Source organism: Callithrix jacchus, chromosome 15 (assembly GCF_049354715.1).
Source record: "Callithrix jacchus isolate 240 chromosome 15, calJac240_pri, whole genome shotgun sequence".
Taxonomy (NCBI): Eukaryota; Metazoa; Chordata; class Mammalia; order Primates; family Cebidae; genus Callithrix; species Callithrix jacchus.
Window position 1 is genome coordinate 57,403,000 of NC_133516.1, and position 288,358 is coordinate 57,691,357.

A 288,358-nucleotide genomic window follows, 5' to 3' on the forward strand; every position below is an offset into this window, starting at 1 on the left:
AGAGTTGCCTAAATCATGCCACAAGCAACCTGTCAGGTAGGTCCCATGCAGGCAGTGCTAGGGATTGTGGAAATCCAATCCCTAGATTGGCTGCATTGTTGAAAATGCTCATAAGTAAATCAGTGATTGGGGAATTTAAGACCTTATGGGGGAAAATAGAGAAGCCTTGAATTGGTGTGGGTATGGGGAGGTCAATCTGGTTAGGAGCTGGGCTTGGATTTTGTTGTTGCTTTCATTACCTTCACTGTACTACAGGCTTCAAATCTTTCTAGGAGAGGGTTGCAAGACCTTTTTCTGAGGGTGGGGCTGGGGTGCCAGAGGGTATTTCCCAGCATCTGTGCTTCCCCTGCCAGTGTACCCCACAAAGGGCATCTCTCTCCAAGCTCTTGCCCCCTCCCCTGGTGGCAGCCTGCCGTCTCTTGTTTCTCAGCACTGGGCTAGTTGGCAGGGCAGGAGATTCCCTATTTTTCTGGGCCTGCCTTAGGCTGAGGCTAGACCTGTGCACCTGGGCTTTGGACAAGGGACTTTCTCAGTGCTCCTGCCCTAAGTCCATGTGGTAGCCAAACTCTGCCTTCTACCTGTGGTGAGTCCTGGGCCAGTGTTTCCTGTCTGTGCTCTGATGGTAGGAGACCTCTCTCTGTCCTTCAGCTGTGCCTCCATCTTTCATTTGAGGCCTGTGGAAAAGTGTGTGCTTAGGAGTGTGAACTCTCCTTGGGTCTGAAGTCTCAGGCAGTTCCAGACTGATACCTTGTGCACCTTTGGCCTTTACCAGTACATTTAGATTATAGCTGGTACCTTCTTAACAGCTGGTGTGATGGTGGTCTGTTCTCTCTGGGCCCTGCTACAGCTGAGACTGTTCTTGTGTCCCCTTTCTCCTTGGAGGGGTGGTTCCTCTTTTGAAATCAGATTACTTAGTTAACTTTTGACTTCAGCTGTCTGCTGGACTCAAGAAAAGATATGATTTTGTGGCTTATCTATCTGGCTTTTCCCTGTTATGATCGGAACAGTGTTTTCTGTAGCTTTCTATATGCTAAGCATCAGAGTAACTCTCCCAAGCACAGGCTTAAAAAAGATTTTTCTCCTCCTCTGCACTCCCAAGATCTTTATTAGTACCAATTAGGCACTTATACTTTTTAATCTATATTTGTCTATCTTATTTTCCCTATTAAATGTAAGCTATATGAGGTCTCATGTTAATAGCCTTTCTATCCTCAAAGTGCCTAGAACAGTCTTACATGTAGTACAAGTACTCAGTCAGTTGTGTTGGTGGGTAAAAGGGCTTTCCCAAACATGTCTCCAGACAAGTTTTTACTTGAGCCAAATACATTCTTGGAAGCAAATTCTACTTTTCCTATGTCATTAGAGAAATGCTTCCCAAAGAAAAATTCACAGCAAGCAGATGTGAAAACTCTTGATGAGTAACGACTAAGGTAGTTAGGTGTGTGTGTGACACACATAAAATATCATAGCAGTTTTCCAACTCTAGAACTTTGTATATGTCATTAGCTGTTGTGAGCGTCCAACCCATGAGAATTTTCCTCATGCCTGAGGATTCACTTAACTCCACACTTTCAGATCTAACGATAATCTTTATTTTCCTTTTGGCTGGGTCAATCTGACTTTGGCTGCATGATCACACATCACTACTGGGTGCTACCATTTTTAGGTTAGAATATGTGACTTTCCTAATGTAAAAAAAAAAAAAAATACAGTCCTCTAGCTGATCATTAAGTTAAACTATATACAACTTTTCATAGACTGAGAAATGTCTATTAATATGCAGCATCTATGCCATTACTAAATTACTACAACAACAAACATGAAATAATTTATTGCCCAAGTTGGTCTCCCCGCAACCCAACCTCTCTTCCCAGTTTTGTGTGAGAGTTTAATCGGGAGCTTTTTCCATGGAGATTTTCAGCTTCCTTACTTCTAGGCACATCTCTCCTCCTAATACTGACCCGCTTTGGATGATATCTGATTATTAGTTTTCCCACTGTGCTATTTAGAGTCACGTATTTCCAAGTAAATTAACTGAGGGTCATGGAGTAGGTAAGGGCAGGAATGTTTTATTACCCACACTAAATTACAATGTTGGAATACAAAGCTGAAAACTCTTGTGTATTTGTGTCTATATTGACATCTGAATGCTCAACCAATTATTGCTTTATTTGGGGTGGGGTGGGGGAGGTTAGAGATGGAGTCTCACTGTTGCCCAGGCTGGTCTTGAACTCCTGGGCTCAAGCAATCCTCCCATCTCAGCCTTCTAAAGTGCTGGAACTATAGGCATGAGCCACCACACCCCCATTACTGCCTTCTTTAAAAATCTTTTTCGGGGGCATAGATGTTAATTAACCCATCTGGTTGTTGTGTTTTGGTAGAGAAGCTGTCAGAGGGAATGATACCAAAAAGGAAACAAGAATGTTAAAAAGAGCATTTGTACCATCTAAAGTACCTACGGATGGAATAATCTACAGACAAGGCCAATGTAACCGGAACAGGATATTGTGACAAAACCATCCAGTTTCCATCAATTTGTCAAGGTAGGTGCTGAGCAAACTGAAGCAGTTTGTGATCAAATCAGCCACCCCCAAGGCTACTACCCCACCCTTGTCACCACCTCCAACAGCTGTCTCACCAGAGTTTGCCTGTGTCCCAGCTCAGTTTCCTGCTCAGATATTAGGTCAAGTTTCATCTATTCATTCTGATCAATCTGATGTTTTAATGGTGGATGTAGCAACCAGTATGCCTATTGTTATCAAGGAGGTGCTGACCTCAGAGGCTGCTGGAGATCTCATAGTGGCTGTGCGTCTTGCGTGTTCTGGAAAGGTGCTAGAAGTGCAGGTTGTGAGCCAAAAGTCTGTCCATGTAGATTTGGGTTATACCTAAAGAAAATGAGGCTGAGCCATCAACAGCTTCCTCAGTCTCTTCGCAGGATGAACAAGGCCATCTGTATCATCTGTCTATAACCTCCTGCTTATGATCAAGCTCCTGCAGTCCCTTTGCAGGCTGATAACTGGGGTTATGTCAACTGTTTGTATATCATCTGTCTATAACAATGTGCCTGAAGGAGTTATTTATATTGAGCAACTGCCAGAACAAATAGTTAACCTTTTTACTGATCAAGTTGCTTGCCTTAAAATGAGCAGTCACCACCAGTTAGTCCCAATCTGTAGAGTCTGTAAAACTTATACATTTGGAGGAGAATACAAAATACTCCTAGTATAGATGAAGGCAGAAGGAACAGCTCTGCTCTCTGACACATCTGTGAAAGGTGAGCCTGAGGCACCTACACAACCCCTGCATGCAGAGGGCACTATCAACATAGGCTCTGAAAAACCTCTGCACCTTGAAGTGGAGATCACTTCAGTAGTCTCTGACAATCCTGGGCAGGTGGAGTCTGGGGAAAACTGCACGCAAGGACATGGAAGGCAAACCTGTGCTTTCTGGGGAAGCTGCAGAAGCAGTGTACTTGGGTACATCTGTGAAGTCATCTCGTGGCCCCTTCTCCCTGCACCAGAAATCGAACCAGAAGGGGAAGCAACAGCTAAATAAGGTTTGATGAAGCCAGGTAAGAAAATCAGATACTCCCATTACAAATTGCATTTCATGTGACATCTGTATTTCGGGTAGCTATCTATGTAGGCTCCCTGCAGACTGGTCAGTCTTTATTTTCAATATATTTTTTAAATGCCAATGCTATTTAAAGGCTTTGTTAATTTGAGATTCTACTACAATGAGAGGAATGATTTTAAAGTGACGTCCCCAAAGCCTGGCCTCAAAGTTTGGTTATCTAGCACTTTAGTATTATTCTTTTGGATGTATTATATAATCAACAACATTATAGCCTGTTGTCAGGTATAAAATATATTCATGTAATCTGAATATGCTGATTGTAAAACTGTAATTAAGGGGTGTTGGTTTGAAATTTTCCTCTTGTGAATCTAAAATAACTACAGCAGTGCTTTTACATAGGCTATGACATTTAAAAAAGTGAAAATATGGTAGTGTGTTTGAGTGCTTTTGCACTGAGTCAGGAGAGCTCTATAACCTGTTGTCAGGTATAAAATATATTCATGTAATCTGAATATGCTGATTGCAAAACTGTAATTAAGGGGTGTTGGTTTGGGGTACTGGGCCATGTGTTTTTTTTTCTGGCTGGGAACTTCCTGCAGCTGAGGGAGCAAGTTCATAGCTAGATGGAGAGGGGAAAGGTCAGGGGAGCAGGGAGTTATCAGCAGAATGGATAGCCCGGCACTAGTTGCAGTTCACAAGTGCCAAAAATCAAGCTGCTTTCTTGGCTGCTGAACTATCACCATGTTTTCCTGTGACTGACATAGACATGATGTGACCTTCATCTCGATCTTCTTATGGCATTTGGACCGCTCACCCCCTGCCTCATGGATAATTGTAGGGGCCCTTCTCTTTTTTAGGGATAAAACGGACAGGCATGAGCCCATCACCCCATTCCTTTTGCAAAAATTCTCTCAACCAAGCCAGAATGATTCAAAAAGTGCTAGCAAAGCAGGTGTTCAGAAAAGATCACATTTTTGTCTGGCAGTGTGACGGGGTTCTGCACAGCAGGAAAGGCAGAGGACAGCTCTGGGAGTGGAGCGTGTGAGACTGGTGCTACTTACCATATGCTTGCCAGGTAACTGGTTATGTCCTTGACCCTGGCGGCTATGGTACCACTAGTACTTCTTTCTTTGAAAGGACACTTGAAACAGTTTAGAATAGTATCAAGTGGCAAAATTAGTATATTTGAAATTTTAAAAGAAATCACACTTTTGGGGAACTTCCTAAAGCCTTTATTTAGCATCAGGTAGATTATTTCATTATACCAGTTGTTAACTTCAAGACAGCAATTAAAATCATGTACTGGCAGCTACCTAAGGCCCCTGGGAACAATATGTCTGGGGTTTGGGTGGATAAATACTATAAGATTAATGTACCCCAAATTAAAGGGGCATAGCTACTGTACAGGTCTCCACACATATTTTACGTACACCAGTGCCTTGCAAACTTGAAATGCATAAGACTTCCTTTTATATAATATTTTATATAATTTGGTACTTACATAAATGAGTGCAACTTAATTTCCCTCGTGGTATTTGCCACTGGAAGTGGAAGCATTGAACAAGGTTCATCATTATGCAATCATCGTTTCTAGGGCATTTTTGTGACTTGCCAGATTTTATACATATTTTCATGATACTGCAGAAAAGTAAATTCATAACACTAAAGTACTTTTCTAGTTTAATTCTCTAAATCAGAAAAACCTATTCTGAATATTCAGGCTTTTTTCTTGTTGGAATGGGTAAAATTGGGACGATTAGTATGAATGAAAGCCATCTTATCAATGGAGTCTTCACAAAAGACCTCTACATTTGAGCATATAAACATTGTTCTAAATATGTCAAAGGTTACATTTAAAACATTCAGGCCTGACACCATAAAAACATTCCCCAGCAGTTTTACCTCTATATAAAATAGTATATAGGTGAAGGGGAGGAAGGCAGCAAATCACACTGCGACGTGTGTACCTATGCAGCAGTCTTGCATGTTTTTCACATGTACCCCAAAACCTAAAATGCAATTAAAAAAATCGAGTTAATTTGTGTAAAATAACACTTACGTTGCTAAACTAGAATAAAAGCAAACATTTTATTGGGTTTTGTAAAACAGTACAAATGAACAGATGCTCCAAAAGAGCATAAGTTTTAGAAAAGCAGCCTATTGCCCAGCAAGGGTGATACCATTTTGAAGTGGGAAAAAAAAAATAGTATTCCGACTAAGTACATTTTGTAGCAAAATTTTTCCTAAGATTTTCATTACCAATATCACCTTACACCCTACTTTTGTTGGGCAAAATGCGGTAATCCCATGAGTGTTTTTTCTTTTTTTAAATATAACTAGAGGCTGGGTACAGTGGTTTCTGCCTGTAATGCCAGCACTGAATGGCAGAGGGTGAGGCAGGCGGATCATGAGGTCAGGATATCAAGACCACCCTGGCCAACATAGTGAAACCCTGTCTCTACTAAAACTACAAAAAGTAGCTGGGCACGAGAGCACATGCCTGTACTCCCAGCTACTTGGGAGGCTGAGGCAGGAGAATTGCTTTAACCCAGCAGGCGGAAGTTGTAGTGCACCACTGCACTCCAGCCTTGGCGACAGAGCAGAACTCCATGTTGAAACCAAGGGAAAAAATTTAAAGTAATAGATTTAAGACTTACTTAGAGATTAGTCAAACACCCTGACCTGTATGCACTTTACTAAATGGCAGACAATGTCCCAGTAGCTGCCAGAGTAAATCCAGTCGTGTGCTCCATTGCAGGGATTAGGACCTTGATGGACCCACCTGTTAAAAGAAAAAGGACAAGACAAAATTACAGGCTGTTTCTTCACCAGCTTGCAGTATTTTTCTGTTGCAGCAATTCATTCTGTGAGCGAGGGATTTCCAAAGAGCTGCTGAAGTGATGCTGAAGTGAGACTTAGGGAACAGGTCTATAGAATAATATTCCAAAAAAGGTAAAAGGATATGGATTTCCCACCAGCATCTAGCAAGCTCCTAGACAGAAGCAGGGTCTTATAATAGGGTGGTTTGAAACAATGTCTTTGTCTAACCTGTTTATCCTCTAGTTTATTTTTTTGAATAGTAAGGAATAAATTAGAATAAGGAGATTAACATTTACAGCATACCCACAGCAGTATGTAAGGGACCTGGTTCAGAGTAAATGCCCCTCAAACTCTTAAAGCTGCATTTCACACATGAGAAGCTGAATGTCTAAGCAGTTAAATAACTTGCCCAACCTCATAACTGACAGCAAATTTTAGGTTTAATGTTCAAGACCCTGATTTTTCTAATATACCATGCTACACATAATCCAAAAGACATGAATAGACATTTCTCAAAAGATGACACAGAAATAAGAAAATTCTCAACATCAGTAATTATGAGGGAAATGTGAACAAAAACCAGAAGATACCATCCTGTACCAGTTAGAATGGCTGTTATTAAAAAGAAAAAATAATATGCTGGTGAGGATGCAGAAAAAAGCAAGCTCATATACTGGTGGTGAGAATAAATTAGAACAGCCATTATGGAAAACAGTATGGAGATTTCTTAAAAAACTTAACTACCATACAATCCAGCACTCCCACTACTGAGTATCCAAAGGAAAGGAAGTCAGTGTATCAAAGGGATACCTGCATTACCATGTTTATGACAGCATGATTCACAATAACAAAGACATGGAATCAACCTGTGTCCACCAATGGATGAAAGTCAGTGGAAATGTTTTTTTCCAGGCCTGGAATAACTCTGCATGTTTTGTGTTCCATAGGCTCTTGTTCTGGGGTCACAGTGTCTGGCATCCCTTCCTCATCAGCACACAACAGCCTGCCTGAGGGCTCAGCCATGTACCTTGTCTTTCAGTCCTCTTCTGACTTGGACCTGTTTTTGCAGGCTGCTATTTGTTTTTCCTCCACTATGTTGATCTAAAATAAGAACAGCAATACAAACCATTAACACTATGCAGAGGATGCCAGGCACAGTATTAAGCAAAATAACTTCACAAGAGAACCATCTACATATATCAGCATCATCTCCCTTTTATCAGAACACAAATACCAGAGTCAAATATCAAGCAAAAATTGAAACAGATACCTGGTCTAGTAAGAGGCAGAGCTGGTATTGCAGATGCAGCATTTTTTTTTTTTTTCTTTTGACCTCTGAACTTTTTATTGACCTGCTTCTGCTGGCCTAATGTCTCAGCACTTTGGTGTCGTTGGTCTCAGACACCACTTTGCCATCCACTATCTGGCAGGTGGTCGTCTTTTGGATAGTTTGCGTGGAGTTGCTGCTGTTCAAGGCATCACTGAGACTGAAGTCCTCCCCATCTTCCAGCAGGCAGCGGTAGGTGGCGATCTCAGCCTCCAGCTTGACCTTGGTATTCAACAGAGCCTCGTACTCCTGGGCCTGGCGCTGTCCCTCTACCTGGGTCTGTGCCAGCTCTGACTCCAGGTGTAGCAGGATCCTGTTGAGCTGCTCCATCTGCAGGGCATAGCGGGCCTCCACCTCCCTCAGGATCTCCAAGCTGATCTTTGTATTTCTCATGGAGTCCAGGTCAATCTCCAAGGACTGGACTGTACATCTCAGCTCTGTGAGTGTCATCCCAGCAGTTTCAACCTCAGTGGACTGTGTGGTGACTATTGTGGTACTCTCCTCAATCAGCTGAGTCCAGTACTTGTCCAGCTCCTCTCGGTTCTTCCGAGCCAGCTCGTCATACTGAGCCTGGATTTCTGCCGTGATCGTAGCAAGGTCCTGAGATTTGGGGGTATCTACCTCCACGGTCAATCCAGAGCTGGCAATCTGGGCTTGTAGGCCATTTACTTCCTCTTCATGGTTCTTCATGAAGAGCAGCTCCTCCTTGAGAGCCTCATCTCTGTCTCCAGCTGCAGTCGAGTGACATTGGTGTCATCGATGACCTTGCGGAGACTATGGATGTCGCTCTCCACAGACTGGCGCATGGCCAGCTCTGTCTCATACTTGACTCTAAAGTCATCAGCAGCAAGACGAGCACTGTCAATCTGCAGAATGATGCGGGCATTGTCCACAGTATTTGAGAAGATCTGAGCCCTCAGGTCCTCGATGGTCTTGAAGTAATGGCCCCAGTCTCTGACCTGGGGTCCCTTCTTCTCCAGGTGCTCCCGGATTTTGCTCTCCAGCTTCCGGTTCTCGGTCTCCAGGCTCCTGACTCTGTCCAGGTAGGAGGCCAGGTGGTCGTTCAGGATTTACATGGTCTCCTTCTCGTTCTGGATGCCTCGCATTCCTGCCAGACCCCTGGCCATTCCCGCGGCCAGGCCCCGACCCCCATGCCGCTCGGAGCCCACGGACCGGTAGTTGGTGGAAAAGGAGGAGCGAGTGGTGAAGCTCATGCTGCCTGGGGAGGAGAGCGAGAGGACAGGACTCAGGCTTCGCAGATGACCAGATGCAGCATCTCTTTGACAGCCTATGTGCTCTCAACAACCTTGCCTTTACCAAAAACAACCTACTTATTAAGGCCAAAACAACTGTGTTAAAATCCTTCAATGAAAAACTGGGTGTAAAACTAAATAAATGTGAAATTGTTTTAAATTCTTAGACCTCCTAGAGCTCTTTCAGATTCCATTCTTAAGAAATGTAAACAGCTTTTTAAAACACTGTTGCTCTGTCTCACTTTTTGTCCACCGTGGCACTATGACTTGTTGGCTGTGATGACATCATAGGAGGGTGTGGGAGAGGATGTTGAGCTGCATCCCTGGCTTGCAGACGCCAGTAGTCTCTCCCAAGAAGTGACAACCAAAGTGTTCAGACTTTGCTACACGTCTCTTTGTAGGGGAAAATGCCACCCTTCTGAGAACCACTGAGTTGGAATAAATTTAACACTAAGATAAAAAAGGGCTGGGTGTAGTGGCTTATGCCTATAATCCCAGCATTTTCAGAGGCTTAGATGGGTGCATCACCTGAAGTCAGTAGGTCCAAGACCAGCCTGGCCAACATAGTGAAAACATTTCTACTAAAAATACAAAAATTACTCGGGAGGTGGTGGCTTGTACCTGTAGTCCCAGTTAGGAGGCTGAGGTACAAGAATAGCTTGAAACCAGGAGGCAAAGGTTGCAGTGAGCTGTGATTGCACCACTGCAACCTTTGCCAGCCTGGGAGACAGAGTGAGACTCTGTATCAAAAAAGAATGTTGTAACTGACCTTATTTACCCTGATGTGATTATTACATATTGTATACCTGTATCAAAAATATCCCATATACTCCTTAAGTATATGCACCTACTTATACCCACACACAAAAACATTTAAGTTCTAATTAATCAAGGGGAGGCCACACTCTGAGAATGACAAGGTGCTATGTAAATTCTGAAGTAGACAGTGACATAATTAAAATATGCCTCTGGCCATCTCCAGTATATTAAATTCTCAGGGGAATATTACTCCAATAATATAAGCTAATGTGTGCTCAGATTTCCAAATTTTAAATTTACTAAATTTAAGTTGAATGTTAATTAATTCAAACTTAATCTCTAAGACTAAAAATGCTGGTACCCCATTGATTCTAACAATCACCAGTAATACAACAAAGCATCCCCCCCAAGAAATGAGTCTTCACTGGTAGCTTTGGTGGCTGCTAGTTACATATCTCTCCATTTTCCATGGCTCCAATGTCAGGCCATAACCTGCAGTCTGTCTTGGGAATCACTCTCCCTGTCTTTGTCTACTTCATTCAAAACCATTGCAAAACTAGTAAAATTATACATCTGAAAAGAAGCAAAAGGCATAATGCAAAATGGAAAGCCCTGTAAGTAGAAAAGGTTTGATTTGACGATGACCCCCTCCCTTTTGTGGTAACAATGGTCAGTCTTTCTCAGATCATACATATCTAAATATTTTCACCAAAATCTGCACCCTCTGGGTATCTGTCTCAAAACAAATCTCAAAGCAAGCTTTGCAGATTAAGTATCCTCTATCATGATCCACTTTAATTAGAACTCTAAGCAAAAAACAACATTCTTTTATCTTCATTAAAATCTTTCTTTGCTGGTTCTGGAGGGCTGGTACTGACTAGGTTGCAGCAGCTTATATTTAACAAGGACCAATTTTATGGCTAGCTATTTAAGAAGCCCCAGTGAAGTCCTACACAACACATCCTCCCAGCCAGATGCCAGAGGGATGGACAGCATGATGCACTCACAATGCCCTGAGCTCAGGCAAGAAGGAAGCACCTGGGAGCCAGTGGGGACTCAGAATGCCAACCTGCCTGTCTCCATGCTGCCTGGGCTGGTCCTGAACAGGCCAGGAAAGACCATCACAATGCCTAATACAGATAGTGAACCCACAGGCAGGAAGCCCCATCTCACCTGGGCAGAATTTTGAGGCCATGGGGCTATCTGCCACAGTGAAGAGGGAGAAGAAAGTAACATAATAAAAAAAAATTAATGCTGGAAAGAGCAGCAGAAATTTTTCTTTTATAAGCAACCTTCCCTGAGTCCTTCCCCCTCCCATAGAATTGCATCCTGCTTTTAAGTTTACGAATTCTTTTATTCTAGTTCTCTAGAGCTGATAACTAAGTTTCTGTAATACAGCAAAGGTCATAAGAAATGCCCAAGCAGGCTGTACTCCCACCTTCTCAGCACTGTAACAGAAGGCAGTAGATAAGGCCCGTGCTAGATTCCTTGATCTCTACAGATAGCAAACATCTAGGTTGCATAGCAACAGTCATATGTAAGCCCAAGTTAGGTGCCTGATGTTGCTTGATAAATTGCCTTTGTTTTACATTTGCAAACTCATTTGAGTGCCACTGTGTACTTCATGTATAAAAAGTCAAGTCCTGTCTTTGTTAAGGTCTCAGCCATTTTGGATCCAAATTCAAGCTGTACCAGTGTACACCTAAAATAAACTCCTCCTGCAACCTCAATGTTTCTCCAGTCTCTAAAATTCTGCAACATTTCTGGGGCTCATCCAGGATTGCAGACAACAGGCTTGCTGTCTCCTTTGCCTTTGGGGGACCAGGGCCCCAGGCACCACCAGGAGGCTTCTCCCAAGAAGAAGATTGGCTCTCCTGAGCCCTGGTGCCCTCCCCAGACAGCACAGTGGAACTGGGAAAAGGCTACAGGACAACTCCAGGATCAGAGTGCTTAAAGAACCATAGTAAGACATTTGAGGCTTGAAGAAGGGGAAGGAAAAAGGGAAAGGAAGTCTATAGCTCCAATCGCCTTCTGGGGATGTGACTATCCCGACCTAGCAGGGCTAGGGGAAGCAGGAGTGGCTAGCTGATTCAAGTGTAACTCACCTAACTAGAACCTGATCAGTTCCAAGGAAGTGATTATTAATACAAACCAGTAGGGCTAGGGAAAGCAAGAGCGACTCACCAATTCAAAGGAAAATCACATACCCATCAACACTGGAAGCAAGAGTGGCTTGCTAGGCCAACTTAATAAGGAAGGCAAGTAGCAGGAGTGGAAAACTGGGAAGGGGAGGTGTGTGAAAGTACATGAAAGAGATGGTTCCAGGAGGAGCCAAAATGGGGAGTGACGTGTGGGAGCTGCAAGTCCCTTAGTGTGGCCTGTACACTCCAAGTGAGTGGGGCCAGCTGCAGTCGGGGCAATGCTGAGTATGGCTAACAGGAGCTGCCCTACAACTGCAGCAGTTGTAGGGGAATAAGGTACTCTCCTAGCTAGAGCTGCATCTGAAATGCCCCCTGTCCAAAGTGAAAGTGATTGTGCCTTGTAAGGGAGGAGATGGGAGGAAAGGTGTCAAAACCTATACCATTGGAATGCATGTTAAGGAACTTTAAGAAGGGTTTTGGAGACTATGGTGTCAAACTGACTTCTCAAAAGTTAAGAACTCTATGAACTAGACTGGCCTTCTTTCAGTGTTACGTGGCCCGCTAAAGGAACAATAGCTTGTGAGGTGGCTGGCTGTGTGTATAGAGTAGTAACTGGGGTCAGAGGACAACCTGGACCTCCTGATCAATACCCATACATTAACTCCTGGCTAAATGTGGTCCAATTAAATCCCAAGTGGCTGCAGCCCTGCCAGGCAGTATACTATAAAACTTTAGTCGCTGGAGCAGAGCCAAAGGTAGTAAAGGAAACCACAGTGCCCCTCAAACAAAAAGTAGGGCAGGGAGAGCTGATAAAACAAAAACCAATCCTACAAACCCCTCCAGAGGAGAGAGAACACCTACCCACCTATGTGTCAATACACCCATCCTTGGCCAACCTAAGGCAAGGTGATAGGGGAAGCAGCTGGAAAATCAGATTCAGACAGAAGTGACATTCCAATGTCATCCCTTAGCAAGGAATGAAAAGGCATGTCCATGGAAGTCAGGGAAAAGGAAAGGGATAGCCAGCTCCACTTTGGCTGCACCCAAGCCTTACAAGTCTCTCTCCAGGAGACTAGGTCCCAAATTTACCATGACGTTGAGGGCCAAGTCAGATGGGAAGAAGGCTCTTTACCCACCAGCCCTTCTCCACCACTGACCTCCTAAATTGGAAACAGCATACTCCCTCCTACATGGAGAAACCCCCAACTCATCACACATTTAATACAATCCATTTTCTTAACCCACAACCCCACATGGGCAGACTACCAGGAGCTCCTGTTAACACTGCTTAATACAGAGGAATGGCATGGAGTAATCCAGGCAACTCTCTGATATCTGGAGAGAAATGCCCCAGCAGGCACAGTTGATGTCTGCCAATATGGGGAGGAACACTATCCATTCTAACAGATCCCTAATGGGACCCCAGTGAGGCAGAGGGGTAACAATGCCTGTAGGCATTTCGGGAGGCACTTCTAAATGGAATCAAGGCAGAAGGGAAGAAGGCCATGAATATGGGAGAAATTTCAGAGGTCCGTCAGAAGGCAGATAAGAGCCCAGTTGAGTTTTTTTTATGAGAGGCTCTGTGAGGCATATGAACTCTACATCCCATTGGACCCAGAAGCAGCAGGAAATCATTGTATGGTGAACACAGCCTTTGTTAGGTACAGAGTGGTATCAGCAGGAAACTCCAAAAGCTAGAAGGGTTTAAAGGCATGACTGCCACTCAGCTCATACAGGTGGCCCACAAAGTGTTCATTAACCGTGAGGAGGAGGCCAAATGGGAGGCCAAAAGAGAAGCAGATTGGAAGCTTGAAAGGAAAGCAGATATGCTGGCCACAGCTCTCACAGAAGAGGGAGCAAATGCAGCAAGAAGACGTGGGCGAAGTCATGAGTGAGGGAGGGGTTAAACCCGAAAGAACTTTGAAAACTGACCTAGACTAGAGACAAACCAGTGTGCAATATGCAAAAAAAAAAAAAAAAGGACACTGGAAAAATAAGTTCCCAGAAAGGGATGCAGTTAACAATAATGAAAGTCAAAGGAGGGCTCAAAAGCTGACCTAACTGGCCTGGCAGGGGCCAAATGCTATGAGAACTAAGACAAACTGGGCTCCATTTCTCTGGCCCCCAGGAACCTATAGTCAAGATAGAAGTAAGGAGCCGACAAATAAATTTTATGGTAGACACAGGTGCTGAACACTCAGTAGTAACTCAAGCATTTGGACCATTAACCAACACGTTTGCTACTCTAATTAGAGCCACAGAAGTGGCAAAGAAAAGGGCCTTTTGCTGGTCAAAGAGGTGTGTTATAGGAGGACGGGAAGTCTGGCATGAGTTCTTATGCCATTGTCCAGTTCCCCTGCTAGGGAGAGAGCTACTCCAAAAGCAGCAGGCTCAAATTTCCTTCAGACCAGAAGGGAATGTAACTTTAGATCTCACCTGGCCAGCAGCAATGATACTAGCTCTAACTGTGTCACAGGCTGAGGAGTGGAGGCTGCATACTGGGGGAACACAAGGGCTGGACCATCCCTTAATCCCAGAAGAAACTATACTAGTCAGGCTAACAGATAAATTTCCAGAAGTCTGGACTGAAAGTAACCCACCTGAGCTGGCTGTGAACCATTCCCCAGTGATAGTAAAACTAAAATAAGGTGCCACCTCTGTCTGGCTTCATCAGTATCCTTTGCCTCAAGAAGCTGTTGCAGGGGTATGGGAGCATATAAAGCGACTCCAAAAGCATGGTATACTAGTAGCATGTCAATCACCCTGGAATACTCTGCTTCTACCAGTGTGGAAGCCAACACCAACTGGAGGAGTATATAACTATAGAGCAGTGCAAGAATTGCGAGCCATAAATGGGGCTACAGTCACTATTCACCCAGTAGTGCCAAACCCTGATACACTAATAACTGTTATTATGGCAGGCGCAGCCTGGTTTACAGTCCTAGATCTAAAGGATGCCTTTCTCTGCTTCCGCCTGGCACCAATAAGTCAACCATTATTTGCCTTCTAGTGTGGCAATTTTCAGCTCACTTGGACCAGACTTCTGCAAGGGTTTAAGAACTCTCCTACAATCTTTAGGGAAGCATTAGCAACAGACCTTAAAGCTTATTATACTCCTCCCGACTAGGAGTGTGACCTATTGCAGTATGAAGATGATCTTTTGCTAGCAGCCCCTACCCTAGACGATTGCCACTTAGGGACAAAAAGATTACTCTACCTGTTATGGAAGGTGGGATATAAAGTGTCAAGAAAAACGGCCCAAGTTTGTTTGAGGAGAGTTTGCTACCTGGGGTTTCACCTAAGCCAAGGGAAGCAAAAATTAGGGTTACCCTGGATCAAGGCTGTCTGTAGCCTTCCAATCCCAACCTGCAGGCAACACATAAGAGAATTTTTAGGGTCAGTAGGGTTCTTCTGTATCTGGATTCCAAACTTCTCACTCATAGCAAAGCCCTTGTTTTGCTATAGAGTGGGGGAAGCCACTAGAGTGGGGGAAGGAACTCTTCATTCAGGGAACTGAACAGGAGAAGACATTTAACCAAATTAATCAGGCCTTAACTGAGGCCCTTGCTTTGGGACTACCAGAAATGGCCAAGCCTTTCTTCCTATACATATACCACTGGAAGGGAATGGCCATTGGAGTCTTAACCCAAGTCCTAGGATCTTGGCACCACCCGATAGCCTATTTGTCCAAGCAACTATATGTAGTGGCACAAGGATGGCCCCTGTCTTAAGGTGTTAGCCGCCATGCTGGTTACAGCCATGCTGGTAAACAAAGCAGCAACACCAGAAGCTAAAGGAAATAGAAAAGCAGACAGGGAGGCTAAGCGGGCAGCCCTAGGTGGTGTCCCACCCTCCCACATAGAGGCTAAGAAGGCTGCCTGAGCCATGACCCTCCTCGTGGAGGCACTGTGTTCAGAGACTCCAAATTACTCTCCAAATGAAAAGGCCTGGTTTGCTCAGGAAACTGGGAGCTTTACTAAAGGAGGGTGGCAGAAGTCTGCAGATGGGAAGTTAGGCATTCCCAAAGTAATATCCCCTAAATTTGTAAAACACTTCAACCAAGGAATTGATATGGGAAAGATAGCATTAGAAGCACTGTTAGGACGCCACTTCTATCTGCCACGGCTCGCTGTCATCTCCCGAGCCGTTTGTGAACAATGCTTAACCTGTGCCCAGAACAACCCGCGGCAGGGGCTAACTTGGCCCCCAGGAATTCGAGAAGTAGAGGCAGTAGCTTGTGAAAATTTGCTTGGAGATTTTTTAGAGCTGCCCCTGGCAAGAGGCTATCACTATATGTTAATGTTTGTCTGTATCTACTCAGGTTGGGTAGAGGCTTTCCCCGCAAGGACAGAAAAGGCAAGAGATGTAACTAAAATAGTACTAAAAGCCATTATCCTCAGATTTGGGCTACCTTCAACTATATGATCAAATAATGGCCCAGGATTTGTAGCCAAAATTGCCCAAAACCTAATATGGCTGTTAAAAATAAGCTGGAAACTGCACACTGCCTATCACCCAGAGCTCAGGAAAAGCTGAGTGAGCGTATGAATCGAATGTTCACACAACTATTAAAGAAACTGCCAGGAAACCCATCTGCGGTGGGATCAGGTCTGACCCGTGTTCCTCCTCTGAGTCAGGTGTACCCCCACCAAACAAACTGGATATTCACCTAATGAAATTCTCTTCGGCCGGCCACCCCCAAGCATAACCCAAATTAAAGGGGACATCAGAGAGCTTATGAGAATTAACCCTGAGAAAGCAGGTACAGGCCATAGGAATAACTATGTAGAAAATACAGGGTTGGGTTTGAGAAAAATTACCTATCAGTCTAACAGATCCTGTGCATCCCGTGAAACCTGCGGATTCAGTCTGGCTGAAGAAATGGAACCCAACCACAGTGGGGCCAACATGGGATGGACCCCCTGTTGTAATGTTGTCCACCCCAACTGCTGTCAAAACTTGCAGGCTTCGGACCATGGATACACCACAGCCGGTTAAAGCCAGCAACAGCCCAGGAAAAGTGGACCAGTAAGCAGGATACAGAGCACCCAACCACACTGATCCTGCACTGAGACCAAGCTGCCGGCAGGAGCAACAGCCCTGCTCTCATCACACAACCAGAGGCCGACTGGTCCACACAGGGCCGAAGCTTGACAACTCATCAAAAGTAAATATGGATAAAAATCTGAAGCCTAATTGTATCTTAGTATTGTTAACTATTCTGTTACTATGCTATCATCTTTGCCAACCCCTGTGTCCAAGGAAAGATTCATTCTGTCCTTGTGAAGTGGTATAGCAATGTTAATTTTTACTTTATTATTGTTAACTTCAAGATCTGTACGAAAGGGAGGGCAACTGGTAGATGAATGTACTTTCTGCCGGCATACTACTTAAACCGGGAATACGGGAGTTAAAATCTTGCTGTATCAAACATATTATAAGTGTACAGGGACTCAGGGGCATGTACTCACAGTCTGCTTATTCAGTTTGTAACACAGGCAGTGATCAACCGTACATGCGTTATGATCCCAAGTTAGAGCATGGAACTTGGTTTGAGGACCTAGATAAGTCAATAGAAGGGTACCTACCAAATCAGACCAAAGTCTCCCTTACCCACGAGAAGAACATAAATCTGTACTTTAATTTCTGTCAGACAACATTCACATGGACAGCTTGGCCCAATAAGGTATAACACAGGATGTGGCATTCATTGTAACAGACCCAATCCTGATTGTCCACATCCGACTTGCTTAGAAACCTACTGCTGATACTGCCACACACAGACACATATCCCAACTGCCAAAAAACTACCACCAAAGGGAATCATATTTATGAAAATACTAACAAAACCAAATTGTAAGGCAAACAGCTGCCATCCTGTAACACTTACAGTCCTCCAGCCAGACATGTCCATGTGGAACACAGGCTACTGTATCACAACGCATTTAAGTAATAAAAAAACAGTCACCTTATGTATTACTAAAGGCTCGGAACCTTCCAGCTCAACACCATTTCTGAGTTTTCACTTTACGGAAACTGTAAAAAAACTAACCAAGAGGTTCTTGAACCCCCTCCACAGTAGCCAGTAATCTGTTTGCTCAACTGGCTAAAAGTATAGCTAATAATCTAGGTGTTTCCTCTTCTGGTGGAATACAGTGGCCATGGGAAGCAAGACAAGTAATGCCTCAAGAAAATGTTACTTAACCCTACCTCTCCCAGACCAGCACCCAAGTGCTCAAGCATCTGGCTCTTAAAAACTTCCATAGTCAGGAGGTACTATATTGCCTGCTGGGGGGACATTTTTATTAACCCAGGAGGAGAACTGGCTTAAGGCAGAAATATTATAACCAAACAGCGGGAAAAACTTTGTGTCAGGGCAAGAATAAGCAAGGTAAAACTACCTCCAGATTGCCACGCTACAACCCATTTTCTTGCTTCCCAGGTTTAAACCACTCCTGGTATCAACCTGAAGCACCCAATAGATGGCAGGCACCCCCTGGCCTTTATCGGATTTGCAGGCAGTTAGCATATCAGCAGTTACCAGCTAACTGGACAGGAGCCTGCATACTAGGGACAATCAGACCATCCTTCTTATTCCGTTTACAGCTAGGAGAAACTCTAGCATACCCTGTTAATGATGAAGTGAAAAACAGCAGTAAAAGAAGTGTAAACATCAGAGAAAGTATAAAAATAGGAGACTGGAAAGACACTGATTGGTCACCTGAAAGAAGTATTCAGTATTATGGGCCAGTGACTTCAGCACAAAATGCGTCATGGGGATATGGTACTCCTATTGATATGCTTAATTGCTTTATAAGATTACCAATGAAACTGCACAAGCTTTAGAGCTGTTAGCTGTACTATCCACAAAAATGAGAAATGCTATTTACCAAAACAGACTAGCTTTATATTATCTCCTGTCCCAGGAAGGAAGTGTATGTGGTAAGTTTAACCTAACTAAATGTTGCTTAGAAATTGATAATAATGGAAAAGCTGTCATGAAAATAACTGCAAAAACGTGAAAGTTGGCCCATATCCCAGTTCAAACTTGGAAGACTGGATGGTCACCACACTCCCTCTTTGGAGGTTGGCTCTCATCTTTTGGAGGATTTAGAACACTAATAGGAGGGTTCATGATTATTCTAGGTAGTTGTTTAATCCTCCCATGTCTCTTGCCTCTCTTGTTCCCAAGCATACGGTCAACCATAAAAGCAGTAGTAGCTAGGCATACCAACAGCCAAATAATGGCCTTAACCAATTATCAACCTGTTGCCCAGGAACTATCACCACCCGGCCATGAGTTGCCTGGAGGCAATGAGCTCATCAAACTTATTTAAATTTTTACCTTAAGTAAACCAAAAAAGGAACAGTTAAGGGACTTTTGGCTTTCCACAAGGGAAAAAAAAAAAGATATAAACAAAAATACAGACATCATCTAAGTTTCTGTAAGTACATTGTATGAGGTTCACACAATTACAAAATCAACTGATGATTTCTCAGAACATATCCCTGCCCTTAGTAAAATACATATATACACTTACAAATTGTAAACCATCATTTATTATGCATCACTAGAATATGAACTACATGAGGGCAGGGACACTGTGACTCTAATTCTTATATCCTTACTTTTAACACAGTGTGGGAAGCCAACGGATACCTGCTGAATGCCCAAGTGGGTGCTAAGAGTCTCATGAGCTTCACGTGCTATGCCATTTAGTGTTATCTCCATTTAAGTTATTATCATAATCAGTATTTCCTATAGTGTTTTATGTTTTTAAGGCTTGTTTCCTTTTTAAAGACAAAATAATTCATTTGAGTATTTATTATTTTTGAGATAGGGGCTTCCTCTGTTGCCCAGATTGGAGTGCAGTGGCACAATCACAGCTCACTGTAATCTCAAACTCCTGGGTTCAAGACATCTTCCTGCCTCAGTCTCCCAACTAGCTGGGACTATAGGTGCGTGCCACCAAACCTGGCTAATTTTTTTGAATGTTTTTATGGAGATGAGGGTCTTGCTATGATGCCCAAGCTGGTCTTGAACTCTTTGTCTCAAGCAATTCTCTCACCTCCACCTTCCAAAGCATCATTTGAGTATTTACTGAGGAACTTCTGGAGGCCCAGCACTGGGGTGCTGGAGAAGCACAGTCACTGCCTGACTTTCATGGAGCTCACACACTAGAGGAACAATTTGAGAACAACAAAAGGTTATATTCTTGGGGAAGTCAACTAAATTTGTCAGTAGCACAAAAACAGGATCCCAAATGCATCTGATGAAAAGAGAATTTACAAAGATAATAGGCTACATGGGAAGCCAATGTTTCCTTGAGCTCCGCTTCCCGCGGCGCCAGCTACGCAAGTGCTCTGCGTATGTGGTCTTTATGCAACAACCCCTCGAGGAGACGTCATAACTGCTGTTTTAGACATACGGAATTAAGGCTTTGGAAGGGTAATCGTACCAGCATCACACAGTGAACAAATCTACAACTACAGGTTGAGACGCATTCGGTGAATATACAGTTTACAAAACAGCACAGAGGTGACAACACTGATGACACAAACTCCCTGCAGCATCTGTGTTCAGGAATGTCAGAAATCTGTGGCAGGCAGATGCACACAGAATGCGAGAAACTAGAAAAGCAGTGGATGTGTGAGAATACCTGCTCTCTCCAAGCGGGGGAAAACACTCTTTCACAGACTGACTGGGAATTTAGGGGATTTAAGAAATGTTCTCTGGAATTTCGCCAACATTCTTGGCCATCCCTACTCTGTGAAGAGTTGGAAGGCAAGTGAGTTGGGCAGATCGTCTTTGTCAAGGTGCCTCCTATTAGCAGGAGCTGCAGCCAAGGAGTTTGTGCCAAGGATCCCAGAATCCTGGACCTGCTCTACTCAGCCCCATCAGTTTCCTGCTGGCTGTGGAACACAGTCAGTGCACAGTTCCCATGGGCAGGAACTTGGGATGTAAGGAGGGAAGCAGAACTGTGCACACACAGCTGAAGAGAAACAAAGAAAGAAAGAAAAAGCCCCAGCCACAGGAAAGCAGAATGCTCCGGCCATTTAATAAACCGCTTTTCACACTGGGAGCAAGGCTAACTCCATCTAAAAAGTCAGTCATAAATACACCTTCTGCTTTGATGGATCATAGGGCTTCCTGCACTTTCACATGCATAAGCAACGCTGAAGAACCCCAGAGAGTGGTCTTCAGTAGGCCTGAGGTAAACCTGCATTTCTAATGAGCTCGCAAAAGATGCTCAAAATGCCAGTCTGAGAAAGTACTTCTGGCAGAAATGGCTTTATCAGTCTTTATTATGAGCAGGTACTCTTCTGAGCCCATTATGTTAACTCATTTAACAGGTAGGTGCTATTCTAATGCCTGTGTTACCAATGAAGGCACTGAGACAGAGAGATGAGAAATCTGGGCTTGTACTGCTTATCAGTGGTGGGGATAAGATTCTAACCCAGGGATTGCAGTTGGAATTACTATCTTGGTTACTGGAAAGGAATCCATCCTCAAATATTTCCTGTCCAAAGAGGTGCAGTCCTCTTTAGCTCTGAGCATTTATGCCTGGAAAGAAGGGGCAGGAGTTTGCTAACCACTGGAGCCTGCCTGGCACCATGCAGTAAGAAGCCATGTGCCTCCCTTGTTGGAATTTAACTGTCCCACAAAGAAGAAAGTTTAGTAAGAAAAGGACAACAGCCCAGGGCTGACTCCTTTAACTTCGACAGCCTGAACTACAATAATTTCCTGATAAGGAACAAGGCAGCAAACCTGATGATAAGCATGAAAATTCCAGAGACAATTTTGGAAGAAATTTTAAATCTTCAAACAATTTGAACTTTCAATGCACATAAACAAGAGGAAAAGAAAATTTGTTTCATTAAGATGAACTCCAACAATCCAAAGCTATATGAATTAATGCAAAGCCCCACATATAACTGCTCCAGTTACAAAACTGGTATGTGTCCATATCTTATTCAAGGCTGTCGAGTATTTGTTAAAGCAAATATCTGATCATTAAAAAGATAAAAAGAGAAAAGTGACAGGCATTAGCAACAAGGAAGAAGAAAGTCAAACTGTGACCCTAGAACAGGTCAACTCAAAAAGGATTAGTACGCAATAAAGAGTTCAGTATTCCTTGGATACTACCTTACAGGATGTTCACCTGTTTGCTGTTCTTCTATTCTCTATTTTTCTTGTCATTTTTTTGGTAAGCATCAAATGTGGCAGGGTCAACACTGTGTAAACATTCAGTCCACTTCCCATAGAGGGCACAGAGCTTCTTTTCGCTGTTAACAAAAACTGATGTTTAGTTAACAAACCACAGTGTTTGTTGTTTTAAAGCCAACAGCACCTAGTATTTCCATGTGGTCTCCCATCTAAGTCCTAACCAGGCCTAACCCTGCTTAGCTTCCAAGAGCTGAGGAGATCAGGCATGTTCAGGGTGGCATGGCCATAGACTGTTCTGTTGTAGTGAATATTACCATAAAGGTGTGTACAAATCAGATTTTCTATTTTTTTTTGAGACAGGGTCTCACTCTGTCACTCAAGCTGGAGTGCAGTGGTGTAATCATGGCTCACTGCAGCCTCAACCTCGAGGGCTCAAGGGTTCCTCCCACCTCAGACTCCAGAGTAACTGGGTCAACAGGCATTGGCCACCACACCTGCCTAATTAATTTGTTTGTTTTTTTTTTGTAGAGACAGTGTCTCACTATGTTACCCAGGCTGTTCTTGAATTGGCTGCAAACAATACTCCCCATTCAGCCTCCCAAAGTGCTTGGAATACAGGCGTGAGCCACTGTGCCCAACCAAATCAGGTTCTTTAATGAAATAGACTTCCTTGTAGAAGAAAGATTTTTCAACTTATTAGAAAGCTTGTTTCCTAGGTTATAGCAATGTATTTTTTTTTTTTCTGAGATGGAGTCTCGCTGTCACCTGGGCTGGAGTGCGGTGGCGCCATCTCTGCCCACTGCAACCTCTGCCTCCCAGGTTCAAGAGATTCCCCTGCCTCAGCCTCCTGAGTAGCTGGGATTACAGGCACCAGGCACCTGCCACCATGCCCGGCTTTTTTTTTTTTATTTTATTTTTATTTTTTATTTTTTAGAGAGAAAAAGAGAAAAAGAAGGGGAAAAAAAGAAAAAGAGAAAAAAAGGAATATTACTTCATTCCTAAAATGGGTTTCAATAATGGCCAATCAATATTTTGAGTGTTTAAAGTGGTTAATGCATATTTTATGTGTTTAAAATGGAGACCTCTATTGTGTTTATTTGTTCTGGCTCTGAGTTCAAGTCCTGGATATCGTTATCAATTTGTTGTCTCGTTGAATCTAAATCTCATTATGTGTCTTATGTATCTGGGTGTTAAGATCTCTTATTGTTACATTAATCCTTTTACCCTTGCATCCTTGTAGCTTTGAAATCTATTTTATTAAGTGTGAGAATTGCAACTCCTGCTTTTTATTTATTTATTTTTGCTCTCCATTTGGTTGGTACGTTTTTGTTTTTGTTTTTTTTCCAACCCTTTATTTTGAGTCTATGTATATCTTTGGATATACCGTTAGATTTTGTCTGTATCTTTTGATTGGGAGATTTGGTCGATTTAAATTTAGGGTTGCTGCCATTTGTTATTAACTGGCTATTTTGTTCTTTTGTTGATAAAAATTCTTCTTTATGTTAATGCTCTTTACTTTTTGGTGTATTTTTAGAAAGGGTCATACTGGTTGTTCCTTTCTGTGTATAATGCTTCTTTTAGAAGTTCTTGTAAAGCAGGCCTGGTGGTAACAAAATCTCTGAATACTTGCTTGTTCCTAAAAGATTTTATTTTTCCTTCAAATGTAAAGCTTAAATTGGCAGGATATGAAATTCTGGGCTGAAAGTTCTGTTGATTAAGTATATTGAATATTGGCCCCCACTCTCTTCTAGCTTGTAGGGTTTCCGTTGAGAGATCTGCTGTAAGCCTAATAGGCTTACCTTTATGGGTGACTTGATCTTTCTCTCTGGCTGCCCTTAATATTTTCTCCTTCGTTTCGATCTTGGTGAATCTAATGATTATGTGCCTTGGGGTTGGTCTTCTTGAGGAATATCTTTGTGGTGTTCTCTGTATTGCCTGGGGTTGAATAGTGTCCTGCTTTGCTAAATTAGGAAAATTTTCCTGGATAATGTCCTGGAGAGTATTTTCCAGCTTGACTTCATTCTCTCCGTCACATTCAGGTACACCAATCAAGCGTATATTAGGTCTTTTCACATAGTCCCATATTGCTTGGAGACTTTGCTCATTCCTTTTTATCCTTTTTTCTCTATTCTTGTCTTGTCGTTTTGTTTCATTAAGTTGGTCTTCGACCTCTGATACCCTTTCTTCTGCTTGATCCATTCGGCTGTTTAAGCTTGTACATATTTCACTAAGTTCTCGTGTTGTATTTTTCAACTCCATAAGTTCATTTGTATTCCTCTCTATATTGTCTATTCTTTTCAACATTTCATCTAACCTTTTTTCCAAGTTCTTAGTTTCTTTACATTGGGTTAGAACAAGTTCCTTTAACTCCCAGAAGTTTCTTATCATCCACCTTTTAAAGCCTACTTCAGATAATGGAACACAGTCCTTTTCCATCAGGGCTTGTTCCATTACTGATGAGTCCTCTTCCATCAGGGCTTGTTCGGTTGCTGATGAGTCCTTTTCCATCAGGGCTTGTTCCGTTGCTGATGGGTTCTGATTCTGAGTATACTCGGCCTTCTTAGGCTGTTTTTTTCCCTTCATTGTAGATGAACCGCCTTTCTAATTAGTTTTCTGAGTCGACGTCCGACTTATTGATTCCCAGTGCTGGGATCCGAGCAACCCACTGTGGCAGCCTAAATAGCAGCGGTAAGACTGATGGTGCTCTTCTGCCCTGGAATCTCTGGTCTGGCTTCCCTCTTGAGTCCGCAACAAGCGGCTCTGACTTCCTGGAGCTCCAAACTCCGGTCAGTAGGGGAAGCAGTCCCGTTGGCTCTGCGTGAAGAGCTGCTGCGCCGAGACGCCGGCAAAACCGCTGCGGCAGCCACAAGAGTCGCGCTGGCAACCCGTGGGGCTCCTCCACTGGGAATCGGCTGATCGGTGAGTGATGAAAATTCGTTTAATGATGTGGCGTCGTCTCGTTCTCTGAGCTTTCACTGGGAGCTACAATCCTGAGCTGTTAGTGGTCGGCCATCTTGGGCAGTGTATTTTTATTGTCCGGCTAATTTTTTTTTTTTTGTATTTTTAGTAGAGATGGAGTTTCACTATGTTGACCCGGCTAGTCTTGAACTCCTGACCTCGAGATCTGCCTGCCTCAGCCTCCCAAAGTGCTGGGATTACAGGTGTGAGCTACCGCACCTGGCCAGCAATGTATTTTAATTAGTGAACATTTTATTTAGCAAACAAAGTCTATGCTATTCAACATTTAAAATTGAAATTTTACCTATCATCTTGAATGTAGCCTTCAACTTTGTGTAATTCCTTACCAAAAAGGCCACATGGCTTAAAATTCAAAACACGTGTCCCCAGCCTATAAAAAAATCACATCCAGATTATCATTTATTACCAAAACAGCAGTAGAAAAAAATAACCATAACTTTTGTAGCAGCAGGTACTGTTTACGGATTTACTCTGTGACACAGGCTCCACACTTAAATGATAATGATTTATCCTTGATTGGTAATGTTCCCAACATAAAGAAAATATATGTGAGGTACACAAAGAATATGTGACATGCCTGAGGTCACAAAGTAGACTGGGAGCCTGGCTCTTTCTTGTAATTCCTATGCCCCATCTCCCTGGCCCTCACTAAACAAACGAAGCAAAATGAGCTGAGATTGGAATTAAGGTTCACAGAAGCTGGGGAAGTTCACTCAATCTTCCTTAATCAGAGACTTTAATGAAACCTCTTAATTAAATAAATGGACTTCTAGCCATTCAAGAGTTAGTTACATTGCCTGATTCTTTAATTTTCATCAACCTTTTCTCCAGGTTTTCTTTAAACACAAACAAACAAAACAAAAAAACTGAAGTCCACTAAAACTGCTTGATGAAAAGTGAAGGAATCAATAAAGTACCCCAAAGTGTCTTACTTGTGGTTTATGACTTCCACATTGCCATACTGTTCAATCCAGAGTTTACCCACGATGATATTAGGCACATGGAAGGTGAAATTTGTCCATATTTATGCTTCATTCTATCTAAAAAACCAAGCCGAACCCAGAAAAGTGAGAGGTGTCACTTTGTTTAAAAAGTACAGTTCCTCCAAATGCCATTACTCAGGATAACAAGCCAGACTGCTTGAGATAACTAAATTCTAAGATTTTAAAGATTCTATTGATGTTAACTCACAGTAAAATTGGGATCATTTGCCCATTCTTGTTTCTTAAAAGGAAGTAACAGCTTAAGAAAAAATTCTATACTTCCACCAAACTCCAAATAGACTATGTACATAATCACTTTAAGCATTCGAGTGTCATGAAACACAAAAGTGTCAAGAAAAAAAAAAGGCTATAGCTGAGACAGAAAATAAAAAGTCTACTTAGCACTTTCTAGAGAAAGTACACTCCAGCTCACCAAAGGAAAAATCTCATCTATGTGAATAAACTCCAATTTTATAATCCTATATACTCAGAGGAATAGAAATCATTCTGCCATAAAGACATATGCAGGTGAATGTTCACTGAAGCACTATTCACAATAATAAGGACATGAAATCAACCTAAATGCTCACGAAAGATGAGATACAGCAAATATGGCACACATACACCGTGGAATACTATGCAGCCATAAACAGAACAACATCATGTCTTCTGGGAACATGGAGGAGCTGGAGCCCATTATCCTTAGGAAACGAATGCAGGAACAGAAAACCAAATAGCACATGTTCTCATTTATAACTGGGAGCTGAATGATGGAAACTCATGGACACAAAGAAAGGATGAACAGACACTGGGGCCTACTTCAGGGTGAAGGTTGAGAGGAGGGAGAGGATCAGAAAAAATAACTATTGGGTACTAGGCTTAGTACCTGGGTGATGAAATAATCTGTATAACAAACCCCTGTGACAACACTTTACCAACAGAACAAACCCACCTGTACCCCCGAACTTAAAATAACAGTTAAGAAAAAGTTTTATCATTTTTATTTTTGAGACAAAATCTTCCTTCGTCACCCAGGCTGGTGTGCAGTGGTGCAATCTCGGCTCACTGCAACCACCGCCTCACAGGTTCAAGTAATTCTCCAGCCTTAGCCTCCCAAGTAGCTGGGACTGCAGGCACATGCCTCTATGCCTGGCTAATTTTTATATTTTTAGTAGAGAAAAGGTTTTGCCATGTTGGCCAGGCTGGTCTCGAACTCCTGACCTCAGGTGATCCACCTGTCTCAGCATCCCAAAGTGTTGGAATTCCAGTCAAACCTTTCTCCACTCCTGATCCCTGGATCTCCAACTCATTCCTTATCCTCAGTAACTGATCTGTTCTCCATTGCAATAGTTTTTCCTTTTCCAGATATCATATAAATGTAGATTACCTTTTGAGATTAGCGTTGTCAATTTGTATAATGCACCTGAAGTTATCTGTGTTGTTCTACATATCAATAATTCATTATTCCTTTATGGTGAGTAGGATTCCGCTGTATGGATGTGCCATAGTTTGTCTGACCATTCACCCACTGAAGGGCATGTAGATGGTCTTCAGTTTTTGGTGATGATAAATAATGCTACTATAAACAGTTACATACAAGTTTTGGGATGGATGTAAGTTTTCATTTCTCTAAGGTAAATACCTAGGAGTAGGACTGCTGAGTCATGTGGTAAACATATGGTTAACTATATAAGAAACTACCAAACTGTTCTCCAAAGTGGCTCTACCATTTTATCTTCCAACACCAACAATACACAGGTTGAGCATTCCAAATCCAAAAACTGGAAATCTGAAATGCTCCAAAATCTGGAACTTTCTAAGCATTAACATGACACTCAAAGGAAATGCTCACTGAAGCATTTCAGATTTTGGAATTGTGGATTTGAGATGCTAAACTGATAGGTATATTGCAAATATTCCAAAATCTGAAAATATCCAAAATCCAAACATTTCTGGTATATTTTAGAAAAGGGATACTCTACCTGCAGGAGATTTCTAGTTGTTTCACATCCTTGTCAGCACTTGGTATTATCAATTTTTATAATTATTTTAATTTTGGACATTTTAGTAGGTATATGGATATCTCGCTGTGGTTTTATCTTTATAGTTCTCTAATAACTAATGCTGTCGAGCAGGTTTTTAAATTTTTATTTTTTTATTTTAGAGATAAGGTCTTGCTTTACCATCTAGTATGGAGTACAGTGGTGGATCATAGCTTCCTGCAGCCTCGGACTCCTTGGCTCAAGTGACCCTCCCCTGCCTTAGCCTCCCAAGTAGCTATGACTACAGGCATGTGCTCCTCATGCCTGGCTAGATTTATTTTATTTTTTTTTAGAGGCAGATTCTCACTATGTTGCCCAGGCTGGTCTTGAACTCCTGGCCTCAAGCAATCCTCCTACCTCAGCCTCCTTAGTAATTACAATTATAGATGTGAGCTACTGCAGTCAGCTGACAGCATCTTTTCATGTGCTTATTTGCCATACACACACACATAAATATATACATACACACACATATATATATATATTTTTTTTTTCTTTTGTTGAGTATCTGTTCAAATTCTTTGCCCAATTTCTTATTGGGTTGGTTTTTTTTTTTTGGTCCAGAGACAGGGTCTCACTCTGTCACCCAGGCTGGCATGCAGTGGTGCAATCATGGCTCACTGCAGCCTTGAACTCCTGAGCTTGAGAGATCCTCCTACATCAGCCTCCCAAATAACTGGGAATATAGGCACATGTCACCACACCTGGCTATTTTAAAAATGTTTTAATAGGCACAAGGACTCGCTATGTTGCCCAGGCTGTTCTCAAACTCCTAGGCTCAAATGATCCTCCCACCTCAGCTTCCCAGAGTGCTGGGATTACAGGCATGAGCCACCGCACCTGCTTTATCATTTCTTATTGCTGAGTTTTAAGAATTCTTTATATAATCTGGCGACAATTCCTTTGTTGGCTATATGATTTGCAAATAATTTTTACTATTATATAGCTTATCTTTTCAGTCTCTGAACAATATCTTTCAAAGAGTATAAGTTTTTAATTTTAATAAAATCTAATGTATCAATTTTTGTCTTTTATGGGTTGTAATTTTGGTATTGTTTCCATGAGAGTTCTTTGCCTAATCCAATGTTATAAAATTTTCTCCTATGTTTTCCTTAGGAAAAATAAATTTATTTTTATAATGTACATTTAATTTTAAATGTATTTATTTTCCTTAGGAAAAATAAATAAAATGTAAAGCCTTAGTTTTACATTTTATTTTGGTCTATGCTCTATTTTGAGCTGATTTTTGTAGAGGGTGTGAGGTCTAGTTTGAGGTTCATTTTTTAACATATAGATGTCCAACTGTCTCCATGACCCAGACAGTTGTCTATGGAAAGGACTATTCTTCTTGGCTGTATTGCCTTTGCACCTTTGTCAAAAATCAACTGAACACATTTCTCCTGGTCAGTTTCTGGATTCTCTTCCCTGTTGCATTAATCCATGCAGTCTATACCTTGGCCACCACCACACTGTCTTGATTACATCAGCTTTAGAGTTAAGTCTTGAAATTGGATAGTGGGAGTCTATCAACTCTGTTCTTCCTTTTCAAAATTATTTTGGCTGTTCTGTCATTTGCCTATCCATACAAACTTAGAATCAACTTCTCTATATCTATTAAAAATTACCTTGGGATTTTGATTTGGATTGTGTTCATACAGATTGCTTATAGATCAGTGAGGGGAGAACCGACATCTTAACTATAATTGAGACTTCCAAATATATCGAGACATACTGTATCTCTACATTACTCAGGTAATCCTTGATTACTATCAACAGTATCTTGTTTTCAACATACATATCCTGTACATATTTTAACATTTGCATTCTGCCATTGTGTATATCCCAGTTATATTTCTATTACTATATTTTCAGTACTAAAATTTCCAAAATACTTTTTATTTTTATTTTTTGGCTAGAATGTCTCTCTGCTCATTTGAGAATATCCACCTTTCTCTTGTGGAGCTTATGTCTTGGATACAAGTGACAATACCTGGGTTAGCTTTGGGTTGGAGTCTGTCGACTGCCTTTTCTATTTTAGTTTGTTGAGGTTTTCTTGTTTCTTAGTATGCTCAATCATTTTGGATTATGTTCTGGACACCTGAATATTATGAGACTCTGTCCTCTTAACCTCTTCTGGAGAATGCTGATTGTTAAAAATTTCATTTTATTAGGCAGTTAACAGAGTTTCAGGCCAGAAGTCCTGACTCTCCTACTGTGGGTTTTGATTCCAGTGTCAGTTTAACTTTCAAAGCCTCTGTAAGTGCTGCTCAGATCTGCCCCTCAAAAGCCATCTAGGGACCTGGATCTCAGGCCACACAGTATTTCAGATCCTGAGGCCCCCGTGTACCCTTTCGGGTCATTTCAATGCATGCGTGTAGGGATGAGCTTAGGAACTCGTATACAGCTTCAGGGGATCCCTTTCTTGAGCTCCCCTCCTCTTTGTGGTTTCTCCAACACTCTTAGACACAAGGGGTCCCTTCCTCTGCCCTCTGGCTGACAAGCTGGGGTTTGAGCCACTGGGTCTTCCTCTGGGGCAAAGAGGTAAAAGAAAATAAAGAAAAGCAAGTAATAGGGATTCTCTCACACTCTTTGGATCCCAGGCCTTCCTTTACTCAGTTCCTCTGGCCAAAGAGAAGGACTCTTTCTGAGTTTAGTATGTGTGTGATTGCCATAGCCACCATTGATGCAGAAGTGTAGCTACAGACCCTACGGCTTGCTTTGGGGCAAGGCTGTGAGATAAAAATGAAAAGGATTTCCTCTATTCTCTACTTTCTGCAAGGAAGTATCCAAGTTTCCATATCCTGCTAGAGCCATATTAAAATTTTTAAGAGATGACCTTGGATTTAGAGGTCATCTAAAGGACCTTCCAAAATGACCTTCTTTCTAGGTCCTTTTAGTAGAAAGAGAGAGTCACTTTTAGAACTCTTTCTGTCTGCCCCTAATTCCCAGTTTTGCAATTTGCTGCTCTGATTCTCAGCCAGGAGATTTGGTAGAAATATATAAAACCAGTAAACTCTCTGCCATATTGGCCTTCAGGTTTTGATTTCCCTTCCCAGTCTGCCTGCTATTATTTACTTTTCAGGTCCTCAGGTCGTTGCTTTATGTCTTCTGTCCAGAGTTTCTAGCTGTAATCAGTGTTAAAGAGATAGGGTATCATATGCTTATTCTAGCCTAACTTGAATTAATTGTGGATTTAAAGCTAATCTTACAAAAAAAGAGAACTCCCAATTTATCTAACACCTAACGTGCCACATAATTGTCATTTCATTATTTCTCAAAGTGAATTCCTTTTAAAAGATCTTTAAACAAAACACTGGCACAAGGATATTAAAAAAGCATGTTTCATAAGAACTGTAATAAAGCAATTAACTCCAACAATCTTAAAATAGATCCAAACACCACAGTCAAACATCAAGGTAAACTATTGAAACATACCCAGATTAATTAGCAATGGCTATGGCCATGTTTCTCAAATTCTTTTACATAGAGGTAGATAGTTTGCATTGCATGAAAGCGGTTTCATTTTCTCCAGATTTTGAACAATAAGTTCAGCTGAGTGTGCATGTCTACACTTACAGGTAGGTATATATGAAAAGGATTTAATGGTTTGATCAGAACTCACTCAAGCAGCTCCAAGGTGATGGTTCCTTTGAGTTCTGCTTCTATACTCTTCCCCCAGAATTTTAGTTTGAGATAAACTGAGCCATGAAAGATGAAGTCCTTGTTTAATCCTTTAGCATGAAATGTACTGATTGGTGGGTGATGATGGCCAGCCTGTTCAGAGATGAGTATAAATCCAAGGTCATCTCTTAAGATTTTTTTTTAAAGCAACATTACAATTAACTCTAGCATTAAACATGTATCTAATTGCGCTTTCCAAGTAAACAATTCTTTTTTTTTTTTGAGATGGAGTGCAGTGGCACAATCTTGGCTGTGACCTCCGCCTTCCGGGTTCAAGTGATTCTCCTCCCTCAGCCTCCCGAGTAGCTGGGATTACAGGCATGTGCCATGACACCCGGCTAATTTTTGTGTTTTTAGTAGAGACAGGGTTTCACCATGTTGGTCAAACTGGTCTCAACCTCGTGACCCAACTGCCTCAGCCTCTCAAAGTGATAGGACTAAAGGTGTAAGCCAACACATCTGGCCAACCATTTTTATTCTCATCACAGCAAAATAACTTAACCTATGAGAAATTATACAAACACACCCAAACCACCAAATCCAATGTTGTAATGCTAGCTACTTGAACAAATTAAAATAAAGGATCAATGCAACAATAAGAGCATGATCCTAACACCCAGATACGAGACTTAGATTCGATGAGACAGAAAATTAATAAGGAGATCAAGGACTCGAACTCAGATCCAGAACAAGTAAACTTAATAAATATTATAGAGCTCTCCACTTCAAATACACAAAATATACATTCTTGTCAATACCACATCACACCTACCCATAAGTTTAAATGAAACATTGATTGGCCATTATTAATACCCAATTTTTTTCAAAATAAAGCAATATTTCCATTTACTCTCCCTCTTTTTCTTCCTCTTTCTTCCTCTCCTTTACTTATTTTTTTTTCTTTCCTTCTCTCAAAAAAAAAAAAAAAAAAAAGAAATCAACTTGTAAACCTCTAGATCCAGGTCGGGAATGTCTCTCTCATTGCTTGATTTCCTTCCTTCCCTTCCCTCCCTCCCTCCCTCCCCACTTCCTCCCTTCCTTCCTTCCTTCATCCCTTCCTTCCTCCCTACTGTCCTTCTTCCCTCCCTTCCTGCCTTCCTCCCCCCCCCAAAAAAAAACACCGACATGAACTTGAATGTTTACATGAAAAAAATATTAGTTATGTAAATTTAAAACATATCATTCCTTTTACATTAAAATAGAGAAATCTAGTTTGTCCACTTTCAAACATCTAGGGAATAAATGAGATCTAAACTTGTGCGGAAAAGAAGAACACATAGAAAAACAAAAGCCAAATAAAGTCCCTTAATCATGTATAAACAAGACACTGGCTAGCTCAAGCAAAGAGAACTGCACTTATAAATGCAGTCATTGGCTTTATGCAAACAATATATACTTATGCTATTTTATTTTACTTATATTTTTTATAAAGAGATTTTTATAAGAGGGTCTCACTGTTGCCCAGGCTGGAGCGCAGTGGCTAATCACAGGTGCAGTCCCACTACTGACCAGCACTGGAATTTTGACCTGCTCCATTTCTGACCTCCCTCTCCTGAGAGGTCACCATATTGCCAAACTTAGTGCAAAGACTCCTGACCAGCATAGTGCACTATAGCCCAGAGCTCCTGGGCTCAAGGGATCCTGCAGCCTCAGCCTCTCAAGTAGTTGGGACTACAGGCATGTGCCACCATACCTGGCTAATATCATAAATATTTTTAAAAACTCAATCCTGTCTTATGATCTACCTAAAGAGAAAAGGAGAGTGATTAATCCCATGGGATCAAGAATACCAAAATCCTTGCAATTATTTCTTATAATGGTACCTTTTATGTATGTTTCAATATTTTTGACAGTCTAGAAAATAATAGCTATCCTAGAAACAAACATCAAAATTGTTCACTTGCTCTTGTCATATATAATTGTTATTGGTGATGACCAATATGTAGTATTTCTCTTCTTCATCTGCAAGGCCATATAAAGCATGCAACTAAATACCTCACCGCGCCAATTCATAAGTCTCTCCCAGTAGTGGGTTGAAAGGCTTTCTAGTCCATTCCCACTGAGAAGCAACAGCAGACAACAGCAAACACAGCTACACACTGTGAGACACAGCATGAGAACAAGTCAAAAATAACTGAGCTCGTTCCACATTCTTTCAGGAACTGAAATTTTGCCAAAGACAGTAATTTACAGAATTATTTTGAGAAGTTCAGTTATTTTGGAATTTTAATATGGTTCTAGCAGGATATGGAAACTTGGATATTCAGAATGAAAATTACTTTGAGTCACTTCCTATAGTGTTATTCCCAGTCATGGTTTTCATCACCCTCTAACAGTGCTACAGATTCTCTCAAGGACTTTAAAAAAAAAACCCTCAAGTCCAAAGTTACTTTTAATTCATTTAAATTTTTTTTAAAAGTATGATATTCCAGGATTGGGGAAAGAGATATAAAACTCCACACCTAATTGGTGTTAAGTCCAATGAGGCTGGAAAATGCTGATTTATATAAATGAAATAACAGAACGACTCAGTTTGGAATGCTATTGCTTTGTTGAAGAACGTGTCTATTGTACTCTGCCTCTATCTAGTCCATCCATGTACAACACATAAACATCTTCCATCAAAAAAATTAAAAAGTGCAATTCCTTGCTTTTAACATGTAGCAATGTATATATATATTGATATACATGAGCAAGCACAAACATATTTTTCTATTTTTTTTCTTTTGTGTGTGTATGTGTTAACTTCTTGGAAATACCCTGAGAAAGTCGGAAAGAAGAAAGGTTGAATTCTCCTAACACAACACTACTTTCTAACCTAAAGATTTAGAAAAGCCCTCTAATATCCAGGTTTGCTTATGGGCCACCTCCTACTTCTCCTGTAATACTCATTGGTCTTTACACGATGGTGTCATCCCGACCAGAGGACAATCCAGACATGTAGACTGAGCTCTGGTAACATTTCCCAACCTCACACTGAATTTAACAGTAATTGTGTGAATGTGTGCATGTTTGGGGCTGGGTTGGTAGCAAGGTCTTTAACACTTAGACCTTTTCCTCACCTGCCTCATACCTGCATCCTTTCTGCAGAATCAGAGAGTGAACTGGCCTTGTGGATGAGGTAAGTATGCTCCATGTATTCAGTTAGGTGCTGTAGGAAGCTCAGAGGCTCATTAAATATGATCACTGGCATTGTGATCTTGGACCGTTCCTATTTAACCAGAAAATTGAAACTGTTATGTCCAATATATATAACAAACAAACCTATTTTTATCTTTACATAACATCCTGCTGGAAAGGACAGAACAGAAACTAGCAACCCATGAAATTTCATCAGTGTTGGTTCAGTTTCGCAAAATTGTTCCAGAGCACCTAATACCATGGAGTCTATACTTCTAGTTCTTGAAGGAGGAAATAAAAAGACTGCTCAAACATTCTCCTTGGCTTCAGGGAGCTCACTATCTGTGGGTGAGCATCAGTGGCTAGAGTGTAGTGGCACCATCTTGGCTCACTGTAAACTCTGCCTCCTGGGTTCACTCAATTTTCCTGTCTCAGCCTCAGGATTAGCTGGAATTACAGATGTGCACCACCAGACCTGGATGATTTTGGTTTTTTGTTTTTTTCAGTAGAGACAGGGTTTCACCATGTTGGCCAGACTGGTTCCGAACTCCTGACCTCAAGGGATCCAGTCCTCCCACCTTGTACAAGTGTGAGTCATAGAACCCGTCCTCCTTCTATTTTTTCAATAAAAATGATCTTTATTGTTTTTTTCTATTAAAAAAACTAATTGGGAAATATATAACTTAGTATAAAATATAATAATATTGAAATAAAGACATGAAAATGTCTCTTTACTTCCATTCTGCACTCCTCTCCCCAGAGACAAAACAACAGCAACACTCTGGAATACATCCCTATGTATTTACACACAAACGCATATATACTCCTGATTTACATTCACACACAGATTTTTTTTTTTTTTTTTTGAGATAGAGTTTCGCTCTTATTGCCCAGGCTAGAGTGCAATGGCGTGATCTCAGCTCACTGCAAACTCCACCTCCCAGGTTCAAGTGATTCTCATGCCTCAGTCTCCTGAGTAGCTGGAACTACAGTGTGTGGCACCATGCTCAGCTAATTTTTTCTATTTTTAGTAGAGATGAGGTTTCACCATGTTGGCCGGGCTGGTCTGGAACTCCTGACCTCAGGTGATCTGCCTTCCAAAGTGCTGGAATTACAGCCGACCACACCCTGTCAAGACTTGTTTAACGCATGGCATCAGCTCTATGTATTGACTCATTACACTTTCACTGTGTTTGGGGGATCTTTTGGCGGAGTATTATACACATATAAGGTCCATACGTTGAGTCTTTCAAGTTCTTTGTAATCACAGGATAGTGTGATGGTAAGACCGCTGAACCAGATTGAGTTCCACTGCTGGGTTCACCATTTACTAGCTGTGTAGCTTTGACCAAGTTAAACTCTGTGCCAGCTTCCTCATTAATAAGTACTAAGGGCGGGGCGCGGTGGCTCATGCCTGTAATCCCAGCACAGGCATGCTGGGAGGCCGAGGCGGGTGGATCAGGAGGTCAACAGATCGAGACCATCCTGGTCAACATGGTGAAACCCCGTCTCCACTAAAAATACGAAAAATTAGCTGGGCATGGTGGCGCGTGCCTGTAATCCCAGCTACTCGGGAGGCTGAGGCAGGAGAATTGCCTGGACTCAGGAGGCAGAGGTTGTGGTGAGCCGAGATTGTGCCATTGCACTCCAGCCTGGGTAACAAGAGCGAAACTCCGTCTAAAAAAAAAAAATAAGTACTAAGTACAAATATAATTGTAAATCTTATAAAGCATAGTCTGGGCACATTAGTAATGCTATATATGTGTCTGGTAAATTTAAAACAAAGTCTATATATGGACACACCATAAACTATTTAATCATGAGAAAACAGGCAAATATGTCTTTTTCTCTAAATATCTAGTCAAAAGCATGCTAATTTTTTTTCTTCTCTTTTTTTTACAGATACTACCAAGCTGAATGGTTTCCAAAACAGCTTTATCAATTTATACTTCCACCAATGCTACATAATAGTGAACATCTCTGATGTTAAAAGAGGTGAGTTACTTCCAGTCTGTTCCTTCTGTCATGTTCATGCTTTCATTAAACTCATATTTACTGAGCACCTACTCAAGGATTGTAGCACTCACTGATTTTCCACTCCTTCCAACTGCTAGAGTAGCAAAATGTACTGCTCACAACTGAGCACTGGATCATAGATTAGATTCTATTATCTACTGTTATGGTATGGGTGGTAACCAGCTTATCTAGCTACATATATAGTGATACAATTCTCTGAGAAAGAGATACTATCTTATACTCCATCTGCATCCCCCCAGCATCTCATGGAGAGAGGGGAACATTGCAGTGTGCCCCACCCCAGATTTACCCTGCATTCTCACTGCCTCTTGAGTTTTCCCTTTTCAGGCATTTGTCACACACTTTCCACCTCCTTCCTCTTTGAAGACAGAGGTCTTGCTTAATAATGCATGATGGTTGACACAGCTAAATGCTGAGTAAAAAGACAGTCAGTGCTAAAAAAGAAATGGGCTATCAAGTCATGAAAAGACATGGAGGAAACTTAGATGCCCATTACTAAGGGGGAAAAAGTGAATAGGATTCCAATTGTATGACATTCTGGATAAGACAAAACCATGGAGACAGTAAAAAGGTCAGCGGTGGCCCAGGGGAGGGGAGGGATGAATAGGCAGAGCAAAGGCGATTTTTAAGGCGGTGAAAACACTCTGTATGGTACTATATAATGCTGGATACATGCCATTACATGAACATGGAACACAAAGTGTGAGCGCTGGTGTAAACTATAAACTTGGGGTTTACCAGTTCTAACAAATGGGCCCCCCTGATGAGAGATGTTGACAATCAGGAGGCTATGCATACGTGAGGCCAGGGAAATTTTTTAAACTCCATCTCAAAAAATTGTACCTTCCTCTCAACTTTGCTGTGAACTGAAAACTGCTCTATAAAAGTCCTTTAAAAAATAAAATTCATGAAACCCCGTCTCTACTAAAATTACAAAAAATTAGCTGGGCACGGTGGTGCGTGCCTGTAATCCCAGCTGCTCGGGAGGCTGAGGAAGGAGAATTGCCTGAACCCAGGAGGTGGAGATTGCGGTGAGCCGAGATCGCGCCATTGCACTCCAGCCTGGGTAACAAGAGCGAAACTCCGTCTCAAAAAAAAATAAAATAAAAAATAAAATAAAATTCAGCTACTCAGGAGGCTGAGGCAGGAGAATTGCCTGAACCCAGGAGGCACAGGTTGCAGTGAGCCGAGATCCAGCCTGGGTAACAAGCGAAACTCTGTCTCAAAATAAAATAAAATAAAATAAAATAAAATAAAATAAAATAAAATAAAATAAAATAAAATAAAATTAGGCCAAGCATGGTGGCTCACACTTGTAGTCTCACCACTTTGGGGGACCAAGGCAGGAGGATCACTTGAGCCCAGGAGTTTGAGACCAGCCTAGGCAGCAAAGTAAGATCCTGTCTCTACAAAAAAAAAAAAAAAAAATCAGAAAACTAGCCAAGCATGGGGACATACCTCTGTAATCCCAGCTACTCAGAAGGCCAAGGCAAACGCTTGCTTGAGCTCAGGAGATCACAGTGAGTCATGTTTGTGCCACTGCATTCCAGCCTGGGTGACAGAGCATGACCTTGTCTTAAAAAATAAAATAAAATTAAAAAAAAAAACTAATTTTAATCAATCATACTTTAGGAAAGATCAAATTATCTTTCTAGTCCTACTACAGAAAATATCATAATCACAGCCATGTAATAAAAGAGAATGAAAGCCAAAACAGAGTAAGAAAAAAAGTAAGAAAGCAAGCCAAAACAGAGTAAGAAAAAAGTAAGAAAGAAAGCCAAAACAGAGTAAGAAAAAAATGTTAAGGCAACTAATTAATAAAAGTTTTTAATGATTTTTGGTTTATATTGTTTGTGTTACTAGAAACATTACTGTGGTATTAGTGATATTTACCCTTCAAAATTTGTGATTTTTCTTCATTCTAAATAAATATTCATGTTAAAATCTAGAAGAAACAGGTTATAAAGCAACATGTTAAAAATATTCTAGTCTTATTAAATATGTTTTTATAGACATAGAAACAAATGCTAAAATATAGTACAATCAAAAAGTTAACAGTGGGTATCTCTAGGAGTTGAGGATATAAGGAATCCTAATAACCCTCCTTATTCTTTTTTGTATTTTCCAGAGTTCCTAAAATGAACATGCACTGCTCTTCTAATCAAGGGTAAAACGAGATGTTACTTTAAGACCTAACAATTAGGCCAGGCATGGTGGCTCATGCCTGTAATCCTAGCGCTTTGAAAGGGCAAGGCAGGTGGATCCGGAATTCCAGATCAACCTCGCCGACATGGTGAAACCCATCTCTACTAAAAATACAAACATTAGCAGGGCATGGTGGCAGGTGCCTGTAATACCAGCTACTTGAGAGGCTAAGACAGGAGAATTGCTTGAACTTGGGAGGCAGAGGTTGCAGTGAGCCGAGATCGTGCCACTGCACTCCAGCCTGGGCAACAGAGTGAGACTCCATCTCAAACAAAACAACAGGCTTTTACCTCTTGGGCAAGGTTGCTGAAGATAAATAAATAAGAAAGGGCTCTGAACAGAGTAGAATGGGAGAGGGGAAGTGGGGAAATTGGTGTTTTGTGGGGACAGTTTCAGTTTTGCAAGCTGAAGAGAGTTCTGTGGATGGATGGAGGTGATGATGGCACAGCAATGTGAGTGTACTGATGCCACTGAACTGTATACTTAAGAATGGTGAAGGTGGTGCATTTTATGTTATGTATATTTTGTCATAATTGAAAAACCAAGGGAAAAAAATGAGCTCTGAGATCAAACTTCCTGCACTGAAATCCTAGTTGTACCACCTACTGCTTGTGTGGCAGTCAGCAAGTCACTAACCTCTCCCATAGTGGGGACAATTTCATTACATACATCACCAGACTTGTAAAGATGAGACGAATTCATTCATATGAAACACTTAACAGGCATATGTTAAGTGAGCAATAACTGCTAGCTATTACCACTATTATTAATAATTCATACAAGATCTTCAAGTCCTCCAAGGTTGCAGGCAAGCAAGTATGCCTCCAAGATACTTTGCCCTGACCCAGAGGCAGCCGAGCTGCAGAGAAGCTATGCACATAGCAGCATGGCATAGGGATCTGAGCTTAAAAGGTGAGGTAGTGAGAGACAGGGTGCTGCCCCTCCTGAATCCTGAACCAAGAGGTATCCAAACACTAGCATGGTAGGCGTTCACTGTAGTGGCAACCAGTGATAGTCAGTAGGTGACACAGACTGTGCCATTTCTGGCTCATCTCTCTTCCTGTTTTCTACATTGCCCTTTGCTGTGCACAACAGCAGGGTGGGATTAATCATAAAGGCATTTAAAAAGTTTATTCATGAAAGAGATGAAGAGCTTTACCTGTAAGTCTGATTTTGAATCTTTTTTTTTCCTGAAAAATATTCTAAGGAATCACATATTTACTGAAGAAGGAACAGATGGACCGGAAATGAGATTTTAGTATTTATGAGCTAGGAATGCTTCCCTCAAAGAGATTTTGCTTTCTTTTCTCAGGAATACTGGCCTAGGGATGTAATCTTTCAACTCTAAAGCAATGCTGCATGCACTGCCATTTCTCCACAGACAGCTCCGTGGGAAAAATACAGCACAGCAGCATAGGGCAAGCAGGTGTCCACAGCCACGGGCTGCTAAACACCAGCCACTCAGCCTTTCCAGGGGTTCAAAGCCAATGACAAAGAGGGTGGTGTGAACTCTGGAGACCAAGGCACAAAGGATGTAGGTTTATCATCAATTTAATAAGTAAATTTATTTTTTAATCATTTGAAAAGCTTCTAAAATTCAAAAAGCTCTTTGAATAAAATGTTGTAATCTATAATAATTTAAATGGCTTTCCATTTCTTTTAATAACTCAGAATGAAAGCATTCAAGAAAATGGAAAGGCACATGACTGGGTCAATTAACAGAGGGACTTAGAGGCAAAACCCAGACTGCCATAAAAACAACCTGGACCTTGGAAGAGTGTAACATGCTATTTTAAAACACAGCAACTTAATTGCAATTGTATTGCCTCCATCATCTGTAATTATTTTAAAATAATCTTACAATTATTTCAATTGCTAAAACCTACAGGGCCCTAGAGAGGTAGTAAAAAAGCGCATTGACACAAAGTATATTTTGTTTCCTTCCCTCTTAGACCTTTTGGAAATTCACTGACACACCATTTTCACTTCCAATCAAATGAAGTCTGGTGTTGCATTCTCTAGATATTGTCCACAACAAATGTGTTTATATTCCAATAATAAGGAAAGCAACAATTCACATTATTAAGATCAGGCTTCAGGAAGAAACACTGCCTAGAATACTTCTATCATTGAGAGCTTCAGGCAGCTGGAAAAGTTAAACATTTCTGCCAAGCAATTTCAACCTATGACCCAGCTGAAAGCACAGTTTAAATTTATTCATCAAATTAATAGCAACGAATGATGAAACTGCAGAAACTCCTAATAGCAACTGCTTATCAGCTGACAAACTGAGAAGGCGAGAAGGCTGCTTCTTCACTCGAGCACTAGAGAAACCTGAGAGCAAGGCCAAGTTTGAGCTCAACTGAAATTGAAAGTCTTGTATAAATGTAAAGTCTACCACTGTAACAGGATAGAAGTGCAGCTACTTAAGATCTGGGGTTATAGAGAGAAAATCCCCTCAGGTGCCAGGCTGAGTGTGTCTGCTCTGTTGCCCAGATAGCAGCTTGTGGGCAGGGTGCTCCCTCGCATGTGTGACCAAGCCCTGGTAGTTCCCAGGCCTCTTTTTTCACTGACAGCTGGTGGTCGGTGGCAGTTGGCTGTCCCTTGGATACAGCCATGCCTCCTGCAAAATGAAGTTGGCACTGGATGTTTCCTTTAGGACACCTCTACCTCCCACAGCTATCAAGGATGAAAAATGTATTGTTCTGACATTTCAGGGCCTTGGAGGGCCACATGTCTTTCTTTCCTCATCTCATGCTACTCAGTTCTGTCCCCTCCACAAGATGCCTAGCAGCTCATCTATTAGTTTATCACTGCATGAAAGGTTCTTGCCATCTGAATACCACTGATTACATGCAGAACAGTTACTCTAAGGTGTCATGGGATAGCTGCCTGGGGCCACTCTGGATGGACATTTGAAAAACAGCCTGCTGCCCTTGTGCCTTCTGTCCTCAGTCCTAAAAGACTGAGAGGTACAACAGGAGCCAGAGTGGAGGACACATAGGCAAAAAAAAAAAAAAAAAAAAAAAAGGCACCATGGAGCAGGAAAAGGGGGTGTGTTCATCATGCCTTAACTGAACCACAGTGTAGGTACCTTGGTGCAACCAGTGGGAAAACAGGGAGAAAAAAGCTCTAAGGAAAATGCCAATGATCAGAAAGATATCCCTTTCCTATTCTTCCTACTTAGAAGATGAGTATCTTCAGAGTTGGGAGGTGGTGTGAGCTCTCTTGCTGGGGGACTTAGCCAAAGGCTGGACAACACCTAGACAGGAATGTGGAGAGACAATGGAAGCACGAGCTGTAAGCTTATACTGGCTCACTTGGCATTCACGGCTTTAAGGGAATCTACTTCTACATGCATTTTTTCCTAAACACTGGCAAGCCTAAGATGGCACCTGGACTGGAGGGACCAGGCTGATCCTCTTTGCTCATGCTCATTTCCCCATTCACAGTCTCCTTCTGCTACTAAAGAAAAAAAAAAAAAGGAGTTAATCTCCTACCATCCGAATCATAGCATAGTATTCATACCTAGAAATATGAAAACCTCCGTGGCACCACACAGGGAAGTTTAGAAACATTACTGTTATTAGCAAAGCGTCTTTTACTCAGGAACCATTAACCTACGTTAGGGCTCCTTGACTGCCTGTTTCGGTTAAAGGAAAGACACAATATTAGAAACAGGATCTTCAAGCCATTTCTTTCCAGGTTGAAACATTCTGATTTTAGACCACTTTAAGTGTAGGGATAGAGATACCAAATTTTGTTGAACTATTTTGCTACTTCTATCCTCTCTCTAGTCGGTATTTATAACATGCCAGATTTGGCAAAGCTCCAAATCTTATCTAGCTCCGCATCTATCCTAGAGTTGGAATGCAAGAACAACACAGTTGTCTCTGGTGGCATATACAGTATCACATGAATCTAGAAATAACATCACATCCCTTCTGACAGTTAATCTGACATGCGGATATAACTGGGAATGAGGTTTGGCCCCACGGTTATGTGGCAAACATTCTGTACTGGAATGAATGAGCTAAATCTTCGGTTTGTGGCAAACATCTTAGGTTTCATGGTGAGATAAAGCATTTTGTCAAAAACATTTTGGCAAAGATTTACTTCAGTGAAAAATATTTCAATTTTCTAAACCCTTTCTCAGTATTGCAAGGTACAACTGAGTGATAAAAACAGTTCAATGAATTGAGATTGGAGCACTGGAGAAAAGCTTCTCTAGTGTATTTTCCAGAGGCCAAGAAGCCAATGTCTAACGAAAGGTAACAAAACCTTGTGCAAGTTAGTTTTTCAAAGTTGGCTTTTTAATAACACTGAAGGAAGTCCTAATTGTTGGCTTATAAATCACACATAAAAAATTTTTTTGTAATATAATCTGACTTTGGCATATAGTTGAGAAGGGGGCCAAAGAACTACTCTTTGACCCTCGTGTCCTGTGTACACTGTTTCTATCCTCCTCTCCTCCTCCATCCCTTCACTCCAGTGGTTTTCTCGGCAGGGCTCAGCCTGAAGATTTAGCTCATTCATTCTAGTAGTATTTAAATATCCAGTAATTACATTACTGGATTTTTTTAAAAAACCCAAAAAACTCCTACTCCCATCTGTCTATTAATATGAGCAAAGCTCTAAATCCTTGCATCTATTCAAAAACAAGAACATAATTGTTACTGAAAATCCTGTTTCATTCTAGCAGCAAGTGATATCCATCTCATGTATCCAAACCCAATTGAAAACAATTCTTTTCACTAATACCATTTTACCTTTTGTTAATATTTTCATAAATTTTATAATGTTTACAATTGTAATCATTCAAAGACTAATATTTATAACAATAATGCAAAGAAACCTTTAGTACTAAAGTCTTACTGGATATAGCTTTTTAAATTTTAATTTTTAAACATATTTCTGCAATAATGAAGTATGATAATATATAAGACCCTCAGAGATTAAAAAAATTGAGTTAATATTCTATAGGAAGGATAACATGGAAATACAAGTTAAAGGAGACATGGAAGTATCAGCTTTTCAATTACTAAAGATCAGCCTGCTCATGTATTTATTTAACAGAATGACAGTGGCAGTCAAAACTTGATGGTATGTGGATTCCACTAGCTACCTTTAAAGAATGATATGATACTTTGCTTTCACTTTAAATAGCTGGTATTCATGATATACAGATCTTGTCACCTCTTGCAATAATCCAGGACTATTCTGTTCCTCCAAGACATTTGAACACACACAAGGTTGGCATGTGTATGGCCTTAAGCTCAAGTACCTCCTCATTTTGTGCCAAGTTCCTGGCTGGTTGCCTAAATCACTGAGTGTGAACACCCACAAATTAACCTCTGGCTGAGCCCTGCTGAGAAAGCCACTGGAGCAAAGGGATGGAGGATAAGAGGAAGACAGAAAAAGGGTATACACAGGACACGAGGCGAGGCTTTGGGATTAAGGAGTCCTGTGACAAAGGCGCAACGAGCAGAAAGAAATAAGCAAAGGCTTCAAATGACTAAGCAGTGTCAGGATTAGTTCTCAGGAGCTGGAGATTTGTTTGTTTGGTAAAAGCTTTAGCCATAAAAATATTTAGGGTTGAATTCCAGTTATGTAAAGTACTCATTTCACATGGTATAATCCAACATTTTGATCCTGCTCAAAACAGACTGGGAGAAGAAAAGAAGAATGTCATCAGTTTTGGAAACCAAAGTGGCTAACTGCTATTTGGAAAAAGGTAAAGTACAACATGCAGATGTGTGGGACTGCAGGAGATGGGGCAGATTAAGCCTGGCTGGAGATGGGGCTGTGGGCACAGGGGGCCAAGATGACAAATGCCTGAAGAAGAAACTCTCATGTTCCTTCCTAAGAGAAAGTGAGACCTAGACCATATATGGCAGATAAGCATATGTACTGTGAATTTATAAAAGCCACATATTTTGAATAATAATAGCATTACACCATAAAATGATATCATCATAGCATATAAATCTGCTGCATTCATTGTTTTAGAAAAAGATGGGCTGGGGACCCTAGTTGAGTGTGGAATTGTGTCACCCGCAGGATGCTCACACCCTGCACTCTGCCCTGGCACGCTCCTCCCAACAACAGAGAGCAGGAAGAGCTATAGCTCAGTATCAAATTTCCTCTTCAACTTTTAAGACTTCTTATTAACAAATTAAGAAACTGGGTAAATGGAGGTAACGAAAAGAGAGATGATAGCTGAAGGTATGGACATGGCTTCTGGAACTGAGTTTCACCCCTACAAAAAGGACACGAAGTGAAGTATTTGGATTAATGTGATAGAATCAGAAACATGCAGGCCAGGCATGGTGGCTCACACCTGTTATCCCAGAACTTTAGGAAGCCAGGGTGGGTGGAGCACCTGAGGTCACGAGTTCAAGACAAGCCTGGAAAACATGGTGAAATCCTGTCTCTACTAAAAATGCAAATATCAGCTGGGTGTGGTGGCGCACACCTGTAGTCCCAGCTACTTGGGGGCTGAGGCAGGAGAATTACTTGAACCCGGAAGGCAGAGGTTGCAGAGCACTGAGATCACACCAATGCACACTGCCCTTCCCACCCCAGCCTGGACTAGAGAGCAAGACTCTGTCTCAAAAAAAAAAAAAAAAAAAATCAGAAATGGGGGATTTTTAAGTTAGTGTATTAAGACCTATGGATACCACTATTTTCTAACTTTGGACTTGTTTTCTTTTGGGAGATGGAAACAGGCAGATATTGGAAACTGGTGATACCAAAATTTACCTTAAAAGTATATTCCAGGCCAGGCGCAGTAGCTCATGCCTGTGATCCCAGCACTTTAAGAAGCTGATACAGGTGGATCACCTGAGGTCGGGAATTCAAGACCAGCCTGGCCAACATGGTGAAACCCCATGTCTCCTAAAAATACAAAAATTAGCTGCTTGTGGTGGTGGGTGCCTATAATCCCAGCTACTCAGGAGGCTGAGGTAAGAGAATTGCTTGAATCCACGAAGTGGTGGCAGAGGCTGCAGTGAGCCAGGATCACACCACTGCATCCCAGCCTGGGCGACAGAGGAGACTCCAACTCAAAAAATACATATATATATATATATATATGAATATAGTGGTAATAGTTGTATTTTGCTCTCAAGACTCCTTTTTTTTAATCTCTACTTAGTGCTTATACCTTGATTGTGTCTGCTGCCTAAGAGAGAAGGTCCTACAACAGAAGTGCCCAAAGAATAGCATTTCCAAAAGCTAGGTGATTTCCTTTCTATCCACATTAATAAAAATCTTCTTCCAGAACATTCGTCTCCTATGAACTGCAGCAGAAAGAAGTTACCAGAAACACAACTTCCCCTGATGCTCTCTCGCTATGCACTGAATCAGTAAGTTCTACTAATATGATTCAGAGTATTCTATGGAACCCTTTCAACCCAAACAGCTCTGTGTTTGCTGTATTTTATTATGATTCAGCATAAGCATTTACTTTTACAAGTAGTTCTGTGCCTAAACATAAAAGTAAAATGGCATTCTAGAGAGAGTATCTTTCAGAGCATGGCAGGTACAATCCAACATAACAGTCTCGATTAAGACATGAACTAGACAGACTGCTGGTAACCTACATGAACAAATTCGTAACACGAACCCTACGGCTGACACCCAGTTAAACAGGAGACAGCAGGAAAAAGAAATCAGGCAAAAGAAATACAGAAAACTGTATATTCCATGATGGCCAAAAAAACTAAACCACATCTGAAATGTTTATACAAACGAACCTTACAAAGATGCAGTGCGAATTCTGTAGTAACTTAGAGCAGTGTTTTTCAAACAGTGGGTTTGGTTCATTAACAAGTTGTAAAATAAATTTAATGAGCTGGAATCAGCATTACTTTAATATAACGGAAAATACAATTTGTAGTAATGATGTGTATTCTTTTGTAAAACGGATTTTAATTTTAAGGAGACACACACACACACACACACACACACACACACACACACATATATGCATACTGGATTACAAAGGTAAGCATATTTAACCAAGGGTTTGAAAAATATTGACTCTGCAGAATGCAAATAAATATTAATTTTTGTCTTGAAATTTTCATTTCCAAAGAGACAAACTTGTGTAACTGTCATCTTACTGTCTACATCCATTTGCTTTGTCCTGTTGAATCCTAACTGAAATAAAATTAGAGCTCAAGTCTCATTCTCAGCTATGATTAATGATAATAATAACTATTATTTATTGAGTACAATGTTAAACCAGGGATTGTTCTAGGCATTTTATATAAATTATTTCTCTCTCAATACACCTGTAAGATACAAATTATGGTCTTAGTTTTACACTGGATGGAATGCTACTCAGGAACTGCAACTTGCTCAGGGTCTCACAGCCAGCAAGTGGGAGAGCGGGAATTAGATCCTACATTATCAGGCTACAAAATTTAGATCAATTACTCTCTATGCAGGAGTCAAAACATACCTGTTTAAAATTAATGTTTATGGAATTTGTTCCTTGGAACTTACATTTAGGAAGTTGCAGATTTCATTATCCACTCAGAGAAAAGAGACATTGGAAAAATGCCAGAGGCCAGGCGCAGTGGCTCACACCTGTAATCCCAACACTTTGGGAAGCTGAGGTAGAAGGACTGCTGGAGCCCAGGAGTTTGAGACCAGACTGGAAAACATAGCAAAACTCCTTCTCTACTAAAAATACAAAAAATTAGCCTGATGTGGCGATACACGCCTATGGTCCCAGCTACTCAGGAAGCTGAGGTGGGCAAATCAACTGAGCCTGGGAGGTTGAGGTTGCAGTGAACCATGATAGCACCACTTCACTCCAGTCTGGATAATATAATGAGTCCCTCAAAAAAAGAAAAATGCCAAAGTGGGCACCTCTGCAGTGGACAGGATTTCAAGCCACAGAATGAAGTGTGTATGAGGTGAAACAGGGAAAATTCTGGGAGTGCTCCCACGTTACACACTCAATTGCAAAGTGTTAAAAGGTAACGTCCAAGTGGATTCTTTTGTGCAACATGACTTACATGTTTAAATGTTCATCATTCTCGGTGGTCCAAGGTCACAGTAGGAAAAGTTAAGAGCACTTTACCCAGAATCCTAGTCCAAGTGATACCAGGCAGGGTTGACTAGTACCTTCAACGGAATCCAAGAATTTCTATAAAAGGAAATGCTGCCATCTCCTCTACTTCCCTCCCCACAAATCAGATCCATCTCCACAGATAACTAAGCAGATACATATTCCAAGTATTTAATATACCAAACATAAAAATTCCAAATGCAAAAACGTGCTCTTTGCACAGGAGTGTAAGTGAAGTTCTGTTTTCCACTGTGGAGGTGTCTGTTCTTTCTGAGAGTTTCTAGGTAAGTCTACAGGGCAATACAAATGTGCTGAGACAACAGAAAAAGAGCATTTTCTGTTTCTGGGTGTGTTTGTTTGTTTGATTTTGTTTTATTTTTTACATCAAAAACCTTATTAAAGCCATTAGAGTGACTCAAATTCTTGCCAGAAAAAAATTCACCTATGACTCTTCACAATTTATGATTCGCATACATTTCCTTAAACATTGTCGTACACCACTTTAATGGAAACTTTTAGATTCCTTTCTAAAGAATATGTGATTAAACGTATCTGCTTCATATCATATGACAAAACCGTTAACTTACCATTCCAATGCATTTTCTGAGGATGCTCCAGATACTGACGTCATTATTTCTGGAAAACACAGGAGAAGGCAAACTTGTTCTGAAAAGAGAAAAAAAAAAAACCATAAAGGTCATTCTAATGCCATTGTCATTAGGAGAGAAAAACTACTGTTATTCACATGAGAGCTGCAGGCACAGAGAGACACTTTAAATATGCATGTCATTACAGACAGGGCTAACCAGGGCTGGTCTAGGGTTGCACCTGTTTATGACTACTTACTTTGGCCCCTGAAACATTCAACAGCAAATTAACTGGCCCTCTGTCTTCACAGTTCTCTTATCTGAACTCAGTCCTCCCAGTACTTGGGGCCCAGCTGTTTGGACCACCTCAGAGGCCCACTATCCTTTCATATTATGGTATGTCTGACCCTGTTGCTGGATTCATGGCATACTTCCCATGTTCTGATACTTAATATATTTTCATTCTCTAGTTGCTAAATGATATAAACAAACTGCCACCACCTAGATACAGGTTTTTAAGAAATGAAACAGAAAATAGAAAAGGCAAAGTATTTAAAACTTAGGCCCTGCAACATACATCAGTACTTCCCCAAGGAGACTGACACTCAACAAAATTTAGCAACTGGAAAACAAATTACCCTCTACAGAAAGAGCATCTTCAAAGCCTCCGTAGGTGTTTGAAAGTAGCCAGAGGGACGGCGGCTGCCTGGGGCAGAAGGTCTGTGGCTTGGATAAGCAGCACATCAGAGCCAGGCCATTGGGAAAAGAGCCCCCCCATTTCCACAGATCAGAATGGCAGCACCATCAGGAATGGGGGTATGCAGTAAGTGCCCAGACCAGCTTTCTAGAACTCTGTTATTAAAGTTTTCCAGTTGCCATTCAGGCATGGTCGGTCGTGTGTAATCCCAACACTTCGGGAGGTCGAGGTGGGCAGATCACTTGAACTCAGGAGTTTAAGACCAGCCTGGGCAACATGGTGAAATCCATCTCTACTAAAAATACAAAAATCTGCCATGCGTGGTGGTGCATGCCTGTAATCCCACCTGCTCAGGAGGCTGAGGCAAGAAAATCACTTGAACCTGGGAGGCAGAAGTTGCAGTGAGCAGAGATCGTGCCACTGCATTCCAGCCTGGGTGACAGAGCAAGATTCTGTCTCAAAAAACAAAAATTAATACAACAATAAAAAGTCATCCAGTTGACTTCTGAAATATATCCATGTAGCTAAAATATTAAATATTTTAAATATTATCTTCTAAATAACTTCTAAATTAAACTAATTAATTTGGATTACAGAAATCAATACAATTTACATTTTTAAGTCAATAATCAATGGTGAAATTCTTCTAGTTTCTTTTTCTTTTGTAGGAATGCACACTATTCATTTGGCAGATCTGCTTTCTAACCACTCTACTGGATAAGTGGCCACAGATAGTATTTAAATCACATTCCCCACTATCCAAGACTATCAATTTCTGTGACATGAACAATGGATACCAGGCATAAGAATCCCTGCCACTCTCAATCCTTCTCATGTATAATAGAGTTTTAGAGATGTATATAGACTAAATTTTCCATCTACTTTTTTTTGAGATGGAGTTTCACTCTTGTTGCCCAGGCTGGAATGCAGTGGTATGATCTCAGCTGACTGCAACCTCTGCCTCCTGGGTTCAAGCGATTCTCTTGCCTCAGCCTCCTGAGTAGCTGGGATTACAGGTGCCGGCCACCACGCCTGGCTAATTTTTTGTATGTTCAGTAGAGACAGGGTTTTACCATGTTGGCCAGGTTGGTCTTGAACTCTTGAACTCAGTTGATCCACCCAGCTCAGCCTCCCAAATTGCTGGGATTAAAGGCATGAGTCATCATGCCCGGCCAAATTTTCCATCTACTGTCTTGGAAAAGTCTATCCAAAGTGTAGCATACCTAGCGATTGTATGAAAGAAGCTTGTGAAGAGGGAATGAGGGCTGTCATTCACCCCCGAAAAACACTGCCAATAAATGTATAGATGTGTGCTACCATTCTGATTAAAGGCAAGAATAGCAGAAAGGCAAGAACACCACAAATATCTTGGAGGCAGACGATGAGAGACATTCAAGCTTTGTAATTATTCTCGGTTTAGAAATTGTCAGAGGATTGCCAGCAAGGAGTCCCACCTGGGAATATCCTATACTCATTTTTATGCATAAAACTTTCTGTGATTTTATGAGAATGTAATCATCACTCATTCATAAGGAGGTCAAATTCTCTGCAACATTCATTACCTATTCTGAATATAACCAGAAAGCGGTGGCGAAGAGGTTTTGAAAGGTCAACAGCTGTCACAGAGCTCAGGTCATTTTCTTGTGTAGGACATGCAGAGTCAAGTGCCTAGCCTCACCGAAACCACACTTTGTGCAATAAACTGATGGGAAGCAGCACGAGAAACAATGGCCCACAAGATGCCTACACCACACACAAGCCATGGCTTAGTAAATGACCCCTCAGTTGTTGACCACAGTCTAAGTCCACAGCATGATGAGCCTGCCAAGATGCCAAGAAAACACGTGCAACCTCAGACTGTCAGAATGAGGCAGTAGCCACAGCCTCCCCGAGGGTAACTCGAACTGGGATTCAGGCTCAGGTGTGTATTTTTTTGTTTGTTTGTTTTAAGACAGAGTCACACTCTGTTGCCCAGACCTGAGTGCAGTGGGGTAATCTCTGCGCAACCTCCACCTCCTGGGTTCAAGCAATTCTTCTGCCTCAGCCTCTCCAGTAGCTGGGACTACAGACACCTGCCACTGCACCTGGCTAATTTTTATATCTTTAGTAGAGACGGGGTTTCACCAAGTTGGCCAGGCTGGTCTCGAACTCCTTACCTCAGGTGATCCACCCACCTCAGCCTCCCACAGTGCTGGGTTTACAGGTGTGAGCCAGCACACCCAGCCCCAGGCACCACTTTTAAAAGAAACTGGAACATATCTGCACAGGAGGACTGATACGAGGCGAGGCAAAGGTGTGTGGAAAACATTTCTTACAAGCAGTGCTGAGGGATGTGAGAAGCTAAACAAAAGCTGGGGGTCTGCGAAATAGTGGGCATGAGGGAGGTCTTGGAATATCGGAGAGCAGGCCCTGGGATGACAGGAGTAATAACATCCATGCCCCCCGCTCCTCCAGCTGCTACGCACCTCAGCCTGCTTCATTTTCCTCCTCCACAGCACTGATCGACGTGACATAAAGAACACTCTCTTCCTGATCTGTTGATGATGTCCCACCCCCATACAATATGTAAACTCCGTGAAAACTCATATTCTGTCTACTGCCGTAGCCCTGTTGCCTATGACAATGGCTAGCACCGAGTGGGAGTTTAAGTATTTGTGGAAGGAGCTTTGGAATGTATAAGACCTATTAGACATTACCTATTTTGTAAAGAATTTGCTTTGTTCTGTGCTACTCAAGAGAGAAGGACTATTACTGTAGGTAAATGCTTATATTAGGGTGTCTAATATAAAGACCTGTCTCACAATTAATTCTAAAAATTGGAGATGAACGAGGTTTCTTTTTTTTAAATTATTTTTTTTATTGCATTTTAGGTTTTGGGGTATATGTGCAGAACATGCAAGACAGTTGCATAGGTACACACATGGTAGTGTGTTTTGCTGCCTTCCTCCCCTTCACCCACATTTGGCATTTCTCCCCAGGCTATCCCTCCCCTCTTCCCCCCAATAGACCCCAGTGTTTAGTACTCCCTTCCCTGTGTCCATGTGTTCTCATTTTTCATCACCCGCCTATGAGTGAGAATATGCAGTATTTCATTTTCTCTTCTTGTGTCAGTTTGCGGAGAATGATGTTCTCCAGATTCATCCATGTCCCTACAAACGACATGAACTCATCCTTTTTGATTGCTGCATAATATTCCAGGGTGTACATGTACCACATTTTCCCAATCCAGTCTATCATCGATGGGCATTTGGGTTGGTCCCAGGTCTTTGCTATTGTAAACAGTGCTGCAATGAACATTGATGTACATGTGTCCTTATAGCAGAACGATTTATAGTCCTTTGGATATATACCCAGTAATGGGATTGCTGGGTCAAATGGAATTTCTATTTCTAAGGCCTTGAGGAATCGCCACACTGTCTTCCACAATGGTTGAACTAATTTACACTCCCACCAACAGTGTAAAAGTGTTCCTTTTTCTCCACATCCTCTCCAGCATCTGTTGTCTCCAGATTTTTTAATGATCACCATTCTAACTGGCATGAGATGGTATCTCAATGTGGTTTTGATTTGCATCTAATGACCAGTGATGATGAGCATTTTTTCATATGTTTGTTGGCCTCATGTATGTCTGCTTTTGTCAAGTGTCTGTTCATATCCTTTGCCCATTTTTTCATGGGCTTGTTTGCTTTTTTCCTGTAAATCTATTTGAGTTCTTTGTAAATTCTGGATATCAGCCCTTTGTCAGATGGGTAAACTGCAAAAATTTTTTCCCATTCTGTTGGTTGCCGATTCACTCTAGTGACTGTTTCTTTTGCTGTGCAGAAGCTGTGGAGTTTGATTAGGTCCCATTTGTCTATTTTGGCTTTTGTTGCCAATGCTTTTGGTGCTTTGGTCATGAAGTCCTTGCCTACTCCTATGTCCTGAATGGTTTTGCCTAGATTTTCTTCTAGGGTTTTTATGGTGCCAGGTCTTATGTTTAAGTCTTTAATCCATCTGGAGTTAACTTTAGTGTAAGGTGTCAGGAAGGGGTCCAGTTTCTGCTTTTTGCACATGGCTAGCCAGTTTTCCCAAAACCATTTGTTAAACAGGGAATCCTTTCCCCATTGCTTGTTTTTGTCAGGTTTATCAAAGACTGTATAGTTGTATGTATGTTGTGTTGCCTCCGGTGCCTCTGTTTTGTTCCATTGGTCTATATCTCTGTTTTGGTACCAGTAGCATGCTGTTTTGATTACTGTAGTCTTGTACTATAGTTTGAAGTCAGGTAGCGTGATACCTCCAGCTTTGTTCTTTTTGCTTAGCTTGGCTACGCGGGCTCTCTTTTGGTTCCATATGAAGTTCATGGTGGTTTTCTCCAGTTCTGTGAAGAAAGTCAATGGTAACTTGATGGGGATAGCGTTGATTCTGTAGATTACTTTGGGCAGTAGAGCCATTTTCACAATATTAACTCCTCCTAACCATGAACATGGAATGTTTCTCCATCTGTTTCTGTCCTCTCTTATTTCGTTGAGCAGTGGTTTATAGTTTTCCTTGAAGAGGTCCTTTACGTTCCTTGTTAGTTGTATTCCTAGGTATTTTATTCTCTTTTTAGCAATTGTGAATGGCAGTTCGTTCTTGATTTGGCTCTCTTTAAGTCTGTTATTGGTGTATAGGAATGCTTGTGATTTTTACACATTGATTTTATATCCTGAGACTTTGCTGAAGCTGCTTATCAGTTTCAGGAGTTTTTGGGCTGAGGCGATGGGGTCTTCTAGGTATACTATCATGTTGTCTGCAAATAGAGACAATTTGGCTTCCACCTTTCCTAATTGAATACTCTTTATTTCTTTTTCTTGCCTGATTGCTGTGGCTAGAACTTCCAGTACTATATTGAATAGGAGTGGTGAGAGAAGGCATCCTTGTCTAGTGCCGGATTTCAAAGGGAATGCTTCCAGTTTTTGCCCATTCAGTATGATATTGGCTGTTGGTTTGTCATAAATAGCTTTTATTACTTTGAGATACGTTCCCTCGATACCGAGTTTATTGAGGGTTTTTAGCATAAAGGGCTGTTGAATTTTGTCGAATGCCTTCTCTGTGTCAGTTGAGATAATGATGTGGTTTTTGTTTTTGGTTCTGTTTATGAGGAGAATCATGTTTATAGTCTTGCATATGTTGAACCAGCCTTGCATCCCCAGGATGAATCCTACTTGATCATGATGGATAAGTTTTTTGATGCGCTGTGGCAATTGGCTTGCCAGTATTTTATTGAAGATTTTTGCATCTATGTTCATCATGGATACTGGCCTGAAGTTTTCTTTTCTTGTGGGGTCTCTGCCGGGTTTCGGTAACAGGATGATGTTGGTCTCATAAAATGATTTGGAAAGGATTGCCTCTTTTTGGATTATTTGGAATAGTTTCAGAAGGAATGGTACCAGCTCCTTTTTGTGTGTCTGGTAGAATTTGGCTGTGAACCCATCTGGACCTGGGCATTTTTTTGTGTGGTAGACTCTTAATTGCTGTCTCAACTTCAGACCTTATTATTGGTCTATTCATAGTTTCAGCTTCCTCCTGGTTTAGGCTTGGGAGGACACAGGTGTCCAGGAATTTATCCATTTCTTTCAGGTTTACTAGTTTATGTGCATAGAGTTGTTTGTAATATTCTCTGATGATGGTTTGAATTTCTGTGGAATCTGTGGTGATTTCCCCTTTATCGTTTTTTATTGCATCTATTTGGTTATGCTCTCTTTTCTTTTTTATCAGTCTGGCTAGTGGTCTATTTTGTTGATCTTTTAAAAAAACTAGCTCTTGGATTTATTAATTTTTTGAAGGGGTTTTCATGTCTCTATCTCCTTCAGTTCAGCTCTGATCTTAGTTATTTCTTGTCTTCTGCTAGGTTTTGAGTTTTTTTTGATCTTGCTCCTCTAGCTCTTTCAATTTTGACAATAGAGTGTCAATTTTGGATCTCTCCACTCTTCTCATATGGGCACTTATTGCTATATATTTTCCTCTGGAGACTGCTTTAAATGTGTCCCAGATATTCTGGCATGTTGTGTCTTCGTTCTCATTGGTTTCGAAGAACTTCTTTATTTCTGCCTTCATTTCATTGTTTATCCAGTCAACATTCAAGAGCCAGTTGTTCAGTTTCCATGAAGCTGTGCAGTTCTGGGTTAGTTTCTGAATTCTGAGTTCTAACTTGATTACTCTATGGTCTGAGAGACTGTTATGAATTCAGTTGTTTTACATTTGCTGAGGAGTGCTTTACTTCCAATTATGTGGTCAATTTTAGAGTAGGTGTGATGTGGTGCTGAGAAGAATGTATTCTGTAGATTTGGGGTGGAGAGTTCTGTAAATATCTATCAGGTTTGCTTGTTCCAAGTCTGAGTTCAAGCCCTGGATATCCTTGTTAATTTTCTGTCTGGTTGATCTGTCTAATATTGACAGTGGAGTGTTAAAGTCTCCCACTATTATTGTGTGGGAGTCTAAGTCTCTTTGTAAGTCATTAAGAACTTGCCTTATATATCTGGGTGCTCCTGTATTGGGTCTATATATATTTAGGGTCATTAGCTCTTCTTGTTGTATCATTCCTTTTACCATTATGTAATGACCTTCTTTGTCTCTTTTGATCTTTGTTGCTTTAATGTCTATTTTATCAGAGATGAGAATTGCAACTACAGCTTTTTTTTGCTCTCCATTTTCTTGGTAAATCTTCCTCCATCCCTTTATTTTGAGCCTTTGTGTATCCTTGCATGTGAGATGGGTTTCCTGGATACAGCACACTGATGGGTTTTGGTTTTTTATCCAATTTGCCAGTCTGTGTCTTTTGATTGGTGCATTTAGTCCATTTACATTTAGGGTTAATATTGTTATGTGTGAATTTGATACTGCCATTTGGATGCTAGCTAGCTGTTTTGCCCGTTAGTTAATGTAGATTCTTCATTTTGTTGATGCTCTTTAGCATTTAGTGTGTTTTTGGAATGGCTGGTACTGGTTGTTCCTTTCTATGTGTAGTGCCTCTTTGAGGAGCTCTTGTAAAGCAGGCTTCATGGTGACAAAATATCTGAGTACTTGCTTGTTCGCAAAGGATTTTATTTTTCCTTCACTTATGAAGCTCAGTTTGGCTGGATATGAAATTCTAGGTTGAAAGTTCTTTTCTTTAAGGATGTTGAATATTGGCCCCCACTCTCTTCTGGCTTGTAGGGTTTCTGCCAAGAGATATGCTATGAGTCTGATGGGCTTCCCTTTGTGGGTGACCTGACCTTTCTCTCCGGCTGCCCTTAGTATTTTCTCCTTCATTTCAACCTTGGTGAATCTGACGATTATGTGCCTTGGGGTTGCTCTTCTTGCGGAATATCTTTGTGGTGTTCTCTGTATTTCCTGGACTTGAATATTGGCCTGCCTTGCTAGATTGGGGAAATTTTCTTGGATAATATCCTGAAAGTATTTTCCAGCTTGGATTCATTCTCTTCATCACATTCTGGTACACCTATCAAAGGTAGGTTAGGTCTCTTCACATAGTCCCACATTTCTTGGAGACTTTGCTCATTCCTTTTTGCGTTTTTTTCTCTAATCTTGGTTTCTCATTTTATTTCATTGAGTTGATCTTCGACTTCTGATATTCTTTCTTCTGCTTGGTCAATTTGGCTGTTGAAACTTGTGCATGCTTCGTGAAGTTCTCATGTTGTTTTTCAGCTCCTTCAATTCATTCATATTCCTCTCTATGTTATCCATTCTTGTTATCATTTCCTCAAATATTTTTTCAAGGTTCTTAGCTTCTTTGCATTGATTTAAAACATGTTCTTTTATCTCACAGAAGTTTCTCATTACCCATCTTCTGAAGTCTAATTCCGTCATTTTGTCACAGTCATTCTCTGTCCAGCTTTGTTCCCTTGCTGGTGAGGAGTTTTGGTCCTTTGTAAGAGGCAAGGTGTTCTGGTTTCAGGTGTTTTCCTCCTTTTTGCACTGGTTTCTTCCCATCTTTGTGGATTTATCCACCTGTTGTCTGAGTAGTTGCTGACTTTTTGATTGGGTCTGAGTGGATGCCCAGATTGTTGATGATGAAGTATTTCTATTACTTGGTTTTCCTTCTACCAGTCTAGCCCCTCTGCTGTACGACTGCTGAGGTCCACTCCAGGCCCTGCTTGTCTGGGGTACACCTGTAGCAGCTGCGGAACAGTGAGGGATGCTACCAGTTTCTTCTTCTGCTATCTTTGTCCCAGAATGATGCCCGCCAAATATCAGTCTGATCAGTCCTTTTTGAGGTGACTCTTTGGATATACAGGGGTTGGGGAGCTGCTTGAGGAGACAGTCTGTACTTTATAGGAGCTCAAGTGCTGAGCTGTGAGCTCCGTTGTTCATTCAGGGCTGTTAGGCTGCTATGTTTAAGTCTGCTGCAGCAGAACTCATAAAACCCCTTTTTTTCCTCAGATGCTCTGTCTCGGGTAGTTAGGGCTTTCTTTATGAGTGTCCGTTGCACTGTCCTGCCCAGCTAGGAGGCAGTCTAGTCACTATTTGCCTGCTGAGGCTCCACCCTGCTGGCGTGGGGTCTGCCCTGTTGCTGCGGGCTCTGCCCTGCGGTCTCCGCCCTATGGCGGAGTCTCTCTGTTATGGTGGGTTGCCTTGGCAATGGCAGGCTGCATCAGCAATGGCAGTGTACCTCAGTAGGGGTGTACGCCCCTCCCCCACCAATCTGCACCGTCCTGGGTTCAGCTGTGCCCGCAGTGAAACTCTCCACCCGGAGCGTTTCGAATCGCCATTTTGTCTATCCCTGTGGAGGTGAAACCCACCGAGCCTGCTCGCCTGGCTCCCTGCCTCAGAGCACCTTTTTTTTTTTTTTTTTTTTTAAGTTTAACGGTTGACTCTCTCCCAGGTGTTACAGTCACCTGCTGTTAGGGCAACGGGATCTGTGCGATTTCCCATGCAGTGACCCACTGCGCTGGCTCAAACACCGCTTCCCAGGAATCTCCTGGTCTGGCTCACTGTCCAAGTCCTGTTTAATCAGATGGATATGCTAATCTGCCCTCCCAAATCTCAGATTGCCAGTTTAACAGGGCACCCAGACCAGTGTGTTTTGTGCGGAGTGTTGCGGAGCGCTGCGGTGCCGGCCAAAGCAGCCGTGCTGGCTAAAACAGCTGTGCTGGCATCCCGTGTCTCTCCTACACCTGGGAATTTCCCTGTTCTGTGAGCAACAAAGATCTGTCTGGAAATGTGGCTTTGACTCACCCTCTGCGCTTTCTCTGAGAGTTGCAATCCTGCGTTGTTCTGACTGCGCCATCTTGAATCCTCCCTCAAACTGCCATGAACAAAGTTTCTTAAGGAAGGATTTCAGACAGAGCCTGCAAGATTCCACCAGTCAGGGCATAGAAAGGCACCCAGTTCAACCGAAGATGCTGATAAATGTCCTGCCGGGTACAAGACTGACTCCAGTCAAAGAATTGCCCACCCCCAATGGCAGCAGTGCCAGGGCTGAAAAATCCAGCCAGAGAAATACAATGAGAGCTTCATGTATAATCTCAAATTTTATAGTCACTACATTTTAAAAAGTCAAACTAATTTTAGTAATTTGTTTAACCCAATATATCCAAAATATTAGCATTTCAACATGTATAAAATACAAAAATATTTTATACTTTCCATACTGTCTTCAAAATCTAGTGTGTATCCTATACTTTTGTAGCGTATCTCAATTAAGCTACTAAATTAACAGTTAACATAAAATCTAGTCTTAAAGTTATATTTAATGGAAGTACATTTCCTGCTTCATTTTATAATTTACCTTATGTTAATTAAAATTAAGTAAAAAATCACTTTTTCAGTCATAGCAGCCAGATTTCAAGTTTCTAAAAGCCACACGTGGCTAATGGCTACTGTACTGGATGGAATGGATCTTCTGTAGTTAATTCTGAAAACAAAATTGTTGTATTGTTTCAAGAAAAGGGCAGGGAGCAAAAATCTGTCCTATTTTACGAGTCTAAAGTCAAGAACAGACAAAAACAGTCCACAGTCTAATCATCAAGAAAATGCTAAATCTTCTGCAGCGTTATTTGAAGAAGCAGAGAGAGTAGGGCAATTAAAAAAATTGGTAGAGATTCAGTTAAAAAAATAATAATTAGTGTTGAAAAGGCTGTGTTTCCATATTTAAAAATTTTACTCTCTCTGCCAAGGAAAACAGAAGAGAGAAAGAATTCCTTAATGATGCTGCATGGCAGTGTTATTCCAGGCAGATGTAAGAACAGATGAGAGCAGCAATCAGAATTTTCAGGCTGAAAGCACAGCTCAGTGATTCTCTTTCTGTTTATCTGAGGGTCATTATCCCGCATTTTATGCTTTCTTTTTCTTTTCATACAGAGAGAACACACCCGGTACCAGGGACTGGCAGTGATATGTCCTGGTTCTATTTTCAACCATACAGATGACATTACAGCTATATAGACAACAGCACAGTAACTAGTTTTTAAATGAAGAGTCTCAAAGTGGCTTCACTTGCTGACACACCATTATTTCCCTGCTACAAACCAATTAAAGCATTGTAGACAGAATCCAAAGAACTGAATTAATTTAAGATGTGTTGACTAACAAATGTTGTGCTTGAATCCCCCTTGTTCTGAAAAGTTGTGCAAGGTCAGGAGATATGATCCCCAAAATATTTAAATGTTATTTGGATGGCAAAAATTATGTGTTATTTTGGCCAGGAACAGTGGCTCATGCTTGTAATCCTAGTACTTTGGGAGACTGAGGAGGATGGATCACTTGAGGTTAGGAGGTCAAGACTAGGCTGACCAACGTGGGGAAACCCTGTCTCTACTAAAAATGCAAAAATTAGCCAGGTGTGGTGGCACGTCTGTAGTCCCAATTACTCAGGAGGCTGAGGCAGGAGAATCACACGAATCCAAGAGGCAGAGGTTGCAGTGAGCTGAGACTGCACCACTGCACTCCAACCTGGGCAACAGAGCAAGATTTCATTTAAAATGAAAAAGAAAAGAAAAGAAAAGAGAGAGAGAGAAGGAAGGAAGGAAGGAAGGAGGGAAGGAGGGAGGGAGGGAGGGAAGGAGGGAAGGAGGGAGGGAGGGAGGGAGTTATATGTTATTTGGAAGTTGAGCCTGGCAAATTCACCTAACTGCACAGATCTTCCTTATCTACCTGCTGGACACCGAGCCCACCTCGTGCCTGCTCCATGGATTTCTAGGTTAAACACTCAGCACTGTTTGCTCACAGAGGCTCTCTGAAAAGACAAAAAAGATGATAAAAACCAAGGTAGGCAAAACTAAGCTTCACCTGGAATTGGCTGCCAGGTGTTTCATGCTTTCCAGGTTTGCCGCCTGATTTTTATGAGAAACACATGAGCTCTTCCGGGTCTTGTGTATGCACATGCATATTTTTACTGAGATATACTTGGCAGGAGGTGGGGGAGGTGTCATCTCTTCCATGGAGAATATAAAAGAACCATGGAATGGAAACCAGAGCTGCAGCGCACACTCTTGCTACCGTTAAGCTGCATAACGTGAGACAAATCTTCCAAGTCAAAGCTACACAGCTGTATAGTTCACCTTCTCCTGGAAGCTAGATCTGCACTAAGAAAAATGCCTAGGGCAATTAAGGCCCCTTGGAAATGAAGGTTCAACTTCTTACCTACATGTCAGTTTTAAAGAATTTTTTAAATTGTTATTTTTATAAAGTACGAACATACTAAGATAAAAGCACTCATTGTCAGTGGTGGTATCATCTGTCCACTAAATTATCTTCTCACTATGTAGGAGCTCTTTGTGTATTATAGATAAAAACAATTCATTGTTAACAGGTATTCCAGAAAAAATGGTAAATTTCTTAATTCACAATGTTTGGTATTTTCCCAACCGACAAGATAAAAACAATTCATTATTAACAAATATTCCAGAAAAAAAAGGGTAAATTTCTTAATTCACAACATTTGGTAATCTGGACCTTAAATGTTTAGGAATTCAAGTTCTATGTCAAAGCCAAAACAACACATATAATTAAAACAATCTTCTCTGGCATATACCAAATGGTAGTAAATACAACTATATTGAGGGGCAGGGATGGAGTATGTGGCTATTTTTCAAATTTAAGAAATACTATTTCTTTACAGACAGAGTGTCACTCTTTTTGCCCACACTGGAGAGCAATGGCACAATCCCAGCTCACTGCAACCTCCGCCACCTGGGCTCAAGTGATTCTCCTGCCTCAGCTTTCTGAGTAGCTGCAATTATAGGCATTGCCACCATGCCAGGCTAATTTTGTATTTTTTGTAGAGATAGGGTTTCACCATGTTAGCCAGGCTGGTCTTGAACTCCTGACCTCAGGTGATGCACCCTCCTTGGCCTCCCAAAGTGCTGGGATTACAGGCATGAGCCTCTGTGCCTGGCCAAAAAATATTACATCATATAACAAAGGAAACAATCTAGAGATAAAGCACAAGCTAAACCTCTCCTCCTGTACCTCCAATACCAATAGTAACAGCACAAATGCTCCATTCCACATCCCTCTCTTCATACAAACAAGGGTACATAGGTATATGCATTTTTAAATTGAAATATGACCCTATAGGTCACACTGCTCTTTCACAAAATATCAAGAACACTCCCCTTCAAGTTGACAGACAGATACACCTCTCTAATACTTTTAGGCACATCTACACGTATGTAGGTAGCATATCATGCATGCTGGTTTTATTTTTAACGTAGTCTTTCCCCCTTTGTTCTTCTTACTTGCCACCCCACTCCCCCATCTCCACCACCACTCTATCAACCTATATAATCCATTTAGAAGTTGGCATCTATTTTTCTGTGCTTTTCTACATGTTGCCAAAGAGCCACACATAGAGCATGCATCTATGCACACATAAAGGGGCGAGCTGCCCTTAATATTCCAAAGTAGGGTACTAATTATACACACTTCTCTATGGTCTATTTTTTGATGCTGTACGCAAATTTGTTGATGTCAAAGGGTATACTAATTATTTCAAGGAATGTATAATATTCCATAAGAATACTATATATCAAAATACATTTTGTCATTCTCCATGAAAGGCATTCACCATTTCATTCTTTTGCCAAAAGAAATAATGCAAAAATACATTTCAATATATGATGTATTCTTATTTAAATCTGATGCCTTCACTTTAATGGGGCAGAGCACTGGAGTCAAGAAGTGTATCTATTTCACATATCCATTGATGCAGCCAGACTACTTTTGGAGAAGGTTTTAACAATTTCCTATCTCACTAGCATGAGCACTCTCTTCTTCCCATCAGCACAAGTTGGTGTTAACAGGTGTTCTTGCCTTTTAGGTTTTGGGTCTGACTGAGGTAGTGATGCTACAATGTTATTTTACTTTGTTTTTCCTTGTCTACTAGTGAGTTAGAACATTTTTCATTTGCTTAATTCACAGATGGTCAACTGCCTTTTTATATCACCTATACCACTGGATTTTTTTTGTCATTTAGTAATTTTTTTGTATATGATATTAATCTTTTGTCACCTAGATTGCAAACAGTACCATTTGCAGGTTAAAAATATACTTTTACAAACAAGTATGTGTCTTTTTTAAAACATAGGTTGTGTGTTTTCTATCTTGGTGAAGGCTTCTCTTACCCTAAGGCTGTTTTTTTTTTTTTTTTTAATGCGTTGTTCCAATTTTCTAAATAACACATATTTCTCTCAAGTCCATACCTCTACATAAAGATAGCTAGGTCTCTTTAAGGGGTGTGTCCTTGTTTGCCATTTTGGGTTACTTGTGACTGTAAGATTCTCGTACCCTCTGTCTTTCACAAACAGGGCCTGTGAAGTGGCCCGATTCCCTTTCTTCTAAAACAGAGGAGGAGCTCTCTCTCCAACACTTCTCTTACCCACATTCCAGGAATCTTAATAGTCTATATTTTTATTTGGCTTCATTACAGCTTCTATCTCAATTCAAAAGACCCTTGAACATTAATTTGTACATTTCCGGGAAGACAGAAGAAAAAGTCCTGACGTTTTTTAAAAAGCAACACTTTTACAAAGGCTATGACATCACAATATCCCCAGGCTAGCTTTAAAGAGTTCCACTAAAATCAAGTTGTTGAATGCTAATGGCTAACATTTAGTGAGAGTTTACTCCATTTTAGACTGTGTTAATCACTTAATGTGCGTCACCTCCTTTAATCCTCAGAGTAATCTTATTAAATAACTTGCCCATGGTCACAAACTGAATTGGTAGAACAGGATTCTTTAACTCCACAGCTGTTTCTCCTGGCTTTCAGAACTCTGACTGCCACTTACTGTGTGAATTTGAACATGTAACTAACCTATTCCAAACCTCAGTTTTTCTTACAAAATGACAATACCAGTGTTTCATATGGCCATGGTGGAGTTCCCACGAAACAATGCATATAGAGTGTGTTTTTAAAACTTTAGGTCTCATTCCTAAATGAGATTAGATATGAAGATTTAATGATAACATAACCAGCATTTTAAAAAATGAAATCAAATCATTTGTCAAGGGTAGGTAGTGTTAATGAAAATTCTGTCCCAACAATACACACATACCCCTTATGTGTACATTATGTGGTCAAATATAATTTTATTTTAAATATGGATACTATCAGTGATATAAAACATTCAGCTCAGTGCCTGGCAGGTAGAAACCCTTCAACATGAAGTGGAGATTAATATTATTGTTATTATAAATAATTTCAGGGAAAACTGTTTCATCTTCCTGTCTGCGTTGTGAAAGATTTAAAAATACTTTTTGGACAAAAACGTACTAATTACAGTTTCAAAAGATGACCTAAAAATGGTTATTTATTGAACAATTTTCATAACTATATTAAGGTTTTCACAGAGAAACAGGAATGTAGTTGTTTCTCTTGCCCTGTAGAAAAGCAGAAAATGAAATAGTTTTCACCACTTGTGCTATTTTCCCCTAGGAAGCCTTTTTGTTGTTGTTTTTTGAGACGGAGTCTCACTCTGTCTCCCAGGCTGGAGTGCAGTGGCCCAATCTTGGCTCACTGCAACTTCTGCCTCCCAGGTTCAAGCAATTCTCCAGCCTCAGCCTCTAGAGGAGCTGGGACTGCAGGCATGCACTACCACACCCAGGGAAATTTTTCTATTTTTCATAGAGATGGGGTTTCACCATATTGGCCAGGCTGGTCTCAAACTCCTGACCTCAGGTGATCCTCCCACCTTGGCCTCCCAAAATGCTGGGATTACAGGCATGAGCCCCCGTGACTGAACGGAAGGCTTTATACCCTGATGGTGAATGCCAGCCAATGGCTCTCACCTGGGACCAGACCCGGGTACAAATGGAAGAGATTTTTCAAATTAATGAATTATTCCTTCCAAGAACTTCTGGTTAGGAGACTGCAGAATATTGAACAAGCAATCTTTAAGTAAAGACTGGGGTTAAGACATATGAAGCAACTCAAGAGGGATTCTGACTTAGAAATGCCCCTTTCTTTTGTGCCATATAATAACTCATTGATATTCTTTGTTTTAACGTCCTATGACCGGGAGTGAAAGTGCTGGGATAATTCTGTCCAAGTAACATTTTTCATTTAATTGAAATGACAAAAGAACATACTAATACATCCCAAACTTCATTTTACTGCACCTTAAGCGTGCCATTGACATGATTAGATGGTAATAAAACTCATTCCTGTCTAGATCTCAGGGTGCGTCCTCTCCCAGCCCATCTCTGGAGGAAGACTTCTCTTCTGCACTCAGCCTTGGGGAATGATCTCAAACTTACCCATGTCGTCGGCAATGGGATTTTAAAAACAAATCCAAGGTTCTAATTTAGAACAATGAAATTGGCTAGTTCATGCTCAGTTTCAATTTCACAATTCTTTATTTTCCCTACTTTCATTCATTCCCTCTGCTACTTTTTAAATATCTGCCACTCAGACAGTGTAATCCTGCTGTCCTCCAAGACTCTCAAATAAGGGACTGTGTCTTATTCTCCTCTGTGTCCTTCAAGGTATAAAATATTTTGCATATGACAGGTGCTCAGACTTTTAAAATAAATGATTGTACATAATGTCTCAAGTTATGATGGAGCTAAAGAACAGAAAAATGGTGAAAACTGATATGAATACCTAAGCAATGATGTATGAAGAACATAACTATCACTTTCTGTCTCGCTCTGTGGCCCAGGCTGGAGTGCAGTGGCGCGATCTAGACTCACTGCAACCTCCACCTCCCAGGTTCAAGCGATTCTCCTGCCTCAGCCTGCCAAGTAGCTGGGACTACAGGCACCCACCATCACGCCTGGCTAATTTTTGCATTTTTAGTAGAGACAGGGTTTCACCATGTTGACTAGGCTGGTCTTGAACTCCTGACTTCAGGTAATTCACCTGCCTTGGCCTCCAAAAGTGCTGGGATTACAGGCATAAACCACCACGCTCAGCCTCTTATGCCACTTCTTAAAAGAATATTTTCAAAACCAACTTCTTTAACACACATTCTCGCTTGCACTTAGCAAGTATTTGTTATTAAGTATTATGTAGGAATCATAATTTGAGGTAGGTAGCAGAATATTGATCTGGATATTTAGAAAAGTGAAAAACAACTTCTTACCTCTGATTCAACATTAAAGAATGAACAAAAAATCTAAGAAAACTATTTCACAGAGAAACAGATTTCAACACATCTGTAACTACAACATTGACAATCTGTATGTATACATGTATATTCTTATGTGTTTTGCACGTGTGTGTATAACTATTTTCAGCTGTTAGATACTTACAACCTCTTCTCAACTATCAGACTTCTCCTTTCTTCCAAATCCTTCCTTCTGTCACCCAGGCTGGAATGCAGTGGCACAATCTTGGCTCACTGCAACCTCTGCCTCATGGATTTAAGCGATTCTTGAGCCTCAGACTCCAGAGTACCTGGCACTACAAGCGTGTGTCACAATGCTGGCTGATTTTTGTTTTGCCATGATACCGAGGCTAGTCTCAAACTCCTGTCCTCAAGCAATCCATCTCTCTCAACCTCCCAAAGTGCTGGAATTACAGGTGTGAGCCACTGTGCCCTGCCTATGAGTCCCAATTTAATTATGATTTAATGACACAGCTTGTGTCTTTAATTTCTATTGCCCTGCTAATGTCTACTAAACACTCAAAGCAAAACAGTCTTCCAAATTAGGAAGTCATTAGGGATAAACTATAAAATAAACTTAAATTCACAAAAGTAATTAGATTTTAAAATTATGTTAGAGTAAATTACTGTAGTAATAAAAAGTCTTACTTCATTTTCAGAAATGATGCATAATCTTGCTCGAAAAAAATCCTTACATAGTTCACCTGGGATACAGCTCACAAATCTATTCTTTAAACAATGGTTGAAAATGAAACGATGGGCAGAAAAGCCTTGCAATCTCACCACTGAATAAATATATTCTGACTTACACTTCATTTGAAAAGTACCAAAGTCCATTGTTAGAAATTTACCATTCCTCTCTACCCCTTCTTTGTCCTGGTTGGAGCATAAAGAACCACAGAGAATCCAACACATTCTCTCCATTTGAAAGGCTAAGAGTTCCCACAAACACTGCTATTCACCTACCACCACTTTCTTGAGAACATGTAAAGTTGCTGCAGCAGATTTACTTTCTACCATTAGATTCCCAGCTCTGTTGAACCCACAGTGAATGGCATAGAACCTGTAATATAGGTACTTAGCACACATTTATTAACTTTATGCCAGATGGTTTTCTATTAATTAGGGATCTAGAATGTGTAAACTGTCCCACGCACATTTACAATAAACAATTATTCCATAGTATCAACAACAAAAGGCTATTGTTTACTCTGAGAACTTAAAATGCCACATCACAGAATTTCTGATGTGCTGTCAATACCTTCCATTCTTCTGTCATTCTCTTCAAAAGACACCGATGAAATTAACTTCAAGAACACACCATTGGTGATAGCAAAGAACACCAGGGCAATGGCTAAAAGTTTTGGAGTCAGCAACAATTACTTAGAGAGAACCCCCAAGACAGCACTAACATAACAGAAAAATTACAAAGTGGACTTCATTAAAATTAAAGACTGTCTTCAAACAAGGGAGAAATTAAAGACTTCTGTTCATTATTAACGAAATGAAAGGACAAGCTACCAACTAAGAGAAAATACTCATGATATGTGTATTTCATAGAAGATTAGTATCCAGAATATATAAAGAATTACTACAAATAACACAAGGTCATACAAACAAATTTAAAATGGACAAAGCTCCCACACACTTCACAAAAACAATGGCTAATAAAAACATGAACAAGCATTCAAAATCAGTAAGAAAATATAAATTAAAACCACAGAGCAAGACACCATGTTATACCTACAAAACACCAAATGTTGGTGAGGATGTGAAGCCACTGAAGTTCTCGGGTGTTGCTGACTGCAGGGCAAAGTGGTACACATTCCGGAAACAGTACAGTGACATCTTACAAAGGTAAACATACATCTCTCCTATGACCCATGAATTCTACTCATACGTAGTGAAGACAATGAAAACATGTCTGCCAAAAGGTATCTAGAAGAACATTTATGAAGCTTTTTTGTTCTAACTCCAAACTGGAAAAAACCCAAATTGCATTAACAGGAGTATAAATAAACCGAATTGTGGCATATTCAAACTAGCATAGCACTCACCAATAAAAAGGAATGAGCGACGATATATACAATAGGAATGAAAGTCAAGACAGAGTGCTGAGTGGCTAAAGCCACAAAGAGTACATGCTCTATGATTCACTTACAGTTCAAGATAAGACTAATCCATAGCAAAAGAAATCAGAACAGCGGCTGTCTACAGAGAGTGGTGGATTGACTGAAAGGCAGTCAGAGGGAACTTCCTGGAGTGATGGAAATGTTCCACATTTTGATGGGATGTTAGTTACACGGGTCTGTGCACCTGCCAAAATTCACCAAATTTATATGTAAAATCTATTACTTTCACTATGTTAAAAATTATACTGCAACAATGAAACAAAAAGAAACTATAATGTAATGTAACATGTTGGTATAGATTAGCATTTCTCAAACTTTTGGTCTTAAGATCAATTAAACTCTTAAAAATTACTGAAGACCCTGGGGTCAGGCACAGTGGCTCACACCTGTAATCCCAGCACTGGGAGGCCAAGGTGCATGGATCACCTGAGTTGAGGAGTTCAGGACTAGCTGGGCCAAAATGGTGAAACCCCATCTCTACTAAAAATACAAAAATTACCCAAACAGGGTGGCATGCACCTGTTATCCCAGCTACTCAAGAGGCTGAGGCACGAGAGTCACTTGAACCTGGGGGGCAGAGGTTGCAATGAGCTAAGATCATGCCAACTGCACTCGAGCCTAGGTGATGAAGTGAGACTCTGTCTCAAAAACACACCTAATTGAAGACCCCAAAGAGTTTTTTTCCCCCTTCCTTTCTTTTCCCTTTCTCTCTCTTTTTTGATTGTTTTACTGTTTTTGGTTTTTCTTGAGAGAGGGTCTTACTCTGTTACCCAGGCTGGAGTATAGCGATCAGGACTCACTTGCGGCCTTGACTTCCCAGGCTCAAGTGATCCTCCGGCTCCAGCCGCCCAAGCAGCTGAGACCACAGGCAAGTGCCACCATACTCAGCTTTTTTTTTTCTTTTTTGGTAATGATGATGTGACCCAGGCTGGTCTCAAACTCCTGGACTCAAGTGATCCTCCTCGCTTGACCTCCCAAAGGGCTTGTATTACAGGCATGAGCCACTGTACCTGGTATAGTTTTCTTTTCATGTGGATTTTATCTATTGCTATTTACCAATTTTTTTAAAGCTGAAAATAATTTCCTGACTTATTCGTTTAATAAAAGTGGTATGCTAACCTAAATAACATTTTTTAGAAAAAAAACAAAAAACGTATTTTCCAAAACAAAGTAACTTAGTAAGAAGAGTAGCACTGTTTTACATTACTGCAATCTTTTAAATGTCTGGATTAACAAAGGGTAACTGGATTTTCATAACTGTTTCTGCTTTCAATCTGCGATTTCATACATCAGGTAGTCTAGAAATTTCAATCTAAACATTTAAGTGAAAGGTAGAAAAAAGGCACATTTTTAGTAATATAATGAAAACTGTTGTAACTTTTTGTCCCCTGAAAGAGCCTTGGGGACCCCCACTCCCCGTCACAAGGGTCCAAAATCTACACTTTCTAGAATCACTGGCATAGACAGCAGAAGGGCTTTTCCTTTTCCCAATACAGATTTAAGCATCTTTGGAACAAGGCAGTTAAAAAAAAAGTCTGGCCAGGCAGTGTCTCATGCTTGTAATCCTAGCACTTTGTGAGGCCGAGGTGGGTAGATCACTTGAGGTCAGGAGTTCAAGACCAGCCTGGCCAACATGGTGAAATCTTGTCCCTAATAAAATACAAAAATTAACTGGGCATGGTGGTGCATGCCTGTAATCCCAGCTACTCAGAAGTCTGAGGCATGAGAGTTGCTTAAACCTGGGAGGCTGAGGTTGCAGTGAGCCGAGACTGCCCCACTGCACTCCAGCCTGAGCAACAGAGTGAAACTCCATTTCAAAAAAAAAAAAAAAAAAAAATATATATATATATATATATATATATATCAATTAATTCAACAAATATTGACTGCATTTCAACTACTATGAGGTTTTGAGGACATTAGGACACTGGATAAACACAGTATCCAGGAATGTTTACAGCTGAGATACTTCCATTTCAAAATGTTATTTCATTTCTGGAATCTGCTTCAAGAACTTTAAAACTCGCACTTCTGCTAAGTGGGCTTAAAAATATTTAAAATCAATAAGATAGTTTGAAACTGATATAATCTTATTTTAATAAGATGGAATTCAAAAATTTCAACTCACACACTCAACTTTAGTAGTTCACTTGACTGTCTAAAAGTTCGATATTGATTTTCTGCATTATCTTCACGTTTAAATCTGAGAATAAACACTAGTTTTTAGTCACACAACTCACAGAATCTCACCTTAAGTTGATGCAATTTGATTTTATCACATTGAAAATGATGCCCTCAAACAAGGGAAAATGTTTGCCCTCCAAAGTTCATAGGATTTATTTCACAGTCTGAAAAATACTATTATTCCTCAGTTGTGAATTATTAAAACTTTCATTGTAATATATGTGAAGATTCAAGATCTTCAAAGTTATCTTATATATGAAATACTTGATAAGTCTAATATACAGAAATCAACACAAGTTTCTAAAATTTACCTATACAATTAAATTCCTGAAATTTGCCTATCCCCATTTCAACAGAAGCAGAATGTAGGCTGGTCTTAAAGAGACCAATCACTTAAACTCTTCTTGTATGACTGTTATGGAATGTACCCTGTACCTAGTTTCAGGTTTGAATTCAGACAAATACAATCATCACAAAGTTCTCTCTGCATATCAAGAATGCCATTCTGAAGCCTAGTATAAATGAGCACCGTATCTTACAGCTTAGTCAGAGATGAAGGTTACCCAACAGCTAGGTATTTAACCTGCTATTAGACCTTGCCAACTAAAATTAGCCTCGCATCTTAGAAGTAGATCAGTACAAGTCTAAGACAAGAGCTCTAACATTAGTTATATACCTTTTTAATTATGAATCTTTAAAAAAATCCAATGACTTGATTTCCTATTTTTAGTTTAATAATTTGATGTGGCCAGGCTCAGTGTAATCCTAGCACTTTTGGAGGCTGAGGCAGGTAGGTCACCTGAGCTCAGGGGTTTGAGACCAACATGGTGAAATCCCATCTCTACTAAAAATACAAAAAATTAGCCTGGAGTGGTGGCATGCACCTGTAATCCCAGCAATCCCAACTACTCAGAAGTTCAACTGCTTGAACCAGGAGGCAAAGGTTGCAGTGAGCCAAGATTGGACCACTTTACTCAAGGCTGGGTGACAGAGTAAGACTGTCTCAAAATGCTAATAATAATAAAATTTGATGTAATTATCTGATATTACTATTTAATTTTGCTAATATTCCCTAACTTTAGATTATTTTTCATTTTCAATACTTTAAATTACTATGTATAGTCTATGATTATCACTTAACAAAAATGGCTCTATACAGTAAAAAGGCTACGGTGGTCTTGTTTTACAAGATGTTCTACTTGTTTTGACTTTAGTAAGTGAAAACTGTATGTACACAATTTTAAACTGATTTTCACAATGGATTTCTAAAATTTAGAATTCATTGTCAAGCTTCAAGAACACAGTACATTTTCTTTCTACTTTCGTTAGTTTATTCCCATAACTGGATTAACAGGAATGCTTACAGAATCTTCACACTTGAAAGCAAAAAGGAACTGATGAAAAAATATCTCTGAACCAGTCTTTTAGTTGGCTCAAAAGATGTCATTTCCGGCAGCTGGATGCCCCATTTCAGGTACCTTACTATAGGCCTGCTTCACAGTGTTCAGCACAGTCCCAAGGAAGGAAAAGAGGAAACAGAAAGGCAGATCTTAACCTAGGAATAAGGTCACTATTTTTTGCTCACCTTTATCTCTAAGAATAACTAAGATTTCATGTAATGGGTGTAGGAACAGACAGATATGAAGTCATTGAAATTAAGTGAAAAGTGAGACTATATCACCTTCGTTTGGACCCAAAGGAAATGGTCTGAACAACACAGAGATTAATGAAATACATGGGGAATGCTGCATGGATCAGAGATAACTACTGCTGTTCCGAAAGGATTAACTAGGTCTCCTGCAGTGGCAGTGTGGAGGTCTCTAAGGAGCAGAGAGGCTTCAAGGTGAGCACAAATCTTCTACTAACACCTCTACAGTCCAAAAATCAATTTCCAAAACTCAATGATCTTTTCATATAAAAGGAAGGACAACAACTATTTTATTTCCCCTTTTTTGCTTAGGGTTCATCAGTCATTTTTTTAAGTAAAATTTATTTTATTAAAATCTATTGTATACCCTACTGAGGACATGAGCTGTGGTAATTCAAAATTCATAAAGGCCCCAATAGTATATAACAGACAATTTCTATTTCATGTCTTACCAAATAGAAGGTCAAGAATAAAATTTGTTCACATTATGCCTCTGCTTCTGGACCTGATAGGATTTGGTTCATCTGAGTTTTCCTGAAAATAAGCATTTGCCGGAGTCTGTTGGGTACAGAGAGCCGGATTCAGGAAGACTTGAAGCCTCTGAGTCCACAAATGTTTGCTGAGCATATATTATGTACCAGGCTCTGTGAGCAGCTGGCCCCTGATCTCACAAGCACCCTGTGAGGCTGACATCCATAAGGGCCTCTTTGCTTATTATTTCTGATGAGAAAATTGAAGGTCAGAGGAGAGGTGAAGCAATCAGCCAGGATGCAGTCGGTCAGTTACAGGCTGTCTCGCTGCCTCCTGCTCTGCTCAACTATTTCCCCTTCCCCACCTCATGCTTCAGGAAGACAGAGGAGGGTAGGAGAGGATACCCTGCCTCCCCCTGCCAATGCCTAAGACACCTATCCTTTCTCTTCCTGCCTGCCTCTACAGTTCTCCCAAGTCTCCATGTGTTTCAGTCACAAGTACTTCTTATCTTCCAGAAGTCTGAATCCATGCCATTCTTCATTCAGTCATTTGACAATCGTTCCTGAGGACCTACTGGGTCACAGCACTAGTCACCAAGGTGATTACTCAAATTAACTAGTAATGACATTACAACTGTTCTTGGTTGAGTCCAAAGATACTTAATCACACCTTGAAAATAGACTTTTCCAATGCACTATGATGTATAAACAAGAAGGCTTGCTACAGAGACCATTTCAATAGCAGAAAAAACAAACTGGCCAAGTGAGGTGGCTCACACTTTTAATCCTCGCACTTTGGGAGGCCAAGGTAGGTGGATCACTTGAAGTCAGGAGTTTGAGACCAGGCTGACCAACATGGTGAAACCCCGTCTCTACTAAAAATACAAAAATTAGCCAAGCATGGTGGCATGCGCCTATAATCCCAGCTACTTGAGAGGCTGAAACATGAGAATCACTTGAACCCAGGAGGCAGAAGTTGCAGTAAGCCAAGATTGCACCACTGCACTCCAGCCTGGGCAACCATCAGTCATTTTTTTAAAAAGGGGAAGGAAAGTTTTCAGCTCTCTCCAAGGAATAAGACTAAAAACAATGGTCAGTGCAGTAGCAATGAACATCCTTACCACTCAGATTGTTATTTCTAAATATTATTTCCCACTAAAATGAATTATGACTCAGAGAAATAGCCAAGTCAATGATTGGGGCATGAAACAAATGATGTAAGCCTGAAACATTTTTTAAAAAACTTCTTCTATAAGCAGATGGGGCTCTAAGTATTGTACCAGCTTATGCCATTGTTAAGGGGAACAATTTCTGTTCACCTCTCTCAATAAAGAGAGTGAGATTTCAGGAAGGATGGCATAACTTAACAGAGAGTGTGACCATTCAGATTGCCTTTTCTTATCCACCATTTGCAATGCCAACTTATTTCAGGATGAAGCAATAGAGACTGCTGGAAGCAAGATAGATATGAGTTGGAATCCCAACCACTGCCATGGATAAGCACTAAACCTCAGCTTCCACATTGGCAGGATGGGGATAACCATAGTAGCAAACATTTCTAAAGGTTCTTGTGAGAAGTACTATGAGTGCACAATTAATGCTGCTTCTACTACCATTACAACTATGCTATTCTGTTACTATCAGGGCCTCTATTACTGTCAGAGCCACAGAGTTTTAGCTTATAAACCCATCTACTCACTTCTAAACTGACATGATCATTCATTGTCTTTGATAGTTGCCTTGCTTTCTGTTAAGAAAAAAAAACATGAAGGGAAGTAAGAGTATGAAATTCTCATATGCACAGAGAGATAAAGATAAATTCCCACATATTCTCATTGGCTCCCATTTCTACCTTCTCTAATTTATCCTGCAAACCACTACCTAATTATATGTCAATATTCTGTTTTGAACTCTCTATGCAAGTGCTTTCTCTATTTCAAGTTTAAAGAGAAACTCTTGCTCCAAGTCAGTGGTTCTCCACCAGGAATATTTGTAATGTACAGAGGACCTTTAGTAATGTCAGAAAAAAAAACATTTTAACCCACAGAGGACATTTAGCAACATCTGGATGGATTTTTGGTTGTCACAACTACAAGTACAGGTACTACTGGCATTCTAGAGATAGAGGCCAGGGAAGCTTCTAAACACCCTATAATTCAGACTCCTCCTGCCTCAAAAAATAATTATCTAGTCCAAAATGGCAAAAGTGCTGAGGATAAGAAACACTGCTCTAAGTGTATACTGAACTTATATACACAAAAAACCACGATATACTAATATAAGCATATAAACTTCAATCAAGAACCAAGCCATCTCATCTCTCCTTACTATCATGAGAAATTCCCTTTTAAGCATAAAAAATCCACTATTCCATTCAAGTAAAATAATATGAACACACCTGCATTAAGGAAGTGGACTAGGCCAATTGATTTCTTAGGATCCCTCTCAGTTCTGTTATCTACAACTACATAATTGAATTATTTAAATGTTCTCCATTGCCTACAGATGGCCTCATTTCCTAGTATGCATTCAATGACTTCTACAACTTATTTCCTGTTTGGTCTGTCAATTCTATTTTCCATCGTTTTCTGGTAAGAATGTCTGCTCCAGACAAGTAGGCTTGCTCACGGGTGCCCATGCACATCTTTATAATGACCTCTCCCCAGTCTATCATCCCTGGCCAGTCTCCCACGTCCTTGGGGCAAAGGACCTCTTACATCTATTGCTCTCATTATCTGTTACATTTACTTGACCCCTAATGAAATATGATGTGTCTTGTTTGTTTTACTTTCATGTACTTGCCTTTTCACTCAGATCTCACTCAGTCCCTTAGAAACAAGAACAATGTAAAAAATGTTTTTGCATCCTTTATGTTCATCTTATCCATCTCCTTTAAGACACTACACTTGCACCACGTATCACATGGAACATATAGCCCACATAGGAAGTTATTCCTAGGGTTAGTCCTAAACCATTTGCTTTGACTTATTTCTCATACCACATCCCACACTACTCTTAATGAAACTGAGTGCCTTCCTGACATCATAATGAAAAGCAATCTAAGACTTTCTCTGTATTCAAGGGGAAAGAAGCTGTGATTGATTAGTGATGTCTGTCAAGGGTACACCAAACATTTGCCATCCCTGCTCTTTCCATTCCCTGATATTATCGGTTCATTTCCAAATTTCATAATAGATGTGGTCTTCAAAATGGATGTATGCAATCTGCTGATGCTCACTGGTGTTCTATAGACAACATAGGCTACATTAAAAATACCACAGATGATCTAGTTACTTGTTATCTTAATCTAGGATATTTTCGCTATATGAAGAAAACCTATCACATACAAGATTAATACAAAAATCAATTGGAATGAATCTAAGATGCGCCATGGAATTGAAAAAAAAAAAAAGGAAGTTATTTGGAACCCAAGAAAAAACACTCTTTTCTCTGTTTCACGCTGAGCATCTTCTCTCTCTTCTAGGTGGAGATTCACCCCTCTACCTCCTTTTCTGCCTGTCTGTCCTGAGAAACTATTATTTCTTTGGTATAGTTAAGGACAGACATGCCAAAGAGCTCCTCAAATGCAACATCCCTATCTTAAAAGCACAGCCAAACACTTCAGAATCCCACATTCTATCTGGTTCAAATTAATCAATGATAATCAGAGAAACAGAGTAAAGAGAAATAAGGATGCTGAGTGTCCAGTCCTTTGGGTAAAAGTCGCCATGCAAATCGCAGTAAAAAGACATGTGACCTAAAAATAGGTACCTCCAAAAGCATTTACTTCATGTGCATGTTCACATAGGCAAAACAATCCAGTGAATTTGGAACTGTGCCCCTCTGCTACATAAGCAAGCTAATTCTGACAGAGTTTCAATGACAGTCTAGTTGGTAAGAGATAGATTTAAGTATAAACATCAGTCTGTCAGATTCTAGAGACTGGATCCTTGTCCCAAGCACAAGATCTCATGTTACAGATGGCCAGATTGAAAAATAAAGCAAAGAAAAAAGTAGTAAAAATCAGACAATTATAATTACTAACGTGTATTGTGTGCAACCTATGCATTGGCACATACTAAATGTTTGTTGTGTATGTAATGCATTTAATCCTTTTATCAACCCTGTGACACAAAGATCATTATTATTCAAGATGACAAAACACATACAACAAGAGAATAGTCACCTACCTCATATAACAAAGCTAGTTAACGATGGATCGGGTTTTAAACCCAGACCAAACAATTCCACAGTCCTGTGTTTTTAACACGCAAAGATGTGACTTCTTTCTAAGAAAAGAAGGGAGGAAGAAATCAACTTATTGTTAAATTGTATAGGTCTACTTTATTAAAACATATGCATGTATATATACATGTTATATGTACACATGTATGCGTGTATATATACACACATATATATTCTGTGTATGTTTGTGAAATATGTTTAATCTTTAAAATGTTCAAAATGAAAAATTCATGACTGGTGGTACATTTTTGTTCTTTTTCTTTGAATAACAAAACTGCCTGCTGGTACCTCTCCTTTTGTCAGAGACTGATAAGGGCTGTACAATCTTGTAGTCAAACACCTCACTAAAAATCTTCTTTGGCAGCAAAGCCTATCTTGGAGTGTGTTTGGTTTCCTGGACACCTTATTTGATTACAACAATGTTCTTAAAATTGTCTCTACCATCTGGGGGAGGTCTAGTTCCTTGAATGAGAATGAGATATTAAAATGCCATCCAGATGTCTAGATGCATATCCACATATTATGCAAATTGTCACAAGGTATATTTTTCCCCTTCTTAAACAGATAATATTTTTGAATGGAATGTAAGAAAGTAAATTTGTAAAGGCAAAAGAAAATTTTTAAAAAGGTAAAAACAAGATGCATTGGATTTGCATTGCTTATCTTTTTACAGTCATATCTTATGATTGAAAGCACGAATTGCAAATGTTTTAGTGTCTATCACTTTGTAAAAGAAAAACAGATACCAATAGAAAGAGCAAAATCTACCTTGAAAAGGAAAAATACAAATTCAGGATATACTGTTTTTTATAAAAGACATTATATACAAACTAAGAACATTCTTTTATTCAACATTTCCATATGGCAAATATTATTTTTTAAAGTTATGCACCAGCTCTCTGTAAAGAATAAGTATAACTTTATTTCACCCCTTTAAAATTATGAATATATTTTCTTGGGGAGGGTTGCATTGTAAAAGTTTTTGGCTCTCATATGTGTAAATTCAAACTCAAAAAGCTTTTTTTCTCCATAGAAAAACAAAAAGAATGGTATTATTTTTAAAAATAGATTATGCAATCTCGTCACTTATTCCTGAATCCATATTTAAATTGCAATAGTATTTATTTACAATTAACTCCAGGATGTGTTTCAGAGATAACTAATTCATTGGCAGGACTGAAGACCTTGACATAGAGTGGATAGTTTAAAATATAATCAGCAAAACAAAACAAAATTAAGCTAAAATCTTTTCAGGGTCATGTTATTTCTGAGCTTGCCATTAGTGATAGATTTTTCTTAGTGTTGACTCAAGAAACTTACTAAACCATTAACATTAAATTTACTAAATGCCAGTTAAAGTGGTTAATGCCTCCCAAATGGTTCCATCAAATTTTTCAGCAGAGAAGTGACATAATAAAATACAATTTTTCAAAGAGAATATTCGTTACTACCATTGATCTTATTTCTAAAAAAGCTGGAATTAACGACTTTTAGTAAAAGCACTACTGAAGAATTATAATGTCAATAACTTTTAACCAAAACACTCAGAAGTATGCAATAACTGTTGATCTATCCAGGATAATAAGAAAGAGGTTCAATATTCTACCTGAGGAAAGTTTATATTTTACTTCAGAGTGCCTGGTGAAGGAATTAGCAGAAAAAGAGTACAACCTGGGCTATTACTGAATCTTATGAACAATCTGGATTCCAAATAGTTAAGATTCAATTATCTGAATATCACGTACCGATTATGAAAGACTGCAGTCCCAATTTTAAGTGGCATTACTTTGCAAAAACAAAACGAAGATCCTGCTTTAGTATGATCAACCACTTGATAACGCAAACTCATTCCTTAAGAATGCTAAGTTACAGAGTCAAATGCAAAATCCTCTTATTTTGTTTATTGCTTCACATTATTCATTTAGTATGTATTTGCTGAGCACACTTTAGGCACCAGTCACTGTCCCACTGCTGTCACCCACTGCAGACCCACGTGACAGTCCTCTGTAATAATGTAGAGAAAAGGGGAAATCTTTTCTCCTTCAGTCTCTCTGCCTTTCAATCTATACCCTAAAGCTGATTTGCCAGATATTCAAACATCTAATCTTAATGACATTCCATAGCACAAAATTTTTCATTGATTTCCATCATCTAAAGAAAAAAATAGAAACCACATCCATAATAGTTTAAAACATTTTGTCTGGCTCAAGCCTAATACAATACTTTCCTCTTCGTAGTTTTCCAACTGCTGTTCAAGTACTTGCAAGTCCATTCAGTCTGTTACCCAATAATACTTTCCCACCCTTTTACTTTGGTTTGTATGCTTTCTTCTTCCAGGACTGTCTGTATTTCCAGATCTTCAAATCCTCCCAATTCTTCCAGAAAAGTAAAGCAAGTGGAAATTTTAATTAAAAAAAAATTTACCGAAAAAAAATTAAGGTAGTAGCACATAATAGATACAGCCCTGTTTCTTACAGAAGACTTTATCCACAAGTCTTTTCTTATTCTACTTAATGATACTGCTCATTTTAAAAATTCAATTAAGTATATTATACAGAGAAATGCATAACTCATACAGGCAAAGTTAATAAATTTTCATAAACACAAAAAACACCATTCAAAGAAAGAGAACATGGTCAGCATGCCAGAGAGCCCCTTCCTGTCCTCTCTCAATCACTGCACCTCTCAACACTAAGTCTGTAGTGACTTCCAGCAGCACAGATATGTTTTACTCTCTTGGCATAAATACAGTCAGACAGTTTATGCTGTTTGGTATCTGGCTTCTTCCACTCAACACAACACATATGGAATTGCTCCATGTTATTGGGTACGGCTGCAATTTATTCTTATGGCTATAATGTAGTCTATCATGCAACTATGCCACAGGTTAGTAATTCATTCTATGTTTATGGATGTGTGAGTAATTCCGGTTTGTGACTATCATGAATAGTACTGCTGTGAATATTTTAATTCATGGCATTCGGTGAACATATATGTCCATTTCCTTTGGGCATGCAGCTATTTTAAACTGTCTCATTGACCACATCAGACTATAAGTATCTTTAAGGCAATGTCTCTACTTGCTTTTGTTCTCAGCATCTTGCCTATGATATCCATATAATAAATATAAATAACTCTAAGTTAAATATGTTAGTGTATAAAATATATTAGAAAATACCACCTTATTTAAAGTGAGATATTATGTTAGTTATTATTGTTACTATTTTAAATAATCTAGATCATCATCTTAACAGAAAGCAAATATTTCACTGGATGGCACCGATTTTCCTCACTGACCCTGGGGAAGGTCAGTCATCTTGTCCTAATTGCTGTATTTTCAAATCCAACCAACAGAGTTAAGAAGATAAAAACAGCAAAGAAACTCCCATAAATTAAGTAATAAGTACGTTAAGAGTCATAATTCAGATAAGATAGGGTATCCTAAATACAAAAGTCTCTGTACTTTTCTAAAATGAGCAAATCTCCCAGTCAATGAAGCTGATTCTGGTTCCCATAAGACTAATAAAGTCAGGGGATGGCTCTCACTAAAACTGAGATTTGTGCATCTCCACATAGCTCAAGAGACCCAAGAGAGATACTGTAAATTTTTCCACTTCCAAAGGAAAAACGGGCAATGAATTTTGCTAGCTTTACCACCAGATTCAAACGTGCTCTAAAAATGTTCAAGGGCAGCCAGTCCTTATTTACAGTAAGTGACTCTTAACACCAGACCCAAACTTCCCAAGTTTTAAATTTAGGCTTAGATTTGTGACCATTCATTACCACTGCTGTAGTTAAAAATGCTGTGAGGAGCCTAGGTAAATCCATTATAAAGTACACACCTAATCTTTTAGCATTTAGCATAAAACCACAGCTTCCTTTGAACTACCTTATCAGATGCTGCAGCGGATTTTAATCAGATCTGAGTAGTCCTCCTACCGAACTCCCCTTATTGCATCTTTCATAAAATGACTTGAAAAGCTTAATTTTTTCTTACGCACCACTTCTGCTGGGGACCACTCCGATTATATTTGAGGTTTTCAAAAACAGAACCAATTATATGATTTTCAAGATCACACACAAAAGAGTCAAAATGTTTGATTTAACAAACCCAAAAGGATCTGTCGAAAGGCATATCAATAGTTTAGCTTTTGATAATATTGTAAGGCATGTGTTTAACACTTACTAGACAGTCCAAAAAGGAAAAATAACCTAGAAAATTCAAAATTAATTTAAAATGCTTAAAATGACCTTCTGACCACCTAAAAAATGTGGGGGGCATAAAAAGGATATGGTTATTTACATTTCTACTGTTATTAAAAATTTTATTTTCCTTGTGCTTACTTACTTCCTCAGAAGATATATCCAATTCCTTGGTCTTCTGTAAGAAAGGCAGACTTTAAAAAAGTCCTCCCTTACAGATATCTTGCTGAACACGCTGCCTATATGTTTCTAGATGTTTTATCAGCATAAGAAATAAAAATTTAAATATGAGGAATCATTAAAGGAAAAACAAAGACAAAAAGGAGGCATTTTTTCAATTACGGGTTAAGAAATCATGAATGACCTAAAACTAAGCTTACTAATTCACTATCCACAACGATTAGGAAAAGTTCAGTGTTCCCAGTGAGGCAACTGGAAATCAAGAAAATAAGTAGGTGTAAATGTCAGTCAAAGTTGCTTGCCTTGTTTCTGGGTTGAAGCAGTCATCAAACTTTTCTGAGAAACAACTCATACTGAAACTTGCTATTAGCTCAACTCAGTGTGCGCACACTCATTTGTGTGTGTGAGTCGCATGTCTATTGAGGTTAGGAAGAGATCCTGTTCCAACACATGTACTGATTGGTAACTTTGGGTCATCAGGAATTTGTTAACTCTTCTGTTACCTGGATATTCTTGCTTGCAATCTAGCAAATCTCTTAAGTTACAATTAATTCTCCCTTTTTCCGCAAAGACATGGGAGTGATAGACTGTCAGTATTGTTCCTGTTACATGGTCAAATGAAGCTTTGACAATTTTATCCTAAGACATAATATGTGCATGATATAACAGAAGGAAACGTAAAAACATAATTATATAAATTTATGTATATGTATGTATGTATCTGCCCAGAAAAGTATGCATGCCTGTTTAACATGAATTGAGTACATACTCTGAGCCAGACAATGGTCTGGAAATTTCGCACTTTCTTTTTTCCATTTAATCCTTTAACAATATCTCCTGTTAAATCTCCAAGTTCTTTAATCCAGCCAGTTGGTGGCAGCTATATGGTATGACAACATCTTGTCTCTCCCAGTAGCTTCTGTCCTGGGCTTCTGTATCAGAGCTAGGAGAGTCTCTTATGGAAATATTCTGATACAAATGTGCAAACCTACATATGCAACAGAGGGAACACTTTTATGGGTCAACCAAGAATGGGAGGTTTTATGTAAATACTCCTCCCCTCCTTAATTCCTTGGAGACAATTTTATAATGCAGTCTACACAGTCCTTAAAAAACCTGCAACAGGGCTAAGCCCCAGTGTCCACGGCCATGAACAGCTCAGAACAAAACCTTGGATTAGGTTTTCCTTCCTCCCTGTTTCACCTGCTTCCACTCCTTGAGATCCCTTGCAGTGCAAACCAGCCGCACCCAATCCCTTATCTTAGGCTTTTTGGGGGAAACCCAGGCGAAACAAATGACCCAATAAGGAAGGTACTGTATTATCTCCATTTTAAAATGAAGATCCTGATGGGCAAGGAGGTTAAGTTGCCAAAGGTCACATAGTAAGTACTGACACCTGGATATGAGTCCAGCCCACAGCCATGTGCTCTTTACCATGAGAGAATATTGCATCTCCAGCTTCATTACAACCATACAGATGAGGGAGGATACTCCCCAAGAGGACCATGCTCCCTGAAGAAGGCAGATAAGCTGGAATGCCAAGTAAATCAAGCAAACACATAAAACAGCCATGCAAATCCACATGACCTGCTCTTTTTCTGCTATGTCAACTTCAAACCCTACCATTCGTTTCATTTCAGAGCCTGTACTACTGATTATATTAGAAGTAAAGAGACCACAAAGTCTGATAAAATCATAGGCAAGGATTCCTCCCTTTTTTCACTTCTGTCTTCATTCTACTGCCTAGGGGGCGTAAAACAAAGTTCCACCCTAGAGACAAGCCTGTTCATTGAGACAAAGCCTGAGAAACCCAGCCTCATTCCTTGGTGCCCAACATAATACATTTCCATCTAGTTACTTGGGGAGCAAAAGTATTTCACTACAGTAGCATAAAGTATTTGAGCAAATAAAGCAAAAACTGATGTTTTAAAAAGTTGGATGTAGAAAGCATAACAGTTACCATTTATTGAGCACTTACTATATACATGTCAGGGTATGTAAAAAACTGGAAAATATAGACTTATTTTAAAGGTATCTTAGTTACATTTTCAATTATGCTTTTTGCAGATATTTATTCCTGGAGAAGTACCTTTAAAATGAAAGCAATGAGTCCAATTATAAATACTCTAAAAAATGCAATTGAGTACCTTACTGCAAAGCTGCCTATTAGTAACTACAACTTAGTGTCCTGTGTCTTGATTTCTATTTATTATATTGTCTATGCGTGCCTAGCATAAACCCTTGGGGGATAAAGCCCTTCCAAGCAAATAACATGTCAGAAAGAAATTTTCTTTCTGTGGCTACCAGAATGTCCTCTGAAGTATGTAAAACCTATAAGCTTTGATTATAAAGCTGGATGATGCAGAAATCATTGAATTCAGCAGTTTAATCTAGATACTGATACTCTCTGGAACATTTAAGGGTATAACTGACTTTTAGCTATATTTTAAACGGGTTACTGGATTTTTTTTTTTCTTTTTTCTCTACAGAGCTCCAACCACTGAATGTCAGTCTAGTGTTGATGCCATCATGCCCCAACATAAGGTGTCAGCCTGCCTCCTGATCACAGTCAGGGTTGTACCTATCCAGCCTCATAGTGAAGACAGTTCAAGGCCATCTCTCCTGACACCTGGAGAATCTGTACCCACTCAGATGGTGCGGCTTCTTTCAAACCTGCTGAGACTCACTGATGGAAGCACTAGTTTTCCTGCAGGACCATACACCTTTTGAGGTATTTCCACTCATCTCTCTCCTCCCACAATGTTCTCAAAAATTCACCTCAAGTAGTGAGAAGCCATGACCCTTAACACCTTTTTATTCCAGAGATCCTTCTAAAGGTTAAGAGCAACAACTCAAAGAGCACCACCTGGGTTCCTATCCTACTTTCCCCCACTCAGCTGTGGGAGCCTTGGGTATATCATTTAACCTTTCCCTATCCCAACTGTGCCTTTGCAAAACATTGGCCATAGTATAATACCTATCTCAGGGTTATAAAGAATGAATGAGATACATGTTAACTTGCTGAATACATTTTCTGGTAAATAGCAAAAATTTATAAATTTCGGGATCATCTGTGGCTTGGATCCAGGACCTTTACTGGTTGTGTATACACAACCAACCTAGGTGTTTTCTTCATGGCTGCAATACACAATCTCAATTTCTGTCTATGTTTAGCTGCTCGGTTCAATTCAAAACAGGTCCCATAAAATAACTTTATTTTCAATATCTTAGAGTTAATATTTTTCCCAGTCTACCTCCTTGACTTTTACTCAGCTTTTATATTTGATCTTTTCCCCATGTGTCTTAAAACATCAATCTTTTTCTCCCATTTATGTGCAATACTCTTAATTCACAATTCCTGCATCATTTATTTATTCTTTCAAAGATGCCATCAAGTGTTTACCAAATGCTAACGGGGAGAATAGCAGGAAAAATAAGATAAAACAGCCCTATTGATATGTTGCCTTTTGTCATAGAACACAAACTGGTAGTCTAAAAAGAAAAAAAAAATAGCACAGTATAAGAAATATTCAGACCTTTTTTCCTGAGGGCTTAAAAACTAAAAAAGAGAAATTGTGTGACAAGTAAACCTTCTAAATCCCCCATCAACATCCTGATGAAACTCCATCTTGAAACCAGACTGGTGCTTTAAAAACGACATATTCTAAGTAAAGTGAAGTGGTTTTTCATACCAAAGTAGGGAAAATCGCTGATTTAAAAGTAAAAGGATTTTAGTGAAAAGTTCATAGTAGTGAGATATTTGCTTTGCCACTAAGAAGGCGGAAGCTCTGCTGGGTAGAAACCGCCATTCTTTGAGGTCTGAGACTTCAGGCATCACTCCCTGTCGCCCCTCTCATTCTTACAAACTCGGCCTCTCCATCACAGCTGCACATTGGTCCTCTCATTCCAATCAAACCACAGCGTCTCCAAAGTGTGAAGCTTATGGCCCTTAAACGTGTTCGGGAAAGCTGCTAATCAACATCCTTACGGCTTGTCATCAATCAGACTGCAAATCACAAACGCTTCCTCAGCCGAGAACGGACACTCCAGGTCGCCGAAGAAATGAGTTTCTTTCCACCCCCACAGGAAATCTACCAGGTTTCAGTTCTTTCGCTTTTTTTTTTTTTAAGACAAATAAAAAATTAACTGAACACACGTGTTTTCCCACCATTCTCAAGGCAGAGAGATGAGTGGGCAGAGTTGGGCTGACGTTTTTAAATTCCTGCACAGCAAAGCAATTGTGCGTATGTTTGGAAAAGTAAAAGCGTCTCAAATGCACAAGGATGCAGAGCGGCGCGAGGCGCAGGCAGCTGGTCGGCTCCGAGTCACAAAGGCTGCCGGGGCAGCACGCGAGCCAGAGTCACTACTAGCCCGGGTCCCAGGCCGCTGCCGTCTCACATCGCATCCGGTCCCAAGGCCAGGTGTCCTACCCAGCGAAGCCCACCGGCACCGGGCACATCTCTGGGAGGGCGAGGCAGAGAGAAAGTGAGGGAAGACCGCGGGCGAGGACCGGGCGCGCAACGGGTCCTGGGAGGGAAAGGGCCAGGTTGAGGAGGCTGGGGCGCGCGAGTCACCTGTATTGTTGGAAAAGCTGCTCCGACTCCCTGAAGTCCTTGTTGAGCAGCCTGTTGATGCCGGCCAGGGTCAGCTCCGCGTCCTGCAGGGGTGCCGCCTCCGCGCAGAGTCGGCAAGGGCGCACGAGGCCCTGCGCCGGGCCGAGGCGAAGTTGGGATCAGCTGCTTCGGCCCGGCGCGCCCCGAGAGGGCTCTACCTGCCTGGAGCCGAGCAGAGCCCGAAGGAGAGGGGAGAATGTAAGAGGAGAGAGGAAGGAAGAAGTGGGGGTGGGTAAGAGGGAAGGGCAGAGGAGGGACTAGCCGCCTTCGCTTCTCGCAGTCCCGGCGCCCCGGCCCCTTCCCCTCCGGGGTCCCCAGGCCGCGCCCTCGCCCACTGCCCGGGGCTGCTGGGACACACGCACGCGAGCCCAGAGACCGGCGTGCCACACACTCTCGTGAAGGGGCTGGACCCGGGAGTCGGGGGGAGGGCAAGCCACGAAGGAAGAGCGAGGGTGCGGGTGTGGAAGGAAAGGGAAGGGGGCGGGGAACTTCGCCCGGGGCCGCGACGCGAGCGAGGTGAGCTTTGTCCACGAGTGACTGAAACCCCGCGCAGCCCGCGCCCGCGACCCCCGACTTCCTTCCGACCCTGGGACAGCCCCCCCCAGGACCGGGGCAGCCAATTCCTGAGGAGGTGGGCGGCAGGGGCGGGGGCCTCTGACACCTGCTAGACCACTGGAGGCCCGCACCTGGAACTGCCAGGTGCCTGGATCCGGGTACCACCCACTCCAGCCCGCCACCAACAGTTGCGCAATGAGGCAGGGGGAGAAATGGAGGCCTATATGCCATATGCCTAGATATTTAAAAGTTATAAATTAAGTTGCCAAAGTGTGTTCTTTTCTCACTGCCAATTATTCTTGCAAAGCTTTGGCTTTCACATGACCACATATTACAAAACATCAGAGGTGACTGAATGTAATAATCGCAGAAGTCTCACTATTCTAATGATGGGCTGGTGATATCTGGGCATTGCGACAAGCAATTCATAAGTCATGTTTATGATTTTCCATAATTTTTTAATCTAATTTAGCAAAATTCCTTAATACAGTGTTGCAATCAGGATTATGTTCTTAATGCCAAGTTACACAACTTTCCTTGAGTCGCTGTTGTTCTCAGACAGTTTATTAATTTCAACTTGGAGAAATTTTGCCGAAGCACTTATAACAATTGTTTTTTAAAATAAAAGTGATCCTCAGGTTTAGAAACAACTCATGATTTTTAAACATTATGTTATCTATTATCTTGGGACCAATATTATAAGTTATTACAGAAAAATACAAAACAATTCTGTCATATTAGTTGCTTTTATTTTACAAATTGTACCATCCCTTATAAGATTATCTAAATCAATATCTAACCTTTATAAATAGAAATTTTAGAGTAATATGAATACTGCCAATCCTTAAGAGTCATGTGTAACGGTTACAAAACCACGCTAATTCTTGAGTACATTTGTAACCATAAACTGGAACACTGACCGAAGCAAGGAAATGGACGATTCTCACCCTTGGGAAACAGTACATTGTAATGCAGGAATGACTGCATTCATGCTGTCAGAAGAAGAATTTGACAAGCTGCCCTTTAAAAAAAAAAATCTAGGTTTTCTTAGATTTAACATATGTTAGTCTCAAACATCAGCAGTGTCACCAGCCTTCCTGGCACTGAGAGGCTGTAATCTTTTGTTTTTAGGGCATTGAGCTAAAGGTAAGAAATATTCCCTGGAGCCTGCATGGTGTCAATCATAAGAATGGATGCTGAGGGTTATGCACCCCACTGAGGCATCATTGAATGCCAGATCCCAAGTGACAGAGGTGCCCGTATGTTCTTTAATAAATTTATGCGCGCACGTGTGTGTGTGTTTTGATGGGCAGGGCCCTCAGACACAGGTCTTAGGGACTGTACTGCTCATTGAGGCCCAAAAGCTAGTGAGTGGGGAAAATAACTCACATAAGGCTATTGCCATGGAAGGGGCCCCTGTCCACACACTGCCAGATGTCCCCTGACAACATGCACTTACAGGCTGCTGGAATTTTGGATCTGTGGAACCATTCACCAGATCCCTGAAGCAGTCTAGTCAATAAGGGAGAGAAGCCAAGAGCAAAATATCAGACATAGGAGATAGCCTGCACTCCCCCAACTGGGAAAGACAGCCAAGCACAATCCTGTAGGTCCGTAATACTGGGAAGGAAAAAAATAATTTCAAGTAATTGATGACACTATGGACATTGTATACGAGTTGTAGTTGAGGCCCTGCAGCTGAGGATGGGGGGTGGGGTGAGCAAAGTCAGAGCACTCTTTGTGGGGGCTAATTCTGTCTCAAGAACCTCACACAGTCCGTTTTGCAGTCAATGAAATTTAATTGTTGAACAACTAAGGCAAGGTCCAATGCAACTGCCTAGCACCCCACAATAGGCAGGGGAGGGGTAGCATGGATAGAGAAATAACTCTACCACGGAATATACACCAGATATGTGCAAAATTGGATTTAATCAGATACCAAAACAGTTACACTAGCATCATCATCATGAAGGGACATTTAAAAATATTTGCCTGTGGTGAGGGATACAAAAAGTTTCAAAATGGGCCCCCAAATCCTGAAGGAAGAGAACATGCAGACTTGTAATGCTATGGCAGCTGTAGTTGGCATTGACACCCGCCCAAGGTTCACCTTGCAAGGAAGAATTAAGGCTGTGTTTTCTTCACTTGATAGAAATGGTAGATTATAAAGGCAGAGAGGGAGATCTAAGAAGTCATGGTGCAAATCACCTACAAAAGGAAGGAAAATCTAGATTACTAACACTCCAGGGCACCACACACTTGACATTGTGAGAGTCGCAGCACCTTCCTGCAAAACTAATTCAGTCTTCAGTGCACTTGACTTCGGCCAAATAAGATTTACCCAAATGTTTCCTTTGGAAGTTGAGAGACAGAGTGGAAAGAAAGGAGAAAAAAAAAAAAGAAAAGAAAAGCTAGCGAGTGGGAAAAATAACCCACTTCCTTTCTGCATGAGTGTTGCCAGTATTTTGTGGTTCTTCATGTGATTTCATTATGAAAATGAAACTTCAATTTCAAATGATCAGTAAAAGAAGTTTGAGACACGTGTGTTACCTTTTATAAGGTAGATTTTAAAAAATAAGGTGTTGTGGTTGCAGATGACAGAAAACCTGACCCAAACTGGCTCAGAAAAGCAAATTTATTGATTGGTATAGAGCCATTTTACAAAATGAGGCTGTATCCCTGGCTTCAACACTAACTACATCCCAGTTTCTCCTCTTCACCTCTTAGCTTTCCCACTTTGGTGTTTAATGGCTCTATTTTCAGACAGGGCTGCCTCTCCTGGTCCCAAAAGGTTTTGGGAAGCTCCCCAGAGCTACATGTTTGCTGGATACATCCAGCAGGGAGGCACTGCTTCTATAACAGCTTTACCAAAATCTCCTAATTGAATCCCACTGGCTTTGATTGGCAAGATTGTAGTCAGGTTCCCATCCTTTACCAATTAATGTGCCTAGGAGGGTCAGATCACTCTAATTGCATTAAGCTAGTCAGGGTCTGCTCCAGGACCTGGATGGGTAGAACCTATTTTACCCAGACTACCTAGCTAGAAAATCCCAGCTCTATTAGGAAAAGAGAGGTAGGGAATGGATATGAGAGAGACAATCAACAAACATACCCTATCTTTGCCTTTCTGAACACATTTTGAATTTTTGGAATTACATTCATTTTTTTTTGTCGTTTTTCTTGAGACAGGCTCTTGCTGTGTTACCCAGGCTGGAATGCAGGGGTGAGATCATGACTCACGGCAGCCTTGACCTCCCAGGCTCAAGTGATCTCCCTGCCTCAGCCTCCTGAGTAGCTGGAACTATAGACACGCGCCCAGATAATTTTAGTATGTTTTGTAGAGATGGTGTTTGGCTATGTTGCCCAGGCTGGTCTCAAACTCCTGAGCTCAGGTGATCCACCCACCTCGGCCTCTTAGAGTGGTGATATTATAGGCATCAGCCACCCATACCTGGCTGGGAATTATCTTTTAAATGCATTCAAAGAATAAAGTACCACAAGAAAACCTTACTGTGTGTACTTTGGTTATATTACAATTTTTTGGTGATGCTAACAGTCATGCCTTCATGGATCTTTTTGTAAATCCATACTCTCCGTTGAAATAAATACAGGTTCCCAAAATGTCTAGAATTCTAAGAAGAAAGACAGCAGAGAAATTCATGTCACTATTTTTATGTTGTGCTAGTTTTACCCATTCAGCTCTTCTACTGAAGGTGAAGTTAGATTTAATTAACTACTTTTAACTAGAAGGCAAATCAGGTTAAGAGTTGCTATGTAAAACCTATTAAATTGTTTAGCCTAAAGCTGCCTCCTTACAGATTTTAGCCTAAAGATTTCTCCATACATAGTGAACTGTAGTCTAACTGGATGCATAAACAGACTGTAATGAACTCTTGTAACAAGTAGCCAAGTTTCAGCCAATCACAGCAGCCAACTGTTCAAACCATGGCCAACCCTGAGCTGTAACCAGTCTGACTGTTTCTGTATCTCACTTCTGTTTTCTCTATGTCACTTACCTTCTTCTGTCCATAAATCCTCTCTGACCCATAACACCACCAGTTGCTCTGAACCTCTTCTGATAGTAGGGTTGCCCAATTCTCCAATTGTTCTTTGTTCAATTAAACTCTGTGTTGATTTATATAAAGTCTTTCTTTTAACAAACCATACAGCAGATTCCTTCCTTTTCTACTCACAGGTAGATCACTAGCTTGCCTTTAAGGAGGGGAACACAGTGGTGGGCCGGTGGGGTTCATAGGGCTGTTTTTGTAGTTGGATGTGTGTCTCTGAGAGGATATTCATGGCTGCCCTGGGAAATCACAGCAGTTACCATGGGGCAGTAAACCATCACCCTTTGGGCTGGACACCTCCTCACCTGCCTTTCCATAAACCAAATAGCCACTGGAGTGCAGTAAGTTTAAGCAGGTATTTACTAGAGATCATTGTTCTGCTGCTATAGAGATTTGGGGACAAAACTGGGGAAGAAGTCATTTGTCTCTCCTCCATGGGTTTCCTCCCCTTGGAAGCTTAAGCAGTGATCTCTTCTGCAGTAGTCCTTGATTGGGATGTGTCTTTGAGTGTGACTGCAGGTCCTCTGTTGGCCTTCAGACAGTTTTATTCTCTCTCCCCATTATGCCTTCCTTCAACCCATCTACTTCCTTTTCATTGATATTCCCTGTTTCCTGGATCTACTATCCCTCCTTCTTCCTTACAGAAATGAATCAAGTTTTCCTCTTCCTTGGTCCCTTCTCATGACTTGCATATTTTGTGGCCTCTGGTGAATGTCCATTACTTATCTTCTCTGTCTACTGACTTCCTCTGTAGACGGAGAGGCTGTCTCTGGTTTCAAGACATGCATCTACTGAGTCCATGGAGAGGAAAGTGGATGAAGTCCAGTCCCGTGGATAAGGGAAGTGTCAAACGGTACAGCAAGTTCCATTCAGTGCCCTGGTGGGTTTTCTCTGGAGTGTTTAAAACCAAAAAAATCTTTCCAATATAATGTTTTTAACTTTTATTTTAGATTTGGAGGTACATGTGCAGGTTTGTTAGATAGGTAAACTCATGTCATGGGGGTTTTTTGTACAGATTATTTCATCACCCAGGTACTAAGCCTACTGCCCAATAGTTATTGTTTCTGATCCTCTCCCTTCTCCCACCCTCTACACTCAAGTAGATCCCAGTGTCTGTGGTTCCCCTCTTTGTGTTCATATGTTCTCATCATTTAGCTCTCACTTATAAGTGAGAACATGTGGTGTTTGGTTTTCTGCTCCTGTATGAGTTTGCTAAGGATGATGGCCTCCAGCTCAATCCATGTCCCTGAAAAGGACATGATCTTATTCTTTCTTCATGGCTGCATAGTAGTCTGTGGTGTATATGTACCACATTTTCTTTATGCAGTCTACAGTTGATAAGCATTTAGTTTGATTCCATGTCTTTGTTACTGTGAATAGTGCTGCAATTGAACTATTGTGTACATGTGCCTTTATGACAGAACTATTTATATTTCCCTGGTTATATATCCAATAAAGGGACTTCTGGGTTGAATGGGAATTCTGTTTCTAGTTCTTTGAGGAATGGCCACACTGCCTTCCACAATGGTTGGACTAATTTACACTCCCACCAACAGTGCCACTATAAATAATATCTATCTGGATTCCCCATTTTTATCTAAACAAGAAAGGTACTTTCCTTCTATTCACGTAACTTTACCTTGTTTCCTACTAAAAATCCTGGCCTCGCACTAAGGTATTAATCCTTTCCTGCATAAACAGAGGGCAAATGGCACATCTGAGCTCTTCTCTCCAATCAGTAGGTTTCTCCCCTGAGTGCAGGAGGAAGGAGGAGATACCTTTTGGTTCATCTAACAAAGTATATCAATCTATTTTGGGTGGAAGCAGCAGCAGCATTGGCATTTGCTTCTCAGAGTGGATTTGTTTCCAAATCTTAAAGTGTAGTCAGATTCCCTTGGACATTCAAGAGCATGTAGTAGGTGTTCATGACCTGTTTGTAAACTGAATGGTGAGGGCAAGCTACGGAGGGGATGAGTTGGACTCATAGGGGAAAGGAGATTAAGCCAGGAGGAGTTTAAATCATGGGTTATGACTCTGGTCCTGCAATCACTGACTTTGTGACTTGGGACAATTTTATTTTGCCTCTTTCAGCCTCAATTTCTCCATTTATAATATGAAGACAATCAGTACCTTCAACGCAGTACTGACTGAGACTTAAATGAGACAGTCGGCATGTGAAAAATGCTTTGTTAATCTTAAATTCCAAGTTATTATTTGAACCTATACAATTTATTTTCAGATATTGATTAAAGCCAGCAGGTCCTTCTGTTCACATATTTACTTGTCAACAGTATCTTGAAATTTCCAGCTAAAGGAAAATCTGTGCAATTAAATGACTAGCTGCATCGTATAGAGATGATTAAACTGTTTCTAATATAAAAAATACATGTTCACTATAGTTAATGCAGCATGAGGAAGAAAGTAGTGCCAACGCCTACAGGTGGCCCATGCCTGTAGTCCCAGCATTTTGGAAGGCAGAGGCGGAAGATCACCTGAGGTCAGAAATTTGAGACCAGCCTGGCCAACATGGTAAAACCCCGTCTCTACTAAAAGTACAAAAACTAGCCGGGTGTAGTGGCACACCTCTGTAATCCCAACTGCTCAGGAGGCTGAGGCAGGAGAATAGCTTGAACCCTGGAGGCAGAGGTTGCAGCAAGCCAAGATCATGCCACTGCACTCCAGCCTGGTCAACAGAGTAAGACTTCATTTAAAATATATATATATATGCAGTCAGCTCTTCTTTACAAGGAGATATGCTTTGCTAATATAAAATAATTCTTTGTGGATAAGTCATGTGTGCTTTTCTCTGGGGTTACTTAACAATCCATGTGTCTCAACCCACAACTCTGTGACACAGAATTGCCCTGATGTAACTTAAGGAACTGGTTGAAGAAAAAGTTTTCTACTTACAAGTAATTAATACAGGTATCACCCTTATGCACAGCCTACAGCTCATGAGCCTTATACTCTGGTTTTTCATAGGATACTCACTGGGTTCTCCGACTGTGTCAGGGACAGGGGTAAGTGCTGGCAATATTTAGACACATATGACAAGGCCCCTGCCCTAGAGAAGCTCATCCTTATGAGACACGTAACCAAATACACATTCATAGCACAATATGGTAAGTGTCATACCAGACCTTGGTGAAAGGTTTGCCAAAATCCATTTATTTTTGGATTGACTTAACATGATCTCTCTAAATGATAACAAACTTATATATTATGCACTGATATTTACTGATGTTTATATTAATTTGTTCATCGTTTATACCTTTAGAGTTCATATACGGGCCACAGTAGATTACCTGTCTCACTAATTTATAGTCAATTCTTGATTTTCTGACCACCCCCACCCCCCAACAGCCCCAGATAGCATTAACCAGTTTGTATTGCTCCACCGGTCATTAAAGACAGACAATCACTGTTTTTGATCACTTTCATATCCATCTTCAAAAGATGATCTACCACAACTGAAGATACTTAAAACGATGTGAACAAATTTTGGAAGATGATTCCAGGAGGTAAATTAGAACGATGAAAAAATACCTTAAAGAAGGCATGTGTAATCTCCCAAGGTATGTGATGGAGAAAACAACTGTTACAGTGTATAATATTGTGAATTTGTTTTTAAAAATTTGGACTGAGCATGATGGCTAATACCTGTAATCCCAACACTTTGGGAGGCCAAGGTGGGTGGATAACTTGAGCTCAGGAGTTTGAAACCAACCTGAGCAACATAGCAAAACTTCATCTCTACAAAAAATACAAAAATTAGCTAGATGCGATAGCATGTACCTGTAGTCCCAAACTCCTTGGGAGACTATGGTGGGAGGATGGCTTGAGCCTAGGAGGTTGAGGCTGCAGTGAGCCACGATCGTGCCACCCAGCCTGGGTGACAGAGCAAGACCCTGTCTCAAAAAAAAGAATTCTGTAAAATAAGCTCACTTACCCTAAGGAAGGCACACACATACATTCTAAAAACTAATCTTGAAAATGTTCTAAATTAGATAGTGGTGATTGGTTGCACAACTCTGTAAATACACTGAAAACCACTGATTTGTGTTTATTTTATTTTAGATACAGGGTCTCACTCTGTTGGCCATGCTGGAGTACAGTGGTGCAATCATTGTTTATGGAAGCTTCAAACTCCTAGACTCAAGCCATCCTCCAACCTTAGCCTCCAAACTACAGGCACACATCACTGCAGCTAATTTTTTATTTTATTCATTTATTATTATTTTTTTGAGAGACAGGATCTCGCTTTGTTGCCCAGGCTGGTCTTAAACACCTGGCCCAGTTCAGCCTCCCAAATTATTGGATTACAGACATGATCCACCTTGCATGACCAGATTGTAGACTTTAAATGGTTACTTTTACTGTATATAAATCATATCTCAATAAAGCTGTTAATTGAAAAAAAATTAATCATTTTAAACCACAGGGTGCAGAGCAGTGAGTTAATGGCTTGAGTCCTGTGCTTTCATACACCTGGGGCAGAAAAAAATATTTTATTATGCAAATAAGTCTTATCTTTGAAGAGTGTCCATAAATCTAGAATGGCTGCTGGCTAGAATCACTACATACCAGGAGCTGGGTTAAGACTCAGTTACTTTAATTCTCAAAGTAACTCTGTAAGGGGGGCTTTATCCTAAGCTTAAAGATGTGAGAAAAAAGACAAGTTTGATAACTTTCCAAGGCCATGCAGCTGGTAATGGTTACAGTGAGGTTTAAACATTGGTCACACTGCCCACAGTGGTTCAGTCTTAGTTGTTAACTTAGTTGTTAACTTCTGGAAACCTGACTGAGGGCATTCACATATACCCTTATGAATTTCATGGCATTAGTTCTTCATGAAAGTCATACTATTCCTTGGTTAGAAGTCATTTCGAAGACATGAAAATACATTATCTCATATATGATCTAATTCAGCAAAATTAGGTTGCAGCCCAGGCATCTGGCATTTTAGCCATAACCTCAGGATTCTAATGTCAGCACATTTCAGAGCCCCTATGAGAAAGAGTTGTCTACATGGTAACTCCCAGAAAGCAGGGTAGCTATTCATCTTTGTGTATGTTGCCTGATTTCTTATTCTTAGTAGATGTTTGAGAAATATTTCATGAAAATAGTGAAAGTACAGCGAAGTGCATGATTTTCATGGTAAATCATGCTTACTTACATCCTTGCATAGGGACAGTTGTATTATTCTATTAAACTCAGAATAAAGGTGCATATTTTAACCTTAACAAGAATATTGCATGTGATATTTTTAAAAATTCCATGCAGCTACTGATGTACACATCTGGAGTTGAAAGAAACACCACATAAGGGTTACCAGGTCAGAAGAAGACATGTCAACACTAAGTATGGAAGGATGATGTAGACACTAAGAAACCAGTTAATTCCTAACTCTTGACATTGACTTTTAAATGTGTCTATAAAAGAAGACTCAGAACATTTGGCTGTGTCATGGCTAAAAATACACATTTTTTTCACTTCTCCTCTTTCTCTTCACCCTACCACCTCCTCTGAAACAAAACCAGTAAAAACAAGGATATACTGTGAGATGATAAAATGAGAATGCTGTCTATACCCATAAATAGGGAACTGGATGCTCAGATGCCACAGGGACTCCTTTCTTCCTTCCCAAATCCAGGCCAAAGAACAACAGCTGGCTGGGTTCAGGAGCAATCTTGTTTCTCTCACTGCTCCAGAGAGGAACACCTGGAAGCCTGGTCACTCACCTCTGCCTCTGGAATGGTGTTTCCCTCTGCACTGTGCTTGCCTTGTGTAAATAAAAAATGGCCTTGTGTAAATAAAAAATGTTGGGTAGGATGCGGTGGCTCACCCCTGTAATCCCGGTGCTCCCAGAGGCCAAAGCAGGGAGGACTGTTTGAGGCCAGGAGTTGGAGACTACTCTGGGCAACATAGTAAAATCCTAATCTTTACAAAATTTTTAAAAACCTAGCCAGGTGTGATGGTATACGCCTGTTGTCCCAGTTATTTGGGAAGCTAAGGCAGAAGGATCACTCAAGCCCACAAGCTTGAAGCTGTAGTGAGATATGATTGTACCACTGCGCTCCAATCTGGGTGATGGAGTGAGACCTTGTTTCTTAAGGGAAAAAAAAAAAGTATTCATTTTTCATTTGCTTTCCTCTGTTCAACTAGGTAACTCAAGCCATTTAAAAAGGCATTTGTCTCTAGAGAGTTTTTTATTTTTATTTTTTTCATACAAGGGCCATACAAATAGTACAGGTACACCAGTGGTTCACTCAAAGAATGACAGATTCTATAAACTGCAGGTTATCCCGGATGTCATCAATATGACTTAGGATGCATCAGAAACACTATCAGATTTCACCTATGACAAGGACCAGATCAGTTCAACAGAATCTTTTTTGTGCAGCTACAATGTGCCAGCCACTGTATGCTAGCTACTGTGGAAGACATAATTGAATAATATGTAACCCTTAAACCTGAGAATCTTCTAGTCTACTGGGTGAGACACACACTGACAGATGTTTTAATGTAAGATGGTCATAAGATAAGAGGTATACGCCGTGTGCTGGGGGAGCACAGAAGAGGGCATTAGTCCAGCATTAGAAGAGGGACATTAGTTCATGAAAGGCTTCCTGTGAGGGATTTGATGATTGAACTGACTCTGGACAAAACAGGCAGGAAATGGATGCCAGGAAAAGGAGCAATGGCATGGACAGGTGAGACTAAGGAAATCCTCAAATAGTGCAGTTGTTCTAGAGTATAGAGGGTGAGGCAGGAAGCGACCAGGGACAAGGAAGGAGAGGCAGTCAGCCCTTAGGCATGAGGACTTTCTGTGCCTTGCACTGGAGCCTCTAGGCAAAGAGAAGCCAATAAGAACTTAAGACAGGAAATGGCATGGTCAGATTTGTGGGCAGATGGAAGATTTAATATGGATTTAATTTAATATAAATTTTAAATTAATCTAGTATATGGACTAAAGACTTATGGAAGGCAATTACAGAAGAGCAGAACACTTTTAACTCCCACTGTGTATGAAATTGTTAGTTCTCTTTCTGTTGCAAGTGACCAAACCCAATGCAAACAGGCTTAAGTGGAAAAGGTATGGCCTGAGGGTGGATCTCAGACATCTGCAGGGTTGGATACAGTTCACTCAGTGACACCATGATTCTGCTTCTTTCTACAGTATGGTTTTTCCCTCTTCTGCAGAGGGAGAGCGAACAACAGGACAATTCTTCACTTTGTGGAACTGTCCTGCACATTGCAAGAGTCTAGCATTCCTGTCTCACAATGCCAAAAGCATTGCCTAAACCTTATAGCAACCCAGAAATCCCCATACATTAAAAAACGAAAAAGTTCTGAGAGCACTACTAGCTCCCATCTTGCATTGTCACTCTTGGTATTCAAGACCACTCTTTGCCAAACTTCAGTTTTCTCTGCCCTCACCTGCCCTTAAACTCTAAATGGCTGCTGGTCAATTCGATCTCCATTGACTCTGTGTGCAAGTAACCATCACTAGAGATCTCATCAAGTTGGAGTCTTTAAATCTGGATCCCACCCCATTTCTTTTTATTTCCTCTTAGCATTGATCTCCATGCTTGCCCATTCCTAGAGGAAGAGAGACCATCTCCCTCCAGTTTTATAGATCCCCATTGTCAAGGATGATTCTGATTGGGGCTACTTGTGTCACCTTGGAATCCTAGAGCCACTCACTCACTGGAGGATATGATACTTTGATTGGCCAGCATGGGTCATATGTGAAGGCACCAAAGAGGCTGACAGCTGGACAAGACCCACACACAATGAGGGAGAAGTTGTCCAAAGAAAGACATGTGCAAACAACTTATGTCTGCCTCAGGAGATAAGTAAGCAACAACAAAATAGAATTGCTATACACCTCACCCTCCAGCATTGGATTTTTTTTTTTTTTTTTTTGAGATGGAGTTTCACTCTCCTTACCCAGGCTGGAGTGCAATGGCGCGATCTCGGCTCACCGCAACCTCCGCCTCCTGGGTTCAGGCAATTCTCCCTCCTCAGCCTCCTGAGTAGCTGGGATTACAGGCACGCACCACCATGCCCAGCTAATTTTTTGTATTTTGAGTAGAGACGGGGTTTCACCATGTTGACCAGGATGGTCTCGATCTCTTGACCTTGTGATCTACCCGCCTCGGCCTCCCAACCAGCATTGGATTTTAAATGCCCAAACCTCCTCTTACCTATTCCAATTTTCATGAAATTGGAAAATGACCTGGTTGAGTAGGACCCAAGAGTAATGAAGCACCACCTTGTGAAATGTTTATTTAGGACACTGACGGCAGGATGTAGTGGTGATGGTGGAGTCAGAGCTCTGAAGAACTGACAGGCTATTAGAAAACCATGGTGTAACAGTACCTGGGGAAATGTAAGAAAGTCAAGGGACAGAGACAGTTGGCTTAATGCAAGAACATCAGTAAAGCTAGGACTCAAGGGGGAAGAGAGAGAAGAGAAAGGAGATGGGAGAGACAGTGAAACTTTATACCGGACTAATTAGAAGGATTGGTTTATCCCAGGAAAAACGAGAGAGTGAATATCTAGAAGCAAGAAAAAGGTTAATTGATTAATTCCTAATATTTTTCAAGTAACTTGGTTTTGGATCAAACTGAGATCAGCAGTTTCCATCTGAACCCAAGCAGGATTGACGTGGGCCCCGGGCAGGTAAGAACCCTGCTCTTTCAGATTTGAAGTCTCATAGAAACACTGATAAAAGTAGACTAGAATGGACAAGCAACAGAGATGAGGCTGGTAGAGAAACCTCTTGACTATTCAGGAGACCCCAAACTTGCTTTCATGTGTTAAACTTCAGCCAAGACAACCGAGTGAAGGCAAGGCAGCTGTCTAAAGGTTTACCTCCAAATGTTCTTACATTTTACATAGGTTCTAGAATGACAGAATCTCAAAACTGGATGGACACAGAAACCACTGCATCAGAGATCTCAGATCTTGATCCAACCCTGGGGAGGTCTGTTGACCTTGATCAAGTTGCTTAACGTCTCTCAGCTTTGGTTTCATTATTAATAAACACAAATAACGACAGTCACTGTTTACTTCATGAGATTGCTAAGGTACCCAGGTGACAGGACCTACTTAATTAGGGGGACCCAGTGTAAAATGAAAATGTGGGGTCCCTTGTTTAGAAAATTATAAAGAATTTTAAGATGGCAACAGCAGGGCATTGAACCAAGTGCTCGGTGCTTCTGAGAACAGAGCCCTGTGTGACTGCATAAGTCTCATGGCCATGAATATAGCTTTGCTAGTGCTGTAGAAATCTGCAAAAGTTCAACAAATTGGTAAGGATTCTCTTTTGTTTTCCCCCCTTGGCTCTCCAGGATCATTTTTGCTGGGGCTGCTATTAAAAAGCACCACAGACTGGGCCTGGCGGCTCACGCCTGTAATTCCAACACTTTGGGAGACCAAGGTGGGCAGATCACAAGGTCAGGAAATTGAGACCATCCTGGCCAACATGGTGAAACATCATCTTTACTAAAAATACAAAAAAATTAACCAGGTGTAGTGGTGTGCACGTGTAGTCCCAGCTACTCAGGAGGCTGCAGCAGGGGAATTGCTTGAACTCAGGCAGCAGACGATGTCGTTAGCTGAGATCATGCCACTGCACTATAGCCTGGGCGAAAGAACAAGACTCCATCTCAAAAAAAAAAGAAAAAAAAAAAGCACTGCATACTGGGTGGCTTAAATATCAGAAATTATTCTCTCACAGTTCTGGAGGACTAAGGTCCAAAATCAAGGTGTCAGCAGGGTTGGTTTGAGAGGGCTACAAGGGAAGGATCTATTCTAGGACTCTTTCCTTGGCTGCTAGGTATCCATCTTCTCTCTGTGTCTCTTTACCTTGCCTTGCCTCTATGCAAGTCTATGTGTCCAATTTCGCCTTGTAATAAGGACTGCAGCAGTATTGGATTAGGGCCCATGCTAATGACTGGTTTTAATTTGATTACCTCTGTAAGACCCTATCTCCCTATAAGGGCACTCTCTGAAGTGCTGGAGGTTAGGACTTCAACATAAGAATTTGGGGGTAGGGAGAACAATTAAACCCAGAATACACATCAGAGCCCCTGTGCTCTTTGGAGGCATGCTGATGGTGTGAGATCTCATGAAGAGATGCTGATGTTGGGCTGTAGTAGAGAAAGGGTCCTGCCCCCAATGGTAGTGGTGTTTGGCCTCTGGTTTCTGCTGCCTAGTTGGCAGCTCTCATTGCTTTTACTATAAGCCCACTCCAGTTTCTGAAAGCTCTTCCATGTATACCCAATAATTTTTTTTTTTTTTTTTGGTTTAAGGAAGATAAGTACATTCTTGTGGCTTGCATGTAAGAACCCTGACTGATACTCAGATATGACATTAGAATCGGGATGGGAATGACTTGAACCTAAGTTTTGTGCTTTCCCACATTGGCTTTACCCCATCTGCCTACTGGGCCCTGACTGCTTGCTCAGTGGGGAGCCCTAGCTTCCCAGTCTCACCTCCTCTTTGCCACTATCTGCAGATGCTGCTTCTCTACAGGGTAAGGGCTGAGAGCCAGGCTTAGGCATGGTACCTTGCCTACCTTATGGGAGCTGCAGGGGTTTGTGGCCCAGGCCCTGGCACAGGGCACCAACTCTTCCCAGTGATTGAAGACTCATATGAACCTTTTTCCCCCTGGCTGGGGGCCTAGAAGATGGCTGCCTTGCCACTGTTTAAAGGGCCAGGTAAATAGCCCACATTGAGGGAGAGTTGAATCCACAGAGGACCCACTTTGACCAGAGAGAGTCAGGAGAGAAGCTCCTCTCTCTTCCTCGCCTGTGAGAATTTCAAAATGTGGTGGCTCCACTTGGCCTGTCCAGAGAGTCCTGTGTGGCTGTGACAGGTGTGGTTTCTGCGGCACCTGGCCAGTCTGGTCATATCATCCCACGTTGACTCCCTTCCTCTTCCCTTCACCCTTCCAACTCTGGGATACAGCCTTACACCTTTAAGTTGGCTGCAGGCTCTGATTTCTATGGGAACTCTGAAGGCTAAGAACCTCACAGGAAGGCTTAGGTTTTGAATGTGGGAAGGGAAGAGAGGAAACCATTTCATCATACCAACATGTCCACAGAGTTCAACTTACCTAACATTCAAACACATGAATTGGCACAGACCAGGAACAGTGAACAATGAAGCTGGGTATGTTATGAAAATGTCAATTATATCAGAGCCAAACAGAGACCTGAGCCAGTCATCCAAGATGAGTCAGGACAGAAGTTGGAAAACAAAAGGGCTTTCAGCTGGATGAGCCATTTAATGGCAGCTGTGTAAATGGACACCAGGGCCACATGTGTAATTTAGAAGGAATGGCTTACTCTCCCCATAATGATAAGTTCCTGAGCAGCAGGACAAAAAGAAGTTTTACCACTGTATGGTAGTTTACTACTTGAGTGCTCCAGAGAGCTCCATTGTCTCATTTAGAACAAGCTTGATGCTTACAGTTCAGACTGCAGTACTACACCAGAAATAATTAGATATACCACTTCCATGGAGCATTTGTTTCAGCCCACAAATGATGATCAGTTAGGCTATTCAGGGATATGATGATATATTTATACATTCTTATAGTTTCTTTTTTAAAAATAATTTTTCTAATTTGTATTATTATTATATTTTTGAGACAGATTCTCACTCTGTCACCTGGGCTGGAGTACAGTGGTGTAATCTCAGCTAACTGCAACTTCCACCTCCTGAGTTCAAGCGATTCTCCTGCCTCAGTCTCCCAAGTAGCTGTGATTATAGGAGTGCACCATCATGCCCGGCTAATTTTTGTATTTTTAGAGAGATGGGGATCTCAACATGTTGGCCAGGCTAACCTCAAATGATTCAAACGCCTCAGCCTCCCAAAGTACTGGGATTACAGGCATAAGCTGCTGTACCCAGCCTAGTTTCTTTTTTAAAATGAGGTTCGACTTGTCTCCTAAAAATATTTAATAAAGAAAAAACTGGAGTTTGGGATAACTAAGGACAACAACAAGGGAGATTCCAGAAGGAAAAACACTCTGACATCTGCTAGTCTTTGGGCAAAGGACCAGGACTCTCTGAACCTCAGTTTCCTCATCTACAAAGTAGAGAATATAATAACCTCTAACTTGTTCTATGAATTAGGGGAGCTAGTATGTGAGGAAAGCCTAGCACTGATTAGTGCTCATATGTGTTAGTTATATTATCTTTATTGATCACTACAACTTATTGCTTCTGAACAACAGCTTGGCAATACACAAAAACACATTATCCTGCCTCTCTCTGTTCCTCACATTTCTGAAGCAGAACACAAGCTTCTATGCCCCAAACTGGCTCAAGCCAACTCCTCTCTATTACTTTTTTTCTTTCCCTTTTTTTTTTTTTTTGAGACAGAGTCTCACTCTGTCATCCAGGTTGGAATGCAGTGGCACAATCACAGCTCATGATACAGCTTTAAACTCCTACTCTCAAGCAATCCTCCTACCTCAGTCTCCTGAGCAGCTGAAATTATAGGCACAAGACACTACGCTTGTTTCAGTTTCTTTCTTTTTTATTTTTTTATTATTTATTTTTATTTTTTGAGATGGAATCTTGCTCTGTTGCCCAGGCTAGAGTACAGGGGCACTCAGCTCAATGCAATCTCCATCTCCTGAGTTAAAGCAATTCTCCCTGTATCAGTCTCCTGAGTAGCCAGGATTACAGGTGCCCACCATTACACCTGGCTAATTTTCATATTTTTGGTAGAGATAGGATTTTTCCATGTTGGCCATGCTGGTCTCGAACTCCTGACCTCAGGTGATCCACCCGCCTCCGCCTCCCAAAGTGCTGGGATTACAGATGTGAGCCACTGCGACTGGCCTCTTTATTTATTTTTAGAGACAGGGTCTGGCTGTGTTGCGTAGGCTGGTTTCAAACTCCTGGCCTCAAGCAATCTCCTGCCTTGACCTCCCAAAGCACTGAGATTACAGATAGGAGCCACTGTGCCTTGCCTAAACCAATTTCTTTTTTCTTTTCTTTTCCTTTTTTTTTTTTTTTTTTTTTTGAGAGAGAATCTCACTCTGTCACCCAGGCTAGAGTGCAGGGGCATGATCTCAGCTTGCTGCAACCTCTGCCTCCTGGGTTCAAGCGATTCTCCTGCCTCTGCCTCCCAAGTAGCTGGGACTACAGGTGTGTGCCACCATTCCCAGCTAATTTTTTGTATTTTTAGTAGAGACGGGTTTTCACTGTGTTAGCCAGGATGGTCTTGATCTCTTGACCTCGTGATCTGCCCACCTCGGCCTCCCAAAGTGCTGGGATTCCTGGCCACCATTCCTGGCCAACCAATTTCTTAATAGGAAGGCATCCACCTCTGCCCTGAAGTGGATATTGGGCCCCTAAGTTTTCCTTGAGCAAGGTAGGTTTCAAATTTTTGAGAGCATGGAAATCTCCTGGGCTATGTATGCAGATTTCTAGGCCTCATCCTCAAAAGTCCTGAGTTAGTAGGTCTGGAGTTTGGGACTGGGATATCACTGTTTTTCACACATGTACACAGGTGTACACATGGACATACGCATGCCATGATTCTGAATCAGAAGATAAGTTGGGCCACATTTTTAGAAATATTCCCTGCAGGTCTCACTCATCCAGCCTTATGGTAAGTATATGCAAACAACCTGAGATCATGAAAAGCATCTCCAGTTCTTTTCCTTTGGACTGCAGGCATATTTAATTAGCCAGTGCCCACACTGACCTTATTTTAATATTAGCATAGGTGTAATGGCTTACATTTAGAGCTTACCTATATAAAGAAGTTATAATGAGGCAGTACTTCCCAAAGTTGGCTGCATAGTAGATACACTTAGGGAGCTTTTTGATGCATTGTCCCTCTTCCATCTCTCTGGCCCATGCCCAAATCCAATTAGAAAATGGGCAAAAGATATAAAGAGACATTTTACCGAAGAGATCATACAGATGGCAAATAAGCACATGAAAAGATGTTCGACATCATTCATTTTGATGGAAATGTAAACTAAACCACAATGAAGTTTCACCACATACCTACAGAGTGGCTAAAATAAAACAGTGACAATACCAAATGTTTGCAAGAATGTGGAGAAATTGGATCTCTCATTGCTGGTGGAGAGGAAAAATGGTACAGCCACTCTGGAAAAAAGTTTGGTGGTTTCTTTATAAACTAAACATATAATTAACATCCAATCCAACAACTATACTTCTGGCATTTGTGCCAGAGAAATAAAAACATTCATGTTCCCACACAAAAACTTTTTATAAAGTTTTGAGACAGGGTCTTGCTCTGTCACCCAGGCTGGAGGGCAGTGGTGTGATTGCGGCTCACTATAGCCTTGGTCTCCTGGGCTCAAGAGATCCTCCCACCTCAGTCTCCTGAGTAGCTGGAACCACAGATGTATTCCACCATGCCTGGTTAATTTTTTTTTTTTTTTTGGTAGAGATGGGGTTTTGCTATGTTGCCTAGGCTGGTCACACAAAAACTTTTATACGTTTTTTAAAATTTGTAATAGCCCCAAGGTGTAGTACATTTATACCAGCAATAAAAAAGAATGAACTATTGATTTAAACAACTTAGATGGGTCTCAGGTGCATTATGCTGAGTGAAAATAGCCAGTCTCAAAAGGGTACACACTGTATGACTCCATTTACTTATTTAGAGACAGAGGCTCACTCTGTCGCCCAGGCTGGAGTGCAGTGGTGCAATCTCAGCTCATTCAGCTCTACCTCCTGGGTTCAAGTGATTGTCATGCCTCAGCCACCTAAGTAGCTGGAACTACAGGTACATGCCACCACACCTGGCTAATTTTGGGGTATTTTTAGTTGAGATAGCATTTTGACATGTTGGCCAGGCTGGTATCAAACTCCTGATCTAAATGATCTACCTGTCTTGGCCTCCCAAAATACTAGAATTACATATGTGAGCCACCGCACCCGGCTGACTCCATTTATTTAACATTCCTGAAATGACAAAATTATCAAGATTAATGTTTGTCAGGAGTTAGGGATGGCAGTGAGAAGGTGGGTAAGTGATACCATAAAGGCATGTCTTTGTGATGATGGAAGAGTTCTGTATCATAATTGCAATGCTGTTTATACAATCTACACATGTGATAAAGTGACAGAGAACTATACACACCCATCATATTGAGGTCAGTTTCCTGGTGTGAGATGTAACATTAGGGAAAACACTGCAACTTCCTGTGGATTATTATTATTTTTTTAAAAGGAAAAGATCCTGATGTCCAGGCCACTCCAAGTCCAATGAAATCAGAGTCTCTGAGGGTGGAGTCCACACATCAGTGAGTGGCCCTGGTGATGACTAAGTGCAGCCAAGTTGCAGTCTACTATAAGGCAGTTCATAGATGCTGCTACTGCTGCTACCATTTCATCTGCTGAGTATCATACTCAGTAGAAACAGCTGTCCAAGGTACAGCCTTGCAGGGCTTTAAGTATTAATGTTGGGTGCACAGTGATGAGACTTTTTTAAAGTCTTGAAATGGGGCCAACTGATACTAACTAAGGAACGTAAGTACCATTCATATTACCTAAGAAAGGTAAGTACCACTCACTGTGTGAGCATAAGACCTGGTAATGGGGTGAGGGGTAAGTGAGGGAAGCACATGATATTAAACTAGGCTAATGGGTTTAATTTCTTTTTGTTTTCCTGGATTACTTGGCAAACAGAAAAAAGGTCCCTTGGTCTTCTGTTTAAAGTTCATGACAGATTCCCTAAGTGTTTGTAAAACACCTGCCAAACACTGATGGGCTCTCACACAAAGATTTTGGAGATACAGACTGATTGATTTCCTTTGGTTACTACAGCCAACTTTTTTTATTGGTTACTACAATTAATATTATCTCTATAATTTTCTTCTCTATTATCTCATATTAAACAAATAAAAACTGTGGCACAAAAATAAAGTAATTATTTTTCAGGAAAACATAACTATTTGTTTTTCTTTGTGTATCTTCAGCCAAAACATCTAAGGAATGATAATTTTAAAAAAAACCAGAAAACCTTTTGTGCTGGCTAATTGTTTCCCTCTGTTTTTAGCCTTCATTTCTTTTTAGCTGTTTTATTGCCAGAGCTTTATATATTTTCAGAGATTCATGTGCATAATAGTTTTAAATATTTTCCAAAATGAACTTCTCCATCTGAATCTCAGAGAAGAAATCTTTGTGAATGGCAACAATTCATTTAAGATTAATACAAAGCTTTCTGGCTGATTGTTAGTGATGTCATATGAACTATTAGGTTGATGTAAAAGTAACTGTGGTTTTGCCATTTAAAAGCAATTATTTCTGCACTAACCTAATACCAAAACATCTAATGTCAAACTATGGTCCATTTCTATTATGTTTTCCTAGGCAATTAAATTGGTATATAATATTTTTTCACATATTTTCAGTTTATAATATGTAGTAAGTTAAATAATTATCTAGGATAGCAATGCTAATTATGATATTACTTAAATATTTATGAAAAGTAAACTTTGATCTGCCATTTCACTCACAGCTGCTCAAGGATAGTGAAAGATGAGATTCTAAATCTCACAGCTGGAGGCCTACATTTTGATCTTTATACAAGATTTAATGAAATTCAGTGATATTTTTGGTCATTTTTTTAATACATTTTCAACCAAGTAGGAGTACAAATTCTAAAAGTGAGGGTCTATTAAATTATTTGATATAAAAAGGGGTCTATGTACTTCATAATAATTAGTCATAATAAATGCTATGAGCATTTATTGAGCATCTGTGTGTAGATATTATGAGATAGTAGATATTTTCTATTAACCTGAATTAATGCAAGTCTTTACACCCAACCCACTGTGGGAAGTAGAAAAGTTCCTCTTCAAAGTTTAGTTTCTTAAGAAAAATTGCGTTAAAATAATACCTTGTTTTAAACACTTTTTTTAAAGTCTTCTTGCTTTTTGTTAGTAGCTCTTTGTTAAGTTCTATCCTATGTAGCTGTTAGACATGCTTATAGGCAGGCAGCACATTCTATGTCTTTGTACTTTAACCAAGATATCTGTGCTGTACATGCTCACAGGCATGTCCCAGCTTGCAGCCTATGCCCCTTCTTTACTTGGACTTCCTTTTTTCTTCTCCATTGCTTTTAACTGTTCAGAAAAGTTTTAAGTTGTCAGCCAAGTGGGTTTTAGTTTAGATTGTGAGGTATGGCTCCAACCATTGGTGATCAGACACAGCAGTAAGGACAACCCCAAATGCATAAGGGATAAATATGCCAGCTTTTCCTTTGTTTGTTGTACTCTCATGGCAAGATTGCTAACAAGGGTACCCTTTCTGCAGGAAGTAAAAAATGTTGCTTTGCTGAGAGATCCTTTGTCCCAGTACTGACTTTTCATTGCAGCACTGAAAATGTACATATAACAGATATTATGCAAATGCTTTAACATCAGGCATTTGTTGAAAAATAGCAGAGATTTTAAAGAATGGCACTGAGAAAGTCTTGTCACATTTTTATGGAAATCCATTCTGGAAGCATGTCTTTCCATTATATGTCTTGTCTATTACATATTGAAAGCCCTTTGTCACAGCCTCAATTTGTGTTAGTATTTTAACATTAAAGACAAACAGCCAGTACAATGACAATATAATAAAAATATAAAATGATATAACAATGATTCTCCTTGCTTATCACTCATCCTGTCTCATTAAGCCACTTATCCCAAAAGAAGCTTGAGATTTCTTAGGAGCAAGATAGAATTCTTAGGACTCAGCCTTTCTGAGCCAGTGGCAGGATAGTTGCTCCCAAAGAGGCTGTGTATGTAGGTGCTGGAAGGATTAGGTTTCCAGGAGGGATAAGAAGTGCAGCTGAAAATAAATTCAGAATTCTGCCTCTGTTGTAGCAAAACTCTCCATTCTCTTCCTCACCTTTTCTCAGGACCTGCTTACATAACTGTAGTTAACCTATATGTGTCAGTGTGATTAAAAAGAGTGATATAGCCTGGCAGTCCTTCCTGTGCTATGCACCCAAGAGCATAGCCCTTGGGCCTGAAGCGTTGGCAGTGGGCTCTGGCTCTGTGTGTGGCACAGGTCAGTCTGGCCTACCTGCTAATTACTCAGTAGTTATGCCAAAGGAGAAGCAAGCCATGATTGTTAGGCAGGTTGCTGCACTCTGAGCACAGAAATATCAAGGGTACAAGATTACTACTAATGCAAATCAGAAAAGCTGCTGCAATTAAGAAGCAGTGAAGTAATGTTTTTCTTATTTCTGGAGAGACTGAAAATTACAGTGAGGCAGCACATTAGGCTTTCTCTGCCACCTAGCATACAAAAATATTTTCAATTAATTACAATGGTATATTTATTTTTGGATTTCCTATTTCCCCATAGGCTTCATATGGGCAGAGACCATATGTCTGGTTTGTTCAACACTGTGCACTCCCAGGACGTGGTAAGAATTCAGTGACTATTTAATGAATGGATGACCATAGTATTTCAGTTTTAGTAAAGAATCTCCAAATACATTTTTCCCTATTCATTGAATCCTTATTCAACAAAGTTAACTAGACAATATGTCCTCTACATTGTTCATGGGGAATTACTGAGCCAGACACGTGGGAAATGACATCATATCCTATTAATTAAATGTTTTTAAAATTTATTTTTAATGTTTGTGGGTATATAAGTATCCATATTTGTAGGTTACATGACATATTTTTATATAGGCATGCAATGCATGATAATCACATCAGGGTAAATGGGGTATCCATCCCCTTAAGCATTTATCCTTTATGTTACAAACAATCCATTTATATCATTTTAGTTACTTTAAATGTATAATTAAATTATTTTTTGCTAGCCAATACTAGGTCTTACTCATTCAATTTTTTGAGCCAATTAACCATCCATCTTTCCTCTTACTCTACCACTACTCTTTCCTGCTTCTGGTAAACATCCTTCTACTATCTCAATGAGTTCAATTATTTTAATTTTTAGCTCCCACAAATAAGTGAGAACATATAAAGTTAGTGTTTCTGTGCCTGGCCTATTTCACTTAACACAATGACCTCCAGTTCCATCCAAGTGGTTGCAAATAACAGGATCTTATTCTTTTTTATGACTGAATAGTACTCCATTGTATATATGTACCACATTTTCTTTATCCAGTCACCTATTGATGGATACTTAGGTTGCTTCCAAATCTTAGCTATTGTGAACTGTGTTGCAATTAATTAATGTTTTATGTAAGGCATCATGGCCATGAAAGCATGAATATATATTTTTTAAAAGTCATAGACAAAGAAGATCTTGTCTTGGAAGATACATACATATTTCATTTTGTATAGATACATTCTATATCCAAAGGAGAAAGATTTCTTAGAAGGGAAATTTCATTGCCTGCTGTAATTTATTTGAATGCTTAACATCCTTAAAGATGATGACCACACTGCTGACACATAATAAACGTTAAATAAATATTATTGCTTTTGTGAATTGAACTCAGCAGTAAACAATGAAAACTGTAGCTACTAAATATTTGGTGTGAGTTATGGCAGCTATCTTTAATCTCCGTTCTTAGTTATGTTTGCATGAGTTAAGTTGTTTCCTTCTGATATCTGATTTACATGCAGCTTTTCTACCAGGTGAGCATTTCACCAGCCATTTTGAGTTTGATGTGCTCAGAACTTTGAGGTAGATGGCTCCTGGGTGTAAGTCAGATTCTGAGTCACTGGATGGATCACCATCCTCAGGATCTCTTGCAGGGTAGACCTTGCTCAGTTGTTCCTTGATTTTCTTCTGTGTGTTTGAAAGAATACATACTCTTGTGATGTGCAATGCTTCATAGATGTCCCCTTTTAAGTTTATTGCAAATCACATTTTATAGTTATTTAGTGAATTTTAGATCCATATAACTTCTAAGCATGAAGTATTATTGTTACACACATTAAGTACTTATATTAAGAGTCAGGTGCTAGAACTGCAGCTACAGCAATGATTAAAGCATTTGTTTACCTCTTGGCTTACCACCATAAGTGAAGGAGATGTGGCTTTCTCTGCAAAGGATTGTGCATGAGAAGGCATCTTGGCCAAGGCCAAGGGCTAAAGGTTAAGAGTATTATTCATAATTTTAAACTTAAAATTTTAACAGAACCCAACTTGATTAATGTACAATTGACATACATGTTGTACATACTAAATTAGTTCTCCCTGATAAGTTTTGACATGTCCCTCCCTGTATGTATATACACATACACACATATATATACATATATATGATTTAGCTTACTCTCTCTCTATATATATGTATATAGATTAATTAATTTCAATTTATTTCTTAATTAATTTAAATTTGTTTCTGTCCATTGTAATGAAATAACTATAGGTACATATGAAGGTTCTGTACACACAAACACATGCTGAATTCTTTGTTTTTCATGCTTTGATTTAGTTTACTCTATATGTAGAGAGAGCTATTTACGTATATGTTTATGTATATGTGTTTATGTATATGTGTACATATATGTATATAGAGAGCTGTTTATGTGTATTTATGTGTACATATATCTAGCTGTTTATGTATATATGTATATGTATACATGTGTGTATATATATGAATATATATATATATAGAGAGAGAGAGCTAAATGAAAGAATGAAAAACAAAGAACGAAGCAGAATTCAGTATGTGTTTGTGTTTATAGAACCTTCATATGTACCTATAGTTATTTCATTACAACAGACAGAAATAAATTTAAATTAATTGAGGCTTCTACTGATCCCACATCTAGTCTGAGTGATCCAAACCAGAAGAGGTAAATTTCTTTGGGGTAAGGTTTTATATTTTGCCTTGATATTCCTATCTACTTTGAAATGTTTTGTTGTAAACATTTTAGTCTCTTTTTAATAAGTTTTAACAATCAGTCTAAAACTCATTATTTACTTTAAAAATACATAACTGAAGGCGAATCACCTATATACCACTCTGTCTCCAGGATACTTTTGTATATATTTAGCAAGTTACTTACCTAGTAATTTTCAAGTAGTAATTCAATTGCGGGAAGCCAAATGTTTAAGTGTGTTTTCTTTTATTTTTTATTATTATACTTTAAGTTATGGGGTACATGTGCAGATCTTGCAGGATTGTTACATAGGTATACACATGCCATGACCATTTGCTGCCTCCATCCTCTCATCAAAAAATCTGGAGATAACAGATGCTGGAGAGGATGTGGAAAAATAGGAACGCTTTTACAATGTTGGTGGGAATGTAAATTAGTTCAACCATTGTGGAAGACAGTGTGGCAATTCCTCAAGAATCTGGAACTAGAAACACCATTTGGCCCAGCAATCCCATTACTGGGTATCTACCCAAAGGATTATAAATCGTTCTGTTATAAAGACACATGCACAGGTATATTCACTGCAGCACTGTTAACAATAGCAAAGACTTGGAACCAACCCAAATGCCCATCAATGATAGACTGGATAAAGAAAATGTGGCATATATACACCATGAAATACTATGCAGCCATAAAAAACAATGAGTTCATGTCCTTTGCAGGGACACGGATTAATCTGAAAACCATCATTCTCAGCAAACTGACACAAGAACAGAAAACCAAACACCATATGTTGTCACTCATAAGTGGGTGTTGAACAATGAAAACACAAGTGTGTTTTCTTATTCAAAATTATGATCTATACTAGACAAATATCACGTGTGAATGTTTCTTTGCCCCCAAAATTGCTAGGCTGAAATTCTCACCCCTAAGGTAATGATATTAGGTGGTGAGGCCTCTGGGAGATGATTAAGTCTGGAGGGTGAGGCCCCCATGAATGAGATTTGTGCCCTTGTCAAAGAGGTCCCTGAGAGCTGCCTAGCTCCTTCCACTAAATAGGAAGTGAGCTCTCATCAGACACTGAATGTGCCTTGACCTTGGCTTTTTACTTCCATAACTGTGAGAAATAAATTTCTTTTGTTTACAAGCCATCTAATTTATGGCATTTCATTATAGTCACCCAAATGGACTAAGACAATGAATAAAAGAGTTGTAAACAGAAATGCATTCAACTGTATACTTAAGAACTAAGCTTTCTTGGTTAAAGGGAATCAGAAACTTTAGGTAGTCATCTAAAGAAATGTGGTAAAATTCCACTGAAATGAGTACTGCTTCAGGACATGATATAATAAAGTATTATTCTGTACTGGACAGTGAAGTTAGTGGTTGGTAAAGTTTGACTTTAGTAAACAAACCTTCTCCTCATCTCTCTCATCCTATGTGCCCAGAGCCAGCAGTGTCCATGAAATAGGCAGAATTTCAGGGAAAGGAGGATTTGTACCTTTATAATTTGCCCATCTGTGACTGGTACACAACATATCCATTTACCAAATCTCTGCTAGGCAGATATTGAGAATTCAACAAATAACAACAATAATAGCTAACACTCACATGATACTATGTGGTAGGTACCAGTCTAAGTACTTTCAATATATTAATACTTTTAATAATCATGACATCCTATGAGATAGGTACTATTAATTATCTTCTGTTTACAGAGGAGAAAACAGAGGCACAGTTAGCACCACTAAGTGATGAACTCTGGATTTTTACCTAGGCATCCTGGCTGCAGAGTCCTACCTTGACTATGCTATACTGCCTTTTAGATGGAAAGGTAAATAAGGTACCACTTCTGCCCTTGAAGTGCCCTGGTCCAGTAGGGAAAACAGTCATTCATTCATTTGTTCCTTCCTTTCTTACTTCAATGTTCATTAAGCACCTGCTCTATGTCAATAGTTTGGTATATCCTTCACCCCCATAGAGTTACAGACATACAAGCTGTCATAAAATGTGGCAAATGCAAGATAGAGATATGTACAGAGTATTTATTATGAGACCCCAAACTAGTAGCAATTAACATAGTCTTAGGGGTTTAGGGAGAGCTTCCTAAATAAAGTGATATTCTTGTTTTTTTGCTCTTTTTTTTGTTTTTTTTTTTTTAAGACAGAGTTTTGCTCTGTCACCTAGGCTGGAGTGCAGTGATGCTATCTTGGCTCACTGCAACCTCTGACTCAAAAGTTCAAGCTACTCTAGTGTCTCAGTCTCCTGAGTAGCTGGGATTACAGGCATACGCCACCAGGCCCAGCTAATTTTTGTATTTTTAGTAGAGATGGGGTTTCATCACATTGGCTAGGCTGGCCTGGAATTCCTGGCCTCAGGTGATTTGCCCGCCTTGGACTCCCAAAGTCCTGGGATTACAGGCAAGAGCTACCGCACCTTCTTTTCTAAGGATGAATTACGCATCTCCTGTTTAAAATAACACAACTCCTGGAATACTTACTGTTAAGTTGGATTCATTATTTTCCAACCATTTGGATGATGTTTTCCTTCCTGATGAGCAGGTTCTGATGAATAGTGGTGAGAAAGGAACATTGTTGGTGTTGGGCAGCTGGGGCCAGTGAGAGGGGTCCCCCTAGATCGGGGATAGTGGTGGAAGCTTCTGAAGGGCAGGCTTGCCTTGCTTCCCAATTCCCCCTTTCTTTATATTCCCAGGCCCAATGCTGGATAGATCCATTCAGGCTCAACTGCCCTGAGAATGGCTGAAGCTCCGCAATGACTATGTTCCTTGCTCTTATATTCTTCGTCAATGTCTTACTTCCTGATGGAGGAAAAACTGCTGTTTTAAATCTTTATGTGCTCATTTTAAAACTAATTTTTAATACTATGTTCTGGGGCTATAATTATCCTTTTGAATCCTTTTGGGTTTTTAGAGTTCTGTTTTATGGCAAAAGTTGCTTATGAAATCATTTGTATGTAATTTCAAGCTGTCCGCGGGTTGGGGATTTAGGTTGCCGGGAGGATTTCTATTTCATAAAGAGAAATCACAAGAGCTGAGTAATCTGTGTGTGATCCTTCTTCCGAGAGAGGATGGAGAAATAAATCCTGTAAATCCCACATAACAACCCACATGCTCTCTTTGTGTTTGCTCCCTTACACAAAGAGAGCATGTGGGTTGTTATGTGGGATTTACATTCTTTGTATTCTTAGAGGAGATCCAAACAGACCTTCATAGAGCAGGAGGGTCTGATAGAAAGTTAGATAGTGTTTAAGAACAAGAAAAGAAAATGAAGCAAGGTAAAGGGATACAGATGAATGGGGTGCAGTTTTAGGTGGTGTAGCCAAGGAAGTGGTTCCTAAGGAGGTGACCTTTAAGCAGAGTCCTGTGTGAAGTAAGAGAGCAAGTCACCTGGGAGATGAGAGGGAGGAGAAAGAGCCAGAGAGACGCTGGAAGTGGGGCAGTGCTGGCTCAGGCACTTGGCTGTGCAGCTTGTGGGGAGTCACTGTTAGAGGAAGGCACATTTTGTGTAGCTTTGCCTGAAGAGAGAAGCTGTTTTCTCTGAGATGAAACATGTTAGCTGGTTGCCATGACTTCTTCATTTGTCCATGACTACCCCTTTGTGGGCAGGCAGCCATCAGGATGTAGGTATGCTGAACAGGCTGACTCTAAGGTCAAGGAGCAAGGTTGGAAGTGGGACCCATCCCACTCAAATGAGGGTGCCACGGTTGTCAGCCCTGGGAGTCTGTGCCCCAGGGGGAGAAAGGATTCCTAACATAATACAAAGAGATGGAGAGGACGCAAAGTCTAACTTCACACATGTCAACATTTTGTTCAGAACCAATTCCAGATTCTGAAACAAAGCCTTCCTCACTTCCTTTTTTCCTCCCTTTATTCACTTCTGCCTCCTTCCTTTCATTCTGCCTCCCTCCTTCCTTCTCTTCTCTTCCTCTGCCCTTCCATTAGGCACAGAGAATTATATAAAACCCAACCCTTAGTTCATAGACCTCTGTCTGGCCTATGCAGCATCTTGGAGCAGAGCATTTTAAGGGTTTGGTGTTTCCCTGCTTCTCTCTTTCTCCTTCTCTTGAATGGGTGGCTAGCCTCAATCCTTCAGTTCCTGAATGCTGACACCCTGGCACCAGGAGGCAAGGGGGACAGTAGACCATTACCTACTGTGACTGTGGAGGAAGTGCAGGGATGGTGATGTTCATATGCTTACCGACTTGTCATCTAACGTGATGCAGACTTTAAATCTCTTTTGAACAACCATTTGTTTTTAGAGGAAACAAACTTTCCAAAGATGTGGTGCATCGAGTCCTAAGAGAAAGCTTAGAGGAGCTACAGGGGAGTGGCCCTAGCAGTGTTAAGGTTCCCTGCAGGACTTTCTGTCCCTACTGCTAAGCAGCTGTCAGAGGGAGTGATGCCTGTTCAGGGAATCCTTTGCAAACTTGCCCAGTCACAGAGCATTAGAGTGGAGCCCAGTGAGTTAGTGCCTGTCTGCTATTTCTAGCCACCCCTCTCTTAAGCAGACATATGTACACAAGAGCATTTCTATACAGTACTAGGTTTATTGTCGCCTGTGGTTTCAAACAGCCTTTTCATTAGTAATCCTTTCAAAGACTTTAGCAGAATTACAAATAGTTATTGGAAAAAAAGTGTGAAAAAGCTAGGAGCTCAGTTCTGCAGTGCAAATGTCTTGCATGGTGTCTGCAACCACCATACCTGCCACAGTCTTTCAGAATTCAAGCTGCCTTGTGGATTACTACCCAACTCCCCAAATCTGGGGTCACGATACCTTTAAGGACACAGTAACATATTCTCGAAGAGTTGAAAATAGGAGGAAGATGAATAATTGAACAGTCTATTGCATAGACATATACTTTATGAAACCCTCAAAGCTTCCTGTGCTTAACACTTTTTTTTTTTGAGACGAAGTCTCATTTTGTCATCCAGGCTGAATGCAGTGGCATGATCTTGGCTCACTGCAGCCTCCAACTCCCGGGTTTAAGTGATTCTCTTGCCTCAGCCTCCTGAATAGCTGGGATTACAAGTGCCTGCTACCACACCTGGCTAATTTTTGTATTTTTAGTAGAAATGAGGTTTCACCCTGTTGGCCAGTCTGGTCTCGAACTCCTGAACTCAAGTGATCCACTCACCTCAGCCTCTCAAAATTGTTGGGATTACAGGCATGGGCTACTCACACCTGGCTTGCTGAACACTTTTGATGATAATGATCATTATTATTTTCTTAGCAGTATCAATTTCATCATCGGGCAATATAGTTTAGTACATTTTCAAAAGATCTCAGCTCAAATAAAATACTGGGCCTCCATTCCATTTTAATAATGTCTCTTTAAGACATTGAGTTTCTTCCAAATAGCATAAATCAAGGTGACAAGATTTAGAAATAATCATCATCAATAAAATGTGTCATTTAAAATGATCACATAGTTTTTAAATTAGAAGCCAAGAGCATGTTAATTATGCACTTGAGAATGGTATAGGTTTGTTGCAACTTGTAAATTACTTTAGAAGTTTGGAGTCTTAAGAATCTTAACTGCTCCTTGAATTGATTCCAGAATTACTGAAGACTTGGGATGGGGATGGAAAGTATGAGAACTACTAAGGTTGTTACAAAATGTATCCATGATCTTAGCATGTGTACCCTATGAAACAGCCCCTGAGACAATGACTTGGATACAGATAATTATAATCCTGGAAAGTAGGAGTTAGAAAGTAGGAAGAGACAGGGAAGGAGGATAAACCAATATAAATGCATATTATTAAAGTACTTCATAACATGGGGTATATTAGTTATCAATTGCTGCTGTAACAAATTACCACAAATGTAGTGGTTTAACACAACAAAAAAATTAGCAGCTTACAGTTCTGTAGGTCGGAAGTCCAATGTGAGTCTCACTGAGCTAAACATCACAACAAGACTGTGTTCCATTTGGAGTTTCTGGGAGAGAAACTTTCTCTTTTCAGTTTCTGCATTCCTTAGCCTGCAGCCCATTTCTCCATCTTCAAAGCCAACAGCATCACATCTCTCTGAGCCTTTTTCTGTCATCATGCTCTTTCTGACCACAGCTGGGAAAAATTATCTGCTCTGAAAAACCTATGCAATTAGATTGGGCCCACCTGGATAATCCAGGCTACTATCCCCAACTCAAGGTCCATAATTCAGTCATATCTGCAAAGCCCCCTTTACCATAAAAGATAACATAGCTGGGCTGGGTGTGGTGCCTCACGCCTGTAATCCCAGTGCTTTGGGAGGCCAAGGCAGGTGGATCACAAGGTCAAGAGATCCAGACCATCCTGGTCAACATGGTGAAACCCCGTCTCTACTAAAAATACAAAAAATTAGCTGGGTACGGTGGCGCATTCCTGTAATCCCAGCTACTCAGGAGGTTGAGACAGGAGAATTGCCTGAACCCAGGAGGCGGAGGTTGCAGTGAGCCAAGATGGCACCATTGCACTCTAGCCTAGGTAACAAGAGCGAAACTCCGTCTAAAAAAAAAAAAAAAGATAACATAGTCACAGGTTCTGGGGTTAGGATGTGGACATCTTTGGAGGGTCTTTAATCTGCCTGCAGTAGAGGCAATGGGCAGTCAGCAGTTAAGGGAGTGCTCTCTTCTAATGGGGCTCTCAGGAATATACAAGATCCCAGATTATCAAGTGCTGGGATTACAGGCATGACCCATCTACCTGAAGTACAGAAGCCAGAGACATTATCAGCTCCTGCCCTCTGTTGGTTTCAGGTTCTTCCTAGAGATAACTTACCTGCACCTCCAGGCTGCAACTGGCATAGAGCATCCTGGACTTTGTCAGCACAAAACAAGAAGAGATGGCATGGAGTTGTTCCCTACAGCTGCACTGAGAACGGAGATGAGCTGAGAGCATGTGAAACAGGCAGGCTACCAGTACCTGCTACATCTATGACATGGTGTCACTTAGGTACAGAGTTTGCATACTGGAGCTCAAACCCAAGGCCCACAACTCACTGGGAAGCCTTCACAGGTGTTAGATCTTTCTGAAGCCTTGTTTTTTTCCCATTTATTAGAAGGGGAGACTTATATGAACTGTATAGAAAGTTGGGAGTATTAAATGCACCAACATATGCAAAGCTAGATGTGTAAGGAGTGGTCAAAAGATGGCAGTAGGAATTTCTATCTATAGATCCAAAGAAATATTTATTGGTTGTCAGGCAGTGGGGCTACATCTGTGAACAAGATCAGTAAGGTCCCTGGCCTTCACTCAGGGGCTTCTTTTCCAGTACGGGAAATCAGAAATTGACAAGTAAACAAAGCAATACATAAGGACTTACAGGTTATGGCTGCTATGATATGGGCATGAATAGGGTAGGGTGATATGATAGAAAGTAAACAGACAGGAGTATGGCAGACATGGTCCAGTCTCCTCCATTCCTGTCTCCTTCCTTTATTTATTACTTTTTTTTTTGAGATAGAGTACCACTCTGTCACCCAGACTGGAGTGCAGTGATGTGATCTTGGCTCACTGCAACCTCTGCCTCCCAGGCTCAAGTAATCCTCCTACCTCAGCCTCCTTAGTATCTAGGACCACAGACTCATGACATCATACCTGGCTAATTTTTTATTTTTTTTGTATTGTTAGTGGAGACATGGTTTTGCCATGTTGCCTAGGCTGTTCTTGAACTCCTTAGCTCAAGCAATTTACCTACCTCGAGCTCCCAAAGTGCTGGGATTACAGGCATGACCCATCACTCCTAGTTCCCCTTCCATTCTAGGAGGACCTAGTGTATTCATGTGGCATCTGGGGATTCCTGGATCATCAGAAAGTGGCTCCTATCCCAATTCTAGGGATACATCACAACTGATCTAAATCAGTATGATAATCCTATTCCCTTTGGTGAGTGACTGGCTTAAAAGGAGACAGGAAACCCAGTGCAATTCAAGGGGTCACCTCTTAGGTGTGTGTAAGACTTCTGTTCATGCCGGGTAAGGGAAAAGCCTCTTACCTTTTCCCCATTCTCTCTGCCTCAGACAAAACTACTGAGCCATGTAGCCTGGCAAGAGCCTTTTGGAGATCATAAAAGAGCAAGCATGAAGATAAAAGTGGAACAGCAGAAAGCTCTGAAGTGGTGAGACCCTGATGATGTCATTAAGCAGCTGCACCAGAGCCAGTAACTACCTCACATGATGGCTCAGTAAGAAAAGAAAACTATATTTAAAATGCTATGAATAGCCTGGTTTTCTGTCACTTGCAGCTGAACATATTCTTAGCTCATATGGATTGTCCAAAGCCAACATTTAATTTTAGACCTGAAGGGTCAGCCCTGAAAAGAGCCCAGGAAGAGTATTCAGGCTGAAGGAAAAAGAAGCAATGTGATCTTCCAAAAGCAGTTAGAGTGGGTGAGAAGGAGGAAGGAACTCAGGAGGCTGGAGGCTGTGGCATTTGGCGGGAGAAGTCCACCAAGGTGGTGGAGGTCACCCCTGCAGGGCCTTGACTTCCCTGTCACCCAGGATGTAGTGTAGTAGTGTGATCATGGTCCTGGCTCAAGCCATCCTCCTGCCTCAGCCTTCTGAGTAGCTGGGACCACAGATGCATGCCACCACACCTGGCTATACACATAGTTTTTAAGTAGGAGAGAAACATATTGAAATAGGAAATTGTAAAGCCCACATTCTTTAATATAGAATTGGAAACTTATGAGGCCTATAATTTTGAGAGGGCTAATAAAATTTAGTTGTTAAAAATTATGCTAAAAATGCTGAGGGAATTCATCACCACCAGGCCTGCCTTGAAAGAGCTCTTGAAGGAAGCACTAAATATGGAAAGGGAATTCTGTTACCAGCCACTACAAAAACACACTGAAGTACAAAGATCAATGATGCTATGAAGCAACTACATCAACAAGTCTGCAAAATAACCAGCTATCATGATGACCACAGAATCAAATTGAAACAACAATATTAACTTTAAATGTAAATGGGCTAAATGCCCCAACTAAAAGACATAGAATGGTAAGCTGGATAAAGAGTAAAGATCCATTGGTGTGCTGTATTCAAGATACCCATGTCGCAGGCAAAGACATGTAAGCTCAAAATAAAGGGATGGAAGAAAATTTACCAAGCATATGGAAAGGAGAAAATAGCAGGAGTTACAGTCCTACTTTCTGAAAAGACAAACTTTAAATGAACAAGTATTAAAAAAGACAAAGAAGGGCATTACATAATGGTAAAGGGTTCAATTCAACAAGAAGAGCTAACTATCCTAAATATATATATATATATGTACGTATATATATATATACGTACATATATATATGTACGTATAATATATACGTATATATATATACACATACATATATACACATACACACACACACACACACACACACACACACACAGTACAAGAGCACTTCCCAATACAGGAGGACTCAGATTCATAAAACAAGTTCTTGAGACCTATAAAGAGACTTAGACTCCTACAATAATAATGGGAGACTTGAACACCCCACTGTCAATATTAAACAGATCATCAATACAGAAAATTAACAGATATTCAGGATTTGAACTCAGCTCTGGATCAAGTGGACCTGATAGATATATACAGAACTCTCCACCCCAAAACAACAGAATGTATATTCTTATTGGTGCCACATGGCACTTACTTTAAAATCAATTGATTGGAAATAAAACATTCCTCAGAAAATGCAAAAGAACTGAAATCATAACAGTCTCTCAGGCCATGGCACAATCAAATTAGAACTCAAGATTAAGAAGCTCACTCAAAACCAGGTAACTAGAAATTGGACAACCTGCTTCTGAATGACTCATGGGTAAATAATGAAATTAAGGCAGAAATCAAGAAGTTCTTTGATACCAATGAGAACAGACAATGTACCAGAATCTTTGGAATGCAGCTAAGGAAGTGTTTAGAGAGAGATTAAATGCCCACATCAAAAAGCTAGAAAGACCTCAAAGGGACATCCTAACATCACAACTAAAAGAACTAGAGCACCAAGAGCAAAAAACTCCAAAGCTAGCAGAAGCCAAGAAATAACTAAGATCAGAGTAGAACTTAAGGAGACAGAGACATGAAAAACACTTCAAAAAAAAAAAAAAAATCAACAAATCCAGGAGCTAGTTTTTTGAAATAGACCTAAAATAATAGATTACTAGGTAGACTAATAAAGAAGAAAACAGAGAAGGCTCAAATAGATACAATAAAAAATGTTAAAGGGGATATCACCACTGCCCCATAAAAATACAAACAACCATCAGAGAATACTATAAACACCTCTATGCAAATAAATTATAAAATTTAGAAGAAATGGATAAGTTCCTACATACACACACTTTCCCAAGAGTGAACCAGGAAGAAGTTGAATCCTTGAATAGACCAGTAACAATTTTTGAAACTGAGGCAGTAATAAACAGCCTAACAACCAAGAAAAGCTCAGGATCATATAGACTCACAGCTGAATTCTACAAGAGGTACAAAGAGATCTGGACCTATATCTTCTTAGACTATCCTAAACAATTGTAAAGGAGGGACTCCTACCTAGCTCATTTTATGAGGCCAGCATTATCCTGATACCAAAACCTGGGCAGAGACACAACAAAAAAAAGAAAACTTCAGGTCAGTATCCCTGATGAACATCAAAGCCAAAATCCCCAATAAAATACTGCCCAACCAAATTCTGCAGCACTACAAAAAGCTTATCCACCGTGATCAAATTGGCTTCAACCCCAGGATGCAAGGCTGGTTCAACATTTGTAAATCAATAAGCATAACTCATCACATAAACAGAACTAAACAAAAACCATAGATTATCTCAATAGATGCAGAAAAGGCCTCGAATAAAATTCAACATCCCTTCATGTTAAAAACTCTCAATACTGATGGAACATACCTCAAAACAATAAGAGCCATTTATGACAAGTTGACAGCCAATATCATACTGAAAGGGCAAAAGCTTGAGGAATTCCCCTTGAAAACCACCGCAAGACAAGGATGACCTCTTACCTCTTCTATTCAACATAATATTGGAAGTTCTGGCCAGGGCAATCAGGCAAGATAAAGAAATAAAGGGTATTCAGATAGGAAGAGAGAAAGTCAAACTGTCTCTGTTTGCAGATAACAAGATCCTGTATCTCAAACACCCCATTGTCTCAGCCCAAAAGCTTCTTAAGCTGATAAGTAACTTCAGCAAAGTCTCAGGATGCAAAATCAATGTGCAAAGATCACAAGCATGCTTATACACCAACAACAGCCAAGCAGAGAGCCAAATCATGAATGAACTGTCATTCACAATTACTACAAAGAGATGAAAATACCTAGAATACAGATAACAAGGGAAGTGAAGGACTTCTTCAAGAAGAACTACAAACCACTGCTCAAGAAAATCAGAGAGGACAAAAACAAATGAAAAAATGTTTCATGCTCATGGATAGGAATAATCAATATCATTAAAATGGCCATACAGCCTAAAGTAACTCATAGATTCAATTTTATTCCTGTCAAACTACCATTGATATTCTGCATAGAATTAGAAAAAACTCCTTTAAAATTCACATGGAACCAAAAAAGAGCTCTTATAGCCAAGACAGTCCTAAGCAAAAAGAACAAAGCTGGAGGCATCACACTACCCAACTCCGAACTATACTACGAGGCTAGTAACCAAAACAGCATGGTACCAGTACAAAAACAGACACATAGACAAATGGAACAGTAAGACTACACATCTACAACCATCTGATGGTCAAGAAACCTGACAAAAACAAGCAGGATTCCCTGTTTAATAAAGATGTGGGAGAACTGGCTAACCATATACAGAAAATGGAAACTGGACCCTTTCCTTACACTTTATATAAAAATTAACTCAAGATGGATTAAAGACTTAAATGCCAAATGCAAAACTGTAAAAACCCCAGAAGAAAATCTAAGCAATACCATTCAGAACATAGGCATAGGCAATGATTTCATGATGAAGACATCAAAAGTAATTGCAACAATGCAAAAATTGACAAATGGGACCTAATTAAACTAAAGATCTTCAGTATAGCAAAAGAAACTCTCATCAGAATTAACAGACAACCTACAGAATAGGAGAGAAATTTTGCAATCTATTCATCTGACAAAGTTCTATTTTCTAGAAACTATAAGAACCTTAAACAAATATGCAACAAACCCCATTAAAAAGTGAGCAAAAAACATGAACAGTCACTTCTCAAAAGACATTTATGCATGTAAATAAACATGTGAAAAAAAGCCAAAAAACATGTGAAAAAAAAAGCTCAACATTCACTGGTCATTAGAGAAATGCAAATCAAAACTACAATAAAATATCATCTCACACCAGTCAGAATGGTGATCATTAAAAAGTCAAGAAACAACAGATGCCAGCAAGACTGCCAAGAAATAGGAGTACTTTTACAGTCCTGGTGGAAATGTAAATTAGTTCAACCATTGTGGAAAATGGTGTGGTGATTCCTCAAAGACCTAGAACCAGAAATACCATTTGACCCAAATAATATAAATCATTCTATTACAAAGATACATGCATACATATGTTCATTACAGCACTATTTGCAATAGCAAAGACCTAGAATCAACCAAAATGCACATTAGAGACACAATGGATAAAGAAAATGTGGTACATGTACACCAAGGAATACTATGCAGCCATAAAAAGGAATAAGATAATGTCCTTTACAGGGACATGGATGGAGCTGGAAGCCATTATCCTCAGTAAATTCATGCAGGAATGAAAAATCAAACACCAAATGTTCTCACTTATAAGTGGGAACATTATTTATTTATTATCTCATTATTTATTATCTAAATAATGAGAACACATGGACACAGAAAGGGCAAAAACACACATGGTTGCCTGTTGCAGGTCGGGGGCAAGGAGAGAGAGCACATCAGGATAAATAGCTAATGCATACTGGGATGAATAACTTGGTGATGGGATGATAGGTTCTGCAAAAAGCCATGGCACATGTTTACCTATGTAACAAACCTGCACATCCTGCACACATATCCCAGAACTTAAAATAAAATAAATGATGCTGAAGTCAGAGACTGCAGATCTCTAATAAGTAGTTGTTAGCAAAGAACCTTGGGCATAGGAGAGACTTTTGACTTCATTGCCATGCAGAGACTGGCTGTGAGCTATATAGCCTTTTACAGCTAATTGTCAAGGGGAAAGGTTGGGAATATTTATAGGACATTTGACTTGGAGATCCTTAAAATATAAATCCTAATCCTGTTGGGGTGAAGGCATTTTTTGTCAGATTGATACTTCTTCTGTACTTGTGCATTAGAAAAATGACTTGGTTGATTTATAAGGACTTAAAAAAACACCCAGACTTTAAAAGTGTCATGCTATCTTCTGTAGAATAAAAACCATCAATTCAAAAGCAACACACTAATTGATTGGCATAGAAAAAAAATTGTACTCGGCCTACTCTCTGTACTTCGTATGGGATTTGAATCCTTTTTATTTTTTTCCAAAGAAAGTATGAAGTCCTTGGTTTTTTTCCCCTGCAGGCCTGATTGAAATAGATGACTAACAAATGTATTGTAGTAAGAGTCTCAAACATTTATTTCTCGATAAAAATTTTTCTTGAAAGATGTGATCTGTCAGATGATTAAAAAAAATCTCTTTGGCTGCAATGGAAAGAATAGTTTATAGAAGAGCTAGAGTTGATGTAAGGAGCCCAATGAGGCGACTATTACAGTGGCCCAGGAGAAAAATTGATGACCTGATTTGCGGAGTGATAGGGAAGACACAGATGCTGTTACAGATTTGAGATGTACATAGCAGGCAGAGCAGAAAGGACTGCCTGGAGGAATCAAAGATGACTCAGAGGGCTTTGTCTTGCATAAAGAGGTAGACAGTGAGACTCTGGTGAAACTGGAGCATTCCAGAGACGAACAGCTTTAGCTGAATAAACAGTTTCGATTTGGTCATACTCTGCTCCAGGTACCTAGTTGATATCCAAGTGGAGGTACAAAGTAGGCAATTGGATGTGCATGAATGTGGGGTTCACACAGAACAAAGCCTCTGTCTATAGAAGGGAGCTCAGGTGATCCCCAAGACACTCCAATATTTACAGAATTAATGCCACCTTCATTTACAGGTAAGGAGTGGTTTGATATTAAAAAGAATAATGCTAACCCATTTTTTTGAACCTGCTATACTCTATCCTTTTTTGGAAGCCCCACATCTGCAAAATTTGGTTAGGTGTTCCTATTGTAGAACCTGCAATTCTGTAGTACCTAAGAGATCCTCCATCAATTACTTAGGCACAAATAATGGAAGCTAGTGCTGACAGTGGCTACCTGGGGTCAACGTGGACAGCTGAGTCCTATTAACTGTGTGACTCAGATCATTGGAAGCTAGCTGTATCTTGGGTGACTAAAACTCCTTTGAAAAGCATGCCTTTGAAAGGTATGCCCTTGAAAGAAGATGTGGGCTCTGGGTGCTATTTTAGTGTCTGGATTTTAAAGAGTTATGTTGTATTTTTGTATCTGAGTACAGAAGTCTTGAAAAGCAAAGGAGGATTAGTAGGATCAGAGCTGAAGCCCTTAAGCTCACTTAAGTGTTAGCTGCTTTTTGTAAATATGGTGTCACAGGAAGAATGACTCCAGGAAATGCACAATCCTATGCGTGTCAGCCTAGAACAGTATGGGGGAAACAGGCTAAATCAAGTTATTTAGGTGATTACTATTTTGAACCAAAGTTTTTGGCTTAATTGTGTGCCATAGTATGCTAATTTGGACAGTTGTCTCTAGGTAGTCAACTTTACCCCTAATTTAAAAGCTTTTGGCCAGGTGCAGTGGCTCCTGCCTGTAATCCCAGCACTTTGGAAGGTGGATCACTTGAGGCCCGGAGTTCAAGACCAGCCTGGCCAACATGGTAAAACCCTGTTTCCACCAAAAATACAAAAATTAGCTGACTGTGGTGGTGTATGCCTGTAATCTCAGCTACTTGGGAGGCTGAGGCAAGAGAATTGAATCACTTGAACCTGAGAAGCAGAAGTTGCAGTGAGCTGTGTTGCTACTGTGCCAGTGCACTCTAGCCTGGGAAACAGAGTGAGACTCCATCTTAAAAAAAAAAAAATGGAGGAAGTAAGAATGCCAGACAGCCTGTAAGAGGGGAAGGATAACCATTTTCATCTGGTGTTCCCAGCTTTTTCTAAACCACTTATGATGAATGTGCAAATCATTATCCCCCATATAGATTGACTTCTCCTACCTCATCATCATCATGTTATCAAAACTAAGCAGGAGGCCAAGAGTGGTGGCTCATCCCTGTTATCTCAGCACTCTGGGAGGCCAAGGAAGGAGGATGGCTTGTGTCCATAAATTTGAGACCAGCCTGGGCAACATAGCAAGACAATGAAAAAAAAATTAGCTGGAGGTAGTGATATATGCCAATAGTTCTAGCTACTCAGGAAGCTGAGGTGGGAAGATCATGTGCGCCTGGGAAGTTGAGGCTAACATGAGCCATGATGGTGCCACTGAACTCCAGCCTGGGTGACAACCAGAACTGTCTTCAAAAATAAACAAAAAGCCAAGCAGGAAGTGAATGGCTGCTCTCTGCATCTTGGATAGAATGAATGGATAAGACTAGCAGTCCCTCTTCTTCCTCATGCTCTTGGAATATACCCCTAATGGCCTTAATTTGTCTTTGAGAACACCAATACTAGTGATAAACAGGATGTAATGTTTCCATTTGTGATTCTGCTTTTTTTTTTTTTTTTTTTTTTGGCTCAGGTTAGTGCAGGATGACACTGGGCATGTGTATTAAAATGTGAGTCTTACTATTTTTTCTTGCATGGTGAGACCAACAGATCAGAAGACAACTGCCATTGAAAAGAATCTGTGATACGTATTCCAAGAGAGGGGTCCACACCATGCCACAGGTGCCAAGTGGGGAAGTACCAGGGCCAGTCTGGCCCTGGCAGAGGGAGTGTGGGGGAAACTGTGATCCACTACTCTCAGCCTTTATCATGGTTTCTGCAGGAAGGAATGGCACGAGGCAGGGTAAGCAAGTTTATGATTGGCTAGTTTTATTAATTTCACAGGAATCTAGGACATAGGGGCTGTCTCTTGCTGTCTGCTAGCTGTTCCTAGGGTGAATAGAGCAGGAGCACATGGTCTTGAGTGTGGGAGCTAATAGAAGAGGTGGTGAGGTATGGGCTTTGGATTGGGTTGCTTGCATTTGAAAGGTGCTTCCAAGCAAGTCATATACTTTCTCCAGTAAATGGAGACCCTTCAATTAGCTGACCCTGAGAAGGGCAGTTCCTCCAGGGTCAGCAGAACCCCAGATATCAAGGCATCAGAAACACATGATTAATACAGTGTAAGTAATAGCTCCATAAGAACTGGCCAGGTAACTTGGGGCTTACTTTCTCTTTTCTCCCCTGCTAAATGCAATAATAATACCTGATTCTTAAAGTAATAGTTGGGATTAAATGAGATGTGTAGGTAATGGGTTGGCACTATGTCTGGGAACTACCAGGTACTGAATAAAAGACACAGTCATCTATTTGTGAGTGGCTGGATCATGAGTGTTTCTCATGGAAGTTTGAAGAGTTATTTCATGGCATAGCATGGAGAAGGGTGGACATGCCCCTTCAATGCCTGATTCTGCTAGATGGAAAGCAATTCTCATCTATGGCCAGAGGTTTCTTTTCCTTTTTAATTTTTTTTTTGAGATGGAATTTTACTCTTGTTGTCCAGGCTGGAGTGCAATGGGGCGATCATGGCTCACTGCAACCTCTGCCTCCCAGGTTCAAGCAATTCTCCTGCCTCAGCCTCCCAAGTAGCTGGGACTATAGGCACACCACCACGCCCAGATAATTTTTGCCTTTTTAGTAGAGATGGGGTTTCACCATGTTGACCAGGATGGGCTTGATCTCTTGACCTCATGATCCACTACTCTCAGCCTCCCAAAGTACTGGGATTACAGGCATGAGCCACTCCACCCAGCCTCTTTTAAATTATTTTAAACACTCTCAGAAGCACTTTGCACATAGGTGACGGTGTCATTTTTATGGATCCAGTGGTTGAACTGATTCAGTTTTACCATGGGAAAACTTTGGATCCAGGAGAATAAATGACTTTTGTAGTTTTCACCAAACAAATGAGGAACTGTGCTTTTTCTGAAAATCTTTCATGGATTAATTAGTGGATCAATTTATCATTAAGCTTTCATAGTAAAATACATGATACTAATGAGGGTGAGGCTTAGAAATCTTTACATTTTAGTTCATCCTCTACTTGTGCAATTCCTTTCTTTTCTTCAAATATTTATTATGCCTGAGCCACAGGTGTGGTAGTACAATCAGGCTGTTGGCAAAAATCTTAAGGGAAAAATATCAGAGGAAGTAACAGAAAATGTCACAGACCTTCTTGGAAGGCCAGAAGGTTTTGTAAAAGCCTCAGGATAGAATTATGGCTGAAGGCAGCCTAATCCTCTTTGAGCTAATAGCAAAAGTAAATAACAAAGGAATGCAAGGGAGTTTACCTAAATAGCTTGTTTACTCATGTGATCCTAAAAACTAATCTTAATCATTCATGAGCCAGATGTCTTTCCTGGGGGGAGGGCAACCAGATTTATCACCCACAAATGGTGTTTGCTTTAGGCCTCAGAACCTGGCCTTTAATCTTTACCCTCTAGTGCTGTTGACTGAAAGCCTTTGTCATCGAATGTGTGCTGATAAAGGCCAGCAAGGCCAGGGGTTCGAGGCTGTCAGCCATTAGCTCCTTTGGGTGAATGGCCCAGACACCCCAGGCCACTCTTTCACTGGATTGTGTTTCTAAGTGAATTTATTATCCATCGCAGGATGGGGGTCTGCCTGTGGGACCCTGACAGTGGTGCCACATGTGAGTAAACTCCTCAATCGTGAGGTTTTGCTGTAACAGATCATGACAGAAACTCCAAAAATGAAGGAAAATGTGACTGCATAGTCAGTAAGACATTGGAGCCCACTTGGGATATCCAAGTTTGTAGGCATTGTTCAGGCTAGGGTTTCATCATGAGATAACAGTTATCAACTCAACAGATGAAAGTATTGAAACAGCTGTTTAAAGTTAGCAGAGGCTCAGTTTCACAGGCTCAATAAAGGGACCTAATGCAAACTGTTGTTTCCCAAAGCCCATGGTTCCCTGCAGAAAGTATGGTAGATGTAAAGCTCTGGGAACAAGTGGGTAGAAATCTTAAACAGCATCATGCACAAGGGCAACAGGTCCCATTAACATCATTACCAGATGACAAAGAGGAAATGGAGATTTTACAAGCCCCCTACTCCAATAAATAGGAAAAAGAATAAGAGACACACTCCAGCTATAGGATCATGTCTTAAGCAAGTGGCATTAGAAGGGGAGCTCTTAGCCTGCCCAATAATGGAAGATCAACGAGGCAATCAGGTATATAAAAAGATCAGAAAAAAAGGCAGTAGAGGCCAAAACTGAGCAGCCAAGCAGGCAGTGTGCGAAAGAAAAGTCTTGGTGGAAGTGAAGCTCGCAGTGGCCCAGGTCGAAAGGAACCACCCAGGCCTGCAGTCTCCACCCAGTGGTAGAGGAGGGAGCTGTGCCATCAAAAAGAGGTGCAGTCTAAAAGCCGTGCCTAGGCAAGTGCAACAAGGCTACTTCCCCGGGACCCATGCCTCTGTTCTGCTCCATGGATGGCCCACTGTAAACTTTCATATACGAGTAATGTCCCAGATTATAATTCTCTGCTAAATTTAAGTTCTAATGAGGGCCACTGTTATTTCTCCCCTATCTCTAAAGTAGCTCTCTTAAAATCCAATTTAACTTGAACAATAGCCTCTGAAGGGAGAGAAATTACTGAGAGCCCACGAATTAGTTGATGAGCAATTAAAAGCCAGACATGTAGAACCCTCAGCCAGCCCTTAGAATTCACTCATTATTGTCATTCCTAAAAAGTCTGGCAAATGGAGACCTTTGTATGACTTACAGGCTATTAATGCTAAATTACAACCTATAGTAACCTTGCAGCTGAGGTTCCCTTCCCCCACAGCAATTCCTCAAGATTGGCCTAAAATTGTTATTGACTTAAAAGACTGCTTTTATACAATTTCCCTAGCAGAACAGGATAGAAAAAAATTTGCATTTACATTACCAGCTACTAATAATGAAAGGCTAGCTTGCCAATTTCATTGGAAAGTGCTGCTTCAGGGAATGCTGAACAGTCCTACTATGTGTCAGTGTTATGTACATCAGGCTTTGCTCCCCAGTAGAAAGGAATTTCCCAATTGCAATATTATTTATTTCATGAATGATATTTAACTGGCAGCCCTAGAGGAACCAGTACTTTAAAAATTTATATAACTCTGTCATAAAGAATACACATTTAAGAGGTTTACTCATAGCACCTGAAAAAGCACAAATGTCCTCTCCTTGGAAATATCTTGGATGCATACTTACTTCCTTGTCAGTAAGACCTCAAAAAGTCATATTAAATACCAGCAACTTACACACCTTAAATGATTATCAGAAATTACTGGGCAATATAAACTGAAGCCTGCCCTGTGTGCTCTTTTCCTTGACTTCAGCAATTGCTGGAACAATGCACACATTCTATTCTTATCACACATATTCCAGCCCACAGATCACTGTCTTGCCCCGTTGGCTTATGGCAGTGAACAAGCAGACCTACAAGTGATGACAGCCCTGCTTGACCAAGCCACCAAATCACATCAATTTTTTCACCAAAATTGGAGAAACTTAACCACACAATTTTAACTTACCCAGAGACTAGCTAAACAAATTATGCTGCAATGTCCAGATTGTCAGCTCACAGGCACCTCCCCTCCTACAACAAGTGTTAACCCTAGAGGACTAGAACCTAATCAGTTATGGCAAACAGATGTTACACTCATTCATGAATTTGGAAAATTAAGATATGTACATGTACCCGTTGATACCAACACTCATCTAATTAGTGCACACACTCTTCCTGGAGCGTCCACCTGATATGTTATTAAACATCTTTTAACTTTTGCATTTATGGGGCAGCTCCAAAAAAGTAAAACTGATAATGGTCCAGCTTATGCCAGCTCAAAATTTCAACAATTTTGTCACACATGGAACATCCAACATTCCACAGGCAACCCACATAACCCCCAGTGACAAGCCATAGTAAGAATTTACCCACTCCACCCTTAAAAATATGCTCGGAAAACAAAAAAGAGGGAGTATAAGGACCCTGAAACACTACTAGCACAAGCCTTATTTACTCTTTTTTAAATTTACATAGTAAATTTCAATCAGCTGTAGAAAAGCACTTTGCTAAAACCTCTCAAGACAGAAACAAAGATTGGAGACAGAAATAGAGGGAAAGAATGAGTAAGAGAGAGACTAGAAGAGACAGAGATCAGAGAGAAACACAAAAGTAAGACTAAGGAGAGAGAAAAAGTAGGAAGAAAAGAAAGAAATGTTAAGAAAGTTATGGACATAAGAATGCATCTTTAGAAGGAAGCTTATAAAACAAAGAAAATTAAGGCATGTCGAAGATTGTGAACATCGTGAAAAATGTTATAGGAAGGACTTTATGCATGAAATGTATAATTTTTGTTTTGAGGGTCTAAGCAAGTTTTAAAATGTTAATCGAAAAATAAATTCTAGGCGTAAACATATTGGCTAAAGTTAAAAAAGTATCATTCGGTTTTTCTGTAAACTAGACATTATAAAGCACAACGCATTTTTCTTAAAGCACTAACCTGTTCTTTATCAAAGATTATAAAAGGTCTCTTAGCACAGCTACCAACCCCCCTAGAATTTCCAGTACACCAGCACCAGCCTGGAGGTTACATTCTCTTCAAAGGATGGAAAGAAGAAAAAACTCAAGCCAGCCTAGGAAAGACCATATAAGACCAGCAGCCTGGATGATGTGGCTTCTGTGGAAGAAACAGGCCCTGGACATCACCTGGGGAATGCTGAAGAAGGCAACTCAGGAGGCAGAATGAATCCTGCTCTGGACATAGACATCGTTCACTCCAGATAATTTGTTTCCTTTTTATTACCTCACTCTGCCTGCAATGTGTACCTGCTACACTCTATGGAGCCCATCTTCTAATCTCCTTTTTTCTGCCCTGTTACTTAGACAGACACCCACTTTCCCAGCTTCTAACAATGCAACTGCTTAGCTAAAATAAATTAACATTCCCCCAGTGAGGTTCCTCAGTGATGTCACACAGTAAACTGAGGTGCCATTGAACACTATGGGTCTCTCTTTGATTTGAAAATAATGTTGCTACATTGGTACCATTCCTTCTGAAACTATTTCAAAAAATAGAAAAAGAAGGAATCCTGATTAACTAATTTTATGAGACCAGCATGATCCTGATATCAAAACCTGGAAGAGACACAACAACAACAAAAAATTTCAGACCAGCTTCTCTTGGTCTGAGGTCAGATACAGGTCAGGTTCAGATGCAGAGAGATGCTCTGTAAAAAAGGCCATGATCTTTCCCAGACTGGTCCCCACTACTTCCCTTAATGTACCCTCCAGCCAACTGAAACACTTGCTTTATTCAGCTTTCTCCCACATTCACAACATAATCCCAGCATGGTGTGGGGGTAACACATGTGCTACCAAGTCAGAGGACCTGCATCGAAACTGTGGCAAATTGCTTAAGCTTTTGGAGCCTGGGCTTCTTGGTCTACAAGACAGGCAAATGCTACCCACAGTCAGATGTGTTTCTGAAAGAAATGAGGTCAGTGTGCCTATCCCTGTTTCTGGCCAAGCCTCCAACCTGCCTGTGGAGGCTTCCCTCAGTGAGCACAAAACACGTTGCAGGCAAATGCACCTTCTTCTGTACCAGGCAGAGCTTTGACTCAAATCCCTGGAAGAATTCTACCATGGAAATGGGTTTGGGCCCTGTATGAATGTCAAGGAGTCTTTTACTTCTTTTTATCTTAGGGCTAGAGTTGGGGCAGGCAATTTGGTTTTTGATCAGCTTAGAAAACCTACCTAAGATGATCGCATCCATGTGTAACAGGACCAGGCCCTAAGCCCATGTTTGCTGATCCCAAACCCCAGCTCCTCCCTCTCCCTCTCCATTTCATACTGATGGGCATGAAATCCAAAGGGACCCCTTCTGTACCTGTGAGATTCAATGATAACTCAAAAACAAAACAAAGACAAATGGCAGCAAGAAAACTCCAAACAACAGCAAAACAGAACAGCTGCAGCTGACCCTGGAGAAGATTCCCTGGGGGCTTTCTGGCTTTCCCACCCTTTGGGGTAGATCATCATGGCAGATGGGCCACCCTGACTTGGTTTGATCCTGTTATTGCAGCACCCACACAACTCTGCTCCGCAGTTCCTTACCAGAGACTCACCTTCTGTGGCAAAAACCAGCCACAAGTGGGATGAGAGATAGGGTGGGGTCCAGCATGCACCATTCCTGGCTGCAAGACTCCCTGGTGAAATAAGGAGGAAGCCAATTAGGCATGGTTTAGTGGTGCTGGACCCGTGGGGTGTGGCTTAATGGTGCTGACCCAGTAGGCATGGTTTAGTGGTACTGTACCAGTAGTGTGGCTTAATGACACTAGCAGGAGTCTCCTGTTACTGCTTGTGGAGTGGCAGGGTCAGCAATGAGAAATCTGGCAAGTTGGCTAGCCTAGCCTCCTCCCCAACAGTCTCTGCCCACACCCAACATTGACTGCGACAGCTCTCAGGAGAATGCCCTGGTGGCAGCACCCACAGGCTCTGTGGTCACAGGCTTTCCCTGCTCCTTAGGTGAAAGCAGAGGCTTTTAATGTGCAACAGCTTCTAGCAACCAGACAACTATTTGCAAATAATGCCTGCAGCAGGCAGCAAAGCATGGTAGGATCAGAGGAGGGCTTGGGGCCAGCTTCCCCTTCCCTGAACCGGGGTAAGGATTAGCTTTGGTGAGGGTCAAAGGCAAGAAGAACCACGCCAGGGTGATGTAAATGGTAAAGCATTAGACCGGCCTCAGGAGGTGTTATTATCCCAGTGGTTTCAACCACATCCTGTACTAGGCAACCAGCCATGAAGACAACTGGCAAGGTCAAAAGCAGCTGATTATTCGGAGGCCCTGGATTGCTTCTCTGAGGCAAGGAGACAATTTAGAACTGCGAAGGACACATGAGTATTTGAGAATACCCTTTCTCCCTGGTCACACACCTCACTTGCTATTCTACCTGGCAACTCCTTTCATTCTCCCACTACTTTTACCTGGAACGCCCAGTCTTTTTTGCCAGTTGGGAATGCTGTGAGTGTGTGTGTACACAGCCTGCTTAATTCTCATACTATTTCCTTCCCTTTCTCCTAGTGGGGCTCTGCTAGTGTAATGAGCGATGCACACACAGCAGTAAGGATGAAGCACCTACATCCCACAGGGGCATGCTGCTTAGCTTAGCAAGGCTCCTCACTGTGATGCTCAATGTGGTCCTGAGTCTAGGTGATCTATGTGTCCAGACAGCCCTCCCCATCTAGCTAAAATAATATCTAAGAGTCCTTTAACTTAGAACTTTCTAGAAATTCTAAAGGTTTTGTTGGAAATGACGCCTAGAAATGAAAGCTATATACGTTTACTATAAAGATACGTGTATAAAACCAAATCCAGAAGAAGTTTCAGTAGTCATCTTACACATTTCCAGGTATTTCTCACCAGGGAGCTGGAAAGGACTCTTCCCTGGACACAGCTAAGATGAGGGCTTCTTAATCCTGGCTGTTCATTAGAATCATCTGGGCTGCTCCAAAAATCATGAATGCCCCATCCCACCTGAGATCAGCTCTCTGGGGCAGGAGTACACACACCTGTACTGAAAATGGCTCTCAGATGCTTCGGCTGCAAGGGCAGGTGAGAACCCCTGGACGAGATTAGCCAACCAGGCTATGAAAGGAAGAGTGGGTATCTCAGCTTTTGGCACCTGGAACATGGAAAGAAAAGAAAAAAATGAAATAGCATCCGCAAGCTTTATTCGCTATCCCTCGGCCCACCTAAATGTTAATTATGTGCGTCAGTGCCACTCAAAACCTATTTAAAACTATAACCCATGATAAGCACTCAGTTTCCTCAGTAGCCACTGTCTGTGTACCTGGCCACAGGCCCTCACACTGCCCATTGACACTTTGCTGGCTCTTCTCAAGCCCTCACCCCCAGATAAACTTATCTCCTAATTCTAGGAAAATAGAGGCCTCCAAGTTCCCCACCTGTACACAATACCATCTCTCTCTCTCTACCTACAGTCACCTCCTCTCCTCTAGGCTCAGGGAAAGAGGGGCTCCCTCACCTTTCTTCAAGGTCATTCCTTCCAAGAATCCTCCAAGTCCATTTCCTGCCCCCTCACCTCTTCACTAACTAGGCTACTTTCTCTCTTCTCTTCCTTTTTAGCTTCTACCTATAAACGATGTCTTTCCCAGCATAGAAAACATTCTATTCTGCCTTCTTAAAACAAAATAAAGCAATCCATCATAATCACAGATCCTCCAAGTTCTTTCCCCTTTTCTGACTTCTGGCCCCATCACTTCACTGAAATTGCCCTTATCAAATATACCAACTGCCGGTTTCTTGCTAAATCCAGTGCTTCACAGCAGATAGCAGGGATCAGCACTTTCCCCCAAAGACCTGGCTCCTGCCCAGCCCAGCAGCACCATCTCCTTACACGCGCTTGCCCCCTTGCGGTTGTGTTTTCGGCTCACGCTACCGAAGTTCTCTCCAGTTTCCCTAAGCCACGTCTCTTTCCTCTCTGTGCCTTTGCTTGTGCTCTTCCCCCTGCCTGTAATGCTCCTTCCCACATTCTTCATTCCTGAATTACACGTGTCTTGGCTCAGGTGTCTCCCTGTTCTCTTTGGAGAGAAAGAGTTATTTCTAATTGAGAGGAGAGCGAAAACGGCTTCCGCTATTGGGCAGCACCATTTCCTCCCTGACGCTTCCTGCGCAACACCAATAGATGTTCTCCAGCTGTAGCCGCTCAGGAGGTTCCTGCTGCTTGGCATTATACTAAAAAGGCTATGTTGGTCCTTAAGTGTAGATTCTCTATTAGATCTGGATTCTACTAATAGGATCATTTTCTAGGGACGCCTACCTGAAATGGAGTGAAATGTCAAGTTCTATTTAATGCAAGTTCTTGTTCCTATACTACCATATTTCTCATATTTGCCTGCTTATGAAAATCACCTGGTGTTTTTATTGAAAATGCAGATGTCTGTGCCACTGAGCTCCAGCCTGGGAAACAGAGGGTGACTCCATCTCAGAAAAGAATGAAAGAAAGAAAGAAAGAAAAAGAGAGAGAAAGAAAGAGAAAGAAGAAAGAAAAGAAAATAGAATGCAGATTTCTAGGCCCATCCCTACTTGGGGAATCAGAATCTCCAGGGCACGGTCTCATCCTTTTGCATCACATGTGTTTTGAGCCCTTATTGTCTCCTGGGAGGTAGGTCTGTGAGTTATGGCTGGTAAAGACAATTACCTGTTGAAAGAGAAACACTGCTGGCTAAATTGGAGAAACTGGGGCAGTTGAACAACAACTGAGATCAAGGCAAAACAAAATGCTTCGTAAATCTTCCCATCATGAGTGATTTCTTGGCTGGCACTCCTCATTTTTTTCAGCGTGGGATTTCTTCAAATGAAATATTCGCATTTTGCACAAGGTCCACAGGAGAAGGGAGAGGAGAGTTTTGTGGTCCTGGTAGCACTCTTCTATCTCCCAGTGCTGCCATGGAATCCCAACACTGGCTCAAGTTCCAGGGGATCTGGTTGAGCGGAGTCATTTACCCTCAGAGAGACTGAGCATGGGGCTCCATCTCCAGGTCACTGAAAGTTTACAATGTGGCCATGGGTATCTCCCTCATTGCTTCATTATTGCTCGGGGACCCTAAAGACATCTTGATGAAAAGGCAGGATTTTAAGTATGTAGTTTCTCTTGTCCCTACCAAGTGAAACCATATGGCCCTCAGCCACCAGGGATAGAACATAGGTTGGACATTAAAGCAGGATTCACTTATCCAAGTTGAGGTCAAGAAATGGAAGCTGAAGTAAAGAAGGGAGATGGTAGCCTCTGTTTTATGGACATCTGCATACAGTAAACTGTCATTAAAGCACCAGACTTATCCTGGTCAGTGCTTCTCTGAGAGGGACCCAGGCCATCAGGCTTCCTCGAACTCCTGGGCTTGAGTGATCCTCCTGCCTCAGCCTCCCAAGTAGCTGAGATTTCAGGTGGGAGCCACTGCACCTGGTCTTGAGGCATTTTTTATTTCCAACTTAAAACATTACATGTATATGTCACATATTAATAATATATAATGCTACCAGGTGTGGTGGCTCACGCCTGTAGTCCCTGCACTTTGGAAGGCTGAAGTGGGAGGATCACCTGAGGTCAGGAGTTTGAGACCAGCCTGGCCAACATGGCAAAACTTTGTCTCTACTAGAAACACACAAATTAGCTAGGCATGGTGACATGTGCCTGTAATCCCAGCTATTCAGGAGGCTGAGGCAGGAAATTTGCTTGAGCCCAGGAGGCGGAGTTTGCAGTGAGCTGAGATCGTGCCACTGCTCTCCAACCTGGGCAACAAGGGTGAAACTGTCACACACACACACACACACACACTATATATATATATATATACACACACACACATATATATTACATATAGTAAACAATACAATACTATATGAACACCCTTATAGTTGCATTGTTACTCATATCTTTTTTTTTTTTTTTTTTTTGAGACAGAGTCTCACTCTGTCACTCAGGCTGGAATAAACTGGTGTGATCTCAGCTCACTGCAACCTCTGCCTCCTGGGTTCAAGCAGTTCTCCCTGCCTCAGCCTCCCAAGTAACTGGGATTACAGGCACAAGCCTCCATGCACAGCTAATTTTTGCATTGTTAGCGGAGACAGGTTTTCGCCATGTTGGCCAGGGTGGTCTTGAACGCCTGACCTCAGGTGATCCTCCTGCCTCAGCATCCCAAAGTGCTGGGATTAGAAGCACGAGCCACCACACCTGGCCTGTATCTTTCTTAATTAATTAAGACAAATTCCCGGAAGTAGAATGCACATTTTGATTTTTTTCCTTTGACATTTTTTTCCTTCAACTTTTAATTTAAATTCCAGGGTACATGTACAGCATATGTATTTTGTATGAACTTATCATCAATTATGTCTCCATTTAAAGGAGACATTTCTGATTACCAACTCTAAAATTGCCAGGCTCTATTATGTTTTTCCTCTTAATTTCTTCATAGCAATCATTACTACATGAACTTATATTCTTATTTTTTTTCTTCTCTGTCCCCATTACAATTTAAGCTCTACAAGAACAACTTTGTCTTGTTCAGTGCTTGTATACCTAGAATTGGCTCTAGAATATAACAGATGCCAAATCTGTTAGGTAAATGAATGAACTAAAGCACTAAATGGGAAAATACAATAAATCATAGTAAGAAAAAAGCCAAATTAATCTTCTTATCAAAACCTATTGGCTTGAATTTTTAAAAAATAGTCATTTATTTAGAATATACAGCAGCTCCCACCGAAAACCATTGTGTAGTGCATAAGCATAGAAAGCTGCACACAGCTGGACTGATCAAAATGCCAAAAAAAAATAGATTTTTCTTTCACATCTTTCATAGCTGATGCCTAGTCCTTTCTATGGTCCTTTTAGGGAAAGGAAGTTATTATTGATGTTTTGTAAAACAATTACATTACATGTAAATCAGTAATTCCAGTTACAAAAATCAGTACAAAAAGATTATTTGCTAAATGTCAGTACCTTACAAACAATGAAGTTAACTGCAGTACAATATGCATTCGAATAATTACAATGAATTAAAATGTTTATAACGTATAACTATAATTCATTAGAAAAATGTTCATATTATTAAAAATGTAAATTCCTGCATAGAGTATGAGAATCAACTATGTTTTAAAAATATTTAAAATTTCAAACACATGCTTCTTTGATTAATATAAACAGTGGGTATTGTTTTAATAAAAGATGTAGTTAACAGTCTCAACCACTAGATGGAAGTGTTTCAGAGTAATAAAAACTGTGCCCTATGGAAAGCATCGTACAGTTAAGGTATTTTTTCCTTTAAGGCAGTTTTCAGGCCTGAACATGTATTATGTATGTATTCCTTCGTTTATACTTTTTCTTTCACTTCCAAATTGTGGTCTTATTGTAATTATTATTGACTTTCTTTGATGTACATTTTGTAAATTATATAGGTTTTTTTCTTTTTTTCTAATTTAGGAGAGGTCAGTGTTTTCAAATGTTAACAAAGTATTATAAAATGATCCTGTTATAATACTTAGGACTTAAAAACAGTTTTCTAGTTTAAATTTTAAATTCTGGTAGAAACAGATGGAGATAATGTCTGAATTATTTATATTACCTATTTCTAAACAAATTGATATTTCTTACCTTTTTCTGTAATGTATATGAATACCTCATTTGTTGTAATAAAATATTTTCTGATATACATACATAAATATAATAGTAGTACTAATACCTGTAAAGAGCCATGAAGATAAAAATAAGTTCAAATATGTAAATACTTTAGAACAGTACTTGTCGTATGCAAAATGCTAATCACACATTATGGCATATTATTTAAACATTTTTATAAAGCTGTCAACTGAGAAAGCCTGGTTATAGTCCTGTTGGCAATCCTACCGTAAAGGATAAGGCTCTATCTGAAACAAGCTCTTTATTTTGCCAAGAAAGGGCACCAGATGAAATCTGAGTTAACATATATTGTAAATAAAACCTTAATTTCAAAATTGAGCTGAGCTTTAACTTCTGGGCTGGGCGCGGTGGCTCAAGCCTGTAATCCCAGCACTTTGGGAGGCCGAGGTGGGTGGATCACGAAGTCTAGAGATCAAGACCATCCTGGTCAACATGGTGAAACCCCGGCTCTACTAAAAATACAAAAAATTAGCTGGGCATGGTGGCGCGTGCCTGTAATCCCAGCTACTCAGGAGGCTGAGGCAGGAGAATTGCCTGAACCCAGGAGGCGGAGGTTGCGGTGAGCCGAGATAGCACCATTGCACTCCAGCCTGGGTAACAGGAGCGAAACTCAGTCTCAAAAATAAAAAAGAAAAAAGATGTATTTCTATGTAGTTGGCTACCAGCCATATCATACCCTCAACATCTAGTGGGCACCGACATCATCTGAATGGCTTGTTAAGACAGGCTGATGGGCCCCAGCCCCAGAGCTGTTAGTTCTGTAGATCTGAGGTGGGGCCCAAGACTTTGCAAGTTAAAAAAAAAAAAAAAAAAAAAAAAAAATTGCTGCTGATCTAGGAATCACACCTTGAGAAACACTGACCTACCTCAGTGCGTGGATTTGAAAATAATCAGTTAAACTAAGGAAAATTTAAAAAGAATGAAAATAGCTCTTAAATATAAGGATGGTCCGTTAATTATTTGAATACTTTTTTTTTAAAGAACTAGCAAATTAACTTTCAGAATGAAAAAGTTATGGCATATTTCTTTCCAGATTTATGAACTAAAATCCAAAACATAGTAGTATAAATTTTTAATGAATTTCAATATCTGGCAGATTAATTCTATTTTTTATCCCAAGTAACACCGGTCTAGGAAAATTTGCTCAACATTCTACTGTATTCAATTTTTTAATAAATTGAGCCAACAAAAAAAAACTAATTTTGAAAGACTCTGGTTGAAAAATTTCTTTGGGATCTATTTTGTCTCTGTGGAAGGCAATCTTGCATTTGCTCATGATTCTTTCCAAGTCTGGGCTGGCAGTCCCTTTGCAGTGGGTTAAGCAACACAGGACTTTCTAAAATCCTTTGATGACTCAGTTCCCACCTACTTCTCTCTGCTATTTCTTTATCTCTCCAGCAGCTTTGAAGTGCTTACCTAGAGCTGATTACTATAAACCCTTTCCAAACTATCTTACTTCCCAGGATACGCACACTTTTCAGTTTTACAAATCTTTAGGAAGTTTTTGAGTGAATGGCGACACCTAGTGTTTATGGTAAAATGAACACCCAAATTACTGCACAGAATGTACCAAAACAGAGCTATGTTAGAGTTACATGACCCAAATTACTAATGTTAGTACTTCATTCTGAAAGTATAACTTATCTAAGGGATGATATTCTTCATTCTCAGGTTTTGCCATGGTGTTAGAAAAATTCCCAACCTAGACTGTAGCTGTGGCAGGTTCAAATCTGAGATATGTAATTCCAGTGGCATAGCATAGCAGTAAAATTAAAATCTAAAGAGAACACTAACACTACGAGTCTCAACAGAATTAGCCAAAATGAAAAATGATGCTAATATCTAAGGTTGGCATGGGAAATACAAACCTGTTTGTTTATAACTCCTGCTGGCAATACAAATTGGTAAAATAAGAGCGATTCTACCATATGAATCAAAATGTATAAGAGTTCCAAAAGATACTCTAGAAAAATAATTCAGAAAACTCTATTTCCTATTTTCCTATAATTTACATTAAATTGTAGAGAAAATAATCCATATTGTTCATGTGTTTTACATGGCTATTTTTGAATAAAGCCTCTTATGAAGATAGCATTTTATAATAATAGAATGTCAGAACAAAAAGACCCATGGAGCTCATCTAGTCCCGGAGTCAATACACTGATGTATAAGCCTTGCATTTATGTGCGTGTGTGTATTGTCTGTGAGAAATCTATAACACCCTTTGTCATACTTCAAGGTGCCTACATGCACAATTTAGCAGTTAGCACAGGGGTTTTAGGAATTCTCTGAAGCCCAGATTATTCATCACCCTCAGAAACAACTGGTCTAGTCAACTCCGCATGTAATTCAAGAAGAAACTGAGATCTAAAACAAGTAAGTTTCCCAAACGTACTTTGCTAGTTACAACATATACCACACAAACTAGCCCTAGTTTTGTACATTCTAACTTCAAATCCAGTTTCCTATCTATATTTATCTCTATCTTTATATACATAGATTTTTAAAACATAAAACCCCTATAATACGTTTTGATGTTTGCACTCTTACATTTGTCATTAAGGATTAGAATTCCTTGGTAGAATAAGAGGATATCAAGTTTGGTACTGTTATTTTATCAAAAGAATCCAGGGAAAGGGATTTGCACAAGGCCATATTGCTTATCTACATTGATGAAAGCCAAAAGGTAGCCTCTGATGTTTTAGATAGATGTTTGCCATTGGTATTTCAGAGATCAAAGTCTGGCTGAATGAGCTGGTATACCCCTAAAAATTCAGTTATTATCTGTAACAACATCTAACTTTTAGGTCTGTGGAAAGGAATGAATGAGAAAATCATAACTAAAATAACAAGAACAGAAATATATTCTTACCTAAAGATTGTTGAAACGAATATAAACACATGTACCATATAATTATTATTGTATTAATCTAGGTTCTACAGAGAAACAGAAACAATAGCATACACATACACTTGCATGCTCTATCTATCTATGTATCTATAGATTTACTACAAAGAATTGGCTGCCACAATTATGGAGGCTGAGAAGATCTGCAGTCAGCAAGCTGGAGGCCCTGGAAAACCAATGGTATGTATAGTTCAACTTCGAGTCCAAAGCCCTGAAAATCAGGAGAGCCGATGATGTAAGTTTCAGTCTGTGTATGTGTCTGAAAACAGGAAAAGACCAATGTCTTAGCTGGAAGTCAGAGAAAGGGACTTCTTTGTTATTCAGCCTTTTATTCTATTCAGGTCTTTAATGGATTGGATGAGGTCCACCCACATAGGGGAGGAAATCTGCTCTACCCAGTCTATGGATTCAAATGCTAATCTCATTCAGAAACACCTCACAGATACACTCAGAAATATTGTTTAACCAAACATCTGGGTATCCTCTAGCCCAGTCGAGTTGGCATATAAAGTTAACCATGACAATTATTATATATGAAAACAAGCAAGATACTTATATGACTATCAAAATGAAAACATAAAGGAAAACAGGTTTTCCTTTTCTTCTTTTTATTTTTTTGAGACAGAATTTTACTTTGTCACTCAGGCTGGTCTGCAGTGGTACCTTTTTGGCTCACTGCAAACTCCTCCAGGGCTCAAGCAATCCTCCTGCCTCAGCCTCTCAAAGAGCTGGGACTATAGGTGTGTACTACCACACATGGCTAATTTCTTTCTTTCTTTCTTTTAAAAAGATAGAGTTTCATCATGTTGCCCAGGCTGGCCTCAAACTCTTGAGCTCAAGTTCTTTTCCCACCTCAGTCTTCCAAAGTTCTGTGATTACAGGCAGCTTTTGGATTTTAACTCCACCAGAGGGCTCACATCTTTCTAATATTTTGCTACTGTAAGTAAAGCTTCTCTAATAGCCACTGCCATTTCTTAAATACTCATTGAAATAATCATGTCATAAATGATCATTGTTTACAGGCTTTCCAGAAGAAAAAGTCTTGGAGTCATTATAATTTGAACAAGTGTCAGAGAATCCTGTGGATTGACTTTGAGTGTAATGCTGGGCTTCCCTCGGATGAGTAATTATCTAACTTTAATACAAGAATCTTAACCTCTTTTAAGAATTCATTGCAGGTCCCTTTTATTTTCTTCAGGACTCTGGACAGATGGCCATAGCATTCACGATCCTACCCATTAAAAGTATATATTTGTCATTATTCTTTTGCCTTACAAAATTCTTACTTTCTCTGCTAGCCTTGGTGAAATCAGAGGACACATACAAAGCAACTAATTGCTTGCACAGCTCCGCATTGTATAGTTAAGTTCATTGGAAAACACATTATGCTGGAATCCTGCAGATGGTTGGACACATGGTATCTAAAATGTTATTTATACTTTGTAACTAGTCACTATGACTACAAGATTACCCTTGCATAAATAATTAAAATTGTGTAATCTGTATCAAAGTCCATGATCATCATTCTCACACTGCATTCACTGCAGTAAGAAATTAACAGTCACTTCATTTCCTGCTTGTCAACAACTAAAATATGTGTAGAAACATCACTGTGTGAGATTAATAGTGACAGGGTGATAATAATCAATGATAAAAATGTATCAACTTTTTTTCTCAAAGTGTATCTTAGTGGTTTAGATTCTAAATCACTTCTAAATTCTAAACTTAAGAGGATGAATTTTAAAGTCAGTAAAGCTGATGGAAAAATGGCAATTCACTTTATATGCCAACTCTGATCACTTGGTAATGGCTGCCTGCAGTGTTCTTGAGAGGAAAGGCACATCGAGGTAGGACAACAGGGAGTGCCACAGTGGATTAGTGAAGTTTGCCCTGGACATAGGGATAGAGAGTTACAGCCCATGCACAGTGTATTTGCATTTCCTGGGTTTGTAGTTATAAGTTTCAGATTTTAAGAGTCAGAGATCCCTGGAATTGATTCTTGGCATCGCCACTTATTAGCTAAATAGCTGAGTGACCTTGAGTAAGTTATCTAATCTCTGAGTCTCAGCTGCACTCAGTTCCAGTTCCATCAACTGCAAATTGAGGAAAGTAGTATTCTCCCTTGCTCTCTTTCTCTCTCAATGGTTATGATTTTAAATGTATGTAAATGGCACCTAACATAAAGCTGAGTATTTAAAAATGTTAGATGGTACTATTACTACTGCTACTAATTATATTAACAAATAACATTTCTTCAGGTTCATCATGCACTGAAGAAGTAACTGGTCTCAGAGACATTAAGAACACATAGCAGTCTCTTATCTATCCTCCTAATCTGGCAGAAGTCATTCTTTTCAAGCAAATCCAAAATAAAGTGCCTAAAATGTAAGCTTTGCAGGAGTCAGCTGTGGCATAGTGAACAGTATGACAGCCTTTGGAACATTATGGGTCAGGGGGAACCTAGGCTCTACTGTTGAACTCAGTATCACACAGCTGGGCTTCAAATATTAAGTTGATGCAAAATTAATTGTGGTTTTTGCTATTACTTCTAATGACAAAATCCACAATTACATGTGCACCAACCTAATATTTTCCCATTTTCCACTAAAGTATCATAACATTTATGCAAAAGCAATTTGTAAATTCCAAAGTACAATACCTATGAAGAAGTATAGACATTTCAATGCCATTAAAAATTCAGAAAGCTCAGAAAATAACATACACCATTTACCTATTACCTGAGACTATCAATGTCAATAACTTATCAGATTTGTTTCACATTATAGTATCACTTATTTAAAGTGGAGGATGGATAAGAGATTGCTGTGTGTTCTTAAATAAGTAATGCCTTATGTTGGAATCTCTTAGCTTCAAAGGTGAAGAATTTATGCTTTTAAGAATTTCCAGGAACTATTTTTTAAATCTAGAATTAAGAACAGATTTGATGATTGTAGTGTTTGCTGAAATTGTGGGGTCATTTAAGTAGATTGGGAATGGTCAAACATCTTCAGAACTAACTCGTAAGTCTCATGGCAAAAAGTCATTCAGTCTCTGAGCAGTCGACCTAAACCCTAGATAAGTAACAATTTTGCTGGGCTCAGCCAAATGGAAGGAGGGATCTAAGAGCAAAGTCTGTCTTGGTATTCAATAAAGTCAGCTTCTGATGGCAGGGGGTGGGAGGGGGGGCGCGAGGCAGAGAAAGAGAGAAAGAAAGATTTTCATTGCAGTATTTTCACAGTAGTATGACTAACTTTCTTTAACCAGGACAGCTTGTCTCCAATTCCTCTAATGCACAGTGAAATTTACATGACTCCTTTAACACTTTGGCATGTAAAATAATACATCAATTAGAAAGGACTGGAATATTCCTCTTGCTCACAGCTGTTTTTCCCTGATTTTTGTCAAATGAAGCTGCATATTGCAGCTTCCAAGTTTTTCTACCTGTTTTTTTTTTCTCTATTTGCAGTTAGCAGAAGGAAGTTTAAGTCTATGCATATCATTATGATGAGTTATTTCAGGTAGGAAATCAGTATTGGAAGAAAAAAAAAAAAAGACTGTGACTTTTGGTGCCAAAAATAAGCATTTATCACTTCAAATTTTATAAGAGAAGCCAAAGTCATGCCACAAAACTTGGGGTAAGCACATGAGATTGCTAGGCTGAATGTGCAACCTCATTATGCAGTGTTCCTTCTGATGAAACATCTGACTTGGATGCTTTCCCTCTTGCCAGAAACCTTTTTTTGACTTTTCTTCTTTAAAAGAAAAGAACCTCTGTAATGCTAACTCTATTTCTTTTCCAACAATCACACTTTAAATCAATGTATTAGAGCAGTAGCTTCATTCCTGTGACATCCTGTCACTATTTCTCAAAGAAGCCTCCCTGGATCCTAGCACCCTATTTTATTAAGTTAGTTCCTTTGGGGATGGATGAGGGGATAGGTGGAGGAACAAAAGTTTTCTATGATCAAAGGAATGAGAAAGTACAATAAAACTAAGTCCCTTCTTAAAGAGTCAAAATACGTGTTAAAAACAGTGATAACATAGAATGGAAGTTTGTTTAAACAAGTTTCACAGACTTGTTTGTTCTTAGAATGCTTTTCTGTTTTTCACAGAACCCTTATTAATATCATGGGCATTTCAAGAACACAGTTTGGCAAATAGTGGTGTCAATCTTTTTTTCTTCATCTCTTATGTTACTCACTGTATTTACCTATATTTATTTTGGTGTTTAAAACCATTCATTTCATAATCTGTAACCTGTAGTTAGTAAGCAGTCTAGTTCTCCCCAAAGAAGAAGTAGGAAATTATATTCTATTGTTTATGTTTGAATTCATCATCACTAAATTATTTAATTTGATTCTAATTAAGTTTCTGGTGGAATATGTGAAAAACTTAGAATTTCTGTTTCTCTAACCTGATGAATGATAGAGTTGTTGGCATGATACATCAACCAAACTAAACAAAAAACGTTGCATAAATTCTCACGATGCACTTTCCTTCTCATAGACTGAATATGTCCATTGCATAAAGGAAATACAGACCTTGGACAAGTTTTCTAAATAAACTAGGAAAAGATCTGAAATAACATCAATCAGAACAATGCTTAAGAGATCAGGTTAAGAATTTGGAAAACCTAGCATCAATTTTATACCTTTACATTTACTAATTGTGTAATCTTGGACAAATTATTCAATTCTTATGGCATTCTGAATGATGTAAAGATTAAGTGAGATAATGAATATAAGAGTCTTTAGCACAATTCCTGATAATAAAGCACATTGAAATGGTAGCTACTATTTTATTCTACTAATGAGGACATAAATTGAGAAGGAAGCTAAAATGTCCTCTGAAGCTGGTACATGCCTAGAATGCTGGTGTTGGTCTGAAATTTATGCTAAGTATTAAAATTCCTCTTTCTGTTTTATTTTTATTTGCATTCCCTCATAGACCTTTTTGGAATTTCTTAGGTCACCTGAAATGGTCCTTTCTGATGATGTATTAATGTTAATTATGTAAATAATCTATTAATTACTATTAAGCAACTCATTTTTATTGAGATAAATAGCCTTAATAAATCAACAATAATTGAACAGGGTGTTAAAATAAATTGAAAGATATCAGTTATCACATAGCAGACATCTAATAGTCGTGTAAAAAAATCTATCTGATACAACATGCAAACTTCAGGTGTCTGAGGATGATAACCAGTTAAATATGTCTGAAACAGTTTATCCACATTGAGGGTAAAATTTGGGCATCTTAAATCCTATGAGTATCACCTTCTCCTCTACTCCTTCCTAAGGGAAAGAGCTGGAGAGCTTCTTTGTTTGCTTCTAATGAAGATAATATAAGCAGAATCATGAAGAGACCTTGAAATAGACCCCCTGAATTTAAAGGGACACACTAAACTGGTGTCTGCATCCTTTCTGTAAAATCCGAAGACAAGAGATAGATAATTGAGAGCAGACAAGTGGAAGGAGAGAAAAGTCATTGAATCACCTTTCAGTCTAAGAATCTATTGGGGCAAAGGATGGGCAAGTGTTTTCTCTGGTCCTGATATGGACAATGAGGGAGTGAGAGCCAGTATGGGGTAGTGGGTCGACAGGTAGTAGTTAAATCTTGTTCAAGAACACTCTCCTAGAGGAGTGACAAACATCAGCAGAGAAGAGCTGGCAGTAGATTTTTGAGGGCATAATGGAGCTGCTACAGGAGGAAATGATGAGCAGATATGGAAATCTGTGTGCCCAGTCAGTGGAGCTGGAGGAGAGGTTTCCCCCAAATCACAGAGGATTGGTCGCTCAAGAACCAAGAACACCATCCAGGAGAGGAAGAATCAGCAATAAACACCTGCTAGACTTAGTCTGAGGAAAGGAAAAGCAAACCAGATAGTCTTCCCCTAAGCTCCACCCAGATACCATAGTCTATTACTTTAAAATCAATATTACCTGGGTGTAGATTTTCTAACTTCTAAAGGGAGGGTTTGTTTTGTAACTTAAAGTAACATTGGATTTTGCATTGTTGTTCAATGTGTTTAACACTGCAGTTATACAAGATGAGGAAGATCCAGACATCTGCTGTACAGCATAGTGTCTATTGTTAACAATTAGATATTGTTAAAAATCTGTTGAGGGAGTAGATCTCATCTTAAGTGGTTATAACACCCATATATACACCCAAGCAAAACAAACAAACAAACAAAAAATAAGGGGACACTGAAAACTTTTGGAAGCAATGGATATGTTATTACATTGCTGTAGAGATTGTAACATGAGTGCATACATATGTGCAAAATCACCAAATTGCAGAAATTATGTGCATGCTTGTATACAAGCTATGACTCAATGAAACTGAATAAATAAGCATTGGTAATTCTTAAAATTCACCAGTAAAGTCTTATAACTGCATACATTTTCATCCAGAGGCAAGGAGATATCTTCTGCCATTGAGTCTCTAAGTCTTACCTCCTCAAATCCTCCCTAAGGGAAAGAAGTGAAGAGGCTTCCCCATTCGTGCCTAGAGAAAATAAGTTTAATACAATCATAAAGAGACTTTGATAAGGGTCCCCTGAGATTAAGGGAACATAGCAGACTGGTGTCTGACTTTTATCTTTAAAATCCAGAAGACAAGAGATGAATAATTGAGGACAGACAAGTGGAAGGAGAATACCAGACTAGTATAATACTTTGATTTCAAATCTTAAAGAGTAGAAGACTGAATAAAGTGAGTTTATTAATAATACTAGTATTTATTTAATTGAAACTGTCGCAGGAAGTATGCTATGCACTTTGCTCACATTCAATGCTCCTTACAACCATGTGAGATAAATGTTGTTAGCCGATTTTCAGATGAGGTAATTGATGCTCTAAGTCACTCAATTGCTATAAATAACAAACTGAAATCGGGCCCCAAACCTATGAGACTCTTAACCACAGTTCTTTGCAAGATGTTACAAACCCAAGCCCAACTTACTTCTAAGCAGAACATATAGCTCTAGAGAGAATATCAATTATTTTCATGTGCAAACCTTTTGATCAGAATATTATGAGGTGATGTAATGATATTCTTTTCTGTCTGGAATAAAGATGGTTTGCATTTTATAATATAGCTTAGTAAAATAGCTTAGTTTTCTGCTCTACAAAAGATGCTGAATAACCAGAAATTTTATTAGAAACGTAGAATCAAATTAGATAGAAAATATCCTTGAGAAGTTCTTCCTAAAAGGTAGATAAAGTTTCACAGTTTGATTATATATTATTTTATCCATCAATTGTCAATTATAGTAGCAGGAACTAAAGCAGTGGTAGCCACTGGGAAAGAGGAGGGACACAGTTGAGGAGTCAATTAATCTAAGACTTATCAGAGGCTTTTGATAATTTACAATTTCATTCACCTTCCCTTGGAAAAAAATTAATAAATCTAGACTTTGGCAAGAAGAGATGATTCAAAAGAATTACATGAAAGTAGTAAGTGGACATTGAAATAGGGGGAGGAAAACTTTCTGATCAGTAGATCAGCAAATGTCTCAAAGGTTAGGCAAAAAAAAGCTTTTCTTTTGTAAGGAGGAAAAAACAAGGCAGTAGAGGTGTTGGGGAAGTCTGATGAGCAAGAGGGGTAGCTACAGAGGGAGTAGATCAGAGAATATTTTACACTGAGGTCAGCCCATTCTGTGAAGGGGTCCTTAAAGAGAAACTGTGGGCTGGCTCAGGCTGAGGGTGGGTTTGGGGAAGGATAGAAGATTAGCCCAAAATTAGTCAACAACCATTTTGTTACATTGATCAGCGAGGACAAACAGTTCAACTAATGATCTCTGAACAAAGAATGGGAATTGTGTGAGTGTGAGGGGGTCCTCTGACTAGCATCATAAACAAGTGAGTGTCATGAGTCTTATGAGTCTTATCTATGTCCTTCAGGGGTAGATGTGTCTTTTTTTGTTGTTGTTATTTGTTTGTTTTGTTTTTTTCAGTAGGCTAGGCCCCATTTCCCAGAACATCAGAACATAAAAGGGTGGGAGCATTCTTGATCTTGGCTTTTTTTTTTCCAGGAGCACAGGGCTCAGGTAATACTCAACATTGCACCTTAAAGATCTATATGTTGATAAGTGCCAATCTATATTATATAGTGGAAAGCAACTTCATTTTACAAAAGATCCATAACTAATTTAAAAAAAAAATCAAGCCATCAGTTTTCTTTGATGCTACAATTTAGCAATCTTAAGGTGGGCACTCACTCACATTAATTGGTTTACTCATCTCTTCTGAATACTAACAGATGCTATACTCATACTAGTTGTCATTTACTGATTTTTTAATGCAAAGCAGTGTTCAGAGCATCATATCTTTTATCTTCTTTAATCTTCATAGCCTCACTAAACTTCAGTTACTGTGACTACAATGATTTTTCCACCATCGAAAATTACACCTGGAGAGGCCCAACTTCCCACAGTCAATTTTGTAACCCAGGTTATTAGAGTGCAGCACCCAGCCCCTAACTGTTACAGCATACCATTTCCCATAATCCACAGACAGTGGGAGGTCTTTGTCTTTGAGGTCCCCTATCCTAGAAAATAGTACTTATTTAAGCATAATTCTAATGTGTGTATCTTTGCTGGCTTGGGCTGCTATAACAAAATACCATGAAATTGATAAGTTAAACCACAGACATGACTCATAGTTCTGTAGTCTGGGAAGTCCAAGATCATAGTGCTGGCAAATTCAATGGTTTCTGGTGAGAGTTCTCTTACTAGCTTTCAGATGACCTTCTTCCTGCTGTATTCTTAAATGACAGAAGGAGCTAGTGCAGGGGTGGGGAGAGAAAGAGGGAGAGCACAAGTACGAGCTCTCAGAATCTTTTCTTATAAGGACACTAATCCTAGAGGATCAGGGCCTGATTCTTAAGATCTCATTTGACCTTAATTACCTCCTTGGACACCCTGTCTCTAAATGTATCACACTGAGGGTTGTGCTTAAAAAATATGAATTTAGGAAGGATTAAATTTCTACCCATAACAAGGTATAAATTGTGGAAATTAAAAGATCAATAACTATTTATTTGTTTTTTCTTAGAGTAATTAAAAAGGCAGTAACTTTACAGTGACTCTTACAGTAAATTTAGTATACACAATTTTAATAATTGTATTCAGAGCATTCCTTTGAATAAATTACCAGATGGAACATACTATTACGCTATCTCACAGTTTGTCTCCTGTCACTAACCCACTTAGCCCACCCAAACCCAACAGTACAACCCACAGTCCCAGCATATTTCATGTATCTTTGGATTTTTCCAACAATCATGCATTGTAGACCTTCCTAGACAAATTTTGCAATTTATATTGGATGAGAATTTCTAGAGGAATCAAAACTGAATATGTCTGAAACAACTATTTTGGCTTTCTAATTTAAAATATCCTATTTCTCTCTATGATTTAAGAGACACTGTCTACACATGGGTCTCCATGCCAAAAGCTAAGCAGCAGAATCCCAAATAGAAAGGCAATTTATTTAAAAACACACATACTTAGACAATCATTTGTTGTACATACTTTGGCTAAGGGGAAACAAATGTCTGCCTCAAGAAAGAAAGAAATTGTGAAATAAATAATTGGTCAAGGGAATCCCAAATTATAAGGGCAGAGAAAGTTAGCTTTATTCTGAATAAAATATCCATGGAATATAAATTGAAGCCAATTTAAAATCCTAAATCTGACAAAGGATTAGCTGATATTCACTGTATCTAACTTTTCTCCACAATCTCTATGTTTACATTTCAGACAGTTTGACAAGATTAGAGCTATTTCTTTTGTTGTCATAATCCAAGTAATCATCAATAAATTATTTGATTGTTTTCTCTGCAGTAGAAAAAAGTTATTTCATCATTTTCTCTGCAGTAGAAAATACAGATTATGTTTTGCCATAATTATTAAGTCTTAGAGTATGTAATTGCCCATGATTATCCTCTATCCACTGTCAGATGTATTTTAGTAAGTTTTGCAAAGACCTAGAACTACAGACAAAAACTTTGGTTATTGGTTCAATTAGCAATCAAGCATCGTGTCTTTTCTTCTGTGGTATTTTAGTTTTTCTAGGTAGTTAGGGAAGATACTATGAGATTGCTCATTGCTATGGAGCCCATGTTCATCACTATCTATCTGAGTCCCTTTGGGCTCAGAAGTTTTTATACAGTTATTAATATTTTTTCAGAGTTCTTTTTTTTTTTTTTCTTTTTAAAGACGGGGTTTCACCATGTTGGCCAGGATGGTCTCAATCTCCTGACCTCCCAAAGAGCTGGGATTACAGCCTTTAGCCACTGTGCCCAGCCGAGATATGTTACCTGTCTGTAGTTACTCACATGCTGAGACTCCATTCAGTATGCTGATTTTCAGGGTACTCCACTTTATGCTAGAGTTGCGTTTTTAAAGGCTTTAAATAATTTGAAACTCACCTAATTCAAGATTTATCCTGATAAACTACGTTTTATATTTATCAGCTAAAGAGAGTAATTCCACTTGAAATGACCTAGTTACAATTTACACAACTAGCTACAGATCAAATTAATATTTGAATTTAATTTTTGGGATGAAAAACGTTTTGCACAAAGAGTTTTTGTGGTCTGTCACACTATTTCAAATATAGGTAAATCACATTTATATAAAACATAATCATTATATAATTGTGTTATAAGAGGTTTTTAGTAAGCCACCGAGTCTTAGACATATAAGTAAGCTTAAGAGAAAGATTTTGAATAAATTATGCAATAATGATTGAACACCGCCAATTATTGATAAAATAAAAGACCCCTTTTTTTGCCAAACTGAGCAGCATTCTTTATTCCATGAAGGAATCCAAGCAGCTTGAGTAGAAATCACACACATGCACACAAATCTCTTTCTGTTTCTACTATTCTCCAGACATTTCCATTTGCAACCATGAATGATGGCTGGTCTGCCTTTCCCCTTCTTTTTTCTTCACTTTAATTTGGTTATTTTTTTCTTCCTCTTTCTCTGTCACAATGTAATATGCTAGACATAACTATTTTCCTAAATAGCTGCCATTTACTGAGACCCCAAGAGCTACTATCATGTATAGTTAGATTCACATGTGCACTAATGATCTAACTAATAATTGTATTCAGAGAATTCCTTTGAATAAACTACCAGATGGAACATCTGTAGACTTAGTTTGTATAACTAAGAGTATGACCAGAGTTGAAGCTCTCATAAAGCTCATATACTATTTTGGAAAACTGGAACCAATGCCTGCCTTGGACATGAAAAACAACAGCTAATAATGTGGTTATCCAGGGATAAGATAGCAAATAGATTCCAAATATTGTGAAAATGCAGATTGGCAAGTGGAATTTTGGAAATTATTGTCTTGAAGATTCAAAGATTCAAAGGCAGCATTGATTACAAATATGCCAGGACAGCTGAGTGATATCTGCCAGGGTGTAGACAGGGGATTTCAGAGATATAAACCATGGAGTTGAAACTCGAATTGCTGCCTCATGCCACATATTGTGTATCCTTGACTTAGGTGGTAAGTAGACAGATGATACCTAATGCCTAAACATAGGAATGTTTGTCAGTGTTCTGGGTGATTGACAAATACTTGGAGATCAACCTCTAATGGTTAACAGCCAAGGACATCGAATGCCACTGCTAAAGACTCAGACCACCAACTTGAACCTGTATATTGATTAGCGTTGTCTAAATATCTAGTCACCATTGGCTGAATGTCTAGAGTCTAACCTCTCTCATTTCCCCAAATCTGGGTACTTTTCCTGGAAATTCTAACAAGCTAAAAGTTTACTCTCTAGAACCCATGGCAGAAATTTCTTTCTACCAAGACAGAGCACAGCAAGGCGGTGGAAACAGCAGTGGAAAGAGTCAGGACTCTCAGATGTTGGTGAGGTTATGGAGAAAAGAGAATGCTTATACGCTGTTGGTGAGAATGCAAATTATTAGTTCAGCCCCTGTGGAAACCACTTTGGAGATTTCTCAAACAACTGAAAATATAATTGCCATTTGACCAAGCAATTCCATAGTGGGTATATGATCAAAAATAAATAAATAAATAGTTCTACCAAAAAGACACCTGAACTCATATATTTATTGAATTATTATTTATAATAGAAAAGACATGGAATCAACCCAGTTGCTTATCAATGGCAGACTGGATAAAGAAAATGTGGTACACATAAACTATGGTGGACTACACAGACATAAAATATAATAAAACCATGTCTTGTACAGCAAATGTGGGTGCAACTAGAGGCCATTATCCTAAGCAAATTAATGCAAAGACAGAAAATCGAATACCACATGTTCTCTCCTATAGGTGGGAGCTAAACACTGGTACACAAAATATTGGGAACACAAAGATGAGAACAACAAACACCTCCCAAAGTGGGGAGGGAAGGGGTGAGCAAAGGTTGAAAAACTATCTATTAGGTACTATATTCACTGCTTGAGAGACAGGAACGTTAAAAAAAGAAGAAAGACAAGTGAGGAAACTATTACAGTGGGAGGAGTAATTGAGAAGAGGAAGGAGAACCAAAATATATGAATTTTACAGCACTATTATAGGGTTTTGGAATTCCAGTATTGTTTCTCTGTGCATTGCCACATAATTTCCCAGCTAAAACTAGCAATTATGAATTTCTCTATATTTCCCATCAGTCATCAACAATTTCCTGAAAATAAAGCAAACTAAGATTTTAATTTAAATTTACAAAATGATATGCATCCATAACATCAGCTGATATTTTCCATCACATATCTGGCCACAAATTTATAATTCTATTTAAATTGCTATGATAATAGAGTAGGCATTGATGTATAATTAAGTCTTCTAATGTTTTCAGAGGTATGGTTTTTTATCAGGGACCTGTAAACTACAGCCACAGGCCAAGTCCATCCCCTCTGTTTTTCAAAGTTTTATTGTTGCTTAGCTATAATCATTTACATATTGTCTTGACTGTTTTTACCCTTACATTATTGCATAGTTGTGACAGAGGATATGGCCTGTAAAACCCTAAATATTTATTATCTAGCCCTTTATAGGAAAAGTTTGTTGACCGCAGTTCAGTACTATCAATTTCAATAAAACAACATCAGCTTTTTGTAGTTTGGAAATGCTAGAATGACTTCTAAGGGGAAATAAAAGATAGTCTACAGTGATAGAAAAATGCTCATACTGGTAAGTCAGAATCAATGCGCTGATGGAAATTAAAGCCATTAATTGTAGGGAACTTGTAAATAAGCAAGATATTTATTAAAAACCAACAGCAACATAACTATGTTTCATTTTAATATTGGGAATAGAGCACATTAGATGTGCATAAAGAGTTTACTGCTTTGGGGCTCTCAAATATGTGGCTGTGGGTTGATGAGAAAGGAAGAAATTTGCTTTTTTGATCTATTTCTGTACATGAAAGGAATAGAAATTATCTAAAACACATTATCTAAAATAAAATCATCCCTTTAAAGTGATACTTAAAAATGAAAACATATTTGCATTACAATAAAATTTTGAACACTAGTTTTCAGTATATATTATGAAGTACATGTGTTCAATTTACTTTGCTTGAATTTGGCTAGGAAAGGTCAGGTTTTTTGTTTGTCTGTTTGACTTTTTATCAGCTGTTCTTATTTGTGATGTGGATGAGACGGTTAGAGGTGGTCTTTAAAATGATAGGATGTCTGCTAAGACATCAGTTATGGCCCTTTGTGTTAGTTAACTTCAGTTAGGATTGTTGGGGGAAATTTGATTGGGATGTTATGTTTGATTTCTCCTTGTAGCTCACCAGAATCCCAACACCTTTTTTGTCAGACACTAAAGCAGGAAGAATGTGAGTCATTTCCTCCGGGTTCCCTGATCCTTCACTCTGATGAGTCTCTATCTCAAACTTGTTTTTGTGTTTCTGGTTCAATGAGAAGGAAAATAAAGCTACTCTAACCTAAAATTACTACATCCCCAAATTATACCTGTTCTTCACTACCTGTGGGCTACTTAGTTTTCTTTCAAGTTAGTTCTTCCTTCTTCCTTACCTCTTTTGCCCTTTTGAGTTATTTTAATGCTTTTTTGAATGAATAAAACTAACCTTGCTCAATTCTCCATATCTATTTATTTATTGCATCTTAACTTTCATTTACAACTGAGTGATGCATTTTTGAGTGAGATTTGAAAGATTTGTGCAAGATATGCCTCCCAGTTTTACCACAGCAGATTAAGTGTAGGAGACTTTTTCAGGTGTATTATTTTGTAGCCATCAATTTGCTTTTATCTGAAAAGACAGTTCAGCACAGTGGTTAAGAACTCCGAGGACAGTATTCAAATCCGGGCTCAGGGCACTTATACTTGCTGCACAAAGTTACTCACTTTCTCCTTTCCTAAATGTCCACATCTGTAAAGTGGGGCTAATAACAGTACCTATCTCATTTACCCATTTTGAGAAATACAAAAGGTAACAGATGTAAAAGGCTTAGAACAATGTCTGGCCAAGTGTGTTTATTACGACTAGGACTTACTGTTAAGGTCACGGATGCACACTCTGGTCATTATTTCTCCCAAAGTCATTGGGACCTCTTTTCCCTACTGGGGAGAGGGACACTCATATTGGGTACTGATGTGGGATGGGAAAGCAAATCCCTTTTCTAATATTAAGATTGTTCCCCAGTTCTTTCCAGTGGTGTGTAAGGAGATACAAATTGGTTGGCTTTTGGGATCCCTTCACTTATTAAAGAGGAAGCTTGAGAAGAAATGTTCTGCTCTGAACCATTCTCCTGCCAGATGCCTTTGAATGCAATGGAGACTGTGATGGTTGAAGCTGCTGCAGCCATCTTGTGACAAACAGGGAAAATAAAAAATAATCATAGACATGCCAGTTACTGTCATTTGGAACTGAAACAACCCAGCAAATACTGTCTTGTAGACTTCTTGTCATGCGAGGAAGTAACTTCCTATTTGTTTAGGAATTTAGGTCAATTTTAGTCACAATTTTCTCTTCACGATAGATAAAAATATTCCTGTTGTACAGAATCATCTCTTCTACATAACAACCTCTGCTTTTTGAATGCATACATCTCTCCAAGGGTACATTCAACCACTGGATGATAAATATTTGAGTTGGCATTTCTGAAATATACATCTAATAATAAAGATTTTCAGCGGTGGTTTCTAAGTGTCACTTCAAAATAACACAGAATATGATATTTTTTAAAAGAAATTCAAATGTTTCACTGACTGGATAAGAAAATATTTCAAAGCAAAGTTGTTGTCCTCAAGGGTGGGTCTTGGAATAAGTCTCCTTCAAGAAATATTCATGCACCAGGTTAGCATGGGTCCACCTGGGTGCCCTTGTTTGCACTATAAAAATAAAATCCAAATGGAATCTTTAATTGATTTGCATATGTTCCTAAAACAGTTTTTAGACAGGGAGTGGTAGCTCACACCCATAATCACAGTACTTTGGGAGGCAAGGCAAGAAGATTATTTGAGCTCAGGAGTTTGAGATTATCCTCGGCAACATGGTGAAACCCCATCTCTACAAAACAACAACAACAAAAAACACCAAAAATAGCCCGGTACAGTGGCATGTGCCTGTGGTCCCAGCTACTTGGGAGGCTGAGGCAGGAGAGTCGCTTGAACCCAGGAGATGCAGGTTGCAGTGAGCTGAGATCACGCCATTGCACTACAGCTTGGGTAACAAGAGTAAAACCCCATCTCAAAAAAAAAAAAAAATATTCTAAATATAAAAAGCAAGTTAATTTTTTTTTTACCTGGCAACATTTATGGACTACATTGAACATTACAGAAATTGAAAAAAATAAAGATCAGATGTTTATTTATTGGCTTTTAAATGAAGAAAAAAATAAACATTTCTAGTTTTCCAGTTTTCTTGAAGGTCCAGAGATGAAATGCATCATGTAAAATATATGTTTGTGAAATATGCATAATTTCTCCTTGTCTTCCCATGGAAGCCTGAGTAAGGACCTGGAGAAGAATCAGACATATTCCTCAACTTCTTCCACGGGATTTTAATAAGTCCTGCTATTAATTAAATTTCAAGGAGTTTATAGAAGATAACTGAATTAAACTAAGTTAATTACATTCTTTAAAATTATGTAAATAACCCATGAATATTATCTCATTACAAAAAAGACAAAAAATAACACTTAAAAAGGTAATTGGGCCATGCTTAGTGGCTCATGCCTGTAATTCTAGTACTTTGGGAGGCTGAGGCCAGATCACTTGAACCCTGGAGTTTGAGACCAGCCTAAGCAATGTGGCAAGATCTGTCTCTATATTTAAAAAAAAGTCCTTCTCATCTCTTTCCTCTCTCAGTTCCACTCTATTCTACAAAAATAGCAATGTTTGCTACCATATTAATGAGTAGGCATCAGATTTTTTTTTCCTATGATGGTAAATGTTCACATGTGTACTGAGTAGGAAAAATGTATATAGGCATGCATGTGTGTTTGTGTGTGTGTGTGTGTGTTGGGTGGCTATTTACATAAATAACCCCCATATTTTCTATGTATTTTATTTTATAAGTGTTTTTGTAACTTTTTTTCAAGTAACAATATCTCTTAAATATTTTATCAGTGTATATAGATAAAATTAAGTCATTTTGAAGGTCAGCACCATGATGTGCTGTCATATACTAATTTCTTAAAACATTCTGCATTCTTGCCTGTTGCAATAGACCAACAATCTCTACTCATATTAAATTAAGGACATTTTCTTAATTTGACTTTGGAGACCCATCCTCTATCATCTTTGCCTTAACTCTGTATCAGAAATATCTCTTTCTCTCTGTGTGCAGTAGTCTTCTCTCGGAGTTTCTGAAGTTTATATTTAATGTTAGAAGTTCTTAATGTTTCTAAATCCTTCCTTCTATGATTTCAAGTGTTTCCTTCTTCTTGCAAACACATGGTAGGAATGAACTCTTCAGGCTTTTTGAACTGAGATATGGATGTAGAACTTGCTTTGGCCAATCATTTCTGGCAAACACTTTACAAGACAATGGTGACCTTCCACATTCTCTGCCTTGTGCCAGATGATGCTAGAAGCAAGTGTTGAGATGGAGCCTTCATTAACCTAGGTCACTGAGAAACAATGATAAACAAAGTACTAGCAAAACTTTATTAAATTTGTAGCTTAGTAGGTAAATAAATGTTTGTTGTTCTAAACTACTGAGTGTCAGGATTATTTGTTATTTCAGCATAACCTGGTTAAGCTTAATTGATGTCACTACACATTCTTTGGTTTCCAACTTTACTTACTATCATAAGAAAACTTCTTAATTTAACTGTAATACTGTATTTACTTTCTCAACTTTATCTTTTTCCCATGACAGCCATTCTTCAATTCCCACAACTGCTCTAAAATTGCTTGTAATAGCGCTAATACCATTCATGTTTCCAAATTCAACGGTTAGTTCTCAGTCTCTGGCTTGACGTTTCAGGAGCATTCACCATGGTGAAACTTATTTTCTTTTCTTGCCTTCCAGAATACCACATGCTGATGGTCTTCCTCTTATCCACTAACAATACCATCTGAATCATCTTGGCTTATCTCACACAATAGCCCCAAGTGAACTTTAAAAAGTATTCACTGTACTATATTGCTTTCCCACTCAAAATTTCCAAAGTATCTATAGCATATTAACACCCATGCTTTTTATTCTGTCCTAAACATTCTGCATGATTTGGCATCCACCCACTAATATGTCTTCATTCCACTCCACTCCCCTCCCTATGCTCCAGCCACACATACCTTCCTTCTCTTTTAAATATGCCAAGATAGCAACCAAATTAGAGTCTCTGTACTAGTTTGTCCCTCTGCTTGGAATGATTTTAATGCATCTATTTCTATAGCTGGTGCGGTATGTGGGTTTTTTTTTTTTTTTTTTTTTTGAGATGGAGTTTCGCTCTTGTTACCCAGGCTGGAGTGCAATGGCGAGATCTCGGCTCATCGCAACCTCCACCCCCTGGGTTCAGGTAATTCTCCTGCCTCAGCCTCCTGAGTAGCTGGGATTACAGGCATGCGCCACCGTGCCCAGCTAATTTTTTGTAATTTTTAGTAGAGACGGGGTTTCACCATGTTGACCAGGATGGTCTCGATCTCTTGACCTCGTGATCCACCCGCCTCGGCCTCCCAAAGTGCTGCGATTACAGGCTTGAGCCACCGCGCCCGGCCTGGTATGTGTTTTTTAAAGAAGGCTTCATATCCTGCTATTTTCATGCCTGCTTTAAAAGCTGCATACCATACTAGCTATGGAACATGAGCTTGGAAGTAGACCCTTCCTCAGTTGATCCTGGAGATGAGATTGCAGCCTTGGCCAATGACTTGATTCTAGCCTGTCATAGACCATAAACCAGAGAACACAGATAAATCATGTCAGGATTTCTGATCCACACAAACATTGATATAATAAATATGTGTTCTTTTAACCTCCTAAGTTTTACCTTAAAATTATTGAGGCCAAACTCAGACTTATTGCTCAGATTAGATAATTAATATCATTGGCTTCTTCCCATGCAGGTATCTACCTAAATATCACATAATTAGAAATGCTCTCCTCTACAACTTAATGTAATATTGCTGCTTCAGCCTCACTAACAAATACCTAAATTTGCTTTCTTTATAGCTTGTTGCTGTCTTATGACAAAAACTGCTAGTGGCAACAAAATAGCTCTTCTCCCCTAATTCCTTATTAATAGGGCTGCTGGACACATGACTTAAACACCTAAATAAGATGAAAATAATATTAATATTAAACTCACATAGTTATTGTGAAGAAAAGTAAGAATGCATACAAGGTTCCTGGTACATAGTAAAGGACTCGATAAATGTTTGCTATGACTTGTGTATTTCTTCCATTCTTTATACTGTAGCACTGCCAGTTTCATTTGTTTTGGGACAAATAATTTTGAGTTCCTCCTGCTGCCAGATGACTATCTTTGTGGACAGAATTTATTTACGGTACCATAATGTCATAGACTTTTAGATCTAAAGGGGACACATAACAATCAACTGAAGTTAATATTCAGCAACCATTTATTGAGCAGCTATTCAGGGTTTGGCTAGGAGTTAGATAAAGACTCCAAGTGGAAGAGGACATAAGTTACAAAGATATGCATTCTGCTTTTAAAATGCTGTAAATGGACTTAAAAGGCTTGACAAGTGCAGCCTCACCTCTACACCCCCATAACTCTTAGAGCCAATTGCCAACAGTAGACTGTGTGCTTCCAGGCCCAGATGGGCCAGGCCATTTGACAATGGCCACTCTGTGGCTGTTCGCTGTTCATGTTCCCCATGGATGTGGGCCGACACAGTCAAACGCTGTCTTTATGGATGCTGACCACCTCAAACAAGAGATGATGCCAGCTTGCACAGAAAAAGGTCTGGCTAGGCCTTGCAACCAGATGGTTGGCTTCAGGCCCAGCTACATTTTTTTTCTCTATTTAACTTCTGGTGTGAAAGTTACTGTTTCCAGTGGTGACCTGGGGACTGTAAATTTTGAGGCTTGTTGATGAGTTCTGAAAAGTGCTGTGTAGTAGATATTATGAAATGCATTGAGCACTTAAGTCCCAGACAGAGTAGTATTTTATAACATTATTTCATTTAATCCTTGCACTAAATTTCTGATATAGGTGTTATGGTTATGTCTACTTTACAGATAAGAAAGTTGAGATTTGGAGACATAAAGGAAAAAGATTTAAAAACAATCCCTTGAAGGGAAGCCATGAGAATATTGTGAATATTTTCATTCTTAATAAAGTATAATTTAATATGTAGATTTTTTTGTCCCTTTGAGCTGGTTGGTAAAGTATAAGCTAGAAACCAAATCTGATAAAATTGCCACTGGTATTTGACCAATCACATAAAAATGTTACGTAACATGTGGTAACATATAGTAGATACACATCAACACTCTAAAGAGAATAGAAATGTTCTTTTTACTATTTAATCATTTATTGCAAAGCCAATACTTTTGATTAATTAAAGGTGCAGACTGAAGTTTCTTATTGCTCTTTTATCCTTAATAAGTACTCATGTTGCATCATCTAAGATTTCTTGTTTCCTTACTGAAGAAAAATTCTTCATTTAAGTCTTTAGTTTCCTTACTGAAGCAAACTCTTTTTTACATTTTTATAATTATCTTCTCTAATTGTTTAAAATTTTCATATACCTAAAGCTACAATAATTTAAGCCAAATGCCTTTTATGACTCGTTTCCTGGAATATACACATAACTTCAGTTTCTCAATGTTTGAATAGAAGAAAGTTTAAAGTTTAACATTCAATTGTAATAAACGGGTTTGGAAACAAATGCAACTCACTCTTAGCAACGGCACAGATGCCAACTCATCTGCAACATAACTTAAAGGAAGCTGGTGCAGAGGGCATACCTCAGGCCACTTTTCACTCGTCTTTAAGATCACATTTCTTTCTTTTTTTTTTTTTTTAATTTTTTATTGGATTATAGGTTTTGGGGTACATGAGCAGAGCATGCAAGACAGTTGCGTAGGTACACACATGGCAGTGTGCTTTGCTTTTCTTCTCCCCTTCACCCACATTTGGCATTTCTCCCCAGGCTATCCCTCCCCACCTCCCCCTCCCACTGGCCCTCCCCTTTTCCCCCCAGTAGACCCCACTGTTTAGTACTCCCCTTTCTGTGTCCATGTATTCTCATTTTTCATCACCCACCTATGAGTGAGAATATGCGGTGTTTCATTTTCTGTTCTTGTGTCAGTTTGCTGAGGATGATGTTTTCCAGATTCATCCATGTCCCTACAAACGAAACAAACTCATCATTTCTGATTGCTGCATAATATTCCATGGTGTATAAGATCACATTTCTTTCTAGTGACATCGGCATCACTTGAACCAGAGTTTTGGATTTTTCTTTTTATTTTTTCCCCTTTTTTCTGTTCTTTTCATGAGTTTGAGTAAGATTTTCTTTTTTTTTTTAATTATGCTTTAAGTTCTGGGGTATAAGAACTTACCCTTTTCTATGTAAATCGTAGCATTATGTATTGTCAACAGTAGTCATTTGTCTGGGGGCCGAGGGGATTAGTCTAATGAATACAAATATTAAACATTAGTGTTTAAAGCTATCATACCCTGGAAATTTTATAGTATTGCACAGTTTTGTGTCCTGTGAATAATCCTTATTGGAGAACCACACATTGAAAAATTTTTAAATGCTCTTGTTCCTCTGCTGACTGGCTACTCAATTTAATGGATGTTATTAAGTTACGTTCAGCCAATCAATATCACACAAGAGAATAAACCACTTACATGTGGATCTTCCCTCTTGGGGGAATCTTCAAAAAATACATCTTTTTCAATGAAAGAGCCAGGATGAGTAGTTTCTACATGAGGGAAGAGAGGTACTGTGCATTAAAAAGAAATGAAATAATATGCTTTGATGAAGAAACACTGAACGTTGTGGTCCGAGAAACTGATAAACATCTTGAAGTTGGAATTTTGCAATTTTGATTTATGAGTCAACAGTACCCAGAGGAAATGGCCTGTGGCTTGTGACCCACTTTCCTCAACAGACATCAACATGTGTTTGTATTAATTTGTCTTAATAGTTTCTTACCACTAGAAACTCTTTGTGGGAGTAGAAAACAATTTACCTGTGCCAACCATGTGTGCCTCTCTCCTGCACCCCCAACCTTTTTAAGACAAACCAGAATGAGATAGCTTCAGTTTTACAGTGATTACTAGACACCGAACAATTGAGGAAATACAAATAAGTTCATAATTGAATTGATGTTTTAAATAGAGCATCTTTAAGGCTCTTGAAGTTTTTATTGATACATTTTAGCGATCTTCTGGCAGTTGTTTTCATTTAAGTTATATTGTTGAAATGCCCATTTCACAGATTGCAAAATATGTCTCACGGTTGAACCAGGAACACAAAGAATATTGGATTATCTTAGAGAGAGTTTTCTTGGCCTTTATTGCAAAAGCCTATTTACAAATATTTGTCTAAGTCGTAATATTGTAGATCTATGATGAACACATGATTTCGACTGCTTTTTTAGCCAAGTTACTAAATTGTAATCATCAATATATACTACAGTTCTACCTTTATATAAAAGCTCATTAGAAGCGCGTAGAAACTGCTAAACTAGCTGGGTCAAATTTCAACTCTTTGCTAAAGTCAGTGTCAGAAAGTATTACCAACGGACAGTGACATAACCAATGAACAGCAAAAACAAGAAAGTTGCAAAAGGCTAAAATCTGGATTTTTAATATGTTCTACAATGAAGCAGTGAAAAATCTATAATTAACCTTATATTTTATCCTGGCAAATAAGCCACATCCCACATTAAAACAAAACAGAACAAAACACAAAGTGAATGAAAACAACAGTCAAAGATCTCATGATATTATTTTTCAAGTAGTTGAAAAACCACCATTCAAGTGTCTTAAGCAATAAATGGATGCATTATTATAAGATTATACCCTTATCCAAGTGCATATAAAGGGCATATTCCATGAATGTTGCACCAACTTTTTTCTCCTAAGAGGTGGTCATTCCTTGCATCTATCCTCCTTCCTACTTTGGGTTCATCCTTAGGCAGGTAGCAAGATGATTGTAGAAGTTTCAGACATTACTTCCAAGGAGAAAACTGTTAAATGGCAGGAAGAGACGTGGGGTTTTGCATGTGTTTCTTTATGTGGGTGAGAAAACATTATACACAAGCCGTCCAACAGCCTTTTTTTTCTATTTCATTGGCCAGAATTAGACCACGTGTTTACTCTTTAATCAGTTGTTGACAGGAGAAATTGGGTTCCAAAATTTGCCTTAGACAAATCAGGAGTGACCTGTGACCTAAAGATGTTGCCATATTCACATAGAGGGGGATCAATGTGCAGAGAGCAGGTGAACATGCAAAAAATAATGTGAACCTGTGGATAGCTGAGGGCCCACTTTATTATTTCATTTTATATAAGTGACTTGAGTTTCCATGTATTGCTGGTATTTGTGAGGGGTTCTGGAACAAATCCCTGGTGAATATACAAGGCCTATTGTAAGTTTTACATATTCTCAAGTGATTTAATTGTTGGCTTTCCAGCTTTCTTTTCTAGTGTAAAGTCTTTAAGTATCAGAGAAAATTAAAATGGTTGGCTTAGAATAGACTCCAGTTCATAGGAACTATAGTATAAGCAATGAACTGGTTTCTCACAATTCAATTGCTAAACAGGAGAAGCTGGATGCACTAAATTAGTCTAACTTATTCATGATCTGCAGGATTTCTTCAGAACTGCTCTCTTAAAGGCCTAACTGGCTCTGAGGATAATGATTTCATTCTCAAATGTTATCACTAATTTCTAACTTTTGAAGGCTCTCTTCAGTAATTTATCAATAGAAACCAAACAAAGATGAATAGATTTTAGTGGTAGGTATTTCTGAGGAATGGAGACGGCATTATGTACTGGGTGGTTCAACAAAATTGGGAAGGATTTAAACCTTGTAAAGAACGTTTACGTATTAATATTACATCACATGTTATAGCTTGGAACCAGGTTCCCTGAGACAAATCCTGTCTGCGTTAGTGTTTATATTTTGTGATATATTCATATTCATATTAGAAAAAATTGTATGCATTCACTAATGCCAAAATTTCATAATGCAGGTCTGAATTAAATGCCACCATCTAGTCCACATTATGAGATACTATACAATGGTAGATGTTTGGCCCATTTTTGTTGTAGATATTTATTCTCATTCAGCAAATACCAATTGAAATGGATTAAACTTTTTATGATAATAAATCAATCATCATTTATTTAAAAATAATAAGACATCACTATATGTGCCAGTCAGGATAGACTCATGTTAACAGTTGGTTATATTTCTGTCTTGTTTGACTTAAAAGCAATGAAACATTATAGCTACATTTGGATTTCCTTTTGTGTCTTTCTACCAATCCCGTTTGCTTCCATTTCTAGAAGGAATCACTTGTAAGACCTTGGTATGAATCCTTTCTTCTCATTTAAAATATATTTAATTGAAAATATTTCACACAAATTTCTTGATGAACAAATTATGGTCTGTGTTTGTTTGATTGTTTTAATGACAGTGCAGCTGTCATGAGAATGTGCCTCATAGATTTCTTCCTACAAGGAGAGTAATTGACCAAGAGGTTCAAGTGCTGCACTTTGAAATTCATTGTGGTGTTTGTGCCAAGGCCACGTCTGCCACCAGATGCTTCCTGCCAATGAATGAGTGCTAAGAAGACACTAAAGCAGCCTTGCTCTTGAGACATGTCTGCGAATTTTGTCTCAAGGACTTCCCATTGACTTTCTTGAACCTTCCTCAGACAAGCAGAAAGTATAAGCATCTTCCACTCACACTTCTCTTCCTCCTGCACAGTATCAGACTAGCATTACAGCCTGATGACTTTTCCAGTTTTTGTCAGCTCCCTTTTAATTTCGCTTCATGTGGACATTTCCTCTTATAAAATCCTTGGATGTTTTATTCTCTCTTGGAGACTGTTTCTTGCATAACCAGTACTAACAGAGTTGGTCTCATACTAGGGGAAACCTACTCTAATTAAATAAGTTAGCATATTAATTTTTGTGCTATCTAGTAAATTCTATGTAGATCTACTCCATTTTTTAAAATTGACCTACAGGATTCAGTTTTATCTATATATCACAGCTGACTCATCTATTCCCTTATTGATGGCCTTTCATCTTGTTTTGATTTTCTTGCTATTATATAAGATGCTTCAAGGAACACACTGTGCATGTCATATTGTGCACATGAGCAAGAGTAATTCTAGTTATAACCTAGAATTGGAATTATTGGATCAGAATATATAATTCATGATCAATTTTCCTATATACAACCTTGTTTCCTAATATAAGAAAATTAGATAGAAGGAATTTATATTTCCACTAGTAGAGTATGGATCACTCTTCCTCTGTATTCTTGCCAACACTTAATAGTATGAGATTGTTTAATTTCCTGATGTTCTCATTTAATGCTTTAGTATACATTTCTCTTATTCTAATGAAGTGAACATCTTTTCATATGTTTACTGAAATTTCTCAGTTTCTAGGCTCAGTGTATTGTACAGAATGAAATTAATTTTGCAAAACCACGAGGAAACCATCATCCACCATCTATTTAAATACTTCAATTAACTAATTTTTACTAATACCCTGTGAGTGTCTTTTAATACAGAGAATTCTAAGCTCTAACGAATAGTCCTGTAAAGTACTTCTCTTTATTTAGTAATCCTCAATATTTAAAATTCCTATATTTATATTTATAATCTGCTGGTAAGCTCTTTCAAGCAATTTGTTTTCTTCTTAGAGTTTAAATATTTTTTTATTGTGCTTTAAATTTATATATTTAATATTCCTATCCTAAATTTGAGGTCACCAAAACCATGTCTAGAATTTTCCATTTGTTCAAAGAGAGGATTTCTAGAGAGATACCTTCTTTACATTTTTCTTATTTCTCAGTTTTTGTTGTAATTTCCAAATAACGTATTAAAGAAGAAACTATTTTGATGCTTAATTGCAACTGAACCACATCCCAGATATGGTGCTTTTACATAACCAAACCCACTTCAGCCAATTTAAAGAAAATGGGGGAAATATGATATATTCATTATATGTCATGTAAACAAAAGATAGGAATGCATTAGAAACCTAAACTGAAGGAATCAAATGTTAAAGGAACACTCATTCTGCCTTTGATGTCTGTTTATTTCCTTGAATCTATCTCATTTTTCATCCTGGTAACAAGAGCATTCTTTTTCCAAGGCCACATGTTGGAAATGTAGCTTCTGAGTTTTTCTATTGCTTGTCCACCCACATGGAGAACAACTGTATTGACTTTTTGTCTTTCAGTTTCCAGGGAAGAAATTTCAAGAGCTCATCTTGGGTTAGCTGCCCACTCCCAGTGAGTAGACTGTATTTAGTATGATAGAGATGTTTTATATAGACATGGCTGCTTCATATGTACCAACATGGGATGAAGAATACCAGTCACAGACTAGAGTGGGAATTGTTCCCATACATAAGATAGGGCTCAATAATCAGTGTAATAGATGTTCCTTATAGCTGGTGAATGTGGGATAATAAGATCTTACTAAATACGGACTTTGCATTCAGCATTTAGCTTGATCTCTGAGGAAGGGGACTGAAACTTGAAGCTATTAATACTTCCAGCAGTTAATATGAAAGTATCATGTAATTTCTGCTATGCGTCAGGCAATAAGGCAGACTCTTTACATGTTACCTCATTAAACGCAATAAACCAAAGGGTGGCATTTTAATACTCTGTGGCAGCCCTGGACATGAACTGCTCAGATTGTCCTTCCAGAAAACCAGCAGCAGGTAGCAGTGCTGATTGACAACTTCTAGTTGCTACCCCCTTTGAATTCACTCCTGTGTTCATATCAGCCCATCTTTTCCTTGCAAGACATGGTTGCTTGCTTCCAGCCACCGAGTAAGCCCAGCAGGGACCCTGGAATTGGGTGATTCCTGCCTTCTGAAGAGTTCTTTTAATGGACAAGTTTAGCTCAGGGATTCCCATCAGCTGTAAGACTGTTTCTCTTAGTATTGTGCTGTGGTCTAAGCTCTTCATACATAATTCTTCTGTTTCTTCTTTCACAGATGCCAGATCTCCATTGCAGTCTGAAGTTTCTACTTACTTTTGTTCTGTCTCCCTTTATCTTTCACAGGTGTCTTTTTCTTTCTTTTATTTTCTCTTTTCTCTTCTTTTCTTTTCCTTCCTTCCCTCCCTTCCTCCCTCCCTCCTTCCTTCCCTCCCTCCTTCCTTCCCTCCCTCCTTCCTTCCCTCCCTCCTTCCTTCCTCTCTCTCTCTTGCTTTTTTTTCTTCCCTCCCTTCCTCCCTCCCTCCCTCCTTCCTTTCTTCCTTCCTCTCTCCTTCTTTCCTTTCCCCCTTCCCTTCCTCCTTCCCTTCCCCCTTCTCTACCCTTTCCTTCCCTTCCCTTCCTCCTTTCGTCTTGCTCTGTCATCCAGGCTGGAATGCAGTGGTGTGATCTTGTCACATTGCTACCTCTGCCTCCTGGGTTCAAGTGATTCTCCTGCCTCAGCCTCCTGAGTAGCTGGTATTACGGGTGCATGCCACCACATCCAGCTGATTTTTGTATTTTTGATAGAGACAGGGTTCCAGCATGTTGGTCAGGCTAGTCTCTAACAGTCCTGACCTCAGATGATCTGCTGACTTGGCCTCCCAAAGTGCTGGGGATACAGACGTGAGCCACCACTCCCATCCAACAGGTGTTTTTCTTCATAAACATTTTGCATATTTAATTCTGTTTTGGTGTCTGCTTCTTAGAAGACCAAAACTGACACATACGTATTTTATTAATTATTTGTTGAGAAACTACATAGCTTTCCCAAGGTCATATATATATTGTTAGTAAATGCTAAGTGCCAAAATTAAACATAGATCTTTCTGACATGAAAGTTTATATTCTTTCCACTGTATCATGATGCTCTCCACTATATATTCACATTTTATGAGACTGCAATCATTAAGTTAATGTGCAAGGATTTAGAATGATGTATGGCACATAAAAAGCAATATGTAACTATTATTATTCTTTCAATTTTTGCCATTGTTCACATGTTGCAGAAAATTTAGAAAGCAGCTCAGAATAGCAACTTCTGGTAAACATATGTGATTGATTTTAAAACTGGACATTCATTCTTTCTCTCTTGCATTTACCCCTTTGCAATGTGACAGTGCATGTCGTTTTATTTTAAAACCTTAGAATCAGGATTGGACACGTGACTTTATTTGGCCAAAGAGACATTGATAAACATGATACGAACAAAGTCCTTGAAAAGCACTTAAATTTGGAGATTGTTTTCTAGTGGCCCTGTAGATCTTTCTACCACCTTGTATAAAAGTCCAAGCTAGCCTGCTTCAGAATAAAAGGTCCTATGGTATAGAGCAAAATTATTGATTCTAAAGACCTCTCCTAGATCAAACAGCTCCCAGATCATCTGGTAAATTATTACAGATGCTTGTGTCAGAATAGCCAAGATCCACAGAAAAATAACCCACCTGAGCCCAGACCAAATGACTGGACACAGAATGAGGGGATAAACAAATGGTGCTGTTTGAGGCTATAAGTTTTGAAGTGGTTTGTTATCCAGCAAAATTTAACTGTGACCATAGATGCAGAAAGAAAAATATTTGTAGCGGTCATTCTTGGTTGCCTTTTCAGTGGCTATTCCTTCTCTCTTTCTTATTACTATTAGAGTAATTGGACCTATAGCTTCATGTTCATGTTTGCCATTGTTCACATGTTGCAGAAAATTTAGAAAGCAGCTCAGCATTGCAACTTCTGGTATGAAGTTGCAGCTGGGTAAATGTTGATTAGTATAAAGTTAATCATAGTAATGTCATTTATTTTGCTAATGACTAAGCAGCAGGTATAATGTTGACAAATGAGTCACCTGGAAATTCTGGAGGGGCTTCTCGAGTTGCCCTCAAGTCAGAGACATGCCACACCCTGCCTTTGGGCATTGTTCTATGACAATGTGATGCTTGGATCTCTGGCAGCCACCTTTAAGGTATGAAGTGAAAGGGTGTGAGAATCACAAAGAAGTTGAGGGATGACTGATACGATTGAGCCAAAGAATTAAACAACCCTTGAACCACCTACCCAAGACCTTCTGTTATGTGGGATAATGTATTTCCTACTATTTGAAATGTAGAAATAAATTAGGGTTTTCTATAACTTGTAGCTGAGGGTATCATTTTAGACACAGTGGTTAAATTTAAGCTTCTTAGAATTTCAACAAACTTTTGAAATGAGTATATGAATATTCATGTGGAAGGATGAAGTGTATCCACTAATAAATCTCACCTTTCAAATTTTCTCTTCTTTCCTCCTCTTCTCCAAACCTACACAGAGCTTTATAAAAATACTAAGTAAGAAAAGCAGCACTTTCATTTCATACCAAGATAATATTCTCCAACTTTTCCAAGTATTATCATATATTTTAATTCTAAAAACCCAGCTGATTTTAAAAAAATGAATTTATTTAAACCGGAGGTTTATGTGCCACAAAATCAAATTACTAGAAGAGAATCTCACATTATAGCTTTAATTTTTGAGAGGAGGATTTGAACGCTTCAGACAAAACCAGAAACTATGGACTAAAAATGCTATTTTCAAAATGGCTCAGGAGGTTAGCCATCTAGGTCTGGGAATTAAACATATTATTTTTAGAGCAAAGCTATATCCACTAGGAGGCACTGTTGCCTCATAGCTTTCCAATAAAATCCCTGGTTTCTAAAGCGTGTTCATGAATTGTCCTTGCCAAATCAGGAATGCCTCATCACACTTCCTTCAAGCAAGCATGCCTGTTGCTGTTTCTTTATTTCACTGCAACCCAGAAAGTGTCATGCTGTAAAATAGAAAAGAATGATGTTGGAAAGCAGCTGACATTCAATACGTTTGATTACTGGCAAACATTCTAATGTCTGATGAGAACACTACAGCTGAGGCCTGCCAATTATTTACATCTCCAAAGGATAAATGATTTCCCAAATGATAGCTAACCAACCAGGCACCCAGAGTGTTGCAGGAATGTTTCTAAATTGTGAATTTGAAGGTTAACTCTCTGAAAGTGATGTTCATGTAGTTTTTGCCCTAGCAAACATTGACATGAGGCATCTAGACAACCTAAGTTTCTCCCTTGATTTGACAGGGTTAATTATAAACTCCTCAGGTAATCTCATTTGGCAGGAGAGACGCAACCAGCTGTAGATGATGCTGACACAGAAGAGAGATAGTGCTCAAAGCATATGCCAGGTCTTAGTCTCTATGATCAAAACTTCTGCCAAAGATGAGTGGCCCATAGAGGGCAAAGGCTTTGATGGGGAAAGACAAGGGTCTCTTCCACTCAGTCACTGGTACCAGTGGTGTTGACCACTACCTCTAAGGACATGGAGTTAAATTTGGATACATTTCTTCTTTAATTTAGTAAATTAAATTAAACCTAGGTGTTGATAAGACAATGATGAGAATGCTAGCATGAGCTTAACTTTGAAGAAAATTAGAAAATCTGAGGAATAATCCTTATGGCCCAAATCACAGATTCCTTCTGGCCAGAATGTTCTCAACAGCTAATATATTTTGCCATCTGCTTCCATACTTGTCTTCCCAACCGCACCTTGCAGGATCAACTTCATATTTTTGGCTTCATGCCTCATCCCTTAAACACACACCCACACAGATACGTACACACCTCTTTCATCCAAGCTTCTTCCTGAACTGTAATTTGACACTGTTCCGCTCTTCTCTCAGCTTCTAATAAACTTACCTTCTTCTCCCCTGTCTACTTACCTTTAATTTCTACCTTTTAATTTCCACAACAACCATAACTTCATCTATAAAGCCCATATTTATTTTTCTGAATTATTTTTAATTTCCTAGGATTTAGTAAGACACATATTGATAGACTTTTCATTAGGTACAAAACAGTTATCAGCTACATAAATATTAGCTATTTTTGGTTGATTTAATATTTTCTCTTATGTTTTGTATCATGCATCCTTTGTTACATAGTACATCTATAGGTTATGGTAGATTGTCTGCAGAAATGGCCACCAACACTTCTTCTTATCCCTGAATATCCAGATACTCCTTCCTTCAAGTGATGAGGTCTATTTACTCTCCTCTTTATCCCCAAACTTGCTTAGGCACATAGAATGTACCCTTAGTAGTGTTTTAAAACTCCCTAGACTAGGTCTCAAGGGGTCTGGAGGTTTTGGTTTGCACCCTCTTGGGATCCAGCTGCCATGTAAATGGCTCTAGAATTATTACAGACACAAAGAGAGATGGGGAGAGAGAGAAAAAAGAAGAAGAAAAAGGGAGAGGACAGCCAGCTCTGCCTTCCAGCTGTTCTAGCTGACATACCTGGGAGTGAGTGAACCATCTTGGATGTTCCAGTCCCAGCCAAGCTTCCAGCTAAATTCAGCTGCGTAAATTACTCAAATCATATCCATGTGCAGCAGACATGATACATCACCATCAAGCCTGGCAAAATTTTGGACTTGTGAGGTAACTAACAGCAGTTGATTTAAAACCACTAAGTTCTGGAATGGCTAGATATACAATAGATAACTGAAATATCTACAATGTACAGCATGCAAACCCTTTGCAGGAGAACAGTATGCCTTACCCATTTGTAAATCTCCTAATGCCTGGATAAGTTTCATGACAATTTAATTAATGTCAATGATGTCATTAAATTAACATCTCAAAGTGAAACAAATGTGCTCACTGGCTACCTTCAGCTCCTGTTCACCTTGGATCATTTGAACGATCTCTTTAAAACTGAATGATTGCTGCAGATATTGTTGGCATTTCTGCTTGGCTGGCATCTCACATTGTTCACATTTTAAATTTGCTCTGAAATGCAGATTTTTCAGCCTGATTTCAAGGCCAGTGTTCATTATTCTGTCCCAAGGGCATTCTCCTAAATAACCTCTTGCACTGATCCATTAATGTGGCCTCATCTACCACAATCTTTTAAGTTTCAAAGGAAATCTGAAATCTGGACCTTCACAGGTGGGATGAGTAGGTCTAAAGGACTAATTCACTCCACCATCTCAATCTCCCTAAGTCTTTGGATCCCTTCCTCTGCATTAAACTGAGGGAGATCAGGCATTTCCAGCTCACTTCTGGTGTGCCATCTTTTAATCCATATTTCAGCTAACCAAGCAAATAAACTATTAGAACCTTTTTTAACTCCCTGAGCTGAAACCTGAAATTCAGAATCCCTATTTAGTGAACCCAAATCAATAAATTCAGCCTGATCCAACTCTGTGTTCCTTCTACCATTATCCCACATCCTTAATATCCATTTCCATGCCCATTCTCCAGATTTCTGTTTATATAAATTAGTAAACTCAAGCAGTTTTTTTAAGTGTAAAGTACCTCATCATGGGACACACTATGAACCCCACCTCTAGAGGTCTACTGGGACTTTAGTCTAGTTATAAGTCTAGAAGCAAACAGGGGTGTTGGGGGTGGCTCCTGAGGAGAATCAACATTATTTTGCCTGGAAACTGACTCAGGGGAGACCATCATGGTTGCCTCAGGCAGCACAGGGTTTATCTCCTCAGACAAAGGTAGAAAGGCTCATGGCAGCATGGGCCATGAGTGGGGATGCTGCCACTACTGGGGATGGGGAATCTTTTTATTTCTGGCAAAAAAAATGTTAATTGGCAGTGTCCCCAGCTTCATCAGGGTCCTCCCACACATCCCCATTCTGAGTTGCAGGGTCCCATTCTTTTCCAATCAATACCCTCACTTTAACAGTAGATACCTGGTGAGGCTGTGCATACACCTTTTGATGCAAGTCAGCCACTTGCATGATAAGAGCTTGTGTCTGTTCTTCCACAATTTCAGCTCTTTCTTTACAGGAGGTAATACTCTCCCTCATGGCAATCATAGCAGATTTGAAGCTCAGTATCTGCTTCTGAAGCCAGGAGATAGAATTCCTGAGTTCATCATTTTCTTTCACCACTTTATCCACTGAACTTAGGGGCAACCAACCAGCTTCGTTATGTTCCTCGTTTCTCCACATATGGTCAAAGGTATTATGTGTAGAGTCACTAAACTCCTTGCCTCTCGTGAACAATGAATCAGGAGTGTCAAATGCATTTACTTTGCATAACTCTCAGTGTTCTCCATACTATTAGAAGTAGATTCCTTAGCATGTCGGGGTCTAATCATATTAAGCAGTCAACTCCTGCCAACTGTAGAAACCCCAAAACCAACAAAATAACTCCATCCTTAATATTCTGTTCCTCTAGAACCACTCCTGATATGAAAATCTATATTAGACACAGTTCTCTAGAGGAACACACCTAATAAAAAATATGTATGTATACACACACACACATTTGCATTTATATATATATATACACACACTTTATTAGGTATTTGAAGAGTGTGTGTGTGTATATATATGTATACACACACACACACACATATATATACACATATATACATGCACATTCTTCACATTTTTCTGCCCACTTTTATTCTAGCTGCACTGGCAGCTGATTATACTATGCCCACCCAGATTAAGGGTGGGTCTTTCCCTTTCCCAACTCACTAACTCAACTGTTAAATTTTTTTGGCAACACCCTCACAGACAGGCAGGACCGATATTTTGCATCCTTCAATCCAATTGAGTTGACACTCAGTATTACCTATCACTTTTCTATTCTGTTACTAAAGCCACACTGTCTCAACTTCCTTTAAAGCACTTCTCTGGCCTGGGTTCTAAGGTGAGACAAATTAATTAGTCAAGTATCAAAGCAAGACAAAACAAAAAAAATTTCACTTTTCTCTGCGTTAAGTTGCAAATAACCCTAAAGCATCTTCCACGTGTATGTAAGCACTGTAAACTTGACTTCTTTCCAGAAGATGAAAGTTCTGGATTAGTAATTGTACATAAACAAAGTATGCAGCCTAAAATATTTTTGCCCATTATCATGTCCAATGTCTGCTTATTATCAGGGAGGGCTTTGCCAAAACCCATCTTTGAAATTGTTCATTCATGTCTAATTGGTACATTAAGGCTTATATATGTGAAACAAGTAAAAAGCACATTAAGTAAAAAGTACTTAATTAAACAAGTAAAAAGTACATTAAGACTTGTATATGTGAAACAAGTAAAAAGTAATCATGGTATTATGTAACCAAGTATTAGAAATGCCAGACGGGATATTTGTTAGCATTCAGTGATTTGAAGCTTTTGGTATCTGTATAAAAATAAATATTTTCCATTTTCTATTATTTTCCTGTCATCAGATGTTTATGCTTCTTTAGTGATTGTTGCTTGATTCAAACAGTAAAGTCCGTGTTGAATGAATGTTTTCATAGATATAATAAGAATGGCTTTCATAAACTCTTCACTCCGGGGAGAGGTTTAAAGCAAATTTTTTAAGGCCTGGCACTTAAAAGCACTGTGGCTTACACCTGTAATCCCAGCACTTGGGGAGGCCAAGGAGGGAGGATCATTTGAGCTCACTAGTTCAAGACCAGTCTGGGCAACATGGTGAAACTCAGTTTCTTCAAAAAATACAAAAAATAGTCAGGTGTAATGGTGGGCATCCGTAGTCCCACCTATTCAGGAGGCTGAGACGGGAGGACGATTTCCACCTAGGAGATGAGCTTGCAGTGAGGCTGTACTCCAGACTGGGTGATAGAGCCAGAACTTGTCTTAAATAAATAAATAAGTACAGCAAGCAAGCAAGTCCTTTAAATAACAAGCATCTAGACATACTCAGCCGCCATTCTCAAGAAGACTTAATTAACACTAACATTTCTTATCACCTTCATCTTTAGATCAATTCCTCAGAATTTATGCTGAATGAATGAAATTGTGAGGACTATAATGGTATTTTAACACTTTAGCTAAAATCATTATTTCTAACTCCACTTGAATTCTCAGCTTGGGATTAAGTGATCTTGCCCAGGTATATGTGTCTGCTTGATGATATCAGTCACCTTTCTTCTCAAAGTGTTGCATGGTCTTCCAGGTGTTCCTCATGAATCCTTCATTTTACACATTTAGTTCTGTCTGTCCTCTATCTTCTTCTTTAATAATTATCCATAGCCTTCAATTTCAGGATTTCAAAAAGTTCATTTTCTTTCTTACAAGATAAAAGAGACAAAAATCAAAGTTAAATATCATCCAATGAGTCTATCACAGCACTGCTCTGACTCAAGCATCTTCTGATATGCAAGAGGTGTGGGCTGGGACAAGTGCAAGGCATCTAAAGACCTTCTGAACCACTGTAGTAGCCTCTGTGTGAGAATGTGGGGTTGTGGTAAGATCACCTTCTTTCCTCCCAAGGCACAGACTTCCCAAGAGAGAAAGGGGTCATTTCAGGATAAGGCTCTCATGGGTGGTTCCTCAGTGTCTTGTTGTTTGCCATTATTAGTGCTTGAGCCAGTCACATTCTTTTTCCTGGGTTTCAGTTCACACCCATAAAATGAGTAAGATGGAGCCTGATTGCATTTGAGGGTCCTTCTTTTTTCCTAAAATGCAGCTCCCATACCTCTTAGCTGTCTCTTCTCTAGCACCCCTCAAAGAGAAGGAAAATGGGGAAACTAGCACGTTACAGAAGAAGAAGGAGGCAGTCTCACACACATCTTTTCAATCTTCCCTCTTTTATGTACACAAAGAGAATCTATCTTTTTTCCTATGATACTGATCCTTTCCCCTCCTCTTAACCTGTCTTATTCTTTTTTTGTTTTGCTCAAAACCAAAGGCATTTTATTCTGCTGTGCTCCTGAAGTCAAGAAAAATATCTCTCTCTTAATTTGTAGCTGAAACCTGCTGAATATAGCATGAACCTTGCGTAAAATCACCCCGCCCCCATGCTGTAATGACAAATACACTTTTCTGAGGAAAAGTGAGAAGGCTTGGAAAGATGGTTTATGACAATGAACCGAAGAGTTCTAGCTTTATTTGCGTTATAAGGGAGTTCCAAAGAGATTAGGAAGGATTTGGAAACTTGGCTGGGTACTAGGCAAATGGTTCAGTGTATTCTTGTCCATGCACGTCCATTACCTTTCTGAGTAGGCAGCAGTCTGCACAACCTGCTTCTACGGCACAGTGGTTAATTGGAACAGTGGTTGTCATCCAACCTCTTTCTCCAGAGTATTTGACTAAGAATCCCAGAGCAAAGTAGACTACGAATTTGGAAGATCATATAAATGCAGGTGTTGGGGCCATTATAGAGAATAATGGGTGGTGGAAGAAGTCATAAAAAGAGGAAGACAAAAAAAGGAGAAAAAAATTGAGAAAACGTCTGAAGGGGAGGCATGTACTATCGCATGGCAGAGGCAAGGGCGTGACTGGGTCTCAGGGCTGCCTGCCTTCCTGCCTTCGTAAGAATGGCTGCCCAGATACTCTTACGTTCCTGTATTTGAATGTCCTTTCAAAACTTCCCTTTCTTCTTTAGGTTCCTTGAGCAAGCCTTTGTTTCTTGAAACCAAAATTACCTAATAGGTGCCATATTTGGGAAAAAAGAAGCCTAAAGGAGAATACTACAAAGGAAAACATATAAAATTGACAGGAGAGGCAAGCCAACTAGAAAGGACATAAAAGTATGGATAAGTAAGTCACAGAAGGAAGATGGAGATGGGAAGAACGTTGTTTGGAGGCTGAAATCAGCAAAACTGAGTCAAAATAAGGTATGGACATACTTTAAGGGAAAAGAGAAAGGCTAATACCATGGGTCAAGACAATTTAGGATAGAGTGAAAGCAATGAAAAGACAGTGCCAAAAAAGGTTAAGTGTTCATATATCTTCTCTCTGACAAATTCTTCAATTCTGACATTTTTGTACATCCTTTCTTCACTGAAAATAATCAAAAAAATTGCTTTGTTTTGTTTTTTATAACATACTTCCCATTAACTTGTCCTAATTAAAATGTGAACTTTTGTATTATTTATGAGACACTTAAAATGTTATTTCTACAATGTACACTGTTTTTCCTCTTTAGTAATTTGGAAGTAACATAATTCCATAACAATATTTTTATGGAAAGGTCAGTGAGGTCACAAAACACATTTAGCTGACAACACTTGGAGTTTCTGCCTTTGAAAACATGTTCAGCAGTTTCCAAGTCCATCTATTTCTTGTTTATTTTGAACTTTCTCTTCCTAACTACAAGTGCCATATATTTCTCTTGGGTGAGGTCGTAATCAGGATTCACTAAGGCTTACTTACCTTGCTACATAACTTCGATTGTGATTCCTAACAGAAATCATTCTGGAAATTTTGAGTAGAAGAAAATAAAGTCTTTATTTTGAGGTTTTTCTTTAGTAAAGATCTAAAGGTCTTGGTGTAAGAATAATCTCTGCTTTGGCAGGGAGATAAGCCTGTAATCCTAGCACTTTGAGAAGTTGAGGAAGGAGGGTTGCTTGAGGCCAGAAGTTCAAGACCAGCCTGGGCAACATAGTAAGGCCCCAGCTATACAAAACATAAAATAAGATTAAAAAAATAAAAATGTAGTCAAATTTTAAACATTAGCTGGGTGTGGTGACATGTGCCTGTAGTCTTAGTTACTTGGGAGGCTGAGGTTGGAGGATTACTTCAACCAAGGAGGTCGAGGCTTTAGTGAGTCATGTTCACACCACTGTACTCCAGCCTGAGAGGTAGACTAAGACCCTCTCTGCACCCCCAAGAATAGCAATTAATTAAAAATGAAAAGCATAAAAAATGAAACGTATACAGTCACGTTACTTCACAATGGGGATTCACTCTGAGAAAGGTGATTTTGTCATTGTGTGAACATCAGAGTGTACTTACACAAATGCTGATGTTACAGCTGCCTACACACCTAGGATATCTGGTATAGCCTATGGCTCCTCAGCTACAAACCTATACTGCGTGTTACCTTCCTGAATACTGAAGACAACTGAAACACAATGATAAGTTTTTGGTATTCTAAACATATCTAAACACAGAAAAGGTACAGACAAAATATAATACGGTATTATAATCTTAGGAGGACATTTCTGTCATTGACTGAAATGTCATTATGAAGAGCATGGATGTGTTTCATCAATAGAAAACCATACCAAGCAGTCTTCCAACAACAGCCCATGCCTACAGTCTGGGCCAACAGACTGGACACACTCATGCACAAGCAGGGCAGACGCCAGGTGTACATGTTTCTTCCTCCCAGCAGTTCTCAGTGTGTCCAAACCAGAGCTGCCTGTAGACCCAATTCAAATTCCACATGATGCTTATCAGTCTATGTGCGTGGGTGCAACATTCATCTTTCCACACCCATATACACAGATTCACTTTCAAGCAAAGAATGCTTCCACTTACTGTGCTGGTCAAATGTCCCACTGTTTTCACTCCTTATAATGGAGGACAGGGAGAATGGAGAAAACTGGTATCCCTGCTTACCCTCTCCCTCTTCTTCTTACAGCAGATCTAGCCATAATCACCTAAGTTCCTGCTGCCCCTGCATAGCTGTTTTCACATGGTCCCAGCTCTGAAGAAACAGCCTCACTATGACTCTGATGATGGCATGGCAGCCTGAAATTCTCTGACCTGCCTCAGGAAGTGATTTCTGGTTTTCTAAATAGACTAAAGTGATAAATGCTTATATCACAGTTTTGGGCACATCCAAACACTCTTATGTGTGCATACATATTCAATATTATTAATTATTATTGTTGTTACATTATCAGAATTGTAATAAACACTTATATAGTGCTTCCTATGGTGTGAGAGTCTTATAAGCTATGAAGTCATTTAATCTTCCTCACGATCCTATGAAGTAAGTTCTAGTATAATTATTTCCTTGTTGCAGAGGAGGAAAATTGCCACCTGAAGGGATTAAAGTGGGATGTGCAACTTGCACTGGCAATCTGGCTCCAGAGCCCATACTCTTGTTCCCTAACACACTTTCTTTCTATACCTGCATGTACATGCACACACATGCAGACACACATGCATCTGCATGCTCCCCCATATAAAAATCTAAACATAGCTCTAGCACTCTAGGCTCTCACCTCACCCGTTGAACTGGCATATGGGATGTGGCTCAAATACGCATGTTATTATAAAATCTTCCCCATGATTTAGATTTATAATTCTATTTAGAAGCCATTGCTTTCATCTATGTCTGCTGTGGTTCTTCTCTGTGAGGCAGAATTGGGAAAGCTTTCACAGAGGGAAGAGTATTTTCTAAATCCATCTTCTCTCTTTTTACCTCTTTTAGCCAGGAGCCAGCATGATGTAGTATTATTTTTAATACCAAAGGATCTTTCTAGATTCCCATAGCTCTCCTCATTATGGTCTTTATTATGGAAAACATTCTCTCACATCTTGCATTCTTGCCTCATCTATCTACTTCAAGTGAGTTTGGTAGTTAGAGACTGGAGATTTTTCCTCTTTAAATACTATACATTTAAAAAATCTATGTTAAGTTAGGATGGATTAATGGGTTAATTCCAGACTTTGCAAAGCTAACATTATATTATGTGGTATCTTGAAAGCCTGGAGGGTTTGAGACATCTGCTATTTTTATAACTTAAAGAGCGAACAATCGGCTCAGGTCAGGAAAAGAAAATTAATCTCAGTGTTTTCATGTGATAGGGAGTGTTCTGGGTTTATAGTGTGAACCACGGGAGAAAATGTAGGCAAAGTATATACTCTGTATATTTAGGGAGATTCCTAGTATATGACATTTGGGACATAAAGCCTCTTGTATTTTTTGTAAGACAAACAGACTTGATTCAGGCTTTACCACACTATTTATGAACCCCAACAAGGCTCAGCTACAAGATGGGAGACTTGTGACTTGAAGTCTGTTATTTTATTACGTTAAGAAAACAATATGAAAATAAACCATTTCATTGAAGTTGTTAACTAAATTCTCTTTCTACTTTCCTCTTCAATCTGACATCGTTTTTGCAACTTTAAAACTGGGATAATAAGAGTGCCCCTTCCTTAGTCGTTGGAGGAAATAACAGAGTAATACCCGCTCCCAAAATGCTGAATAAATGTCAGGTTTTAGTAATAGTATTATAATTGGTATTGAGTAATATAATTTCTGACCTATGGGATTATTCAAAAGAGTTGAGATTTAAATTTTCTATCACCTATGGCTACCTTAAGAGTTTAATATAACATTTTGACATTCATTTTTTTTTCTTTCCAAAACCGGCAATTACATTCAGTTTCAAATATAGCATAATTTTCAGATACCATTTTAATGTTTTGTCTTTGAGAAATTAAAGCTAGAGACTTTTTCAAGAAGACATAGCTACAGAAGGCAGAGTCAGGACTCAGACTCAGGTCTTCCAATTAATAGTTATAAAATAAGACAAAACTATGATAAGTCTTAAAAAATGGTAGTGTGAGTTCCATTGTGGTTCAGATGAAGAAAGGGGAGCATCTTAATGGAAACTGGGATGGGTAGAGGGTGCCTGTTAGAAATTCTATTCAATTGCTTCCATTTTTGCCTGGATGTTTCTACAGATTTTACTGATTTAGTCAGCCTTTCGAATTTGAAGTTCTGACACAGAAGTTGGCTACAGAGTCATTTTATCCTAATCCAGTTAGAATCAGCTTCACCCTTTTCACTTACACGATAAATCAGGCTCAAGCCTTGCACTCTGCTTAAAAGGAGGTTGGAAATGAGTTCCAATTTAGAATAAGACCATCTGCACCATATGTGGCCCATCCAATTGTGACTGGCTCTGCCCTGGCTACCAAACTAATTATGGATATATTTCAGTGTGTAACTTAACTAGGTTTAAAATCCTTAATTGGCCAAGTTTTATTTTGTCAAAAACCCTTTGCTTTTGCTTTGGAAAAAGGTTCAGTAATCAAGATAAAATATGTAATGAACTATTAATTAATAGTTAATTCTTAATGGTTAATAGTTTTATAATTTTAAAAAGTCCATGATGAATATAACATTAAATTTTTAAATTAAGACAGGATTCAATACTTCACAGTCCTTCCTCCCTATCCTCATCCTAATCTGGCCCTGGTTCCAATAAAAGTTTATAAAAGTAGACAGCCAGCCTACAGGCCATGGTTTACTCATTTGATCTATCTATCTATCTATCTATCTATCTATCTATCTATCTATCTATCTATTTATATATATATATATATATATATATATAATATGAACGTATTTATATTGATTATGGGGTTTGGGAGTGCCTATTTAAATATTGCTTCTAAAGCAAGTGCCTTTCTAAACCCACCTGGGTCCCAAATTAGGTTCCAAGCAGGCTTGGAGTTGAGATACTTACTTAATCCACTGTATTTCACACTTAATTTGCTTATATGCTAACACATTTTGCATAATATCTCAACACTTGTGTTCCAGAAAAGTCCTGGTATGGAAAATTCCACAGAATAAAGATTAATAGTGACTATTCATTGCATGCTCACAGCAACCATGTGAAGTATCTGCCTTTATGATAACCCTCATTAAGGAATGAGAAAGATGAAGGAATAATAATTAAATAATTTACCCAGGACAAGATACCAAGTAAGGGATGAAGCTGAGCTTTAGACTCAGTTGGGCTGACTCGAGAGTCCATCTCCTAGGCTGCTACACCAAGTTGCCTGTGTTCAGCAGGAAGTAGGAAGCAGGAAAGAGACCACATGTAGTGCAGAGCAAGAGATAGAGGATGGGGAAAGAGTGTTTTCCTTGGACATTCTGGTTCCTAGTTTGATGCTATGTGATACCATCTGCATTTCCGCCCTTGGGTCATGAGATTCCTCCTGTATCCTTTGAAAAATTCTCATCATTAACTTGAGCTAGCACAAGTAAATTTCTGCTGGTCCTCAATAGATCTTCAATACAAAAACAATCCTGAATCAAGGTGGATTATACAAAAACTCCACCCTGATATTACCCATGTTACTTTCTTAATTTGACGACTGTACTCGTTTTAATCATCTCAACAATCATGTCATTTGTATTAAATATTGATAATTTTGTCAATAGGCTATTTGACATCTTTTGTTATTCTTTTAAAAAATAATGACATATATACATATATATATATATATATATATGTATATATATATATACAGTTGATCCTCCATGTTCATGGCTTTCATATCTACAGATTCAACCAATCACAGATCGAAAATATTTTTTAAAAATTATAGCTGCAATTGTACTGAATATGTATAAACTTTTTCCTCTTCATGATTTTTTAAAACAATATAGTATAACAACCATTTTTACATTTACATCGTGTTAGGTATTATAAATACTCTAGAGAGAATTTAAAGTATAAAAGAGCATGTTTGTAGGTTACATGCAAATAGCAGGCTATTTTATATAAGGGATTTGAGCATCTATGGATTTTGGTATGGCAGAGTCCTTCAATCAATCCCTTGGGGGCATCAAGGGACAATTGTACTTTTCTTTTCTGCTTTTTGAAAAATTATTATTAAACAGAGTCCCACTTTGTTGCCCAGTCTGGAGTGCAGTGGCACAATCTCAGCTCACTGTAATGGTTTCCTCCCAGGTTCAAGCAGTTCTCTAGCCTCAGGCTCTTAAGTAGCTGAGACTACAGGTGTGTACCAACATGCTTGCCTAATTTTTGTACTTTCAGTAGAGATGGGGTTTCACCACATTTGCCAGGTTGATCTTGAACTCCTGACCTCAAGTGATCTGCCTGCCTCAGCCTCTCAGAGTGTTGGGATTACAGGCATGAGACACCACGCCTGGCCAATTGTACTCATTTTCCAGTTATATTGTCCTTCTGTTGTACAAGCTTTCTGCTCCCATGATATCTAGTTGTGTTGTATGCACAGTTGTCACACAATAACTATTTTAGAATGAGCAAAATCCATCTAATAACCATTTCTATTTTTACCCCAGCTACAAGAACAAACATCATCTCCAACACTGTTAATATGCAAACACATATTTTAAGTATAAAAAAGATGTTTGCTTTCTGTGCTGTTAACATTGGAATAAACAAGTCTGAATTATGAGATGCTGTAATTCCTTAGAGAGCCACTAATGACAATAGAAAACATGAGTGCAAAGCTCAAATGGTTTGTGTGTTCACCAAAAACTCAATTCAAAAGTATGGCTCAATAATTCAACTTTCTCTATGAGGTTGTTTTATTTTTAATTTTATAACCTTCCTAGATTAGAGAACTAAGCACATGGTATATACAGACAAAATCAAACAGAACCTAGAAAAAGAAAATCAGGTATTTTCTAAGTCCATTACAACTGCGTAGTATGGCTAATTATTTTATTTACATAACCAGTGCAATGGTGTGTGAGTCTGCACCAGTTTTGGATAGCATTACCTGAAGTTATGCTTTGGAAGAAATTATGGAAATATGCTAGAAATACAATGCATGTTTCCAAGCTTACTTTGTGAATTCTTGTAGCCACAAGGTTATTCAAATCCAAAATAAATACACTGAATTCCAGATGGCAAAAACCACAATCTTAGAAAGAAGCATTTTAATTCTAATGCAGATTCAACAGCTAGAAATCATTGAATAGCCATTGCTTGAAATAATGAGTTAAAATTACTGCAATAAGTCATAGCCTGTGAAAAACTCTACTCTCTATTAATTGCAAAAGTCCTGTGGGAAGGCTTAGCTGACGATCTCTGCCATCACCCTTAAAGGGTCAGAAATACATCCTTCTCAAGTCTAACATACCTCAGTTAAATTTCTAAGCTTGATTTTCTCATTTGTAAATTGGCAATGATATAGTAAAAGAGTATTGTGAGGATTTAATCTATTAATGCATAAAGGGTGGATTGCCTATGTTATAAATATACAACATTGTTGTTTTATTTGTTATTATTTTACTCATAGTGTTTATCTCCCTGATATTAATTTAACTAAAATTTCTTTGAGACTATATTATAAAACTATAACTTAGAAATATGATACATTTGAGGTTAACTAAAACATCCTCAGGTGTATGACTTGCTAGATAAGAAGGACTTCAGTTCAAAGCTAGCCTTTCAAGTTTCAGAAGGTACCTTTAACTCCTCTTGTACTACTGTCTGGCTACTGATGAACCTTGGTCCCCAAACAGGGTTGTGTCAAGATGGAAATTTCCTAGGTCATGGTAGAATTGTGTGTCCCGTTTCCTCTGGAAAGGCTTTTCCTTTTACTGCGGCTCTCACTTTTTATTTGACTCTTTCTTTTCAAGATTGAATACAAAAACACATTTTTGGAAAGATATCTCAGAACATCTTACCCTGTAACAAATATGCCTGTCCTTTCTAAGTTTTACTTTGCACTTACCTCATCTTACAAATAGACTGTGAACTCTTTGGACCACTGCACTGTTTTACTTAATGTTGTATCTCTTAAGTCTAAACCAATGTTTAGATAATCTTAGGTATTAAATACACTTTGAATGAATGAAAAAAAGTGTAAGGTGTGCAAATTGTTTTTTCTTAATATAGAGCTTAATTTTCACAACCAGCTGGCTACTCTCTTCTTTAAAATAAATAATTTTGGAAGACATAATCATATAGGCATTTATCACTTAGTGGATCTGTTTACCAAGTGGGACACTGATTGCCTAAAAGAATGAACATAAGACCCGGAGTTGACGGTGGAAGTCTTCTAGACACTAGGAGAACCCAACTTAACTTTATTATTAATGCTAACAGCAACTATGGGGATGAGTTTGAAGAAAATTATGTAATCTTATCAATTATTTTATATTGTTAAAAATAAGCAGAAGACAAAATCTATCTAGGTATTTATTGATACTTGCGCTGAAGAATTCATATTCAAGCAAATGTGTTCAGCAATTTTGTATATTGGGTGTTATAATGACAGGTAGCATGTGAATGGGTTTGATACACATTCTTATTTCAACCAATAACTTTTCACTGAAATTTTTCATCTGTGTTGAGGAACACTATAAAAGCAAAAACGATAGCATTCAATTTCAGAGTTTGTGATGCACAAATATTTTTCTGGAGTCTCTTTTACCAACTTTTCTTATATATAGATTATTTTGCCTAAAACAAATTGAAAACACAAAGGCTATATTTCTTGGAAATCCTGCCTTTATGTTCCATGAAAAGTATGTTAGACATTAACAAGCTGGCTGGAGCAGCCTCATATTTATTTTTAATCTAATGTGTTATATTTGCATGGACATGACCTATGCAAAATCAGATATTAAAATGCTAAAATTGTGGCTATATTTAATTTTAAGGTTATTAAAAATGAATACTTCATGATCAAATATCAGAGCTAGTTTACCAAAATATAAAAAGAGCTAAGGACAGCATCTTCTTTCTTGATGTACTTTGGGCATGTATTTATAATATGAATCACCTGAGAGACATCAGAGACCAAATGTCTCAAAAATGATTATGCCAAATTTATAAAGATTTGAAAAATAAAAATTTTAGAGCATAACGAGAAAGTTTGGTTTACTGCATAATATGGAAGTATTTGTATCTAATTGTGGTTCTTACATATTTCTCATATTATCTAATATTTCCTCAATGACATTCAGAAGTCATCCGACCTAAATTTTTAATATCTGATACTTACAACCTACCTTAGAATATGTGGAGGTCACTTCTGGATTGTCATATCTACTCATTGAGTTAAATTGAGGAATAATTTTTTCTGCTTATGTTAAGTATTTATCTGAGTGATTCCAGATAAAGGTTATGCATTGTATTTTAAAAATCTGTGTGTTTGAAATTAGGAGGTGGTCAAGCCCTTATTATCGACTTTTTATTGTTTATAGCATTTTACAAATGTTAAAAACAGGCACAGTGGTTCATACCTGTAATCCCAGCAGTTTGGAAGGGGGAGGCGGGAGGATCTCTTGAGACAAGGAGTTTGAGACCAGCCTGGGCAACAAAGTAAGACTTCATTTCTATGAAAAAAAAATTTAAATTAACTGAGCATGGTGGTGCACATCAGTAGTTCAGTAGTCCCAGCTACTAGGAAAGCTGAGGTTGGAGGAATGGTTGAGCCCAGGAGTTCGAGGCTGCAGTGAGCTATGACTGCACCACAGCACTTAAGCCTGGGAGACAGTGTAAAACCATAAACACACACACACACACACACACATATATACACATGCACACACGTGCACACACACACACATATTATGAACCACATATGCTCATAAAGCGACTCAAAAGCAGAATATCAAATTTGGAAGAAGGGGGCTTGTACTTCTTAATCTATCATAATCATAATTATTTTACTAGTCTGGGAGATCAGGAATTAAATTTAGAAGCATGGAAGTAAACTTTGAGGGTTTTCCAAACATCTCCATGAACATAAGTCTGTGGAATGAAAATATTATTCTTTTTCCTGAAAAGAATACCCCAGCTCTTAATTAGTCCCAGTGATGTTTCTCTTTGTGAAAAAATTATCCCCATCATTTAGAACTGTAAACAACACCCAGAGAGAAATTCAGTAACAGTATATGCTAAATCAGTGACTCCCTAGTCACAAATAAATAATTCTGGTTTCATATCTAGAAAGTGAAACCATCACCCAGGACATTTCACTTTTCATTGTCCATTTGCAGTCTGCATCCTGCCAAAGTTACAGGATTTGGGTGTGAGAATTTTTTAGAGTCCAAAGAGATATTTACACATTCTGTAGCTCATTGTAGCAGAACATTTTTGTATCCCTCTAAAGATTATGTACACAATCTTTAAGAGCATTTTGCAAAGAGCAGGGACCTCAAACTCACATGTATTTTTTTCATTACTTTCCAGCTGCTAGTTCTTAGATTGTCAGAATTTGGGATAATAACCTGCAGACTATCACTTTGTGTTTTACTACAAGGGAAAGTTGGGTTGCCACCATAATCCCTAATTGAGACTGAATTAGAATAAACGGCTGTTAAGCTTTCCAGCCTAATTGTGAATGGTGTGTATTTGACATTCTCTAAGATATAAATTAAAATAAAAAGAACATTTGCAGAGGCATGGAGTAGCTTTGCATTAATGATGGCCTCCCTTGCACTGCTGACAGTCTGCATTATTCATAGTGTCATTATCAGGACTATTCAGTGCTGAATGATTTGTTTGCCCAGAAATTGTACAACCTGACCAGATAAGTAATATCTGTAGTTTGTATTTATTCTTATGACTGCTTACTTGGGTATGGCTTCGTTTATCTCTGTGGTGAGCTTACTTACTGCTGCTCAGCGGGATGTACCATCAGTGACATAAGCTTTATTCATTTACAGATCCACAGCACTGCATCAAAGTATTAAATCCTGCAAATGTGGGGAAAACTCAAAGGCTTTAATCATCAGACTGGCAATTGTCATTGTACTGCTGCCATATGTCAGCACTGAAGTTAAGTTTCATGTTTGTGAGCTGTAAGGAAGGCATGTGGCCATGTGCTGCCTGCTTGTTTAAGATAGAGTCTTCCCCGCCACTCCAATAACTTTGCCATTCAAATCCCTTTTATCTGCACAGAATGAAGTAACCAGAGTCCTACAATGAAATGTGAATGTGCCCTTTCAGAACTGATTGGTCTATTTCATAAATCCTTTCTTATTCTAATTAAACCAGCTCAGGAGAGAACTGTGTTTTAGCATCTTGGGCATCTGAACGACAACAAGGAATGGCAGGAAAGAATCAAAGGATGTAGAAAGCTCTCTGCTGTGAAAGCAAGGTTTAAAGGTCTAGAGGAATCCCTCCGCAGCAAAGAGATCATCTTTTGAAATCGTCTCCATCCGTTCCCCTCTACACATACCAATTTTGGTTTTATAACACCCCTTGCTGTGCATCTCTTGGCAGGAAAGTTGCCCATCTTGCAGAGTCTTGCATGAATAATTCATTTATGTGTCATGCTGACTCTTGAAAGCCTGGATTACAGCTTTGGAGGAAATGTTTAATAGGATTCTTCCACACAATCCAAAATATAGCTCAGAGTTCTATGAGTTCTATCTCTTTGAAAGCCTCAGTCCAATAAAAGAATTAATACGCTGGAAGTTCAAACACACTCAGGGCCATTCAACCTGTATTGAGCTGAACTGTAACCTAACAGTGATGGTTAATATTTTAGAGTAGGGTTACTGTTTCTCAGAGACAGGATTCTTAAGTACAGGCCTAGAGTTCAATATACTGGCACAATTACTTTTTTGTTAGATCTTTAGGTTTTGGATTTTTTAAAAATAACATCAGTGGACCTTGGAGAACCAGGCAGACAAGCAGCTAAGAGAAGTATTGAGTTAGACGTGGGCAAACAAACTGTACATACATCAAGCTGCATGATCGTCTGCTATTACTCAGTGATGTTCTTTGAACAGTAGTCCCGCTAATCAGCCAAACTGGAAAATTCAAATATATTCTGTAGATTCAGCATCTTATCTCTTTTAGTCCCTCTTTCAGTGATTTTATTGTATCTACTCACCTTTACCTCCCCTTCCATTTTCCACAAAGCCTTTTTTTTCTACTCCTTTCAATGCTTGCCTTTAACAAAGTCTTTAAAATATATTTACATTACCCAGTAAAGGACCGATGGCTTAAATTTTAACTCACTTTCACTCTCCTAGGATGGATGTATCTTAAGTCAAGAAGAAAGTCATAAACTTAAAAGAATCTATTGATTCTACTGAGGCTTATTCTTTGCTTAATAACTTTAAAAATGACAAAAATAACATGTGCTTGTTGTAGAAAACAAAATAGTTAAAGCAAAAGAAAAAAACAATAACTAACATTCTGGCATATTAATCTATATTTATGTTTATGTTTATATGTGGATCCACCTATATGTCTTTAGATGCATATATCTGCGTATGTAACTTCACAAAGATGGGATAATCTACAGCAGAATTTTAAAGAGCAGCTGAATTCCAGCAGAGTATCTATTCCTTGGGTTTGCTCTATCTAGGTTGTTGGGTTTTAAAGTTTTTTCACGGAGTCCTCTGGATTAGTGGAAGGAATTTGGGTTAGATATCTTCCTTTTTGCCCTCTAGATCTATGATCACCTTTTAAAATACTACTCTGTGCTTTGTGAGGCTAACTTGAATGAATTATATCTACGGGCTTTCTTACCCTCTGGCCCCTCACTGGGTTCAGCCAATAAGAGAATCAACAGGAGCCCATCAGGAAGGGAGAGTGAGATTAGGGTATTTATTAGCCCAGTTTCCTTTCTTGGGAAAGGGATTTAATAGCACACAACTCTTTCTCCTGCTGAGTTTTAGTAGCCAATCCCTCCCTTCTCTCTTTCAGGCCAAGGGTAGTAACATTTTAGTCATTGCTGCAAAGCAAAGTATCCCAAAATTCAATAACTTAGAACTATAATTATTTATTTGCCACAGAATTGGCAATTTTTGCTTGGTCTAGAAGGCTTATGTTTGCCTGTCACCACTTCAGCTGGAGTAGATTAACTTGTGGCTATTGAATATATTTCCAGGAGGGTTCCCTCACATGGCTGGTGAGTTAGTGCTGACTGTTGGTTTGGAGTTCAATTTGGACTGAGGGCCGGGGGCCTAGGTTTTTCTTTAGATGAGCTTCTCCACAGCTGCTTGGACTTCCTCACAGTATAGTGCCTGGGTTCCAACAACAGTCTTCCAAAAGAAAACGAGGCATCAAATCTGCCTCACTTTTATGATACAGCAATGGATTATTTCACATCATTTTCTACTGTAATCACAAATGCTCATGGATTCAAAGAAATGAAATAGAGACATCACCTTTCAATGGGAGAATACCAAATGAAACTTAGAAGAGCATGTGGAAAGAGAAATATTAGAAATAAGGCAGTTTATCTGATGGTTTCTGACTTATTAGGCAGAGAGTACTGTACTATTTTTGGGTTTCCTTATGTCCTGTCTACACTTTTGTAAATAATCTCTGTATTAAATTATACTCAAACTACCAAATATGAATATGCCATGTTTTTTTTTTTTTTGCTGGGACCCTGCTAAATACAAGATTGAGAGTAAATAATAGCAGGAAATGTAAAGGAGAATGGTGCCATTTAGCAAGGTGTCGGGACTAGCCTAAACATCTACTACAGTACCATCTTTATTTTTAACACAGATATTTTGATATCACATAAGTTTTCATTGGAAGAAAGTCTCTTTCTGTTAAAAGAATATTTTAAAATACCACTGTTTAAGTCTTTGAGCATAATGATGCCAGTTTCAAAAGTTGTTTCCTGCCTACTGTACTAATTCCTAATCAAAAGTCTTACAAGTCTATGCTTCTTGACAGGGAAATACATTTTTCCTTCTATGTTAATTACCATATATGTACAAAGAATGTGCAATGTTCAATCCACTTTCAGATGTGTTAACAAAACATTATTGACACTAGACTTATCCACATTGACAGTCAAGGTGTCATTAACCTCAAGCTCGAATGATCTATTCAAACAGTGGCCTCATGCAAGAACAGTTTTAAAAAATATTTCAATAAGTTTTTTTCTTCCCTATCTCTACTGCACATGTCTTCTCAAATGAAGCCCTTTAGGTACTTGTTGAACCTCTAAAGGAAATAAGGTGGCAGGAGTTAGTATATATTCTACTCGTCAGTACAAATGAAACAGAATGAGGCTACATACTGTTCAGAGGATGAACCTGAATTTTCTTGGGAAAAAAAGAGAAAAGTTCAGTGTATTGGCTAGAGAAGTAAAAGTTAATGATAATATCTCTTTTTCTTTTTTCCTTGTAGCCTATAGAAGATTTTCCCTATGTGAAACTGAAAGTGGTTGAATTGGTAGAAATATTGCAGCAGAAATAAATAAAGAGATGCATGAATAAGTCACGAAAAAATTTAAGCTTCGAGTAATGGTGTGTGTATTTGTCTAACTATTTTAAATCAGACTCTTGAAAAAGAGTCACAATAAATTATAATACAGAAGAACAATCTACATAATACTTTCATTTTATAAAGACACTTTTAACTCAACTACAAATATTCTGGTTTGGAATATCTGATACTTCCCCCCCATTGCCCCTTGTGATATTAGAGCTGCCCCTTAGGTCATTAGATAAGTCAGGGACCAAGCAAAAGACAAAAATGATACCCAGTTATCTTAAGAGAGAGAGTTCTATATGAAGAATTGTTAACTATGTGTAAAGTTGTTAACTTGACAACCAAAAAGGCAAAAGAGAAAATTAAGGTACCATACAGAGACGACAAATATGAGAAGTAACAGATACTCCTAGGGCTGGGGAAACAGAGGGAATAGGTTGGAATTATTAGAACCTTGAAGCTTTCGAGAGGAGCCTTGTAGAACAAACACACAAAGTTCTGAGGCAGGACTCTGCTTAGCTGGTCTAGTGTTTCAGCTCACAGGAGGATCCAACCAAGGTCTGCACATAGACTACCGAGGAGGGGACTCTAAAGAGCTGGTGCTATTATTTCCAAGAGGGACATTATGAGCTTGGTTCTGCAGGCACTGAGACAACTGTACAACAGCAACACAGCTGCTTTGAGGGTGAATATAGTAATGCTGATTAGTGCCTCATAGATACATATTTAATATATATTCAATACAAACTTTATATGTATTTTTTCTATCATCTATTATCTATCGACCTATCTATTAACCTATCTAGTACCTCTGTAATCAATTTGCCCCATTTCTGTGATGCTGACAGGTAAATAGTTCAGGAGTTTCTGCTGAGCTTTTTCTTTAGGTTCTGCTCCTAGTGATTGATATAATAGGAAACATTATGAGTTTTGACTCATTTGGCAAGCTTGCAGTTTCTTCCATAAATAGCCTTTTTATTCTGCCTAAACTCAAACAGATGCAAAGGAGATAGAAAAGCTGCATGTATTGATCATCTACCATGTACTAGCCGACTGAGCTCGGTGCTTTTCAAAAATTATCTCATATGGTTCTTGCCATAATCCAATTATACAGATATTTTTGTTCTCATTTCTCATTTTACTAGTGAGAAAACTGAAGTTATAAAATGTATCAGAAGATACACATAAAATAAATGAAGTGGGCAGGATGTGAAACAGAACTACCTCCTTCAAAAAGATTTAAATCCTCCAGCCCCTACCAACTTTGAAACCACTGCTAGCCCATATGGTGTCTTTGTCCTTACTAAGAAAAAAATGCTTTCTCAAGGCCAACAAAACCCCATGGGTACCCAACCTGGCAAGAGGATTAAATGTTTGTGTGTTAGAAAAAGGCACTTCTGCTTCTGGGTAGATGCAACTCTGAGTCAGGTCACGTAGCTTGGAAACCAGAGCGTGGATTTGATTGTCACCTGCTTTTCATATCCTGGTTGGGCACTCTTGTGAGTAGCACGATCTATACAACAGAATACTGTGGTCTTTTTCAACATCACTCCACCAAAATAACCTTTCTCTTTAAGATCTCTCTTTCTTTCAGATTTCAGCATTAAGAGGACTACATGCCTTTCTGCCCTAAAATGTTTTGTTTTTCTTTCTCTTTTATGTAATAATGCCAATTATGTAGTAAATTAGTGATCTTTTGCTGCATAACAAATTATCTCAAACCTTAGCAGCCTAAAAGAGCAAATATTTATTATCTTACATAGATTCTTAGTCAGAAATCCAGGAGTCACATTGCTGGGTGGTTCTGACTTGGAACCTTTCATGAGATTGCAATCAAGCTGTCAGTCAGGTGTCAGTCATTTGAAGTTTTCCACATTTGAGGGATCTTCCTTTAAGATCACCCATGGGGCTATTGGAAGGAGGCTTCAGTTCCTCACCACATTGGCCTTTCCACAGAGCTGCTTATTACATGACTCCCTCCAGAAATAGTGACTGAAGAGAAGAAGAAAAATGCCAATCACAGTGGAAGCTGAAGGGACTTTTGTAACTTCACCTCAGAAATGAAGCATCATTTTGTATCCTTTTTCTGCTGCAGTGCACTGGCTTGATCTTGGTTCACTTCAACCTCCACCTCCTGGGTTCAAACAATTCTCTTGCCTCAGCCTCCTGGGTAGCTGGGACAACAGGCGTGCACCACCATGCCCGGCAATTTCTTTGCATTTTTAGTAGAGACCAGGTTTCACTATATTGGCCAGGCTGGTCTCAAACTCCTGACTTCATGATCCACCAACCTCAGCCTCCCAAAGTGCTGCGATTACAGGTATAAGCCACTGCACTGGGCCTTTTTCCATGGTATTTTATTGGTCCCATGGAACAATAGTGGTACAATGTACAAGCCATTGGGAGCCATCTTAGAGAATGGTGAGCAAATATAGTTAAGACTATGGTCTCATTACATGTTCCAACAACCTGAGGAGATAAAATGGCTGATACTCCGTTGATCCTCAGTGGGACAACTGTTGGCTGGCATTTATTTTGATAAAATGAGTGTTTGTCCTGATTTTTCTATGCTCATGCCCAATCAGTTGTCAAATATTTTGATCATTATTCCTGGAGATAGGTACTGTTATCATCAGCTTACAGATGTTGGAGTGAGGTTTCTAGACCTCAGTTTCCTCCACAAACAAATGCTAGAACTGAGTTGGAACCCCCAAACCTTCAGTTGCTATGCTATTACCTTCTTTAGTATATTCAATTTTAACTTCAATTCATTGCTTCTAGAAGTAACTGGCACCACACTAATACCAAACATATTTCTACATGAATAAATTTCCATTAACATATTAAATATAAAAGTCTTTTTAAAGCTAGCTTGATGTTAAAAATCAAAGGAAGAGACTTTATCATTAAGCAGGTCAGAGGCTTATTTCACCCTGTGTTGAAAGAGAAGAGTCCATGTCTCAAATAAAGAGCTTATCTCATTTTGAGGAAGACATTCTATATTACTGTTTTCTTTCTAGTTAATATAACACTTGGATTTGAGTTTTAAAAGGATAACCCTCTCCCCAAATATTTATGCATGTCAGTTCCATAAGAGTGTATTTAGGGAGACGAAGTGGGAGGTCTACTATTTGCATACTCCTCCAACAACTGAAAGACTGAGTTCTATAATTATGAAAATTATCAGTTAAAATTGGTTGACAGCAAAAAAATGACAACTTGGGCCAATTTTTAAAAGAAATTTAAATAGATACTACACATGTTATGTAACTGCTGCCTGAAGGCTGGGTTTGTGTTTTTTAGCAAAGAGTGGCAAATAATAACAAATTTACTTTGTGAAAAAATAATCAGTGGATGTGATTCTTTTATTTTTAAAATACAAATTTATGTATTAGAAGAATAATTGCAAGGTATTAGTAGCAACCAATTTACTTCTGATATAGCCCTTATTTCAGGCTACATTTATAAAGGCCAACTGAAATTGAAGCTAGACAAATACCCAGATATAAGCTGAGGCCAAAACCCCAAAATCTGCAATTATCAATATATCCTCAATATATCAATGGCTTCTTGACTTCAGGGTAACTTAAATGAAGACAAAACCAATCTGGTTTGCATAAGCTTCAGATATTTCATTAGCCATGTGAGATCCTCCAACCTATGGAAATTAAGCTATGGCCAGGGAAAGTCTGACTAAAAAAAAAATAGGCAATCACACAATTTTAACAAGCTCACATGTTTTAATATAACCTAAAGTCTATTTTCATTTTTTCCATTTCCTGCCCAATAATCACTCCCATACTGAAATGCAGGGACTGAAGCCTCCATCTTTTTATTTCCTGGAGAAGTCTTATCTTACCCTATTAGGCCATAAAAAAATGCTAAGATCCATGCTATATCTCAAAAAATCATAAACAATTATGCAATATATTCTTCATATGCCACCTATTTTTTTCCTTATAACAGCTTTCCCTGGATTCATGGTTCAGATGTTTACTTTGTGTCAAAAGTATTTTGATTCCATTATCTGTGAAGGCAAATATCAAAGAAAACCCATCCTGAAGATTTCTGGCCTCTGAAAATTATGTTGCCTTTAGGAGCTCATGTTAGAAGTGTAGGAGCTGAAGTTTTCTGCCTGAATTCAATTTCAATTAGATTTTAATATTAGACCTCCCTCTGATTATTAATATTCTACTACCCAATTTTTAGAAATGCAGTTTGTGGTACACTAACCTTGCTGGCTCTGTATTTCCATCATCACTCTTGCTCTCACTCCACATTCTATACAATCTGTGTGAACAAGCCCTTAATAAAAATCTTATCCATTCTTGAGACTGTAACATTCCCAAACTGTTTGTAAAAGTGAAATATTCTTCACTCAAGTTTTGTAAATTACAATCTTCTTAACATCAACAGTTTAATGTGTTCTCAGAATGAGAAAAAAATAGGGGGGGAGGTTTGCATATTTTAGTAACTCTCCCTTTGCTTCTTCTAATGAAGATTAAAAATCATATGAAATTTAATGAGATAGTTGTCTCTCAAAGGTGAAATCTATGCAGTATCTGTTGCACAACACATATAACAGGCATCTTTAGAGGGAAAAAGGCATTCTTCATATTTAAAGTATCACATAATAGTAAGAAAAAATGCATTTACAAGTCACTGATGGAATAACTATGGTGTGGTATGTTGTCACTTCATAAATTTTGTCTATCCTTACAGCAATTGAATTAATCCAGTCTGTTTCCTTTTTTAAAAAGCAAATAGGTTTTATTTATTTATTTATTTATTCATTCATTCATTCATTTAAGGCAAACCTCAGTTTCTAGTAGACACCAATGGTGCTCTAATGAGGACTGTGAGACTATGTGAAATCATTGGGAAAGATTATCATGATCAATTAATGATGTCTGTTATGCATTTGCCAAGGGGAAGTTGTAGTAGATACAAGTAAAATATTTTGCATCCCCGGTCTATGTGAAGTCAAAGAGCAAGACTGATGGTATAAGTCCATTCTCATACTGCTATAAAGACATACCTGAGACTGGGAATTTTACGGAGAAAAGGGGTTTAATTGGCTCACAGTTCCACATGCTGTACAGGAAGCTTGGCTAGGGGGCCTCAGGAAACTTACAATCATGGCAGAAGGTGAAGGGGAAACAGGAATGTTTTGCTTGGCTAGAGCAGAAGGAATAGAGTGAAGGGGGAAGTGTTACACACTTTTAAACAACCACGTCTCTTGAGAACTCACTCACTATGACAAGAATAGCAAGGGAAAAATCTGCCCCCATGATCCAATCACCTCTCCCTAGGTCCCACCCTCGACCAACATTTCGAATTACAATTCAACATGAAATTTGAGTGGGGATACAGAGCCAAGCCATATCCCTGATTAAAGTCTTCTATTATTCACCTATTATACTTTAGGAAAAATTCCCACACTTTTGGAATTAGAGCTTCCAGGGCTGAGGTTTGGGAATGAGAGCTTTCAAAAATTTCCCCAAGTGATTCTAACAAGAGCTAAGTTTAGGAGCCATTGTGTTAGGGATCAGATTTATATCAAGCTTATTTTAAAAATTTTTGAAAAGTTTTGTGGATTCATAGAAGTTTTATATACTTATGGGGTACATGAGATGTTTTAATGCAAGCATGCGATGTGTAATAATCACATCACAGAGAATGAGGAATTCATCCCCTTGAGCATTTTCAAACATATTTTTCAGTTCAGAGCTAAGTGGTAAGCAATGAGTGAGGGTGTGCTTGTATGTGGCAGGCAGTAGGGGGCAGTGTAGGAGACAATCAAATTCTTGTTTGCAAAGGACTGCTTTACTGCTTTGCAATCGTTTACATGTGGGTTTTTATTATTATGGCGATGAACTTCAGAAGAGAATAAAAAATAGAGATAGACTAATTGAGGAGAATAAGAAAGAGAAAGGAGGGCATAATGTTCATTTAGGGTCATAGGTCTTTCTTGTTTCTCTGAAATTTACATTACAGAGTTACAATGGTTCCCTGCCTTAGATACACATAAGTTAAGTCTCGGAGGAGGTAGAGAACTGGGGCAATTATTTGCAAATTCATTGACTTACTTGATAATTGCTTTAAGTTTCTATTTTAATAATGCTGTGAAGAATGAACTAGAATTTATTTCCTGGTTGAGTGATCCTAAGAAGTCACGCCCTGCTTTCTTCTAATACTGTACCATTTTATCGAAGACTGTAGCACCTCATAAATAAAAAGTACATAAATGAATATCTATTTTTTTTTTGTAGAGTCAGGGTCTCACTATGTTGCCCAGGTGGGACTTGAAGTCCTGGCCTCAAATGATCTTGCCTCCATCTCCCAAGTACTGGAATTATAGGTGTGAGCCACCTGGGCCAACCTAAAATTTTTCACAAATGTGTGTGTGTGTGTGTGTGTGAGAATGGGTGTCGGTGTATGTGTATACCTATCTATTGAATTCTCTCTCCCTGTCCCCCTTCTTCTTTTGCTCCTTTCCATCTCTTTCCCTCTTTCACGTACACACACTTGAGCCCACGTGCCTGCACGTTCTTTTTACATATCTATTTATGTTAAGGCATTCTAATAAAGGAAAAACTTTTTAAAAGTCCACAGAAATTAAAGCTTCTCAAGATGCATCACGATCTAATGAATAAAAATAACAATGTTTTGCAACATGGAAAATCATAACATATTGCAAAAGATAATTGAAATTCCTGCATATGCCTAGGATATTAATATTTTTCCCTGCTTTTTCATAATTAGATTGATGTGCATATTTAAAAATCTGCTCCCCACTTGTGCTTAAGGATGCCAGGTTTTTCCTGAGTCATTTTGTCAACTCAAATACTAGGTTTGAACGTGCTTTCTATCCCAGTGGTATACACACATGTGATATTTTAACATCACTGCAAGGTGCCGGTGTGCTGAGAATATCAGCACAGATGTTAGAGAATGCTATTATTCTGAAATAAATCATTCATTTCCTGGGCACTTTCAATTTTATATTGACAATAGTAGCCATTACAATACAATCTGATTTACTTCCTCAGCATTTACCTTTCAAATTGATAGGCTTCTGAAACAATAAACAATTTTTAAGTTTAGGCATTAAGTTTGGTTTTCTAGATGCAGAAACTGAGATGGGGATTTGAATGTACTTGAGTTGTTAAGGGAGTGTGCTGAAGAGATAAAGAGTGAGGAAGAAGGTAGGAAGGGGATGGGGAGCAGCAAGAGTTGGTCTACTTTGAGGCAAGGGGTTCAACATTAATACCGCCAATGAATTAGTTTGACATGGTTCTGATATGGCTTGGATCTGTTTCCTGGCCAAATCTCATGTTGATATGTAATCCCCAATGCTGGGGTTGGGTCCTGGGGGAGATGACTGGATCAAGGGGGCCATTTCTTATTAATAGTTTAGCACCATTCTGCAAGTGCTGTTCTTGTGATAGAGTTCTTACGAAATCTGGCCATTTTAAAATGTGCAGCACCTCCCCCAGCCCCTTGTTCCCTTTCTTGTCATGTAAGATATACCTGCTTCTCCTTCAACTTCTGCCATGATTGTAAGCTTCCTGAGGCCTCCCCAGAGACTGATGCTGCCATGCTTCTTGTATAGCCAGCAGAACTGTGAGTCAGTTAAACCTCTTTTCTTTATAAATTACCCAATCTCAGTTATTTCTTTAGAACAGTGTAAGAACAAACGAATACAGAACATTGGGACCAAGAAGCAGAGCACTGCTATAAGGACACCTGAAATGTGGAAGCCACTTTGCAATTAAGAAACCAGCAGAGGTTGGAAGGGTGTGGAGGGTTCAGAAGAAAGAACAATAAGGAAAATGTTGGAACTTCCCAGAGGCTTGTTGAATGATTGTGACCAAAATGCTGATAGTAATACGGACAATGAAGTCCAACCTGATGAGGTGTCAGATGGACATGGGGAACTTAATGGCAACTGAAGTAAAGGTCACTTTTGTTATGGATTAGCAAAGAGGTTAAGTGTTAAGCTGCATTGTGCAGCCTTGCCATTTGATTGAAAAGAAAAGCCCCCTTTTCAAGGGAGAAATTCAAGCAGGTTGCAGAAATTTACATAAGTAAAAAGGAGCCAAGTGCTAATATCCAAGACAATGGAAAAAAGACTTCAAGAATATTTCAGAGACCTTTGTGGCAGCCCCTCCAATCACAGGCACAGAGGTCTAGGTGGGAAAAATGGTTTCCTGAGCAAGGCCCAGGGCCCTGCCACCCTGCACAGCCTCAAGACACTGCTCTCTACATCCCAGCTGCTCCAGCTCCAGACGTATCTCAAAGGGACCCAAGTACAGCTTGGGCTACTGCTTCAGTGGGTACAAGCCATAAGCCTTGGCAGCTTCTATGGTGTTAAACCCATGGGTGCACAGAGTACAAGAGTTCAGGTTCAGGAGCCTCTGCCTAGATTTCAGAAAACATATGGAAAAACCTGGGTGTCCAGGTGGAAGCCTGCTGCAGGGGTGGAGCCTTCATGGAGAACCTTTAATAGGCCAGTGCAAAGGGAAAATGTAGGATTGGAGCCCCCACACAGAGTCCCCACTGGGGCACTGCTTACTGGAGCAATGAGAAGAGGGCCACCATCCTCCAGACCCTAGAATTGAAGATTCAGCAACAGCTTGCACTGTGATCCTGGAAAAGCCACAGATATTCAATAGCAGCATGTAAAACAGCCAAAGGGGTTGTATCCTACAAAGCCACAGGGGTGGAACTCCCCAAGGTGTTGGGATCCCACCCCTTGTAACAGTGTGCCCTGGATGTGAGATGTAGAATCAGAGGAGGCTAATTTTGGAGCTTTAAGATTTAATAACTGCCCTGCTGGGTTTCAGGTTTGCACAGGGCCTGTAGCCCTTTTCTTTTGGTTAATTTCTCTCTTTTGGAATAAAAGTAATTACTCAATGCTTGTATCCCCATTGTATCTTGAAGTAACTAACTGTTTCTTTTTTTATTTTACAACCTCATAGACAGAAGGGACTGCTTGTCTCAGATGGGACTTTGGACTGTAGACTTTTGAGTTAATTTTGGAATGAGTTAAGATTTTGGGGAACTGTTGGAAAGGAATGCTTCTATTTTGAAATGTGAGAAGGATGAGATTTGGGAGTGACCAGGGGTAGAATGATATGGGTTGGGTCTGTCTCCTCATCTAAATCTCATGTTGAAACATAATCCTCCATCCTGGAAGTGGGGCCTGATAAAAGGTGATTGGCTCATGGGGGCTGTTTCTCATTAACGATTTAGCACTAGCCCCCACTGCTGTTCTCATGAGATCTGGTTGTTTAAAAGTGTGTAGCACCTCCCTCCTCCTTCTTGCTCCTGCTCTAGCCATGTCAGACATATCTGCTAACGCTTTGTCTTCTGCCATGAAGGTAAGCTTCCTGAGGCCTCCCCAGAAGTTGATGCTGCTATGCTTCCTGTATATCCTGCAGAGCTGTGAGACAGTTAAACCTTTTTTCTTTATAAATTACCCAGTGTTAGGTCTTTCTTCCTTCTCTCTCTCCCTTCATCCCTCTCTTTCTTTCTCCTTCTCTCTGCCTTCCTCTCTCTCTCTCTCTCTCTCTCTCTCTCTCTCTCTCTCTCTCTCTCTCTCTCTCTCTCTCTCCCTCTCTCTCTCTCTCTCTCTCTCTCTCCCTCCCTCTCTCTCTCTCTCTCTCTCTCTCTCTTTCTCTGTCTCTCCTTTCTCACTGTCACCCAGGCTGGAGTGCAGTGGCAAAATCTTGGCTCACTGCAACCTCTGCCTCCCAGGTTCAAGCGATTCTTCAGCCTTCTGAGTAGCTGGCATTACAGTTGCCTGTCATTACACCTGGCTAATTTTTTATATTTTTAGTAGAGATGAGATTTTACTGTGTTGGCCAGGCTGATCTCAAACACTTGACCTCATGATCTGTCCGCCTCAGCCTCCCAAAGTGTTGGGATTATAGGCATGAGCCATTACACCCAGCCAGGTATTTATTTATAGCAGTGAAAAAACAGACTATTACAAGCTGTCTTAGCAAAATACCAGACTGGGTGGCTTCAGTAACAAAGATTTATTGTCTCATAGTTCTAGAGGCTGGACATCCGAGATCAAGGTTCTAGTGGAGTTGTTTTTTTCTGAGGGCAATAAGGAAAAGAACCTATATCAGACCTCTCTCCTTGGCTTGCAGGTGACCACCTGCTTTCTGCCCCTTCACATGGTCTTTCTTCTGTGTCTGCATGCTCTTTATTGCTCTTTTTGTGTGCCAACTTCCTCTTCTTGGAAGGACACAAGACAGATTGAATTTGGGCCCCCCCAACAGCCTCATCTTAATTTAAGCACCTGTTTAAAGGTATTATCTCCAAACATAGTCACATTCTGAGGTCCTTGGGGTTAGGACTTTAATGTGTGAATTCTGGGTGAACATAATTCAGCTTGTAACCCCCATCAATATGATCTGTCAGTCACCGGCTACAGGTCACCTCCAGGGAAGGTGGTGAGGGGCAACCTTTCCAGCATCCCTGAGAAGTCACGTGGAACAGTGGGAAGATAGACAGATAGATAGAGGATATCTGGCAGGGCAACCCATAGTATCAACTGCAAAAATTATTATATGCCAGTGGAAGAATCATGAACTTCATAAACATAGAATGGAAAACTTTATTTCTCATAAAAGGTTGCAGTCTCTAGGCTGGCTACTACACAGCTGGAAAGCATTGCCTCTGGAAGAAGCCAAGTTCAAGCACTTCGAGGCAGCAGCAAAAGAAACAGGAGTTTATGCTGAGCAGTTGGCTAAGTATACATATTCTATAAACTAAAGGAGGAGTCATTAATATTTATGAAAGGAGAAACCATGCCCATGAGCAATTGAGCTTCTTGTCTCTTCATGAATTGCATAGAAAAAAAAAATGTCAGTGCTAGCATGATGAGAGTGGAGGCTTTGGCCTTCTGTTGTCAAAAGGTGGAGCAGAGGACATGAAAACCTTTACTGCACATCCTCCATGAGTTGCAGTACAGAAATGGTGGTTGGTTTTTGGGAAGGGGTACATTGTAAAACTCATGAGCTATCATGACAAAACTGCAAAGCTGGAGGAGTCCTGCGGTGGCCTCAGATGACTGATTAAGGGAAATAATGGAATGAATCGGTGGTTTCTTGTTTTCCAGACCTGGTTTCTGCTTACTCTTGAGGAAAGAATTCTGGTTAAAGGTTAATAAGGAAGGGGAGGACAGAGGCATGTCTGACCTCTTATCCCATCATGGCTGGGAGCTGCTTTCCCTTTGGTCCCTTTGGCTCAGAAGGGGTTCATTCAGTTAGTCAGCAGGCTTGGGATTTTATTTTTATTTCATAAAAAATAGAATTAACTAATGTTTCATGATCCCTTAATGTTTCATCAAATTTATTAACAATGACATACCCTATTATTTTAAGCACCGTAAAAAAACAAACCATGCCACAAGATGGGAATATAATAGGAAACCTCCACAAAAGTGGGACACAAAAGAACTAAATTCTCAATGTCAAGAAAAATGAGAAATGAAACCACCATGCAGAAAGGCAATAAGAACTTTCATATTTCTATGTTGGCACATGATAGAAGAAAGAAATAAATAACTCCCTTAGGAATTTGGACCTTAAACTTTTACTAACATGAATATTTGGCTTTAATTCACACTACTCAGGTGGTCCAAAAACTTTAAGCAGACAATTTAATTCAAAGTGCTCTCAGGTACGTGGTGCCCACAAATAATTGCAGAAGCAAGTACCAGTGTGACCAAATCAGTGCATCTTCACTGATTAGAAAACACTTCCTCCAAATGTTCACAACAGATCTATTTATCATATCCTCAACTTGGAAACCCATTAACAAGTCAATGGATAAACTAATTGTTACCTAGTCACACTATAGAATACTAGGCAGCAATAGAAAAGAATACTACGGACATCTGCAACAACACAGATGAATCTCAAAATACTTATGCTAAATGAAAGAAAACAGATGAAAAATAAACCCTGCATGATTTTACTAATATAAAATTCAAGAAAATGCAAACAAATCTTTAATGAGAGAAAGCAGGTTAATAGTTGTCTAGGGATTATTAAGAATTTGAGGAATATTTGAGGAGTAATAAATACATTATCTTGGTTGTGGTGATCGTTTTACTGGTGTAGACGTAACTTGACATTTATTGTTTTTTAAAATGTACATTTTATTTTAAGTCAATTGCTATCTAAATACATAATTTTTAAAAAGGAAAAAAAAACACTTCTTCCACAAATGTCAAATAATGATGATAAATAGTTATAATAAGAAGAATAGATAAAATTTGGTATCATCTGGGGCTTTTTCTTTAGTGTTGGCAAATGACAGCCTGTGGGCTGACTGCTGATCCTTGTTATAAATAAGGTTTTATTGGAAGACAATCATGCCCATTCATTTCTATAACATCTATGGCTACTTTTGTGTTATGACAGCACAGTTAAATAGTTGCCACAGATATCATATGACCTACAAAACAGGAGAGAATAATTATCTGACCCCTTACAAAAACTGTTTGCTGAACCCCTGATGAATTCCTATCTATTAAATTATTTCATTTTCACCACAATGTATGTGGTAGACAGTATTATATCCCCATTTTATAGACAGGGAGACAGGGACCAAGAGCAATTGAGCTTCTTGTCTCTTCATGAGACTTACCCAACGTACATACTAGTAAATAGTATAAGAAAAATTTGATTATAGGTGTGTCATTTTTGTCTTCTAGTGGTTAATTATATAAGAGGGGGAGGTGTTCAAAGAAAATGGCCTGGGTGATAGCAGTTCTATAGACAATTTGTTGTATTTATAAATATACAAATTAATAGATATAGCTAAGATGTGGCAGAACCAAGATTTTAACCCAGGTCACTCTCAATCCAAATTCCAATATCTCTTAAAAACTAGATATAAAAGTGTAATTAACAGCAGAGACTGCCTTAGCCTCTACCTTTAACTAATTTGACAGAGTAACTCACACTGTTTTTTTCTAATAAAAACATGCTGACTCATGCATCTACTAGGGTACTCATAAATACTTTTGTTGCCAGCAGATGTGATATATGAATCTCATTTCAATTTGTATTTTCATTAACTTATCTTCTGTGGTCTTGATGACACTGAAGAAGAGGTCATCCATTGTACCAGATACAGCACTTTCTGTGAGTTAATAAATCCAAAGGCAGGGAAATAATTTTCCTTAACAAATTATCCATTTGTTTCCTAATGTTTACAAGAAAAGCCATTATTTTTGTTAACAATTAAAATGAATTAAAAGCCCTACCTATTTTAATTGAATGTTCATTTTGAAGTTAAAATAATTTAAAAGTGAAGTATTTTTATCTGTGCTTTTAAATATTTCTATAAATTTTCCACTTAAAATTGTTTTAAAAAGATTATTAAAATAGGAAAATAATTCAAAAATGAATAGAAAAAATAATTTTTTTAATCATGAAAAACTTTTTTAATTTAAGTGAGAGAATATTAACCTACTGGTGATATTAGCAGGAAGATAACAGTTTTTTTCTTAAGAGGAGCTCACTGTGCAGTAGGGGAGCCTGCATTGAACCCAAGCAGATCTGGCTGTGGAGTCTCTGTTTTAACCACAATATTCTACTGCCTTTTCCTGAGAAATGCCATTCCGCACAAAGATCTCTGCAAATTGCTTAAAAAACTTTCTATTGGAGCAGGGTGAAGGAGATATTTGAACTGAGTTTTGAATAGCTCATGGGAGGTTAGCAAGAGAACGAGGAAGAAAGAAAGAAGGTGAGATGAGATTTAAAAAATATAAAATGTGCAGAGGGCTGAGGCCTGAAACAACATATTAGGGTCGGAGAGTTTAAAGTGGTTTGGTAATGGTAGTGGGCAGGGTGAATGTTGAGACATGGTGAAGAATGAAACAAACAATAATAGCATGCGCTGGTTTCGCTTTCAGTCAATGAACAGCAGGGAGTCATTAAAGAATTTAAACAACAGAATGAGAAACTCACATTTTCATTATTGAACATTGTCTTTCTGGCAGTAGCATGTGAAATGACTTGGAATGGGGAAGGCTGGGACTTCTCTGAATCTTCCTTAACAGTGGACTTTGCTAACCTCTCCTCTCCTGCCTACTCTTTATCACCATGACCCAAAAGCCAGGACCTGGCCTCTTCTTTTCACTTTCTCCACTTCCTTGGCCAATCTTATCCATCCCTATGATTCACACATCTCTGCAAGTGAGCTGGATCCCTCACTCAAGAAATAGTCTGATGGTACACATGCACAGCAGCTTGGAGCAGAGGAATCTGAAAGCCCGTATAGCCAAAGGAACAGAAGAAGCTCAACTCTGTGGATCCAGATCCAAACGACAATCCTGCAACCCATACCATGAACTGAAATTAGTAACTGATCTTACCATTCCATCCAATAGGCATGACAGAAAATCAGAGGCCTTCCTAAATTTCTCTTTTTCTCTCACCACCCATTGCATTATATCCCATCAATTTCAAATTAATACTTGTATTGTGTTAACTCAACCTATAAATAGTCTCATAACTGCCTCTTGGTGTGAAACCCAAGGAGCTTTTAAACTATATAGATGTCAGAACTCCAATGCTCAGAGAGTCTGAATCAAATGGTCTGGCATGAGGCTCAGGACTGGTATCTCATAAACATATTTTAGGTGATTTGGATGCGCAGCTATGAGTGAGAATCATTGCTCTCAGCCAAATAAGCTGTTAGCAATTTGTCTATTGCTGCTTCCGCCTCCATGTTCTCTCTCACTCTCAGCACATGGCATTTTCAGTCATGTTGAAGGCATGGTAAGGTCTTGAATACACCGACTTATTACAAGCCTCCTTGCTTTGACTTATATTATTTTCTATGTCTGGATTTCCTTTCTCCTTCTCTACACATTCGAGCCTTCTCTCCTCAAGTAGAACTGATTATTCCTTCATTTTCCCTCAACCCATGAGGTTCTTCCTCATATTTTAGAGCACGTATCACTTCGTTGCCTTTGTTCATTACCTGTCTATCTTCCCCAGTGGAAATCACTCTCTGAGTTGAAGAATCATCCAATTTCATTCCTAGAACTATTTCAGAACCTTACATCTAGAACAGACTCCCTCAATCTGTACACTATTGATATTTTGCTGGAGAATCTTCTGTTGTAGGGAGCCATCCTATAGGATGTTTAGCAACATCCCTGGTCTCTACTCACTAGATGATAAGTAGCACCCCCTTCCCACTTGTGATAATCAAAAAGTGGCACATGTCTATACTCCCAGCTACTCAGGAAGCTGTGACAGAAAGATCTGTTGAAGTTGGCCAGCCTATGCAACAGAGCAAGATCCTGTCTCAAAAAAAAAAAAAACACCTACAAACATTGCCCCAACTCTATGTGGGAGTGGCGAGGACAGAATCAGCCTTGGCTGAGGACAACTGAGATGCTAAAACTGGCTGGAGGAGGACATGTAGGAAGTGTGGCTGCTTGTTATGCTGATGGATTCTTTAAATCAAGCCTCCTAATAGTCAGACCCTCTTCTGTTGACTCAGAGCTTAGCCTTGTGACTGACTTTGGTCAATAGGTCATCAACAAGGACAATTCCTGTAGAGGCTTGGAAAAAGCTTTTTGCACTGGGGATTGCCCCTTTGGAGCTCAGCTACCATATATAAAGCCCAGGCTAGCTTTCTTGAGGATGAGACAGCACAAGAAAAGAGAGACACTCATACCATGAGGAGAAAGAAGCCCAAGTCTTCCAACATTCCAGTGAGGCCAGCTCCCAGTGTACCTGCTGTATGAATATACCCAGGTGAGACCAGTAGTAGAACCTCCCAGCCAAAACAAAGAATCATAAGAAATAATAAATTATTATATCTGATTTTATATTTAAAACACCCCATCATCTCAGCCCAAAAACCTCTTGAACTGATAAATTCAACAAAGTCTCAGTACACAACATCAATGTACAAAAATAACAAACATTCCTTTATATCAACAATAGACAAGCAGAGAGCCAAATAATGAATGAACTCCCATTCACAATTGCTACAAAGAGAATAAAATACCCAGGAATACAGCTAACAAGGGACGTATAGGACCTCTTCAAGGATAACTACAAACCATTGATTGAGGAAATAAGAGAGGACAAAACAAATGGAAAAATATTCCATCCTCATGGACAGAAAGAATCAATATCATGAAAATGGCGATATAATCCAAAGTGGTTTGTAGATTCAATGATATTCCCATCTAACTGTCCCTGATATTCTTCCCAGAATTAGAAAAAATCGATTTTAAATTTCATATGGAATCAAAGAAGATCCATATAGCCAAGACAATCCTAAGCAAAAAGAACAAAGCTTGTGGCATCATGCTAACAGACTTCAAACTATACTACAAGGCTACAGTAACCAAAACAGCATGACACTAGTACCAAAACACACATATAGACCAATGGAGCAGAATAGTGAACCCAGAAATAAGACTGCACATCTACAACCATCTGTTCTTTGACAAACCTAACAAAAACAAGCAATGGAGAAAGATCTATTCATTAAATGATGCTGGGAAAACCAGTTAGCCATATGCAGAAAACTGAACCTGGATCCTTTCCTTACACTTTATAAAAAAAATTAACTCAAGATGGATTAAAGAATTAAATGTAAAACCCCAAACCACAAAAACTCTAGAAGAAAACCTAGGTAATACCATTCAGGACATAGGCATAGGGAAAGACTTTATGATAAAAATGCTGAAAACAATTGCAACAAAAGCCAAAATTGACAAATGGAATGTAATTAAACTAAAGTGCTTCTGCACAGCAAAAGAAACTGTCATCAGAGTGAAGAGGCAATCTACAGAATGGGAGGAAATTTTGCATTCTACCCATCTGACAAAGGTCTAATATCCAGAATTTATAAGGAGTTTAAACATATTTACAAGAAAACATGCAAACGAACAATCCCATCAAAAAGTGGGCAAAGGATATGAACAGACACGTCTCAAAAGAAGACATTTACATAGCCAACAAACATTTGAAAAAAAGCTCAGTATCACTGATCATTAGAGAAATGCAAATCAAAACCACAATGAGATACCATCTCATGCCAGTCAGAATGGCCACTATTAAAAAGTCAGAAAACAATAGAAGCTGGCAAGGCTGTAGAGAAATAGGAATGGTTTTACCCTGTTGGTGGGAGTGTAAATTAGTTCAATGATTGTGGAAGACAGTATGGCAATTCCTCAAGGATCTAGAACCAGAAATACTATTTGACCCAGGAATCCCATTACTGAGTATATACCCACAGGAATAGAAATCATTCTGCTATAAAGACACATGAGCATGTATATTTATCGCAGCACTATTTACGATAGCAAAGACATGGAACCAACCCAAATGCCCATCAACGATTGACTCGATAAAGAAAATGTGGTACATATACATCTTGGAATACTATGCAGTCAAAAAAAGGAATGAGATCATGTTCTTTGCAGGGACATGGATGAAGCTGGAAGCTATCATCCTCAGCAAACTAACACAGGAACAGAAAACCATGTTCTCACTCACAACTGAGAGTTAAACATTGAGAACACATGGACCTATTGGAGGGTGAGGAGTGAGAAGAGGGAACTTAGAGGACATGTCAGCGGGTGCAGCAAACCACTGTGGCACACATATACCTACGTAAGAAACCTGCACATTTTGCACATTTATCCCTTTTTTGATTTTTTAGAAGAAATAAAAAATATCATTGTCTGAAGCCACTAAGTTGTAGGATGGTATATTATGCAGTAATACAGAACATGGAGGTCATTTTAAAAGTTCAGTGAAAGGAACTGAGAATCTGAACTAGGGCAGTGGTGGTGGGAATAGAAAGTGGTGTGGAATTTAGTTTAATGTTTTTTATACTCTTTGCTGAACAATCTACTAAGTACCCTGCAGGATTCATATTTATCAATAATTGATGATTTATACTTGTACACTTCTTTAAAGATTTGAAAACCCTTATAACCTTAGCAATTATTTTCTTAAGTGCTTGCCATGTATCAGGCACTTTACAAGCATTAGTTCATTTAATCCCCATAATAACATATGAAGTGAGTCGTACTATCAGTCCATTTTCTAAATGAGGGAACCAAGGCTCATAAAGTTAAATACTTGACCCCATCAAATAGCTAGTAAGTGGTGAAACCACTGAGCTCTGTCTGACTCCTGAAGAATAGCTTTTAAATATTCTTCTACGTTTTTCAAAAAAGTATTTGGTGTAAGATCTTTATTTGATCTTCACAGGAGTAGAGAAAAGCTATTTGCCATTCTTTTCATTCTCAACAATTCCTTTCCAGGCTGAAGTTTCAGTTTAACAGGGAGCATTTTCATTACGAACAACTGCAAGGTCAATTTGTGGTACATTTTCACTTTCTGAACGATACAAGCTACAGGGAAATAGATGGATTTCCGGTCTATGTTAGCAGCCACCGAGGATTATTTACTGTCAACTTATCAGCCCCTCATCTCTCTTTTCTTCTTCAAAATCTAAGGAAAGTTCTGTCTTTTGCAGTGCCTTTTTGCCTTTTTGTGATGTACAATGAGGAGCATGGGGAAGAGAGAAAGTCAACTTGAGTGGACAGAGCCAGAGGTGTGCTTCTGCTGAAGGTAGGGATTTGAGGGTTAGCAGGAAGGGGAGGTCCATAAAAGGGAATAAGCTCACTTATGACCTTGCTATTTGTCAAGGTTATAGATTCCTTTACTCGCTCTATTTACAACTTTCCAAAATGTTGCTCACACTATCTGAAGCCACACAACCAAGGACTATAAACTTTCTAGAGAAAGCATTACTAAACTTCCCCAAACTTGGCAAAGTACATGTTTAGCTATTCTTATCATGCCTACAGCTGTGGGGAGCTTTCTTTGAAGAGTCTCTCCTCCCCATCACCAAATGCAGTATCAGGAAATTCCACCTGACAAACTATTGTTTTTTAGCTGTATTTGAAATATGGCTTTTGAGATTTGAAATTAAATTAACAGCAGCGTGCAGTCTTGACTGCTTCTAGAGAAAATGGTGCATAAAAAGCCCAGCCATCTTTTGATCTAAAAGTTCTGTATGTATTTAAATTTCCTACCATCTCATGTCTACATTAGAAGTGCCCTTCTGGGTTTGCTGAATGATGAATAATTGTGTGTCCATTTGTTTTTCCCCAATTTTTAGTTACTACACTAGCTCAAGATAAAAGAATATTTTACCTCAGTGAGAGGGGACAGAAGTTTTTTGACAACGCAACTTGTGACACAGCCAAGTGCTTTTTAACTGACTGCATACATTTAAGTGTCTATTTATCTGAAAAGAAAATAAATTTGGTTTGGTGCTTCAGTCTAAGCTAATGCTGACTGTGACATTTCTTTACTCTAATCCAGCAGAGGGCACTGATCAAACATCGGTGGCTTTATACCTAGATGCCTTGCTCACTGAACAGTTTATCAGTGCTGTTAGATAATTTTTCTCTTCAAGCCATAATCTAACTGGAAGCAAACTTTGGAAAATGATGTGTACATTGGCCTTGGTAAATGGTTTATGGATTTAAAATAATCATTTTCAACACAACTGCACCCTGTATTCTCTATATTTGTGCTGTTCAATATAGCAACCACTTGCTATAAGGGGTTATTGAGCATTTGAAACGTGGCTAGTTTGATTTGAGATGTGCTGTTAAGCGTACAATGCACAGTGGCTCTTAAAGAGTTAGTGCCAAAAATAATTCAAAATGTCTCACTAGTTTTTGTTGTTGTTGTTAATTGGTTAAATGTTGAAATCATGTTTTGAATATATTGGGTTAAATAAAATATATTATTTAAATAAATTTTAGCTGTTTCTTTTCTTTTTTTAACTTTTGTACTAGAATATTCTAAATGACAGATGCTGTTTGCATTGTATTTCCATTGTAAAGCATTGGTCTTTACTCTTCTAAAACTTATTTTCTTCTGTAAGAGCAAGTGTTTTCCAATTACACTGCCTATTTTGTGATCCAAGTCCATATTTTTGCTTTCTCTCAATGTTTCTCACCTTCCCAGATGAATCCAGAAACCGCAGGGCCCCAAAGGTACCATGGTACTATGAGAGTTACCTGAAAACTACCTTTAAAAAAATCAAAGTTGAAGCCTGGAGCAGTGGTTCACGCCTGTAATCCCAGCACTTTGGGAGGCCGAGGCAGGGGACTGCCTGAGCTCAGGAGTTCATGACCAGCCTGGGCAACACAGTGAAACCTTGTCTTTACTAAAATACAAATAAATAATTAGCCAGGTAAGGTGGCATGCATGTGTAGTTCCAGTACTCAAGAGGCTTAGGCAGGAGAATCACTTGAACCCAGTAGGTGGAGGTTGCAGTGAGGGGAGATCTTGCCACTGCACTTCAGCCTGGGCGACAGAGCAGACTCCGTCTCAAAAAAAAAAAAAAAAGAGCCGGGCCTGGTGGAGGCGGCTGTAATCCCAGCTACTCAGCTACTCCAGAGGCTGGGGCATGAGAATTTCTTGAACCCAGAAGGCTGAGGTTGTAGTGAGCCGCGATGGTGCCATTGTACTCCAGCCTGAGCCACAAAGCGAGACTCCTGGGGAGGGGGCGGGGGAGCCAAAGGTGACCTCTGAGCTCTTGTCCTTACCCTGGGAGAGTATTGAACTCAGAGAAGGAGTCATCTGGCCCTGGTAGTGTATGACAACAAGCAGGAAACATTTGCTTGAGAAAAAAAAGTTCTTGTTTGAAATGCTGAGGCTTTAGAACCACAGTTTCATGATAAACATTCACTGAACCCTTACATTATGTTAGAGGCTTTTACATAAATTTCTCATTTAATTCCCACAAAAAATCTCAGCAAGTGTCAGAATTATTGCCATGTTAGAGAAGAAACGTTAAGACTTAGAGAGGTGGAACAACTTTGCCAAGACCACACAGCTGGTAAGTGGCGGAAGAGACTTTAGGAGCCAGCTTTGTTCAGGCTGTTTGATGATGCTCTTTCTGGGGCTGGCAGGCTAAGAACACCCTGGATCTGGGATAGTGATGGGCAGGCAGTCAGTGAATAGGCTCTGCTCACTATCGGATGGTCATTGGCCATATAAAGCCAAAGCAGGGAGCTGGCCGCTTGGGAGCAGAGATATCACCTGTGACAGCAATGGGATGCCGAATAAATCACAGTTATTGCACTAAAGAATAGAGAAAGAGAGAGAGCATGTAACATAAAAGTCTCCTCTTTTGTGATCTTAATAAGATAAATGTTTCATTGTTCTTACCTCTGATTGGGGCCTATTTTCAGCGACAGAAGTACTGCTTTGGATCTATGAATATTCTGCTGAATAAACAAACTAGGTTCATTAGAAAGATCAAACAGAAAAGTTACAGAGAAAACACAATTTGCCAGTATAGTTCAGACTCAGGGGCTTACCACGGTGTCATTTTCTCCATAAGTGGTTTCTTGAAACAGCAAATAAATCTTTTCTGTCATCACCCCTCATGTTCTCTAAAGTAGAAACTGGGAATGTGTTGCTGTAATTGTGTTCATGGCATCTTTGTAGTTTTCCAGGCCTTAAACCAGCCAGTCTGAAAAATGAAACTTAGGTTTAGACAAAATGAAACTTAGCCTTCCAAGAATACATGTTTGGTAAAGGCTGAGCTGATTTTAAAAGCTATTGACTGTTATCTGTCAGATACTTGCATGCACTATTTCATTAAATCCTAATTCATTTTAAGAGAGCAAGACTATGATTATTCCTATTTTACCAAAAAGAAAACTGAGGCTCAAAAAGTTTATGTAATCTGTTCTAAGTCACAGGACTCACTGGGGTGAGGATTGTCACCACTGACACTTTTACTCAAGCGCTTTGATGCATAACCATTACAACATGCTGTCTTCCTTAGAGAACATCTTGTTATCATGAAAAAAGTTACTTTCTTTCCTTGGCCCATTAAAAAAATACAAAAATCTATTTCCAAGGCACTTTCAGTGCACTGGATACTTCTACCTTTTTCATTTTTCACTAACAAAAAATTGATACCAAACGTAAGCCCATGTATTTATGAAGGCGGTTGGTTCCTGCTCACCTCATTTTACCGTTTGCTTTCAGTTGAAGGAAGGAATAACTGAGAGCAACCTTTACTGCTATAATTGGATTTTTGTCATCAGGTATGTTTTGGTTCAATTGTATCCTAGGAGAAATAATACACATTTTGGGTTTAATTTTATATAAGCTATTTTCTGTAACCTTAGAAGTCTTAAATTCTATCTAGGAATGCATTATATTCAACATTTTCAACTTGCATATAACCTGCTGGGGGGAAAAGGCTAATTTAGGAAGATCTTTCTAATCTTGTCTTTCAACCTTCACAGTGAACATACCCACCTGAAATTTACATTTTTAGTCATCTTGAACTTTGCATAAAATTTCTAAAAATGTTCTTATCTATGAACTGCAGGAATCTGAAGAATAATTTTGTCTCCAAAATAATTACTGGAATCACTTCTATATGCTTTGTGTTGTTTAGAAATTTTCTCTTTTTTTTGATGCAGGTTTTTAAAAATCTTTAAGGCCCTAAATATCATACATCTAGTATTCTATGAATAAGAGTTTGGGGAAAACTACTTATAATTATTATGTTATTATTTTTAACAACATGCAGCTTATATTTTAATTATTACTTTTTAATTTAATTTTTATTTTAAGTTCAGGGGTACATGTGCAGGTTTGTTATACAGGTAAACGTGTCGCAGGTGGTGGTGTACCAATTATTTTGCCAACCAGGTATTAAGCCTAATACCCATTAGTCCTAATCCTCTCCCTCCTCCCACTTTCTAGCCTCTGATAGGCCCAGTGTGCATTGTTCCCCTCTATGTGTCCCTGTGTTCTCATCATTTAGCTCCCACTTATAAGTGAGAACATATGGCCTTTGGTTTTCTGTTCCTGTGTTAGTTTGCTAAGGATAAGGGCCTCTTGCATGTAGCTTATATTTTAAAGAAAACTGATGAGTTGGCCTCAGTTGTAGAATGAAGAGTTTTCAGCTTGTGTTGGGAACCAAAAAAGGTTGTTAAGTGTATTTCAAGCATTAAAACAAGAAAGGGTAATAGAACATTTTACTGATGGCTTACTAGTTTCTAGTAAAAATGAAACCCATCTCCTAACTGTGGAAATTCAACATAACTGTGGAGCCTCATAAAATTATACTGTGAACTATTATGACAAACCCAAAAGGAAAAAAATGCAATTTAGGAAACATATTCTGAATATACTTTTTTAGAAAAACCTAAATTCTTTCAGAATGGCATGACAATCTGCAAAAAGAATTATGGTAGATTCTTCTAGTAATAGAAAATAGTTTTCTATTACTAAGTAACAAACAATTTTATGGATTTCTATTATCCATCTCAAGAATTTCCATAAAAACCTGGTTTTCTTTTGCTTTTTAAAAATGTCCTTTCCTGACTGACCCTCTGAGAGTCAGAGTTGAAGAACCAATTTCTGACTTGAAACTCCTTACGTGTCTAAAACAGTGTTTGTAATCTTTTATCTACATGTGAATCACCCAAGCACATTGTTAAAATGCAAATTCTGATTAGACTGGGATGAGGCCTGAGATTCAGCATTTACAGCAAGCTTGCTTGGGATGCCCTCACTGCTGGTGGGCAGACTTCACTTTGTGTGGCAATGCAGGGGAGCCCTGACAAATTCCAGCCTTGCCTTCCCTCTTCGTTCCTATTCAATCCACCCAGAAACCTATTGACTCTGCCCTCAAAATGTATCCTGGATGTAATCACTTCTCATCCAACAGCACAGATAAGACCTCATGCCAAGCCACCATCATTCCCTTCCTAATCTCTGCCCTGGCTTCCTAAATGATATCTGTCATTGACTCTTGCTCTTGGAGAATATTTTTCACATAAATAGCAGAGAGATCTTTCTCCAAACATAAATTAAATCAAACATATTCCTTATTATTTCCCAACCAATTAATACCCAAAAACCTAAACTGTTTGCCATCAAGAAGACCCTTCCTTATCTGACCCTGTTTACTATTCCACCTTGTTTGCTACATTTCTCTGCTTTTTACTCCACTTCAGCCAGAGCAGCTGACATGTTGCTACCTGATATCATTCAGGTCTCTATTCCAATATCTGCTTTTGAAGTAAACCTCCCCATACACTGTTTACAACACTACTACAGTTATTATGGATGTGTAGCTGAAATATTTAGTGGCTTAAAACAAAAATATTTATTTGGCTTTTCAGTTTACAGTCCAGGCAGGGCTTAGTGGAAACAGCTCTTTTCTGATTCACTTGACTTTGGATGAGGAAGCTGGCTGAAAGGCCAGGGACTGGAATCATCTGAAAGCTCACTCACCCACAAACCTGACACCTGGACTGAGAAGACTCAATATCTAGGGCTCCTCGGGCAACACATATGCTCAAAATAAAGGAATGGAGGAAGATTTACCAAGCAAATGGAGAGCAAAAAAAAAAAAAAAAAAAGCAGGAGTTGCAATCCTAGTCTCTGATAAAATAGGCTTTAAATGAACAAAGGTCAAAAGAGACAAAGAAGGACATTACATAATGGTAAAGGATCAATGCAACAAGAAGAGTTAACCATCCTAAATATACATGCACCCAATACAGAAGCACCCAGAAACATAAAGCAAGTTCTTAACGACTTACAAAGAGACTTAGACTACCACACAATAATAATGGGAGACCTTAAAGGAGGGGCTGGTACCACTCCCCTGTCAATATTAGACAGATCAGCGAGACAGAAAATTAACAAGGATATCCAGGACTTGAAGTCAGATGCAGATCAAGCAGACCTAATAAACATTTACAGAACTGTCCACCCAAATCCACAGAATATACATTCTTCTCAGCACCACATCACACCAACTCTAAAACCACCTACATAATTGGAAGTAAATCACTCCTCAGCAAATGCAAAAGAACGGAAATCATAACAAATCATCTCTCAGACCACAGTGCAATCAAATTAGAACTCAGGATTAAGAAACTAACTCAGAACTGCACAACTTCATGGAAACTGAACAACTGGCTCTTGAATGTTGACTGGATTAACAATGAAATGAAGGCAGAAATAAAGATGTTCTTCAAAACCAACAAGAATGAAGACACAACATACCAGAATCTCTGGGACACATATAAAGCATTGTCTAGAGGAAAATTTATAGCAATAAATGCCCACATGAGAAGCGAGGAAAAATCTAAAATTGACATCCTATCCTCAAAATTGAAAGAATTAGAGGTGCAAGATAAAAAATAAAAACTCAAAAACTAGCAGAAGACAAGAAATAACTAAGATCAGAGCAGAAGTGAAGGAGATAGAGGTTTTTTTTTTAAAAAAACCTTCAAAAAAATTAATAAATCCAGAAGCTGTTCATTTTTTTAAAAGATCAACAAAATAGACTGCTAGCCAGACTAATAAAAAAGAAAAGAGAGAAGAATCAAATAGATGCAATAAAAAATGATAAAGGGGATATCGCCATAGATTCCACAGAAATGCAAACTACTATCAGCGATTACTACAAACAACTCTATGCACATAAACCAGTAAACCTGAAAGAAATGGGTAAACACCTGAACACTTGCACCCTCGCAAGCCTAAACCAGGGAGAAGTCGAAACCCTGAATAGACCTAAAACAAGGGCTGAAGTTGAGGCAGCAGTTAATAGCCTATCAATCAAAAAAAGCCCAGATCCAGATGGGTTCACAGCTGAATTCTACCAGACATACAAAGAGGGGCTGGTACCACTCCTGAAACTATTCCAAACAATACAAAAAGAGGGAATCCTTCCCAAAATATTTTATGAGACTAATATTCATCCTGATACCAAAACCCAGCAGAGATTTAACAAGAAAAGAAAACCTCAGGCCAATATCCATGATGAAACTAGATGCAAAAATCTTCAATAAAATACTGGCAAACTGATTGCAACAGCACATCAAAAAGCTTTTCCATCATGATCAAGTAGGTTTCATCCAAGGAATGCAAGACTGATTCAACATACACCAGTCTATAAATTTAATTCACCACATAAACAGAACCAAAGACAAAACCCACATGATTATCTCAATAGGTGCAGAGAAGGCCTTCAACAAAATTCAGCAGCCCTTTATGTTAAAAACTCTCAATAAACTAGGTATAGATGGAACATATCTCAAAATAATAAAGTTATTTATGACAAACCCATAGCCAATATCATACTGAATGGGCAAAAACTGGAAGCATTCCCTTTGAAATCTGGCACTAGACAAGGATGCCCTCTCTCACCACTCCTATTCAATATAGTATTGGAAGTTGTAACCAGAGCAATCAGTCAAGAAAGAGAAATAAAGTTTATTCAATTAGGAAAGGAGGAAGTCAAACTGTCTCTATTTGCAGACCACATGATTGTATATTCAGAAGACCCCATTGTCTCAGCCCAAAATCTTCTAAACTATAAACAACTTCAGCAAAGTCTCAGGATACAAAACCAGTGTGCAGAAATCACAAGCATTCCTATACACCAATTACAGACTTAGAGAGCCAAATCAAGAACAAACTGCCATTCACAATTCCTAGAAAGAGAATAAAATACCTAGGACTACAACTAACAAAGGATGTAAGAGACTTCTTCAAGGAAGACTACAAACCACTGCTCAAGGAAGTAAGAGAGGACACAAACAGATGGAGAAACATTACATGCTCATGGATAGGAAGAATCAATATTGTGAAAATGGCCATAGTGCCCAAAGTATTCTACAGATTCAACACTATCCCCATCAACCTATCAATGACCTTCTTCACAGAACTGAAAAAAACCACCTTAAACTTCATATGGAACCGAAAGAGAGCCTACATAGCCAAGTCAATTCTAAGCAAAAAGAACAAAGCTGGAGGTATCACGCTACCTGACTTCAAACTATAGTACAAGGCTACAGTAATCAAAATAGCATGCTACTGGTACCAAAACAGAGATATAAACCAATGGAACAGAACAGAGGCCTCAGAGGCAACACCACCCATCTACAACCATCTGATCTCTGGCAAATCTCACAAAAATAAGCAATGGGGAAAGGATTCCCTATTTAATAAATGGTGTTGGGAAAACTGGCTAGCCATGTGCAGAAAGCAGAAACTGGACCCCTTCCTGACATCTTACACTAAAATTAACTCTAGATGGATTAAAGACTTAGACATAAGACCTAACACCATAAAAACCCTAGAAAAGCTAGGTAAAACCATTCAGGACCTAGGCATAGGCAAGGACTTCATGACTAAAACACAAAAGCATTGGCAACAAAAGCCAAAATAGACAAATGGGATTGAATTAAACTCCAGAATTTCTGCATACTGAAAGAAACAATCATTAGAGTGAACCAGCAACCAACAGAATGGGAAAATTTTTTTTTTGCAATCTACCCATCTGACAAAGGGCTAACATCCAGAATCTACAAAGAACTAAAACAGATTTACAAGAAATAAAAAACAAATAAACCCATTTAAAAGTGGGTGAAGGACATGAACAGACATTTTTCAAAAGAAGAAATATATGAGGCCAACAAACATATGAAAAAATGCTCATCATCACTGGTCATTAGAGAAATGGAAATCAAAACCACATTGAGATACTATCTCATGCCAGTTAGAATGGTGATCATTAAAAAATCTGGAGACAACAGATGCTGGAGAGGATGTGGAGAAATAGGAACACTTACAATGTTGGTGGGAGTGTAAATTAGTTCAACCATTGTGGAAGACAGTGTGGCAATTCCTCAAGGATCTAGAAATAGAAATTCCATTTGACCCAGCAATCCCATTACTGCATATATATCCAATGGATTATAAATCGTTCTATTATAAAGACACATGCACACGTATGTTCATTGCAGCACTGTTTACAATAGCAAAGACCTTGAACCAACCCATGTGCCCATCGATGATAGAATGTACAAGGAAATGTGGCACATATACACCATGGAATACTATGCAGCAATAAAAATCAATGAGTTTGTATCCTTTGTAGGGACATGAATCTGGAAACCATCATTCTCAGCAAACTGACACCAGAACAGAAAATCAAACATCAGATGTTCTTACTCATAGGCTGGTGTTGAACAATGAGAACATATTGACACAGGGAAGGGAACATCACACACTGGGGTCTTTTGGGGGGGGACTAGGAGAGGGACAGCAGGGTGTTGGGGGTTGGGGAGGGATAACATGGGGAGAAATGACAGATATAGATGATGGGGGGGATGGAGGCAGCAAATCATATTGCCACATGTGTACCTATGGAACAATCCTGCATAACAATCCTCCCAGAACCTAAAATGCAATTAAAAATAAATTTAGTGACAAAATTAAAATATGTTAAATGTACAAAACATGTTGATTCTTAAAATCTTAGCATGAAAAAAAGAATGTAAAATAACTCATTAATATTTTTTAATACTGATTACTTATTGAAATGATAATATTTTTGATACTTTGGGTTAAATAAAATATATTATTTAAAAAAGGAATTAAATTCTACCTTTTGGAGAAGGAATGTCAAATAATTTGAAAACATTTTGCAAAATCCATCACATGGTCCAACTGCTCAACCAAGATTCTGCCTTATTTTCCTTCCTAGTTCTGATCACACGGATATCTTGTCTGTTCCTCCTACCAGAAATGTACGTCCTGTGAGAGGAGGGACTTCGTCTTCTTTACTGCTGCTTTACCAGTGACTCAAAACTGCTGGGAAAAGAGTAGAAATTCACAAGTACTGGTTGGGTCAATTTATTTATTTAATAAATTTGTTTTCTCTGCAGAACTCAGTTCAGTTCCTGCTTAATAATATTACTAATGAATTAATATATGAAATCTTCTTAGAGTAGTGCAAGGCTCCATGGTTTATGCTCATTTAATTCTAGGAATTCTTCCTAATAATAACTAACATTGATATCATGCCTAATACCCACTGAGCTCTTCATAAGGGTTACTTTATTTAATCTCCCAGAAATCCATGAGATGATACTATTGTTACACCCTTACTTCACATAGCTACTTAGTGACTGAAATTCAAAACCAATCCTGTCTAATTCCAAAGTACAAGTTCTCAGTTTTCCTCTATGGTGCATTTTGATCATTTATATGGGTAAGGTGAAAAGTAAGTGATTTTGAATTAAGACACAAAGCCTTATCCTGGATCTTCTATTTCACCTCTTTTAGGCTCAGTTTTCCCATTTGTAGAATGGGATGATAACAATATGTATCTCAGAAGGTACCGTACAGTTCAAATGATTAAGTGGCTTGCCAACAATACAGTGCTAAAGGAATATGTTAAAATAATTAGTTGAGAGGCCATTAGACTGAGGCAGCTCCAGCACTCTGGATTCTATGTAAGCAAATTGAAACCTGATTCAGTGGAAATAGTGAAACAAAACTTAAGCTTAACCAGTCAGAAACTGCCAAATAAGCTCTCACTGGGAACTTCCTACTTGAATGATCCAAATAAGGCCACTGCTCCACTTCAATCAGTCAAATATTTTCTTTGCCTTGCTTCCACATTCACCCTGTAAAAGCCTGTAACTTATACTCCCTTTGGTGGAACCCCCAACTACCTATGGTCTGCCTGATTTATAAATTGCTATTTGCTCAAAGAAACTGTTTATATTTTAATGTGCTTCAGTTTTTATCTTTTAACAGTAATATAATCCTTAATATTTTACTATATGCCCTAAACATTGCTATAGAAAGCTGTGTTCATATTTTATTCTAATTTTAAGTTTTTGGTTACTAATATAAGATTGACTGTACTTGCCTATTTCTCAGTGTCTTAGGATAAGAGTTTGGTAAACATTTTAGAAATTATTAAGTAGCTCCAACACTCATAGTATGAAGACTGCCCCTAAAATTAAGAAAAAAAGTGCATATTCTTCATATTTATTTGAAATGAATTGCCTCAGATTCTTTCAGAAGTGAACAGGGTAACTGTTGAAAAATAGAATAACAATTGGCTTACTATGCCTGGAATCATGAAAATGTGAAGATGGAAAAGAACAGAGGCATAGTTCAAAATCCTGTTAAATCACTTAATAGAAAGGGCAAATTCCTAAATGTTTTTTATTTTAAGCTTTCACTTCCTCGTGTATAAAATGAAGGTGATAGTATCAACCTCACGTGTTGGATTAAATGATATAAAGTAAATAGAAGTACTGTGCAATATGTAAGTTATTGTGTAAATATAAGACATCATCATCTATCCCTTCTAAGTCTGGGCTAATTTCTACTAATCTTAGAAAATAACCTTACCTTGGTGATTCTTAAAAGAAGTAACTTGACATTATTGTAGAAATTCTTGAAAACATGTATTTAAAAATTATAAAAATGAAATCATGAAGCTTATTAATGGAACAAATGATTTTGCTTTTCATTGTAAAGAAAATTGTTCCAATATAAATATATTGCCCACAAATGCTGTAATGGAGGCTTTGCAAATCCCTGATAATTTATTCTTTCTTAAGTATACCAGGTAAAAATGGGGCATGTCCTGGGATGAATCCTGTAAGTTTTCTCCCAAGTATCACCCTCCAGCTGATTCCTATTTACAGATATTTGACTTTGTTTGGTATTATGTCTTAGTTTGGGCTGCTGTAACAAATTACCATAGACTGGGTGGCTTAAGCAATAAACATCTATTTCTCACAGATGGGAGGCTGGAAAGTCTCACATCAAGGGACTAGCAGATCCAGCTTCTGGTGAGGGATGCTTTCTGGTTTGTAAATGGCCAGCTTGTCATTGAATACTCACATGTCAGAGAGTAGAGAGAGCAAGGGCAAGTTCTGATGTTTTCTTTTAGGAAGGTTCTACTCTCATCACCTAATCACTTCTCAAAGGCCCTACCTCCTAATATCATCATACTGTGGGGTAGGATTTCAACCTACGAATTTGGGGGATGGGAACACAAACATTCGGTCCATAGCATGATCAGCCCCAAGGGACAATATGTGATGCATTTTCGTTAATTCTGCCTATCTTGTTTTTCTTTGCAAAACACATGCTTTCCTAGTCATGCATAGCTGGAATAGACCTTGTAATAAAATTTGGTCAATGAAGTATAAGTGGAGGTTTGCCAAGGGACTTCTTGGGAGGGGACACTTTCTAATAAGAATCACACTTAAGAAATCTCAATAGCTATGCTCCTTTCCATCCCTTCCTTACTGAGACATTAATAATTCTCTAGCATTTGTAACCATGAGGAATAGACTAAGTAAATAGGAATATCTCTTCATATAATGAAATCCTGATGTAATTGAACCTCTCAATAACCCTGTATTAACTACCTACCTACTTGCTAGCTTAAGTAAGTAATCAAAATTCTATGATTAAGGCCACTTTAATCATTTGGTTGCTGTTGTGGTTACCTGGAGATGACTGCATATTAACTAATATGCTATAGTATCTAAAATATCTAGGAAAGAGTAATCGTAAAGCAAGGGATTTATGTAATATGTTAAAATAGTCAGTTTGATCCTAGCAAAAGTCAAAATACAGAAAAACAAGGAATCCCAACAACAAAAAATATTGCTCCATAATAATCTTTTACGTGAAGACTCTATTGAGTCCCAAAAATAACTTTAGAAATCAGAAATTCTAATTTCTCTTAGATTGTCTCCATTCTTTGGCCAGACAAATAGCATCCTGGAGAACTTCTTTTTCTCATTAAAATATAAATAAAATTTCACTAGTTAAGTGTGATATGACCAATTAAAAATAAGGACAATGAAAATAACAATTTTCAGGTTACTGTTCATCAAACATACTGACTTAGCAGTTTTGTACTACATTCAATGCTATTTAAAAATTCCTACTCTTTGAAAGATTTTTCTCCTTCAAGTTCTGTGAAGGGACTGGAAGTTTAAGGCATCCTGACTTAAGAGAGTGAAAAATTAGATGGCAAAGTGATCCCAAAAATGTTAAAAACAAGATTAAGAGTTTGAGGAAGCAAATTAGCGAGTTAGGCCTCTTTCATAGGAGCAATAATGAGAGATTGTATTATCTTATTCAGAAAAAGATCTAATGTGATTGACATATTAAAGGGACCACGCTGGCCACAGGCTAAAGAGGGAAAAGTGACCACTCAGTTGGTTGTTTCCATAATTTAGGAAAAGATAATGATAACCTAAATGTGTTGCTAGAAAGTGAACTGGCAACAAGTTCAACAGTTAAAGGCATTAAGAAAAGGAAATACAATCCTCGGTTGGTATTGATGGGGATTGGTTCCAGTAATGCTGCAGATAACAAAATCCAAGGATATTCAAGTCCTTGACATAAAATGGTGTAATATTTTTATATAACCTATATATATCTCTTATTATATTTAAAATCATCTTTAGAGTACTTATTATGCCTAATGCAATGTAAATTCTATATAAATAGTTGGTATACTCTATTTTTAAAATTCACATTTTTATCGTTATATTGCTATTTTTTCTTTTTGTTTTTCATATATTGATCTACAGTTGGTTGTATCTGCAAATGTGGAGACAGGGGATACAGAATATGCTGACAATGGAGGGCTGAGTATAAAAGCAAACAGACAGAAGTTTGTGCCATATTAGATATGGACATAGAGGGAGTGGGAATAGCTACAATGACAGAAACACCTGGATTTCTGGTTTAAGAAAACTAGTCAGAAGTCAGAGGTACTGTTCATTGGTATTGCTTAACTAGACCAAATGCTGCAGAGAAATAAAACTAAAATAGAGGGGAAAAGGTATAAAAAGCCCTGGTATTCATGTTAAGAACATTGTCTATATGGGGGAAGAGTAGAAGGATGCCAGATGTTTGTGGCTTGAAGAGGGAGTAGACAGTAAGTTGTTAGAGAAGTGAAGGCAGATAAATCTTGAAGATGTGGAGAAAGAGAGGAGCAAACTGAAGGAAAATGGAAAGTTAAGGCTAAAAGAAAACTTTGGTTTGAATAGGAGAGAGCTAAGTAAGTTTCATGGGTCCAACCTGAAGAGTTGGTTACCTTCATTCTCTTACAAGTCAAATGCTAAAACCAGCAAAAAAGTATTCTGTTATTTTCCACTCTTTTAGACTCACTCTGACATTGTGGACAGTACGAGGAAAGATGGTCTAAAATTAGGAGAATTGAATCCCATGGACAGCACCGCGACTCAGAAACAAAAGGGACTGTTTCCTATTTGAAATCAACCATGCAACTCCACTGGTTTTACAATGACTCTAATCACCTCTTCCTTAGCAGACACTCCCGGGGTTACTGCTTGTTACCTGGTTCTTTCCCCTTGGACCGCAGATCCTCCTGGAATCTCCAGTGTGAGCCTTCCTTTTCCAGGGGCTTCCTCCTATGTCTTCTTTACTTTAACAGAAAAACAGTTCAGTTTTTGCATCACTTTCTCTTGTTAAAGACAGGTACATCTCTAGAATTAGTCAAATACTTCAGGTATAGAAATGTATGTCAGCTTGGGAAACTGATGGTATATGTGGCAGTGATGACTCTGTGTTCATTAAAAACAAAAGTATTTCCTTTTCTTCCTGGTGGTTAGCTACCTATCCAGCCTCTTGTGCAGTTAAGAGATCATATTATGCAATGTACACTGTGCACCAAAATGCTATGTGTCACCTTGCATGAGCATGTGTTTTCACATATCCTTTTTTCTCCGTTCAGGTGACTGGAATGGCTTTAACCCCAAGGTCATATTTGGAAGCCACTTGTGGAAGATTAAGGAGCCGCAGCTAGAGAGAACTCATTTATCTGATTCACCACCTGGGGGAGCACTATCTAAGTATCAGAAATTTTTATCAGCAGGAAATAAACTTCTGTTGTGTTAAGCCTTTAAGATTCCAGGGTTTATCCATTAAAAAACAATCAAAATACTAACAAATAGATTATTTATCCATGATAGTAACATTTGCCATACATTGACTTAATACCAAGCAGTGTATAAGTAGAATATCATTTAATTGTCTTATCAGCTGCATGAAGTAGATATCATTCTCCTTCCTTATTTTGTAGATAAGGAAGGCATCTATGTTTCACAGTGATAAACAAACTGGTCCTAACAACCCCTAGTAACTTCTTAAAGGCTATTTAGAGTCTCAGAGTTTTTAACCTAAAAGATTATTATAGAACAAAGCCCAGGGAAGTTTGCTTCTGCCTCATAGAGAAAGTAAGTTCCTCATTCATTTTAAATCTGTATATGTAAAAGAGTTAGAGACAGTGTAATCAATGTATAATTATGTATAGTATTACAATTCATAATAGCCTTTTAATTATCTGAAAAATTATATGTTCTAACATGTATATGCAAGGTCAAATTCTATAAGTCCAAGACATAGGAATATATCATCTAATAAAGACTTTCCAGATACAGCTTTTACCTGACATAACCTATTTAAAATGGACAGCTCAAAATCAGCCTGGTTCGACCTAAGTGTATATGCTCAAGTATTGCACTCACGATCTTGAATATTCACATTACGGTTCATTGAAAAGGCGATGGGCTTTGCAATAAGATTGACAACAAAAGGAAAAATGATGAGGAAAATTGCCTTACTTATCTGCTACAGTACTCTTGATTGCCAAGTGTAATTTTACGGTTCATTATAAGCAAGGGAAAAGTTTGACCATTAACATGAGCACTTGTATATCCTATTGATACAAAGAATAAGTTGCTTGAAACACACTTGGTTTTTAATGAAGCCACTGTAATTTTGTGTTTTTAAAACATCATCAATTTTCATCAGTTTTACCCCTGCTGGAATTTTATGGGGGTAAAATAGTTAAAGGTCATCAGACGCTGTGGGACATAAAACTGTAGAAAAATGAAGATGTTAAATGACACAGGGGTGACATCATCTATTTTCTGAGTTACCGCTTGACATAGTACGAGATTTGACTGGGTAATTGAGGTAAATAGTATTGCTGTTACAGATGTCATGATGGATCAGATAAGGATCAGATAACATAGCAACTTTAATCATCCTTTAACACAGGGGATCATTGCTCTAAAGTACTATGGGGAATGCCCCCATTTAAAATTGTATTTCTGCATTCTACTAAATATTCCTAAACTTTAGTTCCCTAAAGGACACTCCACTGCTAAAAACAATTTAATACCTTCTCATCATCTAGGACTGTGTGGTTCAAAACTATACCCATTAGCCACATGGGGATGATTTAAATTACATTAAATTAAAATTATAATTCAGTTTCTCAGTCATAATCAGCACATTTCAAGTGTTCAATGCCTTCAAGGGGCTAGTGGCTACTCTTTAAGACAATGCAACTCTACACAGTTTCCATCAACTCAGAAAGTTCTATTTGATAGCTTATATCTAGATCTGGACTATCCAACATGGTAGCCTCTGGCCACATATGGAGATTGAGTGCTTGAAATATGGCCAAACATGAGATGTGCCATCCATGCAAATTACATACCAGATTTGGAAAACAGTTCAAAAAGAATACTGTAAAATAGCTTATTAATAATTTTGTAAGCTCATTACATTTGAACAATGCTTTATATATACTTTTAAATAAAACATAGTACTAAAGTCAATGTCATCTGTTACTTTTTAACTTTTTAAAACATGACAACTAGAAAGTTTAAATTTATTTATTTATTTTGAGATAGAATCTAGCTCTGTCATCCAAGCTGGAGTATAATCACAGCTCACTGCAACCTCTGCCTCCTGGGCTCAAGTCATTCTTCCACCTCAGCCTCCCATGTATCTGCGATTATGGGTGCATGCCACAACAACTGACTAATTTTTGTATTTTTGGTAGAGGTGGGGTTTCACCATGATGCCCAGGCTGGTCTTGAACTCCTGACCTTGAGTGATCTGCCCGTCTTGGCCTCCCAAAGTGCTGGCATTAGAGGCATGAGCTACCATGACTGGCCTAGAAATTTTAAATTTAGATGTATGGCTTGGCTTATGGTTCCACTGGGCAATGCTAATCTATAGTGACAAAGTCTATATGATAAAGGCCTCAAGGGACATACCTGTAGTGCAACAAAGAGGAGTTTGTTAACTTGCTGTCTACTGGAGGAACTATGGGGGTGCTCACCAAACAGAGGAAAAGACACAGTTACAGTAGGGATCTGTGGAAGAGTGCAATTTAAGAAAAATTTCAATGATGTATTTTGGTAGAATCGAAGCAAAAGAGGGAGGGCTGTTTCTAGAGGGATTAATCTTAGACCAGGGCTGAGAAGCAGACATTTATTGTAAGCTTTGAAAACTACAAAGTCAAGATAAATATGGCATGTATTTAAAAACCCTTTATTTGAAATTCTTAATTAAATTGAATATTGAGACTGCGTCTGTGGGCCAAAGTGACTCAGTTCAACCAAAGGTGGAATGCTCCACTCTTACTAATAGATGATTTTTCACCATTATGTTCTTTCATGAATGATCAAAAGCAGTGTTTACAAATTCATCATAGAATAAAATTAATACTTCTTGCTTAGCATTAAAGTCCATCCATGGTCTGATTCTGTAGTTCCCAGCAATATCCCATGCTGTTATTCCTCATATACACTGCGATTATGCAAAACTGTTCTCAAAGCTTTCCCTGTTCTTGCTAACACTTTGATTTGCTCATATTATTTCCCTTCTTGTAGAAGGTTCTACCCACTCCTTCTGTTGAAATACTTCAAGGCTCAGTTCAATAATCACAGCTTCTTCTAAAGACTTCCCAGATTTTATTCCTTATAGTCAAGTAAGTATCAAACAAATATCCCAGAACATTTGGCTTTGATCTTCCAGGGGCAAATGACAGGCACACTTTCTGCTTTGTGGGATGCTTATTTGTTATTGTGTCCTCTAGGCTGTCTGACACTTGTCCAGCTCCTAAAAAGCAAAGAACATGCCCTGTCTGTACAGTTTTCCCCACAGCATAAAAACAGTTTATTTCACATGGGAAGTCCTCAAAAAAAATCTGATGAATAAATAATTATTCTTATAAAAAGAGAAAAATATAATGATGTTAGTAGTGAAAAAAATATTGTGTGTAACTTAGGCCTACACAGATCCTATGACTTCCACTTATTTTCTCTTTGCAAACACAGCCCCAGATAATTCAGTTACTATACACAGACTTAAGAAATGATGATGTTGAACCTGGCTTTGTCTATGCTTGAATGAATTTAGTTGTTTTGGTACTTCACACCTGAATTTCATTTTGCCTGCATGGAACACACACGCACACGCACACGCACACAGGCACATGCACACATGGTCTGCATCTGTGCATGCTGGAGGGAGATAGAGGAAGAAAAGTGTCTTTACTTTAGGGGGTTAGTACTGATTCAAGATGTTTGAGTCTCCTATTTTACCACCCTGCCTATGTCTTATTTGATAATAGCTATCAACATTCATACCAATATCATATTGACTCAAAAGCAATCTCTGCTTCATTCACTCATTCATATCATTTACTATGCATATAAGTCATGTAAAGCATTGCTAGCTAATGCATTCATATGATGGGAAATTATTCTAAGGACATATTTTGCAGGCCATAGTTAAGCATGAATAGAACAGGTAGATTAAAAGGCAGTATTCTTTGAGGAGCTATTGCAAAATTGTCTTACCAGTATTCAGTTATAATGTCAAAAATCCTCATTTTTCTCTACAATTATAAATATATATTAACATAGGAAATGCTAGTAAAATACTAAAAGGAGCAATGAGCCAGGGAACACAAGGCTGGTGTCCCATCTGATTTGTTAGCTATGTGATTTTAGAAATATTATTTTCTCATTTTTTAATACTTAGGCACCTGGGAACACAGGACATCTCGTGCCTATTTCCTCTTCTGAGAAAAAAAATAATAAAGCATTGTTCTTTACCTTCTTAATGATAAGAATCACAAAAGAAAGATTGCCAATCCTGGTCTGTGGTGATTATGATTCCATGGGTGTAGAGTGAAATCTGGAAATCTGCTGTGTTTTGTTTTGGCCTGGTGATTGTAAGGAACGTTTGAAAAACTCTGATTTAGACCTGGCTTCACAATTCAAAGTGTATAAGAATCACCAGGAGGCTTCTTAAAAAAAATGTAAATTGTGGAGTCTCACCTCTAATGATTCCGATTCAGCAGGTCAGAAGTGGGGCCCAGGAATCCGAAAATTTAATAAACATTTCCAGGGAATTCTGATGCACATTCACAGACCACAGTTTGAGAAATACAGACCTCAACTGCGACTTTTGGGAGGTTAGAGATTGTCTAGTTCATAGCCATAATTCCAGCAATCAGAGCAGAGTGGATGGTAAACAGCTATTGCTAAATTGAGTAAAATTGTCCTATGATATAATCTTTTCCTTTTATCTAGAAAAAAGAGCCATTATTTAGAAGTGGTAAAAGAATTTACTTACTACTAAAATCACAAAGATAATTTATCTATTTTATCTCTATCTCAGTTTCTTTGGTACTTTGATGTTTCTAGTTCACTTACTCATTCATCAAGTACTTACGGAACATGTGAGGCCCTGGTAATATAGCAGTGAACAACTGATATAGTTTCTTTTCTCCTGGAACTCATAGTGTAAGTAGGTTTTCTGGTTATCTATTGCTGAATAATGGGCCACTCTAAAACTTACTGGTTTACAAAACCACAACAATTATCTATACTCAAAGTAGGGTCAATGGGACAACTTGTCTCTATCTCATATAGTGTCAGCTTGGGCAACTAACTGTGGCTGAAGATTCACGTCCAATAGGTTGGCTCACAACTTGATGTTGACTGTCACCTGGGAACTAAGTCAGGCATGTTAGCCAAGCCCTTGGTTCCTTTTTATGTGGCCATCTCAGCAGCTGCTTGGGCTTCCACACAGCATGGGAGTCTCAGTGTAGTTGGACTTCTTACATGTGCTGGCTTTTCTCAAAGACAGTTGTCCAGCAGAATACAGTGTAGGCTTCAATGTTTCTTCTGAGTTACTCTCTGAAGTCACAGAATGTTACTTCCATTAAATTCTATTGTTCAATCCAGTCATTAAGGTTGTCCAGATTCATAAAGTGGCAAATTATTCCTCAACTCTCAATGGCAGGAGTTGCAAAGAATTTGTGATCATGTTTAATTTACCAAAGAGTGAGACAGATATTTAACAATTAACTAAATACACTTGCAATAAGAACTACTAAGGAAAAGTATCTGGTACTATGAAAACATAAAACAGAGGGAGGTAATTAGGAAAAGACCCCCTAAGGAAGTAATATTAAAGATGAGATGAGCTCTAAGTCAGAGTGCTACAATAAAATGCAAAGAATTAGTAATTAGAAAGCAGGTAGAATAATTAGGCAAAAGAAACAAGGATAAAAGTGATAAGAGCTAGTCTTAATTACTTGCTTCCTCTCTGTCAGGCACGATTTCAAGCCTTTACATGCATTATTTCATTTAACCTTTACAAAGATCTCAGGTGATAATTGTATTTCCATTTTACATAAACCGAGAAAGAGTTCCTCAAGGTGATGGGGCTAGCAAGTGCAGAGCTAGGGTTTTAGGGTTTTTTTTTTTTTTTAACTTGAGAAGTTTAAGATATGAACATTCTTGCACCAAATGCTGTCATCCCAAGGGCCATGAGTAGACTGGAAATTCCAACAGGGAACAGACACCTGAAGAACAAGTTATGCACAAAATAAGAATGAACAAACATCAGAGGTGAACTTCATCTCCTTCACCCCGACTCTGGTGGAGGGTTGTAATTTTCTCTCACAGCAGTGTTTTAGAAGGAGATTGGAAAATAACAGCTGGACTCCCATTTGTAACTAAGAAAGAGGAAGTATTCTCTTTGATTAAACTCTGTTTCCCAATCAGATTTTTTTTTTTAAGCCCAGAAAGACACTTATTGCCTCTCTCTCCAGGTGGAGTAGGGGCATAGATATTCTTCTTCAAAATCAGACAGGATTTACTAAATAAATAATATTCCTTTAAATAAACCTTGAAAGATATACATCAACTGTGTACATTTCTACAAGCCCAGTGACAGTGCAGTGAATGTATCACCTGAGTGATGTGGGTCTGGTGATCTAGGGATATAATACTTCATCTGGACCCGTGTGACATACTATCAGGTCTGTGTTGCTTTAATGATGTATTACTTGGGAAAATAAGGTTAGCTGTCAAAAACTCATACTGGGGAACTGAAAGTTTGGCTGGGGGAAAAATTCATTTCAGGCCTTAGAAAAATACATTTTTCATTGGAGTGGAAGGAATGATGACATGGCGCAAGTCACAAAGCTTGAGGGCCGTGTGAACTCTCATGGCAATTGCATCTTTCAATACAGGTGACTCAGGGAAAAGGCAAGGGACAAATATATGTAGACAGAACTCTTCTTTATTTGGGGTGTTTGTAGCAGCCAATATATATATAATTGTAGGATGGTACAAATGGGTGAGTTTCTGTAACTTCCCACTGGTATGTCCTTGAGACAGCATAGGCTATAAAAGCTATTTCAGAAGACTAAGTTTTTATAATACGCATCTGGAATTAGAGTTTCACATGGGGGCTAGAGAATGTCTTGTAATTATTTTGCATATCCCTATTTATGGATGCTTTAACAACTGTTATTTTACAGAGAGTGATAACGTATTCTAAAATAATCTTTAATATTGATATTTCAAAATGTTTTTAAAAATGTGTGTCATTTGAAATTTTTAAAAAAATGTCTTCAGTATTTTATTTACTTTCAGATGTGCTGACTAATCTTGGAACTTAATTTACATTTATCACTAAATTCAGATTTCACATACATGTGTTGTTAATTTCTGCCTGAACTTAATATGTTTGCAATAATGCAAAACTTCCATAGTAGATTTTCAGAGAAAATATATACCAAAAAATAAAAGCAACAAACGAAAACAAAAACATAATCCTGAGGGAGCCAAATGGAAGAACTATTTCTGTTGGGTAAAACAAGCAAGTCCATAGAAGTTCTGAAGTTTTAGAGTTGGGCTCTGAATTTAGTAACAATTGGATCTGCTTACTTATCTAGAAGATACAAGAGAGTGAATGATCACATATTCATCACTGAGGTGAATTTCACATAGTGATTTGAAGAAAGGCCAAGAGTCATTCTTGAATCTGATAAAACACTATAACTTAAATAATAAAACAGTGATTGTGAAATCAAGACATTTATATTTATTGTTTGTTCTTTGTTTTTTTTTTTTCTTTTAACATTGTAAAGGTAAAGGTATAACACACAGTGATATTTCATTTCCCAAATTTAAAGAATGATCCAAAGTGTTTTCAAATTTTGTCTGTAACTATTTGTCCCAATTACTGTAATTATGTCTATATAATGCTTATATATCTTGGTAAAGGGTAGAGTGAGATAAGGTAAGGCAGAGGATTGGTTTAACTAATTCCCTGATGATAGATATAAAGAATAGCAATATACATTCAAGAATCATTTTAAAGTAAGTTCATATATTGACATTGCTCTAAGTCCTAAAATAACTTTTCCATAAACAAGCACATAAACAGTAATTTCATTGTCAAATGAAAATTGTGATTGCTCCTAAGAGTCCCTTACTACATCTTTGCCCAAAGAAAATACAGCCTCAGGAGAGAAAGACTTTCAAAGATACAAATTGGTGCATATATATATATATATTTTTTGAAGAATTTAAATACACCTTTAATTTATCTAAAATTCTTAGGGCTCTTCTGTTTTCTAAAGAAAAACTCAAGAGAGTTTATACTACAATAACACAAATATTAATTTTAAAAATATCAATGTATAGGAGAAATACCTAATGTAGATGATGGGGGGAGGGAGGCAGCACACCACCATGGCATGTGTATATCTATGTAACAATCCTGCATGATCCACACATGCATCCCAGAACTTAAAACATAATAAAACAAAAAAAAAGAGTTACAAAAAAGTCAATGTAATGAATATTTTAGTTATTTAGTATTTTTTGATGAGTTGAAAGTTATGATTTGTTTTTTAGAAATTTGAAATGATGGATTAAAGTTGATTTATATAATAATAATGAAGATGATGATAAAAATAATATTGGTTACTCTTTCAAAAGAAAAATAAAGGAAAATCTATTTGTGTTTAAGTGCCCAAAACGAATCCACCAAAGATAGCTAAGATAAAGAAAATAAAGAATATATATGTGTGCATATGCACACAATATATATACATGTATTTTACGTATAAACATATATGTGTGTATAAATATATATAATTGCTTGTGTGTGTGTGTGTGTATAATTCTTTTTCAAAGCAAGAGAAGATGTGACAATATAGAACACAAAGGTGTGGGAAAATGTTTTTAAATTGTAACAAAAAAGGAAGGGATAATGAAGCATTTTGAATGAATTCCAGTCCTCAGTGTGTGGAAAAAGAGTGGTCTGGGTATAGACTGTGTTGAGGGCAGGAAAGACTTTGGGACTGCCTTTCATCTAGGAAAGGATTTTTGAATGACATGAGAAAGAAAGACATATATATGTAAGTCAGAGAATGGGTCACTTTGAACTTGCTAAGTGATATTGGAGTGAAATGTTTAACAATGTCAACTACTGACAACATTTAAAATCTCAGACCTAAAGCTGGGCCCCTCTACCACCTAAGAGAGCAGAGTATTTGCCTCTTAAGCTCCTTAGTGAAGACTAATATGATCAAAGACGGAGGAATCAGGTCTGACCTGGACAGATGACTACTGTCACCTTACTAATACCTGGAAGAATGGGCAGAGGGTTAGATGCCTTGTTAAGTGAGGACAACACAGAGTGTTACAGGGCCTTGAGGATAAAACAATATAGAGCATACATCAAGAAAATATAATAATTTGCCCTGCCCTATGTTCACTTTTAGGAATGTGGTTATTAACTTAAGAGAACGTGTTTTAAATGCACATTCCTCTCATTACATCACTCAGTGTTTCCCAGATTGTGCCACTACTCCCAAGGGTAGTCAGAATGATTTTAGGTAGTATTTCAGAGACATTTCTTTTTAAAGTTATTCATTGTTTCAAAGGTATATTAGAGAAAATACATGGCTGGAGCACAAAACTCATACTTTCACAAATATTACTGCTTAAGATAAGGCCAAGTCACTATTTAAGTGAATTAGAAAAAACAAAAACGAGTTGATATTATGCAAAAATATTTAGGGAGCACACAGATCTAGTGATAATAGTCAAGAGGTTAAGCCGAAGAGTGAGATTTGAAAATCTTTTATGTCCTGAATACAGCTGAGATTTGTCCCTTCTTAATTCTATCCCCATTATTTCTCCCATGACTGATATAATTTGTGGGCCAAGTGTATAACATAGGGTGCCTTGTGCAAAAATTTCTGAGAGTGTCAAGATAGTGAGAGTAGAGTGAGCCAAGTGTGGGATGCTTCTTAGCACAGGCACAATGCAACCAATGAAGGAAGTCTCCCAGTCACTCAGGAGGCTGGCTCTACTCTCTACATGTAGGGAGACAGGTACCTCAGGATGTGTGGCAAACTTAGATATTAGTCTTTGCTCCAGGAAATCCGAGCTGAAGAGTCAGAAAATTTGTGGAGTATTTGTGTGTGTGTGTGTGTGTGTGTGGTTGCCTTTGTTGTTCTCCTTTTGGAAAACCAGAAAGAGTATAAGACAACTCTGCAACTCTGGAAGAGACAAACATTGGAACCTTCTCTCATTACCCATGTGAAAGAACATGTAGTTCTGTTAATTATGAAACCTGAGTCCACATCATCTTTTGAAGATCTTAAGACTGCATACATATTGTGCTCTCCTGTGGAATCTCTTATTTCACATGGATGATACAATTTCCCACGTTACTTTTCTAGGTTAACTCAGGACTGTCAGAAGTCCATCTCTGCTGGGGAAAATGGTACTTCAGTCTCTAGTGCATGAATTGTGAGATTATGCAGGGGCTGCTTTGCTCTCTAGATGCACTTCACCTCTGGCTTCATAAGGTTGCAGAAATCAGAATGCTTCTTCTCTTCTTCCCTCTCTTTCTTTTTCCCTTAATCACTTTCTCTCTCTTTTTTGCCTTTAGGTCTCAGCTTTGAGGGTTCTCTCCAGGTTGCCCAGGTATATTGGTCTTCCTCTGTGTTGCCATGCTGCTTTATTCCCCTTAATGCTTCCTCTTGGATGAGCATTTCAGACGCCAACCGGAAGTGATTGCCTGTTTGGCTGTCTTCCTTCTAGATCCTGAGGTGTGTGGACGCAAGACTATACCTTATTTGCTGCTTGTTCTCTATATTTTGTCTAAGATTCTGGCATGGAACACACACTTCATACATATTTGGTGAATGAATGAATATGATTTAATCTATCAACATACACAAGAAGGGTGACAACATTAAGATGTCTGAAAAAGACACAAGCAAAATTATCTAAAACATATCTTTTACTGTTTATGATTTATAAATTATGGTTTCCATGTAGACTTTTAGGCATTTATAAATATCTTTGTTTCTGATAATGCTTCTGGTTCAAAATGTATTTTTCATATAAATGATTGCTTCTAAAAATACTTTCTGTAGTTATTTAAAGTCTAATTTCAAAATTGAATTCATACTGAAAGCTTATATACATCAAGCCTGTAATTTTACTGAAGTATTCCCAAAATGTGCCTTCAGCATTGGTCTTAAATAACATTTTCCAAATGTCAATATTTATCTTTTAAAAATAGAAACCATGTTTGTAATTTGTTGTTGTTGTTTTTATGGATTAAACTGCTCCTCTATCCTATGTGTAAAACAGTTTTAATTTGTGTAACGCTTTTTTGTAATAATGAGAACATATGATAATTTACATGATAAATCATGTCTGATCATTAAAATATAAGTCACAATGAACTTCAAAAATGCGGTTTTCTTGACTTTCTTTAATTTACTTATAGAGTTTGTTAGCTTTGGTGCTAGATATCCATGTTTGGTTTTAAAATATTCATTTCTGACACTGTTAATTCTATGAACTCTGGACTTAAAGTGTCAGTTACAAGTCAACAAATTAGTAATCCAATATGTCTATCTGCTTCTGGATATAAAAGTCATATCTTATGTATGATTACATTATTAGGTTCATGCGGAAGACTCAATAAGTACTTCTTGGAGAAGTACTTTATCATTAAAAATTTTTGAAATGATATGATGGCTTGAGAAATCTGTGAATCATGTGCAAATAAAGTAGATAAAGCTTTTCAAAAAGATGTTTCTGACTGTGTGACATCTTGTAGAGGGGCTTTGGAAGATGTGACAAGGGAATGGCCAATTTGGAGCTTTTGATAGAATGGTAAATGTATAAAAGGTAGCTGAGATTGTCACAAATGTTTCCTGCATTTTTCTTTGGAAAGCAATGGACTTGAATTGCTGTAATATAATTAAGAATAAAATCTTATTTGCAGTGGGGTTGAATAGAAATGGATGCTAAGTGATGTTAGAGTACCCTTTGAAGTGCAGAATTCATTTTTTCACATTTTTCTAGGTCAATAGTCAAATATTATTGGAGAGAAAAGCAAAAGTAAACCTCGGTAAATATATTTGCTTTGCCATTTTCTCTCTAGCATTCCTCTTGGACACATTCATTTTTAGTTTGCTTTATCTATTAGTTTTTAATACAGATGTGTAAGAATTGCCTGCTGATTGTGGATTCATTGATATGTCTTTTAAATTTTGTCAGTTTTTTTCTTTATAAATTTTTATCATGTTGTGAAATTCATGATCATGTATGATTGTTATACACTTGGCGATTTTTCTCCTTTATTTTTATATTATGTCTTCTTTCTTTTGCCTTAATTTCTTTTCCGTTTGATGTAAAGTTGCTACACCAACTTCAATTTGGTAGATATTTGCATAGTGTATTTTCCCTTCCTTTTATTTCTAACCATTTAGCTAGGATTTGACTTTTTATCAAATAAGATAACCTGTCTTGGTCAGGTATGGTGGCTCACACCTGTAATCCCAACACTTTGGTAGGCCAGAGTGGGAGGATTACTTGAGCCCAGGAGTTAGAGACCAGCCTGGGCAACATAGTGAATCCCTGTCTCTAAATAAAATTTTTAAAAGAAAAAAAAAAGATACTATGTCTTTTAATGTGTGATTTTAAATGATTTTACATGTGACTACTTATAAATCTGGACTCTTCCAACTTCTTGTTTTGTCTTTTGAACTGAATCTATTTGCCTTTATTTCTTTCATTCCTGCCTTTTATTGATTTCATAGTTTCAATATTTTTTTTTCTTTTTGATAGTCTGTATGCAATTGATTAGTTTTGGTGGTTATTCTTAAATACATAACATACATAATTGGTTATAAATTATTCTAATATTTAAAGTTATTCAGTATTTCCATCTTCCTCCCAAATATGACAAGAATTTATCATGTTTTAAAACAAATGATTGCATTTTTTTGTGTCCCACTCCTAACTCAAGAAAGTTTCTGTGAAACAAAGTCATTTCTATTGGATATGTGTGCTTTAAACTTTAATCTTCTTCTTATACATTGTGTCCTTTATGTATATGTATTTAATTTTTATTTTACTTTAAGTTCCAGGATACATGTGCAGAATGTACAGGTTTGTTACATAGGTATACCAGTACCATGGTGGTTTGCTGCACCTATCAACCCATCATCTAGGTTTTAAGCCCCACATGCATTAGCTTTTTGGACTGATGCTCTTCCTCCCCTGACGCACTGTCTATAGTGTGTGTGTGCCCCTTTCTGTGTCCATGTCTTCTCATTGCTCAACTTACACTTTTGAGTGAGAAAATTGAGATGTTTGGTTTTTCTGTTCCTGTGTTAGTTTGCTGAGGATGATGGCTTCCAGCTTCATCCATGTCCCTGAAAAGGGCATGAACTCATCCTTTTTTATGGCTGCATAGTATTCCATGGTATATATGTGCCACATTTTTGTAATCTAGTCTATCATTGATCGACATTTGGGTTAGTTCCATGTCTTTGGTATTGTAAACAGTGCTGCAGTAAACATTTGTGTGCATGTACCTTTATATTAGAATGATTTATATTCTTTCTATTGACATATACCCAGCAATAGGATTGCTGTGTCAAATGTTATTTCTGGTTCTACACCCTTGAGGGATCACCATACTCTCTTCCAAAAAGTTTTAACTAATTTACATTCTCACCAACAGTGTAAAAGTGTTCCTACTTCTCCACAGCCTCACTAGCATCTGTTGTTTCTTGACCTTTTAATAATTACCATTATTACTGATATGCGATGGTATCTCATTGTGGTTTTGATTTTCTCTAATGATCAGTGATGATCTTTTTTTCTTTTCTTTTCTTTTTTTTTTTTTGAAACAGAGTTCCACTCTTGTTACCCAGGCTGGAGTGCAATGGCGCAATCTCGGCTCACTGCAACCTCCACCCGCTGGGTTCAGGCAATTCTCCTGCCTCAGCCACCTGAGTAGCTGGGATTACAGGCATGCATCACTGTGCCCAGCTAATTTTTTGTATTTTTAGTAGAGACGGGATTTCACCATGTTGACCAGGATGGTCTCGAGCTCTTGACCTCGTGATTCACTAGCCTCGGCCTCCCAAAGTGGAGCTTTTTTTCATGTTTGTTTGCCACCCACATTCATGTCTTATTTTGAGAAGTGTCTGTTCACAGCCTTTGCCCAACTTTGATGGGGTTGTTTTGTTTTTCCTTATAAATTTGTTTAAGTTCCTTGTAGATTCTGGATATTAGGACTTTGTCAGATGGGTAGATTACAAAAATTTTCTCCCATTCTGTAGCTTGCCTGTTTACTTGGATGATAGTTTCTTTTGCTGTGCAGAAGTTATTTAGTTTAATTAGATTCCATTTGTCAATTTTGGCTTCTGTTGCAATTTCTCTTCACATATTTTGTCATGAAATTTGTGCCCATACCTGGGTCCTAAATGGTATTGCCTAGGTTACATTTAAGTCTATCTATCTTAAGTTAATTTTCACATGAAGTGTAAGGAAAGGATTTATTTTCAGGTTTCCACACATGGCTAGTCAGTTTTCTCTGCAGCACTTCTTAAATATGGAATCCTTTTTCCATTGCTTGTTTTTATCAGGTTTGTCAAAGATTAGATGGTTGTAGATGTGTGGTGTTATTTCTGAGGTCTGCGTTCTGCTCCATTGGTCTATATGTCTGTTTTGGTTACTGTAGCTTTGTAGTATAGTGAAGTCACCATGATGCCTCCAGCTTTATTCTTTTTGCTTAGTACTATTTTAGTGATACAGGCTATTTTTTGGTTCCATATGTAATTTAAAGTGCTGTTTTCTAATTCTCAGAAGAATATCAATGGTAATTTGATGAAAATAGCACTGAATCTACAAATTACTTTGGGCTATATGGCCATTTTAACAATACTGATTCTTTTACCCACAAGGATGGAATGTTTTTTCATTTGTTTGTATCCTTTCTTATTTCCTTGAGTAGTGGCTTGTAGTTCTTGAAGAGGTCTGTCACTTTCCTTGTTAGCTGTATCGCTAGGTATTTTATCCTTTTTTTAAATAGCAATTATGAATGGGAGTTCATTCATTATTTGGCTTTCTACTTGTCTTTTGTTGTGGTAAAGGAAGGCTTGTGATTTTTGCACATTGATTTTGTATACTGAGACTTTGCTGAAGGTGCTTATAAGCTTTAGGTGTTTTGGGCTGAGATAAAGGGGATTTCTAAATATAGAATCATGTCATCTGTAAACAGAGACAATTTGACTTCCTCTCTTCCTATTTGGATACGCTTTGTTTCTTTCTCTTGCCTGTTTGCCCTGGCCAGAACTTCCAATACTATGTTGAATAGGAGGGGTGAGAGAGGACATCTTTGTCTTGTGATAGTTTTCAAAGGGAATGCTTCCAGATTTTGCCCAGTCAGTATGATATTGGCTGTGAGTCTGTCATAAATAACTTTTACTATTTTGAGATATGTTCCATTAATCCTAGTTTATTGAGAATTTTTAGCATGAGGGGGTGTTGAATTTTATTGAAGGCCATTTCTTCATCTATTGTGATAATCATGTGGTTTTTGTCATTGTTTCTGTTTATGTGATGGATTTTGTGTATTGATTTGTATATGTTGAACCAGCCTTGCACCCAGGGATGAAGCCACCTTGATAGTGGTGGATGAGATTTTTGAGGTGCTGGTGGATTTGGTTTGCCAGTATTTTATTGAGGATTTTTGTATCAATGCTCCTCAGGGATATTGGCCTATAGTTTTCTTTTTTTGTTGTGCCTCTGCCAGGTTTCGGTATTGGGATGATGCTGACCACATAAAATGAGTTAGGGAGGAGATCCTCCTTTTCAGTTGTTTGGAATAGTTTCGGAAGGAATGGTACCAGCTCTGCTTTCTATCCCTGGTAGAACTCATCTATGAATCAGTTTGTCCCTGGACTTTTTTTGGTTGGTAGGCTACTAATTACTGCCCCAATATCAGAACTTGTTATTCACCTACTCAGGGCTTCAATTTCTTCCTGGTTTAGTCTTGGGAGAGTGTATGTGTCCAGAAATTTATCCATTTCTTCTATATTCTCTAGTTTATTTGCACAGAGGTGTTTACAGTATTCTTTTTTTTATTTATTTTTTATTGCATTTTAGGTTTTGGGGTACATGTGCAGAGCATGCAATACAGTTGCATAGGTACACACATGGCAGTGTGTTTTGTTTGCTTTCTCCCCTTCACCCACATTTGGCATTTCTCCCCAGGCTATCCCTCCCCACCTCCCTCTCCCACTGGCCCTCCCCTTTTCTTCCCAATAGACCCCAGTGTTTAGTACTCCCCTCTCTGTGTCCATGTGTTCTCATTTTTCATCACCCACCTATGAGTGAGAATATGCGGTGTTTCATTTTCTGTTCTTGTGTCAGTTTGCTGAGAATGATGTTCTCCAGATTCATCCATGTCCCTACAAACGACACGAACTCATCATTTCTGATTGCTGCATAATATTCCATAGTGTATATGTGCCACATTTTCCCAATCCAGTCTATCATCGATGGGCATTTGGGTTGATTCCAGGTCTTTGCTATTGTAAACAGTGCTGCAATGAACATTCGTGTGCATGTGTCCTTATGGTAGAACGATTTATAGTCCTTTGGATATATACCCAGTAATGGGATTGCTGGGTCAAATGGAATTTCTATTTCTAAGGCCTTGAGGAATCGCCACACTGTCTTCCACAATGGTTGAACTAATTTACACTCCCACCAACAGTGTAAAAGTGTTCCTTTTTCTCCACATCCTCTCCAGCATCTGTTGTCTCCAGATTTTTTAATGATCGCCATTCTAACTGGTGTGAGATGGTATCTCAATGTGGTTTTGATTTGCATTTCTCTGATGACCAGTGACGATGAGCATTTTTTCATATGATTGTTGGCCTCATATACGTCTTCTTTCATAAAGTGTCTGTTCATATCCTTTGCCCATTTTTGCATGGGCTTGTTTGTTTTTTTCCTGTAAATCTGTTTGAGTTATTTGTAAATTCTGGATATCAGCCCTTTGTCAGATGGGTAAACTGCAAAAATTTGTTCCCATTCTGTTGGTTGCCAGTTCACACTAGAGACTGTTTATTTTGCTGTGCAGAAGCTGTGGCATTTCATTAGGTCCCATTTGTCTATTTTGGCTTTTGTTGCCAATGCTTTTGGTGTTTTGGTCATGAAGTCCTTGCCTACTCCTATGTCCTGGATGGTTTTGCCTAGATTTCCTTCTAGGGTTTTTATGGTGCCAGGTCTTATGTTTAAGTCTTTAATCCATCTGGAGTTAATTTTGGTGTAAGGTGTCAGGAAGGGGTCCAGTTTCTGCTTTCTGCACATGGCTAGCCAGTTTTCCCAACACCATTTGTTGAACAGGGAATCCTTTCCCCATTGCTTGTTTTTGTTGGGTTTATCAAAGATTGTATGGTTGTAGCTATGTTGTGTTGCCTCTGATGCCTCTGTTCTGTTCCATTGGTCTATATCTCTGTTTTGGTCCAGTACCATGCTGTTTTGATTACTGCAGCCTTGTAGTATTGTTTGAAATCCAGTAGTGTGATGCCCCCCGCTGTGTTCTTTTTGCTTAGAATTGACTTGGCTATGTGGGCTCTCTTTTGGTTCCATATGAAGTTCATGGTGGTTTTTTCCAGTTCTGTGAAGAAAGTCAATGGTAGCTTGATGGGTATAGTGTGGATTCTGTAAATTACTTTGGGAAGTATAGCCATTTTCACGATATTAATTCTTCCTAACCATGAACATGGAATGTTTCTCCATCTGTTTGTGTCCTCTCTGATTTCGTTGAGCAGTGGTTTGTAGTTCTCCTTGAAGAGGTCCCTTACATTCCTTGTGAGTTGTATTCCAAGGTATTTTATTCTTTTTGTAGCAATTGTGAATGGCAGTTTGTTCTTGATTTGGCTCTCTTTAAGTCTGTTATTGGTGTAGAGGAAGGCTTGTGATTTTTGCACATTGATTTTATATCCTGAGACTTTGCTGAAGTTGCTTATCAGTTTCAGGAGTTTTTGGGCTGAGGCAATGGGGTCTTCTAGGTATACTATCATGTCGTCTGCAAATAGAGACAATTTGGCTTCCACCTTTCCTATTTGAATACCCTTTATTTCTTTTTCTTGCCTGACTCCTGTGGCTAGAACTTCCAGTACTATATTGAATAGGAGTGGTGACAGAGGGCATCCTTGTCTAGTGCCGGATTTCAAAGGGAATGCTTCCAGTTTTTGCCCATTAAGTATGATATTGGCTGTTGGTTTGTCATAAATAACTTTTATTACTTTGAGATACGTTCCATCGATACCGAGTTTATTGAGGGTTTTTAGCATAAAGGGCTGTTGAATTTTGTCAAATGCCTTCTCTGCATCAATTGAGATAATCATGTGGTTTTTGTTTTTGTTTCTGTTTATGTGGTGAATTACATTTATAGACTTGCGTATGTTGAACCAGCCTTGCATCCCCGGGATGAATCCTACTTGATCATGATGAATAAGTTTTTTGATTTGCTGTTGCAATCGGCTTGCCAATATTTTATTGAAGATTTTTGCATCTATGTTCATCATGGATATTGGCCTGAAGTTTTCTTTTCTTGTTGGGTCTCTGCCAGGTTTTGGTATCAGGATGATATTGGTCTCATAGAATGATTTGGGAAGGATTTGGAAAACCAGCTCCTGGATTCATTGATTTTTCGAAGAGCTTTTCATGTCTCCATCTCCTTCAGTTCCACTCTATATCTTAGTTATTTCTTTTCTTCTGCCAACTTTTGGATTTGTTGGCTCTTGCTTCTCTAGTTCTTCTAATTGTGATATTAGCATTGATTTGAGATCTTTCTATCTTTCTGATGTGCACATTTAGTGCTATACATTTCCCTCTTAACACTGCTTTAGCTGTGTCTCAGAGATTCTGACACATTGTCTCTTTGTTCTCATTGGTTTCAAAAAACTTATTGATTTTTGCTTTAATTTCATATTTACTCAAGAGTCATTTAGGAGCAGGTTGTTCAATTTCCATATAGTTTTGTGGTTTTGAGTGAGTTTCTTAGTCCTGAGTTCTAATTTGAGTGCACTGTGGTCTGAGAGACTCTTGGTTATGATTTCAGTTATTTTGCATTTCCTCAGGAGTGTTTTACTTCCAATTATGTGGTCAATTTTAGAATAAATGCCATGTAGCACTAAGAAGGATGTATATTCCATTGATTTGCAGTGGAGAGTTCTGTAGATATATACTACATCCACTTGATCCAGAGCTGAGTTCAAATCCTGAATATCCTTGTTAATTTTCTGTCTCATCGATCTGTCTATTATCAACAGTGAGGTGTTAAAATCTTCCATTATTATAGTGTGGGAGTCTGAGTCTCTCTGTAGATCTCTAAAAGCTTGCTTTATGTAACTTGATGCTCCTGTATTCAGTGCATATATATTTAGGATAGTTAGCTCTTCTTGTTGAATTGATCCCTTTACCCTTATGTAATGCCCTTCTTTGTCTTTTTTGATTTTTGTTGGTTTAAAATCTGTTTTGTCAGAGACTAGGATTTTAACTCCTGCTTTTTCTGTTTTCCCTTTGCTTTGTAAATTTTCCTTCATCCCTTTATTTTAAGCCTATGTATTTCTTTGCACATGAGATGGGTCTCTTGAATACAGTACACCGATGGGTCTTGACTCTATCCAGTTTGTCAGTCTGTTTCTTTTAATTTGGACATTTAGTCCATTTACATTTAAGGTTAATATTGTTATGTGTGAGAGAATTTGATCCTGTCATCATGATGCTAGCTGGCTATTTTGCATACTAGTTGATGTAGTTTCTTCACGGTGTCATTGGTCTTTATATTTTGGTGTATTTTTGCAGTGGCTGGTACTGGTTTTTCCTTTTCATATTTAGTACTTTTTTCAGGAGCTCTTACAAGCCAGGCCTGGTGGTGAAGTCCCTCAGCATTAGCTTGACTGAAAAGGATTTTATTTCTCCTTCGCTTATGAAGCTTAGTTTGACCAGATATGAAATTCTGGGTTGATAATTCTTTTCTTTAAGAATGTTGAATGTTAGCTCCCACTCTCTTCTGGACTGTAGGGTTTCTTCTGAAAGACCTATTGTTAGTCTGATGGTTTTCCCTTTGTATGTGACCTGGCCTTTCTCTCTGGCTGCCCTTAACAGTTTTTCATTTCGACCTTGGAGAATCTGACGATTGTGTGTGTTGGTGCTGATCTTCTCATGGAGTATCTTAGTGGTGTTCTCTTTATTTCCTGAACTTGCATGTTGGACTGTCTTCCTAGGTTTTGGAATTTCTCCTAGATAATATCCTGAAGTGTGTTTTCCAACTTGGTTCCATTCTCCCTGACTCCAGTCAATTACAGGTTCTGTCTTTTCACAAAGTCTCCTATTTTTCAGAGGTTTTCTTCATTTCTTTTCATCCTTTTTTCCTTTAAGCTTACTGCCTGCCCTATTTCAGCAAGGTTGTCTCCAATATCTGATATTCTTTTTCCCACTTGACTGATTTGGCTATTGATACTTATTTGTGTTTCACGAAATTCTCATGCCATGTTTTTCTACTCCATCAGGTCATTTATGTTGTTCTCTAAACTGGTTATTCTAGTTAGCAGCTCCTGTGTAACCTTTAATCAAGGTTCTTACCTTCTTTGCATTAGGTTAGAACCTGCTCGTTTACCTCAGCACAGTTTGTTATTACCCGCCTTATGAAGCCTACTTCTGTGAATTAATCCATCTCATTCTCCATCCAGTTCTGCGACCTTGCTGGAGAGATGTTGTGATCATTTGGAGGGGAGGAGGCATTCTGGCCTTCTGGGTTTTCAGAGTTTTTGTCTAGTTTTGATCTTTGAGGCTGCAGACCCTTAGATGAGGTTTTGGTGGGGACTTTTTTGTTGATGCTATTGTTGTTTCTTTCTGTTCATTTGTTTTTCTTTCAGTACTCAGGTCCCTCTTCTGTGGGGCTGCTATGGTTTTCTGGGGGTTTACTTCAGGTCCTATTCATCTGGTTAGCTCTAGCACCTGGAAGTGTCACTCAAGGAGGCTAGAGGGCAGCAAAGATGGGTGCCTACACCTTCCCCAGGATGTCTTACCTCAAAGAGCACTGAACAGATGCCAGTAGGAATACTCCTATATAGTGTGTTTGATAACCTCTGTTGGAGGGTCTCACTTAGGATGGCAGGGGGACACAGGACCCATTTAACAAAACATTTTGGTTGTCCCTAAGTGGAAGCAGTGTGTTGTGCTGCAGGGAAACCCTCTCATCTGGGCTGCCCACATTCCTCAGAACTAGCAGGAGGAAAGACTAAGTCTCCTGGTCCACAAAGACTATGGCTACACCTCCCCTCAGGGACTCAGGCCCAGGGAGGTCAGAATTTTAACCCTGAGCCCCTTGCTGGAGTTGTTGGAGTTTCTGTAGGGAGTCCCTGCCTAGTGAGCAGTGTTGGGTCAGGGTCAGACTCTGGCTGCAGTCTGCCACAGCCAGTGTGTTGGGCTGTGGGGAATACCTGTTGGGACCAAGCTGTTTAGCTTCTCTGGCTCCAGCAGGGTAAACGTCCAGCTTAGAGCTACAGAGATAGCTGCCACCCTTCCCCCATCCTTGGACGTAGTGTGTTAGGCAGCTATCAGTCCCAGTGTTGGCTGCCACTCCTCCCCCAAGAAGCTCAGAAGGCTTAGACAGCAGGTACCCACAGTTGTGGTGATGCCACCCCTCCCCTAGGGGACTTGGCAGGATTAGGCAAATTCTAGCTAAACGGCTGTTCAGAATCTGCATGGCTCCATGGTTGGGATCCTAGGCCCCAGTGGCATGAGTTCACATGTGGGATCTTCCAATCTGTGGGTTGCACAGTTCTGTGGAAGAAAGCATGGTTTCCCAGGCTGGGTAGCATGCTTACTCACTGCCTCCCTTTAAGGCTGCCCCATGAGGCTCTCAGGTGTGCCACTGCACCATGCAGCTGTTCCTTGTTCTTCCTGGGTCACATGAGCAGCCCTGTCAGTCCTGATGACAAAACCTGGATACCTCTGTTGACAGTGGAGAATTCACACACTGTTTGGTTCTTTTCAGTGGCAGCCTACCATTGCTGCTGCTTCTAGTCTGCTATCTTGGTCCCCTTTTATTATTACCTTGAGTTTTAACTTTATCTTATTTCCAAATATAATCTCCAATTTTTTATTCTTTTTTTACACCTGAATAAATGTTATTATTGAAATAAATACATAACATTTTGTCTTTTATTAAAAAGCAATCTGGTAGCACGTGTTAAAACAAAAAAGGTGAATGTCTTTTGACACATAATTTACCTTCTGAGAGTGCATGTTTTTGTGTAAAGGATTGGGTATAAATGTTTATTGCTACATGATTTATAGTGCCAAAAACAAGGAAACAAAACAGAACCCTGAAACAACATGGACGTCTGTATGTTGGAGGATGGTTAAATAAATCTAAAGATTACCACCATGGAACACTATGCAGTTAATTGACTAGAGCCATGGATTTCAACTGTTGTGAGAAACCCAGGGGCCATTTGTTAACGTCTGGAAACTTTCTGGGTTGTCATAGCAGAGAGAGTAAGGATGGACATGCTGCTGGCATCTGGTGGATAGAGGCCAGAGATTATTCAAAACACCCCAAATATAAAGAATAACCCAGGGTCCCTCATCCCATAGCAAATAATTATCTAGCCTAAAATGTCAAAATTGTTAAGATTGAGAAATTTTGACTTAGAGTAATTTCCATAAAATAAAGAAGAATGAGAAAACAACATGAAGGACATATGTATAATATCCCATTTTTGTAAAACAGCCAAAATACCACTTCTTTCATGCATGTGTGAACACCTACTACAATAACATAGGCACAATCTATATTACAGCATTATTTGAACATGAAAAAAATGTGGAAACATATATTTCAAGTTTGTAAGATTGTTTTCATGGCCTGGCTGCGATAGGAGACAAGAAATTGGACAGAAAAGGAGAAATAGGAATAAATAAAAGCAAAACATGTATATAATTGTATTTTTTATAAATTTTATGTGTTTTTAGAAATACATACAAAGTTTCAAAAAAAAGTAGAAAAATAATTTTAAAATTTACTTAAATTTTCTAAGGTAATTCATCACTTTCTAAGCTTTCTTAAAGCCTAGGTATTCTTTCTGGATTCAATTTTCTTATTGTTGAAGCACATCCCACAGTAGTTTTTAGTAAAGGTTAGTGAGTGGCAACAAGTCTTACTGGAGTTGGAAACCACTCTTACTTTGTATTTCAGAAACTATCTTCATTTGTCTTCTCTTTTGAAAAATTAATTACTTAGAATTAAAATCCCAGATTGACAGATACTTTACCTCAGCACTTTAAAGAAATTATTTTTCTGTCTTCTGACAATCACTGTTACCAGTAAGAAGTCTCCTTTCAGCCCATTTGCCATTTTTGAAAGGTAATCTGTCTTCTTCTCCGGTAGCTTTTAAGATCTTACTATCCTTGAAGTCTGCAATTTCACAATCATAAACGTAAGCTTGGATTGCTCTCTTATTTTTTCTGATTCACAGTAGAAGCACTCTTTCAATCTGAAGAGTCATTACTTTTCTTTAATTCTGAATATTCCTCAGCTCTTATCTGTTAGAATTTTGTTTCTTCTTCATCTCATCCACTGAGTTTGGTCTGTTTCACATAGAGAACTTTAAGTCTGCATGAATCTAGTGGTGTGAAGCTTCTACCCATGAACACCGAAGACTGAATCGTGGACCCTACAGATCAGGAACTTTTGTCCTATTTCTGTTTTGTGTTAATTCTGATTTAAATTTATGGGGATTTTTATCTTGTTTCTTGGTGCTGCTACGGTTGATTCTCATTATTCATGGTATTCATGTACGTTCTACAAAGTCACTGTGAACATTCAATTAGTAACTACTGAACAATTGTTTCTACACGAAATACAAGGTTAGATTATTCTGAATTTCCGGTGGCAACATTCTCATCAACTAATCAATAGGTAACTCTTTTATCTGTATTTCTGTTTAGAGACACTATGTAATGTATATTGTTGATTAGTACTGAGCTTGTAGGCTAACTCAGCCTTGACAAAGCTCATCAAACACACATATTTTCTTTGTAGAGTACATTTCATCCTTCTTGCATTTAGGAATATTAGACAGCATTATGCTTGGAGGCCATTTTAAATAGTGAAATCCAATAAGAATAAAAGAAATGGCCTAAATATACCACAAAAAGACAATTGTTGAAAAGGAAGAGAAAGATGGTAGAATAGAACCCTCTGGCAATTGTTTCCCTGCAGAAGCACCAAATCAAATAAATATCCCCACAAGAAAACACTTTCACAAGAGCTAAAGAATCCAGGTGAGAGATCACAGTTCCTAGTTTTAGCATAACAATAAAAGACACATTGAAGGCTGTAGGAAGGACAGTCTTGCATTGCCTGTATTACCAGCTCACCTGACTGCCAACCCCAGGCACTACAGCATGGATTTGTCTTTCTGAGGGAAGAAGATGAAAGTATACCTGGGACATTGCCCTGGAACTGAGTACAAGCAAACTACATCAAAATATGCCAGGCAGAACACCATGGTTCCCGATCCCAGGGTGGTGCCCATGAACAAAAATCCTAAACCTGCTCCATGCTGGAAGAAAATCAGCCACCCTGGTGGACAAGGGTACTTGTCCAACTTGCTTTACTGCTGGCTGACTAAAATGACCTCAGACCTTAAATAAATATAAATGTGGAAGGCATAATGACCACAGCTTTTGGGTGAGGCCTAATGCTGCCCTGTTCTGGGAAGGCATGGACTTTTGGTGGGTCCCAGCATCACATCGGTTGTTACAACCACAGAATTTCCCATGTCACTTTTTCCCCATACTTTCCAGGCAGGGCAATATGAGGAGACATTCCTTCCTCTTGGAAAAGAAAATGTGCAGGGCACTTCACCTTAAAACCCAGTACTAGCCCTGGCGCAGTGAAACCATGCAGAATCTGGTGGCTTCTGATTGCAGAATGGTGCTCTGGATGGAGATTCTAGACTCATCCTAAACCAGAAGAGAATCAGAGATCCAAATCCAAGCTAGCTTTGAAACCATATCACTAAAGTGGACTTGGCCATGAATAAATATCAGTGACAGTTAGGCAGTGGCTGTGGAGCTTGGGTGATCCCTGGTATTGCATTGGTCTAGGAGGTCATGGGCTTCAGGTATGACCTAGCATGGCGCCAGCTGTGGCACCCACAGGACTGCCCATGTCACTTCTCTCCCAACTCCAGGCAATGCAACATGGAGCAAGATTCTCTCATTTGAAAAGAAGAAAGATACTTTGACTGAGAACCCAAAAATATTTGTCTAGTTTTTCCCAGTTCAGGGATAGGAACCTTGTAGCCTTAAGAGAGTTTCAGCAAATATGCACTTAGATAATCCTCTAGTGCTGAAATGACTGCAGTGACCATGAGCTTTGAGAATGAAACAATAAATCCCTTGAATCCTGGAAGGCCCTCTGAAGAGGGATGGGTAAAAACAACATTCACTGTGGAGTTTGACATATATCCAAAAGCATTGATATAAATCCACAAGCCTTAAGTATGTTCAGGGAAATATGACCTTATCAAATAGACCAGATAAGTTGTCAGTGACCAACCATGAAGAGATTAAAAATATGTGACTTGTCAGATAAAAATTCGAAATAACTGTTTTGAAGAAGTTCAACAAACTTCAGGATAACACAGGGGAGTATAATAATTTAAAATTTTAGCAGATACATTTAACAAAGAGATTTAGATAATAATTAAAAACAAACAAACAAAAATCCTGGAAGTAAAAAATGTAATGGACACAATGAAAAGTGCAGTAGAGAGTCTCAGCCACAGAATTGATTAAGCAGAAGAATCAGTGAGCTCAGATAGTTATCTGAAATAGATATCGCAGATAGCTTGAGATACTAGGCTATTTGAAAATGTGCAACAATGAGGAAAGAAGAATGAAGAGAAACAAAGAATACCTCTGAGATCTATGTGAAAACTTTAAAAGTGCAAACTTAATTGTCAATTGAATTCAAGAGGGAGTAGAGAAAGAAAAAGGGATAGAAAGCTTATTCCAAGAACTATAACAGAAAACTCTCCACCCTTAGAGAAATATATAAATATCTGTGTACAGGAAGGTTAAAATCACCAAGGAGATTCAAGCTAGATAAGAATGCTAAAAGGCATATAATACATAGACTCTCAAAGCTGAAGGACAAAGAAGTACTTTAAAAATAGTGAGAGAAAAGAAAGAAATTGCATATAAAAGAACTCTGATATGTCTCACAGAAGACTTCTCAATGGAAACATTTCCAGACATAGGGAAATGGGACGACATATTTAAAGCAGTAAAGGGGGTGAGAGAAAGCACTGCCAACCAAGAATACTCTGCTCAGAAAAGCTATCTTTCGAATATGAAGGAGAGATACATTCCTAGAGTAAAAAAGCTCAGTGAATTTATTATCAACAGACTTGCCTGACAAAAAAATACTGAAGTGATCTTTTTAATATAAAAGAAAAGAATACTAACATGCAACAGTAAAGCACTAAATAAAATTCTCTGAGAGAAATAACAGGCAAATCAGAATACTCAAATATTGTAATTGGTGTGTAAACCATTAATATCTTTAGAATATAGACTAAAATATAAAAGTATCCAAAATAATAATAACTTCACCAATGTCTAAAGATATAGGTGTTGTAAAAAGATGTAAATTGAGGCATCAAAAAGTCAAAGTGTCACAGGATCCTTAAGGTGTTATTTGACCAGCTGGGAACCTCTGTAGCTGGTAGTGCCTCTCCTTTAGTTTTGCTCATGCTTGCTGGACTCATTCTGCCCACCTGGCCCAGCAGGCTGCACTTGGCTAATGCTAGCAGCCTGATCCCATGCCTGCTAAGGGAGAGCCAGGCACAGAGCAGCAAGGGGTATGTGAGTTAGTAAGTGTGGGGTCTAGCTACTGTGCACAGCCAGGCATATCAGCTGCTGCAGTGGGGTGGGCAGCTCCAGGTGCCAGCATAGGTGCTGGCTCAGTGCGAGGCTGCATCTGGACCAGATGTACCACAAGTAGCTTCCACTGCAGGGACCAGCATTTACACAAGGGGAACACAGTAACATCTAAAAGCTTTGAGATATCAGGAACATCAGAGCCCCAAAGAGGGTGTTACAGCATGGCACAGCCCTGGTTCATGGAGCCCCCAGGTCTGGGCTCCCAGAAGAGTTATAGTTCTCTTCTCCTTCTCATCATCAGCAGTGCGATGAGAAGGGGGCATGTTTTCAGCCTGTTTGTGTTACAGCTTTTTAAGTCCCACTGCCCATGGCTCCTGGGCTGGCCTAGACCCACCCACCACTGCTTCCTGTTATGTGGGGCAGCTGCCCAGCACTAATGGAGGGCAGGAGGGCTATAGGGTTACAGCAGCTTTGGCTTGGGGAATCCCAAGGCCTGGGTCCCCAAAAGAGTCACCATTCTTTACTCCCACAGCCTGGGAGTGTGTCACTGCCTGCAGCTCAGTGAGTTGGCCAGGAGCATGTTATGGTTCCTTTTACTCCTGCTGTTCAGCAGGTCCCGAGTTCTTGTCCTGCATCCAGGAAAAATGAGGTCATGTGGATAACTGCAGCGTTAGCAAGGCAAGGAGGAGCTTTATGGGTAGCTCCTTTCCACAGGCAGGTTGTCCTGATGAGAGTTTAAGTCTGGCAGAGTCTGGAGTTTTTGTGTGCTTGGAATAGAGGAAGTGCATGCTGACTGTCCGTGGGTGGCCATGGGCAGGTCTGGAAAAAGCACCATCTGATTGGCCAAAAAGCATCAATGAAGTTCTCGTTCCAGATGGCTGACTCCACACAGAACTGGCAGCCCAGCTCCTAGGTGTCAAGCTGTACCTGGCTTAAAGGTGGGGTTTTCCTGGGGACTTGCCCTGTATTAATCAGATGCAAATATCTGGGTACAGGAAGGTCAAGCTCCCTTTCATACAATCATCTATCATGTCCTACAGAAAGGACTAACAGGATAGATGTATATATGAAAGTGAGTTTATTAAGGAGTATTGACTCACATGATTGCAATGTGAAGTTCCACAATAGGCCTTCTGCAAGCTGAGGAGCAAGGAAGTCAAATTCCCCAAACCTCAAAAGTAGGAAAGCTGACTTCAGCCATAGACTTCTCTCAAAAGTAGGGAAGTCTTTGGCTAAAGGCCTGAGAGTCCCTGGCAAACCACTGGTGTAAGTCCAAGAGTCCGAAAGCTGAAGGACTTGGAGTCTGATGCTCAAGGGCAGGAAGCATGAGAGAAAGATGGAGGCTAGAAGACTCAGCCAGTCTAGCCCTTCTACTTCCCTCTCCCTGCTTTTATTCTAGCTGCACTGGCAGCTGGTTAGATGGTGCCCAATCAGATTGAAGGTAGGTTTCCTCTCCCAGGCCACTGACTCAAATGTTAATCTCTTTGCAACATCTTCAGAGATACACCAAGAACAATACCCTGAATCCTCAATCCAATCAAGTTGGCGCTCAATATTAACCATCACTTTTCCCTTCCTGCCTAAGAACCTGTCTGCCTGCTGCCTCCATCAAACATGCTGTCCATAGCCCCCAGGCTGTCTGCACTGAGGGGCCCTGTAGGTTTTCACCAAGCTGCCCTCAGTGCCACCCAGCCTTCCTCCTTCAGCTCATTGGCACCCAAAGTTTCAGAGGTTGCTGAGGCAGCAAGAGCACCGGTGTGTCAGTGCCACCCTGGGTGTGTGCACATCCAGCGGGGTCACAACTGTGCATTGGATTGGCTACATCTTTGCTCTGCACCATGGTGAGTACTGGGAGCAGGGAGAGGCCAGGGAGTGGGAGCAGGCACTTCTGAGTATGCAGGGTAAGGGTGCTTCCCAGGCCCCAGGCAATACGCAGATGCCTGGGTTTAGAGCAATGGCTGGACAGCTGCAGCTATATCTGGGAGAGTGTGCTCAGTAGGGTGCAGGGCTCTTTCTGGAATCACCGTATCCTGGCCACAGCCAGCTGCAAGGAGCATGCAGCTCCAGGTGTCCTCCCCACGGTAGCTGACATCCCCACAGCGGCCAGCCCAGATGGGCCACTGACACCATAAAAAAAAAAAAGGACTAGATGAAATTAAAATATAGATATTTTAAGTTAGTTTTCCTTTTTTTACAATCAAAGTTAAGTTGTCAAGAGTTTAAAATAACTTACTATACTATAAGATGTAGAATAAGTTGTTTTCTGCCTCATCGAAAACACAAAGCAAAAACCTATTATAGATGCACTAAAAATAAAAAACAAGAAAGGAAAACATACTACCAGAAAAAAATCACATAACCACAAAAAAAGACAGGAAGAAAGGAAGAGAGGAGTTACAAAACAACCAGAAAGCAAGTAACAATATGGAAGTATTAATTATTTACCTATAGATAATCACCTTGAATGTAAATAGATGAAATTCTCCATATAAAAGACAAAAAGTGGCCGACTGCATAAACAAGAAAACCCAACTATATGCTGCATTAAAGAAGCCATTTTACACATAAAGACATGATAGACTGAAAGTAGAGATGAAAAAGATATTCCCTGCCAATGGAAGCCAAAAAGGAACACGAGTAACTACACCTATATCAGATGAAATAGGCTTTAAGTAAAAAATAAAATATGAGGACCTAGAAGGACATTATCTAATGATAAAGGAGTTGATACAGCAAAATAACAATTATAAATATATATTTAGCCAACACTGAAGCACATAAATATAAAAGGCAAATATAAACAGACCTAAAGGGAGAGATTGACTGCAATACAGTAACAGTAGACTTCAACACTTTGCTTTCAGCATTGGACAGATTATCCAGACAGATTCGGCATTGGACAGATTATCCAGACAGAAAATCAATGAATAATATTGGTGGTAAACATTACAGTGGAATAAATGAATCTAACAGACATTTATAGAATATCCCATTCAATAGCTGCAGAATACACATTTCTCTTAATAGCACATGAAATATTTGTCAGGACAGGCTATACAAACTACATCTTAGCAATTGTTAAAATTTAAATTATAACAAATATCATTTCTGACTACAGTGGAATAAAACCAGAGATCAATAAGGGGAAAAACTTTGGAAACTGTACAAACACCTGGAAATTAAACAACAGGCTCATAAACAATCAATGTGTCAATAATAAAATTTAAAAGGAAATTTAAAAAATTACTGAGACAAATCAAAGGGAAAACATGTGTCGAACCCATGGGAAAAGCCATTCTAAGAAGAAAGCTTATAGCAATAAACACATACATCAAAAAAGTAGAAAAAGCCCCAGTAAACCATGTAACATTATACCTCAAAGAACTAGAAAAACAAAAACAATAGAAACCCAAAGTAAATAGAAGGAAAGAAATAATGATTAGAGCAGGAATACAAGAGATCAGTGAAACCAAGAGCCACTTTTCTGAAAAGATAAACAAAATAGGCAGGCTTCTAAACTAACAGAAAATAAAGAAAATTCAAATAAATATAATCAGAGATGAAAATGAAGACATAACAACTAATACTACAGAAATACGAAAGATTATAAGACATTACTATGAACAACAATATGCCAACAAGTGAGAAAACCTAGGAAAAATAGATATTTTCTGGACACATACAACTTACCAAGATTGTTTTATGAAGAAAAAGAAAACCTGAACAGACCAATAATAAGTAAGGGGATCAACACAGTAATAAAAATGTTCATATGAAAAAAAGCACAAAACCTGGAGGCTTAATAGCTGTTCTATAAACTTATAAAGAATAACTATTACTAATTCGATTCAAACTATTTAAAAAAAAAGCTGAAGAGGAGGGAATACTTCTAAACTTATTCTATGATAAAGGACACTGAATATGAGAACAGCATTGACCTGGACACTGAATATGAGAACAGCATTGACCTGGTACCAAAACCAGGTAAAGGAACAACAATGAAAGAAAGAAAGAAAAAAAGAAAGAAAGGGAAAGGGAAAGGGAAAGGGAAAGGAAAGGAGGAAGAGAGGAAGAAAGAAAGAAAGAAAGAAAGAAAGAAAGAAAGAAAGAAAGAAAGAAAGAAAGAAAGAAAGAAAGAGAAAGAAAGAAATTCACAGGCCAATATCCCTGAGGAACATAGATGCAAAAGTCCTCAACAAATTACTAGCAAGCCAAACTCTAAAACACCTTAGAAATAATATTTACTATGATTAAGTGGGAGATTTCCCCAGGAAGTAAAGACAGTTCAACATATGCAAATCAATAAATATATGATAATTTCAATAAATGCTGGAAAAGGTTTGACAAAATTCTATATCTGATATGGTTTGGCTATGTCCCCACCTAAATTTCACCTTGATTTGTAATAATCCCCATGTGTCAAGGCGGGGACCAGATGGAGATAATTAAAGCATGGGGCCAATTTCCCCCATACTGTTCTCATGTTATTGAATAAATCTCACAAGATCTGATGGTTTTATAAATGGGAGTTCTCTTGCACATGCTCTCCTGCCTGCCACCATATAAGACATGACTTTGCTTCTCCTTTGCCTCCCACCATGATTGTGAGACCTCCCCAGCCATGTGTAACTGTGAGTCTATTCAACCTCTTTCCTTTATGAATTACCCAGTCTCAGATATATCTTTATTAGTAATGAGAAAAGACTAATACAACATCCCTTCTAAAACAAAAAACCTTAACAAACGGATAAAGAAGTAACATACCTCTACACAACAAATGCTATATATGATAAACCCACAGCTAATATCATTCTGAAGTGAGTAAAGGTGAAAACTTTTCCTCTAAGATCTGGAATAAGACAAGGATGATCACTTTTGTTGCCTTAACTCAACATTGTAGTGGTAGTTCTAGCCAGGACAATTAGGCAAGAGAAGGAAATAAAAAACATCCAAAGTGGAAAGAAGAAAGTCACATTATACCTGTTTGCAGGTGGCATCATCATATAAAGAGAGAATACTAAATATTCCACAAAAAATCTGTTAAAATTAGTAAATAAATTCAGTAAAGTTGCAGGATGCAAAATCAACACATAAAAAATTGTTAGCATTACTATTTGCCAGTAGTGAACTATCTGAAAAAGAAATCAAGAAAACAATTCCATTACAATGGCTACAGAATAAAAATAAAAATAAAATACCTAGGAAAAACTTTACCAGGAAGGCAAACATTTTCTATGCTGAAAACTATAAAATCTTTATGAAGGGAATTGAAGAGGACACAAATAAATGCAAAAATATCCTACACTCATGAATTGGAATAATTAATATTGTTAAAAAGTTCATATCCCTCAGAGTGATTTACAGATTCAATGTAATTCCTATCAAATCACTAATAACTTTCTTCACAGAAATAGAAAAATCTTAAAATTTATATCAAAGTACAGAAATAAACCCTCAGAGAGCCAAAGCAATCTCGAGTAAAACTACAAAGCTAAAGGCATCACACTACCTGATTTCTGAATATATTACAAAACCATAGTAACAAAAACAGACATACAGACTTGAAAGCAGACATACAGACTAATGGAACAGATTAGAATACCCAGAAATAAATCCATGAATTTACAGCCAACTGGGAACATACATTGGAAAAAGGCTAGTCTTTTCAATATATTGTGCTGGGAAAACCTGTTACCTACATGCACGAAACTAGTCCCTTGTCTCTCAAAATACACAAAATCATGTGTAAATGGATTAAAGACTTAAATGTAAGACCCAAAACTATGAAACTACTAAATGAAAACACAAGGTAACACTTCATGAAATTGAACTGGGAAAAGATTTTTGGAGTAAGATCTCAAAAGCACAAGTAATAAAAGCAAAAATAGACAAATGGGATTATATTGTATGAAAGCGCCTGCAGAGCAAAAAAAAATTAAGAGACAACCTACAGAATGGGAAAAAGTATTTGCAAATGACATCTGACAAGAGGTAAATATCCAGAACATGTAAGGACCTCAAACAACTCAAAAAAAATCCCCACAATTCATCCATTTATAGAATTAGCAAGAGATCTGAATATGTCTTCTGTATATCTTGAAGAAAGCATGCAACAGCCCAATAAGTTTATTTTAAAAATTCTCAACATCAATACTCATTAGGGAAATACAAATTACAACCACAATGAGGTATCACCTCACTCCAGTTAAAATCACTATTATCAAAAAGAGGAAAAATAAATGCAGGATGAGAACATGGAGAAAAGGAAACTCTTACACACAGTTGGTTGGAATGTATATCAGCACTGCCATCATGGGAAACTATACAGGGGTTCCTTTGCTGGGTATATATCTAAAGGAAATGAAATCAGTATGTCAAAGAGATAGCTGCAGTCATATTTATTGCAGCAGTATTTATGATATACAAAACATGGAATCAACTTAAATGCCCATCTGAAGATGAATATTGCTGCAATATGGATGAACCTGGAGAATACTGTGTCAAGTGAAATAAGCAAGACACAGACAAGCAACGCATGATTTCATTCATATGTGGAATCTAAGAAAGTTCTTTTCATACAGGTGGAGAGTAGAATAGTGGTTGCCAGAGGCTGGGGAGGGTAGGGAGTTGACGAGTACTGGGAGATGTTGGTCAATGAGTACAAAGTTATAGTGAGACAGGAGTAATTAGTTCTGGTGTTCTATTACATAGCAGGATGCCTATAGCAAATAGCCACGTAGTTGTATTATAAGATACCTAGAAAAGAATTTTTTTTGAGACAGGGTCTTGCTCTGTTGCCCAGACTGGAGTGCAGTGGCATAATCTGAGCTTACTGCAGCCTCCACCTCCTGGCTCAAGAGGTCCTCCTCCCTCAGTCTAGTAGCGGGACTAGAGGTGTGTACCACTACAGCTGTCTAATTTATTTTTTGTGGATATGAGGTATCACTGTGTTGTCGAGGTTGAAGAGAAGATTTTGAATGTTATCACCACAAATAAGTGATAAATGATTAAAGTGATGAATATGGCAATTATTTTGATTTAATCATTCCATAACATATGCATGCACTGATACCTGACACTGCACCCCAGAAACATGTACAATTATTTTGTGTCAGTGATAAGTTAGAAAATTAATAAATGAAGGACACACTGTTTATAGTGTGAAAGCTGAAACAAGAAGGCAGAGCATCCCCTTCTTCGATGTCAGCTAGGAGCCTGCGTGTCAGATGATTCAAATATTTGTCTCTTCCTGCACGTCAACGAATGACCACAAAAGCATTGCAAGTATGATTTTGGGGTTACAAATAAATGTTAGTAAGAGAACTGACAAACAAGGAATCCACAAATAATAAAGAACTACTTTATATATTTATGGTTTTCTATATTTTTCTTATTTGACATTGTTACACATTTAAAGCAAGATAATTACATTAAAGCTTAGGCTCAGCAAGTCACCTTGACCACAGATTCCATGTGGTTCTTTATTGCTTAAGAGTTTTACGCTGTGGCTGTCAAGCCAGAAAGATTTGTGTTTAAATTCCAACTCCAAAACTTATCTGCTGCCCCACCTTGGGAAATTTTGTAACATTGCTAAATGTGATTCTTCACCAATAAAACAGGGATCATATCAGTATTTTGTCCTGATGATTAAATAAAAGAATACATGGAAGGTACTCAGTACATTGCCTGATACACATAACAAATGGTAGTTATTATTACCATTTATTTTCTTACAGTCTCTGACTGTCAAGTATGTTTGTTTCTTTTCTTTTTTTTTTTAGAATTTCACTCTTGTTACCCAGGCTGGAGCGCAACGGTGTGATCTCGGCTCACTGCAACCTCCGCCTCCTGGGTTCAGGCAATTCCCCTTCCTCAGCCTCTCCAGTAGCTGGGACTACAGGCGTGGGCCACCATGTCCAGCTAATTTTTGTATTTTTAGTAGAGACGGGGTTTCACCATGTTGACCAGGATGGTCTCGATATCTTGACCTCGTGATCCACCTGCCTCTGCCTCCCAAGATGCTGGGATTATAGGTGTGAGTCACTGCGCCTGGCCTCTTAATAGATTGTAGGTTCCTTGACAGCAGGAACAGTATCTAGGATCTTGATCCTCTCCTTGATTAATTGATTAAAATAGTGTTGAGTTTCACACATCCAGACTTTTGACCTTTTGTCTAGAATAATTTTTTGTTGTGGGAACTCAAATGTGCATTGTAAAAATAGAAGCCAGTAATACTCTCTTTCCTACAAATTGCAAAACCTTAAAATATCTCTAGTGATATGCAATTGTCTTTGGGAATGAGATGTACAGTAGCCTTTGGCTGACAACAGCTGATATATTGCTATACATGAAGTTTGTTTTTCCCTCCCCTCCCCTCCCCTCCCCTCCCCTCCCCTCCCCTCCTCTCCCCCTCCTTTCCTTTTTCCTTTCCTTTCCTTTCCTTTTTCCTTTCCTTTCCTTTCCTTTCCTTTCCTTTCCTTTCCTTTCCTTTCCTTTCCTTTCCTTTCCTTTCCTTTCCTTTCCTTTCCTTTCCTTTCCTTCTTTCCTTTCCTTCTGGGTATATAGCCAAATAAAATGAAATCAGTATGTTCAACACATATATCTGCAGCCCCAAGTTTGTTGCAGCACTATTTACAATAGCCAAAATATGGATTCAACCCAAGTGTCCAATAACGGATGACTGGAAGAAGAAAATGTGGTATGCACACACACACATATATATATATATATATATATATATATGCACACACACACACAATGGAATAGCATTCAGCCATAAAACAGAATGAAATTCTGTCATTTCCAACAATATAAATGGAACTGGAGGATGTAATGTTAAGTTAAATTGTATTTCACGCAGACGCAGTAACATAAATATCACATGATTTTGCTTACATATGGGCAATCAGAAAATGAAAAAAAAAGTTGATATATAAGGAGAAAGTAAAACAGTGGTTACCAGAGACTGAGGAGGGGTGGAGGAAGGGAAGACAGGGAAAAGTTGGTCAATGGGTACACAACTACAATTCAATAGGAGGAACAAATTGTGCTGTTTATTGCATACTAGGGTGATGATGGTTAGCAGTAAGACATGGCTTATTGCAAAATAGTTAGAAGAGAGTCTTTTAAATGTCCTCACTATAAAGATATGATAAATATATGAGGCTATGGTCATGCTAAATACCCCCCGATTTAATGATGTTACAATATATGTATCAAACCATCAAACTGTACCCCACAAGTATGTATAATTTCAATGTGTAAATTAATTTTTTTATCTTTAAAAATTCTAAAAAAGGAAATTCATATGTGGGTATTCCGACTTCAAAACTCATTTACATGTTTAAAGCTTATTTAAATGTCTTCTTTTGAGGAGTATCTGTTTATATAACACTTCTCAAAAGAAATATCCTTTGCCCACTTTTTCATGAAGTTGTTTGTTTTTTTCTTATAAATTTGTTTAAGTTCTTTGTAGATTCTGGTTATTAGCCCTTTGTCGGATGGGTAGATTGCAAAACTTTTTTCCCAGTCTGTTGTTTGCTGATTCACTCTAATGATAGTTTCTTTTGCTGTGCAGAAGCTCTTAAGTTTAATTAGATCCCATTTGATGGGGGGATGGATGCAGCATACCACCATAGCATGTGTGTACCTATCTAGCAAACCTGCACATTCTGCACATGGAGCCCAGAACTTAAAGTATAATGGAAAAGATAAAAGCTTACTTAAAGATCAGCATTAGTATTTCAAATCTGAAGGACTGGAAGGAAATACATTTATGTTTTGGTTTATGTATTTGCCATACTGAAAATGAAGATTTTTTTTAAAGAAAGCTATAAGAAAAAATATAATAACAGAGTTCATGTAAAGAATCAACAGTAAAAGTAACAGAGTTCATGTAAAGAATCAACAGTAAAAGTTACATCAATAATTATTCTTCATTTCTGTCACTTTTGAATCACACTAGCACTAAGAAATTACTTCAAAGATGACTTGATCTGAAGAGACTGTACATAACTTTCTCATCTTATCCAGCCCCAGACTCCTATTCGAGACACAAATTAATCTATATCTATAATATATTATATGCAAGCAAAAGTCTTATTATACAAGTTTGCTATTTCTGAAAGGAAATAACAAATAGGACTGAAGTTGCTTAAAATTTGTATAACTTCCACGGCTAATAAAATACTTGTTGGTATAACTGAGAAACCTGTAGAATATAAAAGTTAAAAACTAAAAGTTCATTTCCAGATATGCTAAATATGAGCATCAGGAAAGTTGCATATTTGGTGTTAGAGAATTAATCAATACTAGGCTGAAATCCTTTTGTCTTTTTTTCCCCTCAGATTCACTTCGTTAGATGAATTGAAATAGGACAAGGCAGGTACAGTGAAAAGTTGACTGTAGCATGTAGTAAACACATCAAACACATTGGATATTTCTATTATCGGTCACCATGATAAAGGAGGTTTTATATCAGTGTTGTATCAAAGCTGGTTGTTAGGGATCATGTATTGCAGTAAGAAGCTAAAAATCTTAGAGGATATTATACATTTTATTCACAAGTTTAATTTTTTGAAAATAAGATAAGCTATTGAAACCATTCAGGTTTTCAATAGCAAAATTAAAGTGCAAAAAAGTTTTAAAACTATCAGAGTTAGCAGAAACTTGTTTAGAATCTTTGCCATCCTTTGACATTCATTCAAATACATGAGTATAACCAATATGTACTGGACTAAGGATAAAGAACATGCAAACCTCCTTAACATTTATCAACAATAGTAATTTGCTCTCTCAAGCCCAAAACTATTGATCAATTTGAAGAAACATAGAGGGGAACGTTTGATCAAACCGCTGAATGTTTTCTAAGACAACACACATGTAGGCTATAATTTGTACTGCTTCATTTGGTTGGAACATGTTAGAAACTGGGAGGGATCTTACGCTGTTTGTCTTCTTTGGTCAGATGCATCTGTTTATCTCTGTGTGGAAACCCAGTCAACAGACACTCGGAGACTGATTTATACCTCAGAAAAAATGTGAATAAGAAGCTTTGCCTCATAGATAAACTTCCAACTTCCAACCAATGCTATTGTAGGTGCCATGCATTAATTGCTTTGAATTGTTGCCAAGATATGAAGGGGTGCTTCAACATTCTGAGAAGATGGATGTGAAATATAATGTGTCTTTTGTAAACTATCAGACTCATAAGAGAAAATCTGAATTGCTTTGTACTCAACGTTGGCTAGGACATTTTAGGGGAAATAATGTCTTATTGTTCCAACTGTTCCCTTTGACTACTAGACTATGTACGTATTCTTTTCCCCCTTAAGAGTGAGGCAGCATCTCTCTCTCTCTTTTTTCTTTCTTTCTTTTTTTTTTTTTTTTGAGACAGAATTTCGCTTTTGTTGTCCAGTCTGGAGTGCAATGGAGCAACCTTAGCTCACTGCAGCTTTTGCTTCCCGGGTTCAAGCAATTCTCCTGCCTCAGCCTTCCATGTAGCTGGGATTACAGGAATGCACCACCACACCCAACTAATTTTGTATTTTTAGTAGAGACAGGGTTTCACTATGTTGGCCAGGTTGGTCTTGAACCCCTGACCTCAAGTGATCAACCTGCCTCGGCCTCCCAAAGTGCTGGGATTACAGGTGCGAGCCACCATGCCCAGCAGAGGTGGCAACTCTTTAAAATATCTCCAGCAAACATCCCCTCTTATTGTTGTTAATTTTTCTCAGCACTGCCATTTTTGATATAACAATTCACAAGGCAAATAGAATTGTAGTAATTGGATTAAGCACATCAGACTTCTCTTGGAACTGAGGTCAATCCCATTCAAATTCTATGGCTGCTACCAATTGGGAGATGGTGGAAATAGATACTGAGGAGTCAAAAGTACAATGAACATACAATGCTCACCATTAGTGGTGGATGCGGTTTTGAGATTTGCCCATTTCTTTAATTTCTGAGTGGATTCAACCTGTTCACAAGATAATATTGCAGGAATTCAGGATACTGGAGAGACCAATGGGTGAAACAGGAGGATTTTATTTAGATGCACTGGCTTAGTGGATTTGCCTCTGAAAACTGAGCAAAGGACAAAGAAAATGGGGTACTTTTTATACATTTAGGATGATGAAGCAGCTACCAGGTTTACAGAAGCCAGAACAATAATTGTTAATTAATTTGTAACATGTTTTGTGATGTATGCTACATTTGAAAAATAGCATTTTGAGAAACACATTGTACATTCTTTGGGTGTTATCTTGCCCTGAGACCTTGCAGCTGGTAAGCAAGAGAAACAGGAGTCTTGAGATGCCTGGGAACTTTGCTGAGAATGTGGGGAGAATATATGTTAGGTTTTTAAAGGGAGTTAATTTTAAGCAGAGCTGGGGATTAGCATTCATACTGAAAGCAACAGAGCAAACTTTATTTTATTATGCAGTAATTACAGACTATTATTATTATTATTTAATTTCCCTCTCCAATAACATCAGATAACTGTGTATAAATGTAAAGAGATCCCCTACCCATAGTTAACTGATTCCAAAAGGGGCAACTTTATCCTTGTTTAAGCAATCAAACTCCTTTCCCTTCGAATTATAAAGTAAAATAAGTCACTCTAGTTTCCCCCTGGATGTGTTCTTAAAGACATCAGATACAAACTTAGTAGCTGAGACCTGTGGCCATCCATTAATCTCTCAACTAGGTAGCAGTAAAAACACTATGCGGTAAGAAAAAGAACTAATCATGCGTGCAGAAAGAAAAAAATGTCATTACACAGATTATTTTCAGCGTTCCCTACTCCTAGCACTCCAGTCGCTTATTCCATTCCTCAGGTCCTGAGACACACCAATAACTTCATTAGAGATCTATCTTCTTGTTTAATCTAAACTCAGTTTTCACCATTTGCAACAAAAAGAATTATAAAGAAAATGAACATTATTTGTTTAGATAGTTTAGATAAGATTTTTTTTCCTTCTATCAAATAAAATTTTCCCCATAGATAGATGGGGAGCATCCACCATACACATGCACACACATATACCCACGCATGCATATATGCTACCTTATGTATGACAAGTAATTTCTCAAAACGACTGGAAATCTTGACATAGAATTCAAATTACTAAATTGAGACTTTTATTCTTTGGGGATGATGGAGAGACAATAGAAGACTCAATAAGGCAAAAGTCATTTTTAAATATTCATAATATGGTGTTATTGAGAGAAGACGGATTCTGAAGGAGACTGACAATGATATTAAAGCAATGACTTGTATCCTCTTACAACATCTTTATAAGAATTTTCCTTTAGAATGACACTTGTGCTTTCTTTCTGCCTCGATCCTGTGATACAATTTATTTCTGAGATCTGATATCCAGAAGAATTTCTGATTTTTAAACATTATTCCATTATCCTAAAGTGTCACAATAATCAGAGGAGGAGGGGAAAAATTATTGAAGTTTCTGGCCCATAATATAAAATCAGCAATATTTTGGCCAATGAGTTAATGAATAATTAAATAATCAAATCAAGTTGATAGGTACTTTAAACCTCTCATTTGACCTTCATGTCATGGGGCATTTTTTTCTTGTGTGTTAATACCAATCCTATACTTATGTTTATGAAACATAAAATTATAGCATTTTAAACTTATGATTGTTTGCCTTGGGCTCTTAAATCCTTGCTGCTTGAGGTGTGGTCCAGAGATCAGCAGCAGTCACATCATTTGCAACATTTTGGGATGGTTAAAGTATAGATCTCAGGCCCATCCCTTCCAACTGAATAAGAATCTGCATTTAAAATAACCCCCCAGTGTTCCAATGTACATTAAAGTTAAACAAGCTTTGGAACACTTGACACATTTTTATGTTGTTTTGAAATTATGAAATATAATAAACCTAACCTTGATAAAATGTCATGTTATATTTTCCACTTAACTGCATAATTCATTTCTTGCCAAAGATATTAATGACTAATTTGCTGTGATAAATCACAGGAATTGGTAATCAAATGAGATTGGCTTTAAACCTAAACTTTGATGAAACTGACATTTAAAAATATAGTAAAGATTTTTTTAAAAACAATAATGCAGAACTATGTGGTGTCATTTAGTTTTATGTTATAGGCTTTATTTGCAGGAAAAGTGTGATTTCTAAATTAAATGAATTATAGAGATTTACAAAACTAGCAGATGTATTAATTCTTATATTTATTGTGTTTGCATATAATATTGATGTTATTCAGAGCACATCAGCTGGTTTAGAAAATTTTAGGATTTATTTTATTGGCAATATTATCTCTTGATACCGATTGTCATTAAACCCAGAAAAACCACCAAATGCATTAGCAGTTGTGCATGAATAACTGAGTGTGCTATTATTTCAAATCTGGAAGTCACTGTAAGAACATCTTTTTTCAGAATTAATTTATTGTGCTACATGACTGTTTGTAGCTTTAAAGAGGAACTAATCTTTTTTAATCATTTAATTACAATGAATTAAAGTATGCATGTAATTACCTACATTGTATTAAATTTGGACATATTTATAAGAAATTCTAGGTGAAATATTAGTTTTAGCACCATGCAAACTCGACTCTGATTATACAAAATTTCCCAATTCATCTTTCTATTGCACCAAATTAACTCATTCTATTAAACCCTCTAAAGCTTGATAAGGCAAAAATTCTTCTGATAATTAAATCTAAGGGGAATTTGACTACATTCTTATTTTTCTACAAAAGAACTAAGAAGTTATTTTAACGTGAACAAGTTCTTTCAAGTAATATTTATTGAGTCCCTATATGAAGAACATAATTCTGATTAGCAGGTGGAAGAAACAAATTACAAAGCAAGCATCTCTTTCCCCTGTAGTCCATAAGCAGAATATGTGCATGTATAACTGTCTTAGTGCATGTGACCATCACTGAAGAGAAAGGCTAATCATTTCATCTTACCATTTTAAAATCGATTTCAATTTCTCTATATGATTTTTAAATAGGTTGTAGGCCTTACTAAGCACTGATATTATGCCAGCAAATTTACCAAATGTTCAATTTCCTTATCTCATTGAATACTAAAAATTTGATAAATTGGATAATACGTGTTGTTAATTCCATTTTGCACATCAGAAAACAGAGGCTCTGCAAGCTTTTGGATAGCTTGTTCAATATCACAGAGATAGTAAGTTCTGGATCCAGAAATTATAGCCATCCTTCAGGGTGTGTGTGTGTGTTTGTGTGTGCATGTGTATCAGAGTTTATTGTAAGTTTCTGATTCTGTTGAATAACAATGAACAAGCATCAATTAAAGGAAACTTTTACAAAGAGCACAGGGAAGTTCATTTTGAGAACATTGCCCTTGGACACAGTGGCGTAGAAATTCTATAAAAAGAATGAAAGAATTTACATTGAGTCCTAGTGCTTGTCAACAAGCAGAAGTTTCCTATTTTAGCTTCCACTGAAAAAGAGGATGAGTTTTAGCACGGGTAATGCCTGTCTACTAGTATAAACTACTGTCCTGTGGCAGCATAAAAATTAACCTCTCCAAAAGAAAAAAATAAAAAGAAAGTTTGAGTCCACTTATCATGTGTGCCAGAGTGTGATCACTAGAATTTTGTACACCATTCCCCTCTCTCATTGTACTTTGTTTTCCACTGGATGCCTCTGGGTGTTACTTTCCAACTAGGTATTTCTTGGAAAAATATTATCATCCTGGCGGGCCAAAGTTAGAGAAGTCTACCTGATAGCAGCTGGTTAATACCTAACATTCACTTTTTTTTTTCATTCCACATCCAACCTTTCAAGAGAGAAATGCAAGGCAGGCAAACTTGTGAGTCCCCTGAAGGCCCTTAAAGCGACTAATGTATACTTTGTTTTGCAATCACATGGAGCCTGTGAAAGCAGAGTGACTATTTTTATCTAATTGGTTAGAGTTGGACTCTCCATCGACCTGAAAGCATAGCAATCTAGACCATCGTTTAGGAAGCAGCTTCAATTGAAATGCTGGAGGCTTCAGCAGGAGTCCTCTTGGTATCAAAGGAATGAAAGGCTCCTATATGGGTTCCGCATGGAAGACTCCCGCTTACATTTTTTTACTGTAGTTTTTAACTAATACAAGGACTCCTGATTTTTTTTGTTTGTATTCATGTTACACTTGTACTAAAGTTATATATATGTGAGTAGTTTCTACAATTTTGCACAATTTAAGATGTTATATATTTAGTATCAATTATCACTATCCATCTCCTACTTGCAATACATTTGTAACTGGTAGAAACTAGTTCATTTAAACCATATTAATCACACTCTGTCTGAATTAATATTTGTTAGCATGGATTATACTGATGGCTGTTTCACATTTATACTTCACCTCCCCTTCCTTTTTGCCTGCTACCACAAACCCAGCTATATTTTACAGTAAGAAGAGAAAAGAAAGAAAAATCTAGGCACAGAGCTAAGTGTTGAAGGTAATGACAACCAAGAAATCAAGTGCTGAGATTTTTCCTGGTGGAATAATGGACACATTTTTAAAACAGATTCTTCATAAACTGATATGTTTATTTAGTTTCTGAGCACAACTGAAATTATCAAAACAGTATTGCAATTTATAAAGTGTAATACTTGAACATAGCAAAGCTTTAATTCTCTCAAGTCCCTCACAGAAATGATAAACCTAAAAGCTAGGTCAGTGTCCATTCAGTAGTGCATCAGAAGTGGCTTATATACTACTGGTGTCTCTTCCCAGTTTCTTGTTGATGATATTACCTTGTTGACTGGAAAAAAAAGCTATAGTAGGAGTTATTCACTCTAGGGAAACAAGTAAATGCACAAATGAGGGCTTCCCTCCTGACCTCTCCTCCTGAAGAGGAGCAATAATGCTCCTCATTGTTGAGCATTTACCAGTGCACCATTGCCTATGACCATAACATGCTTGCTATCTTGGATCATCAGCATGAGTTCTTCCCTTACTAATGCATGTCTTTGTGCACAAGGCTAACCAAACGTACACTCAGAATGTCTGCCAATTCATTAGAAAACATCCAACACAAAGCTCACACTTGATATTTTATGGCTTCCTTGGGCACAAATTAGGATCTGAGTCAATATTTGCTGAGTGAATAAACTGGCATATATAATAATATAAAAGCATTATCTATTTTCATATTTACAACAGTATTCAGAAACAGGTGCATTTCATGTAGACTAACTGTCAGTAATCATAGCAGGGTAGCTTATAATCATTGATGAAAAGTTTCACAAGATAAAAGAAAAAGTAGTACTAAACTCAAAATTAAACTGAACTGCTTGCTAAATTTGGGACATTAGAAGAGTTATTCATATTTTACACATTTTACTTTCTCATCTGAAAATGTAGACAATAATATCTACCATGGGTTTATTATGAGGAGTCAAGTAATATCTAGTACATAATCTGTATTCAAAAATTGCCATAGATACTGCTGCTATACCAGCAATAGTACTTGTTATTTTTACATTTACTCTCTTAAATATAGTCTGCTGAGGCTAATTGATGTTTCTAAATATCATATTAGAATAAAAAATAACGTAAAATTTTCCGATATGAAGTGACTGATAATTCACTGAACAACACTGAATATAAATCTCAATAAGTGGGATCTTTCATTGAGACATAGAATTCAAGTAGGTGTGGCCTAAGCATTTACTTTACAAAGTAATAAGATGTACTTTTAATTGTCTAGCTGAAATTTGCTATTAAATTTGCTTAAATAAAAGAGTTAAATTAATGATACATTTTTAAGAGCAGAGAAAACCAATTTCCTAAGTATCAAAGAATTAAAAACAGGCATCTCTTGGCCTTTGTTGTTGCCCTCAAGAAAATAGGTGATACTAAACTAATTTTACTCTAAAACAATGATTCTCAAACATTGGAGTGCAGAAAAATTACCAGATAAGGCTCTGGGAGGAAAAAGGCAGATTATTCACATGCCTTCTACTACCTTCTTATCCAGGGAGGAAGGGTAGAAAGTGAGGAAGGGAATGAGAAGAGAGAGGAAGGAAAAGGAGAGAGGAAAGAATGAGTGAGAGGAAAGGAGGAAGGGAGACATACAGTGAGGGAGGAAGGAAAGAAAAATAGGAGAATATTTTCCGAAGACATTAATGTTTACATCAGTCTGCTACTTTTTTTTTTGTTTGAGTCTTGAGATTTGAAAAATGCATTGGGCTTTAAATTGTCATTCAGGTAGATTTCTCTCTTAGGGTATATCACCTTATTTGAAATTGTATCACAAGTTAAAATGAAATTAAGTCAAATATGATTTTCCACAGTCACGTTTCAGGTCACGTAATGAAACAAGAATAAGCGCCAGTTTTATTCAAATGCAGATGATATAACTGTACAACAGAAAGCCTTTGTAAGGGAGGTAGATTGGTGAAACTATGCTGCAGAGTCACCAATGATACAAAATTGCACTTGATACAATACTGCATCCCAGGATATGTATACAATTATTATGCTGTTCATAACTCATATACTGGCATAAAAAAGCAAAACTATTGGTATACTGGAAGTCAGAAGGACTCCACTCCTTGCAGAAATCTGTTGCTAGCATGACTTTAGGTAACAACGGGGCAGTAAGAATTCCTGAATGCTTATTTTGACTTATACATGTATTTCTTGATCTTTTTCCTCTTACAATTAGTTTCTATGAACCAAATTATCCACATTAAAGGTCAATTTCTTGGTCTTTCTGCTAAATTGTAAGCAAATGTTTTTGCTTTTTAAAGGTAGTAATTTATCAAGACTAGCAGATATACACCATGCTCCATGAATGGATGTATAGCTGCTTTGAAAGTGCACAAATGGACACATATTTGCTTCACAGTTTTAAATCCTTGATTTTTTTTTATGAGAGTAAGATTTTAGGCTTAAATCGTGGTCAGATTTGAAAGCACTGGACTGAATTTTGTCTTAACTGTAGAGTAAAAAATAATTTCTTTCTTTAAAGGACTATACAGTCATGTGCCACATAACAGTATTCTGGTCAATGATGGACCACACTTGCAACAGTGGTTTCATAAGATTATAATGGAGCCAAAATATTCCTAATACTTGGTGACATTGTAGCTGTCATAGCACAAAACATAACTCATATACTTGTGGTGATGCTGGCATAAACAAACCTCCTGCTGGGCTGACAGTCCTATAAAAGCCTAGCATATGGAAATGGTACATAATACTTGAGAATGATTATAAACAACTGTATTAACTGTTTATATATTTACCATACTCCATTTTTATCATTATTTTACAATATACTCCTATTTAAATAAAGACGTTAAGTAAAACAGGCTTGAACAGGCCCTTCAGGAGGTATTGTAGAAGAGAGTATCGTCATCATAGTGGATGACAGCTCCGTGCATGTTACTGCCCCAGAAGACCTTCCAGTGGGACAAAATGTGAAGGTGCAAGACAGGGATATTGATGATCCTAACCCTTTGTGGGCCTCAGCTAATGTGTGTGTTTGTGTCTTAGCTTTCAATAAAAAAATTTAAAAAGAAAAATATAGAAAGAAGCTTACAGAATAAGGATATAAAGAAAAAAACATTTTTGTACAGCTATAAAATATGTTTATGTTTTAAGCTAAATGTTATTATGAGTAAAAAAGTTAAATTGAAAAACTTATTAAGTAAAAAGTTACAGTGAGCAAAGTTTAGTTTATTATTAAAGAGAGAAAAATATTTTTATAAATGTAATGTGGCCTAAATGTACAGTGTTTTTAAATCCTACAGTAGTGCACAGGAATATCCTGGGCCTTCACATCCACTCACCACTCGCTCACTGACTCACCCAGATCAAGTTCTAGTCCTGCAAACTCCATGCATGGAAAGTATCCTATACACCGTATTCTTAGAGTACCTTTTTATTTAAATATGTTTAGATACACAATGTAGTCCTTGTGTTAGAATTGCTGACAGTATTTAGTACAGTAACATTCCCTTTTAGTATAGGAGCAATAGGCTATACCATCTAGCCTAGGTTTATAATAGGCTATACCATCTAGGTTTGTGTAAGTACACTATTTAACATTTGTACAATGATGAAATAGGCTAAGGATCCATTTCTCAGATGCATTCCCATCATTAAGTGATGCAAAACTGTATTTTAAAAAATAATATAATAGTGGATCCCAAATCTCATTAGTGTATTATCTTCTATTGTATTAAAACAAATATACTTCATGACTACAGATTAACATAATTTATATCAGAGTCATGTGTCAGTCAGAATTCAGCCAGGATACAGAAACAATTCTAAGCATTTTAAGTGGCTAATTCAATACAGGGATTTGATGACACAAGCAACACTAAAGCTTACAAAGTCAAAAAGAGAATGAGGAAGCAACCCAGAAATTAATTAACAACAGCAGACTCAGCTACCATCTCTAGGGCCAGAGAGACAGAAGAAAAGGATTCTACCAGACCCCAGGGAACTGTTCAGCTGCTGCCTGGTGGGAGCTGCAAACACCCAGGGGTGCAGACATTGCCCATAAACATGCCCAAAGCACAGCAAAATGAGAAAAAAGGACCCTAACTTCCCCCTTCTGTTTTTCAAAAGTGTGGGGAATGCATCTGAGAATTAAATAGTGAAAGAATGGCACAAATAACATCCCTACATATGTGTTGTTCCTTAAAGCTGTCCTCTTGCAAAATTCCACATTCACTCAAATGTTGATTTCATTGCATAGTATGTTTGTATATCTTAAGTTTTAGGGCTTTTACTACCCACAAAACAAAATCTATCTTTCCTAGAGCCCATATATACTGTAAGGTTCATTTATGTCCTAGCTCACTGTTATAATTACTGCACATATTAACATGACTGTAATTTGCCTGTGCTACAAAATGTGAATCACCAGATGTTGATTGCCAGAAGATGGGATCTGTCTGTGCTAGAACTTTCAACAGCTTTCCCATTAGGAAAATGAAGGATGATGTACTTTTGACTGTATTCGCCGATCAGAAAATCTGAGAAAGCTTGAACAAGTTTTTTGATAGGCATATTTTACAATATTCCTAGATAGGTATTTTTAGTTTAGTTTTTTTTTGTACACAGGGTCTCACTTTGTCATCAAGTTGGAGTGCAGTGGCACAATCATGGCTCACTGCAGGCTCGACTTCCCGGGTTCAAGCCATCCTCCCGCCTCAGCCCCCTCCAATTAGCTGAGACTACAGTCACGTGCCACGAAGCCTGGCTAATTCTTTTATTTTAGAAGAGACAAGGTTTCACCATGTTTCCCAGACTGGTCTTGAATTCCTGGACTCAAGAGAACTCCTGGACTCCTCCTACTCCCAAAATGCTGTGATTACAACCAGGAGCCACTGTGCCAGGCCAGGTTTTATTTTTAATGTTCTCCATAGCTATTTTCTCTTCCTTACAGATACAGGCAATGAATATTTTGGACTGAACTCATTTGTAGCTTTATTTTATATGATCTAACATTATTGGCCTTACTTTCTCTACTTTTCTTAAGTTTCATTTATTTGTATATTGTTGTAAGAAACTTTTAAACTTTGGGGGAATGAAACAGGCTCTAAATAAATAAATGACACTCCATTTGAAATATAAGTGTGAATTACTACACTAGACTGTGAACTGTTTTTTTATGAAAGATACTATTTTATTAACTTGTATTCTTCCAATACCAAGTGCCAGATAGAAAGTGACTTTAAGATTTTTTTGTTTGTGTATATATGCATCTGCTCACACATGAATATGAATATTCATTATTTCAATTAAGCTTATTTGATTTTTCATGTCATGAGGACATTTCTGTGATGGTATCCAATATGCCTTCTGCTTCTCTATAATTCTTGTAGGTATACAATCTTATTGATAAAGAAAGTGTGTATTTTCCACGGGCTTTTTTCTGGGTCCTCTCCTAAGAATTAGATTTCACTGACTTGAGTATTGTATTTTCTCACTGTAATATATTGAATTTGAAAAAGACTCTCTAATCACTAAAGAAGAATTTGCAGTTAAAAAAATGATGTTCACACTTTGTTGTTTTGCTGTAACTTTTCTGCATTTCTATTGTGCCCTTCAGTCTGTAAGACAATAAACACAAGTCGTAGGATACAGCAGACTTCCGAGTACCACTGGGACGTTTCAATCTACAAAAGTCTGACAATTCTGACAATTCCCATCACATTCTTTTAATAAAGTGGGCTTTCTAATTTTAGAGTAATCTTTCTTTGTCTTAGAACAATACGTTTTTAAGAGATCAGCATGGTCTCTCAACAAATCTTGTCAGTGGAAAACGTGTTTACATGTTGCTAGCAACACTATAAATTGCTCGCTGGGGAACTAAGCAGATGACAATGATGTTTATTGCCTGAGATCCTTAATGATTATTTTACATAACTTGGCTTGGGAACATGCTAAGAAACAAACAACTTTTGAGAGCTTTTTTGGTTTGGTAATTTTGTGTTGTTGAGATCATATGGAGAGGGAGGCGTCTCTGCAGACTCTGGAACAATGAGCTAGCATATATAAATCTGAGCTGATACCTTGAGGTAATTCTTCTTTGCAAAATAAAAAGATATTCAGTAATCAGACACTGCTAATGTGCCTCCATGATAATATATTCTTGTCTTGAACACAGCAATTTATTTTTCTGCTAACATATTCCTCGTAGCATTTATGTCTCTATCTACCACTCAATTATATATGCATGAGTTCATGTTTTCACATTGTGTGTTTTATTCACACCCTCCTCTGCACTTGAAACACTTAATACAACAGTGAATTATTTATCTCTGCTGAGCAGTGTGCTCGTACAGGTACAAGCTTAGCCAAGAACTTTCTAAACACCACATAACTACAGGTCAACAAACCCACTGATTTTGTATGCATTTGACAAAATAACCATTTCATTCAGAGAGAAAATGTCAATAAAGCAGCTTTTAAAGAAATTAATTGATTGTATGATTGACTGGTGGATTGGGATTGGTCAGAATACCACTCACAGTGGAAGAGATTTGGGGAGACAAATATACAAAAATATTCTGCTAGATTAGAAGACTACTTTTCAAACAACTGGAAGGTGAAGATCTTTTCAGATCCTAAGACAAAGGGGAAAGTCTGGTATATCTTAGCGATTGAGGTCTTATTCTTAAACTTAGCAAACCTCCGCCTACTTATAAACTAATACATGGGTGTCCCTCAGAGTGGCATCTAGATGAAAGGAAGAGGGGATTTCTGGTACTCTCTCCTGCCTGATTTATCCATTGGTCTTGTCACTGGAAGGCAACCTGTGACACTGCAGTGAGAAAATAAGACATCTTACTTGCTGCTAGGACACATGCCACTCACTTGCTTTTCCTTGAACCAGGAAAACTTCACAGCTATTTACTAACTCTTCCATTATTTTGATAGACACTGCAATGGGTCACATTGATTTCTATTAATTCTAAGATCGTACATATTTTAAGCATCATAAAAGCAAAATATCAAGAAGAAAACCCCAAATACATTATCACCAAAATTGGATGGAGGAGGAAGATAATATATCTATGTAATTCAGTAATATTTTTTTTTAGTGGGGGATTAAATTTTTGTAACCTTCTTAAACTTTTGTTACCTTTGTAATTTAAAGTGACAAGTTAAATGCTAATGCAATTGATAGGGGTGAGCAACTGGTCAATGACTGGCCTGATCAGACTACATAATGTGGCTGAAGTTGCTAAAATATGCAGGTCCATTGTAATTTTGACAGAAAACAGTTTTCTGCAGGGCTTTATATCTCCCTGGGTGACATTAAAAGCTAACAATGTTGTAAGTACCAAATTTCTTTGAGGAAAGTTGAGAGACCTCAGCAACCTAGACACCATGTTAAAAATAAATAAAGTCTGAGCATCTCAAAATTTCACCTGTGTCTGTTTTGAATGGGAAATCTGATGATAGAGTATAAATACTGCAGTTTAAAGACTTGCATTGACTTTCCTCTCACAGACAAGTTACAAATTATAACAGGTAAGGACCTAATATTTTTGCTTAGGTCTAGGACCCCTAAGGCAAAATAAATTGGACATTTTGTGTAACGATTTAGTGATGTGGTGATAGGCAACGGGAATGTGGGAAAGGTGTATGCGTGTCTAGCATAGATCATTTAAGAACCCAAGTTAACATTTATTTTAGTAACTTTGGTGGAGCTGAGGATGTCTGTTAATGGCAAGTCTGAACAATAAACATCTGCCAGTATCTTTTTTTCTAAAAGTAGTTTCTTTCTTTTGACCATATCCTTTTTATTTCTATTAGGTGCCCTTTATTTTTGATTTCTACATATAGAACTAGATTATTGTTAGTTCATGTGACAAGATTTTACAAAAGAGAAAAAGGCATGACATCTGAGTACATTCAGTACCACACACCAGGGCTTATGGCAGGCCTAGCTATGTAATTTCAGAGCCCACTGCAAATTGAAAATGTGGGGCCTCTTATTAAAAATTATTTTAGGATAATGAGACTGGATTCATGGCCATTCCCAGTATGTTAGAGCACTCCTAGGTGTAGATTGGTCAGTAATGAATGGGCACACTGGGTAATCTCTTGCTCATCTAGCTAAATACCCAGTCAAAATGAAGACATTTTCAATCATTGTGATTACTATTTCATTACTAAATCTTTGGGGTGGAAGGTGGTGTAATTTAGTAGTTTATCCTTGAGGAAGTAAGATCTGAGTGTGAATTCAGACTATATCACTTCTTGGCTGGCTGGTCTGCAAAATGGTTTGATTTAAGTACCTTGTCTGCAAAATGAAGAAAATATCTGCAACATAGAATTCTGGTTAGGATAAGTCAGATACATCTCTGTCATAGGCATTCAATAAATAATATCTCTGACTATGGTAAAATAAAATTAGGTTATTATCTTAATGACCAAGAATTATATTAATTACTATTAGATTTGTTTATCAAAAACAATGCCTTGCAAATCTAATATAGAATCTCTAAAAACTAAGACCCTTTATAAAAGAGAGAAAGGATTGTGAAATCAAACAGTAAGATGATCTCAAACCTAAATGTGACATTAAGATTTTCTTTAAAAATACTGTAGTGGATACTTAAATTAGGCTTTTATTCATTGTGTGAGTGTGTGTTTTATGGAAGAAAAATTGTCTTGTTATAATTGTGCTTTCATTTAGGGAGATCAATTATTTAAATAAACATCACCAAGGAAATTAAGAGATTTACTATGAATGAGCAATACAAAGGTAAATAACTATTCTATGGAGAGAAAGAAGAATTTAATATGGAAAACCTTGAATGTTAGCCAGTTAAAATATTTGCATTGCACAAAATGATTTCCATAGCAATGGGAATTTGGAAGTCTCAAAACAATTTAATTCTAACATTCTGTCTCATTTCCTAATATGTTTCATCTTGATGAAAGACCAAAAATTCTTGTGATATCAAAAGATACAAATATCAATGGATAATTTTTTTTCCAGAGAAACACATTTTAAGTATAGAGAATGGTACATCAGATATAGCATGAAATTTGGATTCAGATTGTTCAAATTTCAGCTTCTAACATTGAATAATATTTTTGTAATTTGGAAAGTCATTTAACCTCTCTGATCCTAGATTCTTCAAGTAACAATGACTACATTATAAGAACTGAATTAAGAATGTCGTCTTATGTATGTTAGTGACTTTCCAACATAGTTGTTTGCTCATTAAATGATAGCTGTTGCTATTTATTAAGAGTAATAATAAAATTTGAGAATATTCTTGATTTTTATATTTGCATTTTATCTTCCCAAATAGATTATTAGCTTCTGGACTGGTAACATAGTAAAACTCCTTCTCTTCCCTCAAAGACTCCAGCACAAATTTAAATAGCTAACAGGCATCCAGGAAAAAGAACACGGTAAAAACACATTATTCTGTTCAACAAGGAAGCATTCTGTATCTAGACCTGGGCTGAAAATCCAGATGCTTACAGAGCAAAAGAGAAAATGACCTGGATAATTCCTTATGGAATTTTGACTTGTGCTCCTTTGATCCCGACACACATCGTGTCATGTAAATCTCACACAAATATTCTCCATTTGGCCAAGATATGCCCTTTCTTGTTTTTAGAAATTTAGAGGCTTTTTAGTCTGTCTTTCACCATCCCACAGTTTGGTAGTCATAGGTTCAATACAATTTTACTTTCCTCTTAATGCTAAGAACATCCAAGTGTATAAGTACAATGATAGTACCTAGCAGTCTATTCCAATGTTAGTGGATATTGGGAAGTAGTAGAGACTATGGTAAATGGGAAAGTTTACGCCCTATCCAAAGGCAGCTACACATCTGATAATTCTGGTAATACATTCTGATAATAGTTATAAACTATTTTTGTAATTAGTCCAGGTGCTGTTGGATATAACTATTACTGACTAGATGAAATTAGTAAAAATTGTGGTGACTTAAAGCATTTTTAAGATCTTTCCAGCTCTCAAGGAACAAAGAAGTATTCTTGTTTCCTTTCTGCTAAATGGAGGTGTCTTGGAGGAATATATGGCAAGATAAAGAAGAGAGGAATTCACTTCAGCAGCCATGAAACAATGTTTCATAGAGAAACGCTAGTTCAGTAAGAAAGGTGTCTACCAGCACCTATAATGACTCATCACCTCCTTAGGGATTTCTCCTCTGAAGTAGGTATTCAGTTCTCCCCATTGCAACATGTTGCTAACTTCGGTACTTTTTGTGCTTGACACTCCACATACTTGGATACCACTATTACATTTTCTGTGGTCTGTTTCCTATCTCATAATTGCTACTACATCAATAACTGGTGAATTTCAGATGGTTTTTCCAGCTTACATCTCAGTTCAAGCTCCCGTAGAGGGAAGATCTTACTAGTCTGCTAGTCACCATCCAGTTTACCTGGTGTTCTTCTTGGCCAAGCTTTCAAGTTACTCTACTGCTTAACTTGAAGACAACCAATCTGTGGACACATCCTTGAGGTCAGATCCCATATTGGTCCAGTCACTTGTGGTCAGGTTGGTGGAGTCACATGGCCTAAAGCTCAGTGACGCCTCCACCAGAAAATCCTTGAGGTCCTGACAAACTCTGAAGCACCTCAGAAGAAACAGAGATATTCTAGCATGTATAATCTTGACTGATTGGTACAAATAATAATTTTTACCCTATCTCCTCAGCTTAACTATAGGTTGCCAAAAATTCTAAGTGATTAAAATGCATTTTTAATTCACTAAAGCAACACATAATTTGATGTTTGGCTTACTAGTCCTATGTTTTCTGAACATAGCAGGGTTCACAGTGTCTGTTCTTCCCAGAAATGATTTATGCCTTTTGATACTCAAACTCTATTAACAGTTGGTGAAGTTTTAAAATAGAATTGCAGATTTCCATATTGCTCTACACAAAGATCATATGCATGAAAGCTCACTGAAGATGTAAAGTAGAGCTGGTTGTGCACTCTAATTCTGAATAGTGGGTCCGTAAAATGTCAAATTAATTATTGGGAGAGATTTATATAAAGTGTCATTCTTAATAGGTAACTGAAGTATCTGTCCTGAATGTTTGATTTCTAATTAGCTATGAAGTTCTAGCACTAGTGAGTTATGCACAGATTCAGTTAGGAGGAACTGCTTTGACATAGAAGACAACTTTGGAATGAATAATGCCTTACAAGTATTCATTTCTTCCTTTGGGATGTATATCTATATGTAAAATATCCTATTTCCATCAAAGGGAACTATAGTTCAGGTTTCTGGACAAATATTATTTTTGAATTCTGAATCTTCACAACTGTCTTTTTATTTCTTGTTCAAGTCCAAAGTTGGAATTCTCTACTGGTAATGAGTTCCTTTGTCTCTTTTGGAAGTCCATTCAGTCACTTCTCATACATTTAGACCACATGCACACAAGCATCATGAGAAAGAGAAAATTGAAATGTTCTAATTACAAATGAATAAAAATTCTCTGAAATAATTTGTTTTCTATTGAAGTTTCACTTTAGTAAGATTCCAAATTGAAGCTCTTATCTACAGTGTTTGAACAACTCAGTAAAAAGCTACAGTTAACAAAAAATGAACAAAAGAACCATCAATAGGAAATCCCTATGTGATATGTTAACATAAACCAATATTAACAAAAAGACTGTTTGTTTTTCAGATCCCTTTCTTCTGCTTTGCTTTGACTTTCAGTCAATTCCAGTATGGACCATAACAAAAATGTCCTAATTTTATTTATTTATTTATTTGTTTGTTTGTTTTATTATTTTTTTTTTGAGATCGAGTCTCACTCTGTCACTTAGGCTGTAGTGCAGTAACATGATCTCTGCTCACTGCAACCTCTGCCTCCCGAGTTCAAGTAATTCTCCTGCCTAAGCCTCCCGAGTAGCTGGGATTACAGGCATGCACCACCATGTCCAGCTAATTTTTGTATTTTTAGTAGACACGGGGTTTCACCATGTTGGCCAGGCTGGTCTCGAACTCCTGACCTCAGGTTATCTGCCCACCTATGCCTCCCAAAGTGCTAGATTACAGGCATGGGCCATTGTACTTGGCCCCCCAAAATAACCCATTTTTAGAAAATGTAAACCACTGAAAGAATATTCAATTTTGATTATTCCTTTTTTTAATTGGGGTAAAAAATACATAATAGGAAATCTACCCTCTTACCAAATTTTTAAATGTACACTGCAGTATTGTTAACTATAAACACAGTGTTGTACAACACATCTCTAGAACTTTTTGGGCTTGTATAATTGAAACTTTATACCCACCGAACAGCAACTCCTCATTTCCCCTCCCTTCATACTTGGCAACCACCATTCCACCTTCTGCTTTCATGACCTCGACTACTTCAGATACGTTATGTAAATGGAATCATGCAGTATTCGTCCTTCTGTGACTGATATATTTAACTTAGCATAATGCCCTCAATGTTCATTTATGCTGTAGCATATGACAGAATTTTCTTCTCTTTTTGCAGGTTGAAAAATATTCAACTGTATGTGTATGCCACATTTTCTTTATTCATTCATTCATTAATGGACATTAAGAATGCTTCAAGATTGTGTTGTCGGCAGGCCGCGGTGGCTCAAGCCTGTAATCCCAGCTCTTTGGGAGGCCGAGGCGGGTGGATCTCGAGGTCAAGATATTGAGATCATCCTGGTCAACATGGTGAAATCCCATCTCTACTAAAAATAAAAAAAAATTAGCTGGGCATGCTGGCGCGTGCCTGTAGTCCCAGCTACTCAGGAAGCTGAGGCAGGAGGATTAGTCTGAACCCAGGAGGCGGAGGTTGCAGTGAGCGGAGATCCCGCCATTGCACTCCAGCCTGGGTAACAAGAGCAAAACTCCGTCTCAAAAAAAAAAAAAAAGATTGTGTTGTCTACATGGACACAGGGAGGGGAATATCACACACTGGGGCCTGTTGGGGGTGGGGGTTAGGAGAGGGATAGCAGAGGGTGTGGGGATTGGAGAGGAATAACATTAATAGAAATACCTAATGTAAATGACGGGGTGATGGATACAGCACACCACCATGTCACGTGTATACCTATGTAACAATCCTGCAGTATCTGCACATGTTGCCCAAAACTTAAAGTGTAATTAAAAAAATTTTTTTTTAAAAAGGTTGTGTTGTCTAATTTCCACATGTTTGTGAATTTTCCAGTTTTCTTTTTGCTGTCAAGTTCTAGTTTCATTACACTGTGGTCAGAAAAGATGTTTGGTATGATTTCAATCTTTTAAAATTTATCATGACTTGTCTTCTGTGATCTATCTTGGAAAATCTTCCATGTGCTTTAAAGAATAATGTGTGTTCTGCTGCTATTGGGTAGACTGTTCTATGTACTGGCTATAAACATTTTTTTTCTAAGGTGTAGTTCATGTCTTCTGTATCCTATTAATCTTCTGTCTAAATGTCTTATTCATTGTATTATAGGCTACTAAAATCTTCTGCTATTATTGTGTTACTATCTACTTTTCTCTTCAGTTGTCAATGTTAGCTTCATATATTTAGGTGCTCTAATGTTGGATGTATGTACTTTAACAATTCTTATATCTTCCTGGTAAACTCACCCTCTTGTCGCCATATCATATCCTTCTTTGCCTCTTGTAACAGTTTTTCACTTAAAGTCTATTTTGTCTGATATAAGTGTGTCTGCCTACCTCTCTTTTGGTTACTGATTATATGGAATATTCTTTTCTACCCTCTCACTTTCAGTTTATTTATATTCTTAAGTGTAAAGTGAGTATAGATATCACATAATTGAATTGTGGTTTGTTTTGTTTTTCATTTATTCAGCTACTCTGTACTTTGTTTGGAGATTTAATCTATTTCCATTTAGAGTAATTATTGATAGCAAAGATATTAATATTGCTATTAAAATCTATTTTCTAGCTGCTTTATAGATCTTTTGTCCTTCCTCTATTGCCACCTTCCTTTGTGTTTTTAAAATTTTTTTGCAATGATATATTTTGAAACATTTCTCATTTTCTTCTGTGTTTCTGATATAGTAGATTTTCTTTGTGGTCACCATGTGGCTTACATAAAATCTTATATAATTATAGCAATCTCTTTTAAGCTGATGACAACTTAAGTTCAACTGCATACATAAACTACTTTTAATTCTCCCTGCAACACTTTGTACTATTGTCCCAAATTACATTTTTTTAATCGTATATTTATTTTTATATTGTAGTATGCCATCAGTTATTTTCAATATACATCAATCTAGAACATATAGCTTATTTATTTATTTTATTTTATTTTATCTTTTTGGAGATAGAGTCTCACTCTGTCGCCCAGGCTGGAGTGTTGTGGTGTGATCTTGGCTCACTACCTCTGCATCCTGGGTTCAAGTGATTATCTTGCCTCAGCCTCCCAAGTAGCTGGAATTATAGCTGTGCAACAGCATCCCCCGCTAATTTTTGTATTTTTAGTAGTGACAGGGTTTCACCATGTTGGCCAGACTCTCAAACTCCTGACTTCCAGTGATCTGCCTGCCTCGGCCTCCCAAAGGTCTGGAATTAAAGGAGTGAGCCACCACACCCAGCCTAGACTACTTCTATTTTTCTTTTAATCTTTGTAAATATGTATTTGAGTATTTATATTATGATTTGTCTGCATGGTAAAGTCAAGCTAAGTTAATAATGAGCATGTTAAATGATGTGTTAAATACTATAAAATTGCTTTCTAGAAATTTACTCCAATTTGCACACTCACAATTTTTTTCAACCCAAATTGGCATGCCCACACACATTAAAAAAAATAAAGCCTCACTCTTGTTGGCCCCAGCAAGTGATAGATTTTTTTAAAAAGATATTGGTCATATTTTAGCTCTTGGCACAGTAGCAGCTACCCCCCTTAGCCATGTGGCAGGCTTGTGTGCATGTGTTTCAGGAATTGCTGGCATGCAGCTTGCAAAAGCTAGAGTAGTGAAAGAAAGAAAGAAAGAAAAAACAAAACAAAACAAAACAAAACCACAAAACCCTGTGCTCTAAATATTGGGAATCTGTGCTCTCCTTGCCGATTGCTGCTTCTGATCATATGCAGGAAATCATTGTTTTTGCATCTCCTCCCACATTGCAAGCTTTCCCCACTGTGACTGAAGTGACTTCCAAAGGATTTAAACGACTGTGACTTTTTTTTTTTTTTTTTTTTTTGAGACAGAGTTTTGCTCTGCTGCCAGGCTGGAGTGTAGTGGTGCGATCTCAGCTCACTGCAACCTCCAGCTCCCAGGTTCAAGCGATTTTTTTTGCCTCAACCTCCTGAGTAGCTGGGACTACAGATGTGCACCACCATACCCAGCTAATTTTTATATTTTTAGTAGAGATGGGATTTCACCATGTTGGCCAGGATAGTCTTCATCTCTTAACCTCTTGATCCACCTGCCTCAGCCTCCCAAAGTGCTGGGATTACAGGCATAAGCCATGGCACCCGGCTAGGCTGGAGCCTCTTTTAACCTTTATTTTTAACTTTCTCATTTTGGCAGCCAGACATTAAGGACCAGGGAATTCAAAAGCAGCCACATGTAAAGGGGAAATTAGAAATTTACTGTATATGCCTAGAGAAGGGTGCCAGTTAACAGAAGACCTGGAAAGACCTTAAGTTTGCACCTCAGTCTGATCTGTGGCACAGAGATAGCCTACAACAATCAGGAAACAAAAATAGAAATAAAACCTAATAAACTTTGTGGAAAAGGGAGGATCTGATTCCTAGAGTTAACATATTGTTAGATTCAAATGTCCACTTTATAAAAAGAAACAGGAAATATGGCTCGATTAAAAGGGAAAGGCAACAAAAACAAAAACTGTCCCTAAAAATTACCTGATGGTGAATCTACTAGACAAAGACTTTAAAATAACTATCTTAAAGATGATCAAAGAATGAAAAGAAGATGTAAAAAAGTAAAAAAGAGAAATAATGTGTGAACACAATGGAAATAACAATAAAGATATATAAAACAGAAAAAAAATGAAATTTAGGAGCTGAAAAATAGAATACATGACATAACAATGTACTTGAGGGATTCAAATGCCGCTTTGGGCAGGCAGGAAGAACTTGTACACTTAAAATACAACAGTGGACATCATCAAGTCTGAGGAACAGAAGGAAAAAAGGTTAAAGAAAAGTGGAACAGAGCCTAAGGGACCTATGGGACACCATAAAATACACCAACATATACACTACAGGACTCCTAAAGATGAAGTCAGAAAATAGCAGAGAAAATATCTGAAGAAAAAAAGCAATAACAGACTAATACCCTTTATGAACATTGATGCAGAAATCCTCAGGACAATACTAGCAAATCAAATTCAACGGCATATTAAAATGATCATACACCATGACCAAGCGGGACTTCTAGCTGGGATTCAAAGATGATTTAACACATGAAATCAATCAACGTAATATACCACATTAACAGATAGAGGGAATAAGTTCACATAATCATCTTTATTGAGGCAGATAAAAGCATTTAACAAAATTTAACAAACTACGACTTCCTCTACAACATAAAAATTATGTATAAAAAACTCAAAATCAACATTATCCTCATTGGTGAAAGACTGAAAGCTTTTTCTAAAACATTAAGAACAAAACAAGGATGCCTACTCTCATTACTTTTATTCAACAAAGTACTGGGATCTTAGCAGAGCAAATAGTCAATGAAATAAATAAAAGGCATACAAATAGAAAATGTATAAGTAAAATCATCTGTTTGAGATAACATGATCTTATATGTAGAAAACCCTAAAGATTCTACTAAAACCACTATAACCAATAAACAAATTCAGTAAAGTTGCAGAATGCAAAATTGTCATACAAAAATCAGTTGTGTATGCCCATCACATCTGTCCTCTTATCTAATTATTCCCAGTTTTTACTTTTCCTGCCTCTGCAGGAAAAGTTTAATAATTCTCAAATGATAATCTCAGCATTAGGTACATCAGAATTGCCAGAAGTTTTATTTATTTTTTAAATGAAGATTCTCAGGATTACAATCCAGATTTACTGAATAATTAAAGGGGGAATGGTCACAGATACAAGAAATCTATATTTTGAATTCCCTAGTCATTAAAAGTCAACTTCTCTTTTGTATGTTCTAGAAAGTGTGCATGAATGTGCTTTTTCAGAATTGGGAGCAGATGGCAAGGATAATAAATAAGGTAAAAAATGCTAATGTAGGTGAAAATTTGTGACCTATTCCCCAAACAAATATAAAAGGATGATATTATTATATTTTGATGCATTATGTCACATTATATTCAGTGACTCAATGTACATCCCCTTTTTATATGACATTTTCCCTTTCTACTTTTCTTGGTCCTCATAGCTACTCTAAACAGAAGAGAGAGAAAAGGTAGAAAGAAAACCTGCCCTTGCCTTGTTGTATTTCTTGCTTGTAATTTTAGAACATGAGAAGAGGTGTTCTGGATAGATTAAGAGAAGTCACAAGGTAGAGACACTTGGTCTCACTCCTCCATTGACACTCTGGGGAGAATCTTTGTGCAGACCTCCCTTATATATACTGCAAGGGGCTGCCCCAACAAAGTTAAAAGAGCAGTGCAGCATACACACACACAGAGTAAAGGTCTGGTTTGCACACTGACCCTTTCTGAATTCCCTGTGTGCTAGATGCTGAAGTGAGAGCCTGCAGCCTGCCATAAGGCCTTATGAGGGAACTCAAGATGACCCCAGGAAGGAAGCCATGTGAAAAGCATGGACCAGGAACCATAATAAGTGACCAGGAGAAGCTTAAGGGTTCTAATATATTTTCATATTGAAAGGAGAGGTTTTGGAATGTCGTGGTAGTTAGATGAGTCCCACTTCACCTCACTCCACCCCACCATCTCCTGGAAGCTCCTGAGAAACACAGTCACAGACTACAGTTGGGAAACACACTTTCCATTATGAGAAGCCATCAGCACTAAAAGTTGAAAAACAGAGGAAATATTTATAGAGGGCTTTTCACAGTGCTGTGACATCTTCTGCTAGTTTTTTAACATAATAGTTTGCTTGAGTAAATGTGTCTGGAAGATAGAGAATCAAAAAGGAAAAGATGTGAGACAATTATTTGAAAATGACTTCAATCAGCTGAGATTCCATGCTGGATTTTGGAAGACATAATCACGTGTTGTATGTGATTACTAGGGGTATAAGCAAATGACTCTCTCTGTGTGTATTTGTGTGCGTGAGTCAAAAACAAGTATACACTATTTTACCCAATGTGTCTGTTGCTCAGTTGAAATGTTATGCTGCCCAAGTTGTTGAGGTTGTTTATTTTCTTATTGAGTAGCCATGCTTTTTAGTACGGATTTAAAAATGGCGAATCACCTCAAGGATTCACTGGAAATAAAAGTTCCTATAGCCAAGTCAGTTGTTTGTTTGCTCCTTACCTTCGAGTACCAGGAAGTATGATATGGTTGAAAGAAAAGTACAAATGAAGATTGGTAGAGTATAAATAAACAATTTTTGTTTAGTGTGGAGAGAATTTTTAACATAACTTTGTGAAAAAAAAAATTTAAAGAAAAACAAGAAGGAAAATCCAGCCAAGTGTTTCCTGAAACCCAGTTCTCAATATCAAAAAGGATTTGCGGGTATTCCGCCATCAAATGTGGGCAATCAAATTAATTTA

At 38.6% G+C, this 288,358-nt stretch overlaps 3 pseudogenes across 2 annotated transcripts; 1 reads left to right on the forward strand and 2 right to left on the reverse strand.

The window, feature by feature from the left end:
• The first annotated feature begins 2,395 nt into the window (after positions 1 to 2,395).
• Positions 2,396 to 9,136, forward strand: LOC144579564 (calcium-binding tyrosine phosphorylation-regulated protein pseudogene; annotated as a pseudogene). Its single transcript, XR_013527435.1, has 2 exons — positions 2,396 to 3,571; positions 7,827 to 9,136. The product of XR_013527435.1 is annotated as a calcium-binding tyrosine phosphorylation-regulated protein pseudogene (transcript).
• On the reverse strand, positions 6,442 to 136,074 carry LOC100406525 (keratin, type I cytoskeletal 18-like; annotated as a pseudogene). Its single transcript, XR_013527434.1, has 6 exons — positions 135,812 to 136,074; positions 134,964 to 135,076; positions 133,520 to 133,600; positions 76,650 to 76,748; positions 48,761 to 48,839; positions 6,442 to 8,942 (listed from the first exon to the last, which is right to left on the reverse strand). The product of XR_013527434.1 is annotated as a keratin, type I cytoskeletal 18-like (transcript).
• LOC118148111 (5S ribosomal RNA) lies at positions 22,217 to 22,335 on the reverse strand (annotated as a pseudogene).
• Positions 136,075 to 288,358: the final 152,284 nt, after the last annotated feature.